The sequence below is a fragment of the Psittacula echo genome, assembly GCF_963264785.1.
Source record: "Psittacula echo genome assembly, chromosome: 1".
Classification (NCBI taxonomy): Eukaryota; Metazoa; Chordata; class Aves; order Psittaciformes; family Psittacidae; genus Psittacula; species Psittacula echo.
The window spans coordinates 9553348-9841705 of NC_137735.1; the positions used below are offsets into that span (position 1 = coordinate 9553348).

At 40.9% G+C, this 288358-nt stretch overlaps 5 protein-coding genes and 1 long non-coding RNA gene across 21 annotated transcripts in view; 4 read left to right on the forward strand and 2 right to left on the reverse strand.

Moving 5' to 3' along the window:
• The window catches only part of ZFYVE28 (zinc finger FYVE-type containing 28), a 147462-nt gene extending 145472 nt beyond the window's left edge, over nt 1–1990 (reverse strand). For all 4 annotated transcript variants that reach the window (XM_080624071.1, XM_080624070.1, XM_080624069.1 and 1 more), the window contains exon 1: nt 1818–1990. In XM_080624071.1, the coding sequence (XP_080480197.1) occupies nt 1818–1856 (39 nt within the window). In that variant the 5' untranslated portion in view covers nt 1857–1990. The remainder of the gene's footprint in view (nt 1–1817) is intronic.
• Nucleotides 1991–5608: 3618 nt separating this feature from the next.
• On the forward strand, nt 5609–54853 carry CFAP99 (cilia and flagella associated protein 99; the record flags this gene model as incomplete). Its single annotated transcript, XM_080638386.1, has 15 exons — nt 5609–5728; nt 14269–14413; nt 17290–17384; nt 22368–22480; nt 24638–24812; nt 28710–28790; nt 30886–30951; nt 31937–31996; nt 35979–36067; nt 38300–38504; nt 39536–39677; nt 40807–40958; nt 44458–44663; nt 52200–52362; nt 54686–54853. The coding sequence occupies 15 exons, from the start codon at nt 5609–5611 to the stop codon at nt 54851–54853; spliced, it is 1980 nt and encodes a 659-aa protein (XP_080494512.1).
• Nucleotides 54854–58681: 3828 nt separating this feature from the next.
• Nucleotides 58682–74178, forward strand: RNF4 (ring finger protein 4). Of its 3 annotated transcripts, XM_080617649.1 has the most exons (7): nt 58682–58776; nt 64860–65025; nt 65508–65628; nt 66736–66822; nt 69365–69530; nt 71176–71224; nt 71563–74178. In XM_080617649.1, exons 2-7 carry the CDS (start codon nt 65017–65019, stop codon nt 71710–71712), a joined length of 582 nt encoding a protein of 193 aa, XP_080473775.1. In that variant the 5' UTR covers nt 58682–58776; nt 64860–65016; the 3' UTR covers nt 71713–74178. The 3 variants fall into 3 exon arrangements, with proteins under 3 accessions (XP_080473775.1, XP_080473773.1, XP_080473774.1); XM_080617647.1 differs by lacking the exon at nt 66736–66822; XM_080617648.1 differs by lacking the exons at nt 58682–58776; nt 66736–66822 and adding an exon at nt 63394–63472.
• Nucleotides 74179–79924: 5746 nt separating this feature from the next.
• LOC308232892 lies at nt 79925–81239 on the forward strand. Its single transcript, XR_013958895.1, has 3 exons — nt 79925–80028; nt 80718–80766; nt 81107–81239. It is a non-coding gene; the product is annotated as an uncharacterized lncRNA (long non-coding RNA).
• A 22121-nt stretch (nt 81240–103360) lies between these two features.
• FAM193A (family with sequence similarity 193 member A) lies at nt 103361–231334 on the forward strand. Of its 11 annotated transcripts, XR_013957123.1 has the most exons (32): nt 103361–103858; nt 134886–134951; nt 137689–137934; nt 140272–140438; nt 140711–140878; nt 143676–143910; nt 146676–146800; nt 151157–151301; nt 155941–156018; nt 157718–157830; nt 157985–158227; nt 160122–160275; nt 160377–160556; nt 162904–163155; nt 165553–165751; nt 167078–167350; nt 167672–167954; nt 169088–169274; nt 171080–171310; nt 173762–173936; nt 181575–181638; nt 184717–184848; nt 185353–185544; nt 189048–189544; nt 214074–214167; nt 221527–221656; nt 228209–228307; nt 228921–228990; nt 229134–229190; nt 229884–230067; nt 230759–230828; nt 230969–231334. XR_013957123.1 is itself a non-coding variant. In XM_080620439.1 (23 exons), the coding sequence occupies exons 1-23, from the start codon at nt 103592–103594 to the stop codon at nt 180548–180550; spliced, it is 4035 nt and encodes a 1344-aa protein (XP_080476565.1). In that variant the 5' UTR covers nt 103361–103591; the 3' UTR covers nt 180551–181542. The 11 variants fall into 11 exon arrangements, 5 of the variants coding, with proteins under 5 accessions (XP_080476565.1, XP_080476562.1, XP_080476564.1 ...); XR_013957124.1 differs by lacking the exon at nt 214074–214167; XR_013957125.1 differs by lacking the exons at nt 214074–214167; nt 229134–229190.
• TNIP2 (TNFAIP3 interacting protein 2) lies at nt 224280–232099 on the reverse strand. Its single transcript, XM_080620508.1, has 6 exons — nt 231544–232099; nt 228852–229157; nt 226900–226983; nt 225572–225853; nt 225077–225196; nt 224280–224606 (listed from the first exon to the last, which is right to left on the reverse strand). The coding sequence occupies exons 1-6, from the start codon at nt 232021–232023 to the stop codon at nt 224325–224327; spliced, it is 1554 nt and encodes a 517-aa protein (XP_080476634.1). The 5' UTR covers nt 232024–232099; the 3' UTR covers nt 224280–224324.
• Nucleotides 232100–288358: the final 56259 nt, after the last annotated feature.

Genomic DNA, 288358 nt, shown 5'->3' on the forward strand with positions numbered 1-288358 from the left:
TCCCTGACAACCAGTAAAGGTACAGTCTGTAAATGTGAGCTCCTCCATCTGACTTTCTTCCAAAAAAGTGCTAATCAAACTTCTATGTATTTAATTATATTATCCATACCGATCCTATAGGCACATCAGGAAAAATACTTGCTTCTGAAGGAACACACACTATTACAGTTCACCAGTATTCATTTTGAATACAAGCACAAAAATGATACAGTAAGCTACTGAAACTAACAAAAAACTATTTGCAAAGTACAAATATACAATAAGAAGGACACAGTGCTGACTTTAAACTAACTGCATTAGATGCTACTGATTTGCGAGGCCCATTGCCATGCAACAGGCTTAGAAAGTTCCTTTATCACAGAAAAGTCCCAGAGAAATAGATGCATGCACTGTTTGATTCAGAGCCTGGATGCTGAACAGGCATCAGAGAAAAAGGAACAGTATATCAATAACTGAAATCTACCATAAAAAGATTAATTTTCCATTAGAAAATACATCAACATGAAATCTATTCAATTTTGATAAAAATAGTGACAAAGCTGTATTGGCAATTATTTCTTCCGTGTTTAAGATTGCCAGTATTTCTTTTTGTTTATTAACAGTTTCTTAGTTGTTCCTTGGCATAGAACACAAACAAGTAGCAAAGTTCACAGAAAACTACCTGTAATTTGTTACTGTATTTTCAGTTTCTTAATATCTACATTATTTTCCTATCAGTTAACTAGCAACAGTATCAGACAAGTGTGCGTTCTCCAACAGCACTCACCAAGGTTATGGCTACAGGCAAAACCCATAAAGCCAGCATAATCTGAACTTTTATTTTGCAGTATCACCGCACCTCTTCAAAGAAAACACACCAAAAAACCCCACAAAACATCAGCAATACTGGCTGTGATCCGGGAGAATGCACTCTGCAGGAGAGGCTTACAAAAGTAAGACTTAACACTATTACTTAAAACACAAGGAGAAATGGGGATTAGTAACAGACAGGGACAAAAATGAAATCAAATACTTCATAAAGTGAATAACTGGCTGCTGTAATGCCTGGGCAAAAAAAAGGGATGCTGTAGATGCTTAAAACGAGTGATGCCCTTGATATACGAGCCGAACGCCACATGTGAGACAAGATCACTCTCCAGACAGTTGTTATTTAACTCGTGCCACAGAACGATAATTTCATTACAAAGCAAGCTATGATTCCTGGATTCCTTCCAAGAATCTCAAAGCCAGAAGAAAAGGGCAGAAAAGACGCACCCACCGAGCACCATTCAACTACGTATTTAAGTTACGAAGTTCTCAGGTACAGGCGGGCAGCATTAACAGCAGACCGGGGACACCCGCACCGCCTGTCTCCGGAAGCAGACCGCCGGGACAGCCGCCCGCAGTACGGCTGCCGAGACCCGGGCGAGGAAGAAGCTGCCCCGGTGCCGCCGGAGGCTGCCGGGTGCCGCCGTGCCCCCCGGGCCGTGCTCTCGCCAGGTCCAGCCCGCACCACGGCACACGCTCTGCTTTGTCATCTCTCCCGCCGCAGCGGGCGAGCGCTTCGCGCACACCGGTACGAGCTGCGCGCCCGCCCCGCTGCCTCGCACACCCCCGCGGAGCCGCCACCGGCCGCGGTCAGCACGACCCGGCCAAGGCAACCGCACCGAGCCCCGCTCCGCGGCTCCCGGCTGAGCAAGGCACCGGTGCCAAACGACCCACGGCTGTGCGCCGGGTCCGCGCTTCGACATCCCGACCAAACGGGGCGAGGGTGATCCCGGGTGAGGCGGCTGAGGTAGCGCCGGGCAGCCACCACCTGGCGACTCCTCACAACTTACCTTGGGTTTGTAGAGCCACTTTCGGAACCTGTTCATCATCCCCGCGGCCACTGCCACCCCGCCGCCGCCTGCCGCTGCCACGGGGGCTACCGGCTCCCCGCCCGCGCCGCTCGGGGGACCGGAGCTAAGCCCTGCCCGTCTGCCGGGAGGGAGAGCTCGGACGGGTCGCAGCAGCAGCCACCGCCGCTGCCGCTCCAGCCGGTACGGGGCGCGCGCTCCCTCAGCGCAGACAGCGGCCGCCGGCACCGCGCGCTGCGCGCCCCGCTGACAGCCCCCAAAACATTGCGCGGCCGGCAGCGGCGCTACCCCTACCCCTCCCACTCCCACTCCACGCATGCGTGGCGCCAGACCCACGCTCAGCCTCCCCGCATCCTCTCGCGCCCGCCACCAATCGGACGGCGGCCAGGGGGAGGACCCCAGGTGGACTCGCCCCGCCCACTCGCGGTTCATTTGCGTAACAGGGGCAAGTTGGTGAGGAGACTACGTGTCCCAACATGCCTCGCTGCGCAGCCGGAGGCACCGTGCAGCGCGCCTTGGCGCGAGGCATGCCGGGATTTGTAGTCTTCTTCCCCCGCCCGCGCTGAGCGAGGTCGCTTCGGGACAAGAAGCCTCTGCTGGTGACAGCCAGCCCACCCGAGCCCGTGACCACAGGCTGAGGCATTCACAGCTGCTCTTGAGTGCAAAACCCGAGGCGGGGCGTAACGAATTGCCTGGCAACGGCGGCAAACAATCGCCACCATCTTTCTTCCCTCCCGGGTAGTTCTTTGCCCCCGATCGTGCCATCCAGGAACCCTGAGGCGGGCACGCGGTAAAACTACAGCTCCCAGAAGCCCGCGCGCCCCTTCGCAACAGCGGCGAGTCGGTCTGCGCCACGCCGCCCGCGGCCGCAGCGGGGTCTCTGCGGCTGGACGGTCCGCGCCGCCGCTGAGAAAGGGGTGCCGGGGCCCAGTGGGGCTGGCGGGGGCAGCCAGGTACGGAGTCGGGAGTGCAGGGCTGAGGGGCCGCTGCGCGCTCGAGGTTTACCTCAGGCCGCGGCGGCCGCCCTGCGCCCGTGGGATTGCACCGCTGCGGCCTCAGGGGCGCCGGTCCGTAGCAGGAGCGGCTGTAGCCGGCTGTGAGACCTCGAAACAAGGATGGGTGAAATGGGTGATGTGTGAAAGTGTCAGAAGCCCCGGGCAGGCTCTTCACTTGTTTATTGTGTGTTTATAAATACGACAGAAAAGGTCAACGGGGCCTGTGTCGGTCTTTGCTCCCAGAGCTCTCATTAGCTGTTGTGATTTCGGGCAGGCAGCCAGCCTTGGTGTCCTTTGGCTTACCGATCTCATAAATATAATACACTTTATTTGCAGAGGGTTTTGCACAATTAATATTTAATAGTAAAGTTCCACGAGATACCACATAAATACTGTGTCGAGTAAAATATTTGCAGTAGGTATGCAAAACCTACTTTGACATGCATGCAAATTAAAAATAAACTTAAGATCCAGGCCATAGCTCCTCAGGGTGAATGTTTTCCATCTGATGTTTTGCTGCCCTATGGGAGGAATCTGCTGAAAAGAGGACCTGTGCTCAGAACTGCTCCTTGCTACGCTCAGGTAGCAGTCAGCGATGCAGCAGAGTAAACCAGAATGGCAGCAGCCAGCCACTGGGACAGTTGTATCCTGTGCTCAGTGGTCCTTTTTCTAGCACACAGCTGGGTGAAATCCCTGTTCCATTTTGAGCAGTAGCGACTTGATCTGACTGAATTTGCAGGGAGGCTTAGTTCTTGTTAAGGACAGCTTTCATCAGAGGAAAGGCAATCAGAGTGTTTGTAGGCTAGGAGCACAGGAGCCAGTGTAAAACCTGAAAGCACCAGGTCATTGAAACCAATCCTTGCAATTATGGGCAAGCTCATCCTACGCAATTGCTTGCAAAATATCTCCAAGCTCCATTGTAGGATAAGCCTAAGTCAATGTCTTACCTCCTGTCAGTGAAATCCTACAGCTGATAATAGAAGAAATTTCTACCTTTTTATATAGTATAAATGATAATGTATAGTATAAATGATAGTATTAATATCATTTGTATACATAGGAATTAGAATATTCCCCTAAATGTCTGTGTGGAAATAAGGGTGCCTGTCGTAACATAAAGCATTTTATTCCTAATACGTATGTTTTAAAACACTGATTATAATAATAGCAGTTTGTTTAAATACAATCACAAGTGAGGTTCTTTTTATTGAGAACCCCATATGTCCAGAGTTCTCAAAGCATTAACATATGACTTAGTTTTCATATTCCAGTTTTATGGATGGGTTTAATGATTAATGAGGGGAGGGGTGAATATCAGCATTTATGGAGCATGAGAGCTCAAACTTATTTCTACTATGCCTTAAGAAGAAATGTTTGTCAGTGGTAGAGCTGCTGGAGCTTGAATTATGATTCAGCCTGAATGAGTACAGAGGTATTTCTCTCTCCCTTATCCAAAATCCCTTGTGTGTGTAAGAATTTTGACAGGTACAGAGAAACAGATCACGATTCTCAGAGGAGTGGAAAGATGGTGATTCCCTCTGTGACAGAGATGTGGTAGCACTTCTGGTTTTTATCTCCATCCCTTGGCATGATCCAGCCCTGTTTTGCTGGACTTTTTATTTTAATTAGACATTTTGTCTTGATCATACCAGGTAACTAAATGTCTGTATCAAACATAATCAGACAAACTCTTTTTTTCAGTGCTTTGAGGTTAATAACTAAAAGTGCTGTTAAGACAGTTATTATTGAGTATGATAGTGCTGAAAGGCAGAGTACAAAAACACTGTATCTGAAAATGTTATGATATCCTTTTAAAACAGGAAATGGATTCTCTTTACCACAGTGAGAATGAATCATCTTGATCAAGCATTCTTTTCTAACATCAAAATATGATGATATCTAAAATGTGAGAATGATTTTCAAAAATATATTTTTATTTTCACTATGGAAAATTACTTCTGTGCTTATTTTTTCCCATTGCTAAACCAGATTAATGAGTTTCAGCCCTGATTGTTACTATCATTGGTCTTTCATACACAACAACATGTACATGTATATGAACAAATGCATTGTAGTTCTTGTCGTAGGAACATTAAAATCAAGGTAGCCAGTTCTGCAAACTCTCATGCATACAAGTAAGACATCATTTAATATAGATGTAATCCAGTCATTTCACAAACAAAGCACCAAGCAGGAAAGGTACCCAACTGCTGGGCCTTCAACAACCTTGACAGTGACCTAGACTACTGATGTGTTGTGATTGCTGCCCAGCTGGCTGACCAACACTGATTGCTTCCTTATAATCCCTCTCTATTCCTATTCCTTTGTTGTTTTGGAAAATCAGGCTGCTAATAACAACATGTGATAAGATGTAAGACTAAACTTTTGCTTTCAGTTGCATCTCATTTGGAAGAGCAAGGTATTGAATAAGACCTTTATAGTACACATGAGAAAAATCATGCTTCTCTTATTAACTTTAATTATATTTCATCAAATAACCTTATTCAGAAACCATTTTAGGTACCATCCTAAAGATCATTTTGAGACACTTGCAGAATAAGAAATACGTAATTATGTCTACTATTTTATTGATGTTTGCACTGTATTCTCATTTCTCCAGTTAGCTGTTCCACATCACTGTGATTTTGAAAGCTTGACCTAAATGTTCTCTTCTACATTACTGCAGTATATCTTCTCTATGAGCCTATCAACATACATTATGCTACAACTGAAGGAAGCATGAAAAATTAATGATTTACTATATTTATAGGATTCTCCATGGTGAAGATGGTCAGCCATGGAAAACATATTGCAATAATAATCCAACAACTTGACCAATTTAACCCTGAAATTCAGAGCGTGGAGGATTTCTTGAATGAATCAGCTAAAATGTTGAAGGTATATTAAGTTTCACTTCATCTTACATAGCATACTTTAGTTTACTATGTGATTTTAAATATAAAGGTATCTGTTTCCTAACATGTTGTGGTAACTTCCATTGATTTCTCTTACAAGTTTTTTATGGTTATCACCAGAAAACAAGGAAGTAAAGATCAAAGGGGTTGAAAAACTGCTTGGGTAGCAATAAAAAGAAGGGAAAGCAACAACAGTCTAAAATGGATCTGACAGTGATGGGGAAAGTTTCTCGTCCACTTTGGACTAAGGACTAAGCTGTTTTATAGTTTCTTATCTCAGGTTTCTGTCAGCACCACCCATTTTTATGTATGAATGCGATCTAGAAGCTGGCTCAACAGATCAGATATTCTTGCTTTGAGGACATGAGTGACCATCAGAAGAGTGGGATAGAACACAAGTGACAGTAAATCAACTACCTGATTTTGATCTAATACTGCAAGTAACCAGACTAAGATTTGCCAATATGCAGCTATACTGGCTGAAGCAGTTCCCCTCTTTTCCTAACAGTAGCCTCTTCCTGTCTCTGTGTCTTCAGTGCCACCCTGACTTGGGCTGATACAGCTACTACATTGAATATGCTTTAGAAAATCATTAAGGGAACACAGTAGTATTACTTAGATTGCCTGTGCATGCCATGTATTATCAAACTACGTTGATGGAACTGTGATTCTACACTGCCATGTAGCTCTAGTGCTCACTTCCACTTCTGGCAATAAGGTCTAAAATTCTGCTGTTCCAGTTAGATAGTCTTTTACATTGATTTTGTGTATATATAAATGACTACAAGAATACAAAACTATGGAGGTGTGATATGAAAATCAGAGGCTGAGCCACATTTCTTGGGTCCTTACTTTCTTAAACAGTTTCCACTCAGGCCCCTAGTTTCTGCAACTGCCCTCCTGTCTTGTAGTACTGCATAACTCTGTGCATTCATATGCTGAATTACATCAAGGAACTGATCCAGGTTCAATGTAGTATTTTTTCACTAGGCAGAGAGCAGGTAAATTCAGCTACTTCTGCTGCCAAAATAAATATTTATAAAAAATTAGTATTCATAACATTGTTCTTCTCAGCCCAGGAAAGGTGATACAAAGACAAAAGAAGCAGTAACTCCATTAGAGAAACATGAATGTTAAGTTTCATAATAAACCCTTTCAAAACGGGGAGGGCAGGAAGGATAGCTGATGCCAAAGGTAATGCAGAAATCTTTCTCTGGGATACCTTCAGCTCACTTAGTACATAATATTTTTGCTGTGGATTTATCCAAGAAAGTAAAAAATAAGTTCTGTGGTTATCTAAAATTCAGCTTTGTTTCAGTACCAAATGGGTGGTTATAATTCATCACGGAAAATTCACTTTATTTCTTTCTTTTCTGTTTCATAATAGGCATATGATCCTAGAAATATTGTAGCACAATTTCCAGGTTTGGCCACTGACCAACCTGCCATTATTAACAGATCCATGCAAAAGCTTTCTCCAGTTTGCATCCTGATTAATGCTATCACTTTCAATCACAGACAAGATTCAAGCCTGTGTGTCTCATGCTAGCAGCATGACAAATAACAAACCTGGTGGTGTGTGCTACCGACCGGACAAAAATCAGGAGGATGAGATTCCAGGAGCATAAATCTAAATAACTGCAAGACACGTCTCTCTTGCTATCTATTTACTTACTCAGATATTCAGTATATCAGACTTGTCTTTTCTACAAGTTACCATCCTGTCTTCTATGAGACTTTTCTAATTAATTAGTTAATTAGTTTTACATCCCCCAAAAGTATAATCAGATCCCAATCGTTATCAACGCTGTACGTTTCATTCATATTATATATCTTCATTTTATTTGGACGTTTTAAAGTCTTTATAACCTTCTAATACGATATTTTACTTCACTAGGGACTGTAGTGATAGGACAACGGGTAATGGGTTAAAACTTAAACAGAAGTTTAGATTGGATATAAGGAGGAAGTTCTTTACTGTAAGGGTGGTGAGGCACTGGAATGGGTTGCCGAGGGAGGTTGTGAATGCTCTATCCTTGGCGGTGTTCAAGGCCAGGTTGGACAGAGCCTTGGGTGACATGGTCTAGTGTGAGGTGTCCCTGCCCATGGCAGGGGATTGGAACTAGATGATCTTAAGGTCCTTTCCAACCCCAACTATTCTATGATTCTATGGTTCTATGAAATGAATAAAGAATTTCTGTTTGTTGTTCTCAGTGAATGATCAGACTTGTTCTTCTTCCAGGAAGAAAATACACTTTGACTTGTAATTCAGTTATTTACAATCTTCATGTTTATTGTATTGTAAGTTATTATGTTTCTAACATAATATTGGACTTGGTTTTCAGTGCAAATATTTTCAATAAGAACATAGGTTCATTAGTAATATGATACGTTACTCCCACTTGCAACAAACCTTCACCTTAAATCATGGAGAATCATCTTATGTTCTTGAAGCCTCCTAAAAACAAATAATAAGTGCAAATAAATGCTTTTGCTTCCATGTTGTGGCTTTGTTGCTATTAAAACAGAACTCAGTGTGAATTATCCTGAACAACACATTAACTTAAAATAATTATTTTAGTCTCTCAGTTCTTTAAATTATTAGTATTCCCATTCAAATTTACATCTCTATTTCTGTTCTTCATTTAAATATCCAGACTACTTCTCCTTGTTTATCTTCGTAAATGTTTTTTCAGACTCCTTTCATCAGACTGATGCCCTCCAGATAATATCCTCATTCTTGTGTACTAAATGTCCTTCTTTTTATTAAGTATTCTTCAATTAAATGAATCAAAAATTATTCATATCCAGAGTGATCCTCCATCCACCATATACTGTACATCAGGATACGTTTCATCTGACCATTTATAGAAAGGCACTGCGTCCATTCTACCTAACTGAGGCATCCCAGGCATTTTTTCTTCCTTGTGACTGTTAGAGCCAAGCTTTTGCTTGGTTCTTTTTTAACACCGAATTTACCAGCAATGTTTGTGCCTTTCTCTATGCAAATAACTCTCTTTATTTTCAGTGGAATCATTTGTTTCAGTTAGAGTTGCAGGATCAGACCCATCACATTGACCTTTGTACATCCCATCTACTGAAAAGCTTACTTCCATAAAATCAGAACTGCCACCCCAAATTCACTGCTTTCCTCCATTATCACTGTCATGTTGATAGCAAGATGAACCTATTTATGAGTTTTCCGTTTTGCAAGAACATGGTGTAATTTGGCATAGTTCTCCCTAGCTCTCATTTGTGTTGGTTCAGCTGTGTGCCTCACACATGCCCACTCAACTGTGAATAAAATCCCCAAATGTCGAAAGTCAGAGATTTAGTTTTAAATCTGAAAATACTCCAATGCAAGATTATTTTGATACATGTGTTGAAAAAAATCTTATGAAATTATACAAGTCTAATTTGTATTATTAGTTACTGACATAAATGCAGATCAGAATCTTTCTAAGGAAAAGATGGAATCTGATTTTTCTGCAGTGTCCCACTCGTGATTTCATAGTAAGTACAAGGGAAAATAACGTTAACTGTACCTCCTCAAGATGGTCCGCATTATCACATGGAGATGAAAATACTAGTTTGCGACTGCAACATGGACTGTGAATAGCAGAGGCAGGACATTTTCCTACACATACCATAAGATCCCAGGGTTTTTTCATCTATGGATGAATTTTTCATCTATGGAAATTACTGGAAACATTTTCACTGACTTCAGAGGGAAGGAGGACACGGTTCTGGCAACTGATTCAGAAGTCAGTGAAGTCAATAGCAATATTTTCTTTCATTTCCACAGCATTTTGATTAGGCCCTTGGAGAGGACTAGCGATGATATCTGAATTCTTATAAATTAATCAGACTGCATCTGCAAATGCGCACATTCTGCCCAGTAGTAGACAAGCTAAGTACATACTATTACTCAGTTCTCTTGGGAAGTGGAAGCTATTTTATCTTTTCATTAATATTATCTTCTTTCTAAAATGTTTGTTTCACTTTAAACTGCATCCTGATCCTGAGAAGTCTTAAACAAGGCATGGCTGGTGTTCCTTTCCTTCTCTCTAGACACAAGAGCTTTTCCTTCTCTCCTTACCCATCCTTTTCTGATCTCTGACCCTTAAATAGGTCCTGTTGTAACGAGTCTTATTACCACACACCCATGGTGGCAAAGCCTGCTTTTTGCAGATACTTCTCCATTTAATTCATGCTACACATTGAAAATTGTTTGTGTACAATGGCCTATGCTTAAGCCTTCTTACACAGTCTTTTCTCTCCTTAAGAAATCTGACTGGTTCCCAGTTACAGCTGTGTTGGGGAGCAAGGAAAATATGTCCATGGAAGCGGGCTAAGGGCATTAGGGATTTCAAAAAGGGGGAGATAATGCCAATCAGCACATATTCAGGCAAGAGTCACTTTTTTAAATTTTTTTTTACAGGATCTTTAAGGATAATTTCAGGCAAGATCATTCTTTTACAACTTGGAAATCAGAAAAAGCTGAAATTTAATGCTATAGAGAGAATACTTTCAGATATTTGTATGGGAATGTCATTGTGACCACATATAAGTAATTATATCCAGTGCAGTCATTGGTCAATGGAATAATATATAGGCTTCTAAGCACTAAAAATGTAGGACCATCCAGTATTCATGCACCATAAACTTACTATGCTTTACACAAAAACACAGTAAGCTGTAACATTAGAGACAGAAAAGTTGTTTCCTGAGCACAGCATAGGCATATTGTTCAAGATCTATTTTGTCTTCTGATAAATTTCAGTATTTGATGCAACAGGAGGTGACATTTGCTGCACGTGTTACTTTCACCTCTGAATTGTCTGGCCTTCCCCATGCAGAAGGACTCACACAGCATACTTGCAAACATAGCTAACTGCTAGTTGTTTCACAGAAATACATGAGGTAAAGTATACTTGAAAAGGTAAGAAGATGGTCTGACCAGCAGAACAAAGGTTCACAAATTAGCATTTATTAATTGTTGTTGACACTAATGATTTGGTGTGTCACCTGGGGCAAATCTCTTATTGCCCTATACCATAGTTCCTGCATTTACAAAATAATATTAGCCAAGGGGAATCTCATTAAACACAATCCTAGTAAAGTGTTTTGACAGCCTCATACGGAAGGTGCTATAAATCTGTCGTCATACTGTACTGTTTCAGGATCATTTGGCCCACTGACATAAAACGCAACATAAGGCCACACAGAAAGAATGCGCTTAGGAATTGGTGCTAGAAATTATACCTAGTCAGTGTATTACTTTCCCATAGCAATATGATTTCAGATACACAGATAAACTGTAAATACCCTTGAGGAAATTTGTTCAGGACATACGCACTTCCCATGCAGAAAGTATCGTAAATGTTTTAAAGCACTGTTTATTGATTCACTAGATTATCAAAAGGTCTTAACCAACAACTGGTTCACCTTCGAAATTTCTTATCCAAGTTTCACCCTGCCCAGTCTTGTTTAGTTTATGATGGGTTCTGATGAGATCAGTTCCTTAAATGACACAGCAGCAGGCTGCTTAACTAGTCTCAATTTCTATATGTAGCAACGGAACACTTAGTACCATTTGTAGTTGAAAGCAGACCCTAATTGATAATATTTAATGACTAGACTTTTTGGCTTGAGGTCCACAGAATTATCAATAAGTACTGATGCTCTGGGGCACAGTTGTGCCCAGGCTGCACCTCCTGTCACCTTGTTGCTTAGCTTGCGGCCATGTAGTGGGTATGTACTTTCTTACTTGAGGAGCAGGCAAGAGTAAGCACTTATTTCTGTGTTTGTCCTAACAACTAACTTCTGACTTGCTAACTCAGAATGCTAAAAGTACTCTACTAGAGTAGAGTAAATGAAAATATGCAATTGAATTTTTATAACGTAGTCTCTACTGTGTAGGAGATATGATTTGGGCACTTGTGTCATCTTGTTACCTGTTCATCTATTTCCGATCATCTCTCCAAAGTACATTTGAAAAGCACTCATTTGTTGTCACACTTTCTACATGTACAGTATATCAAAGTACTCAGAAGGTGAATTCAAAGATTATAATCAAATAAAGAAAACAATTTATATTCTAGCTTTCTAGTGGAGACAGTTGTGAGAGTTTTTGTTGGGCTTGTTTCCAGCTGTCTTGTCCAGTTTTACTATGGGCCTTCTGTTTATTATCAGAGCTACTGTTGTCTGCAGATTGATCTATTCATGAACAATGGCATTTGTTCAAGTGGACTCATTGTTTTAGACTCAGAATGTCACAATCTTACTTCTACTGGAACCACTTCATCCTCTCTCACTTTGCTGCTTTTTTTAGGTTTGCTTTTGCCTTTTGTGGTGAATTTTTAGATATCTCAGATATCAAATACAGGATATATATTTGAACATTTAGTGGGGGGTTAGATTTCTGGATTTTCTCTGCTAATTTTATGGAAGAACTTTCATGAATCTTCATCCAGTAAAGATATATCTGGAATGGACTGTGTGCCTCACAAGAATCCTCAGTGCTTAGCAAGATGCTTCCCATCAAATTCATTTTCTTGTGTATTTTCAGATATGTTCAGTCTCTTTCCTCTGCCCTTCCATTTGTGTCCATCCTACATCTAAGCCCTTCTGTATCTCCTCTTTCCCCCTACTTTCCTTTTCACTCTTTTCTCTGTGCTCCTTCTTTGCCACCTCACTAAAGCTGGCTATATTTCCCAAATGTATTACTGTTTATCATGTCAACCACAACGTGTTGGTTCTCTCTTGAGTCCTGATTAAGAATGTAGATGATTCTCAGCATAAGAGACTGAATGCTTATTCACACTCAGTCTTTAATGCTGCTCAGCAGACTTTGTGAAGCTTCCGTGTCTCCATGTAATGATTAGTTTGGTTACACGCTTGTTTCTTCTTACCCAACATAGCCGGGCTACAGAATATATTGAAAGTCATACCTAATTACTTCAGTTACAGAAATAGAACTTTTCTATCATTTTAACTATCATGAGCCACAAACTGAGCTTGATTCTGTATGTGTATCATTAGTAATATTGTCTATTACGGTTCTGCTAGAGAGAAAGTCAGATGTATTAGTGTAACCCCAATGGCAACAAAGGAATTATAAGGATATATGTAGGTCTAATTTTACCTGCCTACATGTGTGTGTGCATATATAAATATATTTGGATATGGTGACAATTATATGAAGACACTTTTTTTTCTAGTGATGATGCACAAATTGGGAGGAATGAAGCCTGGCTTTTGAGCAGGACTAGTGAAAAAGAATTATGCTTGCTCTGAATGACAACCCACAAAAATACACTTGAAATGCTTCTGCATCATTTTTTACATTTGAAAATTAGAACTGTCATTTTAAAGTATTGCCTTGTTTTGTCTGAGTCTCAAAGCCCTTTGTAGTGTCACATACCAAAAAGCTCATATAGTTCCTTCCAGCAGCCTCTAATACTACCTTTAAACTAGAAATGAATCACATTAGCAAAATAAAGCAATCAAGATGCTAGCATATAGCCCACTAGGCAAGGAGAACCTCTCGTCTGGTATATTATGGCAGTTCAGTTGTTCCCACATCTCAGAGCTGTGGGAGGGATCATGCATCAAATGTGCACTACATGTTTTTCTTGTTGGCTTCTTGACTAATGTCCTTATGTCAAAGATTCATTATGGTTTGTCATTTTGTCCTAGTGTGGCTGCCCTTTTCAATTCATGTAATAACAAACTGTTCTGAGCCTCAGATTTTATTGCAGTCTTTAAAGATGGTTCATACTAGAAGTTTATCTCATGTAGTAACAGATATTCCATAGATTATTTATAATGATTGAAACTCTCTGTAAAGTTCAGAGCATTCCAGCTTTTTAAAGGAGTTATGAGGTAGGTTCCGATAGTGTACCATGAGCATCTGACCCTCCATTTTTCTGTTCTCTTGTGGTATTGCATGATCATGAGTGATGGATCAGAAACAGCCTGCATTAACAAGAATCCTGGCACTCACAGGTTTAGTTTATATCAGTTGTGTTCTTCAATATTAGGTTACAGTAGCAGTTAAGAGTCTTTTCCATAATTCCTGTCCAGCTTCTCCCTTCAGTTTAATCTCCCCAAGGACCACAGATTTTACCGACAAAGAACAGGTTTCCCACTGGGAAAGCAAACTCTTAAGTGAACCTTCTCATACTGTTGACTAAGTTAATAATTTCTCATAGCTCAGAGACTTCAGATTTTCTTTGCATTAACTGTTGACATTTACACATCAAGACCTTTTAACTAAATGCATGTGTCAGCAGAGAAACTGAAAGTTTAACATTGGAGAAGGTTACATTTTACTTGACAAGGGCCATTAATTTCTTAGGACTGCCCATATTTGATAGTATTCAAAGTACATCAGCCCTACCAAAGGCACTGCTCTTCATTATTCAGGTTTTCTAATTACTTCAAAATGGTTGTACTTCTTTTTGGACACAATTTTCTTTCCAGAATACATTAATCATTATTAATTTTGTATCTCTATAGACTCTTAACATGACAGAACAAGAATTTGTGTTGGATACACTAGCTGGATGCATAAAATATAAATCCTTATTGGAAGTAGTAGTCAATGCCTTTTTTGTTCGGGATGGGAGATACTGCCTGATTGCTGAGCGTAACCTCTACATAGGTAAGGGGTTTTTTACAATACCAAATGTGTTTACCACAAACCTTTTTCGAGTTTCATTATTTTACTAGTGTATTTCTTAATATTATATTACATTGGAAGCACTGTCATTGTGCCCTGGGCAGTATGCAGTACAGGGCCTTTTCCAGTGGTCTTATGATGTAAAGCCTAAATCCTTAAATTGTTATATAGTCTGGAGTCTCACAGATCCTAAGTGGAATTTTACCTACAAAAATTCTGCAGAATATGCCCGCAGATCAGGTAACATGCAAATGGAAAATAACATCAAAGGCTGCAAGAAGCATCTTGGAAGCTTAACCATCACTTTAAAAAATGTTCTTTAGTGATTTCCCTTTATTCTCTTCTATGCAACCTGCTACCTCTGCCATTCAGATACGAAGCTGTATAGTAAAGCTCTGACTGCTGAGGAACACAGCATGTCTCACAATATGAAGATTCAACTATCCCCATCCATACATGGGTTTCTTCGTTACTCACCATCACAATGACTTAAGTAGCCTTCTGTCTGTCTCAATGAGTGAGATCAATTATTTTCCTTTTATTAGTTACTTGGTTAGAATCAGTTACAATACAACTATATCTGATAGTGTGAGCTAGTTAATCGAAGTGGTTACTACTCCCAAAGTTATTTCAAGCATTGAGAAGTACATTAAAAAGTCATTTAAGAAATATTTTTGTGCTATGCATTTAGTACGGATATAATGAAGTCGATTTATTAAGTCCCTAAGTAAGTTGGAATCACAAATTGCACTAGGTTCTGTAAGTCAGAAATGTTCTGAAGCTTTGTGGGTACTTCAAAAAATCCAGTCAATTTAATACAAAGTAGTTGAAAAATACAGAAAAAAACACCCATATCTAATACATCAACTTCTTTATCTTTTAAAAGCTACTAACTTTTTATGCCAATTCTGGTTGCTTCTGTCACAATCTGGAAAGTTATAGAAATCTAAATCAAATAACAAATGAAAGGAAACATAAACTGTCAAGGATTAAATTAATAGTATATTGAGTTTATTCTAAATGGTAATGTTTCATTGTCTCCATTTCTCCTGAGCCATGTTTTTCAGTGTCTGGGGCACATAAATTATACCTTTAAGCTGAGTGTTGCTATAATTGGATTGTCAGGACTGGTCCACTCAAAAGCCTCCATTAATCATAGGCAGAGGGTAGGCCCCTGGAAAATTTTCCTTTATCAACAAGTTGAGAGTCTAAGGTCATTGGCTTACATTTTTTAAGCTGCTTGTGATTCCCTTTGCCAAGCTGCATTGACACTTAACTGATCAAAGCTGCTTATAAAGGCTGTTGCTATGTGTTAGCAGATTTGGATTTAATAAAGCTTGTAGTAGATAAATGTATATTCTGCTAAGACTGCTTAAATACGTTGCTATGCTGAAGGACAAGATTGAAACCTAATGATACACAGAGCTGGCTGCAGCACATTGGTCAGAATTTACTGCTTTTATCATTACTGGTTAGTGAGAGCTAAAACGCTGCAGTACAATTGAAGCCTCATTGATCAAAGTGAATATGGTCAAATGAAAGCTGATAGAGGAGCTCATGAACTTTACAGGTATGCAAAAATCCCCCAGCACTGACTGTACTTCTTCCTTTCTTCCCCTCTGCATACTTGCCAGTGGGGTTGCAAGAATCAGGTTTGGATATCTCAGTTTAAAACTTGGGTTTGTTCTAATTCAGAATGAAAACAAAGATTACAACACTTTCTGCAAAATGGTCACTTGCAAAATAAATACTAGGACATTTTATGTTTAACATTTTTGATACGTATAATATCGGTATGTATAATAAAGTATGATTTTGGAACAGAAGAATAAGAGCTATCCTCTCTGAAAGCATTAAAAACACAGTATGCTGAAAAATTCACTATCAAAAACTTCTTTCATGTGTCTTGTTCACATTAAATTTTCTAAGAATAAGCTTGCTTGCACCACAAGTTTTGGTTACAGTAAGAGAGAGCTGTTTCCAACAACATAATACTGTCAGAAACTTTTCAGTCACATGTTTTAGGAGCCATTTGACTCCTATTCGCCTTGCCTTGTTGCCTGAGTAATTCAGAACTTCCTATAAGGAATATACAGATATGTGCAAGCTAGTACTACTACCCAAAGAAACAAGCTGCCCTTATTCTAGTCCCTATGTCCTATCTTCTCTTGAGTTAGAACTTGTGTTTAGCAGCCATCCAGTGAACTGATCAAGGAAGTGCTTCAGGTTAAATTCACAATCTAACTTGGCTGTGTGGGTGACTGTACTTGCCCAAGAGAAGAAACACCAGGATGTAAAAGGAGGGAATGGGAACAAGCAATTAGGACTTGACAAAGCTGCTTGATTTAGGTGAGATGTTGGCATAATAAATGACTGTGAAATCATGACAAGATCTTACCTCCAGCCTAACAGGATTCCAAACACTGCTATGGTAGATCTCACAGTTTTGCAAACAGGCCTTTTCAGGCATCAAAATCTATGAATGACTTCAGATAACTACTTTAAATGTAAAGTTGCTTTACATTTTTTGTGTAAGTGGATAGATCCTCAGCTGATAGAATTCCATAGAATTATGTAGCTTTGCACTGGCTTGGATCTAAATCACAAAAGAGATAATTGATTTATTTTTATATATATATATGTATATATTTATATATGCTAATAATGAGCATAGGGTTAACATTATAACTTCATATTACAATTTCTCATTGACAAGCATTATATTGCCCAGTTAGAGAAACAATATTGAAGATTATTTAAAATTAAGGCAACAGCCTAAATCCGAGAGTATGCTGAGGACAGGATACAGGTTTATTAGAATTTCCTGCTGCATTTTAAATGTCTGTATCTTTTGATAGTTATTTGTTACCTGGCTACTTTTCAACTAGAAGAGCTTGGTCTCCAGCACTTCAGCAGAATTGTGAAATCTCTGGACACTGCAAAAATGCAAAAGGTAATGAAAGTACAAAACATTTTTTAAACATGGATGAATGATTTCTTCATTAACTTTGATTAATCAGATCACTTTTGTCAAGTTTCAGAATAATTAAAATTGAGAAATGAGTTATTTTCTGTTTAAATTTGGAAATTAAATTACTATTTTATCACAGAAACCTTCAGTTTCTATACTCATGCAGGAACTATCTCATATTCCATCAGGGATCAATTTAAAATGGATTTTATACAATTTGAGAAGGTAGAATAATTTACAGTTCATGTGATTTACAGCTGTCCCTCTCATATATATACTTGCTCTTGGCTCTGCTCACATTCTTTCTTTCACTTTAGGCAGGAGAAGGTTTTTCCATATGCAGTGAATCACAGTTCCTGCTGATTAGTGTTCTTTTTCCCTGAACAACCCACTACCACTTCCATTATCAAGTGTATTGTCCTTCCACCACTTTTTCTCCTTCCCAAAAACACAAGTGCTCATTTGGAGCACCCCCCTTACAACAAATGTGCAATTGACCAAACCATTGCTGCCAAACAGAAAGCACGGCAACAAACGTCTGCCTGCCTTTCCCTCTCTGCAGTCACAAATTTGGGCTTTGTTCCATGACTTTTTTGCTAATTTTCATGAAATTTGTAGAAATATAAATATCTCGAGCTTCTCTTTCTCTTTCCTATCTCAAAAGCTATGTTGTAAAAAGAGGCAGAGGGATAAACTGAGCAGCAATGCTTTCTTATAAGACCTGTTTTCTTAGAAAAATGGGCTAAAAATTAAATTACTGGTGTCACAGCATATGTAAACTTTGATCATCCAGATGTTTCAAAGAATAGTCAAAACATGGCATTTGAATGACTCATATGGAATTCAAGAGATAGGCAAATTTCAGTAATTAATACTGAAAAGGCTGAGGTTTATCCTTACACTGATTACTCTGAATGTTCATGTGGATGCCAGTGTCTGTTTGATGAGTACGCTTTCTTTGTAATATGTGGGGATAGAGTAGGTTAGGTTGTCTGCATAACATGTTTAGAAACACTCTATTCACTTTGTTTTGATGGGTTTACTATGGAATGGTTTTTATTAATTCCATTCAGAGACAAAAATGATACATTTTATTAACTGTTAGAAGGAACAGAGAGGTGGCTGGAAGAATTATCATAATCTGGTAGACAGACAAATCACTCTGTCTGAAATGCTGTCCCAGACCCTTCTTTGGTAAACATCTTAGATACAAGCCACCTGATTGGATGCATCTTGAGCTCATTCAGCTAGCAACATAATTTTCCCAGTTCATGTCAGTTATCTCTTGCTGATGCTGTTCACCTAGTTTTACATGGCTTAAGTGTCAGTGCCCTGATGTTCTGGTTTAGATCATTTCTCCTTCCTTGTCTGGAATAACTCTTCTGATAGGGAAGTGCTGCATTGTGCAAGGGTCTGCACCTGCTACCTTTTTTCCTGTAGATGTAACTTTGTTTGCTTAAGTATCTTATCAGATCCTTATCACCATGGTACCTAGCTCTTCTCTTGCATTAGAAGAGGTTCTTTGTCTCCAAAGTGATGCTAGATTATATTAATGCACCTGCAGCAGAAGATTTAGAAGCAACATTTGGTTCCCCCCCAGCAACAGAGACAAAAACAGCAGAAGGCAGATCTGCAGCCTTAGCAACAGAAGTTATCAGAAATTTGGGATTCTCCTTCAGGATGCTGACCTGTAGATTTTGCCAGGTGACTATTGTGTCCCAGTTCAGTTGAGATGCAGAAAAATTATTCACATATATTTACTCAGAATAGATTTACTTTAGTTAAAAAATATTTTTTTCTGCACATCACAGGCTGAATGGAATTTTCTTACTCATGCAGATATATCTTACTCAAGTGAGTAGCCTTTAGTTAAATTAAATTGACTTATGTGAGTAGATCTTTTGAAGGCATGTGTGATGGAATCCATTCAAATCAAAGTCACAGTGTTTCCCTGTGACTGATGCATACATTTTCATTTAGGCAGAATACCCAGGCAGAATAATAATGCTACCTCATTCACACATGTTCATGTGCTTGAACAGAAAATCATAAGCTCTGATTCTGCAATATTAAGAATACATACAAAAATCTTTATGGTTGTATAATTACAGAACCATAAGATAAAACCCAATTTTGTAACTTTAGTGTGATTGTTCTTCTAAGAACTTAGCTATGTATTGCTAGCTGAAGCCTATCTTTCTGTTCTAGTATTCATACATGTTAGTCTTTTATCTTTGTTGTAAAACTTAAGGGTTTGTTAGAGAAAATGCACTGTTGAAAAATGTTGAAGTGAACATCTTTATGATTTCATAATTGCCTTGTAAAAAATGCAAAATAACCAGTGTTTTCTTTCTAGCATTCAAGAACCTGTTTTGTTCCATTCCATGTTCTGATTGTTTCTAACAGCAGTAAAGTCCTTTCTAAAAAACTTCTGAGACCTGCTAAGGAAAACCACTACATAAGATCTGGGTATTGTAATTGCTATTATGATGAGGTAGGAATAGCAGGACAAGATTAGTAAGAAGTAGGACAAGATCAGCCTCATGGTGGACATGGGGTAAAAAAAGTCCCAGGTTGGGTCATACAGTAGCAGAAGGACCTGAGACTACGCTAGGACACTTTTCTCTACACCTTTACCTCAGGATCCTCAAAATAGTGTTGCCTGTTACAATTTCTTCACAGAAAAGCCTTCTTAAGAGCTTCTTGCCTTCCTCTGCATTTCTCTGTTGCAGTTGAAAGGTACAATCTCACAGGTGGTTGAGCTGGCATAGCTGAAGTTCTAAAGGACAATAAGAGGGAAAGAATCAGGAGGTGAAGAGAGGAGTGGACAGAAGCCTCCTTGATTGCATTTGCTACTACAGCAAATGGCTGTGGGTGTATTCTCAAGTGGCTGACCTGTATGGAGAAACAGAACCAGCTGTTTCTTGCAGTTACTTCCTTAACTCCAGAGTCAAAAACTTATGTTGTGAATATAAGGATTTCAGCTCTGCAAATTACTGCAGGGATGTAAAGACAGTACTAGATTAGGAAACTTCCCATTTTCTGTGTTTATTTGGAAATCTGTACAATCCTACTGTGTGAAAATACATTAAAAATCAGCAAGGCATGCTCAAATTCTTAAAAGCAAGGTATTCATTCAGCCCACCTGTAAAAATGCTTTACAAAGCAGTCTTTAGTTATACACACTTGTCTTACCACAGCCAGAGTACATTAAAATAGTAAGAATGGGTACAGTTAATTTCTGATGTAATTCCACCCCTTCTAGAAGAGAAATTAATCTTAGTTACTATGCTCTGTGAGTTGTGAAACTCTTGAAACATTCAGGACAGAGGAGTAAGCAGAATAAAGCTGTTACCAAAATGACTGTCCAGTGCCCTCTCCAAGGAGGCAGAGGCTGGTAACATCCAAACAGAAATCTGTGAGTACTTCAAGTTTCATTTTGCTCCTCTAAATAAAGCACTGGCTGCTGATGTTGGGGTTGTCACCTGTGTCACATGTGGCAGAAGACAAACCAGAAATACAAGAGACTTTTCCTAGCAACTAGGTTCCCAAAACACAGAAGTTTCTATTGTTAAGCAATGAGATGTGCTGTGGCTTCATGGATCTTATTCTACCGACATTTGCCATCCGTGATACACATTATCAAAACCAAGATTGTGGACTTTGGCTCAGGCAGACTCTGGTCAGAAGCACAATAGATGAAAATAAGACTAAATTTAAAGATTAATTCCTTAGAAATGGTCACATCAGGACTATAGGTTTGAAGTAGGAGGCTTCTTACACCTGTTGAACATCTGCATCAAACACCTTGGGTCAAATCTGAATTGTTTATAGGTGAATTATTCACAAAGCTCTGAGCCACCTTGGGCCTAGCACCGCCTGTGATGTAAGAAGCAACATGGTGGTACTCCAGAACTAAAAATTCAATACAACGACCTATATGATATATGGTTTCTGTGGAAACCAACCCAAGGCAGAGCTGAACTAACAAGCTCTGCAGTCTCCATTTGTAGCTTCTTAAGTGACTGCACACTGCTTTCCAGCATCTCTCATCATGTCAATATTATTTAGTGTGCTTTTTTTTCTATTACTGGAGTTCTTTCAGCATGATCCTTGCTTGTACTTTCATTTCCAAGAATTTTAATGAAAAATTTCAAGTTTGGAATTTATATTGTTGCAAATGACACACACTGAATCTGAGCGCCATTTTCTAAGGGTTTGTTTCAAAAGGCCATTTGAACTGTCCAAGTTTTAAAGCAAGGCTCTTGACCTTCTGGTGAACTCCAGTGGGAATTGAAAGTTCAAATGTTAGTTGCTATTTTTCCAGCATGTAGAGCCCTACAATATGTAAGTTTGCCAAATTTTAGTCTTCTAGTTTAATGGGAATATGCCAGTAAATTATATTTCAATAAAAGAAGAAACCATATCGTACAGCAGCAGTTACAGTGTTCTCAGCAGTTCTCCTTGCTCAGTTCTCAGGGAGCTGAAAGGAATTTAAGTAATTCAGGTGCAGTGCCAGGCCTGACATGTTTTTGGGCACCAGGGATCATCTAGCTGTAGATAATCAGGAGTTGATTGTAGGTGTAGTAGACTCTGGAACTCTATTGTATAATTATACTAAAATCAGTGTATTTCAGTAGAAATTAATTTTGAATAAAACCTTTTGGATTACAATGTTTGAAGCAAATGAAAGGCATCAACACAACCCCATGTTTTGGCCCCTAGATTTTTTTTAGGCCACTAATAATAGTATCTATTTGTGTTTGACAAAACAGGGCTGAAAGACATGGGGCTGTCCTAACAGAACTAAAGAGAACCTACAAATGCTGTGCACCTGTGATTATAATTACAGGGTAAAAGACAGGCAAGCTTTTCAGCAGTGTTTGTAGTAAAAGCAACTATCTTTTTGTAGTCTTACATACACCATACCTTCAGCATCCATGTTTAAAAGAAACCACTTCTTAGTTTCTTAGATTCTTCTTCAATCCCTTGTATCTGAACACATGGATAAAAGATGAATGGAGTCGGTTCTACAGTTCACTGTATGTAAAGGAGAACTGGATTGATCCACTGCTGAGGTAAGCAGCACTTAAGTAGTCTGTGGCCACCTCAGAGTTTAAAAGCTGGGAAAGCTGCCTTTGAAAGCTCAATTTGCTGTTAGTTTCTCCTATTGAAGTCACTCAGAACCCTCCTTGTCTTCCACAGACTATACTAATCCTTTTTACTTACCTAGAGGCAAGGTTCTGCTACAGAAAAGTCCTTTCAGAGCTGTTACGCATTTGCTCCTCAGTGCCCCTGGACAGATCAAACATCATATTCTGATTAAAAAAATAAAATAGAAGCATCAGATTATCATAGAGTTGGACTCATGCCTCATAAATCACTTCAACATCTGTATGACATTAAGCATTTAAAAAATGATGTTTGACTTCCCTGAGTTTGGCTTTGTGCACAGACTTGTTTATGGCAATGGTCATGTAATCCCTTCTGAAAAAATCAGATAAGCAAGTAAATAAATATTTTAAAATTATTACTTATTTACACAATTGCAGCATCATTTAACAGGTAAATGCTATGAGGTGCCAGGTGTGTCCCCACATTGGTTAGGTGGTGAGACAGGAGCTGAAATACCTTTGCCAAACTGGGACACTTTCATGTAGAGAAAGTAGCTCTGCAGTAGCTGCAGTAGCTCTGCAGCCTATTGGGTCACTTTTTCACTCTCATTTTTACCCAGGACAAATGAATTAGGGCTGGCATTGGTACACCAATGTGGCTGCAGTCACTCATCCTCCTCACTGCAGTGTAGATTAACCCAGATGATGACAAACTCTGTTAGTCAAAAATACACGACAAACAATGTCAGCTGAAAAAGAGTTTGCATCTAGTTCTGTCATATTCAAGTCAGTAGAAAGAATCCTTTCATCCTATGTAGAATATGCCAGATTAGCAAATGTATAGTATGAAATTGGCTTGTGATACTTCAAATTCCACTGAATTCCGCAGGCACTGCAAGCATAAATCTGAAGTCAGAATATTACTCAGTATATTCCATCATAGTGATCTAATTATAATCTATGCTTACAGTAGTATACAGATACAGACAGAGATATGTAGGTAGACATATACCCACATATCCACACAGGTTTTATATCTGCATATGCATGCAGGCAGGGGCTTAATCTATTGCTTGTTTCATCAACACCAAGCTTTCTGGAGCTGTCCTTCACTGTCAACTGCATTCAATATAATGAACACATGTTTTGCCTAAACTAGTAAATGTAAGTTACACAAGAATGTTAAAGGCCGTATTTGGTTACTGGATTTGAAACTTCCTTCAGGGGTTGAGGATGCATTGATCAGTTTAATCAGTTTGGTAGCTTAAATTCTTTTAAGTATGTCTTTGTATTCCTCTTTTGAATGTCAATGAGGTTAATATAATTATTTTAGTGGGCTGCATTATTTGCAGAAGTTACTTGCAAGCCTCATCCCATAATGACAGTACGATCGCAGGTAACAGCCACATAATTGAGTTACTGTAGATTTGCATTGTCAGCTGCTCTGTTTCTGGGAAAGCTCTGTTGCATATCTAGTACTTAAGGACAGAACATATATAGGGGAGGAAAAACTGCCATGAAGCTGTCACCATAAGTAGCCCTCTGATAACTTGTTTGTGTCTTACTTTGAATTCTGCCCCTTCCTGCCATTCATTGGAAGAAGTCTGAACCTTCATACAAGCCAAAATCCAAACACAGAGAAATCAAAATCATCTTGACTGTCCCACAGGGTTCACTGAGAGTTCATTTGCTAATTCACCAAACTCCTTACATCTTTCTATCTTTTTTGTCAGAACTGCCTGTGTTTTGAGATTGATTTATGTGTGCTCTGTCAGTTGGTAGAAGTGGCAATACTCAGACCACTGTTCATATTCTCTTCTAAGTATGTTAAGTGTGTACTTGGCTTATGGCAGCTGCTTTTCAGATTCAGTCTGGTCCTGCTGCAAAACAGGAGGCTAGTTGCTTATTGAGTAGAAACTGGCTATTTCACATTAGTCCTCTATCGAGAGATAAGGTAACACAGTCCAACTAAATAATGAGTACACATTCGTAGGTCAATTCTATTTAAATTCAGTGTCTGAAAGCATTACAGGATTTGCAGCAATGCCAACCTCATCTACTGCATGTAAGTTTTTATGAAAGAAAAAATGAAATAAAATTGAAAAATGTTTTTATTTGAAGATGGCAGCCAAAAGTACAGCAACTGATTGAGCAGCTCACAGATAAGTTAAGTAACCGCACCACCACTGTCAAGACTTCAACGGTCACTCAGCCAAAGGAATTTAATTTGACGGTACCCAAACCACGTGCCATTCCCATACCTCTGCCGATACCAGTACTGGAAAAAGGGCTGCCTGTGAGTTTTTTATGTATTAAGAGATACTAATTTTTATGTATGCTTGCACACAAATGATGTTAGGGGCGTCAGTAGTCTCTTTTAAAGTAATTATACAAAATCTACAATCTTTGACAGATCAATAAGGATTTTTGTAATGTTCTGTGTTATTGAAGGTGAGGTTTTTAAAACCAACCAAACTAATCCTTTTTATTTCAGTGAATGTTTTGTAAGAAAGGAAAGGGAAAAGGTTGGTTCCCATAGTTGTTTTGTGACTTTTGGAGGTAGAACTATACAATGGGTACAAAGTGAAGACAGCATTGATACAAGTGCTTCTGGTAGTCCTTGGGTTTGCAAGATGTTTGCTTTGAATAATGAACTGAAGCAAGTGATACTTTTTTATAAACTTGTATGCTTTGTAGATGAACTCTCCTTAAAATAACGGCAAAGCAATTTCACTGGAGGTGGGATGGACTTGAGGTTTGCAGCTCCTCCTTGAGGGTGGAATTTTATTCCTATTTGTATTAATGATGAATCCCTAAAATTAAAGTTTTCCAGTTTAAATGTATTGCTCACATATAAATGAGACTAGATTTATCTTTGAAATGCTAAGCTTTTATTTTACTCATTGTCTAAGGCTGCGATTCAGTTACAGTGATACAGATCAGAGACACACAATTGGCTTTAAGTTAGCTCACTGCGATAAGGCAAACAGGAGTTGGGATCAAGCTGCTATGACTAACTTAATAAAGACTCCAAAATCATCTATATTTAAATGCAGTGGGAAGTGAGTTTGGAAGTCATACTTTTGGACATTATCTGCCACCTTGTATTAGCACTTCAGGTTTTAAATAATACATGTGTTGAATGCTCTCAGAAACCATTTACATCCTAGGATGGCAGAGCAATTTAACGATACTGTGTTATACAGTTAATGGGATTTTATACTGAAACAGCTTAATACCAGGCTCTGAAAAACTGCATTTAATAACTACTTAATCAGTATAGGAATGAGTCACATTGCTGTCATTTTAGTACCTTTATGCTGTGCAGCCCCTCTAAAAATAAATTTGCTTTAATGCAGATGCATTTACAGAAGTTCATTTGTGTTGTTAGGATTATGCTAAATTTGGTTTACATTCTGACCAAGCCTGCAAATTTAAAAGCTTGAGTGAATCTAAAACCATTAGTGCAGTAGTGACATATGTTGTGCTCATCTCTGTACCCATCTCAGCAAATTAAGCTTCACTTTAATTTGCCATACTGTTGCTAGTATCACCATTTTAGATGCTGAAATGAATGGAGACCGAAAAAAGAGCCCAGATAGTAAGAAAGAGTTAGTAAAGTGAGAGCAGGCCATAGTTTTGGCTAATGTATGGTGGAGAGTTGTATGTAAATGAAAGGAACACACAGAAATAAACCTTCTTCAGGCTACATCCCATAATCTGCTGCAGAAATGTTCTCAACCATTTTCTGACAAAGTTGTTTGTTTTATGAGATATCCTTTTTTTCTCACAGTTCTCATGCATCTGTCAAAGAACTTGTCATGTGGTATATTAGCAGGGACTATTGTAGTCACAATAACTACAGGCGTAGTTACTGCTCAACTTTGAAAGAGCTGTATGAATTCCTGCGGAGGCGTCTGGATTTTGAGCAATGCCTACTGATAAGTTATTGCATCCCTATGGTGAAATGAGTTCATTCCGATTAACAGGATTATTATTTTAGGTATTTCTTTCTGCTAGGTTGCATTATATTTTCTAGTAGAGACAAAATGAGATGCAAGATGAGATGTACAACATACTTGGAGTTCAGGAGCTGGGGTAATACTTCTGCCCTGTTCCTCTGGTGAAGGAACACAGGTTCCTTCACCAGAGAGGATGACAGATGTGAGATACTGCAGAAGTCAGGGTCTTAGTGATCTGTATTGAGATTGGACTCTCTGCTGACTTTGGGAAGTTTCCTTGGAGTAACATAGACCTAGAAGGATGATCATTCATCATCATAAATGTTCCTTAGCAATGGGGGACACTAAGCAATACGGAAATACACTTTAATTTTTTAATTTAATAATGAAACATTTCACTCCAAATATTTGGTCTAAAGATTATAAATCCTTCTCTCCACTGTCCTTTGCACACAAGGACATGGATACACACACAAGCATGCACATATATATACACACCTTCATAAATACACTTCTACAAATTAACGTAAGTGCTTCAGCTTGAAGTTTGCAAAGGAAACAAATGGAGACAGATACTCAAACCTGATAACATGCAAAATGATTTGAACACATTTAACTTTCTTGGATCTTGGCCTTGGGTTACAAAGAGAATCCATTCTTCTCTAATATCACCACTGTATTAGAATAATAAGATTCTGCAATTCTTTTATTTTTAGATTTTCTGTAAACCAATAATCTAGTTTAAAAAAAAAAAAAAAAAAGGGCTGCACTGAGATGTTATTGCAACACCCTTCAGCCAAATTTAGCATATTTTTTTGATATATCCCTTATTATTTCAGCTGTGCTTCATAAGGGGTGTTGCTGGTTGTCCAAAGTAATTAAATGGGTGAATTCATTTGGACAATACAGAAGATTTTGTTTGCAGATACACAGACCCAACAATATATGATCTTGTTATGGATAAAAATAAAAGCTCTTAATACAATAGCATTGCATTAGTTTGCTCCTGTTTATCTTATGATAGCAACTTTAAACAAAATAAAAGAGCAAAGACTACCAAAGTTCAGAGTGATTATTCATTTAGGTCTTCCTTAAACTTCTTGTGGTACCTACTCTCTAAATAAACCTCTAGTAAAGGACATCCGAAAAGGAAAGGGGAGCCTGACCACTGGCTGGAGAAGAAAAGCAAGGTTGGTGCCTCTTACTCCCAGCCCCCGTTTTTTCACATTAGGATGAAATAGGAACAGTTTGGGCTTTTTCATATCTCTATTGCTGGCATTTTCAATTTACTTAAAGTGACTGATCCTCTTCCAGCAAGTGGGTAATTGCTGTATTGTCTATCTGCCTGCCTGATTGGTACTCATCACTGTGGTACCTGAGGGGTAAACTACACGGCTAAGATCATTTTTGAAACAGAGATGATTGGAAAGTCTCCTCCTTAAATTACTTGGAATAAGCAGAGCAGTTTCTGAGGAGAGATCTTCAGTTTACACTGGCAGATGAGCACAGTTTTGCAGGTAAAGCATATGACTAGGAAGAAGAGTGAAATAAACCGATACTCACTGCCTGTGCAACCCTTTTCAAATCCTCTGGGCTTTAATTTCTCCATCCATAAAAGCATAATAAAAATTCTTAGATACTGCTGGGAAATGCTTTCAGTTCTGCCTCACTTAAAAAGCTCACAAAAATACTTGAGCAGTCTTACCAGTGCATTTAATTGCTAGCTTCTTCTGTTTGCACATTTATTTTGTCTCTAGATAATGATGTCAAATAGCAAAGGCAATGGAAAGTACATCACATTCATGCGAATTTTAAAGCATAGTTCTTTATATAGTCCAATAAATCTAGATGGAATCCCCATGTTCCTCCAGTACAGTACAGATTATAGATTTTTCCCATTAATTCTTGAATTAATTCTGTAATTTCTAATTGAGATATGACATTTTTAGCAAGATAAATATTTAAGCAGATGTCCAGTAAAGTGGCAGACTATCCCATCCACATGAGTGGGTCAGGTATCACATTAGACAGAACTGAAAAGCCTGGGTAGTCCCAGCTAATTGGAATCTGTCCATGTCTTCTACACTGGCACTGACAGAAAAAAAAAACAATAATTAAAAAATAACTGCAGCCCTTCTACAGTAAAAGTGAATGTGTTTTTTTCCTGTAAGAATGTGTCCCTTGGAATATTTTATACCCCATATTGTAGAGATTATTGGCTTTCAATATAGGTTCCCCCAAGCACCTACAGACCTCCAAAGGAAAAGAAGCAACTAGAGCAAATCAGAACCCAAAATCGCCAAAAAGCAGAAGTAAGTGTATTATGTTCTTGTTCTGGTCTTTTCTTTCTTCTAAACTGTTTCTTCTGCAATTTTCCATCTTCACAAGTCTTAGAACTTTAACTGAAATGTATTTGCTTTTGTACCTAATAGCTCCTGGCTCTTTCTCTAGAAACGTGAAGTTTGTATCCTGTATTCTGTTCTATCACCCCTTTTCCATCTTCTTTATTAATAATTGTTCTTTTGTTCACAAGTACTATTTGAGAAATTATGCAAGTAGCCATGTCAGGTACCAGAAACACGATTACTCTTTTCTCTTCACAAACTTGAAATAGTTTAATGGCTCTTTTACTCCCAAAGGATGTGGATATTTAAGGCATTCACTTAATAATTAAGGCTTCAAATACAAACGATGTTCAATATTTTTGTTTGTTTTCTATAGTAACTGATAAATGCCCACGTCATCACCTACTGCTTTAAAATACCAGCAGATTCTAACTTCTTTTTCGTGCAGACTCCATACTCTTTCTATCAGCAGGCTGAGTGAGTGGGAAGTGTGCACAATTTGTAAAGAAGCAGAATACATGGTCTGTGTGTTAAGAGGGCAGGAGAAGGGAGGGCCTAGAAAAACAAAGAAACAGATCTAGTTATTTGATCCAAACTTTGATATGAATCCTGTCCAATGAGTTAGCTCCTACCATAGTTAAAGCAGATTGTTGTCATCTTCTCCTTGGAAGGGAATTACTTAAATGCCAATTTCCACTTTCTTTCCTCCTTCCCACACTGCGGTCACCATATCCAATCAAAGAGCAGTATAAGCTTGATAAAGGCATGCTACTTGACTCCTTTTCATCTGCACTTGCCCACCCCCATTCTGAAAATGCCTTACTCGAGCTTCACTAGCCAGTACAAGTTCATTTATCACTGTTCTGGGCTCTCCTCATGTCCTTGTGAAAGGAGCATTGGATTCTGCTGTTAAACTATAGTAAATGCTTTGATATGTGATAGTCCTAGGAGATACACTTTGCATTCCTTTTGCTGGCCCATCACAATACTTATGCTTGTTATTTTGTTATAAAATAATACAACTATATTTTTTACCCTTTTATTATTTCCATATTATGGATAAAGCACACACCTTTTTGCCTACTTATTTGTATATACAAACTTCCTAGAAAAACTGGGGAGGAAAAGCAAGATATCACAGTGCCTATATTGTCAAAAATCTTTGACAACTATAAAATCACTTAAACCACCAGCCACATTCTTCAGTAGAGAAAGTGCATGAATACGAGGAACAAAGGAAAACCACCACAGAAATTATAGCTGCAATAATAGCAGTTTTTGTTGCCTCTGGAATGCTACAAAAGGCATCCAAAGCATTCACAAGGTCAGTTCCCTAGACTGTTTGCTAAACAAGCTGAAATGTTGGGTCCTAAAAGAAATATGCATTAAAAAATGCCCTTTGTTTCACAGCATTTTTGCAGAAGCTATAGCTGTCACTGTGTCATCTCTGAGCATCTGTAAGGAGAGAGAACGCTGGAAACTGTACTCCAGACACTTATAGAAGCACTGATGTTATGGGCAGCTCCTGTCCAGAAAGCCATTAGAAAATCTATGTGGTTCATAGCTATGATTAGAGATTTGGTTTACAACCAAAAGAAATATCCCAAAACTAGAAATGTTACTGCCCATACTCCCCACTTTAAACTGACCGGTAGGATTACTGCTAGGGGTATGCTTACTGGAGCAGCCCTCAGCATTCAGATCCCCCAGTCATGATCTTCATTGTTTGTTAGCTATGTGGAAATAATTACTACCTATGGTACTAATGTGCCACAGATAATTATGAGGCTTTTAAGTTGAATTCTGGATGAGCAACATGTTTCATATATGCAGACCTGTCAAAGGCGTGATGTCCTATGCAAAGATACAACCAGGCAGAACTATGTAGAAAATCAAGACTTGCCCACTTCCAAGTCTTTAATCAGGAATGAAAATACTAGGTCAAGCTTTCCTTCCTTGCAAACAAGTTAATATACTGAGCTGCAAGGCTTTTTGAGACAGAAAATTCTTACTACAGAATTTACATATACCACACTCTTTAAGCTAATTGCTTTCATTTTAGGATCTGCTCCTGAAAGCAAATGCTGACCAGTTCAAGTGTGCAGTCATGAAGTCTGAAAAGGCAAAGGTATGTTACGAAATAATTTATTGCCTAAAATTTCCCAGCATGAAGATGAAAAATGACTGGAGTATTTAAAGATATCTCAAAGTATTCAAAAATTTTTGTTTACTTGGGGTTAGGAATTATGTGCTTATCATTTATAGTTGTACTGTCATTTCACATCCACATACTAACATTTGCCTCTTTGAGTGCATAATGTACAACCCCTTTTCTTATACTTCTTGTGCTGCTTTATTAGTCTCCTAATTTGAGAAAGCAGCCTTCTTGTGATACCACTCCCCACAAGTCCCCAAACTGGCCATTTTTCTCTAAACCCACATATTATTTTTCCATTAACTTTTATGCCACAAAGCAGACAAGCTGTGGGAATAACAGTCCCATTCATACAGAATTCTTGCTTTGGTTGATTCCTAGTTCACAAGTATGTCACCAAACTGTGTGTGTAATATATTCATGTATATTCATTTCAGCATCACATCTGCATATTCTATTCACTGTGTTCATCCCCATGGGACACTTCCACATCAGTACCTATAGCCAACACCATAAAATTAAATTAATAACCATCAGTAGAATTCTACCACTATTTAATACTTTCACAAAAGTGTGCTTTGACTCTCTAGTTTGTCTTCCCAATACCTATTTCAGTTGAGCTGAATATTTTAATATAGATAGGTAATATTTTGTAGTCAAATAAAGCATTGCTGTTACTTTTTTAGCATTATTTTAGACAATAAATTTTAGTCAACTTTTGGATTTACCATTGTACGGTCATTTGGTACAAAATATTCCCTCTAAGTTGGAAATACATAGTAAGTTTTTGTGGATATAGCAATTCCAAAATAAGTCCCTTATGATCATATTTGTTACTCCAGATTAATATTCTAGGTGAATATTCAATAATGATTTTTGGTAAATATCTAATATTTTTGCTGTGTACTTGAAAATCTGTCTCTGAAATGAATTAATGTATTTTTGGTTTGAACTGCAGAACACGCAGTATGAAGACAGTACGAAGAGTAAATTTCAGGCTCGAAAGGTCCAAAGGAAGGTGAGTAACCTCTAAGGTACTGTTGTCAGATGTACTTGAAAACTTCTGAGTGAAAAACATGCAAATTCTGTGGTGCTGCAAACACTACTGGAATCCATGTTTTTACACTGTAGCCAGGACCATGGGAATCATGGAGTCTGTGGCTCAAAAAGTTTGGCCTATGCACTATCAACAATCCAAAAGATATGGTCAGGGAGCAACAAGCGTGTGGCAACTCCAGGAGGGAAGAGAAACAAGGAGCAAAGGTGATGAAAGCACAGGCAGTATCCTCACCAACCAGGCCGCAGCATCTGAACATGACAAGGTTGGTGGTAAAGTCAGGTTCTGCTGAGAGCAAGTCATCATTAGACAAGCACATTAAAAAGTCAGGTCTGGGGCCACCCGGGAAGTCCAGTCAGGAGGCAAGGCTTCAACAGCAACCCAAGTCCATGACAGCAGAAGACAGAGCTGGAGACAACCAGGAGCAGAATTACTTCCAGCATAAGGGAGAAGACCGAAGCCCATAACTAAGCTTAAGTGGGTGTCCCAGACAAGTGAGCAGAAGGTGTGAAGGGAGGTTCTAAGTGAGGCTGGTCAGGGTAGCTAAGACATATTGGTTCCCTGAGGGGCCTGACAGGTAAGTCATGCGCAGTTGCACATGACCCCATATGTAACTGTATTGCCTTAACAGTGTTCTCAATTGCAAAGGGAGAAGATTTAATGTAAAATGGTAAGGACTGAGAATAGTCCACAGAAAAAAACAAAGCAAAGCAAAACAAAAAAACAACCCCCAAAAAAACCACCAGAATTGTAAACCCCTGGTTTAAGAGCTCAGCATAGGAACAGAAGAATATTGTGTCCATAAATCACTGTTTCAGAATGATATCCTAGAGGATGCTGAGTAGACATTCCAGGTAATGACTGCCTGATACACAATATACAATCAGTCTGGATGTTTGTCTTGTTTCCTTTAGACACACACTGAGGTCATAAAATCTACTATACTGATTGCTGCTTTGCTAGAGTTTCTAAGAGTCAGAGAATTGTAAGCATGGAAAATGGGCTGCTCAGCCTTACTGCTACAACACATGAAAAGTGAAGTTGGTATTTCTGCAATAACTACTACAATCTTAAGTCTTACATCACTCACCTTTCATTTTTTCGTATGTAGAATAATTTAATGTGGAAGCTGCCCTTATATTGTGACCTCAAATATCTTCTGAGCATGTCTACCTACTCTTTAGAACTATGTATTTAGGTACAGCTCACACACACTTTGGGAAGACTGATTCCCTGTTTGGGGAATTGGACATCTGTTTCTAAAGCATATCTGGCATTAATCATATACTGAAGTTATCTTTAATAACAGTATCACTGACTCAGTCTCCCTGCCTAGAATCCAGCAGCACTAAAATTATAGGAAAGCAGTAAGATCCCAGTGCCTTCTGCACTTGGAAGAAGGGGGGGGAAGGGGGAGGAACAAACCAGGAAACACATAGTTAACCCAAATACACGTGACCTATAGTTATGTGGGCTTAGTTCAAGACTATGTATATCCCACTTCCTTTTCTGATAATGTAAAGTACTGAAACCTTAGTGGGGGCTACTGAGCATCAAGCCACTTCCTAAATTGCATAAAGAAAAGCATGGGTCTGGCATCTTATGGCATTGATCCGGGCCAGTTCTAACAGCTGCTAGTATCTCCTTTAGGAGCATAGTCAGTTTTATCTCATCTGAACACTTGCCTTAAAGGTTGGTTAGGTGATATCCAAGACTTCCAAGCTGAGACAAGCATATTGTTACTGACTTTTAAAATACTTCTTATTCCTGTTACCTTCCTGCCTATGCAACTCTGTGAGTAGACAAATCCTAAGAGGAAGGTTTGTCCAAGATGTATAAACAGTATTATAATGCGTCCTCAAATTAATGGAATTATATAATATTTTCATCAACTAGTATTTTCCATTCCTCTTTTGAGAACATCCACAGTGTATTAAATACATTTTTTCATTTCAGACACATCTATTATGTGCAGCAGCAATTAGTTCTCATTGCTGTTACAAAACATCTATTCATCCTTTTCACTGGAAGAATGAAACAGTACAAATGCATCATCACTGTCTCAATCTGCCTTTTGCTCACATCAGATCTTGCTCTTTACATATTTATTAATATCGGTGAGCTATTATGTGTTCATTATGTGGCAATAGTGAATACAATTTTTTTTCCACAAGAATTCCAGAGTTCTGCCATTTTCCTAATTATTTCCATATGCTCATTTTGAAAAAAAAAAAAAAAGGAAGATATCTCACTACAGGAAAAGATGGAGTAAAATGCAAAACTTCTTTGATACAACATGACATAATAGAATCTATTCAGTTATTTTACTTATACCTGTCTTCATATATCTTGGGAGTCCGAGTTATTTTGACCATCGGGGCTGTCATATTTCATTCATTGCCATACAGTCATATTTCTGTTTAACAAACTGGGAAACTGAAGTTAAAGGTATTTCCATAATCATTGTTTGTTCCATTCTCTATCCAAATTATGGTTAGTAAATAAACAACATGAAAACTGTTTACACAGGTAATTGCCAAAAATATAAACATTTCTATGTGTGCCAGAGAAAACGTCTACTTTAAGTAGGTATTTTATACACAGGATGGTGGATAGAATACAGGCTGGGAAGAGATTATTTATGTAATTCAGGAGGCTTTGAGAAGAATTGAATAGACCAAAAGGAAGAACATCATTAGGCATTAAGAAGAGTAAGTATACTGAGTCAAACACAAAAATTAAAATACACTTGTTTGGGTTCTTTTCCTAAATTCTTCCAGTTATCATATTTTGTTCAAAACAGACAGGTGATTAATTCTTGTCCATTAAAATGTGCCATCTCTCTGGAAAACACAGTAATTCTACTTAGTGAATTTCTAGGTGATAGCATATGCTTGTTATCTTCAACCTACCTAAGTAATATCAATTATAAAACATCCTTTTTCCAGTTAGCTTGTGTATTTCAGGTGAGTGTAGTACCTATTTGTGCATACAATATTTGCAGTATATAGCTTGAGTGATTCTGTGCTCTGTTTCTCAACCACTCATTAAGCTGTTAATTTGGGATTTAAATACATGTTTGGATTCTGAACACATAACTTGTCTGGATTTAGGTCAAATGTGTCATGACTGAGCTTTGTTCTCTGCATAAATTATCCCAGTTCTTATCCCACCAGCACTGCTTTGCCTCCATTCAAATCAGGTCTCTTACAAAGTCCACCTGCAAAGGTGATGTATTTTTTCTGAACAGCCGACTTGTACAGGGAACATTTTTAACCGTTAGAGCGGTTGTTCCCTTCCTCCCTCAGTATTTAAAGGTTGTCTGGGAGTTAGTCCTAAGGCAACTTTGAGGAACTGAAACGCAGCCACAGGATGTAGTCCAACTTACACCATGAAGCCTGAAAGTCACTGAGAAGAATACTTCACCTCTACTAGCTAGAAAATGGATATAGCAATTGGTGATGCCAGTTGTCTTAGAAACAGTATTTTGAAGTTCTAATAGTGATTATTTGTAAAACACTTCTGAGATCGTGCTATGAAAAGTACTGCTTGTGTTTGACTTTAATGGTTTTGGCTAACCTACTGTCTTTCAAAGAAGCAGTTTATTTTCTTTGTCCAAGAGCAGATGGAATCCCTGCGCACTATGTATGTGAGCACTGAAAGAACTGAAAGGAAGTGAACACATTCTATGGGATTTGACATGGTCCAAGAGTGATTACAAATTTATAATCCACTTGGGGGACTTTGCTGATTTCTTAAGCAGCTTGAGTGGTTTATGAACAGCATGCAATTTCATTGTGAATGTCAGACTGATGCTAGATGAATGCTTTAAGCAAAATTTATGCTATCTTAGGTCAATTTATTTAACCCATTGAAATGTTTTTATACTCTGTTTCACGGTTTACATTACTAACTATAGTATATACATTCCCTTTCTTGACAGATTGACAATATACCTATTAAGTTAAATGCTGCAGCTATTTTAAGAGAGGGTGCCCTCTATCAGCGGAAAATGGAACAGGAGCTCAAGAGGTATAATCACACTTTTCTCAGATTACTTTTCACATCCCTGGATAGAAAATAATTAACCACATTAAAAATAATCTGGTAAATTCCAGGTAAACTAAAATAATGGATCTGTTGTTAGGCATTAGGAAGCTGTTCTAGAACACAGTTGAAATATAAAGAAACAAGTGGGCTGAAATGAAAGTCTACATTAAAGTCACTGTTCTACTGTAGATGCTGTGCAGTGGGGCTGTGTTCTCATTTAGCACTCTGGCTAGTGTCCATCTGCAAATTCTAATAAGCATCACTTCTTGTATTTATTCCCATTCTCCAGAATAAATCATGACCAAAATACGCATCTATTACTCTGTCCATTATAAGATGTATATATATTAAGCCAAACCATTTAATATAGCTCAATTTTCTTCAATGGTTTCAGATCAACTACATAACAAATTTGATACTTGAATTTGTTTATATGTGTATAAAAATATCTGTCAAATTGTGTCACAGTAAGATTGGAGGATTAAGAGTGTGGTGCTGCACAAGATAAGCTACGTGTTGAGTGTGGCAGCAAAGCTGGTAGGGACAATGTCCACAGCAGCTCAGTTCCATAATTCCCTGGCAAGGCAGCACAGCAGACTCAGTGACAGAGAGAAGTAAATCAGCCAATGATCCAGTGATTGCTGGATGAGTCCATAGGGATGATTGAGGGCTGAGGTCAAGCCAGGAAGCCAAGTCAACAAGGCAGGGTCAGCATGGTGCTAGGCTGGGTGCAGGCATACCTACAGTGTAGCTTAGGCAAGAACAAAGGCTATTAACAGTTTAAATGAGGCTCCCAAGGAAATACTCTGTGAGCTTACTTACACACACTCTACCTAAACTAGCAGGACTTTTCATAGCTCTTCCTCACACAGTCATTTCCACTCCAGCCTGATCCAATGTTATATGGTTGTATTGCACCAGAACTGTCTTAAAACACAAGCAACTAAATCCTACGCAAGGGTGGGGAATGACAGGTTGCAGGTCCTTTTGGTGCACTTAGGGCTCTAAGGAATGCTGATATAAGGATTTCTCTGACATAATGAATCCTTATTCAGTAGCTCAGGTTTTCAGCAGATATTAACTAGGGAGAGGACAACTCCTGAATGGCTACTGTATTCCGTAACTTGAGTTACAGAACATTTTCACTAATAATTTTAACAAAGATAAAACCTGTATTGTGTCGTGATTTAGTATTATTTCTAATCCACCTGATTTAGCAGGCTAAGCACTAAATATCATTAAAATTTCAAGTCCCAGAATGACTGCCTAAGGCTGTATTTGGTCTTTGGACATGGAAAATTTTGGTATATAGATCAGGATTTTAGCAGTAAGATATTACGCATTGCTCAGGTTCTGTATCAGCTGTATATGTATATTGAGGTTCTTTTGTAGTATATGATACTGTTCACTCTATCTGGCAGAATTTTATTCCACTCAGCAAAGGAAAAGATTTTCCCTGTAACTAAACACTATTTTATATTAATGAGTTTTAATCTTCTGCTGCATTTAACATACAATAGATACATATATATACGCATTGGGGAGCAGCCATAAGAAGCAGTTCACTGCTTTTTTGTGTCTCTGCCCTAGTTCTTGGCTCATTCAGTCCTGTGCTGCAGGACTTTGATGGGCCAGCCCCAGGGCTTTGCTATGCTCTTCTCTCTCAGCTGAGCACAGAAAAAAAAGAATATGGCTTTGCTTAATAGCTGAATACTTCTTTGCCTCATTACAGCAATATTATTTAATTGACAAAATACAAAACAGAAATAGAACTAAGTAGAAAAGTTTTTAGTTCTCTGTGTTAAAGTGGCCAAGAAGATTGTCAAAGGGAAAAGTTATTTGTTCTCTCTACCTCTAAGCAAAGTAATCCCTTGAGAAAATGTACATACCTGCAGCCTGTTTCTTTCTGCTCCTTATGTGAATCCATATGTAGCTAAAGTTTGCCCTCTCTTGGGGCTTTGTTTTACTAAAAACTCAGATCCATGCCCTCGTGCACTTTCTTTCAGTCTGGCTTTCCCAGTCTTTCCACACAGTGGGAACACCTCTTAGAGTGGAATTAAAATCTATCTGTGAAATGACTTTGCAATGATTGCCTTTTTTCTCTCAGAGATCAAACACCTTGTATCACAGCAAACTGCTAGAAATGTTTTATGAGCCAAGGTAAGGCTGCAGAGCCAGATCCCTAAACAGGATTTGTCTTCTTCTCTCTTGCAGAATTGAAAATTTGCTGCAAGGGGCTGGAGACCCATCTGCATTCTTGGAATGGCAAAAACAGATGCGTGACAAAGATCTGGAAGAACAGCTGGCTGAAATAGAGTATAGGAGGCTTCAAGGAAAACTGAGTTATGAAGAGGCAGTTCTAGCCCATCAGAATGTAATTCAAGAAAATAAGAAGAAAGCTGATCTAATGAGAGAAGAGGTAATAGATGCAGTGGTACTCAAATTTCCCTTACATTCAATCAGTGCACAATAAACCACAGATGATACCTAATACAAGAAGGTGTAAAAGTTCTATACAGTGTCTGTATATAATATATATATATAATAATAATATATAATGTCTGCAAAAAGGAAACTTGCTTAATGAGTTCATTTTATACTCTATAAAATCTTTCAATCTTTTTTGGCATTGAGTCTTCATGTTTGTTTAGACAGGCTGTAACAAGAACTTAAAATGAACCCTACTATGTACAATCTGACATAGCATGATTGCTGACACTTGCTCCAAAATTATTGTAATTATTATATTTACCTCAATTTCAGAACATATGTGTTTTATTTGTTAACAGAAATGCCCCATATGTATAGATTCAGGAATGTGCAAATCAGACTTGCTCTAACCTGATCAATTCCAGGCAGTTCCCTTCACTTGCCAACAGATACCAGCAGAGCACTTCATCCATGAAGATCTCCAGAAGTACTGAGCACCAATTCCCCATTTATTAACAGTTGTCATGCTGACCCTCCTCCTTCTTTCAAAACTCTCGTCTTCCATCTAAAACAGAAAAGACAATAAGAAATCTAGTTTTCTATTTCCTGTTCATTTCCTGTGACAAAGGAAGGAACATGATAGCCAAAAGTGGACTTATGTATGTTACAGAGATATGACTTAAGCACAAGACTATCCTGCAGGCAAACAATCTGCTGTGTATTAGATTAGCACTCTTCCTGTTATCTCACAACCAGATCCAGAGACGGGGTTTTTTTTGTCTGTTTTTAGAAACACGGGAGGGAATCCTGGAAAATAGCAGTGCAAATGTTATTGGTAAATAAAACATAGGGAGAGGAGCTTAAAGCTGGATCTCTATGTTGTCCCCAGCCAATGTCCTTGCTACTTTTGTGAATGATGTAGTACTTCAAATCCAATTTTCCTTACCCTGTTTCAGTGATTTGAAGCACTCAGATCACCAGTTATCAAGAGTTTTATTCACCTGTTTGTTTGGGATTTAGAAAGCAGATCTGATGCACCAGTATGAAGAGAAACGTCTGCAGGAACAGCAAGAAGTGAGAGATCTGGTGGAGCAGGTCATAGAAGGACACAAGAATGCAAAGGATGCAAAAATAAAGCTGCAGAAGTACAAACAGGAGATAGGTACTTGTATATTGCCAGAAAAATGAGAGATGATGACAAATGTCCCCAAATTACTTCATCTTTCTTTTAGTGGACCTTTTCTTTTTGAGGGAAAGATGCAGGATATACATTCCCATGAATGCATGATTATGAATTCCAGGAATAAGTTGGTAATGGGTAGATCAGAAATTCTAAGCTACTGTTTTTTTAAAAGGACTAATGTTCTGCAATTATTTTTCCTTCCATCTGAAAATAGCGTATGTGAATGACTACTTTTTGTCAAATCAACTTACGAGGCTCAGATTCTTGTGATTCATATCAGTAAGAGAGGATTTGCCTAGCAAATGTGAAAGAATCGTGGCTCAAAGTTATCATCTTCACCAGACAATACAGACCAGAGAGGAAGACTGTAGCTAAGGAAAAAAACATCTCCCAGAAAAATAGTATCATAAGGGAGAAGGATGTAGCACCTCCAAGACAGACCAGTCATTAAGATGAAGGGAAATGTTACTCTTCCTCCATTATTCTGACAGAAAAGTCTTCAGTTAATACATTAGCTCATGAAGTGCAGGGAGAAAACTGTTCTGACTGGCATGGCTGTACATATTCCAGTGCAATGCCATGTTAATATATACTGCATGAACAGGCTGCCTCTAGTTGTGCGTATTTTGGTGAACAGACGTTTCTCTGCTTGTGTATCTCCATACCTACATCAGTAAAGGGTTGAGGTGGGGAGAGGGTATTAGCCACTCTGAAATGGGCTAGCAAAGCCTACCAGCCCTTGCAAGTCAGTGAGTTCTAGGATATATATATAGAGCTTGGAAAAAATATTAATATTTGCTATGTTTAATATCCTTTTATTAAATAATGAAACTATGCACAAATTAGAACAGATATTACAAAGCAGTAATTCAAAGTGTCTACGTATGTATACAGTATGTTTATGTGCTGAATAGACAGATAGATAGTGTAGGTGTGAAGTACTCATTTGTTTCTCTAATCATTCCTCCCACCAATGCCAGACTGTTCCCTCTAGTACGTTTAGATGAGTATTATTATCATTATTCACAAATGCATATGAATTTTCCTCCAGATGGATTTCTTGTTAAAATATGCAACCAGCTAACAGAGATTAGTTCTTATCTTCCAGTTCAGAAAGTTTGTGAAGAAAAGGAACAACTTCGTCAGCAAGCCTTAGAAGAAGATGAGGAGAAGCTCAAGAAAAGATCTGAACTAATTCAACAAATACGACTTATTGGGTCCTTACCAAGCATCAGACACAAGTTTGTTGATTTAACAGAGGTAAGCTCAAAGCCTACTGGTTTTACATAAATGTATACTTTATGTGTTTCACACATTCAGAGGAATTGTGTACTGCATGCAGGTACATGGCAGTCTAGATGCACAGCATTAAGTACAAAGTGACCCCATGACATAAAGGTTAAATCTGAACTGGAACTTCAGAGTGTATAAAATGAAAAGTTTCCCAGACAGAATATTCTGGTGGTAAGTGAAATCTTGGTCCCCTTGAACTTTCTTTGAATTTCACCAATAGGCTCTGTGTTTCCTGTTATCTTTCAAAAAGAGACTGGCAAGTTACTACAAAATGTGATATCCACCTTTACACATTTGCAGATTTGTCAGTCCTGGATAGGGACTGAATGAACACAAAGGTTGGACTGATGTACAGTTGTTCATGTTGCAGTGGTGACTGCCATGGTAATTAGCAAAATAAATTTCCTTTGCTTTCAAAATTGTCGACATTCAGATACATGAAAGAGACTGTCAAGAGAACCCAAAACCTGCTGAGCTGTTACAAATGTGTTTTGCATATGACTTGTGTGTGTGCGTGGTTAAGTCTACAGTAAATGTATCCCAGACTTCTTGGACTTACTGATGATGCACAACAACTGATATGGCTGAGACTGGGCTTTGCAATACCCACTTTTGCAGAATTTCCAGCACCCAGAAATCTGTTACTTTACCAGTAAATTGGAAGTAGATAAGCTGAAAATACTCTTCCATTTTTCTTATCCACACTGAAAGAAGAAGGACAGGGAATAATATGAAATGACAGAATAACAATTTTAATAGAATCCTTCTGTTGGAGTTGTTGTTTTGTTTTTTTTTTCCCTTTCTTTCTCAAGTATTCAGATGTTGATCACAAATTAAAAACCATCCATGGTTTATCTGTGAAAACCATAAAGAAGGAACAGGTCTTTTCCTCTGTGGGGCTGTTGGAACAGTCAGTACGATGCTTTGGTTTTACGCCTGGTTCCATTGAATAGAACTGAGCCATTCATTGGTTCCAACACTACATACTAGCTTTACAGCCACCAGTTAAATCCCCCATGTCATTTATCAGATTCTAGAATACATTTAATGTTTAAGTATGAAGTAAGTGAACAAGAATAAATCAGCTCAAGTGAAATCGTGTGTCCATAAAATTCTCATTCTCATAATTTTAAAGTACCAGTTCTTACCTTGATGGCACTGAAGTTGCTTGAACACCAGTATTATCTATTGCATGAATATAGGACATTTCAGATTTTAGGAACCACTTCACTGTCTTCACTAAGTATTTCTGAAATGCTTCTAGCAAAACCTCTTTCCTAGACCTTTTTGGCGTCTGCTTGCCATGCTCAAACACCACTGTTAGTATATATGCCCCACTGCAAAACATTTTCCTGTCACTTCCTGTGAATATAACTTGATGGCCATTGGCCAGTTTAAATTAGAGGCAAGGTATTACAGCACTTTCTATTTGTAAATTCACTCTAAAATGAAATCTGAGAAGGAGATAAATGCTCATTTACTGTTTCAGTAATCTATGGTAGCATGTATTTTTCAAAGACATGCAAAAATAAAGACTGATTAATCTTGAACTCTTTTATCAGTCTTCTACTGATGCTCCTGGTAACCACTGTTTAGGTCATGTACACATGAGGAGCATGGAAGCAGCCAAAATGGAAGAATCAGAGCTTAGATGAAAAAACAGTGATGATCTCTTCTTACTGACTCAGTTTTGGAGCTTTAGAAAGGGAAGCTATGGGGCCCAAAACTTCAGGAGAGACTCTTGCAAATCTTGGAGGAATCTCCAGGGATGGCCACCCAAGACACATTCCTCTTCACTGACAAGTTTGTATCCTTAGATTCCACAGACTAATTCAGTAATAATCCCTCATAAGCACCAGTGTTGTAACAGCTGAGCCTGGTTGGTTGTATTCTGTTTTGTGGGTTTATTGCCGCTGTCCCCCTGCATTACTGTGTTCTTCATCTCTCTTGGTTTTGCCTCTGTTTCACGGACCCACTGCTCTGAACAGACAGAGAATGATCACTGGAGGATGAGTACCTGACTACACTGCTTAGATGACATCCCAGGCCAGAGAAGAGGGATTGGACCCAGGTCAATTCTTGCAGCCAATCTGAGCATCTATGACACAGCATCTTTCTCTTTTCCTGGATTTTTATTCCTACCCCTTCATGTTTTGTTTTGTGATGACCTCAAAAGCAGAAAAGCGACTACTATTCTGTCAATAACCCACTCAGTGTTCAATACAAGGGCTTTTTTTTTCCCTGTTAAAAAGGGTTTCTTGAAAAAATGAAGGCTCTCTAACTGAATAATTTCTCTCCATTAAAAGGGCTGTAATGAGTTTTACATACATGTGTTTATCATTAGCACTTAATTTCAGTCTGAGAAATACATTTTGGAGGAGTGGTTGTTCTTTTGTTCCCCCCCCCTTTTCTTTCATCCTTTCTAAACATTGTCATTAATTTTCTGTAACTAGTTCTATGGGACAAAGTAGAGCAAAACATAACCAGTGTTCCACTCTTAATGTTATACAACTGTATAGCAAGTCACGTTAGCATCTTGACTTCCTGCACCCATATATTCCATTATAACATGACACGGTACAAGAGGTGCACCGCATATGTGTACCAAGACTATGCTAAGATAGAGAAAAATTATATTAGTTGGGGTGAAAACAATTAAATTTTATAAAGAAAGCTACAAAGAATCTCAACATTTGTGTGGGTTTATGCAAGTTTTCCATCTATGCAAATGTATATGTGTGTAAACAAAAGAAAGGGAGAGTGTATATAACAAAAAGGGCCAAAAATTCAACTGATCACAAATTTGTTTAGAATTTATATGTCTTCATGTGCAAATGAAGGTGCAGAAGTGTCTCATTACGTCTCAGAATCAGGCTTATTATCACTGTCATTGTGAAGTGGATATTAAAAAGCCTTCCTTAAACCTTTCAGGTCTGGATATTTTAACTTTGCGCATTAAAATCTGAATTTCTTGGGTACAAAGCATTGGTTAGTGCTAGTCTTTTCAGATAAAAAAATAGATGCCATCATAGATCAGATCCATACTTTTGAAATATATAAATACAAAAATTGCATAGTTTTCAGTGTAAAGTCTGTTCCGATTTTACTAAGTAAAAAAACCAAACACGGTTTTACACATTTTAAAACTTCAAAGGTCTAATCAAAATATAAGCCAGCTAGAATTTTTTTTGATAGCAAATATGTTGCATTTATGATTAAGCTACTGTATATTTCAATGCTTTTTTTATGAAATGTTTTAGTAACTTTGTGTTTTTACACATAACCAAAGAGATGCTCTGCAAATTAAAACCAGCTTGTAAGTAACAGGTTAGGGCCATTCCCATATTTCATGAAGTCAAATATATTCAGCATGATTTGGAACACACTCAAAATATTCTGATTTTACACATTTACTCTCCCCTTGGTATTTGCAGTGTTATTCAAACCTATACTTCTTGTTCTCCAGACTGGTGGCCATGGTTTAACTTGTGAAATGTCAATAGTGGAACTACGTGAACGCCTCGCTCTGCTCAGAGAAGAACAGAAGGCAGCAGAGGAAGAGAAGAGAGACCAGATAATTCTTGAAAAACAAGCTAAGGAACAACTTCTTCTAGACAAACTGGACCAGATTTTGGTATTCAGAGCAGAACTCAGCCGAGCAGCTGCTCTAAAGTCAGTATAAAACAGCATGTGACATTTAAGACATTGCAACTTTGTTAATATTTTGCTACCCCCTCGAGGAGAAAAACAAGCAGAGAGCAAAATACTGCCTTTCTAGAAATCACTGTGACTTTTGTCAAGGATTACACTTGGGCCAGCATTCCCTTTTTAGTCTGGAAAATAATTTGCATTAGATTTAAGAAAGCTTTTTCATTATTTATGGTTGAAGAGGCTCTGTATGTTAGTGTTGACAATATTGCCCCAGGATTCAGAACCAGTATTACACACTGAGAAAGAATTTCTGCCGTTCTTCTGTTCCTTTTCAACTAATCAGAACTAATTTGATGTTATTAGAATCGTTTTAGCTTGCCACTTACAGTGCTTTCTCATGCTTATCTAAATCAATACATTAGAACTATAGTTTTCTTCCTTCAATTTCATTTGTTAAGTGAAAAGGTAGGCTTTATTCTAGATGTTAAAGATATTTTAGGAAGGAGATTTTCTGATTACAATAATAAGTTATAAATTAAATATATTATAGCAGTAGATCAAAGAGAAAATTCTTTGCTAACAGGCTTTCTGATAAAATTCTGTATTCATTATTCATATTTATAATTCATTCATATTTATTATTCATTGTCATAAAGGATCCATAACCATCATAGATGCTTCACATATGCAGAAGACAGATCCCTTCCACAAGAGTTTTAAATCTAAGTTAAAGCTATCTACAAATAAAGCTGAGCAGGAAGAAAGCCTGTGTAAAAGTGTAAAATACAGCACACCTCTTGATCTTCTGCCATTTTTACTGTATCTTAACTATTTGCCATTGTTTTCTTGCACATTGCCTTTCACCTTTTCCCTTTTGTGGGTTTGAGAGATTAGTCTTTCCATATTTATTTTACAAACAGCTGTTCAGATACTCTGAAGACATGCTGTCAGGCTAAAAACACTCATCTTTTGACGTGTCTCAGATTCACGTTCATAGCTGAGATACAGAAGGTGGCTTCTCAGAGTTCAGTTCATGTTGTTGACATCATCCAGAGGGCAGTATAGTTTTCACTAGTCCCAACTCTAATTTAGTTTGTTGCTGATAGTTAATCTCCAAAGACTAGCCTTACTGTGTTAGTACTTAAGAAGATAGTTTAATGAATTTAATGAATTGATCACTGCAGCTGCAGTGGATTGACTGCATCGATCACTGACCCTCTCTTCTGTAGCATGTATTGAGAAAAGATTTTAAGACTAAAGAACCTGCAATGAGGTTGGGGCTGGAAATACACCCTTATCACTAAACATTCAGTGTTGTGAAATCCTGTGGGAGCAGCTCAAGCCACCGCTTTCCACAAGAGATGCAAACTAGCCATTAAGAACTTGTATTCTACATAAAACCTGTGTCACTAGTGGCCATTTAAAGAATCATTTGTTATGCCAGATGTGCCATCTGTGAGTTTTGTATAGTACTGGGTTCCTTTAAAATAGATTCTTTGGCTTAATTCAGATCTAAAACTGTTCTGATCCTGAAATAAGCTATGCTTGAATAAGAAGCTAATTTTGATTCACTTTTTGGTCCTGGCACTTGAAATGTTTATTTAGGTCAGACCACCATGTCAAAGATGGTAGAATCCAAATTCAATTAAACACTTAATTTGCAAGCTTCTACTCAGACTCATAATAAGTAATACGGTAATTTTAATGGAGCACTGTTTGCTCTTCAAATAAAGGAAATATAAATTTTCATTATAGATGTTGTAAGACATTTCCTTCCATGGCACCCAGGCAATCTATGTATATAACTCAGAAGCATCTACTACAAAGAGGCATCAGCAAAATATAACTGAATTGTTGTTCTTTGGGAGTGTATTTCATGCATTTTCACCTAGAGTCCAAATCTATAGTGTTATTTCTGTTACTACAGGAATATGGCAGTTTTGGCCTGTTTACAAATGCTAGATACTTTTTTGCAGATTTTATTTCTCTCTAAACAAACTATAGGCTTTGTGTGTTAAACCTGATTGACAGATCTTGAATCCTGAAATACCTATCAAACCAGTGTGAGTGATCAATTGCTTGGGTTGTATTACTGACACATTGCACAAGAGATGTAAAAAGCAAATCTTTATGTTTACAGAATCAATTCATAATTATAAGAATAGAAAAGCAAATCTTACCAGTGGTCTTCCTGATAGCCTTATGCATCAATATAAAATTACATGTTATTTCTTAAAATGTGTTATGTTGAAGGCTACTACTAATCAGCTAAAGTACAGTGGCAAAGCTTTGCTGAACAAATGTGCTTTCACAGTGTCAGCTGGAGTTTAATTGGGTCCCTACCAAGCAGGTTCCTTTCAATATAATTTACGAACTGACACACACCAACACAAAAGCAGCACATTGAGCAAACATATAATGAGCTGTATTAAACAAAATAGGAAATGGAACATGAAAAATGACAGAGACATCAGCCTTTAATAGACTTCAAGCCATGACATCCATCACAGCAGCGGCTTTGTGAGTGCTTGCAGAACACTCAAGAATCAATTCAGTATGTATGCAGGATGTCCCATTAATTGCTAGAATTTCACAGTTTGAAAATCAGCATTGGCGTATGAAGTGGACAAACATTTGAGTTCTCAGCTTTCTCACATAAGCACCAAAAGATTTATGTGTTTGAATACATGCTAATGTACTAAAGTTATGTGCCTGTATACTTCAGGTGCAATTCGCTTTCATTCCAGTGAGGCTACAGCTATTACTGCAAGTAATTTAATGCACTAAGAACTGAGCAACAGATCAAACTATTTGGTGCTGAGGCTCCCTCCGTCCATATTATCTGTGGTTTAGGGGTTTTATTTTGATTTCGGTTTAGTATGGTGTTAGGACTGCATGCTCTCACCATTCATGTGGTTTAAAGTTGTGTCAAGAGGAAAGTAATCTCAAAAAACTTCACATACTTAACTCCTGGTTCCTCTGCAAGCCCGTCTAGTGAACACTACACTATCCTTTTTCTTGTCTCATATAGATGACAGAAGCACATCCATGCCCCTACTTATGTAAGGCACATGGAAGCCAGCCTTGTTTCTGTTCTTGCTCATGTTCCTGCCTTGTTTAGCTGCTCATTTTCAAGTGACATGACAGCACCTGCTGCCTGAGCCTGATCCCCTCTCCAAGTCATGCCAACATCCAGATGAAGGCAGCAGCTGTAGTTCCTGACTGCAGGATGACAGTCTGAACTGACACTAATACTCCTTGACTTGCTTGTGTATGAGGAAGATATACAGACTCCCACCAACACAGATGTTTACCATATTCCCATCTCATGCTGTGATAATGGTGTAGAATGCTGGGGTCTCAGCAATGGCTTACAAACGATGGTGTGTTTGCCAAGGTGGCAAAGCATTAGCTTCTCTCCCTGCCACTGCCAGTGCTCAAAGCCCTCCTGACAAGGGACACTGACCATACACCTTGCACTTGGCCTGAACTGGGGAGGGGTGGAAATAGTGTGAGGGAAGCCATGCCAGGAGGACAAGGCAGAAGGCTGGCTATGAAAAGGAGAACAAGCAGAAGGGAGGGTTATGGATGAATGGTTGTGATGGTCCTTTCCAAGTAGAACAAGCTCCCTAAAGCAGGTGTTCCCTGGAGTATCCAGATCTGACTTAGGGGGTCAGAGGCCTTCTAGGTGAGGAGGGGAGAATGGAGGCACAACCTCCAAAACCCGTAAGACACCAGGGCAGCACAGCCCTGTGATGCAGCACGCAACTGAGGGAAGGAGGGGGCAGACAGCACATGGAGGTGGGAAGATATAACAGGGGGAACATGTGCCATGCTATCCCTATGTGTGGCTGTTGCTTCAGATATTGAAAAACATTTGTTACTGTGAGGGTAACCAAGCACCGGCACAGGCTGCCCAGAAAGGCTGTGGAGTCTCCACCCCTGGAGATATTCAAAGGCCACCTGGACATGGTCATGGGCAACCAGCTCTAGGTGGCCCCGCTTGAGCAGGGGGGAGTAAACAAGATGAGCTCCAGAAGTCTGTTTCAGCCTCAACCATCCTGTGATTCTGTGAATGAACTCTGATTATACAGCTTCATAATCTTTATTTCAAATGAGGAAAACACTATTATGAATAACAATCACTTTGTCACCTAAAATTAAAGGCTTAATAACTTAATTGTTTTGGAAGGGAGTCAGATTTTGGGTGGTTAAAACCCTCATATTAGTACAAAACAGTAATCAGTCTAATAGTGTAGTGTGTTTAAATGTCAAAATAATGACTCCCTTAACAGTGAACTGTTAACAGTTAGATACATTAATTTTCCTCACTGCAATACCTAAGAATTAAACAGTGCAGGACAGGAAAAAGGCAAAGTACTGTGAAGTACAAACAGCCTCAATCACTGGGACACAGCCTCAATCACTGGGACTGAGCATATGAGGAAATTAAAAACTCCAAGGTTTATTGCATTATAAGGCAATCTTACTTCTGCTTTTAAAAATATATTTGTATTTATTGCACAAGACTCCATTTTATAAGGTGATCTTATAAATACAGTCCTAGCTGCTTAAGTTGATACTGTGGTGCCTAGAATGATCAAGTAGCCATTTTCACTCCATCTCCTATGAGTACTGAGTCAGTTAAGAGCTGTCTCCTTACACTTCTGATGTACAGATGGAGTTTGAAAATATAAATGAAGGGCAAAATGTAGTCTTCAGGAGGAATCCTCTGTGCAAATCTTCGTATTCTGCATTTTGTAAACACAGCTGAGAAGACCTAATCCAAGTGTTCCAAGTGTTTTCACTTGGAAAGGAAAACCTTTCATGCTGAATTGCTGCTGCTGCTTCAGTTATAAGTCAGATGGCCTACTGGACCTACAGTCCATTTGGCCACATGCTAAAAGGCAGATAGTTAAATAATTACAAGGGATATGTAGGTAAAAAGATGCTGGACTGTCCAAAACTTATTTATTTTTAAAGTTCATTATATTTACTAAGGAAATTGTTGAGACAACAAATACGGGATGTGACTTGCAGTTTATGATGCCTGGAATATTATTTTAAACAGGAAGGCACTTCCATTTTACCCATCACTGATGGAATTATTCTGTACTTCATCTCAGTAAGCCCAAATCTTTCTTCCATTGACTGTATGCACAGAAAGTGAATAGAGAATGAAAAACAGATAGTAGATAAATCTTCATTGTTTGCTTTCATGTCCATATTCTGTTAAATCTTTCATTAACCCCGTACTTTTCATCCTCTAAGTAGTTTATACATACACCCCACACTACTACAAACTTCCATAAGCACATTCAAGAATCTCATCTAATTCCTTAACACTAAAAAGTAGTTTCTGACAAGGGCACTAAGAAAAAACTAGAGTTTGCTAAGCCATTTCAAATACATACGGACTTCAAAACTATTACCTGTTTTTTAGTGTCTTTGGTAGGGAAATATTTTTTAATTATGGCAAACTTGCAAAGGGACAGACAACTCCTACCTGAGACCAAAATAAAAGGAAATTAACAAAGTCTCTTTTGGACCAAAGATGCAACATTACATCTTAGGAACGAGGAACTAGTACGATTCTTAAAGACTACTGGTTTTCATTCAAAGTACTCATTCAATACTAGTAGCTGGTAAATGAACTTAAAAGTAAAATTAAAATGGTTTCTGCATATTTTTTTTATAAATTATCACATAATTTTCTATTGAATCTGGAGAAGGTTTTTCTAACCCCATTCTGACTGGCTGTTACCTGACTTCCTTAGCCAATACATGATGTGGGGTGACAGAGCTGCTTCTATCCTGAGTCCTTAAAATTCTCAGCTGACCATCACAGAAAAAAAGAATTTTGACGTTTCTTTTTTCATTCCTTCCTCTCTTTGGTTTCTGTTATGATGTGGCAGCTGCAAATCTATGGGATTGGCAGCTTTGGGGAATAGTGTAGATGACTGGCACATGACTTCATGTAGAAGAGGACTGAATATTACTCTGAGGATAAGTGACTATTTATCATGTTAATTCAGAAGCAGCTGTTGCTGCTTTATGATGTTAAACCTCTTGCTCTATTTCCTGTAATTGTATTTACAAGAATCTGGATTTGCATGTAAGGAAAGGTTTTATTGCTTATTCCCACTGAAAATATCTAATCATCATTTATTTACATAAAACCTGATTGTTACATTCTCCTATATCCCTTGGAATACAATGCCTTGTTACAATGCAAACAGAAATAAACCATGTTCTCAATTAGGTTAAGTGATAGTGCATAATTTTTACGTTTACAGAATAGTGTTAAAAATTGAGCTCAGTGTAGCAGAATATATCAGAGTATTAAGGAAGATAAGGAAGTGTTATGCTAACCAGACAGCATGACACAAGCAGCAGAAAGGTTCATAAAATGTCTCAGGAAAGAAATTGGAAATGACAAGCTGAGCTAAACTATGCCCTTACTTAGATTTCACAGTCACATCACGTTTCAGAATGTAACTAACATGGAACAAATCCATCCAGTTCCTGATCTCCCAAGATGAATGAAGTGTTTGGATCCCTGGAATCTAGATACAGTAACTTTTTAAGGCAAACTGGTGGGTTTAGCACCAGAAGGAACTTTCTTCTTCCCCTTCCTCCAGCTCCTTGAGAAAAATGTGCCTTTTACTGAAAACAGTGCGATGTAAGACCCAAGAGATAAGGGAAGAGATTCTGTTACTAACTATTAAGGTGTTACTACTTTCTTTGGTAGATCTAACACTTCCTTTAGCTCTGAATTTGGCCAAAGAATCACATCTGCTCATGACATAATATTAATACTATAGGTTGATCATACTAAGCCAAATTCAAGGGCAGTGTTGAATAAAAGAGGAAGTCAGACGTTAAGTGAATCACTATGTAATGTGGTGTAACCTGTATGAAGAAACTGTGAGTAAATGGTGCCACTTGAGTGAAAGTAATCAAGAACAGATAAAATGTAAACTCAAGGACAGGAAAGTAGCTACAATAAAAGGAAAAAGGAAGACTATCCAATAACCTCTCTCTTATGCCTTAATTTTATGCTGCACATGGTGCTATCAATTTATGATGACCTAGACCAACTAATCTGAATGAATACATCACTATCCCATTGATTCTGAATCTGGGCATTCAGATTACACAGGAGAGAATATCTTTCATTTGCCAAGTAATATAGTATTTGAGATTAATATTAATGATCATATAAGGAAAACTTCGTAGCTCTCACAAGCAAAAAGCTGAAGTATTATCACAAGTTTTGCACATGTTTTTTGTAAAGAATGTCATGTCAGGCTTGAAATACTTGAGATATTGTCATCATGGCATCCCGTGGGAAGAAATTACTCTATACTGTTTAGTAATGCTGTTCTGTAAACAAGAAGCAAGTTGTGAATATCACATTCAAGTTACATGATTTAAACCTGTTTTGAGTCCCAGAAGCAAGAGCAAATATATTATTATCAGGGTATATGCTCAGATGATTTTATTTTGTAGTTTGATACTACTTTTCCCTCTCACTGCTTCTTTTTGTTTTTGCAGGAAAGACGAAGAGAAAAGAAAGCCCCATTCTGGTGAAAGGCCTGTGAAAGATGAGCGCATTTTAAACCTGCAGAAGAGGATTGTAGAAAAAAAACTGGAGCGTAAAAAGCAAGAAGGACTCTCAATGATTACCCCCCAGAAAAGCAGCATCGCATCAAGGAAGGTCTGGAGTTACATAAGGAGAAAAGCTCTGCAATAGACCTGCTGTTCACAGACCTTTGTTCACCTGCCAGCACTGGCAAGGGGGGCAGAGGCAGATGGTGCCATAGATGACTGGCAACAGCAACACCCTGTGTCCTGCATAGGCACCATTTCTCCAAACCATGGCCTTGACCTCCCCTTCTTGTCACACAATCTGCTACCACAGTGCTCATCTGTGCGACACCTAGCTTCCCACTCTTATTTCCATACACTCTCATTCCATCAAAACAGCATCTTACCTCCCATTTTAACTCCTGTCTTTCTCAGCTTCCTATCACACACATCCCATTACACCAAACTGGGATGCTCTCCCCCTGTCTCGCCCAAGGCATATTAAGAGTTGGTCATTCCCATGTGTTTCACCTCAGTGTGGTCCCATGTTGTCATATGGAAGCACTAATAGGCCTGTAGGCTTTATGCTGGTTCACAGTGGTTGAGTTTCCTTGGCAAGTGTCTAAAGTGGTGAGGAACTAGTGCTTCTGCTGCCATCTCAGCCACCACCTCAGGCATGCCTAACATTGAGAAGTGGTTCATATACAAGTAGTGTAACACAGCATGTGGAATGCTGCAGGGAACTAGATGATCTTAAGGTCCTTTCCAACCCTAACTATTTTATGATTCTATGATGGGATCACTTTTTAAAAGCTGTAATAGCTCAATCTAAAAATAGAACTAAATCTCCCAATCTGCTAAGAATAGATCTCTACCTATTTTGTGAGAAATTTACATGAAGCTGAATTCAATGAAGAGAAAAACTGTGTTTTTCAAGTGTATATAGTTTTAAAAAACAAAATAGAGCAATCTTTCAGAGTATCAATGTTTGCTGCCTTCAGAATGCCCATTTCAGGCAAGTAAAACATGTAGGTGCTTCTACAGACAACTAGGTCTATTCCTTTTAGCAAAGCAATGACCTACCTGAAGAAGGCATTTCCTAAATTGGGATCGTTTTCTGAACTGAGGTTTTGAACACATGCTTAAACAGTTTGCTGAATGGAGTCCACAGTAAAGTAGAAGCAAAAATGCAGAGTTCAAAGGAAAGCAGCCATATAATTACAATTGTGAGACATTTTTTCTTAATAAACAAAGAGAAATCATAAGTTCACAACTAGAACTTTTAACTACCTGATGTGGGTCTGTATGTGTACTGTGGTGTCATATGATTGAGCAAAAAAGCCAGGGTTTGAAAGTTGTTTCTTGAGCTAAATTTACACAGTAAGTCTCTTAAGCTGTCACAGTGGTTTTGTTTATGTTCTGCTCAAATGTTAAGACATCTGGAAAAGAAGAAAAGAAAAAAATTCAGGGTTACCATGAATTATTTAACTGTTTTGGTGTATATTAGATCACTGCTGTTCCACTCTGCATGACCCTATCCAAATGTTACTACAGGAAAGTAGCTCAATTCTGGTCAGATATGTTACTACATAAAAGTAGTATCGAATATTACTACAGGAAAGTAGCTCAATTCTGATCAAATATGTTCAGCTGCATCTTTATTGTGCTTGAACTGCATTTTGCTGAAAAAGGTGTTAGTGTGACTATAGGACAAAATTCCTCCCTTAGTTATAATGCAGTAGTTATCTGGCATTCAGTTTGTACTGCTGCTGTGTAGGTTCCTCAGTTAGTTGAGAAAAAAGAAGTTACACTAACCGCTTGTAATAATGTTCCAGATTGTGGCTTTTGTAACATTTGTGGGGGCCCTTTGGGTCCAATTAGTTTGTGCTGATGTAAGTCAAGGCAAAGTTTATTTACAAATCACTATTCTATTCTTAATAAAACAGAATTTCTATCGCAATTTGGAAAACTAAACATAAGAAAAACTACCATTAATGGAAAAAAAAAAATTCTACCATTTTAAATAGAGAATCAGATTAAAAAAGCAGCAGTTTTCTGTTTGTTCTGAGCTTTTGCAGGAATGCTCCCTTGTGAACCCAGGTTTTGGATCAGCAAACCACTAGAATTTGATAGGATTTGTGCAACTGTTCATTTATGGCTTCAAGAATAAACTGCTGGCAAACAAAGAATGTAAGGTAGCAGCACTGAAGCAAACCATCCAGATGTAGTTTTATCTTAACATTTTGTGGGGAGTTGCAGCTGTGTTTAATTCATCTTGATCTGGCAACCCACCTGAGTTACCTTTCTGTTCATCATGCACAGTTTGATGTTGACAAGTCTCCCAATCAGGTTAGCAAATAAACTCTGAAGAGTTTATTTAGTCTAGTACGGTATCGTCCACAAAGAACTACTGTATTATCTGCAGTCTGATAATCTGTGTCTCTCCTCTGCAGGATACTTTCCAATGGAACCATTGGAATGAACTGGAAGACAGTCGGGAAAGACAGTTCAAGATCTTTCAGCATGGCTTCATGGCCAGAGAAACAGCTCAGAAAATGTCTGCCTATGAGGAAGCAAGAAGTAGAGCCAAAGTCTGTATATTGCACTCTGACGTAAAATAAAATACAAATTCAGGCCTGCCGGAAATCTACCTGTGTGCCTGTTTACTACAAGGTTGAATTTTACTCTTTATTTCACTTTTTTAGTGTGGTAAAAAATTTGGGTCATACAGGCACAATAGAATAAAAATGCATTCTTTTTTTGTAATAGAATTTTATTTTTATGCTATAATGATACCCTTTTTTATTGTTAGAATCAAAAGCTTTAAGAAACCAAAACCTTACCATTACGGCTTGTACAGCAGAATGGCAAATACCTGGGTAAGAATGCTGAGATCTGTATTTCTGTTATCATCGTATTCTGTGCCATGGAGTTTGCTATGCTCATGTTTTGAAAGAATAAAAATGAGGGCAAAACCCAAGCAACATTTGCTTACATATGCTTCCTTCAGAAGGTATGGTCAGCTGAAGTTCCTCACAAGTCTTCTAACAGGACAGTAACTGCAGTTCTGGTGTCCTCAACATAAAAAGGACATGAAACTGTTGGAACAAGTCCAGAGGAGGGCCACAAGGATGATCAGGGGACTGAAGCACCTCCCGTACGAAGACAGGCTGAGAAAGTTGGGGCTGTTCAGCCTGGAGAAGAGAAGGCTGCGTGGAGACCTCATAGCAGCCTTCCAGTATCTGAAGGGGGCCTACAAGGATGCTAGGGATGGACTCTTCATTAGGGACTGTAGTGACAGGACAAGGGGTAACGGGTTCAAACTTAAACAGGGGAAGTTTAGATTGGATATAAGGAAGAAATTCTTTACTGAGAGGGTGGTGAGGCACTGGAATGGGTTGCCCAGGGAGGTTGTGAATGCTCCATCCTTGGCGGTGTTCAAGGCCAGGTTGGATGAGGCCTTGGGTGACATGGTTTAGTGTGGGGTGTCCCTGCCCATGGCAGGGGGGTTGGAACTAGATGATCTTAAGGTCCTTTCCGACCCAAACTATTCTATGATTCTAAGAGGATCACCAGTTTCAACACTGATTTTAGAGGATGAGAAAAGAACTGTTTAGAAGGTTTAGATGATGTAATAGCCTCCAGGAGCCAGAGTCTAGGTTCAGTCACCCAGAAAGAGCACCATCGCGGATGTGAATCACTGCAGACTTTAAAAGTGGAAAGAGAACATTGTTTGATCTCTTTAGGGAGCTGCTTCCAGAAAAAGTCAAAATTCTGTTACTCACCTAAAAGATAATTTGCCCTCTACACAATTTCTAAATTGTGTAAAACAGCCTTTAAATCACAAAACTTCCTCTAGGCACCAAGCCAAGAAGGATATAAATCCAAATTAATATCTGCACAGCAGTATGACTATATGATATATTTCTGTTTTATCTCAATGCCAGTTACTAGGTGTTTAACTATGGCTATTGCAAATATTTAAATTGAAGGAAAGTGTCACTGACATTAGTTGGGCAGCTGCTTTTAATGCTCTTACAATAGTGAGAAATGTAATTCTCACTTTTTACTAAAGGAAGTCTAATGGAATTCTTTTGTTGCCATCTAGCTGTGAAGATTACTTCCACAATCTGCAAGCTGATAACGTGCTGTATATTTTAATCAAAGTAAATGCAACGTAGGGCTTATGTTTCATAGGAGGAGTTAAAGAACACAGGAGAGAGAAAAGAAAGAAGCACAGCAAGAGAACTACAGAGAAGAGGGAACTACAACCCAGCATCTAGTAGGGGATTGTAATAGCTTAAATCAATAAACTCTTGGTGGCAGGGAGTTTATCTTCCTTTGTGGTTGTTCAGCATACTGCTGCATTGTATTCCAGAACAACAAAGCCAAGTGGTGGTTGTAACACCTGTTTTCTAGAAGCTAGCAATTAACAGGGATGACAGTCATGACCTGGGATGCTGCATCGCCAAATAGTTCCTCTTAAACTTTATTGTGTGCCTGGCATTTAGAGATTTTAGAAAAACCCCAATCATTAAGAAAATAGATAGGCAGGTGTATTTAGGTAGGTAACATGGAAATGTCGCAACCCCATCATACTGCATGCCTCTTCCCCTCTGATGATGGAACCAGTTTTCAAAATTCTTACTGAACTGCAATCAAGCTGATTCACAACGATTTCCTTCTCCGTATTTTCCCTGCTCTCAAAAGAAAGGACTGAGGAATAAAGGAATCTCAATAATCCAGCCGTAGCCTATTGCTACTTTAGGATCTAATGCATAAAGTCATCTTCAGAATCAGTGTTCTGAGGAACGTAAAAGAATGTGAGTCTTTTAGGAAAAAAACAATATATCCCTATATTGATATTTCTATGTCAATACAGCCTATTGATTTTTCAGTGATGGCAGGTCTTGCAACAGAATACACACCATAACATTAAAAAGACCACATTCCTCCTGACAAATGTGGATAACATGATGTTGGAGGCAGCAGATCCTACCCACAACCACTCCACCCCTGGCCACTAGAGCATCTTCTCTAGTATTTCTGTTCCAGCAATGTGTTATACAGAAACCTGAGGTGATCCAATGCAGAGTTGGCAAAGGTCTGGTAGGACTTGTTAGCATAATATTACAAAAGCAGTTGTAATGCTATTGGAGCCAAGAGAACTGCATTCACACTGCTGCCTCAGCTGGTGTCTGTGGTTATTGCATGATAATTGAGTCAGCAATGCCTTTACACTCATCACGCTTTGCAGAAGCACAGGTAAATAACACATGATTCATTCATTTACACATTTGTCAACACTATTCGCAGCCAAGAAGATGAGCAGAAGTGAACAAGGCTGACTCTTAAATCACCTAACAAAACAGACTTACAAAATCAGAGGGTTTAACCTGTCTGATCTTAGTAACTCATTAGAAAACCCTTCTAGTGCAAAAACCTGCACATTCCAGAGGTCTCCTATTTCAGTGTAAATGGCCAGACAGCAAAAGCTTTCACATGTAACTACGATGTAAGGAGATATAAGGAGATGTGAGGAGGCCCAGATTACCTGAGGAAGATAAGGGGTTTCAGCCCTGTGATGAGCACCAGACACAGGGTGCTCACCCCTCGTGTAACACAGTCACTGCTGGGTAGCACTTGGCTCCTTCTTTCAAATCAGCCCTTGTTCTGGGGCAAAGCCCATGTTCAGTGACTTCCTGATGATCCGATCTGCCCTAGACAGCACAGGTATTTTGTTACATACATGAATACAAAGACGCAGAGATGGTTATGTTGGAATGGCGAGCAAAAAAACCCCAACAAACCTACTACAAATCTTGAGTGCTGTTCATCCATAAGAGAAGGCAAGAAAAAATCCCCAGGAAAAGCTATGAGTTTATCTACAGTCAAGCACTTGGGCACAGGGCAGGAACATCCAGAAAGGCCAAGATGATTCTTGCACTAAGGCAGCTGGGAAAAAAAGCCCTTCTCGATGGTGAGGTGAAGGTGTCAAATCACCTCTTAAGTGTTTATAACGAGTTGCATGGAGGAGCTGGACTAATTATAACACAGGCAACAGGTCACGATCTTCCAAGCCGAAGATTCTGATGAATTTTGCTCAGTGCTTTGGAAACAATTCCAGCAGATGGACCGAAGCTCGCTATCTCACACCCCACCCTCCGAACAACAGCATTGTAGAACACAGCAAAAGTCCTGTCCTGCCTCAGCCGCCCCTTGCAGGGTCCGTCAGGGCCAAACTAACCCCGGAGCCCTGAAGCACCTTCCAATGACGTCCAGCCCACCTCAGGCCAGGCGCCCCTCCCTGAGGGGATTGCCACCCAGCCACATAGGCCGCGCGCCCGCTCCGCCCCCACCCACCCGCGAAACTACAACTCCCAGCAAGCTCAGGGGCCGGATAAGAGGGGGGGCCGCGCTCCTCTCCCCTTCCTAATTGACGTGCTTGGGAGCCACTCAACGAGCCGCGGCATCCAGCTCCTCCCAATGGCCGGGGAGCGGGGGCGGGTGTTGCCCTACACCACTGCCGGCCCGGGCGCTGAGGGTGAGTGCTGCAGGCCGAGGGGTTCTGTGCTGAGGGTGGGACTGGGGCCCTGCAGCGGCACCGGTGCCCCCGGGACCGCCTTGTCCTTCTGGGGTACCCGGGGCGGCAGGTGAGGGGGGGAGCGGAGGAAGGGAGCCGCGCCCGGCCGCCATGGGGGAGGGGCTGGCCGGCGCTGAGGGGAGCTAGGGGCGAGATCGAGCTTCTTCCGCCAGTGCGTGGAGCTGGGCCCTGAGCGGTGGGGCCGGGATGGCGCTGCCCCCTTCTCCGGGGCGGGGACGGTGAACTGAGCCTCTTTCCCTGGGCGCGGCCGTGCCCACGGCGGTGGCGGCCATGAGGGGTTCCCCCAACGCTGCTCCCGGCCTGCCCTCGCTCCGTCTCGGGCGCCGCAGCCCGGGGTCAGGTTCCTCCCCCCCCGCCCCGCAACCCCCGGCAGTGTATTACTTGTATTTTTCCGTTTCCGTCGTTCCGGGAGGCTTCGAGGCCTGCGAATGTCGCTGCCCAGCCCTGAGCAGCTCTGAGGTCGAGGGACAGCGGGGCCGGCGGCCTCTTCCTTCTCCGCGTTCCGTTGCAGACTGGCCGGTCCCTGTGGACAGGGACAGGCTGCTCCAGCCTCTTGTGCTCGCTGGGTCGTAAACTGCATTTACTGCGAGGGCAGTTCACAGAGTGTTCGTTCTGCAGTGGCTGAAAGAGGCAAGTGCCTCTGGCGTCCCTCTGGAGGAACAGGAGTGACTCAGTGGGTGCAGCTGCGGGGGTTTAGTCTGTCCTTCTATTCTGTGTGACAGCAGGAGTGGAGGAAATGCTGCTCTCCTACTTCAGCGTCCCTCTATACTTCCATTACAGGATGTTTAAACATTCAACTTATTTTTCCTTTCTTCTGATTTTGGGACTATTGCAAATAAGTTGTAGGATCTCTCGGAGAAACTAATGCACATGAAGCAGCAAGGAGCCTTTCTTCTGGCCAGTCTCCACCTGGTATTGTTGTTTCTGAAATAGGACGTAGCCCAACAAAAGTTTTGGTGTGTTTCATTCTGTGGGTGTTTTGTTAGCTTCTTTGTTTAAACTTGGGCTTCTTGTCTGTAGATGTAGCTGACTGCTTAGAGCAGGCAGGGTGGTATATCTTTATCTTGATATCTTTCCTCTTTTTATCGTGCTTCTCATCAAGTTTTTGTAGTATGGGACTGCTTGACCTAATTTGGATAAAATGTAATAGACTCAGGTTCTGTTTTCAGTAAAGTTACTGTAGTGCACCTGGAAAAAAGGAGAATGCCTTTAAAGGTACTGGAAATACACATGATAGGAAAGTTTTGGAAGAGTAAAATGGGAGATTATTGCTCCCTGTGATGATAAAAAATTTGAGACTAGCACTTTGATTGGTACATGTGTGTTCTGACCACAGAATTTTTTTTTATACCTGCTGCATCTTTAATACTGTGTTTCCTGTTTTTAAGAGTGCAGAGAGAGGCCTAAAAAAATAGTAGAAATGAGAAGCAAAGTCTTAAAGCCATAGCATATCATACTTTGACAAATACAGTTTATATATACTGTTCTTTGTCACCTGTGCCTTGCACACACCAGACATTTAGGCTGATTGCTTTCTTCAAGTAGTTACTTTAGCGTATTTGTAACGTTTAGGGTGAATATGGAGTAAAGTCTCATTTGTGTTAGTGAGACATGAGCAGCCTGGAGGAGAGACATGGAGGTGTTGGTTGATCACAAGGTCAACATGACCCAGCAATATGCACCTGTATCCTGGAGATGAGAAGGCTCTGAAAAGACCTTGAAGCAGCTTCCGGTGCTTAAAGGGTCCTACAGGAAAGCCAGAGAGGGACTTTTGACAAGGACATGAGTGGTAAGACAAGGGGGAATGGCTTTAAACTGACAGAGGTATATTTAGATTAAGTATTAGGAAGAAATTCTTCACTCTGAGAATGCTGAGGCACTGGCACAGGTTGCCCAGAGAAGCTGTGGCTGCCCCATCCCTAGCAGTGTTCAAGGCCAAGTTGGATGGGACCTAGAACAACCTGGTCTAGTGGAAGATGTCCCTGCCCATGGCAGGGAGTTGGAACTGGGTGATACTTTGAGTTCCTTTCCAATCCAAATCATTCTATGGTAAAAATGGCTACTTCTTGCTTAAGCTAGTTTTTCTTAATTCATGCTGAGCATGTGGGAGACCAAGACTTTGTTTTCAGAGTGGTGTAAGGGAAGTTCTCAGGTAATGTTTTCTAGTGAATCCATTATTTTGTATTATAATTCAAACGTGTTAAATTAGGTCAACCTAAACTCAAGTGAAATATAGAGGAAAAAAATAGCAGGAGACTTAAACTGGTAAATATGGACATCAATATTCTTTTACTCCTAGCGTAAACATTCTTAGTTTAAATGACTTTATTTTTCGCAAATATCTACCTATACAGAGGAAGATTGGTGAATGCAGTCTTTAAAATGCTTGTGAGTTAGCTAGTATAAATCTTGGAATGTTGTTGTGAAGACTACACTACTTAAGCCCTTGGGAGAGCTAAATGTCAGGGACAGTAACTGCCTGTGCAGAGCTTGGCATATGAAAGGAAGGAGGAAGTGTTTTCCCTGGTACTCTATCATCCTGCAGTGATGCAACAGAAGGTCCATAAAAGTTCAGAGTATTTATTGGCTTGCTGACTTGATCTGCTAAGTTTTCACATTAAAAAGAAAGTCTTTTAAAACTTTTAATTCTAGAATTTTGAATTGATGTCTGAGTGCATCTTGCTACAGTGGAATAGATAAACTTGTAGCTTCAGCTGGAGTTGATGCTTATGGATTGAGGAGGGGGAGATTGATGCAGTAAATCTATATACATTGCCCAGTCTTCAGAGTCTTGTGACTGCTGGAGGAGAAGCATATACACCTTATTTGATCTGGGCTATCCAGTCCTGTATAGCAAATCCTATTATTAAAGTGGTCCTGAGATTTTGAAAATCTTGAAGGAATTCTTCTTGATGAGTATGTTTCTAAATGTGCAAAACTCTGAACTTGTCTGTTTAGCTTCATTCTTAACACTACTAACTTGATCTGTGTTGTGCTCAAGAAATTCAGCTTTGCTTTATTATTACTGTCTGTTCTAACGCTTTGGGTCATTAACTTCTAGTTAAGCCAGTAGCATGTGGAAATCTATAGCCCCACAGGAAAGTTTTGTTCTTACAAGATAGAAATGTTGGTGGTTCATGAGACTCTTAACAAATTCCAGCAGTCCGATTTTCTCTGTAAACGTGACTCTCCTGAGTTATGTTGATACTAATGAACCTGCCTATGATTTATTTTAAGGTGGTTTTACAGTGGTGAGCTTCCCTATGATTATCCATTCTCAACTTTCTTCTTCTTCAGAAGCTTCTGAAGAGGATAAGATTTGAGCCATTAGCAGTTAAAATATTTATATCTTGCATATAATCTCAGTGTTGAGTATAAAGAATGCTTACTGCCAGTGTTGTAAGATTCTGAAAATTAAGCCATCTAAATAGCAGTAGTGCTTCTATCACTTAGTTCAAGAAATGTCTCTGTTCTGTGTTGCCTTTGAGGTCTGATAATAGATCCTCTGTGACGTATCATAAGTAAATAATCTGTTAGGTTTTTTCTTCTGTGATGGCTCTTCTTTGGCACTTAAGCAACTTGTGGACAAAGAGAAGCTGTGCAACATTTAATGTTTGGAGTCATCCCAAGTGTTTTCTCCCCCCATATTTTTAACCCTTTCTAAAGACATTTTGTTAGCATATCATTGCAGTGGGTTGCATGCAGTGTGAAATCCGAAAAGCACCAGGTCTCATGAAACCTGGGTGCTTTGCATCCAAACCTGTGATATCTGTGAATGCGTCAGACGTGGGTATTCAGCAGTGCAGATACATCAGTGTTTCAGATTGCTCTTAAAGATTCTATTTAATAACATGTATATCAACTGATATAAAGTTTATTTCTTTATCCTCCTCAGATGTGTGTACCAACCAACATTTCCCAGCTTTTTAGTGTCCAAGTATATTTTTTTCCCCAAATCCATATTTGAGGAGAATCAAGGAAAATGTCTCCTGGCTTTCTTGTTGAAATACACATAGAAAGACTCTAATGGCACAACTTCCTGATATACCTCAGATGTTTCTCAGTCTTGTTCATTCTCCTTCTGTATATAAAACTGTTTTGCAGAACTTGGTTTCGATTTCAGTTTTGTAGCTGTTAGAAGAAGATGTTAGCTTGGTTTTGAACAACTAGTTTGAAAGAGCCAATGTTCTAGATTTAGGGGAGATTCTCTCCCTTGCTGTGTGTCCTCCTTGCTTCATCTTCTTTGCCTTGTTTCCAAAATGTTCCAAACGTATGAATAACAATTGTATGGAGTGAGGAGCTTCTAGAGCACCTAGAAAGTGTGCTTGCAGAATAGTGCCTCTGGTTGGATTTGTATGAGTAGAAAATTAGGTATGGTCTTGGCTTAAGAGTTCTTGTTCCCTATTCCAAAAATTCAGTGAAGTGAGTAAAATAGGATCTTCCCAAGAATGGCGAAATGAAATCTAGACCTTAAGAACAGTGGGGTGAAGTGTGCAAGAGAACTTGCGTTACCTGGACACAGAATATTAAGAAAATGGTTGTGTAGGTGAGTCCTGAATTGAGGAACCAGAGTCTGAAAGTCATTTCACGGCTTTCTCTGATAGCAAATTCAGAGCCTTAGTCTTCAGCATACCAGGTGAGAATATAAGGTAGTTACTTACATCTGCAAGAAAAACTGTAGAAAAGCTATACATAGAAGTTTAGATTTAAAAAAAAAAAAAATCTTAAAAATATCAAAACCAATTAGGCTCATATTGGGAGAGACATTTAAGTTTAACAGGTCTCAAAATTTCATGCACTGTGACCAGAATCTGGTGGTGGGATCACTGGGTATTACATCTAGTGTATAGCAAATGGTCCAAGTCAAAAAAGCAGGCTCATGCTTACAGCTTTTGCAATCCAGTGATAGTTTTGAAATGAAAAAATGGGAGGAAAAAGAACTCAAGTGGCATATTGTATTGCTTAACACTGTGCGTAAGTGTATCTTTGATCTTAGTAAAAGTACCAAATTTAGCATAAGGATTTTTCTTAGGCATGTTTTGTTTTAATAATGTCACAGTTCAGTGCTAATGGGTCTTTTAAGTAAGTGATTTAAGAAGTACGGAGAGAAAGTTGGGGGGGGGGGGGTGGGCAGAGTCAGTCAGGCTTCCTTTAACTCAAGGTAATGACTGAGTACCAGTTCCATTTTATCCCACTGTATGGTCTCAGTGTTTCTTAATCTAAGAATAGTTTAATAGTATATGTGCTGGTCTTTTCAGTGTAGATGATGGTCAGTATTGTGAAGACAGTTCTGCAGTGCTTGTTTAACATAATTGGGTTTTTTACCTGATCCCTCCACTGTGTCTGCTCTGAACCTCCTCATTGTGTGTTGTTCACATAAGAATTGTACCATGAGCAAAGATGTGAATTTTGGTACCACATCAGCTGCTCTTAACTGCTTTTATACTCTTCATGTCTTCCTGCCTAACAGTTCACTTGTGTGGTGAGGTGGGGCACACACACCTACAGTTAACCACAGTGTAGCTGTGTAGTGTAATCTTGTGTTCTCTTGCAGATCAGTGAGTATTTCTAAACTGAAATGTCTTTGCTCTACTTGCTTTCCACACCTCTCGAAGTGTTCAGCTGTCACCTATAGGAATATGACCATGGGTGATAGAACAGAACTGCTTATCTGAAATTTTTTGTTTTCTGAAGATGAATACTTACGATGCAATTCCCAGTGATTCCTGCCGACACACAAAAATTGCCTCAATTGGTTGCTTTCAAAGTGAATTGAGATTCCTCAGTATTTTTCTAGTTTGCTAATAAACTAGCTCATTCTACTGTTTAGTTTAAGAAATTGGTAAAAATGCCAGAGAATTCAGGCCCAGCTGCAGGTGTCTGAGGCTCAATTACCAAATCTAAGGCATTCCCTCTAGCTTTGGACTGATAGTGGTGAGTCAGGAATGGGAACCTTGGAGAGAGGCTGTATTGATGAGGACAAGCATTACAGATAGGTAATCTTCTCTCTTCTTTTCTTATAGGTTTGGAAGAACATTGTTCTCGGGCAGTGAACGCTCTGCACTTTTGAACAGAGTGCTACTTGAAGGAGTAAAAGAAATTGATAGTTGTTGCTTCCTTCCAATTCTTGTTTTGTACTTGAACTTCTTCCTTTCTTTGGATTTTCAATTGAGAAAGGCCATGAGCTCAGTAAGTATTTTAGTACTCTGTGCAAACCTGGTTCTTGAAATGAGTTGTTTCTAGTAACCTCCAGAAATGCTTTGAAAGAGTTTGTAGTAAAAGCACAGGAATACAAGCCTATGAAAACCTAATGTAACTGAAATTTCTGTGATACTTCAGTGTTTAAATCTCTCTAGAAGCTAGCAGTAGGTCAGAAATGCTTAGAGTGTGAGCAGAAACCCAGCACAACTGTGAACTAGTCTTTCTCTTTTACTACAAAGCCTCATGAGATGTTTTGTCTTTGTGACCTAAGTGGTAAGAGGTCTGGGGTGATGTCTTTTCCTTGCTGCAGTGTGTTCAGGTAGGAATGACCCATCCTGGCAGTTGATGCATATGACAGCCTTTCTAGGGAGGGTTTTGTGTATCCTTCTGCACTTTCATTGGTGCTGCAGAGATGAGTGTCACATGGAAATGACTCCTAAAGAAAATGCTCTGGCTTTGTTCTCTCTTAGGGTCAGCGCAAGCGCCGTGGAGGAGCAGTTAATTCCAGGCAAGCTCGGAAGCGAAACAGGCTAATGGCTTCTACAGCAGAAATGGCTTCAGAAGCAGAGCCAATAGAGCTTGAAGAAAGTGGTAAGCTTTCTTTTGCACTTGGTCAGATGCTAAACAGCTTCTGGAGGCTTGGAGTCTCACTTAACCTGGTTTTTTGCCCGTTACTAGGCCCCTTCTTGGAGGCGAAGGGAAACCTTGGATTCTACCAAGTGTCTAGTGCCCATGGCAGGGGGGTGGAACTAGATGATCTTAAGGTCCTTTCAGCCCTAACTATTTTGTGATTCTATGGAATCTACAAACAGCAAGTGTACTGACAACTGACTGAGTTTGATACTGAGATGCAGTACGTTCTCCACTCTTGATAGATGAGTTATGTAAGAAATGTGCTCAAGTGCTGCTCAAACTCAGTTGGGGAACTCCCAGCTTTTAGAGAGGTAATCAAGTCTTTGTCATCAGCGGTGCCCCTTCCCTCAAGCGAAGATTTGTGGCATGATACTGTAAAATGATTAGATTTTATGGAATTCCTAGTTTATTCTGTGTGATTCACATTGTCCTACATTAGATGGATAATCTGTTGCTGCATACCTGTCAATATCTGTTGTCATTAGTTGCACCTTGTCCCTCAAGGGAGAAGCAGCTTCTGGTCAAAAAGCCTAGAAAAAGTATCAGAAACTAAAAAGTCTCGTTGACTTCTTAAATGGAATTTTACATTGTGTTCTGAAATCCTTGGAAAGATTAAAATTAACTATTATTCTGCTGGTTATTACATGGAGCTTTGCTGTGCATTTGACTGTGAAAGTTTGGAAGAGACATGAGAGAGGAACTTGTACAGCGTGGTACTGTAGTTATTATATCCTATATGAGAATCTTTTCTACTGTGTGATAAACATTCTCCTGTGTGAGATGTTAGATAATCTGCCTCCTGCAAGCTGTTACCACACAATAGAATTGTATGAGTTGTTCAGCTACTGTTCCTCAGCTACTGTTCCTCTTGCACTGCAACTTGCAGAAGACTGGTGGTAACACTCTGAGGGCTCATGAGGGCAAAGCTTGACTGAAATCTTGGTCACATTTAGGAAGAAAAGAGGAATAGGGCAAGGTTGAATCATACCTCAGACTGTTATGAAGCAGCAGACGATCTTATTCCTCTGTGATCTCTGATCTTGCTTCTAACGTTCTGTTTTTAAGCTGGTGAAGAAGTAGTAGACCTCACATGTGAGTCTTCTGATCCTGTAGTCGTTGATCTCACTCACAATGATTCTGTTGTGGTAAGTAGTGGATGATGCTTATCTAAGTCTTGTAGGCAGACTGGGTTTATATTGTACTTCCTGGCAGAATCGGAATTTAAGGACAAATTTTAGGGTCGAAGTTGACTTGTCAGTGCATGAGAGCCATGTATGATAGGTTAACACAGAAGCTGCTCTGGAGGCGCACTTGCAAATACTAAGAGGGTAATCAAAAACAGCTTTTTGCTTCAGAACCTAGGCAGAACACACGGTGATGGGTAATATAAGGAAATGCAATTTAAAGTTGAAGCTCTGATAGATAATCAAAGATATGGGCCAATGATTTACATAAAAAGTGAAGGAGGTAAGTCTGTGACTTTACAAATATGAAGTGTTTAGCTGCAGCGTTAGTTTAAGTTTCTCTCATCACACATATGCCAGCTGCAACTGTAGGTTATTGTGCTACAAACCAGTTTATTACTCCAAGAAGCCTTAAAGAAAATCCACATCCTTTTCTTATTTCTGTGTTTAAAGCTAGAATACATTTGATCCAGTCCACAGTGCAGTTTATAACTTCAGTTTTGGGATGCCACTACTGCTTTGCAAACCAGAAGCAAGCAGCAGGAATCACATGGAGGGGTATCTGCTGCTGGAATTGTTCCTGAGCCTTTGCAAGGGAAAAGCCTCACACTTTACAATATAATCCTCATCAAAATGAACAATGGGTTTGGGTTTTTTAGTTCAGCAGCTGTTAATCTAATGTCAAGTATTTGTGGATAGCATGCTTCAATTGGCCTGTTGGGGGTGGGGGGGCGGAAGATGGAAAGAGTCTTCTCCGGTCTAAATCCAATTAGGGGATACTGAAACTGGGGAGCAGGGAGGAGGGTTCTGGTGCTTCATAAAGTGCAGTGTGTGCAGAAGCACCCTCATGTTTTCAGAGCAGCAGCTAATCTACTACTACCATTAATATTCTTCAGCAAAATTAGGGAGTGATATCCTACCATTCTTAGCTTTTGTTGGCATTGCTTAGCTTAGCTGGTGTTTGTATGTAGTAGTAGGAGTGTACACCAAAATCTAATTGTGTTCTTTTCTATTCCTTCCCATATCTATTGATGCAAGATTGTTGAAGGTGAGTTGACATTTTACAGTTGATAATGGCATTGTTCTAAAGTTAACTTTTGTGTGTGTGTGTTTTCCAATGAACTTGAGCAGCATGGATTGAAACTGCCTTTTCCAAAAGGCGAAAGACAGTGCTAAAGCATCATGTGAATAGATCCAGTCTGTGCTTAATAGTCACTGACAGAGCTTGTAGAGAGGATCTGAAAGAAAATCCATCAAGGCTGCTGAAAATATGTTTTGTTGTTTTCCAAGTACAGAAGTTCTTAAAGGCCAGGGCGGATAATAATCTGAATCATCATTGGCATATCTGCTTTGAATAAGAAAGTGTTGAAAGTTTTTCTTAGCTTTTATTGTGAAGAAGTAAGTTAAAAAGGAAGTTACTGATGGTCATAATACTTAATTTCGTTATCTGGTGTAGCATGCCTCAAATTTGATAATAAGTATTAAGAAGTGTAGTTTTTTAGGGTTTTTTGGTTTGTTGGTTTGGTTTTTTTTTTCATAATTTAGGTGTTACAATAGTTACAGGTGTAAAGAAGTATCCTTTACACCTGAATACTTGTGCAGGAAGGAACTTTAATTTTATGGCAATATATGTAATTTTGATTGATTAGTTAGTGCTTATTTATTTTTACATGTAAGTGGAGTCGCAGAGATAATTATTACATGTGGTTTCTGATTGTTAAAAAGTAAACAGCAGTTCTTTAACCTTCGCATGTTCCAGACCAGGGAATAAAAAAAACCACCTTATCTCCTTTTATCTTGGGCAGTATAATTCCATTATCAAGTTTTCTTGACACAGGAGGAAGATGATGAAAAGACACTGCTTAATACATTATTCTAATTTCCAAGTACTGATCTAAAAAAGATTAATTTTATAGAAACTGATTTTATGTATATAGCTTTGACAAAGAGAGGAACAGTTTAGAATCATACCTGGATAGAGCAGTGAGGAACCACGGCAGCTCTATAACTTAAATATTTAGATGCAGGCATCTCTTCCATAACTTCTGAAGCTTTCTGAACCAGACACGGTTGTGTTTCACCAGGCCTTTTTGTTGTGTATGTGCTCCTGTGCCATGCAACTTGGAAACTTTAGTCCTCTCCGAATTTCTCAAGATAGTATACTAGCGTTCTCTGTTAGTAAGAATGAAGAGAGGATGCTTCTCTTTATGGGGGAGATCACTTCACAGGTAGTGTAACTGTATGAAACTTATGACACCAAGAATCACTATGGTCATGATTCAGCAGTTTGTGAATAGAGCAAATTTTTTATGTTGATATGCAGCAGAATATTTACAGTGTTTGGAGGTGTTCCACCATAATATTTAGGAAACTAGTTTGTTTTTAAGCCAGCTGAATATGGTCCATTTAAAACGTGAACCGTTACAGACTGGTTTTAATCATGCACTTCATGTATAGCTCCAAGGCTATATATTTTATGCTGTGTCTAACTTAATAAAATTAAATTACAGAGAATCAAGGACAAAGGAGAAATCTGAGACTCAGAAGCCAGCGACAGTCAGACAGCTGTGTATTAAGTAGCGATGATGAAGATGAAACAAGAGACAATGATGTGTATGTGACACATAAACTGTCTCGAGAAATGGGACCACTGGAAGATGAAACTGCAAGTTCAAAGTATGTATGCTTTATGACCTACCCAAACACGGAATTTTGCTTTTCTTATGCATACAGGACTAAGTTACATTACTATTGCCTGGCTTATCTGGGAAGTCTTGCCTTATTCCAGTTAATTCCTTCTGTCAGTGAGGGAACTTTTCTTTCTCATCACATATTGCATAGTGACCAAATGATGGCAACTTTGCATACAACCTTAAAGATGAGTGTGGGGATATAGCAGGGAAGGGGGATTGGTCATAACCCATGGCTCATAATGTATTGCATTTACTTTTCATGCAGAGCCCTAGTAGTGATGTTAGATATAGAAATATTTTTATTGGTGTTGATGAGGCTTGTTATCATGAGACCATTAGGCAGCAGAATGGCAAATTTCAGTAAAAACTATTATTCACCATTTTTTTACACACTCTGCCAATTAACTGCCTTTTTCTCTCAGGGCAGTAGCCATTCTTCCCAAGGTATAATTGCAAGGCAGTTGTGGACATAATACTGTTATAGGCACGTTTTGTTCTGTCTCATATATGTCATGATGGTCTGATACGTTTGCATGTAAGGTGGAGATCTCACTGTTCAGGATAGCAGCCATGACAAGAAAGACACTATTCAACAGTAAACTGCTATAGGAGCACTGCATTATATTGAGAAGGATGCATATATTGGGCTAATTACATGAGATCAGGTGACCATTTGACTAGGGAATATGAAGAACATTAAAATTGTGGTACAGACATTGCGTTTATTTTATTTTTTCAACTGTTAGGGGAGGGAATAAAGATTTTTAATAAACTCATGTCCTTTGAGCTTTTACTAACAGGCAATGAAGGAGAGAAATTGGGTATGAAAATTTTTTATGTCAGGCCTTAGATATGCCATGTCAAGGGCTTGTACTGTCATAAAACATAGTGCATTGTACCAGTGCATTTATAAATTTTTAAGTCGTAGATTATTAAATTAATGATGTGTATGTGAACGGTACCTTAGTTTTCTAAAGCATAAATAGGGATGTACCGTAGAAACAGGTATTTTTCCAAGCTTTTGGGTTCTGCTTTATTAATATGTGAAAAATTCAAACCTAAAATGTAATTACATGACTTACAATAGAATAAAAACCAAAACCCAACACAAGGTTTTGTTCTGTTGTTCGTTAATTCATGTAACCTTACGTACATGAAATGATTTTAATACCTGAAAGACACATACAAAATATCTGAAAATATGCTTCCTATCATGACAGATTTGATTAGGAAGCAGGTTTTGGAATGAATGGTTTCCCAAGGACAGCTAGATGCTTTTGTCAGAAAACTCTTCTTTCTGACCCATTGAAGATCAGTGCTGCCATCTGTGTGCTGCACTGTACTACAGACTGCTGTTACTTGTAAGAGGAGAGCAGGGGGACTGACTGCGTCATCCTCCTCATGAGAAGCAAGACCCAGTTTCCTTTAGAGAGGGGGCACCTTAACTGCTTATTCCATGCAACAAATGGAGAGAGTGAAAGACACACAGGGACCTTCAGATGAAATGCACCATGGTTGGTCTGTGCAGTCTGGTGATGACAAGGCATTTTAGGTAGCAGTGACCCTCAATGCATGGTAACATTAATGGATGCGTGTGTTCTTTCTGCTTTTGTTCTCTCTACCACAAGGCCATCTGGTACCGTTAGCTGTCCAATTTGCATGGATTTCTACTCGGAGGTAAGGATCTGCATCTTGTCAAGGCTGCTTTTTTGTCGGAGGGAGACCAGGGTGCCTGGTGAGCTGAGCATCTGTGCTGGGTGCTGTGGGATGCTGCAGACAGCTGGCTTGAGGTACAGTCCTCGCTGGGAAAGTCAAAGTGGCTTGGAAGTCAAAGTCATTTCTTGATGGTGCACGTAGTGCCAGAAACACTTCCCAAGGTGGCACTGAAAGACCTTTGGGTTCCTTTAATCAGCCATGTACTGATTCCAGGCACCCAAATCCTCTGTCTGGTACCAATAGAGCAGCAAAGCAGAATTCTTCACTCCAGGTTCCTCTTGTGGTTTCTTTTCTTACAGATTGTGCAAAGCGGACGACTGATTGTGTCAACTAAATGTGGCCATGTCTTCTGCAGTCAATGTCTCCGTGATTCCCTAAGGAATGCCAACTCTTGCCCAACTTGCAGGAAGAAACTCACTCACAGACAATATCATCCCATTTATATATGAGTACTTCTTTTTCTCAGGACAGACTCCACTGGGATGTTGAGAAATATGTCATGGGTTCAGAGTTCTGTAGAATTAAAGAGCGGCAGGTTCTGCAAATCCAAACTGTTTTTCTTTGAGAATAACTTGTACTTGTATAGACAGGTTTTTTATTGTCCAGGCTACATCTTGTAATGTCCCTGGTTATAATGTTAAATTTAGGACTGGCTCTAAGTTACACCAGCGGCCTATATCAGAAAGGAAGCAAATGCATTTTCTTCCAATTTTTGCGCAAGTAAGAGAGGTCTGAATATTTTATTTCTTCCTCTTAAAATTATTCCTGCCCTCGCATACAGCCATGGAAGAGTTACTGTTCAAAACAGACAAGCAATTTGCCAATTCCTTGCGCTATTGCTTTTATTCTGCCAGAAGCTTGTCACTATATTGCTTTCTGCTGTTCCATCTTTGCCCGAATAGAGGTCTCTGTTAAACAGACAACAAGGGTAATGCAATCAAATCACCCCTCTTAACCAGCAGTCAGGTGTTTTAAGCAGAAGGCTTGAACACGTGGATTCCCTTACAAACTCCATGAGATCTAACGTACGTAGAAAAATTGCAGCATGGGCAATTTGAAAATATACTTGGAATGTTTTAAATTGAAACAGTTCCCATAGTGGAATCACAATGCTGAATTTCTCTACTAACATGATGAGGTGGTCCCTTAGGTTTATTGCTGTTCTACAGCACTCTATCTGGTAACTGAGGAGAACGTAGACGTCTCTTAGCTTCCTAGTGATGAGTAAGAAGCAAATGTATGTTTGCTGCCCTCTTGTCAGCTAAATCTCAAAGTACCCACATATCTTGTACCATATGAAGTGTCCCCAGCACAATGCTTCAAGTTCAGTGCGATTGCTTGGCTGTTCTCTTTAGTTGCTACAGTGACATCCGATGGTTTTAGCCTTTAGAAAAGGACTCAAGGACATGTTCCTGGAGAGAGCATTCTTCTCTTGACGAAAGGCAGGAACACACAGGTTTCTGCATTGTTATCCAGACAGCCAGTTTGGCTTTCTTCCCCGCAGGCCTGAGTTAGAAATGTCTTCTTCAAACCTGTTCTACGTAAAAGCTACAAGCTGGGATGTGAAATCCCCAAAGGGCTGATATAAACAGGAGCTGATAAAAACAAATCATTCGATGTAGGGGAGATGACTAAAATCAGTATTCTGTGATCCACACGTGCATCCATGAGAGGCTCCAAAATTAAGCTCAGGCACGTTTTGGCAGCTGGTTGTGCCAGACAACCAGGATTAACACCATTCTGTGCTCCAGGCAGCACAGCTGTAGGATGTGTTTTGGTAATGCTGGTATCTGAAGTGTCTTAGCTCGCCTGTCTGAGGGATCTGTGGGAAGCCTTCAATGAAAGCAGCTCTTCTAATGAGCTGTCTCCAGTTGTGTTTTAAGACTGCAACTCACAAGTAGAGTGTTTTGGTTTTTTCTGAGGACGTTTAGAGAAGTTTCTGGATGTAGTCATGCAGACAGAGTTTGTTCCATGACGGCTGGCTTAAGAACTGCAATAGCTTCCCCACCCTGGTTTGGAATCTCTTTGGCTCAACGTCGTTATCTGGAATACATGGTTTCTGCATTGTGGCAGTCTGGGAATTGCTGAAGTTACACACATTTAGTTACTGTGTGCTCCCCAGGCAAGGCCTGCCAGAGTCCTACGAGAGCGTGATGACTCCAAGGTGCTGGTGCTTGAGTCCCCAAAAGCAGAGAATCGGTGGAGCAACTCTAGAGATTGCAGCTATCACTGTAAGCAGGAAGAGATGCAGCCCAGCGTTACAGCTGTCAAGGTGCTTTAGGGGCCACAGCAACCGCTTGCTGCTGGCAGCTTACAGAGAAAAGAGGAAGAAAAGACCAGCTTTCCTTGGGTGCTCCTGCACGAGAGGGACGAGAAGCAGAGGATTTAGTGGGTTAGCTCTGGGGATGAAGGGTGGTCATGTCCCTGTGCTTCTTTCAAAGTGCACTAGCTGTAGCCTAAAATGACTTTGCACAACTCCCTCCATGTAAATACCACTTTGTAGGTAGTGTGGCCATAAATGGATCTGACACTACAAACTAGAGACTGTTTCACAGAAAAGGTTTTAGCTTTTGTGTAGCCTGTGAAGTGCCACAGATTTTGTGCCACGCAAACCGGAATTTTAAGTCTCAGCCATGGAAAAAGACCAAATTGCAATACAGGCTTTCTTTCGGAGGGGGTGGGAAGGGCGAGAAGAATCCTCACGCTATTGGAGTTCCAGTGAAGATTCACACTGTCAAGAAATTACAGGGAATATAAAGATTTTTTTTCGTTATGTAAATGTATCTCTTCTTGTTGTATATAGTTTGTTTTTCCTGTATTTAATGGTATTCATGTCTGTCTGTCCCATGTCCACTGGACTACTGGCAGGCAAACAGTTCTTTCACCAGGTGGAAATAAAAGTATTGATTTGATGAGCTGGAAGTTTTGGTTCTTTGAATCCCAATGTGTTATTGATTAAGGGCGGGGGGAAATCCTACTTTCCCCAACTTTGGGTTACTGTTTCTGGCGTATCTGGCATGGGGAAGGGGAGGGAGGTGCTGCCCGGAGCATGTGCGTGGTCGTTTCCACGTGAAATCCTGGAGGAGCTCTGCTGGAAATCTGTCTTCTGTAAGTGGTCCTAGAAAGAGAGGTTTGTGGTGGCCCTGAGCAGCTGCTGTGTGAGTAACTGTACTCTTCTGACTGAGGGCAGTGCTGATGGAGCTCCTTGAGTGTCTATGTTTTCTAGTGATCCCTGGTCAGAGCAGCCTGAAACCTTTCTGCAGCTTCTGGTTACACTGTTGTTGTTCCCTGTCCTTGTGGCCTCGTTGGGGCTCTTCTGGGAAGAAGCTTTACTTTGTAAAGGCGAGAGGCCACCTTTTCTGCAGTTTTTCAACAGGCGCGTGCAGAGAGGACTCAAGAGAACTGGCGCCGTTGGACACGGAATGTTATGGAATGCTACGGTTGCCAGGGCCCAGAGTCCTGTGATGCTGCGCATGCAGGAGGCTGAGTGTCAGTTCCCGGCTTTCTCTGCTAGGGAGCAGACTCTGAGCCTTGGCGCTGTACGTGCCAGGTGAGAACGTGAAGCAATTGGCTCAAGTTGGCCAGAAAGACTCTGGAGTAATGGGGGATGGCAGTATAGATGATTTGCTTCCACCGTTCCCAGTCACGGGGAGCAGGAATCTGAAAACTATGAGAAACTAATAGGAGGGGAAGGGTAGTAGGTGTTGGGTCTGGCTCATGCTTCCCAAGCTGTAGGGCCCAGAGCTCAAGGGGAGGCTTCGCCAGCACTGAAGGCAGTGGGATAATCCCCTCTCTTGAGCGGCTGGTCATGCTGTGCTGGATGCAGCCCAGGGCGTGGGTTGCTCCCTTGCCTGCCAGGGCAAGCTGCTGACTCCTGTTGAGCTGCTGTCAACCAGCACCCCCAGATCCGTTCCTGCAAGGCTCCTCTCCAGCCGCTCCTCTCCCCGTTTATGCTTCTAGATGATGTGTTTCTGTGTCCGTTGGTGTCCTTGCCAGGTCTTGCCTGAAGCGCCTGCAACTCTTCCTTGGTGAAGAATTAGAGGCAGGTGCCAACTCCAGAAATCTGGCATTTAACCTGGGACATCCCCTCTAGCTTTGGACAGAAAGTGGCGGGTCAGGAATGGGAACCTTGGAGAGGGGCTCTTTTGAAAAGGACGAGCATTACAGAGAGGTAATGTTCTCCCTTCTCTTCTTGTAGGCTTGGAAGAAGATTGGGATTCTTTTTTTGGGCTTGAACCTCTTCTTTCTCTCGGTTTTTGACCGAGAAAGACCATGAGCTCTGTAAGTATTTTAGTGCTCAATGCAATCCCAGTTCTTAAAATGAGTTGGCTTCTGGTAACCTCCAGAAATGCTTTGAGAGAGTTTGTAGGACAGGCACAGGAATATTCTGTTTTGAAGCTCTTGAAGAAGCATTAGATCTTCCAGGCCCATCTGCAAATCTGCAGTCATCCATATCACCCTGGATGATTCTGATGAGGTAAGTAGTGAATAGCACACTTCCCTAAACCTTGTAGTCAAATAGGTTTTCTCTCTTGCTGCCCAACAGAATGCATTCTTAAGGAAAGATTGGAAATTCAAAGTTGTGTTGTCAGTGCTTCTGTTTCCCCACTCTAGAAGTGATCAGATGCCTTTCTGTAGAGTAGACATGATGAGAAATGCATTTGGTGTACGACATTCTGTCAGGAGTAGACCCCTGGTTCCCTGCGTGTTAGCCCAAGGCTCAGAGAAAGTCGTGGTACCGTCACGAATGACCTCTGCTGATAAGTACTCAGCTTGAGGGATCTGGAAGCCTGAATGCTGGGGCATTGAAGAATTCTATGTAATATATATATATAGGACCTGTCTTTGAAGATCCGTACGATAAAAGTCAATGGAGGTCATGAATGCAGAGTTGAAACGTAGGGTTGATTCTGAATCAAAACAGGGAGTACTGAAAATGAGGAGGAGAGAAGAGCGTGTTCTGGTGGTTCATAAGCTGCCTCCATTTCTCTCTCTTTGCAGCATCATGACCAAAATCAGAAGCAATCGCTTGTTTACAGAGCAGCAGCTGATTTCCTATTACTTCTAGCAGTATTCAGGAAAATGAGAGAGGGATATCCTGCCGTGTTTAACCTTTCTGGTTGACGTTGCTTAGCTGACATGTTCTTTGTATGCAACACGGGTGTGCACACCAAAGTCTAATTGTATTTTCTTTTCTCTCCCTTCCCCTATGTTTTGATGCAAGACGGATGAAGAAGAAGGTGAGTTGACATTTTACAGTTGATAATGAGATTGTCCTAAACTTCATCTTTTGGGCGCATGTTTTCCGATGAACTTGAGCAGCGTGGATTAAAACTGCCTTTTCCAAAAGGCAAAGGGCAGTGCTTAGGGATCTGGCGACTGGATCCAGTCTGTGCTTGATGGTCACTCTCAGAGCTTGTAGAGACTATCCGAAAGCAAAGCTTCACAAAGTCTATTTTCATTTTCCTCATACACAAGTTCTGCAAACATAAAGTTGATATTAATTTAATCATCATCTTTACCACTGGAATATCTGAATATGAAATATTCCAGAAGATTACTTTTAGCATGCATTGCAGTGAGGAAAACAAAGGAGTTACAAACTTTATAGAATCCTGCATTTTAAGGAATGTTTCAGAGCTGTATATTTTATTACTCTTTCTAACTGAGGAAAATTCTGTCCCTCCGACATTTCAACTTGCAGAAGTGGCAGGAAATTGTATTCGCCTGCAGTTTCTGATCTTGATTCACACATTCTGTTTTTAAGCTCCTGCAGAAGTAAGAGATCTCACAGGTGAATCTTCTGAACCTGAAGTCATTGATCTCACTCAGGATGACTCTGATGAGGTAAGGAGCAAATGGCACACTTACCTAAACCTTGTGGTCCAATTAGTTTTCTGTTGTGCTTCCTGAGGGAATGCGTTGTTAAGGACAGATTTTACATTCAAAGTTGAGTTGTCAGTGCACCACTTTAAGCAGTCCAGAGGTGATCATTTGCCTTTACCCAGAGTAGAAATGATGATGAATACATTTCAATTACAACATTCCTAAGGATGTAGACCCCCTTTTTCGTTACGTGGTACATATAGGGTCAGATGCTACTCCTAGAAGCCCTTAAAGCATCCAAATTTTGTTTTTTCATGCTCTTTTTGAAGCTAGAGTAGTATTTGATCCATTCAATACTGCAGTTTATCACATCACCTTTATAATGCCACTGCTAGCTTGCACAGCAGAAGCGAGCAGCAGAAATTGCATGTGGAGGTACCAACTCCAGGGCATCTTTCTGAGCCTATGCAAAGGAAGGGTCTCAAGCTTGACACAAGAATCTGCATTTTATATTCAAGTTTTCAGATTAGTAGACAGCTAATCTACTGCTACTTTTCATGTTCTTCTGCAAAATGAGAGGGTGATCTCCTACCATTCTTAAGCTTTTTTTTTTGACATTGCTTAGCTGATGTTGTTTGTACGTGACACCATGGTTATACACCAAAGTCTAATTGTATTTTCTTTTCTCTCCCTTCCCATGTGTATCGATACAAGTCGGATGCTGAAGGTGAGTTGATGTTTTACAATTGATAAAGGGATTGTCCTGAAACTTAATGTTTTGGGGGTATTTTTTCTAATGAACTTGAGCAGCAGCATGAATTGGCACTGCCTTTTCCAAAAGGCAAGGGACAGTGTTTATTGATGTGGTGACTGGATCCAGTCTGTCCTTGATGGTCACTCTCGGAGCTTGTGGAGAATATCTGAAATCAAAGCTGCTCAAGATTTGTTTCTCTCTATTTGCAAATACAGAAGTTCTGTGACACTGAAGTTGTTGATAATTCGATCATCACTTTTACCACGGGAATATCTGCTCTGAGTATGAAATACTCCTCAAGGTTATTTTTTTTTTTCTCATGTGAGAGAAATAAATACAGAATCACAGACTCTGAATAATCCCATGTTCCAAGGATAGTTCCAGGGCTGTATTTTTTATACAATGTCTAACCTACAGAAACTCTGTCTTTCTGGCACTGCAACGTGCAGAAGACGATTATCTATTGGTAGGATGTTTTATTCCTCTGTAATCTCTGATTTTGATCCTCGCATTCTGTTTTCAAGCTCCTGCAGAAGTAAGAGGTCTGTTAAACGAACCCTCCATTCCTCAAGTCATTGATCTCACTCAGGATGACTCTGATGAGGTAAGGAGCAAATGGCACACTTACCTAACCTTGTGGTCCAATTAGTTTTCTGTTGTGCTTCCTGAGGGAATGCGTTGTTAAGGACAGATTTTACATTCAAAGTTGAGTTGTCAGTGCACCACTTTAAGCAGTCCAGAGGTGATCATTTGCCTTTACCCAGAGTAGAAATGATGATGAATACATTTCAATTACAACATTCCTTTTTAGATAGTCCTTTTTAGAACCCCTTTTTCATTATGTGGTACATATGGGGTCAGATGCTACTCCTAGAAGCCCTTAAAACATCCAGGTTTTGTTTTTTCATGCTCTTTTTGAAGCTAGAATAGTATTTGATCTATTCAATGCTGTAGTTTTTAACATCAGCTTTGTGATGCCACTGCTAGTTTGTAAAGCAGAAGCAAGCAGCAGAAATCACATGGGGAGGTACCACTTCCAGGGCTTCTTCTTGAGCCTTTGAAAAGGAAAAGCCTCACACTTGACACAAGAATCTGCTCTTTGTGTGGTTTAGTACCACCAGGTGCTAGAGAGGGCTTGGGGTTGTATTTTCTTCTTTAGCAGCTGTGAGTCTGATAGGGAGTGTTTCTGGATATCACACCTGAATCGGCCTGTTTGAGGGAGAGATGGGGAAAGAATCTCTTCCAGCCTAAATCCAATTAGTTGGTACTGAGGCTGGGGAGGCAGGAGGATGCTGTTCTTGTAGGTCAAAAGCTGCCTGCATTTCGATCCCTCTGCAGCAGCGTGAGCAAAAGCAGAAGCAACCAGATGTTTCCAGAGCAGCAGCTAATCTACTACCACTTTTCATGTTCTTCTGCAAAATGGGAGAGGGGTCTCCTACCATTCTTAGCTGTTTTGTTGGCATTGCTTAGCTGATGTGCTGTTTTTATGAGACACCCCGAGTGCAGACCGAAGTCTAATTGTATTTTCTTTTCTCTCCCTCCACATGTGTTTTGATGCAAGACTGATGAAGATGGTGAGTTGATGTTTTACAACTGATATTGGGGTTGTCCCAATTATTTTTCCTAAACTTCATTTTTTTTGTTTTGGTTTTATGATTTTTTTCCAATGAGCATGAGCAGCACTGATTGAAACTGCTTTTTCAAAAGGCATAGGACAGTGGTAAAACATCTGAACAGTTTCTTAGAAAATGGCTCTCTTCTGTACTTTACAGTCACTAGGAGAGCTTGCAGAAAGTATCTGAAATAGAATCCCTGAAATCTGCTCAAAATATGTTTTCTTGTTTTCCAAATGCAGAAAGTCTGTAAGGCCAAAGTTGCTCGTACTTGTAATCATGCCTTTTAGCACGGGAATTCACCTACTTTGACTGAGAGAATGTTTTCTGAAAGGGGGTTTTAGCCCATATTGCAGCAGTGTTCCTGCAGCGTAGTAAGCGTTAAAGACTATTCGTAATCATGCATTTCAGGATAGTTGCAGGGCTATAGATTTTATACTGCATCTGACTTGCTGTCATCAAATTACAGGCAACCAACGAGAAAGGGGAAATTCCGAACCAAGAGGCCAGCAAAATTCGGATATTGTTCGTCGAAGTAGAGATGATCCAGATGAGCCGAGATCTGATGATGTGTATGTAGCAGCTAAAGTGTCTTTCTAAATTCCGATTTGTTCCCAGCTTTTGGGTTATGTTTGGTTACCGTGTGAATTTCACTCCTAAAATCGGTTTGCATTGCTTGAATAGAACTTCTTTTATAAAAAGAAATAGCCAAAGCCCAGCACAAACTTTTCTCCTGTTGTTCTTGAACTCACGATCTAATATGTTTTACAGTATGGCCTGATGTAAGTTGAAATGCTTGTAAAACCTGCAAGACAGCCCCAGAATATCTGACAACATGCTTCCTATCATGACAGATTTGATAAGGAAGCAGTTTTTTGGAATGAATGGTTTCCCAAGGACAGCTAGATGCTTTTGTCAGAAAACTCTTCTTTCTGACCCGTTGAAGATCAGTGCTGCCATCCGTGTGCTGCACTGTACTCCAGACTGCTGTTACTTGTAAGAGGAGAGCAGGGGGACTGACTGCATCGTCCCCCTCATGAGAAGCAAGACCCAGTTTCCTTTAGGGAGGGGGCACCCTAACTGCTTATTCCATGCAGCAAATGGAGAGAGTGAAAGACACACAGGGACCTTCAGATGAAATGCACCATGGTTGGTCTGTGCAGTCTGGTGATGACAAGGCATTTTAGGTAGCCGTAACCCTCAATACATGGTGACATTAATGGGCGCGTGTTCTTTCTGCTTTTGTTCTCTCTACCTCAAGGCCGCCTGGTACCGTTAGCTGTGTGATTTGCATGGATTCCTACTCGGAGGTAAGGATCTGCATCTTGCCACGGCTTCTTTTTTGTCGGAGGGAGACCAGGGTGCCTGGTGAGCTGAGCATCTGTGCTGGGTGCTGTGGGATGCTGCAGACAGCTGGCTTGAGGTACAGTCCTCACTGGGAAGGTCAATGTGTCTTGGAAGTCAAAGTCATTTCTTGATGGTGCACGTAGTGCCAGAAACACTTCCCAAGGTGGCACTGAAAGACCTTTGGGTTCCTTTAATCAGCCATGTACTGATTCCAGGCACCCAAGTCCTCTCTGCCTGGTACCAATAGAGCAGCAAAGCAGAATTCTTCACCCCAAATTCCTCTGGTGCTTTCTTTTCCTCCAGATCATGCAAAGCGGGCGACAGATTGTCTCAACTCCCTGCGGCCACGTTTTCTGCAGCTGGTGTCTCTATTATTGCCTGATGAATTCCAGCCTTTGCCCAACCTGCAGGACGGACACTGATGGACAATATCATCCTCTGTATATATGAGCACTCCTAATGCTTAGGACAAGCTCCACTGAAATTTGGAGGAACAAGTCATGCTTTTTCAGTGCTCGGAAGATTTCAAGAGCAGCAGCTTGTTCAGTTTTTATTTGTTTCTGGTTATTTATTTTGGTTTTATTGTTCCAAATAAAAATGGTTGTTTTTTGCAAATCAGTGGGATGTGTCTGGAGAGTTTTTCTTATGGTCCAGGTGGTTTCTGATAGCGTCCCTGGTTAGAATGTTAAAGTTAGGACCGTCTACAAATTAGACCTGCAGCCTATATCAGAAAAGGAAGAGCTAATGCATTTCCTTCCACTTTTTTTATGCTTAAATAAGAAGGTTCTGAATTTTTTCTTATTTCTTACTCTTAGTATTGTTTCCACCCCCACTTACAGCTATGGAAGAGTTTCCATTCAAAATACAGACAAGCAATTTGCAAATTCCTTACGCTTTTGCTTTATCCTACCAGAAGCTCCTGACTGTATTTCTTACTGCTATTACATCTTTTCCCGAGTACAGATATGTTCTGTAGTGTTGGATCATAGTTTATATATATAAAAAGAAATATTAAATTGACAACTAGGACAATTCAATCAAATGACCTGCTGTGAAGGTGCAGTCAGGCGTTTCAATCAGAGGACTGTGCAGACACTTAGGCTGTTATGATGGGTGAGTCCTGCTTCTTCCCACTAGTGCCTATACTACTCACACATTGTAGATTTAGAGTTGGTTTATTTCCATTTTCCATATTTGATGTTACCTTAAGGTTATAGGCACGGCAGTTAGCAGCAGATATTAATGAAATTGTGGATGGGGAGCTGCTGATTTCTAGATCTTTTTCCTTTCTTATATTGCATGAAGAAAACATTAACATTAAAATCCTTACTCAGAAAAGTCACGGGTTATTATATTGATGTAATATAGAGACAACAGAGGTAGAGGGATTAATGGTCTTGGAGGACTGTCTATGCAAACAATTGCAGACATCAATTTTAAACACATTTCAATTATTTATATGGAAACTTGTTTCCCAGGGAGTGCATAAAATGCACTCACATCTAGTGAGGGATTCTTTTGCTATCCTGGTGAAGATGAGGGATCTCGGCTTCATCCAGCAGTAGTTTATCCCTTGTTTCCTTTAGCAATCATTCATCCCTTCAATATCTGCTCTGATACCCTCTGCCTTTCCCAATCACTGGTGGCACATGTGATGGCACCAACCCCTGGTTCAGCGCCCTGCACTCCTGCAGAGCATCTGAAGGTGCCAGGTTAAATTTTCTCCCTACCACAAAGTCCTCAACTCAGGCAAGGCCTTGCTGTGCTCCCTGAGATCACGCTACTCCTGATGACAGAGACATATAGCATAGGTGCCTTGTGGTTCTGTGGGATGGGGTAGATTTAGCAGCATTCTTTTCTCATGCAAACCTCTGTGTAGCTCTTTTTGCATACCTTGATTTGCAGCATTGTTACAAGTGGGCACTTTATAATGAACATGATTAAAAGTGCACACATTGCAGGGGAAGGGAGCTTGTAAATTAGGCATTAAAACTCTGCTACAAGGAGGTGGTGTGCTACCTTCCTTTCTTTTGCCATAAATTCCTCCATAAATCGCACTCCAGTTCTGCTCCATGGAGGGAAAGGTATGAAGCTGAGGCTATTTCAGTGACCAATGTTCCAACACCATTTCCCCAAATCATTTATTATTAGCCACAAAGGTCGTAGCTTATTTCTAACTAATTCAGCCACCAAAATTTTGTACATTGATTGTGCATATATTTGTGCCTTCCTCCTCACTGGAGTGCAGACAAGTGAATTTTAAAAATAGCCTCAGGTGAAGGTTTAAGCCATTCATTTTACAAGGCTCTTTAAAAGCTTCTTTTCTAACCTGCCAGATTATAGAATGGTTATAATTTGTTTAAGTCTTTCAACATTTAAGAAAATGCCTGACATACGTTGAAGCATTTAGTACCCCATAGCTGAGCAAATTGAGCGTGGGGCTGTGGGAGCAACCAGGGGTCCACTGGGAAGAGAGCTGATTGCTCAACAGGAGGCTCCATGAATTGCAACGAGCTAATTAGAAGAAATGCTTGCAAAAGACTGATTTTCTGGCTAGAACATATTTGAAGTGCTTTGGTCTCTGTCAGTAGAGACAGCATATTACGTTTGCCATCCAGTGTTCCTTTTGCTTTCACCTTCTCCAACCTCTTGTATTTAAAGGCAAAGAGCACTGCAGGGATAGCAGTTCTGCTCAGCCATGTGACTTTCACCATCACTCAGAAAGAAAGCGGATTTCCAGCTGGAGGTGCTTGGATCCTAAACCCAGTTCTTACTGTTATTTTTATTTGACCAGCAAAAATCAGCCAGTTCCATAAACTTCTACAGCCATCAGCAGGAGCTGCAAATTATCCCCCAGGGTTCCAAGGGGAGCAGTAAGGAGAAATTTGAGCAGCGCTGCAGGTTTGGTGACTTGAGAAATGCCTCCTGGCTCCTAGGCGTGAAGTCAGGCAGAGCCTCCGTTTCAGAGCCTCTTTCCTTGTGAAAGCAGGGCTGTTGTTTGTCATGTGCATGGGGATGCCGAGGGAAAAGGCTGGCACTCTGTTTGTGGATCTGCTGTAAGCCCACCGCTCACTCTGGCAGCTATGGGGTTTCACAGTGCCAGAGCTGGACAATACCTTAGCATCTGAAGAGATGAATGAAATCATTGTGTCGGGTGTGCAGCAGCTCCTTGGAAATGAAAAGCAAAGAGGATGGGTTTGATATTTAAGAAATGGAAAGTAAAGTTCTTGTTATACCTCAGCATTGCTACCTAGATACTGTGTAGGATTTTAGTGGTTTTATTATTGTTTCATATATGTTAGGATGTCTAGAAAAAGCTTTTTTTTGAAATTCTTTTGAAAACAAATGTTTATACATTTATATATCTGTACTATCACATACTGATTTTACAGTTGAACTTGCAAGGGTTGGATAGTGCGGACAGGAGTGAGACTATCAACCCTAAGGATGCCTATAAGGATGCTGGGGAGGGACTCTTCATTAGAAACTGTAGTGATAGGACAAGGAGTAATGGGTTAAAACTCAAACAGGGGAAGTTTAGATTGGATCTAAGGAAGAAATTCTTTATGGTAAGGGTGGTGAGGGACTGGAATGGGTTGCCCAGGGAGGTTTTGAGTGCTCCATCCCTGGCGATGTTCAAGTCCAGGCTGGACAGAGCCTTGGGTGACATGGTTTAGTGTGAGGTGTCCCTGCCCATGGCAGGGGGAGTGGAACTGGATGACCTTAAGGTCCTTTCCAACCCTGACTATTCTATGATTCTAACCCTCCTGGGCTTCCACATCTGAATTAGCAAATATGCACCCGTAATATCTGAGAGATCCTGGATAAGCTATTGTGTTTATAGGCTGAAAAATACCTGTGGTCCTGGGTACGTGTCCCACATCCCCCATTCAATGCCATACTGATGCCCAGTGCTGTGTTTAGCCAGACCAGGATGCAGTGCAGTTCACTGGGATAGAAAACTCTCTCTTGTAGCTTAAATCCAACACTTAGGAATTTGGGCCTGTTGCTAGGGTAAGCCTGGGGTTTGATAGAGCAGCTTTGGCAGGGTACCCAGGGCTGGAGCTCACCTCCCTAAACTGAGTTACGTTGCTCCTATCCCATGTGCCTCATCCTGTACCTCGCAGGTGGGACCATCCAGAGCTGAGCTGCCCAGCGTGGCTTGGGGAGCTGTGCCCTGCTGCCAGATTTCTTCTGGAAAAGGGTCTTGTCCCAGTTGGGAACACCTGGAAAACATCCCCTCAGAGGCACTGACCTCATGGACTGGAGGAGGTGACAGCATGAGGGGACCTTGGTTTTGTGCTAATCCTTTGTGCCCTGTTTCCATGTTTTCTGGTGGTGGGAATTACCAAAACATACGAACAGGAGAAAACCAAGTTGGAGGAATACACTGTTGGCTGTTGCCAGGGTGTTTTGGAGTGGACACACGCCCTGACAGAGGTCTGGGGTTAGTGTTTCTTAGCAAAATCCAAAGCGTACGTGCATGTAAGCCACCGTTAGCTTTACTTTTCTTATCACAGAGTCATAGAATCCCAAGTTGGAAGCGACCTCAAGTATCATCTGGTCCAACCTTTCCAGGCAAAGCATGACCTCGACTAGATGTCCCAGCACCCTGACCCTCCGAATCTTGAAAGTGCCCAACATGGGAGAATCCACCACAAGTCTATAATATTCCAGTGACTATATATGCAAAACACTGCTGAACTGATGCTTGTACCCCAATTAAGATGCCTATTGTGCCCTCTGGATGTACCACAGTGCTGCCTGGAATTCAGCACAGCAAGTAAGTACTCATGGTCTTATGCAGGCAGCAGAGCTGCTGTAAGCCTAGGATTTGCACAGCGGATGGCCTGTGTGGTTTTGATTTTGCACATTTCCATTGTTTTCCATAGAAAACACACTTCCACTCTTTCCCTACCACATGCCACCTGAGTTTCTCTGGGTGCAAATAACAAATACGTGACCTAATGCAGAGCTGTGCCACTGGACGTGGAGGCAGAGGTTTCACAGTACCTCATGCTGATGCTCAAGCACTGCACTGCAGCTACCAGCAGCTCTTGTGTGGTTGCCATCCTGCTGTGGGGAGAGCGAGGATGGGGCCAGCCCTGACCTGGAGTGAGGCAGCCAAACCCTGTCACACCATCTCTGCCCTGTGCCAGGCTAAGCAGTGCTAAGAGAGGTAATCGTGAGCTGCTAAATCTGCCTCGGGGTCTCTCCCTTGCAATATAGGTCATGCTCTGCATCTTGCCTGCAAAGCAGGACAGTCACGCTGGTCTCCTCTCTGCAAAGCAAATCCTGCCTTGGGAACGGCAGTGCTTCTGTGCCTGAGAAGGAATAAACCACCCAGCTTACAGACACATACATTTGTTGTCTAGCACGTTTTAACATCGAAACAAAATCGAAACAAAGTGGATGGCTTACTCTTTCTTTTTGCTGCCCAAACAACCACAGACACCAGTCCAGACTGAAAGTCTCCACTGCATCAGAGGCCATGGTGGAGAAGACCTCCAGCTCAATGAGTGCTCAGTTGCATGACCACAACTGTGTTACACTCCTGGTGAGGACTGGAGGAGGATGGGAGATGACCAGAGCTCTCTTCATCTCCATTCATCCTTCTCCTTCCAAGTTTTCTGTACTTCAAGAGTCGACAGCGATTCAAACATCCATGCTCTATTGCTGGTTACCATCTCCCAGCCTTTAGTTTCATCTTGAACTCCACAGAACTGGGCAAAACTGCCCTGAGAAAAGCTGTCCTACAAACAACCGTGTTCAAAGCCCAGGGCTGATCTTGTCAATTTTCCTTTAACACATCCGGCATTGATTGCTCAGAGGCAGATGGCAGCCCAGATGAGGTGATGGTCTAACCTAGCTGGGTATCACAGTATCACAGTATCACAGTATGTTCGAGATTGGAAGGGACCTCAAAAGATCATCTAGTCCAATCCCCCTGCCAGAGCAGGAACACCTAGATAAGGTTACACAGGAATGTGTCCAGGCGGGTTTTGAATGTCTCCAGAGAAGGAGACTCCACAACCCCCCTGGGCAGCCTGTTCCAGTGTTCCGTCACCCTCACTGAGAAGAAGTTTCTTTTCAAGTTTAAGTGGAACCTCTTGTGTTCCAGTTTGTACCCATTACCCCTTGTCCTATCATTGTTTGCCACTGAGAAGAGCCTGGCTCCATCCTCGTGACACTCCCCCTTTATATATTTATATACACTAATAAGGTCCCCCCGCAGTCTCCTCCAAACTATAGAGACCCAGCTCCCTCAGCCTTTCCTCATAAGGGAGATGCTCCACTCCCTTAATCATCTTAGTTGCCCTGCGCTGGACTCTCTCCAGCAGGTCCCTGTCCTTCTTGAACTGAGGGGCCCAGAACTGGACACAATATTCCAGATGCGGTCTCACCAGGGCAGAGCAGAGGGGAAGGAGGACCTCTCTCGACCTACTGACCACCCCCCTTCTAATACACCCCAGGATGCCATTGGCCTTCTTGGCCACAAGGGCACAGTGTTGGCTCATGGTCATCCTGCCGTCCACTAGGACCCCCAGGTCCCTCTCCCCTACTCTGCAAGAATAGATTTTTATGTTTTAGAGAAATGCCCGTTACATCCATGAGTGCACAGTATATGCTTACAGTTCCACCATGGAATTACCAGAAGGAAAACCAAACAGGAGATGAGCATCTTCTGGGGTCAGCTTCTGTTTTTTTTCTTAGGACACTGACTGAAACGTGGCTATTAAACCAAACCTACGTTGCTTGCAAAAACAAAGGGTGCTATGAAATTTTGAGCTGAAGGAGGTCAGCAAAAGACTGCAGTGAGGGTAAACCAAGCCTAAAGTGTGGCAAAACTCTGGAGAAGAAATTCCAGAATGATATTTTAAAGTTTAGAAAAGGTTCCACAAGATTTCAGGAAGTCCCAAAGGCAGCAAAGGCCCAAGTGCTGCGTCCACAGCAAGTCCCTCTTTTAAGGAGCCCACGGAAAGGGACATACACTTTTTGAATTATGAAGCTGGAAACCTTAAAACCAGAGTCTTCCTCAGGTAACTCAAGACAATATTAGGCACAAACAACAAATGTAACTGTCACCTTAGAAGACAGACATAAAAAAGGATCAAATGCTTTTGTTGTTTACAATGTAGGTACAATGCTCATTCCAGGTGCAAGGACTTGAACTGCATTAGAAAACACCACCTCGTACAAGAAATGCCCTAATTTATATTTTTCTTATCGATATTTAAAAAATTATTACAAATAGATCTTTGTTTTTCAGTCTTTTTCCTACCTCCATTCAAACCCTGGCCCGTCCAAGGTCATCTCTTGGCTACAGCTGCTGCTACCTGCAAGAAAATACATAGCAGGCTTCACCTCTAGGCATCACCTTGGAAACAGCAGAGCGGCTTTATGCAGTGTCCAGAGGAGAGCAGGATGCTTTTCAGGGAATGAAAAAGGCATTGCCCTGCTCCAAAGTGCTCTCAATCTATTGTCTGTTACCAGTAACAGTACCCAGGTGGACGCATATTGACATGAACTGATGCCTGTGACTGTCAGCATTGACTCCACAGCCCTGAGCGTGGTGGGGTCAGCGGAGTGAGCGCGGTTGGATGAGCACAGCTCTCTGTTCCCAGTCCTGGAACGCTGTTTCCACAGCTTGTGTTAATGTAGGCAATGGAGGTCTGTCGAGCACATCTCCCAGCGTCTCCTTTGTTATCGCAAGGAGGAGTCTTTGCACTGCGTCAGAACGCTCTGCACACTGGAGGGAGCCTGTGGCTGTTGCAGCAGCGTAACTCCAATTACAAGGAGTTGCATCGTGCTAAATCAGATCACATCCTCCACTGGCTGATGTCACTGTGGAAAGGAATGGCCTCATAGCCTGCAAATCTAAGGCTGTTCATGGACAAAATAATAAAACGTGCATGCAGCTTCTCACAGAAAGGATTTATTCATTAAAGACAGAGCAGAAAAGCAGTAGCAATCCCCATAGGGAAAAAAAAGAGGTGAGTGAAACAGACACTTACAAATCTGTAGAATGAAATCAGGCTGTTGTTTCTATCTTCCTTTAATCACACCTTATCCAAACAGCCTGGTATTGTCATCCACCCTCACTCTGTGCACATGAAATAGCTCTGCTGACTGCCACAGGGTGGGCTGCAATGGCTCCATGATGTTTTGGTCACCCCAGAGATTCCTTGCAACACACTGTCATAAATAGGGCAAAGTGAAGGCCTGGGAAGGCACCTGTGGTGTAGGTCAGTCTCGCAGCATTTGTCCTGCTGCAAACCAAAGGGATCCTGCTTATTTTATCTAATTACTGGGTAATTTTGCAAGAGCCATCCTGTGCAAAATTGCTGGGGAAGATGCCACCGTGCTGGGGGACTGTTGCAGGCTACAGTGCTGTGACAGCTCATGTGCCCCTGGCTGCGCTGTGTTTCTCATCAGCTGAGCTGTAGTTTGTGTCGTTTTCACAGCAAAGCGCAGTATTGGGGATGCTGGTGAGAGGAAAGCCAGAAAAACTGCAGAAGGTCAGCACAGATTGTGTGGCTGTGGATCAGACACAGCAAGCACTATTTTTCTTCAGCTTGTCAGCTGTCTGCAATGTTTGTATGTACCTTTATTTCTAGAGGTGACACGGGAATGCTGTAAGAATCAGGACCACTCCAGCCTGCAGGCAAAAGGATGCTTTTGTTAAAGGTGAATTGTATTGAGAACAGTCCTGGCACTGAAAAGATATTTTCCTCCATGCTCAGTCTTGATGAGACAGAAAAGCTGCCCATGTCAAAGGTGGAGATGCTGCATCTGGAGTGGAAATCAAGCTTGTCCCTACTTACTGCTTCCACTGGAGATGAATGACTCACTGCCCTCTCCAGGAGCTCTCACACGCAGCCTTCAGCGCTCAGTGCTGCGGGAAATGCCTCCTGGTGCCAGCAGCCACATGTGGCATCAGCAAGGACAGCAAAACCTGATGGCAAACAGGACTTCAGGACTTAAAATCTCATGTAGATAAAGACAGGAGAAGCTGTCACCAGCTGATGTACCAGGGCTGTGTGCATGTTGGTGATCCCTCCATATCCCTGTGGGCCTCAGAGGAAAGATGTGGCACACAGAGCAGCTCAGCCGCCATGCAGGATGGCTACAAACCATAAGGCAGGCAGGTTCATTTACTAGCTTGACTCTTGCAGTACTACCTGCTCCCTGGTGCTGCGGCAAAGCCAGGACTAACTTCCCTGACAGTGGCTACAACTGGGGGAAAAAACCACAAAACGGGTGCTTGGTGTTGCCATGGTTACTCTGAGGCTGGACTTGCTGAGAAAGAACAGGAGGTTACAATAATTTTGATGCACCCTAAGCATTAATTTTTAAGAAAATGCTTCTCCTTTTTTATTATTATCATTAAGAGAAAGGTTTCCTCCTTCGTGTGCAGAGGGGACATGAATGAGCTCACATCTCGCAGTGGGGCACTTTGAGATTACCGCTACACTTAACTGTAGCGCACAGACCCACAAAGGTGCTCTGCCATGGGCTGATTGTTCACGTGGGCCTAATAAAGTGAAAGAAGAGGTGGCTCAAAACCTCAACGTTTTTCCTTGTCCCCTTTGTTCTTCTGCTTTCCCTGAGCTGCCTTTTCTGTGCTCTCCTCCCGGTTTCTGCTTCCCCACCCTCAGCCCTTCCCCTCTTGCCTGCTGAAGAAGCTTGCTGGCTTCTCTTCAGGAGACCCTCACTGCAACTGAACTCCCAGAAACATGTCCAACAATCCACATCTTCCTTGCTTCCTTCCGGCCGTGACACCCACTCACGGCACACAGACTCGCTCTCCCATGGCTTTTCTGGGCCTCGTGGCTTTTCTGGGACTTGCAGCCCTGTGAGGTCACCGGTTTCCCAGCCGTTTTTCGGGCTATGTCTTCCACAGCCACGGCATTTCCTTCATTTGCCCCTCACCACGTGTAAGCCCTCTTCACATTCCTGGCCCGATGACTGCTGCGGACCCAGCAGCTCTTTGCTCTGACGGTTGCTTCACTTCTCTGCTTGGCCAGGCAGAAACGACACAAGGATATGGCAGCTTTGATATCACCACCTTCTCCCTCTCCTTCTTCTCTCAGATTAGGCTTTCTCATATGAGGCAGCAAGCAAACCCAAACCCAATCCTGCCTTGGCCCACAGCTGAACCCAAATATGTTCAGGTTTCCCTACCAAAGCACAAAAGCCCTTCTGGTCTCCATGACAGGCAGTTATTTGACACTGCATCCTAAATGTCACAGGCAGACTGCAACGTGCCCTAAGGGATGCCCTTCTCATCTCTCCTCCGCTTTTCCTCTTCTTTCTGTTCTTACCAATAATTATAGCTGGGGTGAGACAAGGGCTGCATTGTACCAGGCCTCCAAGGATAACAGGAGGAAAATGCTGCAGAAACTTACCCAAGTTAACTAGGCAAAACAGATGAGACTTTTTGTTGCAGCTAAACAGCAACAGCAGGAGCTTTTGGCAGCTTTATGCAGAACTTAATAAAACGGTCAGTCAAATTCTCTGGAAAATAGGGTCACATTTTAAAACCTAGGAGGGGAAAAAGATTTCACTTCAACAGGTAAGAACATGCTCAGCATGAACTCAGACAGATCTACATCCCTGAGTTACAGGCAGGCCAGTGTGTTACAGAGTGGACAATGCTGCAGCTCCTTTGGCTTCACATGACAGCGATCAGACTCCGGCATCTCACCATGGGTAGGAAACTGGGACCGTGGTCTTTTTGTAATCTTTTAACAGTGACAGCACTAAGGAAATACTGTACGTGACTGCTGGAACTAGAAGAGTTACTAAATTGCTGTGAGACAGTGATTTAGTACTTTATTGCCTTTTTTTTTTTTTTTTTAAGAAGTTTTTAAGCTGCTTTAACAAATTCTTTTATAAATGAGGGATACTGCTTTAACCAACTGTTCCACATACTGTGACCAGGCAGTGTTTGTACTTGTATCTTACCATTCTGGGAATTATAAGGTACCGTGCTGGAGAGGCTCAGAAGGAAGTTTTCCACAGTGGGTTTTATTTCCATTTTATACAAGGGAAACTCAGCCCAAGGACATTAAATAAATGATCAGAATCACACAGGGCATTGGGCGGAAAAAGAAACTCAACCCAGACCCTCCACATCTGAGACTGGAGCACAAGCAGCAAGTAACATCCAAGGGGTAACCTAGGTTAGATCAGATACTAAAGGGTATTCTCAGTAGACAGTATTTTTCCAAGAAACACATTTCTGGCAGCCCTTCCCCTTCCAGCTTTCAAGCTTTCAAGCTGTCAGAAATGAATTGCTCTTTTTGACAAAGCTTTTGAATTCACTCAGACTGAATCTGCTGCCCCTTCTGGATTCGAGTTATTAACCATTATTTTTATCTATGATGCATCTGGCTACCAGACACTCTCAAATAAAGACATTTTCCACTTTTTTCCTTTTGCACTTTGAAGACAATAAAATTGCTTGAGATGTAGAGAAGTGACCCTTCCTTGAGAACTGCAGGACTTTCAAGTCCATCTTTAGCACAGAGTACTTCTCACATCAGCAAGTTATTTTACTGAAGCTCATGATGTAGTGGTTTTATATACCATTTGTTTGCAGTCATGTAATGAAATACCTCTTCTTTGTTCCAGCCCATTTCTAATTGAGTCACCAAGAAATAAAAGACTTTGGAGAACACACCCATCTTTTATCTGACACAACAGCAATGTCATATTTTTCATGTTGAGTGAGAGAACTACAAGTGCTTCATTAGCCAAAGAAAGGGAACCCATATATGGCTGTGGAAGTTGAAATGTGATAGAAATAAGTATAAATAAAGTTATGGTAACCATGCCCAACTATAGCCTGTTTCCCTTGACTTCAGTTGGTGTGAATTGCCTTCAATAATGTAGACATTTTTAAAGTGGGAAGAGAAAATTTACTCAGGTACCAATTAGGCAGGATTCGGAAAATCTACCCTTGAAAAATCAAATGTCTGACTATTTAAAGCTGCAGCCTTCCCTTGCTGTTATTCCAAATCATTTGGGTGCCATCCTGGAGGGAACTGGAAGAAGCAGGAGGAAAACTTGCACAGAAGAAGAAAGAAAGATGTAGCTTTTGTGTCCAAGCTTGCCAGTATATGCTGGGGCGGACAAACAGGCAGAAATCAATGGAGTGATCCACAGCGCCTTTGAAGCTGCGTTTACATGCTCTGTCTTCACATTCTCTGTAACTGGTAGGATTGCATGTGGTAAAATGTTTGTGATGTCCAGTCTTTTCTTGTTCCACCCTTTTCCCCAAAAAAAGATGGCTTGTGGTTGATGGCATGATGCACTCTCTGAAGGTGGGTGTTTTCAAAACAAATTGCAGCATACAGCTGTGCCCTGATTTCTCTCTGGAATTAAAGATAAAGGTATGCTTAAATGTGTATTGCAAATGTGACCATAGGGGTTAAGTTCCTTTCTACTTGTATACTTGAACAAGTCCATGCGCATATCATTTTTACTACTGCAAAATAAATAGGTAGATGGATAGATAGGTAGACAGATAGATGGATAGATGGATAGATAGATAGATAGATAGATAGATAATGGATAAACTAGATTGGCAAAAGCCTTGAAACCCAGCAACCGTAGCCCAGAAACAGTGGTTTGGGCCCAGAAACTGTTTACATTAACAAGCCCATCTCTGCTGAAGCTTTTGATGTTGTTGTTGCACTTGACAACCCTGATACTGAAGTGGCTCAGAAACTGTCTCTGCTGGCCTTACGAATGCACAAAATGCCTCCTTGCACTTAGAGAAATTCCTCTTGCAAGCACATACTGTGCAAACATGTCAGTGTTTATTAAATCTGGGGATGAGACGTGGAGCGGCCTCAGTCTCCTCTGACACCCAGGCAGACAATGTTCCATTCCCTGCAGGATCAGCTCTTAGCTGGTAAATAATGCTATTTTCTCATTCTTAGTCAAATAAATTCCCTTTCTCTGGCAATCACAGAATAGGATCACACACTCCTGGACCAATGCCAGCCTTATCCAGATGTGACTGGCTTTTTGGGGACCTTCCTTGAATATTTTAAGAGGGATGAGAGAAACTCAGAATTATGACACCCTGTATTCATATAAATGCCACGGAATGGTTGTTTACAGTGAACTGCCCATTAATCCAGCAAAAAGCCCCACTGTGCAAATGATGTGAATTGGTTAGAATAACAGGTAGCTCTAAAAGGACCTTCGGCTAAAACCCAAACATATTAATACTTCCTGCTGTGAGGTGTCTGGTGCCCAGCATCTTCTTGGATTAAATCATGATATTAACTACTCAAGTTTCCTAAGGATTGAAACACCTGGTTTGGACTTTAGAAGACAACATGGGAATGATTCGACAACCCAGGGGAAGCCCAGTCAGTTCCAATAATCTCTTCAAGCAAGCTAAATATATAAGTTGGAAGTACAGACGTTACTGTGGTAAGGAATTTGGTCTGGACTGGGATTTCACAGCTGGTTTTGGTCTCTTTGATCTTGGACCAAATGCTACCCCCAGCGCCCCAGGCTTGAAGGCAACTCGGCAAGGCCACCTCTGAATCTTAGTCTTCACTGAAATATGCTGCTCTCTGAGGAGTGGAAATGAAGCTTCCCGTGGGGCTGGACTCTGCATACCCACATTCCTCCCTTTCCTCTCCCAGCTTTCTCATTTCCTCCCTGCATGGCCAGGCAAGGAGCAGCATCTTTTACGCTGTGCCTGAAGTTACTCCTGAGCTGACTGGCCAGTGGGTTCTTGCCTCTCATTACAGATAAGAGACTGAAAGTGTTTTCCCTTTGTGGGGTTATTCTGGGGATGTGAAAGTCAATGTCCACCTAAACCTGCCATATCTGGGGACCTCTGCCTCAAGCAAACAGGACTAAAAGTGATCAGTGTATTAAAAAAAAGAGTTCTTAAGCAGGTCACTGAGACAAGGTTGTAGCATTGGGTTTGGTTTCCTCTGCATACTACTGCTAGAACCAGCTTCTAGAAATCAGCTTTTCTACCTTACTGGCATACTTCTTTTCTAGTGCTTAAATTGATACATTTTTCTGCAGCCAAAAACCTCACATGTGACGTCCAAACATGGGATGTGTCTACTGCATGGCGTCAGGTGATTCAGAGTAACCTTGTGTCAGAAGCAAAAGCAGAAAAACGTCGATTTGGTGGCTTGTCCTCTACTGTGTACTGTAGCTAATGCATCATGGTTTGGTGGTAGGTGACTGCACCACAGCCTAGGATGCAAAGATGACAGGCTCATGGAGGTTTGAATCCATTCCTGTAAAGGAGCTAGAGGCTTTCGAGGGGCCTCTTCTCTCTCAGATTCCACTCAGGATGGCAACAGAAACAGGGACTGGCTCACTGCAGAAGACCTGGGGAAGCAATGCAGAGATCAAGAACCTGAAACACAGGATTATTGGTTTCATCAGTGTTCCTGCTAGTCTGTTGGAGCGAGGCACCATAAAAACCAGTGCCATACAACACAATGCTCTGCCGTGGTTTCAGAACTCCCTCAAAGTAAGTGCCTTGTGTTTGCTCCTCTCAGCCTGCCTACATGCAGAACATGACTCCCACCCCTTCTGTCCCACAGTGAGACCTAGCGAGACCTAGAGGTTCTGCTCCTTGCCAAGGTGAACTTCAGTTATTGCAAGCCCTGACTCTTTATTGCTTGGATTTGATCCATGTGTTGCTTTTCCAGGTCACTCTCCACACACCCCATAAAAAAGCATGGGCAGTGCCCTCACTTTGCTGTTATCCCTTCCCTTCTCCAGGGCAGTCATTCCCAAGGAAGCACCCACATGCTTCTCATTCAATAAGCAGGGAAGCTGTCAAAATGTGCAATGAGGAAGGAACATGTTCCAGATGCATGAAATGACACTGGGCTTCCTGAAGACAGCAGTGGACAACGTTCCAGCCCACCTGGCCTTTGCAGCACTAACACTGCCATTTTGCTCTGCCAGGCAAGGCTCTATCCAGCAAAGTCTGGGACACAGAAGAGGTACTGACGTTTTAAAAAGGAAGGCAGTTTGCTTCCGCAGCTGAACTTTTTCTGTGACCACGTGTTCTCTGTTACTCACTATTTTTAAGGTTAGGACCAGAGATCTTCAGGAAAACAATGCCACCCAGCCCAGCTGATTTGGGGGCAACCCAATAATAAGTGAAATGTTAAGAATGATGTTGAAGGTGTTAAGGTAAATTGGGCTTTTCTAGGCTTAAAGGCCATGCCTGTAGCATACTAAGGCCCCAGTTCTTCCTGTTCAGACAGGACAGACAAAAGATGCTGTCTGTAACTGTTGCTAAGTCCCCAGTATCATGCTGGTGAGGAGATTTTCACATCCAGAGCTCCCTCTCTTCTGTCACTAGAGAAAGGTGGCACGAGCCCGTAAAACTCCTCACTGTTACTCTGGATTCCATTGCTCTATAAGTGCCAATTAAAATTCATGAACTTGACTGGTCGGAGACAAGGAGAACAAAAACTGATGATTTCTACCCCTGGGTTTCTCAGACATAGGGTAGAAACCTGGGTGATCCGTGAGCTCTGTTGACCATCCCCGTGTTAGGACGAGATCTACTACAACCACAACTCAGTGACAGTAAAAAATAAATTAGTTTGGATATCTTGAGGAAATAGCAGACAGACAAGTGATGAGATACTCTTTTTTCTCCTGTGGTAATAAATTTATGAGCCAAAGAAGCGGAGAGATAAACAGTAAGAAAGATTCACAAGCTGCATTGTTCACCTTGATAATGTTAAAAACCTCCAAATCAGTAAGCGCAAAAGCAGAGCGTGCGTCTATTGGCACAACTTGCAAGGAAATCAGATGTGTGCTTGTAGATGCTAATGGCTGCCAGGAGGTTCAGATCTTTCAGCTGTCATACTCTGGATTAAAACTGATGGATAGATCTAGCATCTGTTAGAAGGTGAAATGAATGGGTAAAAAGAAGTCCAAGCTTTGTTATACAGAGATAGCTGGAAACAGGAGAAATGCTACTAGAATAAATCTGACGCTGCTGGCAGAACCAACTCACTTGGAGTATTGTGTGCAGTTCTGGTGTCCTCAACATCAAAAGGACATGGAACTGTTGGAACAAGTCCAGAGGAGGGCCACGAGGATGATCAGGGGACTGGAGCACCTCCCGTATGGAGACAGGCTGAGAAAGTTGGGGCTATTCAGCCTGGAGAAGAGAAGGCTGTGTGGAGACCTCATAGCAGCCTTCCAGTATCTGAGGGGGGCCTACAAGGATGCTGGGGAGGGACTCTTCATTAGGGACTGTAGTGACAGGACAAGGGGTAACGGGTTCAAACTTAACCAGGGGAAGTTTAGATTGGATATAAGGAAGAAATTCTTTACTGAGAGGGCGGTGAGGCACTGGAATGGGTTGCCCAGGGAGGTTTTGAGTGCTCCATCCCTGGCGATGTTCAAGTCCAGGCTGGACAGAGCCTTGGGTGGCATGGTTTAATGTGAGGTGTCCCTGCCCATGGCAGGGGGGTTGGAACTGGATGATCTTAAGGTCCTTTCCAACCCTAACTATTCTGTGATTCTATGATTCTAAAATGCTGGGAGACCTCTCAGCAAACGGCTGACAGTGCTTAATTTTAAGGGTTATTTGCAATAATGACAGAACGAAAAGGCAGGGAAGGTGAAAATCCACAGTGATCACGGCCTTCAGAGGGAGCAGAGAGAATGGGCTCCTTGAGGCACTGGGCTGGCTGGGCAGGCAGGACTGGAAACTGAGCCAGGAAACTGCTGCTGTATTTTCCTGCTGTGCAGGGACTCTGTGAATAGAGAAGATCACACTGTGGAAATATCCTCTTCACTCCCCCAGCACACCAGCAAAGCTCGGAATGTGTAGGTTAACACCTATGCTGAAAGGTGGAAATTGGATTTTCTTCCAAAACTGTAGCTGAGAGACGAAACTTCAATCCTCATACACTTTATTTTGAAGGTTTGAAAGCATCTAAGGGCAGACATCTCCAAGCTGCTCTGCTTCATTCTCAACTGCTGCTGGTACTGCTGGTAGGACATCCTCCAGCTGTGTGCCAGCAACCTGCAGCTATACCATATATATACCAGTATATCTCATGCTCTTGTTAGGAAAAATGGGAACCAATACAGAGTCTTATCTGTGGTCTTAGTGTTGATGTGCAAAGAGTTTCTTTGTACCTGTTTCAATAGGCAACAATAGGACAGCAATATGGCTTTTCAATGCAAAAAGGCATCATATTTCATTATGTAAAATGTCAGCTTGCAGAGAGCAACAATACATGACATGACCATGTTTCAGTGTTCAGAATTAAGCAATGGTTTATAAAATGCAGGTTATGTTTCAAAAGACATCCTTCAGAATCGGCTGAAAAAGTTTACCCTGAAGGGGCAAATGTCGAGAATCAAAAGAATATCGGGGAAAATAGTTGCTGAATCAAGATCAGTTCAGCAGGCATACAAGTTCTAGCATTCCCATTGTAAGAAACGGACCTTTGTTCAGTTTACTGAGGTATTTGGGGGGAAATAAAAAATTTTCTTGCTTCTCTGCCTCTGCACTTATTAAGTTCAGCACAACACAGGAGTCTTTCAGCACTGGCACTGAGAACAAGAACCCAGGACTCCCACATCTCAGCTACAGCAAGTACCAAGTCAAGGTTTCCCTGGGATATTGTTCTCCATGATAGGTACTCTGGAGCAAGTCCGACTTCCTGCAAGACCTCTGAGCTGTGAAACAAATTCCAGAAGTGATGAGGTGAAAGTGAATTTGGCCTTCTAAAGGAAAACCTGCAGTCCTTTACTTTACAGAAATCCCTGCTAGAAGAACGATCTCGCTTGCATCATCCTTCAGTTCAGTTTCACCAAGCGCTAAAAAACTCACTTGACCTTATCCTGAGAACATTTTCTTTGCTTGAGTAGGATGCTGTAACTAGGACTCCATGAAGGCCATCCAGGAACCTGTTGCCAATATCCATTGTATGTAGAAGGAGCTCAGATATTCTGGAATTGGGTATGAGAACTGAAGGCAAGCTGATTAAAAGGTGCACTGTGTAGATATTCACTGTGATGCTGCTTTAGTGATCTGTGTGCCGGTTTTAATCATGATACTATTGCTGTGTAACCACGGAGCTCTTCTGTGAGATCTTGGTCAACTCCAAGTGCTCTCCCAAAGTGTGGTGGGATGTGATTTTGGTCCCTGGATCATGCAGGGTGTCCCTTACCATTATGATGACCTTCAATCAAAGTGATAGAAATGCAAGGCTAGAAGATCCTCCTTTAGTCCTCATGCTGTGCTATGGCAAGGTCCAGTACAGTAGGACCTTGTACAGCCACAGGAACTACTGTACTGGACCCTGCCACAGCATGGCAGGAGGACCAAATAGGGATCTTCTAGCCTTGCATTTAACCCAACCTGAGGAAAAGACGGAACAGCCTCTAAAGGTGAACAACAGGGACCTCCAATGACACAGCCCCTGCTGCACTCACTTGAGAGGAAGCCTCTGGGCTCAGTGTTTCCTAAGTGTAACTTAATGTGTACACACAAGTGTTACTTCAGCGTAAACACACCCCTCTCTCTGCCCACACCCCTGCATGCTCACTCGCTTGTAGAGAAGCCTTTTAGAAAAATGAGCATGCTAACAAAATGCCAGCTTGTTGGACAGCAAAGACAAATTGATGCTGGTTGCAGAATAATTACCTTGGCAAATTGCTTGAGTTGTTTAATGTCAGCATCAGTAAAACTGCAGCAATACAGGAAAAAAAGAAAAAAACAGAAAAAAAAGGGAGAGAAAACCAGGACCTCAAAATAAGTTTTGGAAATGTAAATACAGCAATAGTTCTGTGAATTGTGGTAATTACAGAATGGTGGGGAGCAGAAGGACAGCTTTAAACTCTTCCTGGGGCTCTCTTGCATGCGAGTTCCTCTTTGACTTCAGTCTATTACTAAAGTCACCAAGTAGCACTTGCAGAATTGGGAACTAAATGCATAATTACAAACCCCAGGAAGCAAAAGAAACCATCAATTTTAACCTCCCTGGCACAGAGACTATTATTTCAAGAACAGTAACAATTAGCACATCTCTTATTTTTTAATTGAAGTTACAATAACAGTTCAGTGCACAGATTCGTTACATCACTGTGTGTGCAACGGGAGACCAGCACAAATACTCCAGTGAGGTGGTAAAACCATACTGAGTTTTCCCAGCCACCTCTGTATCTTGAAAGCACAACTCAAAGGTAACTGTGACCTGCCCAACTGTCCATACACCCTTTTATTGACTTTATGGCTCACAGAGAAAATGGCAATGCTGCTGGAGCTGGGCTGGTTCAAAGGAAGGGCATGGTAAAGCACTGTGCTGGAAATGCAGGCAGGTTTTATATATGTCATTCCTAGAAAATCTGTAAATTTTCAGGGTATAAACCATTTTTCCCTCCAAAGGGTTTTGAAGTGCAATGCCACGCTTTAACAATGAGAGAAATTCAAGTGAGCTTGTTCAAATGACCGAGTTTATTTTCTTGGGGATGAGGTGGAACATTTTCAGTAATTTGATTCAAGTAAGGGCAAGAAACTTAGTTGTAGGTCTTCACAGCAGTCAAATTATCTTCCTCTCCCTTTTGCCCTGGTTCATACAAGCGTTCAACTCCACCACCAAAGTGGCAAGTTCATTTCTAAAACAACCCACTGGCTCAGCAGCTAATTGTAAGTTAAAAACAAGGTGTGGCAGCTGAGTTCAGTTCAAAACCATGAAGGTACTTGATTTCCCTGAGCACTAGTATTTACTTGCAGGTCCCACACTGTGAATTTCCTTTAATATTGAAAAAATCATCTGCATGGCCCTTATTTTCTGAAGTGTAAAAGGAAAACATTTATGTTTCTATAATGAGAGTATGGGAATTTAATGCTGTGATGTCAGGCTAAGTAGCATTACTTTAGCTCCTGTACAGTTGAGTGATTTTACTATAATAGTTTCCCATAATAATGTTTTTATCTGTAATACATAGGGGATAGAGAGACTGACAGAGCTGTAATCTTTCATTCAGAAGCATGTTGTTAAATGAACAGGGGCCAAGTGAAAATATAATTCCAAAAGGAAGATAAAGACGGCCCAATATAAGGCTGAAATAAGACATGTCACCATTTCTAGCGAAAGATGTTAGCTCTGGAAACGATGCCACATATTAAGAAGAGATGTCACAAGAAGTCGACTTCAGATTTATACTACAAGGCCTAGAATTTATTTGTTTGTGGCAAAAGGCATCATACAATGCAAGAGTTTTGCATAGCCCCTACTCTTGTCGCTGTCATTTGCTGTTTATGCAGCACTGTGCGTGCTGAGCATTGGGAACATTTATGAAGACTAAAGCCCTGCCCCAAAACCCTCACCATTGACTAGACCACAGAATAAACAAACATGTTCTCCTGGTTTCACAGCTGCCTGCATGTACATGCAAAGCTTCTCCATGCGTATTGAGGCAAACAAAGCCTGGAACAGCTTCAGCATGGATGGTAGCTTCTAGTGGAGCTGCTGACCACTCATCAGACATGCTGAAATTAGTGCCTTCTTCCTGTTCTCTCCCAAAACTTCTGAGCTGTCTTTTCCATGACCTTTTAAGCCTGTATGATCATCAGTGAATGAAAGGCAAATATGCTGGTGCTCCTGAACTGTACCCTAACCCATCACTGCTACCATGCAATGCCATGACAATTTTAACTCTGCACTAAGATTTTAGATTGCTATAAGTTATCACTGGGTTTAATGTGCTCATAGCTATTACTTTACATCACGCCACCCAGTCACATCGAATCATAGAATCATCATAGAATCACAGAATGGTTTGGGTTGAAGGGACCTCAGAGCTCATCCAGTTCCACCCCTCTGCCATGGGCAGGGACACCTTCCACTAAATGAGATTGATCCAAGCCCCGTCCAACCTGGCCTTGAACACTGCCAGGGATGGGGCAGCCACAGCTTCTCTGGGCAACTTGATCCACTGCCTCAGCACCCTCACAGTGAAAACCTTCTCCCTAATACCTAATCTAAATCTCTCCTCTTTCAGTTTAAAGCTATTAATTCCATTTTTTCTGGGCCCACATGTGTGACTGTACATTGTGGACAACAACCTGGGGAAACTATGGCAGAGAAGAGATTCAGAGCAGCCCTGCAGAGAAGGACTTGGGGGTGTTGGTTGATGAGAAAATGAACATGAGCCGGCTTCAGTGTGCGCTCGCAGCCCAAAAAGCCAACTGTATCCTGGGCTGCATCAAGAGGAGCGTGACCAGCAGGTCGAAGGAGGTGATCCTGCCTCTCTACTCTGCTCTCCGGAGACCTCACTTGCAGTATTGTGTGCAGTTCTGGTGTCCTCAACATAAAAAGGACATGGAACTGTTGGAACAAGTCCAGAGGAGGGCCACGAGGATGATCAGGGGACTGGAGCACCTCCCGTATGGAGACAGGCTGAGAAAGTTGGGGCTGTTCAGCCTGGAGAAGAGAAGGCTGCGTGGAGACCTCAGAGCAGCCTTCCAGTATCTGAAGGGGACCTACAAGGATGCTGGGGAGGAACTCTTCATCAGGGACTGTAGTGACAGGACAAGGGGTAACGGGTTCAAACTTAAACAGGGGAAGTTCAGATTGGATCTAAGGAAGAAATTCTTTACTGAGAGGGTGGTGAGGCACTGGAATGGGTTGCCCAAGGAAGTTGTGAATGCTCCATCCTTGGCGGTGTTCAAGGCCAGGTTGGATGAGGCCTTGGGTGACATGGTTTAGTGTGGGGTGTCCCTACCCATGGCAGGGGGGTTGGAACTGGATGATCTTAAGGTCCTTTCCAACCCAAACCATTCTATGACTTGATGATTGCAAAAGCGGTTTATAACCCACTAGCAGGCAATGGTGGGGGGAGTAGCAGCCCGGCTGCTGTGTTTTATGGCAGTTCACCTACAAGAGATCCTCTTTTGGGAAGAGCTCATTCCTCCGGGCAGAAGGAGCATCCAATGGCCTCAGGGCACTTCAGTGCCCTCAGCCACCAGCCTGAAGGGTGTCACCCCCCATTTTGAGCCTGCCTTGCCCAGCTGGTGGCGTGCTGAAGGCTTTGGTGCGGGGCAAAGCCAGTCACAGGGAGCAACAGCCAAGCAGCCCCACATCGAAGGGCTGTGTCCTGTCAGAGCGGCTTGTCTCCGCGGAAGGGGCCGCAGCCCAGCCACTGATCTGACGAAAGGGACTCCCGCTGCCTCACCCCTCTACGGCAGCTGCGGCCCCTTTAACGTGCGACGACGGGCGTCACGTGGTGTTCGCCGGCTCCCGGGCGGCGGTGTAGTCCCTTGACCGGGGTGGAACGCCGGCCGGCGAGGGTAACGGCGCCAAAGAGGACTACAATTCCCAGCTTGCGGCGCGGGGACGGATGAGCTCACCGGCCGCGCCTGAGCAGGCCTCGCAGTGAACGACAGGAGTTGTAGTTCCTTCTGCCGTAGGAGCGAAGGGTTGTGTGGCGTGCGAGAACTGCCCATCCCAGCATGCTCCGCGGCGCGGGTTCCCGTCAGCGCAAGGGGGAGCCCCCCGACGTAAAGGGGGATCACTTTCCCCTTGTGTCCGCCATATTGGACGGTAACTCTGGTCAGCGGCGCTGGGGCCGAAGGAGTCCCCGTTGCAGTGACAGTCGGTGCGCTCCGCTCCGAGACGTCCGGGGTGGACCGTGCCCCGGCCCTGCCCGTCCCCTCCGCTCCCGGGCGCTCTCGGCGGCCCCGCGCTCCTTCCCCTCCTTCCCCTCCCCGCTCCCTCCTCCCTTGCCCGAGTGTCAGGCACGATGAGTCCGGCCGACGCCAAACGCGGAGCCAAGCGCCGGAAGAACAAGCGAGGCGGCGGCCTCAGCAGCACCGGCGGGCAGGGCCCCAGCGGCGGCGGAGGTGCCGGCGGCCTGAGCAAGGCCGGGGCGTCGGCGGGAGCGGCCCCTCTGAGGGCTGCGACCCAGGCGGCCGCCGCCTCGCCGAGCGCGGTGGGCGGCCTGCTGACAGCGCCGGCCGCCGGCAACGGAGCCCTGGGCGGCGCTGGGGCCGCGGCGGGACACAGTGAGGTGAGGGGGGGGAACGGGGCCGGGGCGGGCGGCGGTGACATCCCGCTGCGGCGGGCCCGGCACACACCCACGCGGGCGGCGGAGGTAGCCGGGAGGGGGGTGGGGGGCTGCCGCCACACCATTCGCTCCCTCCCACAGCCCTTATCGGTGGGTGCGGGCCCCGGGGCCTCGGCGGGCGGGGGAGGCGAGTGCTGGGCCCCTGGCAGTGGCGGGGGACCGCGGTGTGGCGGGGCGGTGGGGCTGGGCAGTGTCCGCCGCTTCCCACCCTTTGTGGGGGAAGGGCAGCGCCGGCTGCTCGGGGCCGTGTCGTCCTGGGGCTTCTCCTGAAATCCCGGCAGGAGCCAGCTCCAGGGTCCCCATCCCCGGGGGTCTTAGGACTCGGGCCCCACCTTGCTGAGAGAGGTGTAACAAATAGGTGGGCAGGCCTTGAAAAGGCAGAAATACAGCTTTGTGTATCTTTTTTTTCCCCCTATTTCCATTAATATTGAACCCTTTTTGCACTAGACAAGTTCATTAAACATAAGAGGTTCATTATAGCTCAGGCTGTGGTTTGCACTCTGGTGCCTCAGAATAATTTAGATCTGTTACGTTCTTTCATAATATGGTGAAATTTATTGGGAGCAGATTGTGTGGTTTAATTAGTCTTTTTTTTAATGAAAAATTGCTTAGGGATTAGGCCTTTAGACAGGTATCCTGCTGGCTCCAGGGACAGAAGAGTAAATGAGTTTATGTTCCTTTCTCTCACAAAGGTTACCTCAGTTTTTTTGTTATCTGTGCAAAGCTTGCATTTAGGCATCATATTTACAAAAGCGTTTCCTGCTGACAGCATCTTCAGACTTCCACGTGTATGTCATACAGCCTGCTCTGTTTCCTCTCACGCTCTCGGAAACTTGTGCACGTGAGAGGGAAATAGAAGAAATGGCTTCTGTGTTTTAAAGCGTCTGAAATACGATGTAAAAAATGGCTGGGCTTTTTTTTGTTTTGTTCTCCATGTAATTTTGTGCCTATTTTGATAGGTCAACAAGCAATTTGATAATTGTAGGTTTTTTTTTTTTTTTGTTTCGCCTGGTCTTTACAACTTGTCTTTCTACTGTCTCATACTTGGTTACCCGAAATCTGCAGTGCCGTAGATTAACCATTTCTGTGTATGTCTTCTAATCTGACACTTACTTCAGGCATAATTTCCTTCTGGGACAGTAGTCCTTACGTGATCCAAGTATCCAGAAGAACAATGTGCATAATGGTGAAGAGGTGTGCCAGTTTTTATTTTTGTAACTTTTTAAGTCATCACTAAACTGTCTCCTGGTTAAACCTTTTGCAGGAAGATGGATCTTGTTTTACATCTTAGGCTTTTAGAGGTCCAGGTTCCTCGGGATAAACATGATAATGCCAAGGGAAGTAAGACAAGCAGTGGAGTGATATGCAGAATGGGACATTGATATGATTGATATAGTGAAGTCTCCACTATTTTTATATTTTGATGTTTGTATCTTATGGTTAGGTGTAGCCTGGGAGTTTAGTTCTAACCTGATCACACTCTATCAGAAATTCATCTTTGAAGGGCACCATCACTGCTTGTCTCCTTATTTCCTGTTTCTTCTTTCTTTCACACTAGGTAGCACCTAATAAAATTTCTCAGTCTTCCTGAGTCTGCACTTAGAAAGCATAAGTCATGTCTCCAAAATTAAATACAGTATTACAGTATCAAATTTCTGGGAAATTACATGTACTGGTATATTATTCATACTCTCATAAGCATGCACAATATGTTATTTTGAATACATTTTTAACTTTGTCTTAATTGATCTTTTTTGCTTGTGCTCTTAATGTGTTTGGGATTTGTTAAATGTTTCCATTTCACTTGAGTGTGGTACAGGTGATTCTGAAGACTGATGGATAGATGGAGAATTAAGAAGTTAGTTAAGATGGAATAAACCTCCAACTTACTTAATCAAATGATAAACATGATAGAATTAGATTTTGAGGATAGATAAATCCCTGTGCTCAGTTTCTGCAAGGTAAATGCTTACACTCTGTAATAGTCCTTTAAAGTTGGTGTTACTTTCTCCATACTGGTTTCAGTGACCTTTTTCTTGACATTTTCAATACCTTTCCAGCAGTGGTGACATATGAAAGTTGCCAGTGCTTAAAAGTTAACTGATAATCTTGTTTGAAAGATGAAAGCAAAGATGAAATCTTAAAGCATCATTACATGACTGTTACTTACATGAAAATGGGATCTCCTTAATGGTTAATAATTTGCTAGTTAAGGGTATGTGGTCAAAACAAGACTTGGTTCTTTGAGTGAAAGACTCAAAGAGTTGTTTCTGGATGAAGTTGAGAAAGAAAACTGTGTATTTTACATGGCTGATCACTTCTAAATTAGGTGCATTATTTATTTTGGCTGGATGGAGAGTAAGCAACGCATTAATAGCTGTAAAGTAGTAACCAGAGTTGCTTTACTTTAATCTTACACAGAATATTGTAAAGTTCCTGTTAGTGGGTGGGAGACCTCATCAGCCAATTCTCTGCTGGACAAATCTGTATTTTTAATCTCTGAAAATACAAAATATAAAACCCCCATGAATTTAATATTTGCGGCACAGCACCATGTTCTCTAATTGTTACCATGCTCTCTGTTTCCAGCTTTTGTCGCTTCCCTGGTTTTAGGGCATCCAGTCTGGATGTAGTGGTCACATCCTTCTTCTACTAATGTTCTATTAGATGCTTTTCCAAAACTTGTCTAAAAGAGAATGAAAGAAGATGTTTAAGGAATAATACTGTTTGCACTTTGCATTCTTGTGTGTTGATAATTGCCCAGCATCAGGTATACTTTCAACATGCTTTAAACAACAGGTTGAACAGAGTTTTAAGATGGCTGTATTTATGGTTGAAACTAAAAGCACACGTGCCAGTATTGAAGTTCTAGCTAAGCCTCTTAGAGCTAACAAATATACTTTGAGGATTTTACATATCTTATCTGAAGTTTTTTTAAGACTTTAGGCTAAGTTGTGCATCAGAGTGCATGTTGAGTCTTGTTCTGGGATGCAAGTGGGCAACTCCTAATGGAAATCTTCCTGGAAGCTATATTGCCCCATGCAGATGCTTTATAGCATCCAGATTCATCCTCTCTAGCACTGTCAGATGTTTTAGAATGATAGTGAAATTAAGGATGCTTTGGCAGTGTTTCAGTGCAAGGGAATATCTTGGTTTTGGAAACCTGTAACTGCTTCAACTTTAACTGGAATTGGAAACTAATTAATTTAGTTGTGTGGTGTTACTGCAGGACTTGCCTAGTTTTATTTTTGTCCTTACAGAACTGTTCACAGCAATGTTATGAAGAGTCAAGTATCCTTTAAATAAGTCATTTGTAACAATAAAATAAATATTTTGAAGTTTAATGTATATATTTAAACAAACAGGTCTTGCTTTCTGTTGTGGTGTTTTGGGGTTTTTGTGGGGGGGGTTTGTTTGGGGTATTTTGTGTTGTGTGGTTTTTGGTTTTTTTTGTTATTTTGGGGTTTTTTTAGTCAGTGATGCATTGCATCAGGTCTTCATAACTTGATCCCATCACTTTTTGACTGATGGTTGGCTTATTGATGCAGTGAGATGCATTTGATTATCAATCACTGCATAACTCATATACTGTAGTAAAATTGGCTGTTGCTTAACATGTTTAGGTGCTTTGGAGTGAAGAGTTGTGTGTCAGTGGCTGATCAGCTACAGTAGTAGTTTTTGTTACAGGCCTGACTGGTGTTGTGTTATTAAGGGGAATAATTTAGTAGCCATTTTACAATTCTCTCACTTGTTTTTTTTTTTTTTTTCAAAGTATTGTCTGTCAAGTGTACTAATGTATTAGCTCTCCTTACAGTTGAGAACTGTATGTTTCAGAATTGTCCTAAAATATTTCACTGGATTATTTATTATGAGATACTCCTTTCTAAACAGAGATTCTATACATAGCAGACCATACATTGCTACCTTTTAGACCAATTTTTTTCAGCAGCTTTGTAGTTCATTACATTTTAGTGATATCTGTGCTTGATTTGTTGTTTAAGTTTTTTCCTTTCTTCTCTTCCCCCTCCATGATTCAAATATCCAAAAGAAAGAGTGTTCAAAAGCAGAGCTTTGTCAGGAACTCAGAATTTCAGCAAACAGCTAGCTTTTGTACTTCCGTAGTACTTTTATAGGGCCTCCTCCTCTCCAAAAGCAACCTTTAGCCAATTTTTGTTAAGGCTCAGGTAAATTAGATAAATTCCAATACTTAAAATACTTTTCTAACTTCTACTGTCGAGGCTGAGGAAGCAGGTATGTCTAAACACTTGGTGAAAAATAAGTCTTTTTGACAGTCCAGTAACACATTTATTCCTCTTACTAAATGCAATTCAGTCTTTCTTGTTTTTAAACAGACATGCAGTCCCTTCCCTGAAGAACTTATGCTCTGCTTGGCTTTTTAATAAAAGGAGATGTAACAGAATGGGCTGAAGCTGTTAGGACTGGGTTTAGGTGGTATGGTTGAGTTAACTCACTAATTTAGGAAGAGAATCTATTGTGATTTAAATGAATGTACCCAGAACATTTCAAACTTTAAACCAAGCTTAATAATTGCATAACATTCACATTAATAGCTCTTTCTTACTTCTTCCCATGATCAGTTAAAGTATTTTTCAGCTAATAGAGTTGAGACCACAGGCACTGTGTTAGTGGTGCCTTCAGATCTTGTAATACTGCTCCTGGGAAGTGTGTGCCTGTGTCATGACCTTGATGTATATCCAATCCTTGAGTGCTCCATTTCTCCCTGCCTCCTGCACCTGCTATACCATGGTCAATTGATAATGAGAATAATCGTTTATGAATTGTTAAATAAAACATGTGAAAAGTGCATTCAAAAAAATGGCGTTTGGTTCAGCGGTGTCTGATCTGCATTAGCAAAATATCCTCTTATGGCTTTGCTATGAAATACTTGATTTGGTGTGAAGGCAAAGAATTTGTTTTGTTTTGTTTTTTTTTTTTTTTTTTTTTCCCCTTGCTGCATTGGTTGCAAAATGGTTGAGAGAGAATGGGAGAGAGATAAATATTTTGCTCTAAAAATCACAGTGACTCCCTTCCCCTCAACACTTCTGTTTCCTGACTGAGAAGACGAAACCCTGTTGATTGGAACTAGATTAATATGTAAAGAGAGTTCTGAAACATGTGAAATGTGTGAAAATTCTCACATTGATGAGAATGTTCAGGCTTCTTGTATAGTTCTTATCCTGCTTCTTTTTGATGGCAAAGGAATACCTGAAGCTTCATCTGGTATTTAATTTAATATCACTGTATTTTGGTTATGGCATTTATCCTTTCTAGTCATATCCCACCTTGAGGGGAGCCCTCAGATCCTTTCTTACACAGCCTGTGTCAGGAAGGAATCCAGGCTTATTCTCTTCCCCTTGTCTGGCAAGGAATGCTGAGTGGATGTGCTGGTGTTTGATGCTTACAAGACTAATGTTTAGTCCCTTACGTATGTGTAGTGAGTGTGCTCCTTAACAAATACAGGTCTGCTGAAGATGTGTTGTGGAGAAGTTACTAGGAGAGGTAACTGGGAACTGAACTTGCTTTGCTTAGGATGTGAAAGGCTTCATGGATGTGCTAGGCAGTGTTTCAGGTTTGTATGGATCTGGGTAATTGAGGAAGATTTAATATTTGTTTGTGCTCCTTCCCTGGTGGGAAAGGAGGTCATGTATCCCATTTTATTAAGGTAATGAAAACAGTTCCTACATTTTCCTGTCTTGTCATAACTTCTATTTTAATAGCGACTGAGATAGCTTTGGACTGCTTTGTTTTGAAAAAGAGTATTCAATATGTGAAATTTTCCTAGGATAATTAAACAGAAGGAACAAATTAAGTTGAATGGATAGAAGAATGCTGCAGTTGAGGATATGAGCAGAGAAAGAGAACTTATCTACAAGTTCAGAATTTCTTGTGTTGCAAATGAGTTCAGCTGGGACATGACATTTATGATGCTGCTCTTAATGTTATTATGGGAACTGTCCAAATTGAGACTTGTCTGAGAATGCAGTAGAATAAATATGGCATTATTTTTTTGACATGAGTTACTTAATTTTATATTGTAAAAATTCAAGGCAGCCTATGACATTATTGACCTTTACCTCCTACCCATGTGAGGAAACACACCAGGAACGTTCTTAAAAATAGGTCTGAGCAACATGGTAATTTTCTTGAAGTATATATTTTCTTTCTATTTTTTTTTTTTTTTTATCACAGAGCGTACAGCTGTAGCGGTGCAGAAGTTAGTCTGAACACTGGTTTATGAAGTGGATTTTAGGGAAAAAATCAGTGGGGCTGCTTGTGAGCTTGTTTGAGGCTGTTGAACTGAAGTTGTTCGAGTTGGACCAGTGATAGTGCTGGAGAGAAACTTTTTTGAGTGTGAACTTTAACCATGTTCTTAAATAATCAACTTACCATGTGTTGCACAAGAGGCAGATGTAGTTCTCTCCATCTCAAAATTCTTAGTGATGATAGAAGACACTCAGACATCTGAGAGGGAGGCACTCCTGTTCTACCGCTCTGTAGAGTGGTCATATCTCTCCACTCTTCCTAAAATGAAGTTCTAAAGGTCTTTTGTACAAGCTGAATGCCCGGAGTTGGATAGTACTAAAAATTTCTGTATGAGGCCGTGCTTAGCTTCTACTTGCCTATTCAGTTGTGGCTTCTTCCTTTTAATCATAAAGAAACCAGCTGAAAGCTGAAGCTCAGAAGAGTTGAGAGGAGTGGCCCCCTGTGTCATTTCTTAAAACTCAAGGAGTAACTTTGCTCATTTATAGGGAGGAAATGAAAGATTGACTCCATTGTGCATTTCTCAGAAGAAAAGCTCTGGGTATTTCTGTAAGATACTGTGAGGTAGCGTCTCTTCTCAGGCCTAGAGAAATTGAACAGAATACTCTACAAATGCCTGTGTAGTGTTACTTAGGTAAAATGTCACGAAGGTAAGGTCTCATGTGCAGTAGCTCTTCACAGAAGTCATCCTTTAACACACTGATCTATTGAACTGGTTTGAAGTAGCTTTGTCAAGTGTTTACTTCTGAAGGCAACTTCAAAAACATGAGACCACAATCATCCAGATAAATAATTAAGTTTTTACAGGGTTGCGGAAGTCAGTGTTTTGAAGTCCCAGAGTTTTGGAGCGCCTTGATCTAGAGCAGACTTGTCTGCCGCAGCGTCAGCGTTTTAGGGATTCTCTTATGGTCTCATCTTCTACTTGTTTTAGAAGGTGGCTGTGGAAGTGGATTGCTGGTGGTGTGGCGAGGCAGAGGCAGGAGCCCTGTGCTGCGATAGTCAGCAAGGACTAATGTCAGGGAGTGCCCATGGCTGGCAATTGCTCTTAGGAAAAGCTGGGGATTTAATTTTATTTTTTTAACTGCTTTGGCAGCAGTTCAGCGATCTGTGTTGAGCTGTGAACATATGGAGGATGTGATCAGCTGGTGGGGCAGTGTTTGCTGCTCTAAATAGCTGTTCCTTGTCTTCTGCAGGAAAAGTTAGCAGGCAGGATACAAGTGTCCAGCTGGCAGCCTAGGGGACTTCGCTGTACTGGATCTAAATTTTCACATGTCCATCTTTATTCTTCTAGCTCCTAATTATGCCTAGGTGTCAGAAGTGTTAGTTTAGTCATAGTTTGCATTGCAGTGTCAGCTTTGCTCACTTTGATCTGTAAGTCAGTTGTTGCTCTTTTTGGAAGTAACAGCTGCTCTGCTTAAAACCAGCCAGTGTAGAGAACTGGGCAGTGGTTGATTTATGTCCCAAATCTGTGAATATGCTGAAGAGGTAAGCTTTCTAAAGATTGTGCAAAAATATACGTACCACTATCATATAGAGCTGTAGTGACTGATATTAAATATTATACGGTTAGTATGTTCGCTATAGTGAGTAAAACCAATACTTGACCTGTAAAAATCTAAAGGGCTCCATGGGCCCATAACTGTCTGTAGTTTTCTGAGTTAGGAAGGTGAACACTGGCAAGTGAATTCTATGCTAAGGCTTCTAAGTATTTAGACTTCTGTGGACAGCAGTGAAATAATTAAGAGGAGTTTTTGTGCAGTTATCCTTTTACCTCCCCCTTAAGGTCTTGTTTAGGAAATCTGCAAGCATAGCAGCGTTAACTGCTGAACTTATTCCCAAAAGAGGGTGTTGTACAGTAAAGGGTAGAGGTAGGCGTGTTCCTGTACAGCATCAGAAGCTAAAGGAGGTTTACAGTAATGGGAAACTCATTTAGTTATAGCACTCAGAAAACTGTTGGGAAGAGGGACAAATGCATGTGGCATGTTGTGTTAGGACCATCCATCTTCTGAGCCAGCTTTCATCTAAAATTGGTCATTTAAGCTAATATATGATCTGGATTCATGGTGGACTTAACACGGGTGTGTGCTGGCATGGCTGTCTTGCTTCAGCTAGAGCTGGTGCATAATAACTCGGAATTAGTGTTCAGCCATGTCCATCAAATGTTCTTCCTGTACCACCACCAACTACTTAGGAGTTATAAACCTGGGTATTTACTAACTGGACCAACATGTGAGCAAGACCCTGAAACAGCACCTGGGTGTACTTTGTATGTAGCCAAGTACTGCTTTCTCATGGACTGCTTGTCTTTGGTCTACTTTTATTCTCTCCATCTGTTAGAAGAAACAGGGCACAGTTACTGATCTGGTAAGTTAAGACAAGCCTGTGGTCAGCAAATAAGGATGAGGTCTTCAGAGGAATAGAATAAGACTGAAATGCTTTTTTCTTGGAGGATATAGGAGATGAGTTAATGTGGATAAGGGGAGAAAAAGCTGTAAAAGACCAAGCATTATTGGTGTTAAGGAAATATGCTTAGCCTTTTGAAATGGGAAAGTAAGTTAATGAAAGACAGGCACTTTGACAAACAAACTGAGCATAGAATCATAGAATAGTTAGGGTTGGAAAGGACCTTAAGATCATCCAGTTCCAACCCCCCTTCCATGGGCATGACATTATGTAACCCTTTTTTTTTTTTTTTTTAACTTGACTAATAAGTTTTGGTCATGTCCTTCATAAGTTTTCAGTGTCTGTCATTAGTGGCATCTAAAACAAACAGTTCCATCGGCATTGTAAGGTGAGGGAAAGAAAAGAAGGCTGTCATTTGAATCTTACATCTATTGATGTCTATTAATGCAAGCCATGACACTTTAAAATCTATGTATTTCTTTATTAGGGCCTATCCCATTGTGGGTAGTGCTGAAATCTGTTGGAAACTATTAAATGTGATGTACACATAATGTTCTTGAAAGTGCTGTAAGGATCTACCTCGACTCCTGTTCTGCTCTAAGCTTTCTGTTGTCAGACTGCATCAATGACAGTTCATTACAAAGGAACGAAGTGGCTTTAGGCAGGGGTGCCTGACTTGAATGCTCTCTGCTACCCACTTCTCTTAGAGGTTTTCTCACAGAGAGAGAACTAGTGCAAACAGCTGTATGTCGATGTGATTGGAGCCAGTACACTAATTGTGGGCACTGCAAACTTTTGGATTGGTTTTGAGACTAAAGTAATTTTGCTTTTAAAATAAAATGGTCCTCTGTGTGTGTTTGTGAGGGTTTTTTGTTTGTCTGGTTGGTTTGTTTTGTTTTTTGGGGGCGATAGTGATGGGTTTTCTGTATACAGAAATAGGGGCTGTAGCTTGCGGAGCAGAACTCATCCACAGCTGAGAAGCAAGTGCTACCACTGAACTGTTCACAAGGGTAGTTCAGCTGTTTTCTAATATTAAGTGGGTTTTTTTCCATTGATTTACATGCAACAAACCCAAGTGTGATTTAACAGTAGCTTGAGTTAACGTGTTTTCATAGACAGACTTTGGTTAGCTTGTGAATATTGCAAGAGGTTACCGAACCTCTTTCAAGCTCTATAACCATATAAAGCCCAATAGTTGGCTGTTTCAAACTTGTTGTAGGGAGTGTTTCTCAGAGATGGATGCGAGGCTCTGAATTTGGATAACCCTGATGTTGACTGGCACAAGCCCAGAGGCACTGTCATGCGTGACTGAGAATATGCGTGTGCATGCTCATACGTGTGTGTGCGTGTATCCAAGCTTTTGAAAACATGGCATTTTTGAATATGGATTAATGAGGTTGTTATATAAGTGTAGGCATGAAGTGAATACCTTGTATGCGTGGATGTACATTTTGTTTGGATTAGGAGAACAGGTACATATGTGTTGAGGCTCTTGGACAAAAGTACCTGAGTAAGTGTTTCAAGGTTCTTCACCACGCTGGGTCTTGTAGTGAACCTAGTCATAGGGAACAGAAGAGTTTGTTTTGAAAGGCAATCCTGAGGCACAGGACAGTTCTGTCAGCCTTTAGTGTTTAATTGGTGCTGGAATTAATGACCAAAAGATTTCTTAATTGCCATAATGCTTCCAGGCTGCTTATCTTCAATAAGGTGCTGCCGCAACAGATGACAAGTTAGTGGTTTAGCTGGGGTTCACTGGGAGTTTTTCACCACTTTATGTTAATGGCCATAAGTTATCTATGTGGCCATAGATAATGTGTAGTTGAAACCAGATCTTCACTGGAATAGGCTTCAGATGAATTAAGGTTTTACTTTGTCACTCAGCAAAAGGTATAACACTCCTTTACTGTCAGAAGCAACTTTGCAGTTTAGCTGTGTGATCATCTTTATTTTATCTTGACTGCTTTCTCGTGGTTACTCCCAAGATTCATCACTACTATACTACCATTCTCTGCTTCTTTTCAGGGAGTCTGGAGGGAATTCTAGTGGTGTCTGCTGTGATTTGAGGCAGTAGCAGACTAAAGCTGAGTGGTTTGGAAGGGTTTATTTGGGGTATTTTTATTTTGGGTTTTTTTTTTTTGTTAGTGTCTTAACTGGCTAAAAGTCTGAACTGTGTGATTAAACGTGGACAAAATTAAACTTCCATGATTTTCAGGTATATATTGCTTAAATAAAAGATTCTTATTCATTCAGTGGAAAGAAAATAATGATTTTTTTCTCTCTCCTGAAAACAGGCTCCCGTACTTGTACAGTATCCTCCACTTAGCTATAGATTTGAAACTTTATGTAGGAGGAGGAGGAACTTTGTACTGAGGAGCATTGCATAGTACCTAAGTTAAATATTAATTATTATTTAATGTTTTCAGAAGTGCTGTCATTGGCAACCCAGCTTTCTGCTTTTTAGAACCATGGGGAAATCATGACACTTAATCACACATACTTTGAATATTATTTAGACTGCTTGTTGCATGTTTTTTTTTGTTAAGCTTCATGGCTGTATCTGATGTCTTCATAAGAAGAATCAAGAGAAATATGTTTTGTCAATATTGAAAGTAATTTTGAGCTTATACTTTCATTTTTAATCAGGTGAAAAATCTAGTGGAAGTGTAAGGTATAGGGGTTGTTCTGATCCCCAGGACTGTGTTAAAACATGACTAGTAATGGCCTGTGGGAATTTCTTCCTTAAGTGCAAGAACAGCTTTCAGTAGGAGCCGGAATGAGTGCTTGGCTTGTGACTAAGGATGCAGAAGTGTAAGTTTGAAGGCAGTTTTGAAACAAACCGGAGTCATCAGGTTGCACCTAAGGATGTTACCTGTTAGTGAGGTTGTCTCAGCCTCACAATCAATAAGTATTTCTGGCGATTTGACAACTCAGCAGTGAAATCCTGTAGTGGTCCGTATCTATTTTCTCTTAAAGCCTAAGGGATCCTAAGCAGTGCTAGACCTGCCTTATACTGAAGACACTAAAAATATCTTTTAAAGTTATTCCCACTTCTGTTAATATTTGTGATTATCTTGAAAGCCAACATCTGCTTTTTCCATGAAGTCTTGGCTTGGTGAAATGGCTGATACATAGTATGCAGTGTTACATAATATGAGGATACTTGATCTGATTGCCCTAATATTAAAAAATCATTCCCAAATAATTGTATTTTTGTATTTTAATTGTTTTCCCACATTAGGGATGAATTCTTCTGAAGAGAAATGATTTTCTATGGTTTGACTCATGTACTTCCTTCTTGTAGCAGGAAGTCAGTCTTCACTGTTTTATTTTACTTCCATTGTCCTAAATGTGACACTTCTGCTGCAAATACATTCTTTTGTATAGTTTGCTTGAATAATTTAACTTTCTGAAGCTACATGCAAAGGGGATTTTTAGTGTTTGTATTAACTCATGATTGGCTAAAGAAGTTGTTGCAGTGGACTCTGCCTTTATCAATGCTTTCAGGGCTTTGTAGTTATGACTAGTAAATTTTTAGTGTCCTTGTCTTCATCTTTTTCACCAAACCGGATATTTTGTAAGGGGCCTGTCTATGACATGAGAGAGTTTGGATAAATAAAGGAATAATCTATTAATAAGTGTTAGTACAGGAAGCAGTTACATCTGGTGATTATTTCTTTTGTAGGTGTCTCTGCTTCGTGGGGTTTACGGGGATTTAGTGGAACACGAATCCCTTTCGTAAACCATGGGAGGATCACTGGAAGAAGATGTCTTCTGGCACCTGTTGTGTCTGACCCTCCAATACATGGCAATCCTTTCTTTCCTCTGAAGCAAAATTTGCTTGACATCAGTGAACAGGGAGGATGGTGGTAGCTCCTCATTGTGGCAAGCCAGACATCCTGATCTAGTTGGCCTACTTGTAAGCCTATCCAATGTAATTTTGTTTCAACTTCACTGTGACACTGGTGGCAAAGGCATAAAGAATGGCTGTTGTGTCCTGCTGCTGCTGGGTGGATTTCTCCTTCTCATTGGGCTTTTTTTCCCACCTTCCTAATCACACTTGTACATTCATGAGGGAGAGCATGCACTTGGGTAACTGGTGAGGAGGCACTGTGAGCAGGCAGGCGATCTGAGCACAGAGGTGTATTGGAGCCAGGGAAGTTTTGCGTTGTGGCCCTTTCTTATTCCCTTTTTTGAAATGCCTTGGGAAGACTCCACTGATTATGGAGCTTTTTATCTTCATTTAAAATAGTAATGGACAACAGTATTGGTCAGTATCTACCTTGATGCGAGGCCCCAGCACAGGTTGCCCAAAGAAGTAGTAAGTGCTCCATCCCTGGCACTGTTCAAGGCCAGGGTGGAGGAGATCCTTGGGTGACGTGGTCTAGTGTGAGGCATCCCTACCCATGGCAGGGGGTTGGAACTTGACTATCTTAAGGACCTTTCCAACGCAAACCATTCTATGATCCTATGATTTGCCTGAAAACTACAATTAATTTTCTTTAATGGTGTTTTGGGTTTTTTTTTTCCTAATTTTATCTTTTTTTTTTTAATTTTGTAATTGCACTCAAGGAAGCAGAGACAAATCCATCTTTCAGAGCATTGCTCATAACCATGCTAATTTAACTGTGCTTGCTTTACCTCACTTAAACCTCATGCTAGCCAAGTAGCCAGGCTTGCTGCTCATCTACAGTAGCTGCTTACTCTTTGCAAAAATGCTCTGCTACAGTCTTGCTGAAACACCTGTCTTTAATTTCATGTTCCAAAGGTATCCTTGCTGAATAAGTCATGGTTCTTGGAGATCTTTCTTGTTAAAGAGCCTATTAGAACCTGATGTTTTATTCTTGTGAAGGTACTTGTTTACTGCAACAACTGCTTTTTTAATAATCAAAACTCATTAGACTCTCAATTATTCATAGCACGTGTGCTGGGTCTCTGGTAGTTCTTTGTTTCTTTCTGCACTTTTTAGACTCTTTTAAGTTACATTCAGCTCTTGTATTGAATATTCCAGAGTCTCTTATCAGCGCTATAAAATCTTGACTTAAAGTTTCATTCAATCTTTTTTTTTTTATCCCATTCATTTGCCTGTCTTCTGGCCAGTGGAAACAGTGCTGATGATACTTTTGTCACTTGTTTGTCTGACCTGCTCTTAAAATGACCTTGTTGATGGAGACTTCACAACCTCACCAAGCAGTCTATCTTTGTCCTTAAAACTTCACTGTTAGTTTTCTATTGCACAGAGAAACCTCTCTTGCTGCACTTTTTTGCTAGTTATGTTTGCTGGGAATACAGGATTGGCTGCCTCTCTTTGGTGTATCTGTAAGCTTGGTGTCCTCAGGTCTTCCAGCCTTTCCTGGCAGGTAATATTGGCTACATCTGGTAGTTGTTCTCTTGTGGCTTTTCTCCAGGTGTTCCTGTCTGTTTTGAAGACCTGTGTTCAGAATGATTTGCAGTTGTTCCTCTGAGACTTACTGGAGCAGTATTAGGTGGAAGGATTATGTCATGTGTCACATAAGCTATACATCCCAAGGTAGCATTAGCTTTTTTTTTCAGCTGTCTGACCTTGTTGACTCCTCTTTTGCATACAGTCACCTATGTCTCTTTGGAAATACTTGGTAGTTGTAGTAAAATCTTGCTTTTTAGTTTGGCTGTGAGAAAATCTCAGTAATTAAGACTGTCACAAATGTTAATCAAATAAATCATGTCATTTATTCTTTCTGCCCTGTTTAACTGTCATGGAAGGAAGTTGTAGTGGTTTGACATGGCTCATTCTGACAAATCTAAGGTGGCTGTTCCTCATCTCCATATCATCTAAGTGCTTAAAAATACTTGTTTGAATATATTTGATTAACTTCTCTGGGAACTGAAGACAAGACAGTATTATTCCTCAGATGTTTCTTCTTCCCTTCGTTGTCCCTTTTCTCTCCCTCAGTTTTGGGGGTTTCTCATTTTGTTTTGCGGGATATTATTTATTTGCTTTAAGAAAGCTTATGTGGTTTGTCTTTTTCTAAGCTTCTGACCTCAGGTATGCTCCATGAGTTTCAGAGATAGGATTATTGGTTTTGAGGCAGCTCAGAGGATTTCCTGAGCAATATGGCAGAATGTTATCAGATCCAGCCAACTTGGAAAAAAATGTAATTATGGCTATTTACAAAAATAGGCTGAGCCTGGGTTGGTGTTTTTACCCATTTATTTGTGCTGATTTTGCTAGTCACCTGCTTGCAGTTGCTCTCTTTAGTGAGGACTTGTTCTTTGTTAGGGCAAATTAATGAAGGACAAGAAATGAACTTGCTCTTTAATCTGTTTGCCCTCTTCATTCAATAATGAACAAATTCTCTCTGTAGTAGTAGTGTACTGATGGGATGATTAGGATGATTTCTTAGCTGTCTCAAGCTGTTTTGTGAGAATTACTTCATTTTTTCCCTGTAGCCTTTTCCGTTGGTTCTCTTGCCATTGTTATACTTGTTAATCCCTTTCGGTGTGCGTTTTCTGAGTCGTTCTCTTGCTATGTTTTTGAGTCTCTTGCTGTGCTTGGTTTTCTTGAATTTGTTTCTTTTGTGTCATTTGAGAATTAGCTTTTCCTTGCCTTCGTCTTGCCTTCTGTGAGCTGTTATTTAATGATGTTAAATCTGTCTCTTGCTGTTCTTCCTTCCTTTCCGTCTTCAGTAACCATTGACTTGATGGTTCACTTCCAGTGAAACTGTGTCTCATTGTTTACTGTCAAACCCTTCTTTCTTGCTGGCTGCAGCTAAAGGAAGAGTCTGTCGTTGCTTTCTATGTTTTAAAACAGTAGTTTCCTTGAACTCTTGCTGGAGTTCTGCTACGTTCAGTTCTCAGGAGGTGCCTAGGTTCTTAGTGTCTCCATGTAACAAAAAGTCCTGTGCTTTTCTTCACTCTTCTGCCTGCTCAGAAAAGTCATCATCTGTCTGTCCACAATTTTTGATGATTTGCAGTAAGCTTGCAGCTAGATAGCACTTACGTGCTTTACCTCCTTAATGTTATTTGCAGACTTCCAAGATACTTCTCTCTGTATTTGTGATGTGTATGCCCTTTAGATTAAGGGCATGATACTGATGGGCACTTGAATTTGTTTTGCCTTGGTGGTTTGGTTTTGTGTTGTTTAGTTTTGTTTTGGGTTTTTATGCACTGGCTGTATGCTCTTTCTTTTAGTATTCCAGCTGGGGATGGATTTTTACAGAGAAGATCATAGTCTTGATCACATTCAGAGAATTCAAGCTCGTTTCCTTATGCTTCATGCATTAGTATGCATGCCTCTAAGACCAAGGAATTAGTTGCTTGTTTCTTACGAACTTTGTGTGAATAATTACATGTTCTTACTTTTAGGCTCTTGTTCAGGTTGCCTTGGTATATCATCTTTGGACTCTTGATATTTTGCTTGTGATCCAGTTAGAAAATATTCTTCATTCAAGTTAACAAGCAGAAAGAGCTTCTTATGTGTGTTAATCCTTTGAAATCTTCCATTCTCACCTGCCAGAAAGTGGAACCTCATTACGTGATCAGGGAAGCCAAAGTTATCCTCTGATCACATTTTCAAACAAAGAGGGCTATCTGCAGAATGAGTTTGTTCCTGACAATGTTAGGATATGGACGGCTGACTGGGAGCTGCTTAGTCATTCTTGATGGGTACTCGAAGTGTAACCAGTACACATGTGGACAGTGATGAATGAACATCAAACAGCTTCCTGTGACACCTAAAACGTGGTGCTCATCTTCCTGTTGGTTAGACCTGATAATATGTGATTTCTGCTTCTCTAACAAGTTGCTTCAGGCAAGCACTTTTGTTTTCTGGGGTCTGAATGACTGGAGCAGTATCCCTAGGTAGGGCCATCAGACAGCTTATTCTCCATGGCTCTTTCTGCGATACACCTGTTTAGCTTTGTCTTTGACAGTCTCTTCATAGATGACCCTAAAGACCTCACGGTCACAGGTGTCTCAGCTCAGCTGCCTCCTGCTTCTGCTTAGTACCCCAAACCCCCAAAACCACTTTCGAAGATGATCTGTAGTGAAGAATTTACTGCCCTGGGTGTTTTCCTTGTCATCCTCTTCAGTATAGGAAATATAAACAACTGTTCCTACAAATCCAGCCTAGGACTTAGGTTTGGCTCACTATCTGGATATAGCCTTTGTATCTTTGGGTCAGGGAAAATTTGAGATGGGAGTTTTGAAGATGACACTTTTTTTTATTCTGGTTATGAATGTAGGGATCATGGTTGGCTTTCTGCTGCGACCACCCCTGCCTTTTGGTGAGGAGATTCCCCTGAATTCTCTCATCTCTGCTTCTTAAATTGCAGCAGTAAATCAGATGCTTGGGTCAGAGGACTTCAAGATATACATCTCTATTCAGTTAATTCAGTAAGTTTCTGGTCTCTGCCGTAGTGGGAATTGAAGCACACCCTGTGTTATGTTTAAACAGTATATTTCATGTGGACATAAGAAATTTAATACCTGATGTGATGTATATGTGTCCTGTGGACATGTAAAGCTGGGATAATGAAGCGCAAAGACTGAGGTAATCTGCTGTGGCTATTAGTTTAACTTGTGGTTTTATTAAGTTTGTAGTGAACTGTTAGTAACATAACCTTTGAGTGCAGCAAGTAAGCTTTAACATCAGACCTGTGTCTTCCCCCATAGTTTTACTGATTGTTCTTAAGTCTAGCTGTTAAACTAGGACTTTGCTTCATATTGATGCTGGTTTTTTTCAGAATTGAAAGGGCTTAGAACTGGAGAATTATTTCTGTGCCACGTATTGTCTGTGTCTTGTGAGTATAAGGTATGCAATTTGCCTGACATTTCTGTTTCTCTGTTACGGGAAAAAACCTAACTAGCTTTAGAAATTGTATGTGGTGGATCCTTCTGAAAATGTATGCTCCCATTCATGGCTTTACTTAATATTTTAGGAGATTTTGCTGTCATGAGAGAGTATGTTTAACCCTGTACCAGATACCAGGAGAAGTAATTTTCTTGTAACATCATTTCTGGACTAGAGCATCTGCAGTTGTGCCATTGAAGCTACATAGTCAAGTAAGTAATCCCTAAATGTTAAGAATTAATTCATCCAAAGGTATCTTAAACTTGCCTTTGGATGAATGCTCCTTACTGTTTATAGGGAAGGTGCTGGCACATTTTAGGCTTTTCTGTTTTGCGTATTCTTATTAATTTTACATATTTCTGTTCAGGATTAAAGTATAAACAACAGATTAAATCTCTAACAACTGTCGACTAGGAAAAAAGTGTATATGTGTACCTGTTAGGGCTAGTTGAGAGAATTTTAGGGGCATTCTAACTACCTGCTCAGAATACTTTTGGCCATTGTACTAGGGAAAAGAAATGCTTGAATCATCTTCATTATTATCTTTTGGTATTCTTCTTTTTTTTTTTTTTTAAGCACGTGTGGCTGCATAATTGCTGGAAAAATGTTGAATTTTGTTTTTTTTAGTACAGGAAAGGAAGAATCCTGGTTAGGAGGTGGATTGGTTCAGTTCTGCTGTGTCATATTTAGCTACAAAGAAGAGAAGTATTGCATTTGAGATACGTGCTCCTAAAGAATTTGTGATGTGTGTAATTAAAACAAAACCTCCTTCCCTCCCTTTTCCTCTGGAGAGCCTGGGTTCTTGGTGGCTGCACCTCTGGGTATTGCAGACCTAAGTCTTTTTTTTTTTTTTTTTTTTTTTTTTTTTTTTTTTTTTTTTTTTTTTCACTCAAGTCTAAGCTTGTCCACGCGTAAATTAGTTCTGTTATTTTGCATTCTGTCTGCCATTTCACTTGTCAACTAGGGAATAGCATTTAATGCCATGCAGAAAACTCTTTAAATACAATTAATTACTATAATTCAGCCAGTAAAAGACATGATTTCCTCCTCCTCCTCCCCTTATGGCTTAATATTAAATTTCATTTTAATTGGGTTTCAGGTGTTCAAGTTTGCTTTATGTTGCAAATTGTCCATACCTTTCCACAAAACTTAAAACACTATTATTTTCCCTGCTGCTTCTTAAATGCAGTGTTAAAAGATATATAAGAACCTTATCAAAACTACGGTAGGCAAATTTCATTTCATCTCCCCTGCTGTGAAGAAAAACACCCAGAAGACAAAGACAGTTCATATGTTACAACTGGGTTGCTAATGTGTTTGGGCAAATGCAAAGCTTTTCATGTGAATGGTGATAAAAATGTGAAGGAATCTGGGCAGGTTTTTTGGTACTGCCTATCTGTAGAAATACTGTAAAATGTCTTTCATTAGCTGATTCAACTTCACTTGAAATACATCTTCACTATCCCTATCTTCAGTTCTGCTTCACATCTTTTGTGCTGTGACTTACAGTCTTTTACTTCAGTTTGCATGAATCCCAGGACATCTTACTTTGCTTTCGCGGTTCTCAGTTTTAATTGTTGTCTTCCACCCATGCCCAGTGCATTCAGGAGGCAACTTCATTGCTTCACTAAACTAAACGAACCTCTTACTGACAACCCTATTTGGCTGTCACCATGTCTATTCCAGGTAGTTGTTTCTTGAAGGTCCTTGACCAAATGAGGTTTCCTCCAGAGGGCTGTGAGGCAGCACTAACACTTTCCAGTGTCTCTTGAAAACAGTGGTAGGCATCTTGGAGGCATGTTTCCTTTTCACAGTCTTAGGGATGAGAATAAGCTGTTGGTATAACCAAATCCTTCCTCTCCATTTGCTTCCGAATCTTCATAGAGAATTAATCTCAGAAAGGCAAATACAGCAGGAGACACTTGTCAGTAGCTCTGGTTATTATTATTTTTTTTAAAATGTTCCCTTAAGATATGAAATTGCTGGATTTGGAGCTAGGAATTCAAAAATTCCGGCAGTTGGAAATGTAAAGTATGAATAATTATTTGAATAAGATGAAAGGGAAGAAGTTACAGAATTATCAGTACAAATCATTAAATATGCATGTGAACAGTGGTACTTTTAAAAAATACCTGATTTATAATGATGTTTTTCAGTTTACATGCAGTACCTCAGATGAGTGCAATGCCAGTATAGAAATGACGATAAGGATATTAATCAATGCTGGCTTTAATCTGAATAACTGGTTTTATTTAGCCAAGTAGTTTGGTTGCACAGGAATAGGCATGCTGTAGTTTCTTGGTTGCACACAGTTTCAGAGCTGAGAGCTTCGTACTTAGTGTAGTTTGGGGTTTGTTCTGTTTAAAACCAGATTTCTTTGAGAATAATGAAGGTATAAATACAAAAAAAAAGAAAAAAAAAGATGAGCACAAGCTTGTGTCATGGTTTGCAGCTTTCTGGTTTGTATTTCATTTTTACTTCAAAACGTAGGGCTTTGATTCTTCCCGCCTTCACCGTTTCTTTGCTGAAGTGTCATTGTTTCAGTACACTATCAAAGCTGTAATATTTCTATGCTAAATCCCGTTCTAACTTACTCCTTCCATTAAGCTTCAATATAGATGTATTTTTAATTATGATTTTTAATGCAAAAATTAAAAGTTTTATTTTGGAAGTTTTTTTTTTTTTGTCTATTTATGATGCTGTGAGGCAATGGCTCACTAGCTGAGGCTACCCCCACGTACTAATAGTGATGCTGTAGTTAAGAAACCAAAGTTCGACAGTTGGATGCAAGTACAGATTTATGTTTCTATTCCCTGCCACCCAAGGGCAGTCTCTTTCATTTACCGCATATAGCGTGAATTTTAGTGTGATAGATGATACATATTTTTCTACTATGTGTTTATGGATTTAAGTATGGTGTAAATTGTGATTCAGATACTTCCAAGTTTTTTTGTAAGATGAGACAGATGGATTTAGGTTTAAAGGAAGTTCAGATGACAAGATGGGACTTGCAAGCATAGACACTTTGCATGGCATCAGGAATCTGTTGCTTTCTCCTGTAGCTTTCTGTCTCTGCTGGAAGGCAATTAACCATTAACCACCAGAGACTTCAGTCTGTGCAAGTTCGCTATGGCGTTAATAACCGTTGCTTGGAAGCATGTGTCTTCCTTGAGAATGAACGTGCAGGGCCACAGGGATGGCTGGGGGGTTTATCTTCAAGCTTGGGGTAGCTTGGAGAGCTTTTAGTTCCTAATTGTAAGTGGCTGTATTGCTAGTGGGTTACAGGGAATTGTGGCAATGCTGTTAACCTTGTTGTGCTGGCTTGGAAGAATATGTGAAATTTAATTGATAAAGCTTCCAGAGGATATAATAACTTCTTCAAGGATAATAAGAGTTCTCAGCTGACTGAGGAAAATCAGTATTTGTTCATGTGCCACAAACAAACAGTATTGATGCCAGTGTTGCCAAATTTCATGTGACTTACCTAGATAGGTTGACCTTTGGGGTGGCTGTGCTGATGGCCTGTACCTAGCTGTGATATTCTGTTGATGTTCTATGGTATTCTGTGTATTAAAAAAAGACTAGCCTGGTCCTTGAATCTTCACAGTGGTATTAAATGGAGGAGTTAGGGAGGTTATTTGGCATCCAGCAGGGATTTCTTCCTGGATACCCGTTCTTGTGGCTTCCTAGTAGGAAGGGTCATGATAATTGTGTTGTGACTTCCAAGGGCTGTTTTCTAACTCCAGTTTCTCAGAAGGTAGAGAATAAATGGCTCATCAGGTCAAAGCATCTGAATACAGAATGGAAGAAAAGTGATGATGGAGAGTAAACAAAAATAGTGAAATTTTCTAATCGATTCTGATCCCAGATTAATTCTGGTTTAGATGATTTGCTACTTGCAATTTTTAAATGGGGATTACACTAGATTATCATCTGGAAAAAGCACCCAAACAGGAATTAATTCAGGAAGGTCTTTTGCCTTTGTTAACACAAATTTTGTGAGATCATGTGCCAGGCAGTGCTGAGATATTTTTCTTAAGTACAGCGTATGTAGGTTTGGTTTTAATTGTGGAATTCAACTTGGAGTGTCTGCAGAGCACAGCAGGACTTCTGGTAGGGTCTGGACACTTCATTCTGCAATGTAACTGTGTATTTTTTATTTTTTTTTTTCTTGGGGTATTATTTGATAGTGATTACTTGTCACCTCAGACTTAAAGAGAAGGGAGAGTATTGCAGTAATTGAGGTAGAAATGAATATAGCTATCTGTAAGTTTAATGGAATGAATAGTTTTAAGTCTGCTTCATTCAAACATCCACGGGAGTAATTTGCCCTTGTTTAATAAAATAAAATAGATGAGAACCTCTTGAGTATAACTTTAACTTCCAGTTAAAGTTAAGCGTTTGTAGATCATTGTCTTATAATGGGATACAGATTGGAGTTTCACATTTTTAATTTTGTCTAATGAATGCTTCCTAGTTCCTGTAGAGATCAGAGCTTTTTGCATGTGCTGACAGTTTCATATTGTGCCACTATAACCTGTGACCTCCTTATTTCCTAGCAGGTGCTCATTTCCTGAAGGATGTGTTTTAGATTGATTCAGCTAAAAGAAAAACTGAGTGTGCTATTGAAGAATGTGTGGGAGGAAGAGCGCAGAATATGGATGGTGCTCCCTTAAAACTCATTGCAGAATAAGATCTGCGTTCTTTTAAAAGTACCACTTCAAAGTTGTCTTTGAGGTACTACTGAAAAAAACTTTCCCGGGATAGTTTCAGGCATGAGTTTTCAGTTTATGTCATTTAATCTGACTGTGTTTCTGACTATAGGCTTTTGCCAGTCAGGGTTTGATGGGTTTGTGAATTTAAGTAGGTCTTCAGACTTTAGTCTGTTCTGATTACTGTGCTGCAGCAGAGTTGTTGTATCTTGGCTCTGAGCACCCGAAGGAGAAAAGATTCAGCAGGTAAATAATCAGTTCTGTCGAAACCCACCCAGAAGCATTGCTTTTACCTATTTTCAGAGGACCTGAGCCCTTAAAGAACTCGAAGTAGAAATAAGACCGTTTTTCTTCCTATTCTGCATTTTTCAGAGCTGTCTGATTTCCTTCCTCCCTGCTCTATTTTTGAGGCTTTTGTGTGTGTGTGCGTGTCTGGTCATACTGAAAGCAAAACCTTGATTACATTGAATTTTTGCACGGATTTTTTTTTTTTTTTTTTTTTTTTGGTTATCTATTTATTTGACCCAGCAGATGCTAAATGCATGACCAGCACTTTTACAAAGTGGGGAGGGGGGGAAGAGATGGAGTTGGGAATGCCTTTAACTTTCTGCAGCTACTGATCTTAAGCTTTATGCTGAAAACCAGGGCTGTGTCCAGTGACTTACCCCACTTATCCCCCAACCTTATGATAAGCCTGTAAATAGTTATATCTTATTAAAAGTTTTTTGGCACAAGGCACTAAGTAACTTGTTGGCCAGGTTACTTAGTCTTGACTTTTTAGCAGGAGGTAGTTGGGACTTGTCATCTTGGGTCTGGTTTAGGGTCTCTCTCAAAATGGGTGAGATGGAGACAGCCTCCTCACCCATTCCCAACTTCACTCATAACTTTTGCTATAAGCCTAAAAATATTGGTCATTTTGAACAAGTCCAGTGTATGCCTCCTGCTTGTACTTATTATAATTCCTCTCCCCGTGTTGAAGATCTATAATAAGAAAGGCTTCAGCTGGGACAAGTATTTCCTTTGAAATAATTTTTGTTTCTGTTGGAAATTCCTTTGACATTTTGACTTCGTATCAAAGGTCCTAAGGGATTTTACTGCTGGAAAAGAAGCAAATCAGGTTTGGGATCTTGGGGGTGTGGCAGAGGAATAATTTTGTTGGGGTTTTGAGTCATTCATAGTAAACTTGCTTTATTATACACACAATGTAGATTAAGCTTTCTAGATGAAGCCTCCCCACCCTCAGCTTGTCAGCTTGTTTGACATCAGCAGTTTGTTTTAGGACTAGCTTTTTCTAAGCTATGGAAATACAGTGTTGTGTTTACTTAAATCCAAGTGATAAGTTTTAATAATGTTACTTGCTGGATAAGGGAAGCCTACAGAGGACCTGTCTTGCAGGTTAGTCAAATCCTGTAATGGTGTGATTTTACTTAATAAAGAAAAGGCGGGAAGTCAGTGTTGCTACCTTAAAAAGATAGCAATAGAAGTGTCACTGAAATTATTAAAGTCTCATGCTGTTGATTTTATATGAATAATGAGGAAAATTGAAAACAGGAAAACTACTTGTTATATTGTCTAAAGAGTGATACTTATCTGGGATCTCACAAACTGTATTTTAGCAGTAGCACAAGTCAGAAGGGATAGAAACCATTTTGCTCATAAGAATTTTCTGTGGGGATGCTTGCATAGCAAGGACCTAATATTGTATTAATATAATAATTATCTATTGCAAAATATATCTTAACTTTTAATAGATTTATCTTAATGTGTTGTTCCTAATATGAAGTAGTATCATACCTCACCTTTTGGAGGGCTAAATGAGTGACCTACTTGACAGCAGCCTTGTTAGCTCCTTGAACAAGTATTTGGGTTTGTAATTCAGTGTAACATTGGTACTATCTGCTTGGCATTCTCTTACCTTTTGCTTGTCTTTATGAACAAAACGTACGTGAATTCTCAAGGTAGATGAATGATATTTTCCTAGTGCCAGCATTGTTTCTATTCCTTCTTCCCCCTTCATAGGCTATGTGCTGTGATTAGCCCTTGAGTACGTAATTCCCTCTGGCTAAGTATGACACAATGGGCTCTTGTGCCTTACAGTCACAAGATTTCTAACCTGCTGTATCCAAATGTACACATAGACAAGATCATACATAAATCAGTTTTAGTAACACGGTGTTGGTTATCCTAGCTAGTTGATATATCTCGCAGCTAACTTGGTGTTCTGCAGCAAGCCTGCTTCCACAAACATCCTCTGTGACCAGGAGTGGGATGTGCAGCCACGGTGTGCTTCTTAGCTCCTTGACTGTTGAGTGGAGTTTTGGCTTATTTCTATTTCAGAACAGTATGATATGGTTATATATTTGGCTGAGCTCTCTGGTATGATGTCTGTTGAAGTGTAATAGCTGCTGAACATAAATGTGCTGTGTATTAGACGCTAGTGTAGGTAAGAGTTGAATCAACACGTTAGCTGTACTGATGTGCAGTGGTTTCTGCCATCTGGAGCTTCTGCCAGGTTTCGCACCACCACTTTACTCTCAGCTGTTGTTCAACTTCTGGCAACTTCTCTTACTCCTGCTACTTAATTATTTCGGAACTCAATGGTAGCTTAGCTATATTTGAGAGTAATATTCAGATTTTGTATTTCAAATTTTGGGTATCAAGAGAGTCACAAATGCCTTGTGATACTCCTTGGAATGCTTGTTCTTCTGCAGCCTTCGCTTTTCTGTATCCCTGGTAACTGACATCAAAATTTAAAGATTCTCTGAAATTGTACGTAGTACAGAAGCTTTTTGTAGGAGTACCAAGGGACTGACTTGTTGCATCACTAACTTGTTTATGGATATGATTTTCTTCACTGAAAAGTTTTCTAATCTCAAAGAGTGCGAACTACAGCAGAATAATGGAAGATGGGGTGGAAAAAGATAACTTGTGTGTGAATATTAATGCTCAGAATAGCATGATTGATAAAATGGAGTAATAGTTTGCAAAATAAGTCAATTGGCAAGATCAAGTATTGGCTCCCTTAATATAGATATTGGAATTTTAATTATTATCACCTTGTCTTTATGTTCTTCAGTTTCTGTTTGGTACTTCAGCATCCTTAGTAAGAACAAGGATCTTCTTGCGTAGGAAACCTTCACAACTTTCCCTTTTGGTGTCATTTACAGCTCATCAATAATCACTTTTTCTGTCAGTGTTTCTCCTATATATAATACTGAGACTCCCTGGCAGGCAAGCGTGTGTTAGTAAGTAAAACTGCATTCTGTTTAGTCTCACTAGAGATGTGTGATTATCACATGAAAAATTTAGATGTTTATAATGTTGATTTCTTAAGCAAAACACTCCTGCTTCTAAATCAAGGAGGGGTACTACAGTGGTTTGTTCATCTTTTCTTGTTACAGATAACAAAACTATTTATTAGTCTTTATTCATCTACACACTGTGTCCCCGTCGCACCCCAAAGGCATATTTGGAAGTAGGAATCTCCACAGTTTCCACTGTTGCAAATCAACCATTTACTCATTCGCAAGTTACTGCTCAAAAGCTCTTTGAGATTCAATTTTGTATAACTTATGTCAAAAGGGTATTCTTTTTTTTTTTTTTTTTTTTGTCTAAAGCAACAGTAACAAACTCCAACAGCTGCTTCAGTTTGGGTGTTGCTGTGCCAGTGAACCTGGAAATGTGTTGTGAGTGAGGATACTGCCAAGTAGATCCGCTTCAGTTTGCTCTTCCTGTGAAAAACTGGGCTATACCAGCTGTTAACAGGGTATAATATAGACTTTAAAAAAGGCCTAAGGAAGGAGTAAGGGGTGATAGTTTACTGCTGGTTTTTACCTTGTAATATCCCTTTGGTGCTGTAATATACCTTCTGCAGAGGCGGTTGCCACTGCAGAGTCTACAGGCACTACTGACAATGTTCAGGAGTGATGTTTAAAGCAAGCAAACCTCCAGACCTTGTCATGCTATCGATCTGGCCAGCGTGCTGTCCTGTCTGACAGTGCTTGGTACTAGATGAACTATGGAGAACTGCTAATGGAGAGCTACATTGCATGTGTAGAATAACCCTCCTCCCATGTACTTTTCCAGGTCTTTCCAATCCAGTGAAGTCCTGCGTCAGATTCTGTTTGTGACATACTGCAGAACTCCTCTCTTGCGCATTTATCATCATTCTTTCCCCTCGTCTATGCATTTGACTTCCACAATAGCTTATCCTTAAATCAGTTGGAGTTAGGGAAGAAGGATCCTTAATTTTCAGTTACCGAAATCAGATAGTTTCTTATCCTTTGAACTGAAGGGATAAAGAAATATTTCTTCATGTCTGAAAATCACTTAGGATTTTGTAAGCATCACTCATCTGCCAGAAGCGGTTCTGTAACCAATTTAGCTGTGCCTGGGAGAGAAGAGGAGCAGCTCAGCCTGTGACTGGAGAGCACCCAAGTCAGAGCTTCGCTCAGGCTGTGGGGAGGGAGGTCTTCACCACTGAGTGTGACTTGAGACTGCTGCCACCCAAATGGTGTTGAGTGGCAGCATGGAAAGCGAGGCAGAGCTTCTGTGTGAAGCTGTAGAGCAGTGCTGTAGTGTGCTCACTGGCTGGAAGAGCCTGGGAGAAGGCCGAGCTCTGAACAGCTGTGGCAAATGGGTTTTGGCTTAAAAAGTATAAGCAGGCGAGCATACGTAAGATATCTTGATGGGTTTTTTGGGGGTAGCCAGGGTCAAGTGCGGTAACTGTTTTTTAGTGTTACTCAGACACAGAAAATACATAGGCTCAGATGTTTCAACAGACTTAATTTTTCATCTCTCTGTATAAAAATAAGGGAATTAATTCAAGTGGTATGGAATACCTTTGTGTTATTAGGACCTTCTAGAATAAAGTGTAACTTTAATTGTGTTTTGGTAACAGTGGGTTTTGTTTGGTTGGTTGTTTTTTTTTTGTCTTGTCTGTGCCTTTCCTAAAGTGCCTGAGAAAATCAGTGCAATATTTTCTACTTGTTTTCCCGCAGGAGAAATTTGCTTAAGTCCTGCATTTATTTTTTTGAGCATCACGTACCTGTAGAACTGTTTAGAGTTCAGTCAAGTCTAAATTATCTTCCTGGGCTTTTCTTTTCCTGAGCTCTCCGAGACATTGCATCACTCTCCCTTTCATGATGTTTGTGTGACTTCACCAGACTTGAGCTGCGAGAAAGATGGGAGTGTGTTGTCTAGTAATATGTCGCTCAACCCACTGAAGGGCTGATTTTGGTAGTGACAGGCTATTAGAGCAAATTATGGCAGTCGTTGAGTGCTTTTGTTTTAATTGTTCAACTGGTTCTTCAAGGTCATTCAGATGAAATGGAGGAGTGGTTTTGAAGCTGTGCTTCTTACTGTCTTCATACTTTCTGGTATGAATTATACTGTGCCAAGATGGTGTATGCCTTATTCTCCAGAAAAGTGACATTTTAGAGAGGGTGAGTTAGTGTGACAGCAGCTTGCAAGAAAATATTTCCATGTATCTTTTCCTTTGTAAATAACATTCATAGAAAGGCCAGAAAGATTCCCCTCTTCACATTGCCATTATGTGTGTAAGAGTGCAAGCAGAGATTCCCGTGTTCCTGATCCATGTCAGCCTTTCTTCTGGCACTTATCTTCATTAAATAGGTTTTTAAAACATAAAACTTTAAAATCATTAAAAAGGAGGCTGTAAAGGACTGCGTAGAAACTGTAAAAATAAGTTTTCTCTAAATAAAAGGAAGTTAGTGCTGTCCAGAAGTGACAACTGTCTAGCTTGTCACTTCTACTTGAAGTCTCTGCACACAGAATTCTAGCTGTTAACATATGGCCCGATAATTAGATCTTGTGAGGTCCTTCTGCCATTCTCCAGCCTCTTCAGTAGCATGAAGAATTTAGTGCTATTAGTTAACTTTGTCATCTCGAGCACTTTCTTGTTGCAGACTCTGGATAACTGCAGTTTCCTGGATCTACTTTGAAAGCTTAATTAATAAATACTTTAAAAAATGATCTTTTGCACTTCTAGTACTGCTGAATTATAAAGCAAGCATTAACATACTGAAATTATTAGTGCAACTGTAACATCCTTGAGCTTCCTTAAGACTCTTGGCTGAATGTTATCCACTCGTGGTGGTTTGATAATTGTTTTAGTTCAGTTTGCTCCATACTTCTCTCCTAGCAGTGCTGTGCTTCGAAACAGATCTTCTAATGCATCTTACGTAAGAAAGCCTTTGACTGGGAGAATATCTTTAAACTCCTCCATAGTGAACATGTAGATGAGAAAAATCTGGTGTTTCTGCCATGACCATGTAGCTTGTTCAAAAGTTTTTGTAATACATCTATTTGTGTACTTATTTCAGCCATACGATCCTGTCAGGCTACCTACTGCTCCTTGCTCCTCAAGTGCCTTGAAAAAAGATTTGCTTGTAGTTTATATAGGGTTTTTCTTCCCCTCTCACTTCCTTAAATTATTTGTGCCACTGTCTCATTGTATTTTTTTTCCTGTCTGTTTTTAGCTTGCTATTGTTTGGGCCCCATTTGAACAACTTCTACTAGATTCTTCTAATGTTTTCTCTAATATGCTATTTAGCCATCTTGGTCCCTTGCCTGTCATGTCATTATTCACCCCCACTTAAGTCCTTTTTGTGCCTTTCGTCTTTTTTCCTAAATTTGCTCTAAGCCTCGCATACAATGTCTTGAATGTCATTGCCTACAGACGGTTAATTTTTGATGATTCTTTTGAAGTTCCTCCCTATCTGTCTAATTCCTTGGTGTTTGTTGCTTATACAGATACTTAGGTCACTACTAAACCCTGGGGGTATTACACTAATATTTTGAAGCAAAATCTGTGCAGTGCTTAGGATCAAGAGATGCCTTTTCTTTTGTCAGTAGCAGGAGAACTTGTTCCATGAAGCAGTCCCTGATGCTCAGTGTTTTGTCTTGGCATCCTGTGACATTTAGCGGATAACAGAAACCTTCTCCTGTTTGTCTTTGCTTTTGTTTCTGAGCGCCTTCAGCTTGGTCACTCAAGGTCTGCATGTATGAATGTGATGACTCATGCATTTCTCTTTATCACTGTCTTGAATATAAAGAAGGTTAATGTACTCCCTTAATGAATAGGTAATGAATAAACTTGTCTTTTTTTGACATTTCTCACCCAAAAACTATATTTTTTTTGGTGGGCGTCAGATAACAATTTCATTATAAACTTCCTTATGGGTTTCTTTGTTCTTAAATGTATGTGCGTGCCAATAACCAGTGGAACTCCGGTACTGGAGGATTTCTTTCCTTGGTGAAGACAACTTTCTTTAATTCCAAAGGTTTTTTTTAATTTTTTTTCCATTTTTTGGGAATAGGCTGAGTTAAAATATGGAACTTGCTCCACAGCAGCGTTCTTGCTCCCATGAGTTCAGATCTGAGATGCTTGACTTGCATATAAGGTTTTTCTCTCAAATGCCTGCTCTTCAGAGTTAGTATAGGGTGTGTAAGTGGAGTTGTGTGGTTTCTTATTTGTACCTTCTCAAGCAATGACTTGAAGATTGTTTTATTTTCTGCTCAGCCTTTGAAAAAAAGCCCATCTGAAGACAAGGGCTCTGTGATAATCTGACTGGTTCTATAAACTGAGCAGTCAGTAATCCTGGGGATGTGTGAAACTGAAGGATGCTCCTTTGTACTGGAGGAGGCTCCAGTTTGAGTTTCTAGTTTGGCAGCAGAGTAAAAATATTTTCTGAGCTCTGTAAATCCAACATACAAGATGTGGGGGTTCCTATGTTAAATAGGCTGGGTTTTATTGTGGTCTGTAGATTAGTCTTAGAAATATGTCGGGCAACAGTAGGTGGTAAACTGGAGAGTGAAAATGGTCATCAAAACCGCGTGAAAGGTGGAACAGAGACATGAGGTAAATTATAGCTGAAATTCAGGAGATAAACCAGTGCTCAAGAAGAGGGAAAATAAATAAAAAAAAAAAAAAAAGGTGATTTTATTTCCCATTATTATTTCATCTCCCATTATTATTTTTTTTCTTGTTAAATTAAATGCATTTTCTTCAAGTCAGTGTAATTGAGGGCTGGCTCTTCATTGTAACTGACTTGAATTTGTACGCTCTTTTGACTTTACTCTTGTTTTATTGTCCTCAAATAATGCTGTATGAAAACACCTGAGGCTCTTGAAAGGCGCCTCATGATATCTGGTGTAGTCTCTGTAACACTTGTGGAGAAACAAGGCATAGAAGAGATGTCTGGGAGGTTTCTGTATGGATTATAACCTGGGGCAGGTGGACGGCTGCTGCAGTGGAATAGCTGAATGACATTTGGAGGCTTGCTGTGGAAGAGTCTTCCTGGTTAACACTGCATATTTTTCTAAACAGTATTGTATTCAGCTTTCAAGAGGCAAGAATCTTTGGTAATTGTCTCTATTGACAATAGAAGTGTAAAAGCTAAACACAATCAAATACAGAAGGAAAAATGGCATTTTGCTTACGACTCTTCTTTTTTCCTGTATCAGTTATTTCATCTCAGAGTTGTAATAAAAAACTATAGTGCAAAAGTTTAAAATGCTTAAGTTGCCAACTTTCGCATCTGCAGAACACTTAGTACAAAAGAAAAAGGGCTTTCCATCTCTGCAGTCAAACGATCATTCAGATTTCAAAAGCTGTTTTATCAACCCTCAGATGCAGGGAAAGGTTTTGTTGTTTGATGTTTTTAATGCTCTTTCAGCGTTTAAACTGAACTTCTGTAACCAATGGACTATCAATTTTTTCCAGGTCTCGTTAAATGGTACACAGTTTACAGACAGTTCAGTTGGATCAGAGTTCACAGGTGTTTCTCAGGTATGTGGAGCCACAGTTTGGGGGTGTTATATGATAGAAAAGTTATTTACTAATGGTAGAAATTATTAAATGTACTGGAGAACTCTCCAGAGAGATACAAATTTGAGACTGGGACTTTGCTAGCTGAAGTCAGTTTCTGATTACTTTGCTATTCAAGCTTTAAAAAGCTGTGAAAGCTACTGTTTCTAAGGTAAAATTTTATTGTTATAATAAGCTTGAAACTGGACAGAGATGTAAAAATAAAGCTATGCAATTTTATGGTAATAAAGTTATTCTTGGAAATAAATCTAAATACGTAGTAGATATATGCAGTTATTTCTGTTCTGGCTTGTCCTACTTCCAGCTTTCATTTATGAATGTTATATCTGAACATGTTTCAGAGAGAAAGTGAGACTGGGTGCTTTCTTGCAGAAATGCATCACATATTTTTTTGAAGCTTGACTAGTGGAAAAATATCTTGCTTTTCTCAAAACATGTACTTTACTCTGATTACAGTGAAGGCACATACAAATGTGTGTGTGAGCTAATTCCAAACTCTTGTCTAATTCAGGAAGAGTTTACTGCTGCTGTTGAAATGGTCACATGAACAGTTACTGTATCTGTTATCTTTTAAAGAAATAAGAAACTGCAGTTCATAGCCTCATTTTAGTGTAACAGAGCCATAATGGGAATGCTTATGGTCTAGATTTTTGTCAAGGTTCTAACTGTCTGTTTTCTTGGAAATAAACTGCTTAGAAATTTTTGTGCATAGCAGTTGATTTATTATATTATGTTCTAGGAACCAGGTGCTTTCATTTTGACGTCAAATCTGTTGTAAATACAGGCCCAGTTAGATTGTCAGGTTTTCCTGAACCTTGAGTTGGCTAGAATTAAGCTTGTTGTTCCTGCTGTATGTTCAATGGCTTTTTTAGTGCAACTTTACACATATAAGTCGTAATTCTAGAAGTCCTTGCAGCATGGCTGGATATGTTTGCTGTGATCCCTTACCTTTTCGAAAGAGTAACTGTCAGATTGTCTTAACTCCTGAACTTTTACATTTTTGTCCTCTCCCTTTCCTATGTGTTGGAAGATGTCATTAGGAACAGATGATGTTCATAAGGAGCTGTCTGCAATAGCTATTAAGGTGTCATTGTTATTCCAATGAAGGCATAATCTGGCTTCAGAAAAATTCATTTTCCCAAGGAAACTTTCAGGGCTAAGTGGATAAGCAGCCATGCCCTCCTGCATGCAGGGTTTTTAGGCATTAAGATCTGCAGCTGAGCACAGGTCAGCCAAGAAGAATGTCTAATGTGAGAGATGTGTTTGTGCTTGTAGAGCAGGTGAGGGGTGGCTGGTCACAGCCTTTTGGAAGGCAGGGCAAGGCTTCCCTTAACAGAGTGTTTTTTGAAAACCTGCAGTAGAGGCCTGGAGAAATTGTGTTCTTTTTCTTGCCTTTATTCTTAGCTGTGAATTCTTCAAGAGTCATCAGTGAGTAAAGAGATTAGCTGTTCTTACTTAGTCTATTAACTTACATTTCTCATGAACTCCTGGAAGATAAGAAGATACTTGTGGAGATGAATTCAGTCTGTCTTTTTATTTTCGATGTCTAGAATTCTCAGTTTTTCCTTTCCATCTTGCTGAGTCTGTCAGTTTTATGAATGCAAAGAACACAAAACCCAGACTTCAAAATGCTGGTTTTCTTTAGATGTCAGCAATGGGGAATTGATTTGTTGTTACTGGGAAGACTAGAAGAGAGTTAATGAACCTTTATAGCTTGAACTAGTCTTTGCCCTAAAGAACTTTTCACCTGTGCTTGTGCAGTTCAGCCCTGCAAGATCTGTAAAGCAGTATTTTTGTTAGTATTGAGGTCAGAGCAGTATCTAGAAGGATGTTTGAATGATACATTTCAATTTTGCCTTTGAGAAAGAATTGAGCTGTTTTGAGGCTTACATATAAGATTTTGCTAGTTAAGGCAGAGTTAGTAGCTGTAATGTAATCAAACAGAGCTATGATTCTGCCGTGACAAGATGGTTTTGTTCCATTCGTTACAACTTTGCCTGTGTCTTACAAAGCTGGGTCTCTTTGGCTTGTGCTGCCTGCCATGTTTTTGAGTATGAGTCCTGGTGCATAATCAGCATTTCATGGCTGAACCGTAATTTCCTGCACAGTGCCATCTTGGAAGAGAAATCAGGTTTTGAACTGCTTCTGCCCTCATGAGTTACCCAGTTTAGTTTATTCAATAGGTGGTAGTGGATTTTAAGACCCTGCTGATTGGTTTTGTTAAAACTGAGTTAAGCTTTTATTTTGTAACAAGCTTAGCTGAAAGTGTCATTATTTCTGTTAATATTAAAAAAGGTGACAAAACTTCAAAGAGCGGTTATTTTCCTTTTTATCTGTTAAAAATAACACTAAAAGGAGTTGTACTATCGCTTTTTAATTTTACTTACTAAATTTTTGCATCAAGGCTAAATTGTTTTAGAGGGAAAGGCTGTAGTCCATGCTCCCTGAAAACATTACTTTTTAAATGGGAATGTATTCATAATCAGAATAATTGTTTGCCACATAGATATTAAACCCTGATGTTTGATCTTGGGATACTCCAAATATCCATCATTTAAGGATGACTGTTAAAATATTGGGGGGGAGTAGGATATGTTGTTTCGGTTTTGTTTTTAATCTCAGAATAGGTTTTTCCAGTGAATATTTAGGTGAATATTCCAGTGAATAACCAGTTATCTATCTAAAAAATTTTTTGTAGACACCCTTTACCTTTGGCTTGGGCCAAAGGGCACCGTATACAACTGGCGAGCATTGTCTTCTTTGTAGAAGTGAACGAAAAGATACCTCGCTTTCAGAGAGCGGAATGAAAAACTCTAGCAAAACAGCACTTTCCACATCTCCAAAAGCAAACAATATGCTGCATCTTCCACTGTGGGTGTGTCCAGACTGTCGAAGAACAGTTGAAAAGGAAGAGAGGCATGCTACAATCGAGCAATCTCTTGTGGTAAGTTTAAGGACTTCAGTAGACTAAGAAGATACATTGTTATGGGCTGAATGCTACTTTGTGCTTTGGAACCGCTTAAACTGTAAGTGCATAGAAAGTGTTTGAGGAGATTTGGAGTTGGTTTTCCTGTGAGCTAAACTGAACAGGCAAGTTGTTCCAAAAATTATGAGTTCTGATTCAGTTTTGGATTTTTGAGTAGAACAAGCGTTGGATGTTTCTAGTTGGGTTTGGGGTTTTTTTCCCTTTATTGGATCTTACGCTTTGTCCTTTCCTCCCTTACTTAAATTCTGTTTTTTCTACTCCTACCAATGCAACTTTAATCTTTACCGTTTTTTCTATGTCTGCTCGTGTGTTTTGCCCCTTTTGTGATGTGAAGTTCCTTGTCCTTTCAGCAGTGTTCTTGAGTCACTGCACCTGCACTGCCACCTTCCTGCATATCTCTGAGTTTTGTCATCTTTTCTTTCCTGTACTTTTTTGATAAAGAAACACAACCCATTGTATGCATATAACAATTTCTTATTCTTTGTTGTATCATTGCAAACACTCATGTAATAGATGTTGCTAATACTTCAAGTTGTGATTACTTTCTAAATTAAGTGTTAAAATATATTCTCAAATGAAAATTCAACTTCACATAAGAGCTGTGGTCAGTGTAGCAAAAGAATACAAGAAGTTCACTGACAGGTCTAGGGAAACCCGATTAGAAGTAAAGTATGCTTTACTGAAGAACCAAATCTTCACAACTGATCTGGGAAGCCACGCACTTTGATAACTGGAAGTATTAGAGATTCTAGCTGATGTCTCGCTGTAGACAGCTAACAGACTGTGCCACACACCCATACGCACATACAGGTTTTTTTTATTCCAGTAAAGAAATCAGTGTGAGGCAAGATTGTCTTTGTATAGCACAGGTTGTTAAACTTTTGTTAAAAGCACAGTTAACATAGTTCTCTTGTAAGGAAAATTTAGGGTATATCACTTGTATACAGCTCGTGTTTATTGATATTCTTGCAATTAACAAGGGTTAGTAAAATTAATCAAAAGACATTACGTCAACACTACATCTAAGGGAATTACATGTGTAGTCTGATGGTAAACACATCCTAGAGAGTTCAAAGCACAGCAAGAGAGAAGCACATTATTGTTGAGCTGAGTCAAACTTTTTGACATATTTAAGCTGTGTTTAATGAATTAGTAAAGAAGTGTTCTACAAGTATAAGGAAGGCAGCTTCCTAAATGGGTGAAGTTACACATACTCCAGATAAAATGAAGATTTACAGTATTTTTTTTAATTTGGCAACTGTTTTCTTATTTAAAGAGCAATTTTTAGAAGCAAACAGAAGGATTTTTCGAGTTAGGAAGCTTGATTTAAAGCAGGTAATGATTAGGTGGCTAGTCAAATTAGAGAAGCTGGTTGGAGGAAGGGAAGAGCGCTAAAACCCCCTCTTATTATTGGTGATTACAAAACAGAGTACAAGTGGTGTGCTATAGATGCTCCTGTGTTCAGGTTGTTGGTGCTCTCATTACCTACCTTGGTTTGCCTCAGCACCTTCCCCAGTAGCTGATCTTGCTGTTGGCAGCAAATGTATACAGCTTTGTTTTGACCTGTGTCTTCATCCTGCTCCAGGATCTGGGGTGAAGCATAGAAACCCTTTTCAGTCATTCTCGAATGTGGGAGAGGTCTCTGCCTGGTGCCACAGAAAGCTGGTGTCGACCTGGGGAAGTTGCAGGAGGAAAGCGTGTTTGTACTGTGGCTGCAAGCACAGAGGAGGGAGAGAAACTGGAGACCAGAATACCAGGAGCCTTGGGACAGAGGTTAACATTATCTGCTAGTAATGAGCAGCACTGTACCCAGGAGATAGCATCCATTCCCAATGACAGCAGCTTTCTAGCATCCATGACTGTGAAGTAGTATATCTGGCTGTTGTAAACAAGAATTTCATGCTTTTTGCTAGAAGGGGTTGTAAAGCTACAAAAGTCAAACATGCTGTCAGATAGAGACTGAAGAAATATTACTAGTTTATGGTTAATGATGGATGATGCAAGCCTTCCTTTAGCCTAGTTCATTGTTTATACTGGAGTACTTAAAGGTAATAATTATAACCAACGTACCTTGGTTATTAGAAATGGAACTATATTTATATCATTGGTTTTCTCAGTTCACCTCTTGCATTTATTAAGCTGTTTGAAGGTGAATTCTTTGTGCCTGGTTTAGTGTCCTTCCAAAATATAGTCACCACTAAGAACTGCCACATGAATATTTGCCTACCAATTAACATTTCAGGCTTCTACCTTACAAACTGAAGGCTACCTGGGTTTTTTTTTTTCCCCTTTCAGAGCCAAGATTTCCTTTTGCACATGCCTCTTGGAAACAGTGGATCACAGCAGGAGTCTGTAGGAGGGGGAAGAATAACCGTTGGTGCACAGACAGTGCCTGCTGCAGATCTGAACAATTCCTCTCCTTCAGACATAGCATGCAACTGTGAGGCCTGTAATGAGCGCAGGTAAGGGCTGATGGAACTCAGCAGCATGCTGCCTGTAGTCAGACTGTTGGCAGTGCTGTAGCTTATTTGTTGGTGTGTGCTTAAACTCTTTAAACAGGCTGTCTGACAATAACAGTAACTTAGAGATGGCAGCTTTTAGCCAGTTTTGTACTTTATTTTAGGCATTTTTAGATGTACGTTGTTTTTTCTGAAGAGCATCCTCAAAACAGCAGGAATCAGTAAACCTATGCAATGTACAGATACTAAGTAATTACTTGTGTCATTATTTGCAGAGAAAATTCAGCAGAGCCTGAACGTGAACCTCAGCAGCTCCAAAATTACTGGTCAGAAGTAAGATACATGGTTCGATGTATATATCGCCAAGCTGGGACCCCTTTGGCAGATGACCAAGACCAGTCTTTGGTACCAGATAAAGACGGAATGAAAGATCTGGTGGATAGGTATAGCACTTTGAAAAATACCTAGTAATTGCCTAGAGCATTTTTAAAGTTAGCATTTAAGTAGTTTGGAATATTGCTTTTTAATACAATGTTATTTGCCATCTATAAGTCTGGTTACTTGGAATGGTTGCCTCACCATTAGAACAGTCAGTTCTGTATCATGCAGGATTTTTAAATGCTGGATTGAATTCATGTAGCTATTAAATTCCTATGCTGTTTGCAGTAGGAATATCAGTATATTATTATGAAAGGGTCCCAAAATCTTATTCTTCAAAAGACCTTGATATGATTCTTATTATAGTAAGATACGGTTTAGTTTGGATTGCCCTACATGAAAAATCTTACCTTGTCGAACTAACCTGAGTTAAAATAGTGTTTGCATCCGTGTGTAATTGTAACAGCTAGAAGAGGCTTTGATGACTAGATGAGGAAGATACTGTGCTGTTCCCTCTCATTTCAGAAGCTGAAATTGTAGCTTTTCTAGGTGTGAAGTTGAAGATGTGCTTAATGAGATCTGCAGTTGTGTTTTTTTTCTTTTGAGAATAGTGTGGCTGTCCTTAAAGTGTTCTGGAAGGTTACTCAGTTTCTGTCTAAGTGAATGTGTGGTCAAGGAATAGCTGCTCTCCTTGGTTCTGTTCGTATGTACCACACTGAGGTCTGACAAACTGTAGTTGTCGTGTGGAGTTTCTAGTTGAAGTTAAATTATGGCAACTTAAAACTTCTGACAGATTATAGTCATCTACCATTGCTCTTTGCATGACTATACTCCTGAATCAGCCTTAATAGATAATTAAATGATCTTACTGCACTTCTGTTACATAAAAACTGTTTGGTTTTGAGCATGAGTTGTGTAAAAGTAGAGTAATATATTATGCCTCCCTATTAGTCATGCTTTATTTATTTAAGTGATCAAAATGTGCAACATAGGTTTTGAAATCCAAGATGCTTAGTGTGTAGGTACTTAAAACTGAATCACAGCTAAAATGATTGCTGATTTTTATGCAGCTTCTCTTTAATGGAAAAATTTTGGAAGTTGGAACACATACTGTCTACCTTTCTTATGTACTTGGGAGCTTTGATTTCTCTAGAACAGTTTTTCACCCTTGAAAGAGATCATTGAAAACAAAGGCAGAAGCAGGCTTTCAGAGAGGGAAACCTTAAATGTCAATGTGATTATTTTTCACTCGAGTTCTTTATGGTCTGCAGAGTAGGAAATAAAATGAGGATTCTGTGTTTGAGCAGACACCAGTGTCCAGTCCGTGGTGCTAATGTCATAAAATTAAAGCTAGTCCATGTAGGTATTCAAAGTGTAAGAATAACGCAACTAAACAAAAAGCCCCAAATGAACCACGTAGGTTTCATGCCAAGATCATGCTGTGGCCAAGTAAATGTTTAAAAGGCAGAAATTCCTGATTCCATGCTTAGCTCTGTTGGACACAGCTGGCAAGAAATGGACTGTCTGGTCATCTGATTTGAAAATAATTAGTGGTGCCAAGTATTGTCCCTATTGGATCTTGGAGCACTTTATGGCAATGTGATAGCATTCTATTTTGTGAGTGACAAGGGGAGAGCAAGGACTAGATAGCAGCAGGCTTTTATTCATGTAATTCTTAAGTACTCATCTAATCCTGTTCTTCCTCACCTCCCTGCACTATAAAAACCAGGAGGTAAGTGCTTAAAGTCATGTGCAGGACTTCAAATAGTACAGTTTTACTCTGAAGTACTCAAAAGTGGCCATTGTGTTCAGTTTTCTTCTGTGTTCCGTGGTTCAAAACCTTGTCTCACTTCCAGGAGAGTATCAGACCTAGCCAGCTGTATGCTGTCCTTAGCAGGAAGCCCTGACCCCCTTTGAAGCTGTGTCTTACAGTCTTTGAAGGTATCGAGTGGTGGAATAGAGTGCCTGGAGGGCAATATGGTTCTGAAGCTTCAGTATTAGTGTGCTTCCCTGAGATGAATGAGTCCCAAATTCTGGTCCTTATCCTGGATTTTAAAAAAAGAAATAAATAAAAAATACACCAGTCATTTGTAATGACTGCAGGTAGGCACGGGAGAGTGCCCTAAGTCATGTTCCTTTGAAGATGTTCTTTGTGGCCCTGTGAATCCCACACCTTATTAAAGCAGCAGTTTTAACAAAGGTGAAGAAATGTCCTTGTACAGAAAGGAGAAGAAACTCAAGGTGAGAAGGAGTTTTATGAGTGTCTTATGAGCCTGGTAATTACACAAAATGTCTTTCAGTGCAGCTGAGCAACAGGAGGGTCCCCCAGAGCAGTCAGCAAGTACAGTTTGGCTAGTATGTATTCAGGCACGTTCTGGCTGCCTGTCAGATCAAGCTCCCTCAATGGCTTGAAGTGAATGCTTGTCCTTCTACAGGATCTTAATCAGGCCTGGATCTGGCTGCTCCAGCTGGAACATTTAGTAGGCATGTTATGCAAGAACACAGAGAAGTTCCAAAGAAGCTTGTCTGAAGAGTCTAGGTGTCTGTAGGGTTGTATGCAAATTGAGTAAAGGGCTTTTTTTTAGCTCACAAGTTGAAGTGAAATACTCAGGTCCTAAATGAATTTGTTCCTCAGGTGTGCAAGCCTCCTAGTCCTAAAGGTACACGAGAGCTCAGTTCCGCAGTGTGAAAATAGGGAACTGGACTGTGTTCTCCCAGATTTCAGGTAGTTATGTAAACCTTAGCCATTGTTTCATTTTGATGACTGTCATGGTAACTGGTAAATATTTTTCGGAAAGTGAAAACTGTTAATAACATGCTTTTTTTTTTTTTTTTTTGGTCACGAATATTCTGAAAATACAGGCTTTGTGAAAGAGATCCGTATCAGCTTTACCAACGGTTGGAACAGCAAGCTAGAGAATATGTGCTTGAAATGAAGGTTCGTCTGCTCAGACACTTGTCACTGGGATCTAAAGTTGCATCAACATTAGCAATACAAGGGCCACCCCAGGCACATCAGTTCATCTCACTCCTACTTGAAGAATACAGTGCACTCTGTCAGGCAGCATGTACAATCAGCGCCTTCCTAGTTACTCTGGTAAGACTGAAAAAATAACCTGTATGCTTCTACTTACTGGAGGTAATGCTAGCAGAGCTGTTCTAAGCTCTCTCAGATGTCTTCTGTGGTTTGTAAAGTATAAGGGGTTTTGTGTGTGCATGCTTGGAGATAGGGAGGGTCAGAAAATGCAAATTTAATTCTTCAGAAATGTAGATCAGGCATCTCTTACAGTGAACTGATGAAATCCTCTCTCTTCTTCCTAAAGAAAAAGGTGGGAGAATGCTGTTTGTGGCTTTTATTCTGAAATTAACCTTTAAACAGGTCTACAATTTTTAGATAATGCCTTAGAGAAGTGTTTCCCACATTTTCAGTTAATCTTTAATGGTCTCTTGACAGCCACATTTAAAAGACACAATTTTTTATGTGCAGCACTAACTTAGCTTGCTTCAATGTTCAATTTTATTTTTCACTTACAAGCAAGAATGGCTAATTGAAAAGATGATCTCTTGCCTTGGAATTAATCTGCCATGATACTTATTTCTCAAGTTCTTGGGTTTTCTTAAATGCTTGTTGGTTTGGGTTTTTTTTTTTGTCAACTCGTTGTGATATTAGACTTGGGATTATATTGTCAGGTAGAAAATAAGCAATCTTTTCCTGACTAACTGTCCATCATGAGTGAGTAATAGAGTAAACAAATTCTGTAATTCTATTTGTTTAAGGGCTGACAAGGTTATTAATCCTGTCCTGTTAATAATCCTTTCCTGTGCATCCTTTGTTAATGTCCTTATCATGTACATTCCTTTTCTTGTGTAAAGTTTACGCAAGCAGAAAGAAAACTTAAAGGTGGATAAACTGGTAAATTTGGGGTTTATTGCCAATTAGCTGAAAGTGACTGTCTAGGTATATAAAGAGGCAAAGAACAGGCGTATTTTTCCCCTGCTTATTATTATGAATTTAGCAGGCATGAGAGGTTGAGATAATGGCCATGCAGAGACAGAAGGTGCTTGAACTCCCCGATCTACCCTTTTATGATAGCATTCAAAGTAAAATAAAATTCCTATTCTTTAAAAAAACAAAGCGTAAGAGAACACAAAATACCCCAGACTTTTCTTGTCCTTTTGCTTCTGCATCCCAGTAAGTACTGAAAACCTCTTCCTATTAAGCTGTGACATTCAGAAACCAAAATGTGAGAATGTAGGCTACTGTATCTTATCATACATTTCTAAAGTTTATTAAATAACTGTTTTTATTAAATAGAGCAGTATGTCACAGCTTTCAGTACAGGTAGTACAGTTACTAGCCCTTCCTATGTGTGTGGTGGTACTCTCTCAAGGTTCGGGTGTGCTATGGAAAAAGCAATCTTTTCAGTTGAAACATGTAAGAGGCAGTCAAGATCTTTAAACTCAGTGCAGCCCTCCTGTGAAGGTAAAGCCTTTGCATGTAGCATGCTCTACAAAGGCATATAATACCTTGAGGAGAAACTTATTTCTCAGTGAAATCATGAACAGTTCTTCCTTTCAAAGGCATCCAGCTAACTAGTAAAGTTCAAGAGCAGGAACTGAAGCCTTGTGCCCACCAGGGAATAACAGATCATACTGAGAGCAAGCTGAACGACTATGGTCAGTAGAGAAGAGCCCTCAAGTACACAGTACAGCAGACTAGAAGGGAGAATTTACCTGGTATTTCTTTGTGAGAAATACCATAATCTGCGCAATCTGACATACAAGATTTTGTATGCAAGGGTTGACTGGTTTGTTCACAGCATAGTATGAAAATTGCCTGGGAAATCTACCTCAGTGTTAACCCTTGAGAACTTATTGGCAATTTATAGAAATTTTAAATATTTTGAAGACAGCATTCAAAGTGAAAGTGTACGTGTGTTTTGTGAAATTTGGGGGGGGAACACCCACCCTTCTTAAATAATAATGAATCTCCAGTCTGGTTTTTTAATACTGAGAGTCTCATGTTTAGGTCTGATATAAATATGTACTTAGTTTTTAACCCACTATGCTTAACAACACTTCAAAGTTCCAGAGTATTCTGATATTTCTGGCTATTCAAGGTTATGGTGCATGGGGCTGTCTTGCTGATCTGATAGTCAGAATGCTTGCACTTAATTTTGCTTGGGAGAATAAGGGTCTTGTATAATTAACCTGCCTGCTGCAAGCTATATGTGGGAAACCTGACTAACTGGAAAATATATCATACCTGTCTTTGATTTGTATGTTTTGATAATAATGGATTTAAGCTTAGGCCTTGAAATTGAATTCAGTTATGTATTAAATAACCTCAAATAGAAAAACATTTTGCTTGCTAGGCAAGTAAGCTGTTGGTCTCTTCTCTAGTTAGCAAACTTTGGATTTAAGCTGTATTCGGAGTGAACCATTTACTTGACTTATGTCAGTTTTGAAGTTACAGTTTGCCATTATATATGTCTGTTCCTCGGTAAGTTCAAAGAACTGAAAGATAATCAGACAATTTTTTGACAAGCAAACCTGAGGATAACTGGTTCAGATTGTAAAATCCATCTTTCAGTGCAGAAGTGAATGGCAGCTTTCAACTACAGTGTGGTTCTTCATTTTTTTCTAATCCGTGACAATTTAGAAAAACAGTGAATGAAGCTATGGTTATACACGTTATTAAAGAATTACTTAAATTCTGAGTTTCTGGGTATTAAACCTGCATAAGATCTGAGTGAGCTGATACAGGCTGTAGGTTGGAAATTAGATTGTCTGAGGCAAGATTTTTTTGTTTTAAAAGATTTTTTTTTTCCCTGTGTGTTTTTTTGTTTTTTATTTTAATAGGAAAATGAACATTTGAAGAAATTTCAGGTGACATGGGAATTGCACAATAAGCATCTGTTTGAAAACCTGGTATTTTCTGAGCCACTCTTACAGAATAGCTTACCGACGTTGGTGTCACAGCTAAGGTAGAGTTTAACTTTTCTTTTGTAATCTGAAGGAGAAGTGATAACCTCTATTTGCAACATAGTGTTAAAAAAAATAATAATCTCTGCTGCTTCTACAGTTTAATAGGTAAAAATCCTTGTTGATCTGTCTTGAAAACAGTATTGTTGATTGAGCAGGCTGCTGTCATAACTTGCTTGTCAGAAGAATTACAACCCTAATCTACTTACTTGTCAGTTACCTAGTAAAATGACAGCATCCAATGAAAATGCTGGTGGTATGACTGAATAGTACTATTTTTCACTTGTCATCAGGCATTACTGCTGTCTCTGTAGCTCTACAAGCAAATTAAAGCCTCAATGCTTTCATGCTTCCCACAGTGCACAAGTAACTTAATTTGGAGTTTTAACCAATCTTTTCATTGGAGAAAGCAAAAGAAACAACGTCCCTTGCAATATGCTTGTAGGCCTGGTGGCTTATGATGTTTCCTGGGGGTTTAGAATGTGTATTTTATTGGCAAGGTTGCTTTGCTTGTAATTTGTGTGCCTGTAAAGTGTTTGGGTTCTCCAGGAAGACGTATTAATTTTTATAAATGTTTCCTTTGTCTTAAGTCTGCACATTTTTAAAGTGCAGTCATGGATAGGTTTGTGTTGACTTCTTGATCTAGTTCCTGATGAAGACATTCATGCTCTGTGTACATGTGTTTTAAAGGTATTGTCTCAGGTATTTTTCCATGGTACAAGAGCAGTTTGATTAAGGCTGTCACAAGAGATGTTCACAGTGTATAAAAAAATGTCTGAGTTTTCCTTTTGCTCTAGTATCTGATAGATACTAGAAAGGAAAGCAAGAAAAGGCAAGATAGCTAAATTGTTGCTGTGCTCAGCAAGATGTCTGAAGGTCCTTTGGAATATCTTGTCTAATTGGTTTACGTGACACTGGGTTTGTACTGAAAGCCCTTTCTCCTTGGGTTTTTATGTTTTGTTTTGTTTCTCTTTATCTCCGGACAGATAATTCTGTTTCTGTGTTCAGTAGCATGTTGTTCAATTGCATATTTTCCTGGTGATTCCCAGTACCACTGTCCCTGACACTGTATTCCCCAGTCATCTCCATGCTTTCTGACAAGGCCTTTCTGCATCTCTTACTCCAGCAGTCCTGGCTGTATCAGGACTGTATGTTCATCTGCTCTGCAGACGAAGGCCTCTTGGTGAAGCTTACAGTCATTTCTTAACAGAAGTTTTGGACTGTTTTCATTTACCTGTTGTTCTCAAGTGCTACTGCAATGAAAGTCGGAGCAACAGAAGGTGTTTCCCTGCAGAACATCACTGTGGTGACAGCTACCTGCAAGGTTTAAATATGATGAAGTCAGAATCTTCTTGCAGAAATTTCTTTTCCGATACACCTCTGTCCCCTAGATGGTTTTAAGGGTATTTTGTATAAACTGTGGTTTTGCCCAGATAAATTCACTTGAGTGTTTTGAAAAGGAGAGGTTCAGCACAAGCTCCCTGTTCTGTGGTTTCCAGTTCATATAGTATATGTCTTGTTTTACTGCTGAGTTCTGTGGGTCTTGAAGTAAGAGAATTAGGTAGCTTTTCCTGAGAGTATTTTTTTCCTGGAGTATAATCTGCCTTCCATTGCGAATGGTGAAGGAAGATTCCATCAGAGATGCCTCACATGAGCCTAGTTCCTTGAACAGTAGAGAAGGTGTTGCCGGAGTTCCTCCTCAAAAGAGCATTGGCCTCGTTTTCTCTTCCTGAAGAAGAAATGTGAAATGGCATTTTGGCATCTCAGCTTCACTTAGATTTTTTTTGTGTTCACCTTTTCTCTCATCCCTTATTTAAATCACTGAATCTTTTGTGTATATTTGGCTTTTTCAGAATATGTAGTTGGTGTGCTGTGATTAGTCCCAGGGATGCTTATCAGGTGTCAGGCTAGAAAAGATGTTCTTTTAGGGAGATTTAAACATAGCAGTCTTGGGGGAATGGAGGTTACTAGCTGATATGTGATAGGTGTGTCAGTATTTTACAGGAATGGTCATCTACTCAGGGTGAACTGCCAGAGTCTTAATGTCTTATATCTTGTTCTGCTACCTAGTCAACACGTCTGATTTGTTTAGGAGGCATACTCAGTTGTGCAGTCTGCAGACCAGCTGTAAGAGTGTCCATATACTTATCAAGATTTAATTAATCAGCAGAGCTTCTGGATCAGACACAGCATTTCGTAAGGCTGTGGTTTTGTAATCAAATCATAGTATTTAAGGAAGTCCAGTCCTTTCATAGCTGAATGACTGGTACTTCCTGATGAAGTTGGCTGTATGAAAGATTTTTTAGATGTTAAATATCTTCCTTAGGTTAAGATGGTTTTGATTATGTGCAACCACTGATACACCTCCTGCATTCAATGGACTGCTTTACTGGGATTTGGTAATGACCTGACTGATACCTGGGGCTTTTCTGGCCCCTTTGCTTTCCTTGTATGGTGTGGGACAGTGTTCAGGGTAAATGCAAAGGTTTAGTTAAATGCTGTTGGCCAAAAAATTCTAGGTTCCTGATCAAGATATGCAGGCATACAGTAGGATCTATGTCAACGGTTATGCCTTCAAAGATTCAGTTAATGTAAAGTAAGCAATTCTTACTAAGTTTAATGTATGTGTGATGCTTTTTATTACCGATTTTTTTATGGCAGCCCAGGAATATGTTCCACCTCTGTTTACAGGACTGAAATATTACCTAGATGGTTGCTTTATTCTTGCGTTGAGGGGTGAAAGTGTATTGACTGGTAGCATGTTAACCTTTACACAAGAGTTACAATAAAAATTGAAAATGTAAATGCTGTTGCATTGCTAATGTAATTTTTTTAAAAATGAAGGTTTTCTTCTAACTTTTAAAAAGATATTGTGCACAACATGTGTTTGAAAGAGTAGTACTGCTCAGCAACAGTTATGAGAACAAATTCTTAACTTCTATACAGTAGGGACCACAATTTCTCATAATTGCATAATACCAGAAACGCAGGCATTAAGGAAAGCAGTGAATTGTGGTCTAGTAACAGGAATTGACAATGCTTGTACTGATTGTGAGGAAGAGGTGTACCCTAAATCACCGTATCCCTTTAAACTGCTTTTTGTACTCTAGCAAGCATAGACTTCCCAAGTTTTAAATGTGCAAAATTGCTTCTGCACCCTTTTAAAGTGGTTGTGTTGCAGATTCTGGGCAAAACCAACAAAATAAAACTGGAATTCATTGATGAAGTCATGCTAACAGCTGTAATTTAATGCTTACTGAGCTGTCTTGTTTGCTCAGCTCTTCATTAGACTTAATTACCATATTAAAATTAAGGGCTTAGTTCTTTGCCAGCTGATAGGCAGGACTGTGTAGTTCTTAGATTGAATTAATATCCTGTTGCAATGGAAATCTGTAACAAACCTCCCTGAAATGCTGGAATTGGGCTTAAATATTAAATGTTCAGATGCTTGTATTTATTTTTTTGGGGACTGGCTTTGACTCACCACACAGCCTCTGTGCCTCATTAACTGCCTACTAGTTTCTTCTTCATTACTGAAGAGAAGAAGTGTTGCAAAGTTTCAGTTTGTGTTAATTTACAGGTCATTACAATTCAGTGTGCTTTAAGCACACATTATCAAATAGAATTTTGTCTGTTTCTGAAGTCAAGATCTCAGAAGTTTGCTTATTTACTTGATTGTTGTGGTGATGCATTCTAATGGCTATTTCTTTAAAGGAATTCGATGTACAACAATGTAGTAGTAGAAAGGAGGTAAACCTGTCTCCAGTTTCTGTGGCTCTTTACAGAGACAGTCATCAGTGAAAGGCATCACCACGTTTTCGCATGTGATGCTGCTCAAGTGATAGTAGGTAACTGCATGCAGCCAAATTATCTCAGTTTCCTCATTCTACAGCACTTTTCCCAGCTGGAACTCCAACTTGTCTAGTAGTCTTTTTAACATTGATCATGTGAGTTCTGATTAACAAGCTTCTGGCTTTATTTTAGTACATAGCTCTTCAGTAAATAGTCAACGTGTGTATTTAGCTCATAGAATTTGGAAAGATAAATATATCAAGCTACAAAATTGGAATAAATACGGCTCAGTAGGTTTGACATCTGGTTACGTGTGGGAAAGAGGCTCTGGAAATGTTGCACTTCCCACATTCTTGTTATTGTTGGTTACAGAACATTGGAACAAGCAGTTGTTGGGTATTTTATGAAGAATGTCTAAAAATACTCCCTTTTGGGACACAAGCAGCTCTGGGCCTAGGTGTAACGATAATTGCACTCTAACAACGCTTTTTTGGCTGGCAAAACATTAAAAGCGTAATTTTCCAGTGAAATGTGTCTTCTCTAACAAGTGCTATTTGAACCTTCAGGCTTGGAACAACACATGATTCCTGTAGTGAAGATATGTATAGTACCTTGCTACAAAGGTATCATCAGCTGGAACAGGAAATGGGTCAAGTTGCTGAAGCATGGCTTGAATGCCAGAAAAGAATAGATGATTATGTTGATGAACAGGTAAGCATCATGTAAACAGTCTCAAGATGATTATGCAGGGCGCAGCCTGTGCCTGCAGTGAGGTATTTTTATCCAGAGCTTTGAAGCAACAATATGTAACCTTTCTCATTGATGTCAGTCTTTCAGAATAGAAAAGAACACTAATATAGCGGTGGCGATTATACAGAAATTAAAGTTTGTTGTTGATTAAAGTTTAAGTTGTTGGAGACTGTTGTTGTGCCATTGTTTAGAGATGGTCTTTGAATGTCTTTTAATTACTTTAGCCTGTAATATCTGTAGTGCAGTAATCCGGAACTCTTTTGTAGATGTCATTAGGAAAAGGAAAAGAAACAAAACCACCGCACCCACAAAACCTTCTAAATTTCCAAAATAATAATTGCATTAAATGAAATTGAGAGGAAGAGGTTGCTTTTAAAAACTGTTGAGTGTTGTGTAGTGTGATGGCAATGTTTTGTACAGGTGTCAAAATCAGAACTCCAGTCTCACTACATGAATATTTGAGCCCTCTGAAGTTATCCTTTTTTAATTAAGTATATGTTCTGATAGCTGATTCTTCTGAGTTTGTGCTAAGTCTTAGAAAATAATCACATTGTGCCAACTCCTACATTGTCAAGAGCTTAATATTTTGAAAAATAGGTGTTTATTTTGCAAGTGGTTGTTTATACTCTTCCAAAATTGCTCATATTCAGAGAACTTGAATTTATTTTCATTTAAACACATCAAGATAAGTTTTTGAATGCTGTTTAGTTTGCTAGAAGAAAGAATATGTCTTGAAGTGAGTGAAAATACAGAATTTTATAGCGCTTTTCTTGTATTTTTAAGTTTTGTTGGCATTAAGAATACGGAAATCCAATTTGAGTTTTAGTGATGCTATTTTACTCCTATAGATAACAAACACATTTTAAAGTCTTATAGTACATTGTACATGTCCTTCAGAAACTATTCCTGTGATGAAGATTTAAGTGAGCTTCTGCCATTAATTCCAGTACCTTCAAGGTAGAGACAGGGCATAACTAATTTTACTTTTAAAGATTGTTCTATATTTGGGGTCTGCATCTGTGAGGTATCAAAGTTTTCTCTTAGTCTGTCTGCTTTTGTGGATCTGAGTATTTGATTGCAGCTCTGTAAAATTTCATCATCTCACAATTTGTGGTACTAGAAGTCATTTTCCTCATGGTGTCAGGGTATTGTGTCTGTCTGATACTGCCTCTCCAGGAACAAAGGGAGCCCAGTTCACTTCTCATCATAAACACTTATTTTTCAAAAGATAGAACTTGTGTAGTCACATTGAGATCAGGCTTCTGACTGATTGATCTGCAAAATCAGCTCTTCCCTGGTGATTTTTTTTAATGACCAAAAAAAACCCCTGTGAGGGGGTTTGTAGGGGAAACAATTTTAAAACTTCAAGCATCAAATTTTAAAGGAGATATTGGTATTTTATTGGTATTTATACATGGAAAAAATATTTTCACAGTTTTGCCTTAAATCCTGTGTTGGTGATAACTTGTGGTTGTATTCCATTGATCAAAAATACATCACTCAGTATGACCATCTTATGCAAATTTGCAGTGGTTTTTCTTGTCAATGAGGTAGAAATCAGAAAGCCTGGCTACTGTGGATCTTAATGGTGAATGTATGTTCAGTATTTGCTGCCTCTTGGCTTAAGAAAATTATGAGGTTTTATTGCTAGTTTATCTAAGGTTAGAACACAGACCATCACAGAGGAAAAGTTAAAAATGGTCCTCATATATCTACTGTAGAACTATACCCCAAATTTCAGATAGGGCATCAGCAGAGACAGTTAATAGACTCTCACTGCAATCATGTAACATGCCATGTTACTTGTTCTTGAGGGGGGAAAAAAGTGAGTATCTTTTACAAGCTATGCAAATAGTACTTTTTTTTTTTTTTAACACTGTGTAAAACATGTCTGTGCATGTCACAGCTGTAACTTAATACACTGCTGCATCAAGTGTGCATGCTGTGATAAAATGTAGAATAAGGATTCCTTCTTGTCAGCACCTGTATTCATCACAGTAAAATCTGAAGAAAATGATTAGGGTGTCTGGAATATAGGAGAATTTAGATGTGTGCAGCGTGTACCTCCAAATCATTACCAAATTTCAACTCTATTTAACTCAGAAGATACTAAATATACTTCGATCATTCTGAAAAGTAATGCCTGAAGCATGTAAGGCAGTCGTATGTACTTGGTGTGATAGTGTTTCCTTTTCGTTTTTACGATAGCTCCCACTGAAGAAAGGCATACAGGAATGTCTGCCCAGCTCCACAAGAGCCAAGGGAGAGCTTTGTGCTTTCCTCTCCATGTGTGATTTTCTTTTTACAATCCTGGTCGGGTTAGTAGGAAAAAATTGTACAGGCACAATTGGTTTCAGTTTGGTTTTGTTTTTTTTTCTCTTCATGGTGGCTGTATAAATAATTGAAACACTTTTTCAGTGCTGAGAGTTTGTGACAAGAGGAATTATTATTTCTGGTGAAACAGACTAGGAAAATGGATCGAATTCACAAGTGGAATTTTCAGATGCTCAAATGTGCTGTTCACATTTGATACAGACTTCAAAGTGTGGGAACGCCAAGCATCCTGTGATGTCTGTATGCCCATCAGAGTTCTCACAGGTGATCTAGTGGTACATCAGTTCTGACCAAACTGCTGGCTTTGTTTAATGGTTGAATCAATTTCAGAATGGAAAAAATTCTTGTTCACCTGCCTGTCTCAATTTACCGTGTCCTGTCTGATGGATCTCAAATACTTGCTAGCCTCAAATAGACAGGGAGGAAGAAAGAAAGTGGTAATGGACTTGTTTCCTCTTTTGGGCAGCAGTGGTAGCATATTCAGTGCAGATGTACAAGACTGAAATGTAAATTTTTCGTTTTGATGGCATTTGAATTTTTCTCCTACTCCCTAGCAGAATTCTTGGGCACAAATCATTTGGTTTGTATTGCAGCTGCTTTGCCCTGCTGAAATAGTCATTGAGGAACAGAAAGAGGGGACAGTGATTTTCAATTATTTATGGAATTTATAACTTAAGATACTTGCAGACATGGGGTATTGGAAAGGATGTGAAGTTGAAAGTAGGAAAAGTTCAGCTTCAGCCCCTGTGCCCATTAATACTCAGGAGTACCAAGACTTAAACCATGCTGTTCAATTTGACAGTTTGTTGGCAGGCTTGAGTGGGCAGCTCCCAGTTAATGCACTGGCTGTTTTAAGCGTCGTTCTTTGGCATTAAAGTCTTCTCTTATAATGCATAGCAAATGTAGGTGCCTGTCGTTGATGGTGAGGATTCAGCTAGGTGCCAGGGCACCTAAACCAGTGTTGCTGTGTGTAAGTGTAGCTCAGAAGCTGGTAGTACAGCCAGGATGAAATTCCTGATGCTTTTGGCTACAGGCTCTGCAGTACTTTTTAGTGTGTCTAAGAAATTGTACCAGTGGTTCAAGAATATTTCAAGCACGCTGTGTTTTAAAAAACACACACGTGCGCATGATAAACTCTTTTTTCTTCTGTGTTAATGTGACCTCACTGGAACAAGGGAGATGAAAATCCACGATATTAATTAGAATTACATGCTGCTGATTGTTTCAGAAATTCATTAAGCAAAATTTTACCACTTAATACTGTTTCAAATCCTCACCTTTGAATTTCATTTTCTCAAGTTAAATAATGATAATAGCAAAATACACTTAGGTTAAAAGTAAAACTTTAAACTTCTGATCAAGTGTGAATTTTGGGAGGCATGCTTTTGAAGGAGGGGGAAAAATTAAGATTGCTAGTAGTATAACCTCTGGGAGTTTGGCTCACTAACACGTTTATGAAGCAGTTTGTTAAGGAGGTAGATCTCTTTATTAATAAAGTAAAAGAAAAAAAGAACTGTAAAAGATAACAGAGATAGTTGGGTTTCCTCACTGATGAAGTAGTGCTCTTAAAATGTTGTTGAAAGGTACAACAGAAGAAGCTTTGTTCTTGCTTTTTGCTGTGTTAAAATTCATGGAGGCTTTTGTGTTCTGTTAGAGTCAATTTATTTACTAAATCAGAAAAGTAGAATTTGTGTACAAAAAGTTATAGGCTGTGTATGCATTTATGGGGATGTGATTCAGGGATGAGTAATTATAAAGTATTTCTCCGTTCTTAGGTAAATTATGAGCATGAAATACATTGAGGGAGAAAAGTGGTATAAATAGTGTTAGTCTAGGTCACTACTTCTAATTTGTTTGACTCTTGGATTGGGTGGTTAGTTCCACACATGGCACATCAGAATTTGCACTTGAGTCTGCATTGAAGCCTTGCTAAAAGTCTTGTAGGTTTAGATATTAATGGATGTTAGTGGGTCTGAGATGTTGAGCATCTGAAGCCAATTGCATTTTACTGAAAATGCTATGAAAATATTTCATGAAAACAAATGTGAACATAAGGAATAACTTGAGAAAATCTGACTGAAAAATCATGTAAACAGATAAAATTTTAGGTGACTCAAATGATTAGCAAATAAAATACATTTCGTATTGACTGAATATGTAACTACTTTTAAAATAATACAGGCAAGCCGAGTTTAATGGAGCTGATAGACAACAGTGTAGGTTTTCTGTCATCAAATCAATGAGTTTTCCTTAAATTCTGTTTTAGATGGCAATGAAAACAAAACAACGCATGCTAAAGGAAGACTGGGAATTTTTTAAACAGAGGCGTTTTATTGAAGAGCAGGTAGGATTTTTCTTTATACCATATTAAGTTACACTAAATGCTTCATGTGTATTTGTGAGATGCAAACATGTGAGTGTAGTATATTGTGCTAGTTCTGTGTAATCTTATTCTGCAGCTATGCCAGGCATGAAATTCAGTCAGTTATAATACAGAAAAGCAAGATCCAAGAAGAGTACGTAATCATGTATAATCTCAATTGCTAGTGATATAACCTACTGGACTTTGGCTAATTAACATAGCTTTGTGAAGCAGTTTGTTTTATTCTGTAAGGAGGTAGATCTCATTATTAATTAGGTAAATGGAAAAACGGAAGCACCATAGTCTTAGGATGGAATACCAGGTATTAAAATTCTTTATACAATAAGAGGGGAATTTTTGATGCCTTAGAGTGCGATCCAAAACAGCCAATACATAGAGCGTGGAGCTGCCTTGATGTACGTGATAGAGAATATTGTGTTCAAGAGTCTGACAAATTTCCTTATGTGTATGGAGCTGGGGAGTGTGAGTTGCAGTAGCAGGGCAGGTGATTATATCTGTTACTGCTGAGGATGTTATCTGTAGGATGGCTCCTACATCCTTTTTTGTGGGGAAAAGGCTGAGCAGAGCTATCTGCCTTTTTTAAGCTGTAGCCAAAGAGGGACTGATGGGAGTTCCTACCTTATTATAAAATTATATCTGCTGTTTAAGACTCAGAACCCTCTTCTGTAGGCTAGGAGTGCTCAAGTATGTCTCAGGCTTTCTGTAAGAGTACAGTGTGACTCTGCTAGAGTCAAGTCAGAATGGGGAATCTCTCCATGTCTGTACCACTGCAGAGAAAGAAATGCTAGTTGTGAGCCAGGGAAAGAGAAAGTAAATTTTAATAAACTTAAGCTTAAGCTTAAATAGGCAATGCCTCAAAGCAGTCATCAGTACTTTTTCAAATAAGGAACATAAGCCTGTGTTAACCATGTCTTTAGAATATCTGGTATACAGGGCTCCTCAGAGGACTTGAAGAAGAATCCTCTTTTTCCTTGATCCTAATTGGCCTTAAGTGAACTGTAAGCCCATTGCTTCTTAGGTAAGGATCAGGTCTGTGCATCTATGGAAGTGGAAGCTTAGGCACATCCTTGTTTAACCTAAGGTTTGTAGGTATCTAATGAAATTAGGTGCTTTTAGGATTAGGCCTCTGCCAGGTGGACATTGTTTGGATTGTATTTTTTCACTAACACAGTCAAGTACTGTTCTGGCCAGCTACTTTGTTCTTTGCATCTCTCCATTGTGTCTACAGAATAAGTCCTAATTCGTTTTTGCAAGCTAAGGGTGCATTTGCATTCTCCATTTGTCAGCAGTGTCCTTTTGTCCTTACCATGAAACAAGACAAGAACTGTTCAGGAGTGCATCAGTGGAAGTACCGTGTGATATGCAGATACAAATTAGTCAAGGAGAGGGACTTAGCCACTTCACTAGTTCATGGTAGAAACATACTTTTTTTGAAGAGTTTCAGTGCCATATGTTTGTTGTTTCTAGCTGTGAACTTCTTCCTTTTTTCACTCGGGATCAAAACACCACCTTCATGAAATTATTCTGAATTATTCTGCCTTTAAAATATTTTGCCCAAAGAACCCTTTTTGATTATGTAATGTGTTAATCATGATGTGCCATGGAATTGTTAATGGAGAGTCTTGCCCTACTAAAACACTGCCTTTATAATTTACTTCAGCTTAATAACAAGAAAGCACTAGCTGGAGAGAACAACTTCACAGACACAATGAGACACATGCTGTCATCACGTTTGAGCATGCCTGACTGTCCGAACTGTAATTATAGAAGAAGGTGAGCTGATGTTTTTAATATGAAATCATAATAAATCATTAATTTCTTGTTCAGGGAAAAAGGAAATACATTATTGGAACAAAGAGTGTGATTGTTTGAAATGAATGGTACTTAAACAAGGTCATAAAAATCTGTAATCTTAATTCTTGAACAGATGTACTTGTGATGACTGCAGTCTTTCACACATTTTAACGTGTGGCATCATGGATTCTCCTATAACGGATGATATCCACATTAACCAGTTACCACTACAAATTGATTCTGCTCCGGACTATCTCTCTGAGATCCGCCCACCCAGTATGTCTTCAGCAAGTTCAGGATCAGGTTCCAGCTCACCTATTACAATTCAGCAGCATCCCAGACTGATCCTTGCAGATAACGGTTCTGCACCAACTTTGTAAGTGTTTTTTTCTGTTTTAAGTCTTGGTGGTGAAATGAACTTAAGCAGACAAGTTGCATTGGCTGACTGAGCATTATGCAATGCTAGTTTTGCCTCAAAATCGTGTAATGATGGTCCTATATTCAGCAGAACCCAACTCCAGTGCTATATGTTGTGCAAACATAAAGTAAAAACAAAAATCCTGTAGACTTCTTAAAAGTTTCTGAAGACATTGACTTCACCGTATTGCTTGGAGTGTGCATCTTATGTACTTTCCTGCTTTGCAGTTGCAAGGATGTCAGATATTGATCTACTTCAGAGCATCGTTTTAAAATGCCTCATTTTGTTAGACAGTGAAGGGAACTGGTGATGTTTCTTTGAGGGATGGTAATTTAATATGAATAATTTTATTTCCAAAATAGCTTTTATTAGGATTACTGAAGCTGTGCTAACTCAATACTTGCATCAAAAATTATTGTCCCTATCAGAAGTTTTTGTCTCCCTCTTTCTTCTGTTTGTATCACAATGACCATCAGATTTGAGGCATTAGTCTAAGGGTAGACTTCTGCCCTTTTCATAATTCTGATGGGTTAAAAGTGCTTGGTAGGCTCGCTTCTGTACATGGTTAGGGTGCAGCTAACCAGCAGTCTCCTCTGTTGTGATATTCTGAAGGAGCTGTTGTCACTACAGTTAAAGAAGTTGGCATTAGCATTCTGTGTTAATATGATGTGATGAACAATGACAGTACAGATGTGGTATGTTTCTGATGAGTATCACTTCACTGAGTTCCATTTCTTTTAAACATTTACCATTGCATCTGCCATCAATGGTTTAATCTTCCATAACAGGGCCTTAGTTTCTGAATCAATTTGGGGACCACTTGAAAACAGATTACATGGTGGTATGTTTAGCTACATATTCTTAAATGTATAGTTTGCAGTTTCTGTAAACTGTTGTTAGTTTTGGTGCTGGGCTGTCCAAAATAGTTCAGTTTGTCTCTTCAGATGCTAGTTCAGTTGAATCCAAGTATTATTTATTGTAAGAAGCCTATTTGTAGGGAAATACCACTGCTCCTTGGGGAAGGGCCATTTTATGTCTCATAATATCTACTGTGTTTTATTTCCTCATTGCACATTTGAAATATGCCTGTTAGTGCCATCATGTAATTAAATTTTGACGCTGTATCTCATGGAATGCAAAAAGATAAAGTGCACAGTTTAAGAGCTTTTCTAAGAGCTCTGGATTGCTGTAGAAACATGAGGTAACCAATCTTAGCAACACCTCCCTGGAGCGGGTAATTAAACATGCATGTTCTTTTACTAGCTATCTGTATGGAAAAAATTTCCATTAGGCATTCGAGAGCAGATTCTGAAAACCATGTAGTTTTGGGGTCATCTAGGAGCTAATTGCTATTGAGAAATTTGTTACTGTGATGTGTTCAGTGTTCCCTGCTTAATGATATTGGTTTGACATTTGATGTATGGAAAAACTTTATTTTAATATTTTTTTTCCACTTGCCACTTTCTTAGAAGAAGACTTTGGCATAAGGCTTTGGGTTTGGTTTTGGTTTTTTTAGTCAAATTAAAGATCATACATAACCTGTCTTTATTAGTTACATGGATTCTTGGTTAGAAAACAGTGTTGGAAAAACATTTTTCATAGAAATAGCAGAGAAGCTTATTTTCAGTCCAGGTTCAGGCATGCAACTGTTATATTCAGTTGGATGGTATGGCAGGTTTCTTTATCTTCTTGCTTGAAAGAGTAAGTTCAGTGAAACAAGTTGGGGAAGACAATCCTTTGATTCCTAATGGAAACATTCCTACAACTTTATTTCGTTTTGGTGTTCTACTTGCTTTTGTAATAACTGAGGTCACTGTGCACTGTGATTTATTTAAGCCTCTTTTCCCCTCAGTGGTAGCGATGATGAAGATGTTGCACCATTATCAGCAAAATTTGCTGATATCTACCCACTGAATAATTACGATGATGCAGAGGTTGTAGCCAACATGAACGGAATCCACAGTGAGCTAAATGGCGGAGGTGAAAACATGGCACTGAAAGATGAGGTACAGTATTTACAATGTTGTATCTTCTTCTAGCAGTTGGATATGCTCGATGGAGAAAGGCCAGGCCTCCACCTGTGTGTTAATGAGTTAATGTTCTCCAGTCTCCGCAGGTGAGCAGTACTAGCAGCAGCTCCTCAGAAGCAGATGATGAAGAAGCAGATGGGGAGAGCAGTGGTGAACCGCCAGGGACTCAAAAGGAGGAAATATCTCTAGGAAAAAGGACTCTAAGGAAAGATGAAGCAAAAATGGATAGTCCACCACCTTCTTATCCCAGTCAGCAGGTATAGTAACCTAAAAGCAACCCTTCTAGTAAATTATTTTTTTAAATGTGGGTGCTTGAATGATAGTACATTTTAATCTGAGTTACCCGGCAGCTACAACACAGGCTTGCTGCTTTGAGAAAGAACGTGCCAGTCACTTTTATTGCTTCCTGTACAAGAGAATCCACATCAGAGGAGGTACCTTTGAGAGCTTAGGCAACAGTCAGGTGGAAGCTCCCATTACATGTTCCCATGTGATTCGAATGTTTGTAAGGCCTTCCACTAGAAGCATTTTCTCATTTGTTAAGCGTATTAAGCTACTTTCAGTGAGTGGGTTGAGATCTTTTTCTGTGGATGGCTGACCAATGGCATAATACTTACATGGGCTGAGACCTCTGTCAAACTAGTTTGAAACTGGTAAATAGATTCAGCATTTGTTGTGGAAAATCATATGAGGATTATGTAAGTCTACTTACCTTAGGGAAGCAAACTAAGATGCAAGATAGAAAGGCAGATTTGACCTTCCTCTGTTTTCTTTGAAAAAAAGAATTTTCTTATAATTATTCTGAGGAAGTCTTAATGACATTCTTTTTTTAGTCTGATTTTCTAATCAGAGCTGAATATCCTGTAATGCTGCATTCAAGTGATTTCACTCGTACACATCTTTGCATTTGAAATTTTTTGGTGTTATCTCTTGACGTTGCTCATTTAGTCCATATTTTTTTTTCTCTTCAAATTCCTTTTCATGGTCAGTACCCAAAGATTTGTCAGAATTGGTTTTGAATCTCACTATACTGTTTGACATCTCTTTTCTGATTTAATTTTCTAGAAGACTATTACTGGTTTTGTGATAATACAGTTTTTTATGAGCAAGTTATTTTTTCTTCTATGTACAACTGATTAATTTCATCATTGTTATTTGGTTTATGAAATATTTGGATGTTCAGTTATACCTTTTTTCAAAGGCTGGAATGCTTTTAAGTGATAATGAAGAGTTAGTTGTTTCTGAGAGGAAGGCATATTTAAGAAGAACACCACCTTTTCTAGAAAGCTAAGTTAGCTAATGTTGCTTTTTGGAAAAATACACTAGGAAAAGTAGCAATTGGAAGTGTTCCTGGTATTGCTTCTGGTAAAGTTACTTCCCACTGAAATATCAGATGACAGCAGCAGGAAAAAGTACTGAGCTGAGAGAAGGAAATGGAGCTCCTCCTTCCTGGGCTCCTTTTGTTCAAAAGCTTGAAGTCTTTTGAGATAACAGAAGTTAATGATACTTTGAGATCAGCAAAAGGTTCTAATAGAAAAAGGATTTCTCACGGTTGATGCTATTATGAAATTTTTCATTAGAAATGTCTGCTTCACACAATCACAGAAGGGTTAAGTTTGGAAGGGACATCTGCAGATGGTCTGTTTCAGCCCACCTGCTCAAAGCAAGGTCATCTAGAGAAGGTTGGTCAGCAGTTTTGAGTTGGGCTTTCAGTATCACCAAGGATGGAGGCTCCAGAACTGCTGCAGGTAACGCATTCAAATGTTCAACCACTTTCATAAATATACACTTTAAGCTGAAGTGGAATTTCCTGTATTTCAGCCTGTACTCATTTCCTCTAGTCCTTTCATGGGATACCACTGAGAGGAGCCTGGCTCTGTCCTCTTTCCTCTCCTTTTACCTGATGCATGCTGGTAAGATCCCCCTGAATCTTCTGACTTGAGGCTTAACAGTCCTAGCTCTCTCAGCCTTTCCTTGTATGATAGATGCTCCAAAGCCTAAATCATCTTTGTGGTCCCTCACTGGACTTACTGCAATATGTCCATGTCTCTCTCGGACTGGGAAGCCTAGAACTGGAGCCAGCACTCCAGAAGTGTCTCACTAGTGCTGAACGGAGTGGAAAGATTACTTCCCTTGACATGCTGGCAGTGCTGTGCCTAAGGCAGCTTAGGACTATTTCCAGCTTTATCAGCTAATTAACCTTTGTTACTAGTTTCTACACATACTGTTTTTCCGTTTGCTTAGAAAATTGTGGAAAATAATTGTCTGGTTATTGTTGTTACAGTGGGGTAATTGATTACACAATAATGATCAAATGCTGTCAAGGTTCCTGTTCTTGTCTGTTCTGGATTATTTGTAACAGTATCTTGCTTGTTCTCACTGATAGTGGATATTTAATGGCTATAGAGTATGAAATGTCAATTTGTAGGACATTCTTTGCTTAACTAAGATAAAGATCCTCCACCAGTGCTTTTACAAGGTTCTTCCATTGGTATGAGATGAAAGGATTCTGTGGATGCTCTGAAAATATTAATTGATGGGACAAATCACTGATTTTACTGTCTCTTGAGTAGATTGAAAAAAATACTCTCTTTTTTCTTACAGGCTGACCAAGGTCCAAATGCTTGTGAATGTCACGTTTGCAAACAAGAAGCCTCAGGTCTAACAGCCTCTGCACTTGCAACTGGACGCTTGCCTGCTGGCCACCAGTTTATGAATCCTGAAAAACCTGCACATCCTGCACTTCATCTTTATCCTCACATCCATGGACATATACCATTGCATACAATTCCTCATCTGCCTCGTCCACTTATCCATCCCACCTTGTATACAGCTTCTCCCTTTACACACAATAAGGTAAGCCTGATGAAGGAGATGGGGTGCATCCTCATTCCAGGAAAAATGCTGTACACCTTATAAACCAGCATGACTGTGTGTCAGTGAAACCATGAAAGTTGCTTTAAATTGTGGTCTGTATATAGTAGCCCTTTTGAAGGGAATAGTGAGGGGTGGGGAGTAGAACGCATTCAGAACTGGTGGGAGGTTCGTACAGCAGGGCAAAGGGTATCAGTAGCAGACTGGTAATTTCCTTACTGTGATTAGAAAGCATGTGGAGTCAAAAGAGTCTTGAATGATGGTGGAAACAGTGATGAGACTTCACTGTGCAATACAACTAATTAAATCTTCATTTCATATATATCGAAGGTCAAAATTTAATATTCCATTTTGACAGTAATATCCTGAGGTTTCTAGTGCAAAATGTGATTTCTTTTTTAAATTGAAGCACAGAATTCTATTTCTAAGGGGGTTTTGTGCTTCGAGAGTATTTGCCTTTTTTGCAGGTTCTGCAAAGTTCCTTTCGCCCCAAACTTGTAAGTAATAAGACAGATGTGGGGACCAGGTGACAGCTTTTCAGAAGTATCAGTCAAAAGCAGGAATTACTGTTGTTCCACATATTGTTTAAATCGGTTGAACTGTGGATGCTGCTGACAGGGGCAAAGCCTTTGTCATTAGGTACATATTCCTGTCGTCTCCTTCTCGTTCGGTCCAGTGATGCTGTGGTTGTAAGGAGAGTAGATAAGTTCAGTAAGATGACTGTTGCATAACTCTTACAGTCCTTCTTGAACATCCACTTTGGTTTTTTTTTCATTTTGTCTTACCAGTGTCTCTTCCTTATCTCTGTTGCAGTGCACCAGTTCTGTACTGCAGTGTACCAACCTGCCATTTCTCAACAGCCCACTGCCATTCTGCTGAAACCCCTAATTGTTGTACCCCACGTTCTGCCATCCTTCCAGACCTCTTTTTACATCCATTAAGCAGTCTGTTCAAGCTTTGATCCATCTACTCAAGCTCCTACCCCTGACCTCGGCTGTCTTTCCTTCCAGGAGACCTTTGTGTAGCGGAACACCTGCAGCGCACTGTCACGGCTGCACCAGAAGCCCCATGCAGAGTAGCAGGCTGCTAGCACTGAGTGGTGTTGTAATGCAGGCCATGTCTATTAGCTCTGGCACAGCACCTAAACCAGCTGGGCTCCATGTATTTATGTTGTGCTGGAGCTGGAAAGACATATGTGGATGCTGGAGCTTTAGGGAGGTTTTGCCTTTGAAGAGCCAGCTGAATTCAGCAGAGATGGTAGTGAGTGAGCTAATTAGCCCTGTTGGATCAGGCTTGGTTTGTCATGGATAGGCTGTTCTGCCCTGTGAAGTGTTCCGTTGTAGCCAAGTGTACCCATTTGCTTTAATGCAGGGTATTCCAGCCCTTCCTATCTTCACCCTTAGATGATGAAAATCTTTCTGTGTAGGGAAAGGAGACTGAGTATATAAGAAGTTTGCTTGGCCGTGAATGTTTTGACTTTCATGTCTGAAATGTCATTGACTCAGCTGATAATTTTGATATCTATATCTACTGCTGTATATTTTTTTCATTAAATCAAATATAATGAAAAAATAAAGCAAACTTGCTTTTCCTTGGCTTCTTTTAAAGTTGACGGTAATTGAACATCATGCTTGCATTGCACAAGGTCTTTGGGAGGAAGTTACATTTTAGAATATGAATAAACAGTTTCAGCCAGAAGAAGTGGGATAAACCAGAACAACTTGCCCCTGTAAATCAAGAGTGTTCCCTTGTTTTCCTCAATTACTTCTTAAAATAAAAAGGTGTATTCCTTGGCTGTTAAGTTTTAAGTCGGGAACCTGTTAATACCTGGAGATGAAAAAATAAAAAAAAAGAAGAATATAATCAACCTTAAAATTATGTTTTCGAATAATAAGTGTTTTATTTCTTTTTCTGCTGCCCTTGTTTTCAATCCTGACGTGTCTGTAATCCCTTTATCACAATTGTCTTACATGGTAATGATTATCATGTCACAGAGGATTGGTTTTGGCAGCTTGGGCTTTGAAAAGTAGTTATACCTAACAAGTTCTATGTTCGTACAGATACTGGTTTTAATTAAAAATGAGGGCCTACCAATACATATTAACCCAAGTATTTTTGAAGATCACTTTTTTGTATTCATCACTTAACTGAATCAAAAAGCAGAGTTTGTGACTATCAAATATATATATGTACATACATTGTGTGTGATGTATTATCTGCATTAAAAAGCAACAAACCAGTATTTTATCATTCTGGGAAATATTCATTACACCTTTTATAGTGGCCCTCACAATTTAAACACTGATCTGAATATTGCTGTTGGGGTGACTGTGTAAGCAAACAGAATATTAATGAGGAAAATACTCTTTATTTTTGTAGGCATTACCGCCAGCTCCAGTTCAGAATCATACAAACAAGCATCAAGTATTCAACGCATCTCTCCAAGATCATATTTATCCAAGCTGTTTTGGGAGCACTCCAGATTGGAATAGCTCTAAATTTATAAGTCTTTGGGGATCAGAGATGATGAATGACAAGAACTGGAATCCTGCTACATTTTTGCCTGATACAATTCCTGGTGAGGTTTTGTTGCTACTTTGCACTGACTAGTTAAAAGCCTTATGCTTTGAAATGGAATGAGGCACTTTTTTCCAGGAATGGTAGGTTTCATCATCATGGGTTTGTAAGACAGGATTCTGGCAGAGATGTACTGTAATTTCTCTTCCAATGGGAAGAGAAAATTGAAAAATCAATTCTTACATAGAGGATGCTAAAAGCAAAAGAATAGCATGTTCTCTTTCACCTACGGTCATTGTAGAGGTATTTTTGTTTTCAGAATTTAGGATTGCAGAGAAATGGGAATTAAGGGGAAACTTAGATAACTTGGTCTTCTGCCACAAAGACCTGCTGTTTCTCTACAGGATCGCAAGAGCACTGATAACACAGTACTACATCTTCCTACTCATCATAGCAGGGACAACTGCATTGTCATTCAAAAAGACAGAGGCATAAATCAAGCAAAAGATTAACTTAAACCAGGAAGCTATTGGAAATACTAATTGTTAGAGTGAAAGAGAATAAAGGAAAAATAACATATATATATATACACACACCTATACGTATATATATTATATATATATATACACAACCTTATACATATATATTTTTACATTCCCATCATATGAAATACTAAAATGCCTTTTTTATTTTATTTGACTTGTATGAAAAAAGGAAGTTTGGGTTTGTGTGTTGGCTTTTCTGAGACTGATCTGCTGCTAACTTGTGTCAAGCGACCACAGTGATACTTTAAAATGAATGTCATTAAAAACATCCAGAAAACTTACCCAGTAGGATAGATCATCCATTTACAAATGTGTGGTTATGGGGAGCTGTTCCAGCAGATGGTTAGTGGCAAGCTTGTGTGGAAGGTCTGTCACAAAGATGTTACTGTAGTTAGCTGGAATTTCAAATAAGGGAGGATAAGATTTATGTCATTACGTTTGGTAGAAGGATATGTCATTCCTGCTTGTAATAGTAATTGCTAACTTGGACTTCAGATATTGAAGTTTATATACTTACATATAAAATGGTGTCCAATTTTAAAATTATAAATGCATAAAGGTACTTGTAGCATCTTTGTTATTTGCTAACCCACATTTAGTAGTGGTGTTACAATTTTAACTTTAAGGTTAAGACTTCTGCTCTGAGGCTTCATAGCACTTTTTGTTACAGCTGTCTTACTTGAGGGTAGGGAGGGGGAAAGGGTTATCACTTTACTAATCTTGCCAGGTCAACATTAACAACAGATCCTTTCTGGTCTGCATCTAAATTATTGAATGTTTAATTCTAAATGCCAGTTCTATAATTCTGTGATTCCTAATTACTACATGTGTTTCAATTGAAGGGAGTGATATTTTAGCACCAGCACTCTCAGAAATAAGACCCGAAGCACTTCCTACTACATCTAGCAATGAAGCTACAGCAGTTACTGACAGCAAAGAGAAAAAAAATGCTGCAAAGAAGAAATGTCTGTACAATTTCCAGGATGCCTTTATGGAAGCTAATAAAGTTGTCATGGCAACCTCTTCTGCCACTTCTTCTGTCTCCTGCACAGCAACTACAGTGCAGTCAAGCAGCAACCAGTTCAAAGTATCATCCAAGAGACCTTCATCCATAGGTAAGGGTTTCATGCACAACTTAGTAACTGACTCAAGTACATTTAGGTAACTGTAAAGATTTATATGTGTTTAGTAATATCATGTATCTTGATGATTTTTGTTAATTGCTGTTCTCACTCTTGAGTTAGTCTCTGTACTCCTGGATCAAAGAACTTTGCAAAAGACCTTGATGTCAGCATATGTAACTGGCAATAGAAAGGTGTTGAAATACTGCTGATTTTTAGAGTAGCTGAGAACATCCAGCAGTCTGCATGATTGTTTGGATAGTTAATGGAGACTTTTAATTATTTTTAATTGTAAGCATTTTTTTCCCAATTTAGGTGAAGTGTTTCACAATATTAATAAAGAGGACCATAGACATTCTGCACCAGTTGCACCCCGAAATAGTCCTACCAGTTTAGCATCCCTTCCTTCCCTGTCTCCTGCTGCACTGTCTCCAGCCTCTACACCACATCTTCCAAATCTTGCTGCTCCTTCTTTCCCCAAAACTGCTGCAACAGCCCCTGGATTTGTGGATCCTCATTCAGGTCTTTGTCCTACTACAGTTGCACCTCCTACTTCAACCACAGACAGCTCTGTAAGTGCCCCACCAAGTGTCTGCAGGTAAGTTTCTTGTTCTTTTTTTATGATAGAAGGGGAATTTAAGTGCAGGTACCTCTTCTCCTTTGCCGCTGGTTGTAGTGTAAAAGAAGAGCTGTCTGTGTGCTCAGCAAATGAAACCAAGTTTAGATGCTTTGTGTGTTACTTGGTGTGAGACTTTACAAATATGGTTTCCATTGCAGAATCTATTTACCCAGTTCAGAGGCTTAAAAACAAATGTTTGCTCGCTTTCAGAAATGTGACATGGGATAATGAAGTCAAGCTCTACTCTTTCTTACAGTCATGGCCAGTAGTGGTTGCTGCTGCTGAGACACAAACCTGTTGTATAATGTATCTGTTTTCTGTCATTTTGGTATTATATGGCAAGCTGGAATAAAAAGCTATAAAAATTGGAGAAGTCTATGTAGAGAAATCTAGGTCAGACTATGAAAAGGTCATACATGGTCTTGAAACCTGCAACACACTTTCCTAACTACGCTTAAGACTTCTTAGCTATCAGACCCACCATTTACACGCTGGTTGTAGTCTGGAAGGATGTTCTACGTACTTGCTTATTGATGAGATATGTTAGCATTTCCCTTTGAAAATAAAGGTGCAAGCAGGGTAATGGGAACATTTTTGGTTTAGCTGACCTTCCACTTTTTATTTAAGAGCTTGAAAATCTACGTAAACCCAGAGGATTTCAGAAATGAGTTGAGTGCTTTGTAACTGCACAGCTCTCTTCAGTCCACAAGGGATGAGATAGGCAGCAGTTTCAAAACCATTCCATTTAAAAAAGCTAGAATCACTACTTCTGAAACTATTTTACCTTTTTAAAGGCAGGAAGAACAGTTCCAAAACTCATTCTCAAGGCTGCTCATTCAGTGAGTCACTAAATGGGTTATTATAGATCACTTCGCTATGTATCATCTTGCTGCTTTGTTTTTAGAATCTCCATTTGCAATCTGCTGGATGAAGGTTTTAGGATTTGATGCACTACAGGTGGCAGGATAGTCCAGTTTGAGACTCATTGTTCCTGGTAGATGTACATACAACTTTGTATAGGCTGTTTGTGGGTTTTTTTGGTTGTTTGTTTTTCAGATACCTTATTTATTGTAGTCTAGAGTTTTTATAATCTTTTTCTTAACTTAACGTAGTGATCCTGATTGTGAGGGCCATCGCTGTGAGAACAGTAACACCTATGATCATCAACAGTATGATGGAGAGGAGAGCCAAGATGAAGACAGCTGTTCAGAGCATAGCTCCAGTACCTCAACATCCACAAATCAGAAGGAAGGAAAATACTGTGACTGCTGTTACTGTGAGTTCTTCGGCCATGGAGGAGTAAGTTGCTGGATTTTAATTTATTTGGGTTTGTCACTAACTTTTCACTGAATGTGTGTGATTTCTCAGACTGCAACTAAGGAGGTGGCATTGGAACTGACTCAAGAGAAGTTGTAAAAGAAGCATGGTTAGAATGTAATTTTCCTCTTTGACATGAAGAATTGAAGCAATTTTTCCAGTTGAAATCAATTCAAGAGCAATAAAAATGAGAAATATTTAGGAAGCAACTGACTTCAATAATAGATACCATGTTTGACTGAAACTGCAAACAGGAGCATTGAACCATTCATGCACTCATATGTAGTAGTGTAATTATAAATAATAAAATGAGTTTGGGTAAAAGTACACTTAATATAGGATACTTTTTTTTAGTGTTTGTGCAATATATGAGTCGTTCTCCCATCCCTAAAAATAGCAATTCTCAAAGTATTCACTAATTCACTAACTTGATTTAGAAAAAAGAAAAGAAAAACGAAAGGGAAAAAGAAAGTCCTCTTGCCTAGACCTTAGGCAATGTAAATTTAAATTATACTTTTATCAAAGTTAAACCCAAACTGCATTTTTCCCTGTTTTCAGTATTACAAAAAATTTTCTTTAGTGGTGCATTTTGATAGGTGCTGACTTGTATTTAAAGAGTGTTTTTAAAAAATCACAATGTTCTAAAGCATTCAGGTTATGTAAAATATTTTCTGTTATGTTCTGTGTTTTAATACTTAACACTTCATTTGCAACATCCTTAAGTTTAGATTCATACCAGTAGTATGTCTAGTGAATTCTTGTAATCATATATTTTCATTTGCACAAATGAAATGCTAAAATTAAGTTGCCACGTGAAATTTTTTCTTAACTTAAAATTTCATTTTCCTGATGGCTTCATTTGTAAATCTACATACAGTCTGTTTTAATAATGAGTTAACTAGTAGAATTTGAGTCTCTGGCACTTTTTTCCTATTTGAAATAAAAGCTCAGTTTATTTGCCATGTATTTGATCAGATACAGTTTAAGCTTAGGGCTTGAAGTGAATCCAGAGTCTTTGTCCTGTGGCTGAAAGCGTCAAGGAGAGCATCCTGTTTCTTATTGTATGTTCCCATCATGTCCATTATTGATCTGTCTTTGATAGTCCTCTGATTGCATGTTGTTACTCATTCTGCTGAAGTGGTAGAATGCTACAGGATTTTTAAGTTAATAGGCTTTGTTGTGCTGGTTTAATGAGTTGTAATGGTGTAGCTCCAAACAGATGGGCACCAGATGTGGTGCAGGAGGCAAGGAGGAATGAGGAGTTAAGAGGCAGGAGCAGTGGACAGGAAAACAGATACAAAACATGATGCAAGGATTCAACTTGCAGCAGTGTTAACAAGTTATTGATGTGTGACTGCTGGAGGGTATGCTGGCACGTTTCAGTGTAGGGTAGTCAAGCCTACACAGTTACAGCTCAGAGGGCCATGTAGCCCAAACTCTGAAACAGACTTCATAGAAAATGGGAACAGCAGCACCTGTCTACTCCTTTCAGATTTTTAATGTGGTATACTCATCACCTTTTAAAGTTACATTTTTGTCTTTCTATTTGTGCATTTGTCTGCAGGATCAGTTCTTTCAGTTAGGAAATACAGTTCACAAGCTAGCACCAAATCTGACAGGTCTGTTGACTGCTAAATGCACTTCTAGGTACACAAGCAAACAATAAGGAGTTTGATATTGAGGTTTGGAGCTTCCAAGCTATTTAAAGGTCTATAAAAAAATCTAAAAATTATTAGATCAGTGAAATTTTACATTTAGTCACTAAATTTTTGTCTCATGTCCTTCAGCCTCCAGCTGCACCAACCAGTAGAAATTACGCAGAGATGCGAGAAAAGCTTCGATTACGTCTAACGAAGAGGAAAGAGGAACAGCCGAAGAAACCAGATCAGATCTCTGAAAGGGAAAGTGTTGTTGACCATCGAAAGGTGGAAGACTTGCTACAGTTTATAAACAGCTCTGAAACCAAACCAGTAAGCAGTTCTCGGGCAGCCAAGCGAGCCAGACATAAGCAAAGAAAGGTAAGACCTGAAAGTATGTTCATCCTAGACCTCATGTTTTTGAAACTGTGCCCTCTGTAAGTATACCAGTGTACACTGACTTCATATTAGTGGTATGTTTGTTTTCTGTGTGGTTTTGGTACACTGCTTGTTTCTATCTACACAGCTAGCTTTGCTGTTCTGATGCTACCCTGAGAAGTTTTGTAGTAGACTGGGAGGATTCCTCACAGTGCCATTGTCATGTATTTTGTTGCAAGTCAGCTTTATGTTGGAATTTTGTGCATCCAACATGAGTGCAGTTTAGAAAGCTATTATAAGTGTTAGAAATGTTAAGAATTTGTTTTGTAGAATTAACATTTAAAAGTGGGGGGAGTTAAAAAACTAGTTTAGCACAGACCCACCTCTGTCCAGTTGGGTCCCTCTGGATGGCATCCCTTTCTTCCAGTATATCAACCAAACCACACAGCTTGGTGTCATCAACTTGCTGAGGGCACACTCAATCCTACTGTCCATGTTGCCGACCGAGGTGGCCCCTAAGGGACACCACTCGTTACCTGTCTCCAATTGGACATTGAGCCATTGACCGCAACTCTCTGCGTGCAGTTATCCAGCCAATTCTTTATTCACCGGGTGGCCCATCCATCAAATTTATGTCTCTCCTGTTTAGAGACAAGGATGTTGTGCTGGACAGAGTTGAACACTTTACAGAAGTCCAGGTAGACTACATTACCTGCTTTGCCCCTATCCATCACTTCTGTGGCCCCATAATAGAAGGGCACCAAATTGTTTAGGCATGATTTGCCCTTAGTGAAGCCGTGTTGGCTGTCACGAACCATATAGTTGTTTTTCATGTGTCTAGCATGGTTTCCAGTAGAATCTGCTCCATGATCCTGCCAGGCACAGAAATGAGACTGACTGATCTGTAGTTTCCCAGGTCTTCCGTTTTCCCCTTCTTGAAAATGGGGGTTATATTTCCCTTTTTCCGTCTTTGGGAACTTCACCTGACTGATAAAGTATCCCTGTAGGAAGCAGGCAACATAAGATCAGTGCTTATATGAGAGAAGAAAAGTCAAGATTTGTTGGGTTTTGAGTGATTGCATTGGGCACCTTGCTGTCCTGATTGAAAGAAGTTGATTGCTGTGCCACATGTTGACATGAATGGCTATACCAAGCCTGAATGAAGTGGCAAGCTGCAGAGAGTGAGCAGGGAAGAAAAAAGTACAAGTTGCTTTCAAATGGAAATGGGCAAACAGATTTTAAAAAAAATCCTCCCATGTGTAATAGTGAAATTATTTTTTGAAAACAGTTATTTGCTGAGTTAATAGAGGGAATATTTACTGATTTAAGTTGAACAAGCAGGAAATCAGCTTTTCTTACTGCAGTTCAAGTATCAGCCTTTGGTATAAAGTTCAAGGTGCAGTGAGATTGGTTGCTGAATGTTTTTGAATTCTGGTACACACTTTGTGTTACTGCACCGTTAATGCTTCTTGTTTGTGCATGTCCTTCCTGGCCCTAATTCCGTATTTAAATGCTTCCATGGCTTTGGAACTTCCGATGTTCACAAGTTATATTCCTTATGTTCATATTGTAGCACTGTTCAGCACTGAGGGCCTTAGTGAATTATTTATAAATAAAATTCACTTTGCTCTTGCAATGCAGTATGGGCATAAGAAGTGGAAGATTCTCATCGGTTTTTTTGCCGACTTCTGTAACTGTCAAAAAGTAATCCCATACAGGCACTTCTGAATGTGGAAGAAAATAAATGGACATGATCATTCTCAGTGCATGACTTTGTTTCATTTTGCTCATGATACAGATTGAGTGCTGCACAGCAAAGTTTCAGGCATTCACAGTAATGGTTGGAAAAAAATCTCGTGTCTGTTTCATGTGGCTAATGAACAACAGGGCTAACAACAGAAAACTTAACTATCCCTGTTACTTTTTACAACTTTTAATGTAACTTTAATGTGTTTAGTATTTTACTGTAAAATGTTTTTAATGATTGCTTTTCATAATGGTCATGAACGCTGAAACAGAGCAACTCTGATACCGTACCAAGAGAACAGGTAATCCATGCAACATGATGCAATGTTGAGTTCCTTTAGTAATACACAGAGTTGTTGAGAATGAAGTTGAGTGATTAGTTTTCAGCAGGTTTTTGAGGTTGTAGACAACTTCGATATGAAGTTAGACTTAGCTGTAGCAATGAGAAGATCAACATCTGGGATTAAGAACAGAAACATAGACCATATTATAATATATTACAGAAACATAGAAAATACAGAAAGGATTTTAATGTACTTTAAAGGGCAGCTTTTGTATAAATAGTTACTTGCTTGCTGTACAGACTTGTGGATTAAGTATGTTCATATGTTAACATCCTAACATTCATCAAGAAAAGTCGTAATAGTCCCTCAAATTCTAATTTCCAAAATATTTGTCACTTCCAATAAACCTATTGTGATTTTGTAGCTTGAAGAAAAAGCTCGACTTGAAGCTGAAGCCAGGGAGAGGGAGCACCACCAGTTGCTTGAAGAACAGAGGCGGCGCGAGGAAGAGGAAGAAGAGAGGCTGAAACAAGAATTACAACGGCTTCAAGAACTTCAGCAGTTGCGGGCTGTAAAGAAAAAGAAGAAGGAACGAACAGGTAAAGACTGTCAGAAGGTGGACATGCTTACTCGAAACTGCCAGGCAGTGAAGGAATCTGTCCCAAACACACCTGAAGACATTCAGAATGGTACACTTGAGCAATCAGAAAAGATAGAAAACTCCTCCAGTTCACTGTCAAGACACATGAATCATACAGAACAGAGACCGGTTTCAGAGACAGGCTGTGAATTATCCAGTCCTGTAAACACTAGAGACTCAAAGCTGCTTTATCAGAAAGAAGGGAACGTAAAGCAGCATGAGCCCCTCTCTTTTCTGCTTGATATTATGCATCAACATAAAGAAGGAAACAGCAAACAGAAACTAAAGCAGATAAACAAGCCGTGTACTGAACAAGTGAAAAAGCCTGCTGAATCCCCCAAAGCAGCTGAGATCCAGACTAAAACCAGAAACCAAATAGAATCCAAAGCAAAAACAGCAGAGCTCCCAACACTTGCAGAACCTAAAAAAGAGGAGAAGAAATTAAACAATAACAACAAAAAACAGTTGAACCATGTAAAGGAAGAGAAAGCAACTGTAACAAGTGAATCCCCTTCACCAAGTGAGCAGCAGCAAAATAATAAGTTAATACTTGCAGATTCTCCTCAACCAAAAGGCAAGAACAAGAAAAGCAAGAAGAAAAAAGGGGACAAAGTCAACAATTCAATTGGTAAGTGTATAAGAAAGTTAAAGAACTTGGATTGTTTTTTGTTGTTACCATTTAAGTCCAGAAGCTTGAAATCTTTATCTTCAGTCATCCCTGCCAATGTAAATTAGAGAAACAGAAAAACTGGTATCGGGAAAATTCAAGTCATTGTAATTATAGCAATTAGGAGATGCATATAGTTTTATTAAAGAGGTGTAGGATGCTTTAAAGAATGAACAAACTAGCATATACTGCTGGGTTTGTATGGTGGTTTTGGTAGTGAAGAAAGTCTGTTCTGTAAAGCCTATCTTGCTTAAAATAAGTACTTAAAATAATGCAATATTATGCTGAAATCCATTTTCAACTTCTTCAAAAGCAAGGTTGTTTCTCATGCAGCAGTAAGAGTGTAGTCTAAAGTTGACCTTACTCTTTGAGCAGGGAAAATAAGGGGATCCTGCAGCCAAAGAATAGTCATTCATGTATAAATAGGTATTCTTTCAGTTAAAATAATTCTTTTCTTATATTAGTTGTATTAACAGGTGAGTAAGTACAAAAACTAATTTTTGCCAGAGTGAAATCTTACAGTGGGATGCCAATTAGTTAATAATATTGAGTGTGTTCTCCACATGAATATTAGTTTTTGCTAATAAACAGATTTTTTTATTTATCTGACAGAAAAAATAAACCATGGAAGACTGACTTGACTCAGACAAGTTGCACTTGCATCATTTTCTTCCCAATGGATTTTTTTGTTTTCCTGAAAACATCTAAGAGCTGAATACCAGAACTGAGAAACACCTGCAAGTGCTGGCTGGTTGGCTTTGTCAGCATGATAATTAAGCTGCCATTATTGGGCACCAGTTTATTCCTGCACATGCTTGGTCCCTACTGGTACTGCCAGTTGGGATGGCAGTTTTGCAGTATGGACATCTCTGTGCTCAGAGCACCTGGTCATTCCTCTGGGAACACTTGGCAGCTGAATGATAGTGGTGGATAAATTAAATGTCCATTCACCAGAAGGACTTAATAATATTGCAGTTCTCACATTAAGATGCAAGACCTTAATCCTTTGGCAGTCTCTGCCAGTGTTTCAGATTAGTTGCCTTTATGAAGCTTTGTTACAAAAATGTATACCCAGTTCCTGGTTGTTGCAAGTGCTAGGTGTGGAGCCTAACTTTGTGGTTTCATGGTTGAGTTGAGTCAGCCCTCCAGTCTTTATGTTTTAACTCTTCTGATGTTCAGTGTTTCCATTCCACGTCAATCAGTGATAAAGCACTGAACCATTTTCTGTGATATCTTATTCTTGTGCATACTATGCTGTGGTGGTGTTTGGGTTTTGTTTCATTAATTTACTGAGAAGAATGTACGCCAGTCATTGGAGCAAGAGAAAACTAGAATTACATGCAGAAAAGAAAGATTGGAGACATTTGAAGGAGAAAGTATTGAAGGGGAGGGGTTGGGATAGTAGATTATGTTTACTGTAGGAAAATGCAGCTAGCTCCCTGCATCTTTTCCTCCTCTCTGCCCCTCACCATTGTTTTCTGGTGCTTAAATCAAGTATAGTTGCAGTTTCTGAAAACTAATATTTAAATGTGAAAAATACATAGGGACATGTTTCTGAATTTATGAAGAGGTAACTGTGTTGCTCTTTGAAGAATCGGGACTGAATCACACTGTGGGTAGGTCTGACTTACAAGATAGATACTGAGATATACAATTATAATTTAGTTGAAATTTCTTAAAGACACAGCGTCCATGTACCAAGTTAGCGAAGACACAGAAAATGAACTAAGAAAAAAAGTTATAATTAGAAGTAGGGTAATCGAAAAAAAACCCTTATGGCAAGAGGGTAATGGGGAGGGGGTAAACTGAGTTTTAAAATGAAGTGTTAAGGCAGTGAGCATTTTGGTGTGATCTGTTTCCTAAAGAAATATATTCTGGTGGATTATTTCAACTGCTTATTATGAAGAGGCTGAAGAAAACTATACAGGGAAGCCCTGTATTTATAAGACTTTCTGCTTCTTCAGAAGTAAGTTGCATAACGAAGATGTGCAACTTTTAAACTACCAGGAATGCCTTTAGAAACAAGTTGTTTGTTCTCATTATCTCGAGGGTTCTAGAGAGTCCTGATGTGTACGAGGTGTTTTCAGTTAGTCTCACCTTTTTTAGAATAGGTTGTGAAGCTGCTTCAGAAATTAAATTGGAGTATATATGTAATAAGAGGTACTGGAAGAAGAAAATGTTCAAATTGGTTTCTACAAAAATTTATGCTTTCTGAAGCTTTTTTAGTACAAAAGAGAACCATACACTGATGCTGTACAGTATATCAACAGATTTTTAAGAGACTTTGTTTCTGTAGCTGAGGCCTAAATTCAGGCCATATTAAAACATGTTAAAAAATGCTTAGCAAAATTCCTAGTTGTAGGTAGCCTGACCTAGGTGCTTGCAGACACAGCCTGATGATCATGTCCCAGAGGGAGTACAGCAGCAGCTCTACAATCCCCAAATTCTTGGAACTGTTTTTGTTATATAAATACCATTTTAAAAACATTTCTAAAACTGCCTTTTAGTAGTAAGGCCAACAAATTTCAGGCAGTTGAACACTATTCATTATCTATCTGATTCTTCGAGCCCTTTGTTTAATTTGACCATTCTCATGTGTATTCCAGGTTTATAGCATCTTTTGCAACCCATGCACTTGGTGAATTTACTGTTGATTCATCTCTTACTTTTTCTCAGTGTAACTCCTTAAAGGCTGAGCCAGGGGTATTAGTATATGTTAAGAAGTGTCTTTTTAATTATAAGCTTGTATTAATTCAGACTAAACATGAATAATTAATAGTTTACAAAGTTGAGACAGTTCTCCAGGAATATCTTTAGTGCAGCTTCTTCAAGCTCCTTCCTCTCTTCTTTCCCCCTCCCCATGGAACCTAACATAGTGTCATCCTTTTTCCTTTGTAGATGATGTGTTTTTACCCAAAGACATTGATCTAGACAGTGTGGAAATGGATGAAACAGAGCGAGAAGTGGAGTATTTTAAAAGGTAAAGTGCTGTAATCCCTATACATAAAGCTGTTGTGCTTCTTCCCATGCTGTGACTTTAAAACAAACCAACAACAGAAAACCAATCCATAACTAAGTTACTAACTCCTAGCAGAAAAGCCTGTGTTGTAACACAAGTCCTCTTACAGCTGACATTCTGAATACTGAATTCAACAGTCACTGAAGCTGTAGATCTCCAGATTGTAGCTGAGTAGCACAAACACAGGAATGAGTGCCAGAATTATCCATGTGTCTGTCCCCCAGGTTCTCATCAAGGCTCTCAGAATATTCTCAGTTACCATTATTTTCAATAAAGCAAAGTTTGCATGAATATTTCTTTTATTATTCATACAAACCATGTACTGACTAGTTTTAAAAAGACAAAAAGGGAAAAGACAAAGTGTTGAACAAGTAAGACGTTGTTTTACATTTCAGAGCAGCTATTTCAAAAAGGTTTGTTCGTGATATTCTCTTCCTTGTTTATAGGAACTATTAGTTTGGAATTTTATACTGCATATGAAATAGAGGTGGTACAACTTAGATATTAGCTTATGCAAATCATAAAGAAGGAATGCTTATGCTACTGCAGTGAAGGATATGGTAAAGGTAGTGTAGAAGGATAATATGAACCTGTGCTTGTGAAACTTTTTGCTTCTGTGTGTTTTGGTTGCTTTGGGGATTTACACATCATGTTACCTTTAAATTCCTCAAATATGAGCAGGCAGCCCATGTTTAAATAATATAGTGCTTATGGTTTAGTTTTAGGTAGCCCTGCAAGGTGCAGGGAGTTGGACTCTGTCATTATGGATCCCTCCCAACTTAACACATTCTGTGATTCTGTGTTCTTCCAGAATACTGAAATCTACTCAAATTTGTGGTGTTTAATGGTGGCTGGGTGTGCTAGTTTCCCATTAATCTAATCTAATAAGACTTTTGTCATGAGAGTCAAATCTGAAATGTTACAAATAAATCAGTTTCTGCAATGTAACCATTTAGGAATCAACACAGCATTTCACAAAATGACTAAAGCCATTTGTTGAAAGGATGGAATTTTTTTTAAGAGAGGGCTTTCAATACAGATTTCAAGTTCTTCTCTGAATTCATAGAGTTTTCATTGTCTCTGTGTCTGGGATGTAATCTATGAGTTTTGCAAAGGACAAAATAACTGCTTGTCTGTGCTGCTTGTTATTACTATACAAAATGCATTTGTCTGATTATTTATGGAGTTACAGTGTACTACCTGATGAAATTTTCATAAGTACACATTCTCTATTCTTAGTTTTTTTTTCCTGAGTGGTGCCAATTAAAGGATTTTTAGGGTTTTTTTAAACAGAAATGTAGGTTTTATAAGTGAAACGTGGCATATATTAGGCTGCTAGTGCTGGTGCTAGCTCTTCATGAGTTTCATAGTCATAGAATCAGGTAGGTTGGAAGAGAACCATTACCCCAGGACTTCATGGAATATTTTTGGCTTCATTCAAGTTTGCTGTATCTGTAACAAGAAAATACAAAAAAATCTTTTCATCAGTTAAGTTCTTTTCATCAGTTCTCTGTTTTCAATAAGATGAATGAAGCAGTGTCTTATATTTGTAGAACCGCACCTGAAGTTTGGAGATAAACTTGTCAAATGGGTTTCCTAATGGAAGATTTAACACTTCTAAATGTACTGATTTGTAATCAGTAATTGGTGTAATCTACTCTTCACTGTCATCTGTTAGGAAGTGTGTGTAACTGTCCAACCTTTTTGTGTGTACCTGTTCAGAAGAGGTGTTTGAAAAGCCCTCATAAGTACTGTTCTAGGAGAGAAAAGCAGCTGCTCAATGCTGTAAAAGCACCGTTAAAGGTTATGTTTTCTGTCACTTGATAATTTCCAACATAATAATAGCAGGCTGACAACAGTGCTTGATTTAGTAACTCTCCATGCAGATGAGCTGCACAGGGCTACTGTATTCAGACTTTTTGCTGATAGTTTGTTAATTTATCATCTTTTCTTGCTTCCTGGTGATGTAATAGATGGATAACTTTACACACGGACTTCAGAATTAGTCTTGCAAGCTGCTTCTAAACTTAGTATAGAAAGAACAGAATAAGTCTAGTTCTTCTAATCTCCCACTGTACCTTTGCTATTTCACTCCTTCTGTTTTGCTCCCCTCTTTTTAGCTTTCAGTTGCTACAGAAGCTGTATAGCCTTCCAGAGAGGCATATGCGCTACCTTGATGCTGTCATGCAGCCTTTAGCCTAAACAAGCTCTACCTTGCTTTGATAAAGTTCTTCAGCATTAATTGTTACCGAAATGCCTGCACATGACAACTTCTTACCTAAGTTCTTGCATAAATTGGAATTCAGTGAAAGCAAATAAGGGTATTTGTGTTCTAAAGGTGCTTTTTCCCAGGCATGTGAGCTACTTACCTGCTGTATCATAAACAAACCTCCTTAGGTCTTTGCCTCATACATAACTTCACTATATTCAGAAAAGAAGAAGCAGTGTCCCATGCCATTGGTACTTCTGCTTAACGTATTACCATGCACTCTCACCATTAGAAGGTTTAAGTAAATACATCTCTGTTTCTAGTTAACAGCTAGCTTCTCTGCTGCTACATATGCAGTGTTCTTTGCTTCTTCATTCACTTTTGCTAATGCAGCTGTATTTAAAGGAACTGGTTTATGATGCATTTTCAGAGATGGACAAGTGATATTTTTTCTTTTTTTTAGGTATAATTTTTTTAAAAGAGATTTTGTCATTCTGAGTGAGAGCTGCCCTTCAAAAGAGGGATAACACTTGTGGTTTGATTTTAAGTATATTGATTTCACTTTATCACTTTTATCTTTTCAGATTCTGCTTGGATTCTGCCAGACAGACAAGGCAGAGACTTTCCATCAACTGGTCCAATTTTAGCTTGAAAAAAACCACCTTTGCTGCACATTGAAATGACACAATATGGGGAGGGAACCCTGCAGGAATCAATGAACGACAACTCCACTTATCTGTCCTGCTGTGCTGAGAGCTTATCTGGTCTTGAGCCAGTGCTGCCTTGCCTTGTCCCCAGTGCTGTGTGGATCTGCACTGAACCCTTTGGCCTGATAATTCTTGCGGACTGAAAAATTGCCACTTTCTACCTGAATTTGTTAGCTTGTGTGCTTGTAGTCTGTGAGTGAGACTTACTTGATTGTAGCTGTATGCCGTTGGAGTTGGAACAATAGCTCTTTTCCATCTCCTTCTGAATGCCTTGGCCTCAGAGACTTTAAATTGCTTAGGCTTGGGTGGAGGCCAAAATACTAGTTTGCATCATCTGCAGTGGCTCCTGTCACTTCTGCATCTAGCTATGTTTTGTCATTCTGACTCCTGACAAAGGAATGGACCTAGTCAGTTGTGCTTTCATCTGCTCCAGAATTCTCCTGACATGACTTCATGAAAAAAGAGGCTCTTATGGGACAAGTATTTCCTCAGTTCTTTCACAATCTACTGTTTAAGAGTGTACAAGTTACGCTATTTGTGTTTTGATTTTTTTCCTGACTTGTAGCCAGCTTGTGTAAGAATACTTGCAGAATGAGAAAATTTAAAAAAGAACAGTACTCACACTATCAAATCTGTTATAGAGTGTATAATTGTATTAACACTGAAGCCTAACTGGCTACTTTTTTAACATATTGTTAAGTAATATTAAAATCATGTCTTTCTTTTTGAAAGATGGAATACATTAGTATGGCAGAAGACTTGTGTCTTGCTTTTTTCTGCTCGGGTGGGGAAAGGGAAGAAAAAAGTGGTATTCTGAGCTAAGTTTCATCTTGTGTCAAAGTCAGTCAGTGAATGCTACTTAACGTAAGCATTTTCCTTGTTTGACAGCTCACCTGATGGGAAAAACTGCTATCTGCTAGAGCCAGAAAAACTCCTGCTGAATGCTGGAATTAAGTTTGTGAATTCTGTGAATTAATGTGATACTTCTGTTTCAGGAGATAATTTGTGAGAAACGCGGTAATGCAAAAATTTCCGATTTGACGTCAGTACAGAAGTGAAGTAGGTAGGCTCAATGCTACTATAATATAAATAGCTAACAATATAGTAATGTTTTACAGGTTCCATAGTATTACCCAGTGTGAAAGAAAACTGGTAATACAGGATTTTGATTTGTGTAAAGATACAGCACTTGTAGAAGTTTTTCTGATACTACACTGTTTATTCAGAAGAGGCAAGAGAAGCTTTCTTCTTACTGCCAGATGACTGTGCTTACCCAAATTAAAAGGAAGTCTTCCGTGCTTCATTCTTTCTTAAAGAAAATAGTACTTCCACTCAGCACATACTCAAAAGGACAGTACAGCTTCAAAGTCCACTAATGTCCTTTCCCAGAACCATTCCACATTTTTCTTTCTTCTTGCTAACACACATTTTTCTGTGATACACCCACTGAGCTTGGGACTGGTTTGCAAGACACAGTGTAATTACACTCAGGTTTGGATTTGGGAAGGTTTGCTTCCATGTTCCCCATGAGGCCCAGATAGCTGCTTACAGACCTCTGAGATATCTACAACTTCACATCCCTCTTATTGGTCCTGGAGCTCCTATCCCAGTGTGTGCTGCTGGTACAGAATATAGTTGCTCATCTTATACACAGCCATTGCAGGTAAATGAGCCCTCAGCCTCCTCTTGCAGAGGAGGGAATGACAATATCTCTTCTCAAAATACAGTTCAAGGATGTAAAGGGATCAACTTCTATTAATTGTCTTCAGACTGAGGTTGAGGAAGGAATAATAGCTTAGCCTCGCTTTCTTTGTCAGTGCAGTATTGTAGCCTGTGTATTTATTTGCTTGTGCTGGAGGAATAGCATTTCAAAGGTAATACCTATGCCACTTAGTGCCAACTGTCTGCAAAACTATGTACTGTTGAAAGTATCTCCATCACTTAGTGAAGAAGATTGAACTTTGGGATCGTGGAGGCTTGCATCTTTTGCAGCCTGAGTTATATTCTAGTTACATAAAAGTAGTGAGGCTTCTCATGTGGGAGAGTGGCTCTGGGGGGAAAAATGTTACAATAGCTGAAGGTGGATGTTTGTGTGAAATGCAACCTCTCAGACTTCAGTTCTAAACTGTAACACAAGGTGGCAGTGGATGTCATCACTACATTGGTAATTTCTGCATCGATGATCTCAACAAATTGAGGCATGGGGTGGAAAAACTAGTTGATGTCACGTGGGCAAATATTGGTGCAGCTTTTCTAGAGTAGGAAAGCTTTGAAAGTACCGAGATATATAATGGTGCTAGAAAACTCATGTCATAGTATTTATTTTCACTCGTAAATGGAGAAGAAAGTTATTTTATTCTTTACTAGCAAAGCTATTCAAAGAGTGATACATGAATATGACTGCTTCTTTTTATCCTGGGTTAAGACAACAGAAGCCCTTTTGAGGAATATATGTATATGTATGTTTAATATCCTTCAAAGATACTTGCCTTGTGCTTCACCATGGTCTATTAGTACAACTGACATGATTCCATGTACTACTCAGAAAACATGAAGAATGAGTCTCCATGGATCTGTAGTTGTTGCACTCTGATGAGAAATTACAGGCAAATTGTGTTTTTCTAAATTCATAACGAAGTGAAGATAAGCATGGACTAGTCTGGGAGCCAGGAGATTTGAAAGTACTGGTTTCAGTTCTACCACTTTTGTGGCCCTGGACAAACAAGTTAGTTACTGTTACTACATTCATGAAATGGTTTTATTAAGGATTTGCTGAATTATGAGCATGTTTCTTAATGCCTAAATAAGTCAATGTGAAGTCTGTTTAGGTATGGCATTATAACCTCCTGTTGGAAGGACAGATGTTCTAGACTGGTATTTGTCATTCAAATGTGTTCAATGCAAGAAATGTACATTCAAAGGTAACTTTGAGGAGAGGAGACTTCTAGAAATAATACATCATGACTGAGTAAATTTGAGTTCTTCATGAGAGTTGGAAGGGGGGGAAATGATAGCTCTCTGAGTGGGCTACCTTGTTAACTAGTGTAACTTGTCCTCCTTACTCATCCTAACCTGTATGAAAGATGAATATCTAAGCTCTGCAGGTGACTGGTGGCATATCTGCCTGTCGGTATCAGTGCAGCTGAATCTGAGGGTGTGGTACTTCTTCACGCATTTCCTTAATGGAAGAGGGCATAATTGCACAAAGTGTTTGTATCTTGAACAGTGTTGATATTGGGTGCTCTAAGGCAGGCCTTACGCAGAGAAGTCTCATCTCTGCTTGGCATTCACTACTGCTGCTTACTGAGGGAATGTAAGTGAGAGTTAAAAGTCTTCAGCACACTTTTTGTGGTGTGGCATTATTGGCACTTAAAACTGTGTAGCTGAGGTTCAGCATGCCGGTAACACAAATCTCGCCACAGCCTGAGAAGATGATATGTTAAAAATTAATTCATACAGTGACTGTTGAGTGCTTAGGTGTTTGGTGTGCTCGCTGCTCAAAAAGGCTGTGCAAAGTTTCTTTCTGTTTCAGGGAAAGGTTAGTTCGCCGTTAGTGTGGAACCTGTTGTATCACGATGGAGAAATTAATGGTTACTAGAGTAAATATTTACACTAATACAGTTTCACATGTCTCACAGTACAAATGAAGGTGTGTGACTTGTAATTGTAGAAGCTATTCTAAAAACAAACAAGTCTGCTATGTTGTAACATCCATCTGAACAAGATCAGGTGTGTAGTGTCCTTGTCTTTGGCTCTTTCTCTGTATTTAAACCTTTGGGAAGTCTGAAGACTGAAACCTTTGATAGGGGAGTTCTCTGAAGTGAAGTCACAGAAGCTTTGATTCCGGATGTCTCCCTTCCTGCTCCTTTCCGTCAGAAAGAACTTTCAAAAAAATTTCCAGTTTTCCAAATTTTAAATGGCTTTTTAATTGCCAACAATTTGTGTGTCTTGTGTTATCCCATTCGTCATTAACTGAAGATGTTACACAAACATTAAAATGTTGTATTTTGTACTGCTACTACAGGCAGCTGATATAAGTGTTTGAAAGGAGGATGTCTTTCTCTGCTCTTCTGTTTTCCCCACTGCACAAAAAAATAACAATACCAAACCTTTGGGCCTCATTTCTGTTCTTCACAGGTCTGTGTGTTTACTTTGCTGATGCTTTTAGCTGTATAGTTGGGCCTCTCCCAGCTCAGTACTTAGAGACATGGAAGAAACTACCTTTTGGTGCACTCTGAATCTACATAAAACTGTTGAAAGACATATCAGGTAAACCTGTGTTTTCCTGTAACTACTTCTGGGTTTTACTGGTTTGCTTATAAAGATGATAGGTAAAAATGGGATTGTAAAGTGGGTGGTGTCCAATTTGTATCTCTGTAGAAGACTTAAAAGGGGAGAAGGTGTATATTGATTGTGTCTTCTCTGATAGGTTTTTCTCAGTGTGTGTTTGGTTGGGTTTTTTTTAAACCTACTAGTTTGAATGTCTTGTTTTAAGATGGCTTGACGCATGTTTTCACACTTCAGTCACAAGTCCGTAGCCTTTGACATTGCTGTTTCAGCAGGTATTGTTAATCAGAAGTACGTGGGTTTACTGTGTCAGCAGCAGCTCTTCAGGCAAAGTTACCAGAAGAGCAGACTGTGCATAGTTTGGATGTTTGCTTAACCTAAATTTTCCTTCCAGAATGTCTGTGTTGCAGAAATACAGCAATGCAAAGATCTGCATGGATGCAATTTGTCAAGAGGGATCTTCTGGATGGTTTTTTTCTTTTCTAGATACCACCCAAAAGACAACCAACCTTCAGTGATACACATTGGGAATCTCATATCAACTCTTAACCTCCATTTTCTTCACCAGTTTTTCTGGAAGCTGAACAGAAAAGTAAAACCAGCATCTCTTTGACAATACTGTAATACCCATCACCTGACAATTTCAGATTTGTTAACTGACAAGGAACATCTGAGAAGGTAATTTTTTTTGTGCTACAAATAATACTTCAGCCCAGCTTGCCATTTATGAAGAGAGAAGGCAGTGGGCAGATGTCATATCTGTAAAGAAGAAGCAGCACCTAGTATTATGTGGAAGAATATATAAAAATCTATACTGATGTACTCACAAATTATGTCACTTATATTGCATAAAGTAGCGTGTGTTCCATATGAAGTGTGTCACTTGATCAGCTGACGCAAGTCTGACTTTTCTGAGGGAAAGATGTCTAGACTTGTTTTCCCATTCTGGTTTCTTTGAAACAGGCTGTTAAATCAAGTTAGTACAATAGTTTGTGCTGGTTGGGGGAGGTTGCACGCAAGCAGCAAGCTGTTGTCTAAGATTGCTTTGCTTGTGGCTGAGATACAAGATTTGAATCCAGGGTGCTGGAGTAGAAAAGCTGGAATGCTGAACTCATCAGACCAGATGACTAGTGCTGCCTGCTGTTGCTTCAACAGACTTCATGCTGCAAGCTATTTACCCACATCAGCTCATGGGAAGGTGGTTCCATATTTACTGGAAATATATAATCAACGAAGTCTTCTTCTTCCAAAAGGGAGCAAAAGCAAGAATTGAGTCACTTGAAGTCAGATACTTGAATGTGTATACCTTGTCTCATGTACTGTGTCTTCAAGACCTTGTACAAGTTTTTGTCCATCTGTTGTTTGACCATTAAATGGAGTCTCCAGTATTGCTAAGGGCAGTTAAGTTGAGGTTTCCAGGTGATTGTGGTGTAACCCTGGCTGGCAACAGTACCACTCGCTCACTCCCCCAGCAGTGGGACGGGGAGTTTAATAACTAAGGTAAAATAATAATAATAAAAAGGAAAATAACAAAAATATATTAAAAATAATAAATAGCAATGACAACCAGCAGCAGTGATACACAATACAATTGCTCACCACCTGCTGACCGATACCCAGCCCTGCCTGAGCAGTGATCGGTCCCTTCTTTGTGACTCCCCCCAGTTTATATATTTGGGTATGATGTGCTGTGATATGGAATACCCCTTTGGCTAGTTTGGGTCAGGTGTCCTGTCTGCTTCCTTCCAGCTTGTGCCCCTCCTCACTGGCAGAGCATGGGAGACTGTAAAGTCCTTCATTGGGGTAGGTGCTACTCAGCAACAACTAAAACATCGGTGTGTTATCAGCACTGTTCTCAGACTAAAGCCAATACACAGCACTGCACCAGCTGCTAGGAAGAAAATCTATCCCAGCTGAAACCAGGACATGGGGGTTTTTTTGGTTAATTTGTTTTCTATTAAGTTGAGGGCAAATTAGAACTAGCCAGTTCTTAAGAGAGGGCCTCTTGGGAACAATCTTAACAGGGAAAGGCAAGTTCTAAACAATACTACGTCATTATCTTCACTTACATATGCTGTATTTACGGTATGAGCAGTTTGCTGTAGTGAGTGAATTCTCACGCCTGGAAGCAGAACCACAGCCGTGCACTCTTGCTGGCTGTGAAAGATGTGATTGGTTTCCTTGAGAGTGGGAGGGGAAGAGAGAGTGCCCTATTACACTAGTCTCTAACATAGCAACAATACTGTTGCCTTTATCCTTTCTTGCAAGGTCACCTCTTAGATTTCTTAATTGAGTGTACTCTTACTTTCTATAACAATCTGCTGATAAAGTCTATGTCTTCTAGTTAACAAATAAACTTTTCTATTTGAAAAGAATGAAAATGCTGTTTGCTACCATTTATCTTATAAGGGTCTTCTACTTACGCCTTTCTGTGCCATCAATCTACCTTACAAGCTTTAAAAGATAATGTCTCTTTCATTCCTAGACTAAGACTGCATGTCTGAATAGTCAATTTAAAGAATTCATGAACCTTTTCAGTAATATAACTTGTGGTGCGTATCACTTGCCTAAGCTGTTTTGTGGTTTATGGTGAAATTTTGTCGTTCATTCTCTCCAGCTGCCTCTGAGCCTTTGTGTCATTTACATTGGTCATACTTCATGTATTTCACCAGGTGGAGAAACTTTCTGAAGGCTGTCTGGCAGAAAATCCCATTCTTTCTGTATCTTGAGTCAAGAGGCATGAAATTGTGTATTGACTGTTCTTTTTTATTAAAGAAAAAAATAACAGTAATAATAGTTGGGACTGCCTGTGGTCTTCAAGTGTGATTTTAGGAGGAGCTGGCATAATGTCAGTGAGGATAAACTGAGTGAGTAAGAACAGAGTTGTAAGGCAAAAGCCTGATTACTTTTCTCTTTATGCAGATGCCTGTTTTGGATGCTAATCTACATTTGTGCAATAGGAGCGTCATCTCTACATGCCTTGGACATACTAGGCGTAGGGGTCAGGGACTTGAATGAATTAGGCACTGGCGGAGACATAGATTTTGGCAATGCCTTGAACTCGGACATGATAATCTGTGATGCATGCAAGTAGACTAAACATGGAAGAGAAGTCTTAAAATGTTGAAGTCATTACCCATACAAAGGTGTCTGTCCTGGGGTTGGAATCCTTTAAATGGTGTGGTGTAGGGACAGATAAGCTCTGGCGTGACCCGCTGCCAGTTCCCTTCTTTCATACCAGCAGTATATCAGTGTGACATAGTATGATGTTGTGGGAGGAGCATGTATTAAAAACCCAAATACAGTTGTAGATCAGAGTCTTCAGGCTGGCTGGCTAATTTTGCTCATTGCCCAGTTTCTTTGTAAAACAAAACCAAACCAAAAGAAACAACAACTAAAAATACAAAATAAAAACCCCAACCAAAACTGCTTATGTACTGAAACTGGGGGACTATAATTTATACTCTTGATTGGGCTTTGAAATCAATTGACACTATGTAGTCTTTAGCTGTTGGCAACTTAAGCAATCTTGAGTGTTGCTGTAATACAAAATCACCCAAACAAAAGTTAGCTCAGTGAAGAAACTGCGCAGCTGGTTGAGAAATTGTGGAAGTGATAGAGTTTTGAAATGACTGGGAGAAATAAAAAACAGCAAAGCCAAATTGAGGGGGTACAGCATGGAATGCATTATGTGTGTTATTTTGCAGGAGATAATGCAGCATAAATATGAAAAACATGTTAATTGCTTCAGTTATGTGTATAAATAAGGATGCTCTGTTTTAACATGTAATGGTTTAATATGGTATTGGTCTTAAAGGTAATGTTATTTTAGATGTGTAAGGATTAAACTTTGCACAGAGGCTACTTCTGAAAATCCTACTTCCTTTTTACTATTTTTTTCTGGTTGTGATTTCATGGCTGTGCTGAGCAAGTGCTGTGCTCTACCGAACTTCACTCATTGTATCTTGCATGATAACAAAATTAGGTACCTGTGGGTAAATGAAGAGAAAAATAAGGTGCTTAGCAATTCTTTTTTGCATTTTAACTTGATTTGTAAAGCATGTAAAAAGATTGTTGTAAATCTTTAATGCAAGTTTTTCTGTCCTACAATTCTTTAGAAATGTGTTACTTTTGTTTTGGTTCTGATTTTTCTGATTTAATTCATTTACTTTCTTAAATAGCTTTTGCCCTGTGCACTGGGAATTGGCCTTTCCTTAGGAGGATTATTCATGAATGTGTGAACTGTGGTAAAGATGCCTTCAAGCAGACACTGGTTTCCCACGCTGGTGTACAACTGGAATAAATGAGGCTGAGGCAACTATGACTTCACCTTACAGAGAAGCATCAGCACAGAGATGAAGCAGTTTTGCCCCAGCTACAGTGCAAATCTGAAATGGAGTTGGAAACTGAACCCAGTTATTCAGAGGCCCAAGTGTGTGGCTAAATTTCAAGTCTGTCTTGTGTCATGAGGATTTATGAAAGAACTGTTCCTGGATAAAGAAAGAGGAGCAGCACTGTGAAGCATTTGCTCTTTGCTTCATGATAATTTTTGCACTGAATGTTCTCTTGCTCATCTGTTTACTCCCACCACCTCCCAGACCATCTCATCGATCCTTCTTGCTCCTACAGGCCTTGTGGCTGAGTTCCCCTGGAAATACCTGTGGAGCGATTGGGTTGGGTAAGTGCTAATGTGCTTATGAGGGTTTTGGACAGCAAAACTTAGGAATTAATACTATGGATTTTAGTTTGTTCAGTTAAACTGTTACCTCATGAAGGCCTGAAATGCCGCCACCACACTGTAGTGGTTCTTACCCTGCATGGCCAAAAACAGACGGAGTGCCCTGTCCTGTAGTCAGACTGTTCTGCAACAAGTTTGGTGGGGGTCAGAATGAAGTAAAACTCCTAGCTGTTCTCTGAACAGCATTGGATGAGAGAAAGAGGGAGGGGTCTGGTGTTTCTTTGTTAGCTCATTCATTCCTGGCGCAGTAACAGCATGTCCTGTGGAGCAGGCTGTTGCTGGGATGGATAGGAGCTGTGGATTTCCTAGTCTGTTGTAATCTGTTTTGGTAACTTCTCATAAATCAGGAAGTGCACCCCACAGCTGTGGCCAGATTGCAATCCAGACTAAATGCTCAGTTTTCTATGGGTCAGTTTCACCTCTTGCTCCTGGCTTTAGTACCTTTGTCTTTTGTTTTACCGTATCAGTCAGGGAATCAGGTTAATCTGGTTGCTGTTTTCCATCACTTGTCACCATATTTCCCTGTGGGAATAGGAGCTGTGAAGTGACCTTAAAAACCAAGTATCACTTTTGTACTTCTGAAAGATAACGTCGTTGTTATTAAATACTTCTTTCATACCCATGAAGAGATCTTGGTCTTCAGAACATGGAACAGGCATAAGGAGTTAATTTTCATCTGAAAGGTGTCATACAAAAGTTTAGCAGCAACAATTAGGTGATGGGAATATTAAATACTAATTAATGGTGTAGTTTACATGATGAGATCAGTATTGCCTGGACTGGCTACCTAGCGCAGTATCACCATCCTATCTATGAGGAAGTAAATCAGCTGGCTTACATGTTTAATGCTTAAGAAACTGTAAAGATACAGGACCTCATGTAGTTCAGCTATGGTATAGATGTGATCTCCATCAGTGATTGTCTACTGTGGCAGTGGTTTCTACCAACTCAAAAGAATTTCCAGGAAAGCACATGACTTTTGTTCACCTTACTTGTACTAACAGAAAGGAACTGAGAGCTTTCATGAGCAGCAGCAAGTTTTGCATTGAGTGAGGATCCTTGTCTCACAGCATATGTACTCATTTGCATGGGAGTTAGCTAATTTCCAGTGATCAGCTCAGAATGGGTTCATCTATTTCAGATACTAAATCTGCTGTTTCCTGCCAAGAAGCATAGAGGGAGTTGAAAGCATCTGCTGCTGTGCAAAAGCAAGGGAAGAAGACCAAGCAAAAGAGCTTGGCCAAGTGTGTTTGAGCATGGTGGTCTGATGGGCTAGGTTTATTCCAGTGGAATGAAAAGTTGCCTTTTAAAGGTTTTTATTAAGAATTCACAATGAAATTTGACACGATTTAAAAAGAAAATGTTTTCCAATGTCTTGGTCTTAAAGTGAGAAGATAATCTTCCCTTTAACCAGCGAGACAGGATACTGGATGCTGGATTTCTGTAAGGAGTCTGCGATGCTTGTAGATCACTTAAGAGCTTCCATAATCTGTGCAGAAGATTAAAATGTGTATCGGTTGCTGTGTTTTGTCCAAAGTGGGTTTGCCAGGATTGCCAAAGCTGTAACTTTTTAAGCAGTGATGAGACCTAAATGTTAACCTGAAAGGTTAAAAGTGCCTTCACAATGTTCACAGAATCCCTAGTGTTGGACGGGACCTTTGAAGATCATCTAGTCCAATCCCAAATTCACTTAGGTACAATTTGATTTGCCTTTTGTCTGCATAACCAAGGCAGAAGCTTGGTTACATCAGAAACTTGGGTTTCAAAACAGTCTATCTGAATTTCACTGTTCAGAAACACCAGAATAGTTTGTGTGGATCCTATCCTTTGGGATTGTGGAGGTTATGTCCTGCCTCTTCTCTAGGATGAGTTGCTGAAATACTTCTCCCTTTTAAAGTGCTGTTTTGGCAGCCCCTTGTTGAAGTTTCCCAGGAGAGGAAGTACTTTGGCCATAGTGAGAGTGGTGTGGCCAGTCCAGAAGTTCTTGTGCTTCATGGCCAAGCGAGCTTCCTTTTCATGTTGACTGTCATCTTCCCCTGCTGTTTTCCACTGCCAACACTAGATGCTTTTTCATGCTTAGAGATCAGCATCAGGAATGTCTTAAATTTTATCTAAATTCGTAATAATTTCCAGTTATTTGTCCTTGTTACCCCATGTGTGCGCAGCTTAAGGCTATGGCATAGCTTAAAAGACAGGTGAGTTCTTTGAGAACTTAGCAGCTGTACTCTCCAGGAGGAAAGACAGTGATGAATTTTCAGGTAACCATAAAGCTGCAAATGCAGTCTGATGCTGTTCCTTCCAAAATAAATGGGACAACCAACACGGCATCAAATAAAGTGCTAGAAATCGTATCTGATTCCTTAAGGCAGTTGGCCCGGGGTGTTGCTAGCCAGGAAAAGATGAGAGAAACAGATGAGAGATTCATTTTATGAGTTTGGCTGGAATCTTCACTGCAGTTCTCCCTATGTTGATTAAGAAATTGAATGTTTAGCACAGACACAGAAAGCTGGTGGTGTGCGCTAGAGAGGATTCCTGCAGGTGCAGCATCCTGCCCCTGCTGACAGTGCTTTTGGGAGACACGAGGTGGCACTAGGGCAAAGTCTGCACCCAGTGGAGGGCTGGCCACAGATAATCAGGAAATGGGCATTTTGCAGGTGTTTTGGCTTCTCTTTCAAACTTTGAACTTGACTCAATTCTGTATGCCTCAATCTGGTTCGACACTTCAGGGAGACGGATTCGGATCATGCCTGTTGCAAGATGCCATCTCCCTGCTACCCTGCCTCATACACCTGCCCAGTTGCAGACAAAGTGTGGGCTCTTATTTTTCACCCTGATTGTGGTTTCTAGTGATCACCAAAATCTGGCAGGGTAGTGAACATACACATTGCAGCCTGGGCATCCTTTTGGATGCTCGCTAGCACCCTCCCTGTGCTGCACCCTGCTCTTTGGTGTGCTGTCAAAGCGGCTGCACTACCTGGTAATAGGTGATCATGGAGTTGATGGCTCCTTTTTGTTGGGTGAGAGGGATACTGACTTCCTTACTTTAATATTGTAAGGCTGGAAAGCCTCCAAAGGGAATTTCAGTTCTGAAGTTTTCCAATGAACATGCCTGTATTGCCAAGATTGAAGAGCTTGAGAGCCTCTTTAGACAGAGGTTGAACTCAGGAAGACTGCGGAACGGGAATGCAGGGTAGGATAATCCAGGTCAGAAGGGGCTTGTGAAAGTCTCCAGTCCAATCTCCTGCCTTAAGCAGAGTCAGCTTTGAGATCAGATTGGGTTACTTGGGTCTTTATACAGTTTGGCCTTGAAAACCTTTTTAGGATAGAAAGTGCAACCTGTGGGCAATCTGTCCATTGATTTATTGGTTGTAATAAATCAGCATTTTATTTATTGTTCGTTTACTTTCTAGCCTTTAGGCTCATCTTTCATGTCTCTCAGCTTTCTGTCTGTATTGGTAAAAGCAATCTCATGGCTTCTAAGCAAGTTCTGGGGAAAGAATGGGGATTAACCCATGCATATCAAGAATTTGAAGCAGCATTGCCATTCCAAATTTCCCGTTTTCTTTAAGCATGTTCCCTCCCTTTGTTTGAAACCCCCCATCTTTTCCCGCTTCTTTCTCCTTACATGGTTCCCACCCACACCTATGATAATGGTAGAGGAGGAAGGACTATTTTCCATGTATCTTGGGCTGCTGCTAGGACCTTTGTAGTACCTTCACTGTTTCAAACCATTTGATGCTTCGTCTAGTAAGCTCTGTATTACCTCAGTTCCTGAGGAACTGAAGGATAGAGGCAGTGAGATGAGTAAAGGATCCACATCTCCCGTTTCTAGGTACTGCAGTAAGAAGCTCTTCATAACAATTTGCATTCATGTAATGTATTTGAAATGTTGAATGTTAAACCATGAAATGCGAAGCATCTGGTTTACATCAGCCTTTAGAGGTAAGAGATCATATTCTTGCAGCAGGTTCTTCCAGTATGTGACATTAATGGTGTAAGAATTGCAGTGAAGGTGTTTGTTAGTGGTGAATAGCATATTAAACCTAGCATGTGGTGTGATATGTTTGTTAATACTGTCTCAGGCTGGTTTTGTTGATGAGGAGTCTTGTTTCGTTTGGCTGTATCACAGTTGTCTCAGGCCTTTCCCTTTTTAACTCACTCTGTTTAAGTTACATTAAGGAAATTATAAATAAATGGCAATGGGCTTTCCCTGGCTGAAATTAGCTGTTGACCTTAGACTACCATAAGCTACATATTCAAAAAGCCCCTGCTGATTTTCCTGGTGGGCTTGAGGAAGCCTCTGGGTGACTTTTTTGTGAGTTAATGTTTGGAGGAGGAGTGGTGGGGATGGTGTGAATGTTATGTGTTTTGCTACACGAGCTGATGATTGCTTGAATGAGTGGACTTCCTGATTCAGAGGTAAAGAATGAATGGCTTCTCCTCATAGTTTCAATCTTGTTATAAAAGCTACTTTAGCAGCTCAGAGGTGTCTGCAGCCCCACGCAAGTGCTGCCTAGACAACTGTTTCCACTGCTTGAGAAAAAGTCCATCTGACACATCAGTGGGAAGCTGACACTTTCAGTTCATTAAAGAGAGCGTCCACAAGTGTATATACTCAGCTGAGAAGGTTTCAGCCTCTAAGAAGGGTCTGAAAAAGGCTTGAAATTAAAAGCTTACAGTGTCTGAAGGTACGAGCTGTTATAGCTCAGCTCCCTCCTGCTGTAGCACCAGGACTACTCATTTTCCTAATATTTGTCTGTCTTTTTCTCTTCACAGGGCTAATATACCTGTCTGTATTTCTAGCCTAGCTCCTTCAAATTGGTTATGACTGTGATCCAAATAGTTCTGGACAGTGGCTCTGTAGGGACTTTTTTCCCTATTTTGTTCTAATGGTTGCTTTGCCATTACATCAAGATAATGCCACTTGACAATGCAGTAGGATACTGATGAGCTCTGGGAAAAGTTTCTTAATACATCAGCAATTGCATCCTACAGACCGGACTTAAAAGGAGCTCGGGTACACTTGGAGAAGTTGGCAAACAGAAACAGTAGGATGGAGTGTCTTCCACATGAAGTTACTGCCTTCTCCACCCTAATTGAGTTTACTGCTGAAGCAATAGATGTGCTTGCTCTAAGGACTTTGGAGGCTTTTTAGTATTAGAGTATTATAGGATTAAATATCCAGCCACCAAATTGATAATATCAGTCCCTTGGTAACAGGGGGAAGTGATGATGTTAACAGCTTTTCTGATATGGCTTAGAGGGCAGCACTGTGTTTGGCCTCATCTTGTTCTCACCTGAGGAACTGGTGTCTGAAAGCATAACTCTAGTGGTGTCAGTATCTGATGGTGTCATGTATACAGGTAAGAACTGTTAGTGAACTTTACGTGGCCATTTCTTATATGCATTGTTATGTCTTCTAGCTGTCTAGCTTTGGCACAGCTGTGGTTACGATGACAGACTGACACTTCTACCTTGATTTTTCTTTATATAGCAAAAGAATTTATAGTGATCCCTGGGAATCTATAGTCATGACTAAGGTTAATAGGAACATTTGTAGGTCGTCTAGTCCAGCCATCTTCTGCCTTTCGTGATATCTAATTTGCCAAATTGGCCACTAATCCACTCTTTCTCTACTCTGGGTCATGCTTCACTTGCAGACTCTACCAATACCTTCAGGGAGGTCTGACAGCAAACCTTCCCAGCCAAGTAGTTGTTTTATACCATGGCCTTTTATTGTGCCTTTTGTCCATGGACCAACATTTTCCGTGCTACTGAAATATTCCTTCTTGCCTTCTGCTCCCCTTCCATGTTCTCACTCCAGCCAAGCTTTTACTTTCCTGTCCTTCCATGTGCTCAGGCATTGTCTCCATATTCCTTCTAAGTAGCCTGTCCCCACTTCCACCTCCTGTGTGCTTCCTTTTAGTGTTTGAGCACAGTCTGGAGTTCCCCCTTGGGCAGAGCTGGCCTCCTGCCGTGCTTGCTTGACTTCCTGCACATTAGAACAGGCTGTTCTACTTTGAGTGGTTGTTCTTGGGAGTCAGCTGGCCTTCCTACACTCCTTTGCCTCAGCCTCCAGTGACGTCCTGCCTACCAGTTCCCTGAACAAGGCAAGATCTACTCTTCCAAAGTTCAAGATCTCTATTGTGCTACCTGCTTACCTCACTTCTTCCAGGAACCTTATATCACCATCCTACAATGGCTGCTGCCAAGGTAGTGATGAGCATTTAACCGCTTTAACTAGTTGATTAACAAGTGGCAGATTGAGCAGTGCCTCTCCTAATTGACTTGTCACCTTTTTCAACAGTTGTGGTCCATGATTGTTCTTCTGATTTGCTTGCCCCCTTGCTTGTTGCACTCCCAGCAGATGCTGGGGTGGTGAAAACCCCCAGGGAGACACAGGGCCTGCTATCAAAAGGCTTCTCCCAGGTGATATGGCTGATTTCATCCACTTTTTCTTGGGTTTGGTGGCCTGTAGCAGATACCAACCACACAATTACGCTCATTGGCCTCCTCTCTCATCCTGACCCTTAAGCTTTTGACCAGTCTGTCACCTATTGCTTTGCAGAGCTCTGCAGACTCAGATCATTTCTTTGCATGAAGCACAACTCCAAATTCTCTGTTTTCTCTTACTTTTTTAATTCCTGAAGAGCCATCATCCATCCCTCAGAGCACCACAATTATGTAAACTGTCCCACCACATCTCTGCTCCTAGAGACATCATAGGCTTGCATCTACACATGGACTTCCAATTTCTTGGTTAGCAGCAACTGGTTGTGTGCAGGCCCTTCAGAGATGCCCTGCGTGATACACGCTGAGAAGGGAAAGGGGAGAGTCTTGTGAAAAGATTAGGGACGCTGGCTACTATTTGTTCCTTAATTGTCCTTTTTCATGCAACTGGTTCTGGTGTCACAGTGTTTAATCTTTTTGTGAAGCAAAGGCCCTGCTCCAGCTGTACATGAGATATCAGGGCTGCTGTTCAGAGTACAGCTATATCCTGGGAAAAGACCTTTCATAACCCCTGTCTAAGGCAGAGGGAGTGAGCACACACATACAGGCATTTCTAATCTGGCTCTTTCTATAGGCAACTTCTATGACACAGGGTGGGTTTGTGTACATGTAGAAAGATACTTGTCTGCCTCTTAGGGATTGTTCACTCTTTAAGACAGTTTGCAAATACGCTAGATCCCAGATGATTTACTTTAATGCATTCTATCACCTATTTAATGCACTTGTACAAACACATAGGTATTCTGTCTCTGTGATAACTTCTGTTCACCTTTCTTCAAGCAGATTTTGCTTTTCTTCAGTGTTTTCCATGTGGTGGACTTCGGCCATCCAACAGTGGATTTGAGAATGAGTCCTCAATAAGGAAGATGGAGAAAACCTTTTTCTTCCTCTCTCCAGTGTAAGGGAGCAGAATCAGCTGCTGTTGGTCCTGTACTTCCTCTTTTTAGAAGCTGGAAGACTGCAGTTCCTTCCTCCCACATCCTCATCTCTACTCAGATGTGTGCAGCTATTGATGATTAGAAGTCATTTTTTTTCACGTCCAGGGTTCTTCAGGTGAATTCCACCCAGGCTGTGGTAGCTCCTAAACTGTGCCCTGACTATCTGAAGAGGAACTGCCCTACAACAATTGCTGGGAGCTCAGTGCACGCTTCCCCTCAGCACTTCTCCATAGCTGTGGAAATTACGATGTGCTCAATGGCTGTAGTATCTTAGTAACTTCTCTTTCGCCTTTCCCTTTGAGGAGGTTCTGCTGTACATAGTTTGAGAGATTCCTTCAAAAGAGAAATTAGCCAGTCATTGAGGAGTTTGTCCATCCGTCCCCCCCAAAAAAAGTTTCATCCACTGTCAGATAGATTTCTCTTAGGCTGATCAAAAATCAAGAGATGTCTCCATGTTCCATAGCATATTTTGAACTCTGTGCTTCTATAGCACAGTGTCTACTTTGTCACACCTCTAGCTGTGCTTTGTTCCCTGCACTATACAGCTGCTGTGACCAGGTTGCTCAGTTTTAAGCTATCCTTTACCTGTCTGTCGCCAGGAAAGTGTCTTGCAGGGCTTGTTTGTGGTGAAAACATTGCAATAAAGTAGACCAGAGACTGATGGCAGCTGTAAAACCTTGGGATGGAGTGCCATTTCCTTGCATGCAGCCTGTCACTGGGCAGATGTGAAGATGGAAACAGCCTGTTATTAGCAGAATCCTTTTCAAGGAGAAGTACATGCTTTGACAGTACAAGTATATCTTACTGTAACTTCCTTAGCTTATCACTTATCTGAGGGCATGCATGTTTTCATAAAAGCATGCTAATGAGTTTCTCTTGTTTCTGTTGTTAAAGATTACCAGAGTAGTGTTTGGGTAACTTCATTTTCTGATCTGTTGTATAATGACTGCTCTGCCCCTGTCTGCTTGTCTCATGTTCAGTATGGGCACTGAGATTTTATGTGCAAACAATTGTTTCCTTTTCTTTGATGAATGCTTTTCCATCTGTTTTATCCATCTTCTGGCTTCTTCCCACTTGTAGGCTCCTTAAAACATAATCTGACAAGTCATTATCTATGTTAATGGTGACCATATTTCAGTAACAGAATACTTGGTCAAAAGTAACTTTAAATGCCAAGGTCTGACAAAGTAAGCTCTGGCTGTGTCCAGTTTCATGTGCACACATACCCTTCTACACTCGCTGTTAAGCTTCATCCCTCTTCACTGTCAAGCCAGCTTCACCCTCCCAGCTACCCTGTGCTCTCTGAGTCCCAGTGCATCAGATGCATGTCTCCACTCCTGGCACATCGTCTCTGCAGAGACCACACAAAGGAAGGGCCTTACATCTCTGGGACTTCTACATTGTCCTGTCTTATGACCCCACTTTGGGGGAAGGAAACACAGCTGCCAGAGGGCATTATCTGTGCCATGGAAAGTAGACCTGAGCCACAGTGGGAGGCTGGAGGAATAAAGAGGCAGCCCAAATCCAGACGGCCTCTCTGCTGCAGGCACAATATACGCAAGCTTCAGCCTTGATTCGGCTCAGCAGAAGCAGATACAGAGCTCCTCTTCTTGAGAATAAAAGGAAGGTGTACCAGCAAAGGAAGAAGGATTTTTCTTAAGGTTTCTTATTTCTTTGCAGCATGCCTCCATATAAAGAATGCTGGTGTACTCGTGTCTCCAGCTAGGTCCAGTGAAGCAAGAGTCTCCTGGTGATCATACAGTTACACATATATAACCATAGCATGTATGCAAAGGAGCTGAACTGATGTTTTGCTGGAGAGAGCCGTTTCTTAACTTCAAGTGTGCATTTACTTGCAGTCCTAATAACTTTTCACTGTAGTTCATGATAGTAAACAAGTACCTGAAAACAAAAAGGCACTCTGATAAGATTATTTTGCACTTTTCATATACACATTCATGCTGAGGGCATGCATGACATCTGTAAGGTCAACAGGAGGGTAAACTGCCAAGTTAAATGACTCACTGAAAGCAATACAGTACATCACTGTTAGAACATGGAGCATCCCATTCTCATCCATGGGATCCTTTTTGTACTCAAACCAAAGACCCATTAAATATGGACTAAACTTTGTAACAGTAGTGAAGCACAGAAGTTGCTCATGCATCAAGCTAATGGCGTCTATGTGTGTTAGTCTGGGCTAATTGTTCTTCCTAAGAAAGGGTTTCCTGTCATGAAAGGGCACTTTTCCTCCTTTTCCCCCTTAGTTTTATTTCACTTGGAGCAAAAGATTTTTTTTTTAAAGCAAACTTTACCTTGCTACCTTTATAGTATGGAGTCTGATAGTATGGAGAAAAGCTTTCTCATGATTTCCTGCAAAGTACTGTTCTGCCTTGATCAGGTGAAGGTCTTTCTTTTGTGTTTGATTCTGCTGCCCTGGTTCTTAGAGCAAGCATAATTTGAAGCTTGTTAGGTGTCTGTGTTTGCCAGCAGTGCAAGTGTAATGTAAAGCTGGAATTCAGCCTAATGAATACAGCATTCTGTGTTTTTCAGTGCTAGAAAATGAATATGAGGCATGGTGGAGGGGAAGATCAGTTCATTGTCATTTAAAAATCATTAATCTGATAAAAATGCTTCCCTTCTTCTAGCTGATGTCTTTTTGAAATGTTGCTGGGTTTTAAGTGTCAAAACCAAATGATGCAGGTGAACCATACTCTTGCGGCATTTCTGCAAGCCATGTGTTTCTCAATTACAGCTTTTGAACCAAAACACAGAGCACCTCTGGGACAGGCAGCCTTGAGGCTAACCTCTGCTCTTGACCATGAGGTTTCCAGACCTTTGTGGTGAAGGCTAGTACAGCTAATGATGCACAAATGGTATCCCACTAACAATTTCCACACCTCATTTGTCTTCCCTGCTATGCAGAAGACGTGCTTAAAATACCAGCATCCCTCAACCACAGTCTGGTTGTGGTGAGTTAACCTTGCAATAGCTCTAGCCAGCTTGGTAATTCCAGCGCACCATTCATGTGTAGCTTGCTCATCTCAACAGGGGCATTCCCGTGTATGGCTCCATGCTGACAGTGGGTGTCTGTCCTTGTTCCTGTCTAGAAGGATTTTCATTTGTGTGTGCAGCCCCAGCTCCATGAAGCTGCTGATGAAATTCCTGTTGACTTTAGTAGAGTTTGGCATTCCCCAGTAGTTCTTCCTTCATGCCTACATTGAGCATGTGTTCAGCTCTGGTTTCACGCTCAGCTTTCTTCTCTAGCCCTTCCACCTCCATTCTCATCTCCTTAAAAGATGATAGAAGCACAGAAATTGCACTTTCTGCAGCCTTCAGAGGGGTTATTTTGTGGTTTCCTGGAGAGTCTAAGCTTGCGTCTGTCTTGCTTGTCAGTCCTTTTTTCCTGTGAGGCCCAGCCTCACAGGAAACTATCTTTAAGCAAACCACAGCAACAGAATTAGCATATATACCCCCTCCCCAAAACTGTCTGAAAGATCACAGAGGTAGCAATTTCACAGCCCTAAGCATTTCACTGCTTTGCAATAGGAATGCACACACTGGGTAGGAAATCCCAAGATGTTCCACTGTCTCTGCCTCAAAAGGGCCAGCTCTCATTAGGTGCATACCAATTCCTCTCGGGGTTTTGGAGTGGGGTTTTTTGCTGGAGCAAGGAGGAGGAACACCACTTATGCCCTCATCAGAGTGAATTTCAGAACAGCGGGAGTTTTATCAGGTTGGTGTGTCTGCTGGACAGGTCACACATCGAGGTCATGCTGGATTTTTAATAGAGTGGATGAAAATTCAGGCCTGTCTGGAACTGTTTTGAAATTGCCATTTGTTGCCTACCATCATGATCCTTTCCTGTGCCTGATGGCTCTTCTTTTTAACAAAGTTATAAGCTCACTTAGCATTAGTACAGAATCAGGGACTCCTTCACTTACACTAGTGATGTCCTATTTTTGCAGTGTTGTGTTCTCTGTTCATCTTTGTCCTCCACAAGCCTTTATTTTTGGGTGGCTTTTTCCTGCTAAAAGGTAATGCTACTTTCAGGCGTTCTTTTAAGATGCTGTGTCTCATTTTAGGTAATGTTGTTATATTGGCTTGCTGTTGTATTGGCTAGTAATGTACTAAGCACAAACAAAAGATCACTGAAAATCTCCTTCTCAATAATGGTGAGTTCCATATTTGATTGAACTCTTTAGGTTTAAATCCTACTTTTTGAGATGTGTATCACTGCTGTTAAATGATGACTCTCCGTGAGATCTGGAGAAACAAAATCCTGTATTTTCCCTGAGCCTTAGCAATCACTTTTCCAAGCTGTTAAAGGATAGTAGTCACTTATTAGCTCCATTTCATGGTGCAAGGAATCATTTGAACAAAACCCCAAAGAGGTAACTTAGGAAGTTAGCACCAAGTCAGAATTGGAACTTGGAGTTTATGTTGAAAATCTTGACCCTGATTTGTCCAGGAGTTAATGAACACCTGAAGGTGTTCCTGTTTCTCTCTCACATCCAGGAATATTCACACAGAACTTACGACATCCTCACAGAACAATAGCGTAACTTTTTCTGATAAACAGTAAGGCATTTTAGATAAAATAAGTGTGGGTTTGCATGACTCTCCAGCTCATCCATTGGAAGCTCTCTTCCTGTGCTGTTACTTTTGTTTAATTTGGGCTTCTCAGAATTCTCAAGTTGATCTTAATTTTCCGACTTTCCTCCCATTTATCCAACTTTCACAGCTCATTGTCTGGACTAATTCACCTCTCCTTTATTCTCAAGTTTTGTAACAAGTTAGTGAAAGGCCAAATTCTGCTTCTGTTGTTGGCTGACCACATAAGAACTACTTTTTTTACCTTTCACCTTTTTTTTTACCTTTTAAAATTAGTATTTATTTCCTGTAATAAATAATACCTTTCTTATCTCTATACTGCACTTGTAGCATGCTGAGTAAATCATATTTGCAATAAGGGCTTGGGTTTTTTCCTCTTCTCCAGTATCTTCTCTAGTACCTTCTCTGTGTTTGTCCAGACCTTCCTTGAAGCACATCTTTTTAACTCTTGTTCCAGGAGATGGGAAAGAAGATGCATGGTTATGGCACAGCTGCCTTTCCTACCCATGCCCTTCTGGTGCTTGTCGCAGGCAGAATCCCAGATGAAGTGGTTATTTACTTTGCCTTCACAGGGCAGTACAGAGCAGTAATAAGTGGTGAGCCCATGAGTAGACCTTGCTGACTTGGAGAACCCTTCCCAGCCCTCACATCTTGAGGGCTGGGGCAGGTTTGGAGATGGACCTTTTCTACACACAGTGACTGCTGCCTCCCCTCTTCCTTGTTTCACAGTCGCTGCAGGTCATGCATGTGTCACACTTGCTCTGTGGTCTCCACCACAGTTGTCAGTCAGCATCTTCCAAAAGCTCCAAAGTCATGTCCTCTCTTCTGTTTGCAAGGAAAAAGACCAAAACCAGTTGGATTTAACACTTAGGGGGTAAAGAAGCATAAGTGCTATGATGCATTTAAGAAGAGATAACACATTACCTTTCCTATTTTTATCTCCCGCATCCATCCCCTTGAATTTTTGCAGGGTTGATGGTTGTTACCATGTCCCTCTGTCTTGGACTAGCAGCTCATAACAGCAAAAAGGAAACAATTTAAAAGTATAAAGAGCATCCTGAGGCAGGAGATGGAAGAGACTCGTGTGGGGCAAGGGTTATTTGATGTACTGAACGTAACAACTGTGCTCTGTCTTTTCTCCATGCAAAACTTCAGCACTGAAGCCTTCACACTTCTGTTGCTGGGGCTCAGAAATCAATCTGAAGATGATCTCGGAAAGATGATCTGAAGCTTTTTCTTGGTTTGTGGCTCATACCATGAAGCTGTTCATGGTAACACCTGAAGCCCATTCAACAATTCATACCTCTGCTGTGTGTAGTCCTGCATTTTTGGACAAGCAGTCTCCTGGTCACAGAACGGGGATAAGCAGCACCAGAAACCTGTTCAGGAGGGGTGACACGACCCATGTGGCCATGTGATATGGCAGACTGGCTGCGTGACTGAGAGATAACGTATGGCACACGGCAGCTCTGACCACAGGTACATAATTCAGTCACTGGATGGGGAGACAGGGGGAAAACCCAGAAGAATTTTAAAACCTGTTTGAAAAAAGAAGAAAGCCCTTGGCTCTCTGGCTGCACATTGAACCAGAAAAAACCTGCACACGTAACACTGCAAGTACCAGCTATAAAAGACGCCACACTATGAGATGAAAGATTTCTTTAACTTCTTTTGACATGAAATGCCAGTGATGAAAACTGCCAGAGGATGTCGCAGTTGATGACTTAAGGATGGAATTTCCACATTGCTTCTGGGTCCTCTTAGTTATGCAGAGTGACGCCAGCCCTTTGGGGTTAGTTGGATGCTGATGGTTTTGTAACAGCCTGTAATGCGCAGGGATTTTATTTTGGACATCAGCACTCCTATCTCAGGAGTGGATTTGAGTGATGTTTCTATGTTCCTATCCAGGAAAAGTGAGCAATGCTCTCCTGTTCCTGTATGGTCAGAGGAGGCTGGGAGAGGAAAGGGTTTAGTTAGCTCTCTGAATGAAAATGAATGAATGATGTTGGGCCTGCAACATCACATTGCCTGATGTGTTTAGAGATGCTCTCTGGAGCACTTCTAGAGATGGACTTTATATTCCAGGAGCAAAGAATCATAGAATCATAGAATAGTTAGAGTTGGAAAGAGCTGTGTATGACTCTGTTTGCTGCTCCCAGTAGTGCTGCTGTCATTTTGCTCCTGATTGCTCTGAGCAGACATGAGCAGAGCTGCCCAGTAGTAGGTAGCAGGGTGGTAACACAAGCAGGTGACGTTTCTGCATGAGGTTCATGTGGCTGATAGGTTGCTTTAAGGCGGACACCTCAAGACTCACTCCTGCTCTTCTGATGCACTACGCAGATATGTATAAAGTTGGTTAAATGAGGGGGAAGGGGAAAAAAGTAGTTTTCCTCAGCCCTAATTTTAGGATTTCAGTTCCTGATGTTAGTAGTAGTTTCACAGTTTCACCAGGTCAATACTGAGATAGGTCACCAAATTTTAAATTACTTTAAGTCCTCCACTTCTAGGAGGACTTTTAACCTATTTATCACAAGTATAAAATATGTCCCTCTTTAACATAAAGGCATTATGATATTGCAGTGACTAATGGGACTAATGCAGCCTTGGCTGCAGTGACCATGAGATGGTGGAGTTTAGGATCCTGTGTGGGAGGAATCCTGTGTGGCCTTGTACCTAGCAAGGCCGCAATTCTGGATATCCGAAGGGCCAACTTTGGCCTCTTCAATCAATTGCTAAGGGAGGTCTCATGGGAAGGGGTACTAGGTGATAAAGGGGCTCAAGATAGTTGGTCAGCATTCAAGGACCACTTCTTCCAAGCTCAGGATCAGAGCGTCCCAATGGGTAGGAAATCAAGTAAGGGAGCCAGGAGACCAGCATGGTTAAACAAGGAACTGCTGGGCAAACTCATGTGGAAAAAGAGAATCTATGGATTATGGAAGAAGGGGCTGGCCACTTGGGAGGAATATAGGACAGTTGTTAGAGGATGTAGGGAGGCAATTAGGACAGCTAAGGCCTCCTTGGAACTTAATCTTGCAAGTCAGGTTAAGGACAATAGAAAGGGCTTCTTCAAATACATAGCAGATAAAACTAACACAAGAGGCAATATAGGCCCACTGCTGAACGAGGAGGGTGCCCTGGAAACCGAGGATATAAAGAAGGCAGAGGTGCTGAATGCCTTCTTTGCCTCTGTCTTTACTCCTGCAGACTCTCCCCGGAGGCCCCAGATTCCTATAGCCCCAGAAGGAGTCAGGATAAAGGAGGAGTTTGCTTTGGTAGGTGAGGATTGGGTTAGGGATCAGTTAAGCAATCTGGGCATCTATAAATCGATGCATCTGGATGGAATACACCTGCAGGTGCTGAGGGAGCTGGCGGAGGTCATTGCTAGGCCACTCTCCATCATCTTTGGTAAGTCGTGGGAAACAGGAGAGGTGCCTGAGGATTGGAGGATGGCAAATGTCATGCCAGTCTATAAGAAGGGCAAGAAGGATGACCCGGGTAATTATAGACCGGTCAGCCTTACCTCCATCCCTGGAAAGGTGGTGGAACAACTTATTCTTGACACCATCTCTAGACATATCAAGGATGAGGGGGTCATTAAGAGTAGCCAACATGGTTTTACCAAGGGGAAGTCATGTTTGACCAACCTTATAGCCTTCTATGAGGAAGTAACTAGGTGGATGGATGATGGTAGAGCGGTAGATGTAGTTTTTCTTGATTTCAGTAAGGCATTTGATATTGTCTCACACCATCCTCATAGATAAGCTAAGGAAGTGTGAGCTTGATGATCAGGTAGTGAGGTGGATCAAGAACTGGTTGAAAGGAAGAAGGCAGAGGGTTGTGGTCAATGGGGCAGAATCTAGCTGGAGGTCTGTGACTAGTGGAGTCCCTCAGGGGTCGGTGCTGGAACCAGTGCTGTTTAATATTTTCATCAACGACCTGGATGAGGGAACTGAGTGTACCCTCAGCAAGTTCACTGATGACACTAAACTGGGAGGAGTGGCTGACACACCAGAAGGCTGTATTGCCATTCAGCAAGACCTGGACAGGCTGGAGAGTTGGGTGGGGAGAAACTTGATGAAATTCAACAAGGGCAAGTGTAGAGTCTTGCATCTGGGGAGGAACAACCCCATGTACCAGTACAGGTTGGGGGTTGACCTGCTGGAAAGTAGTGAAGGGGAAAGGGACCTGGGAGTCCTGGTGGATAGGAGGATGACCATGAGCCAGCACTGTGCCCTTGTGGCCAAGAAGGCCAATGGCATCCTGGGGTGCATTAGAAAGGGTGTGGTCAGTAGGTCAAGAGAGGTTCTCCTCCCCCTCTACTCTGCCCTGGTGAGACCGCATCTGGAATATTGTGTCCAGTTCTGGGCCCCTCAGCTCAAGAAGGACAGGGACCTGCTGGAGAGAGTCCAGCGCAGAGCCACAAAGATGATTAAGGGAGTGGAGCATCTCCCTTATGAGGAAAGGCTGAGGGAGCTGGGTCTCTTTAGCTTGGAGAAGAGGAGACTGAGGGGTGACCTCATCAATGTTTACAAATATGTAAAGGATGAGTGTCAGGACGATGGAGCTAGGCTTTTTTCAATGATGTCCAGTGATAGGACAAGGGGCAATGGGTGTAAACTGGAGCGTAAGAGGTTCCATGTGAACATCAGGAAAAACTTCTTCACTGTGAGAGTGCCAGAGCACTGGAACAGGCTGCCCAGGGGGATTGTGGAGTCTCCTATGTTGGAGATATTCAAGGCCTGGCTGGACAAGTTCCTGTGTGATGTACTCTAGGTTACCCTGCTCTTGCAGGGGGGTTGGACTAGATGATCTTTTGAGGTCCCTTCCAACCCTTGGGATTATGTGATTCTGTGTAATGCTGCTGTTTCATTCCCATCATGGTTTTAAAACCCCATGTCAAATAAAAGTTTAGCTAGACATGGTGAGTGTTTCCTATTGCAGCATGTTTTTGTGGCATGGGAAGTTTGAAAGCACAGTGGACTAGCAACAGTTTGTAGCTGTGGCAGTAAATGCTTTTCTAGCTGTCACCCCAGGTTTCATGGTAGATCTGTGCATTGCTGTGTGTATGCACTTGCCCCGGTCGTGGCTGCTTGCAAAACTTGGTTGGATAAATTAAAGTGAAGTGTCTGTTATGCTTTCCCAGGCAGCTGTGTTGTCCTGGCTTTAAGAAGCGAGCTTCTCTCCTTCCTGTGCCGTGTCCTGGGGGGCTGCAGCAAGTGCTGTGAGTGGTGAAATCAGGGAATTTCAGTGAGCCGGAGAAGGAAGTGAACATTCTGTCCTCCTATGTGGTCACGATCAAAAGTACCCGGGTAAAACTGGGGGGAGGGGGGGTGAGAGGGAGCATGTTCAAAGAACTGCGGGAAGTGACACCTTTTGTCAAGCAAATAGATGCAAAATCCCTGGATTTTCAAAAGTAAAAAGCTCCAGCGGTGGAGTTTTGTCAACCTAACACAGCCATGGTGTCTGTGTGCCTTCTGGTTAAAGGTAACTGTGAAGCAAATGCCGTATTACACAGCTAGCAGGTGGTTAACCAAAGGGAATTTCACTTTGCTGCGGAGATGGGAAACCACAATACGTGTGCCTTCCTCCAGGTTATTCAGTGGGCATTCAAAGAAAAAATCCTGGGGGTGGAGGATGTGGGGGAAGAGAGTAAAGATTTCAAGTTTAGGTTCCTCTAGTCCATTCAGAGACAGATCTGTTGAGTGGGTGAAGAGGGATATGTCATGCCACAGATACCTTTAAGAGCTCTCCTGTCTTTTGTTAATGGTATCAAGATGTGTATTTCCAAGTGCCTTCATCAAATGATGCATTTATAGTAAGGCCATTAAAATGGATTCCTCAGAAAGGTCCCTTTTAAAAGCAGCAATAGGAAATGAGAGGTTTTTGATTCCTTGCTTTGTGCTGATATTACCAGAAAACACTTACTGAGTGTTCCTACTGGGTGGCAAACACTAAGCAAAATGTTGTTTGTTCTGCTGAACAGACTAGCTGAAGGTGGCCTGCAAATAAAGAAAATCTAACTGGTGATGGTTTAGATTTTGGTTGGCTTTTTGGTTTGGTTTGGTTTTTGCTTTTGATAAATAATAGAATTCTTGGAGGGATTTTAAGGGAAAGAGGCAAGATAGATAAATGGTTAGACACTATGTCTGCTTGCTTTATACCATAGGGATGTCTGTCCTTTCAGTTGGATTTCTCCCTGGACTTGCCCTTTTTGGTATGTTTTAAGGAAATAAGTTGGGTAAAGAGGTATCTGGATCCTGAAGAGCATTACACAATACCTGACGCCTAGTAATTTCAGTATGTCCTTCAAGTAGTTCTGCTGTACTGGTGTTACATGTGTACCAGCAGGTAATTTACAGTCACTAAAATGAATTGCATCGTCTACTCATCTGATTTGTTATCTATCATATGTCAGTTTTCCAGATATTCAGAGACAGCTAGATGAACAGGACTAAAATCTATTATACAAACCCTCTGACCAAGATGGACTTTCTGTAGGAATCTCCCAGAAACAAGAAGAGTTACAGAGCTTTGCTCCTTTTCTCTACATGTTAGTACAAGAATATGAAAACTGCAGTCCTTGATAGCCTAGGATCAGCCTCTGACAGAGGCCAGTAATGTAGTGATGACTGGGTATTTGCTCTTTTTCTAATCTTAACTTCCCTGAGGTTTCCCTGCTGGCTTTCATCTCAGCTAGTGATTTAGGGACTTCCTGAGCCAGATGCCGCATCCACGCTTGCTTAAAAGCTGAGAGACCTTTCTTCCTTTAGTTCATCTGATCATCTTTGAAACCATTTATCCTTTTGCCATCCAAAACATCTCATGACAGCAAGTTCCTGAATCTGATACTTTTTTTTTTTAAAGCAATAACTTTTTGGTTTGGGGTTTGGTTTTTTTTCCACTTGATACTGAATACTTGCATTATGAAAACCAGCAAGTACTATGCTCCATTCACCACATTATTTATTCATGATTTTATAAGCCTCAGACATAAGTCATCTCTCTTCCTACTTCAGAAGTTTGAGCTTATATTATTTCATTATGAGAAGCCTTTCTGTATCTATCTGGTTCACTTTCTGTATATTTTGTATGTTTTCTGCATCTCATATTTATTAGAAGATGACCCAAGCTGTACAGGGGTGATGAGAAATAGATTTATAAGTTACCACAGTGCCTTTGGTTTCTCTTTCTAATTCACAGCTCTTTTTTTGACTTTGTCCTGGCACCTGATCCCTGCCCTGCCATGTTCAGGGAACTTAAAACTGACCTTGAAATGGCAAAGGACGTAATGTTTCCATGTTTCCTGAATGACTCTCAAAAGATGCTGCCTATAAGCACTCGCTCAGTCTTTCTGTGGAAGGACGTGCCAATACACATCAGTTAAAACATGTATTTGTGATTTTTACAAAAGCTGACCTGCTAGAGGAGAGGAGGTGGCTTTATCTTGTTATAAGTTATAGTCATTGGTCCTCTCCAAGTTCCATACTTGTTTTCCTCCATTCCTCTCTTCCCCTCCCAAATGACACAGCTCTCAGAAATGGAAAGGAAAATCTTTCCTAAAACTGTTTTGGTTCCTTTTCTGATTCTGAAGGAAAACACCTAAACCATGCTTCAGAATACCAATAATTCCCAGGATTACAAAAGCAAATCCAATCACTTTCTTGTTTTGATTATAAGAACAGGAGCTCAGAAGAAAATAGGAAGCTGATCCCAGCAGCTTGACCTGTACTGCATGTGAGGAATTGGATTTCAAAAGTCTTCCCAAACTCAAGACTTAAGGAATGGAAAGTGCAGTGGTTTTGCAGAAACTGAGGAATTTTGTCATTGGTTTTCATGGTTTGAAGTAGTTTTGGTTTTGTGGGGAAAGTAGAAGCATGAAGACACTTTAAATGTCAATGATATGTGCAGATACATCGTTGATCGTACAAAAGCTTTAAGCATCAAGTCTTGTCTGTATAATCAAGTGTACTGGAAAGGTCCAAACATATCTTAAGAAACGTAGGTGTTCAGGAAAGCCCTGAGAGGTAATATGAGAAAATTACTGCAGTACTATTGTTGAAGCTTTTAATGAGCTTTTTAAAGACTATTAATGAGTCCTGCGAGACAGTTACTCTACAATTGTTGATAGTTTTGGAAAAACTGGAGGAAAAATTTAACTAATTTTTCAGCTTTACAAGTAAGTCCAATCCTGGGGTCCTGCTGCCCCAGGGAGATAGGACAAGCTGCATTTATTATGTAGAAAAGGATAAAATGCTATTTCATACCAAGCTGGGGTAGAGGGTTAGCTGCTTTATCCAAGGTACTAGTTGGTCTAGTGAAGGATACCATCTTTCTACAAACCTTTATCCTGAAACTACAAGCACATCAAAGATGACACCAGACCTTTGTCTAGTGTTTAACTTCCATTTTTCCAGGATTGTTACCTTCCAGCCCTTCTGCTGTGTGTTTGTGTGGAGTTGTATTTGGACTGCAATGCAAAGCCAGGATTAAATATGCATCGTGTTTTCTTCTGATCCACTTGATTTTTATACTTTTCCTGGATGATTTTGCCTGGCATTTCTCTTCTCATTATCAGACAAAATCCCCCTTTTTTTTTTTACCTCTGCCTTTTATTTTGATCCCCAGGCTCTTTTATTTACTTTTCTAAGCCCTAGGAAGTGTTCTTTATAGCAGAAGAGACAGCCCTGCAGCAGATGTCTCTTGGCCCTAGGTACATGGTACCTCTGCTTAAAAAGGTCTTGCAAGGTCCTACACCTGGGTTGCAGCAATCTCAGGCACAGCTACAGATTGGGCAGAGAAGAGATTCAGAGCAGCCCTGCAGAGAAGGACTTGGGGGTGTTGGTGAATCAGAAACTTAACATGAGCCGGCTTCAGTGTGTGCTCGCAGCCCAGAAAGCCAACCGTATCCTGGGCTGCATCAAGAGGAGCGTGACCAGCAGGTCAAAGGAGGTGATCCTGCCCCTCTACTCTGCTCTCGTGAGACCTCACTTGGAGTATTGTGTGCAGTTCTGGTGTCCTCAACATAAAAAGGACATGGAACTGTTGGAACAAGTCCAGAGGAGGCCACGAGGATGATCAGGGGAGTGGAGCACCTCCTGTATGGAGACAGGCTGAGAAAGTTGGGGCTGTTCAGCCTGGAGAAGAGAAGGCTGCGTGGAGACCTCAGAGCAGCCTTCCAGTATCTGAAGGGGGCCTACAAGGATGCTGGGGAGGAACTCTTCATTAGGGACTGTAGTGACAGGACAAGGGGTAATGGGTTAAAACTTAAACAGGGGAAGTTTAGATTGGATATAAGGAGGAAGTTCTTTACTGTGAGGGTGGTGAGGCACTGGAATGGGTTGCCCAAGGAAGTTGTGAATGCTCCATTCCTGGCAGTGCTCTAGGCCAGGTTGGACAGAGCCTTGGGTGACATGGTTTAGTGTGAGGTGTCCCTGCCCATGGCAGGGGGGTTGGAACTAGATGATCTTAAGGTCCTTTCCAACCCAAACTATTCTGTGACTCTATGAAAAAGAGCACTCAGCTGCAGCCAGAGAGACCTCCCCTTAGCTGGGAAGTAGCTATAACAGTATTGTATGCAGCCCCCTGTCTCTGCCCTGCTCCAACAGCCACCCTCCATCTGTGCAGGGAACAGGAGGTGCAGCCAGACCTGCAGTTCTCACCAGCAGTGCAGAAGACAGGATTGCTTTCGCAGCATTTCTAACACATCAGTGCTTCCATTCATCATCATCTGGTCCATAAATTCACTGCTTTTTTATGCTGTCCTTTTCTGCAGCAATGCTGGACACTCCTTTAGCAACACCAAACTGGTGGACAAGTCAAGGTTAGTGGGAAGCTCTGTAGCCAGCATGCACTCTTGTTCTGCTGTTGTAGACCTGCCTGCATCCCACTGCGTGCTGCCCCGCTTCACCCACACCATGGGTGGTGAAACCCTATCACTGCTCTGTGCCCTTCCCACCCATTGCAGGCACTGAGCAGTGGAGGCTTCTTGGGGTCACACTTGGGTGTTAAGTCACTCTAGTCTCAGCAGTGTTTTAAGGCAACTGTAGGAGCTTTAATCACTACAAGTCTCTGTTACTAAGAGCAGGACTGTCCTGCTGCTGTGAGGCTGAGATTTAGGAAGAGGAGCCTGAGAAACTGGATCCAGGCACTTAAAAATCCAGGAGCTCTGTTCACTGGGATTGGGGATTTTTTGTGTTACAGAAGGGGGTAATACAGGGAGTGTACTCTTCTGGGTTTGTTTTGGTTTGTTTTTCCCCCTCCTAGTCTCCAATTGTTTTGCATTAGTCACTGGTGCTGATTAAAGCCCAGCCCAGATGAAATCTATTAAGGTGACTCCATTACCACTGTGTCAAGGAACAGGAAGGTATAAGCTGATAGACGGATGCAATTGCTGAGTCTGACCCTACCTACACAATAGTGTCTGTATGTCAGTTAACCCTAAGGAGGTGGTGGTTAGTGGAAAGGTTTGTGCAGGAGCCAAGAAAAATGTACGAAAGGTTAAGCTTGGAAGGGTGGAGAAGGGAAGAGGTGGGTGCAAAGAGGAACTGAAGAGCTGGCAAAGGGGATTCAGCTTCTTGTAAACATACAGCTTCACGAAAACACGACTTGGATCTGTGTAGCTGAAGGTTTTTAGAGGCTGGAAGAGCAAAATCTCTTTTATAATTTCTGTAGTCCTGATTAATGACATGGGGATGCAGAATTTTTGTCTGTATTTGATCTCCTTGGATTCCTTGGAAGAAGTGTGCAAATACTGCAGCTCCCAGACATACACTTTGCAGAACATGGAACCATTTCCAAATCGCTGTGTTGGAAGAATCAGAAAAAACAGGATGAAGTGAGAGAATTGAAAACAGCAGGCCTTAAAGATACTTGGGAGGTTTTGAAAAGCTGGTTTTGGTGTTGGAGAAAGCTAATTTGACAGAACCAAAACTTCTATTGCAAGTTAACCACAGCTTAACTGTTGACTCTTCCAGGGGAGATGCAGAAAAAAAGAGCCCCTGTGAACCAGAAAGCTGAGGTGAAGAGTGGCTGATTTGCAGGTCAGAAGAGTCATGATCAGGTCTCCATCAGGGCAGTCTGAGCCCCTGTGAGCATCTGCATGTCGAAAAACTTCATCAGGACAGAATGTAAGAGGCATCCCTGAATAGCCTGTCACTTAGAGCATTACCCTGCAACAGGAAAGGTTCCTGCTCTACCACAGGTGCAGATGGACATATGAGCATGATTTAATCAAATATACACTCTTCTGCTATATGCATACATGGATTTTGGAGATTCTTTGTAGGCAGTGTAGTGAGCAGCCATGGGAGGAGGTGCACAGCATCATTTCTCTGCAGTTTGTTGCACAAGTACTGCATGATGCACGTCATGTATGATAAGGGCAGGATGGCAGGAGCTGGCTGCTAGTGCACGTGGTCCTCAGGGTCAAGTTAAGTGCTGCTGAGGGAGGGAGGGAGAATTGCTCCATCCCTAGGAATGCCTCTGCTGGGCCTGGAGATGCTCCCACAGAGCAGGTTAGTGCTGCCAACTGGCAGAGAGGCTGCAGCAGGCTCCGCAGGCTGCAAAGACTCCTTGTAGGAGGGGAATACAGAGCACTGTGGCAGAAAAAGCGGGTAAACTTTTTGTAGAGACCAAGCAGATACTGCATGGAGTTTTCCGATCAGGGAAACTGAAATTTGTTGGACTGAAAGACTTGAAGGCAAGCTACGTGGTTTCCTTGCCTTGTGCAAAGATGTAGCCTAACTCCCCTCAATCTTCTGCTCTGTAGTCATATTTTATAATCTTTTGTTAAAGTCCTGTGTTATTTTGCCTGATTTCTTTTTCTTCTGTTTCTCTTGATGTACAGTTTCAAAGCAAGGTGCAGTTCTTCAGCTGCACTTTATTGATGCCACATGGAGCAGAGGGATTTCTTCACATCCAGCTGACAGCTCTCTCCTGTTTATCCTCTGCACTTTGGGTCTGGCTTATTTGCAGCCGCCTGTGACTCAATGCAGCCGCTGAACCTTTTTGAGGAATTGTTCTGTTAGTGATTCCTCATCATGTATTTGTGCAATTCATTGTCCTTGAACTGTGTAACTTTGTATTTGTCCTTGCTGAATTGCCAGTGTTTTCCAAACTAACACTCCGGTTTGCCAGAGCCATTCTGAATCCTTTCACCAATGTGCTGGCACCTTCTTTTCATTTGGGGATATGCATGTGTGTTTAATACATGTTCACTGTCCTATCCCCCAAGTAGTAATGAAAATATCTGCTTGTTAGGTCCAAGACTAATCTTTTTGCTGATACATTCTCCCAGACTGATTTTTGTACCCTTTGAGATGATGTTTTCATAGGTTGCTTATTGAAATGTCATGTGAAAATGGCATTGGAACTCTCACAGTATCTACTGTTTTTCTTCTGTTATCAAGAGCTGTTATCCTGAAAAAGGAGGAAACAATCAGTATGACCATGAGTAGCAGCCAACATGGGTTTGACTAGAATAAATCACCTCCTTACTGTCAGGTAGGCACTTATAAATCATCTGCTTCTTCCTTCAAGGGGGGATTGAATTTGGTTTTATTTTAAAGATGTTTGTCCTTTCTGGGCTTCTGGAGTTTCATCCAGAAGAGGTTGAGGGTCTGGGAATTCAAAAAATTCAACTGATTTTTTTTTATTATAAGCTTCGTGATGATCAGCATCAGCACAGTCACTTTGAAAAAATTTATCCCAAGAAATCCCACGTTTACGTTCATGCTCCTTTGTTATGACTTGTGTTGGATTAACTGCTGTGTTACAGCTGGCTTGTGTAATGACAGTGGGAATTGGCGTATCTTGCGTCAGATTTCAGGCCTTTTTTCTCAGTTAGAGTCCAACCCCTTCCTTTGTCTTCCTCTTTCAGTTTAATACCAGAGTCCTAAACGTGATGTGCACACAGGTGAGATTCAGAAGGACATGCTGAAGTTTGGTATAATTGTGTGTAGATTCACTAAGATCAGAAATTCAATAACATCAGTAGTGAGTAATGCCTTTTTCTCACTGTAGTACCAGCAATTCAGATCCTGACTTAGAAAGCAACCAGAGTGGTATTTGCTTGGTTTTGCACTAGTTCTTCGGTAGACGTAAGTCAACATCTCAGGCCACTTTCACACAGCCTAGGAAAGTGCAGAGGCTGCAGGTCACGTTCATAATGCACTCACAAAGTCATGGGAGAGTTTCCAGAACAACTGCTTAGTTTAGTCAACCCCACTGTTTCCTCACCTTTATGAGCAATGGAGCCACATCAGCATTGTAATACAGAGGAGGGAATACCACAGGTACTGACAATAAGTATGAGGGACTTTTATGTTATTGCCCACTGTTTTGCACATGGTTTGGTATGATTCATCATATTCCCAAAATGGGAGCGCTGTTACAAAGAGAGCAATTTGGAAATCTCATCTAATTGAGCCATGAAGAAATCAGACATAACAAAAGAATGGAAACAGCTGATGTACCCCAGGCTGACCGTAAAACTAGATACAAAACAATTCACGTCATGGGCTGTGAAGACAGGAAAGAAGGGATAACTCTGATCAGTATCCAGCCAGGAGAGGGTCTAATGTATGCATAGTGATACCACGCCATCAGGATTTTAACTTGCTGTGATTTAGTGGGCGTATTTATAAAATAGGTACCTGCACTAGTCCTTCCAGGTTTTCAAGGCACTCTCGCATTCTACCAGTCTGTTAGCTGAGTTTTGAAAACAAGCCTGTGCATTTGAATTGAGGATTTCTAGTCTGCCAAAAATGTGGAAGATCTCTTTCCTTTCTCTTCACCTTTCAACCCTGCCAGCAATGGACTGTGTTATCTTTCTTATAAACACTTCAAGAAGTGTTTGTTTTGGAAGCTGTGCCAATATGCTGTTTTTCTGAATATTCAGCACTGGTTCCTGTCTAGTGCTTTAGCTGAGGTTTTAGGTGTCTCCTCCATAGGCAGAGCATTTGCGAGTAGGTTGAGGGAGGTGAGCGTTCCCCTTTCCTCAGCACTGATGGGACACATCTGGAATAGCAAGTCTGGTTCTCTCCAGTACAAGAGGCATGGACATAAAGGAGAGAGTCCAGCAAAGGGCCACAAGGATGATTCAGGCCTTGGAGCATCTGTCAAACAAGGAGAGGTGACAGCTGGGGCTGGAGAAGAGAAGGCTCGTGGGGACCTTCCCAATGTGTATAAATACTTGATGTGGGGCAGTACAGAAGATGGATCCAGACTTTTCTCAGTGATGTCCAGTGACAGGATAAGAGGCAATGGGCACAAGCCGAAATGCATGAAATTCCATTTAAACATAAGCAAAAACTTTTCTACTGTGAGGTTGCTGAACCCAGGAGGAAGTTGCATAGAGAGGTTGTGGACTCTTCATCCTTGGAGATGGTCAAAGCCTGACTGGTCACAGCCCCAGGCAGCCTGCTGTAGCTGACCCTGCTTTGAGGAGGGGCAGGTTGGACTAGATGACCTTCAGACCTTCCTCTCCCCAAGCTGAACTATTCAGTTGTTTTCATAAAGTTGCCATTGATTATGAGAGTCATAAATTTGACTTAGTTAAATAATTCATGCCTAGACCTGCTGTCTTCATTCACAAGTTCCAGTAAGTTTCTTCTTGTGTTTCCTTTAGGCTCCATGCCCATGTCCCTTTCTGTGACATTTAATTCCTGTCTTGCACACATACAGAAATTTCCAGTATTGATTTAATGGATGCCTAAATGCTATTCCACTGTTTATTTCCTTAAAATCCCTTCCTTCATGGTCAGTCTTGGCTTCCAAATCAGTAACCTTTTATAGCCTTTTGATGTGTTTATATTATCCGCTTTCATATTTGACCTCTCACTTGCAAAGAGCTGGAGTGGAAATTCCAAATGCCAGACACACAAACACAAGTTGACATTTTCTGAACCTGTAGTCTACAGCTCTTGCTTCAAAGAGATTCTGGCCTTCCAAATGTGAAGGATCCTGCAGTGCTTACACTGGGGTTCATTAGGTTCACAGGTTCATTACCTGCCTCAGCTGTCAGCCTCTTGTGTTAGATCAGACTCACCTTGACTCATGAGCAATTGCATCAGTAGTTGGAGTAATTGCACCAGTATAAACAACTCTGTAGCTACAGGTTGTACTGGTCTGGTGCACTGAAGAGCTGAAGGACTGTTTCAGGTTGTGTTGCTACTACAAGTGGGGCTGGGGATGCTGGAGGCTTGCTCAGTGTTCTATAGCTGGGATTTTTAGTTAATATACCTTTAAAAGGTTTGGTGCATTGTTTGCTTTTTTAATGCACTTAAAAAGTGCATGATTGTTTGTAATCATTTAAGTACATAACCCCCAAACATGGGCACAGCCTTAAACTACAGCAGTGCATCAGGTCTCAGAGTTAGCCTCTTTGGCCCGGGCATGTCGAATTGGTGACTACCTACAGGTGCGGGTTAATGCAACTTGCCAGCCCTTGCATAAAACAGCTGAGACAACTCAGGCAGAGGCAGTCACAGGTTGGTCCCATTGAAATGATGTCAGCAGCTGCACTGTTCACACAAAGCTCTTTGTGTTAGTATCATCTCTAGAAGAACTGCAGGGATCCCCCTGTATTGTGCAGGGTGTCACAAAGCTTAAGTGAGTCACAGCAGTCTGTCTTCCTCAAGCTGAAAGCTGCTTGGGGGAGACTGGAGCCTGACTTTTGAAGTCCACTCAAACATCAGCCACTTTAAGCCTTATAACAGTATTAACACCAGCATGTAGACAAACTGCTCAAAGGTTCAGAAGAATCACTTAAGAAGTACACAAGCTTCTTACAGATATTGGGGTCCTTTTCTGTAGATGTTGGGGACATTATGTGGCCCTCTGGTTAAGGAAGCAACTTAGTTTAATCTTATGAAAATCTCTTACAAGTTATTATTTGTTCTATTTGGTTTTGCACTATTGCAGCAAAACAGAAATACTTGCAAGTATTTCTCTTTTATATATGTAGCACTGGCATCTCTCATATATATATAGTGCAGGCATCCTTTTGGGGCTTGACTCAAAATCATTCAGTTGCTCAGAGTCTAAAAGAGGTCCAGCTATATATTTTGGTGACTGCAGGTGGTTTACAGCTGCTAGGAACACAAAGGCACAACCTGACTCCAGAGGAGAGTAGAAGGTGGCACTCTCTTGCCTTTCCAGGCTGCAAGAGTGGCTTTTACTGCTCAAGTATTTCCCAACCTGATAGTAAAGCATGCAAGAGAGTACAGCAGAGGGAAGAGTGTCCTCATGCTGTTTTACAACACTGCACATTTGAAGTTCCTCAGCTGTGCTAAGAGGAAGTTGTTATTCAGTTTTGCTGCCATTTAAGGAAGGGTAAAGCTGCAGTAAACTTTCTCTGAGGCGTCACCTGGAAACCACAGACGGACAAATTCGTATTTGCCCACTGCCTGTTGAAGATGCCACCAGGATGAAGGTTAGGACAAGGTGAGCACAAGCCCTGATTTGAGGAGCAAGGCAAGAACAGTGCAGTCCACACTGCACAGGAGCTACACTTCTTAGCACACACTATTCTAACCCCCCAGGGGTTACTGTCAGGCGTTGAAGACTTTGATATTTCGTAGGAGGGGGCGCAGTGCCGTGTGACCGGTGTGTGTAGGTGCAACAAAACCAAGCCTCAGAACAGTTCACAGAGTAAGTTGTTGCCCATTCTTTGGGTGATGGTGATGAGGTGGTGCTGATAGGGATCAACCACTAGTTTAGTGCTCAAATGAGGACCGGTTTTGATGGAGGGCAGAGAAGCCCCTTATCACAGCAGCCAAGATCAAAGGAAGATCCCTTTTCCTCTGGAGTTGTCTGGTTCCCATCTGCCAGCTATTGCTGGGGTTGGCACAAGAGAAAGATCCATCCTTCGTCCTTGGGAAGATGAGAATAGAACTTGCAGAAGGTGCAGTAGGTGCTTAATGCTGAGGTCAGAAGAGGAGCTGAGAACCACTAGATTAGATCTGCATCACTGAGGGCAAGTTCAGATGGTGGGAAAGAATAGGATGCCCTTTTAGACTGTGCTTAGCTGTGGTGTGCATGAGTCACTTCACATCCCACCAGTCCCCCTTTCTCTTGATAATGTTGTTCCTCAGGTGTCTGTGGACCTTTGCATGCCTCCCTGGATGTTCGAGCTTCTCTGAGATGTGGTGGTCATGGCCAGCACGAGGGCTGAATCCTGTGTGGGTATCTGAGCTCTTTTCTTGACTCTTTTCCCCCTCGCATGAGCTGGTATGGGGCCCAGATGGTGGGTGCAGGTGGCTGGTTCACACACACTACAGCTGGCCAGGCCCAGTGAGACTTGCAGGGGCACAGCTGGAGGGGACCACAGCTTGGCACCTTGTTCTCTGCACCAGCAAGGCATTGTTCCCTTGGTGCAGGCGCCTGCCTTAGCAGAGAAGGTCCAGAGAAGCCCAGACTGCAGTAGAGCAGGACATGAAGCTGTGAAACCCTCTGTCCATTTTGGCCATGCCACTTGGAGCTGTGCAGGGGAGGTTTGGGATGTGGCTGGAGGAAGTCTGGCTGCAGCAAGAGCCAAGCAGCTCAGCAAGGCATGGGAGTGTGCTAGTGCTGATCAAAGAATTGACAGGGCAGACAACAGGCCTGCCTGGTAACGTGTGGGTCCCTCCTGTAAAAACTGCCTGTGATATTTGTGTGTAACCAAGAAGGTGCCTATTGGCAGTTAAAAAACCCAACAAACCAGCACAAATGCTTTTTGTATGAAGCAGATTTGACAAAGAGATTGGGTGAGTGCTAATATTCTCCTTGAGAAATTAGAGTGTGTGAAAGCCTTGGGCAAGGTGAGTCTGTGTGACATCAAGGAGATGGAAGTCAGCACCAGCAGCCAGAGGTGCCCTGCTCATGCATGCTCAGCCCATCCATCAAACAGCTCTGCAGAAGGCTGTAGTGCTGGAGGGATGGCCCAGGGAAGGATGGTGAGGAACCAAGTGTAGTTAAGCCAAGTACACACTTCAAATGGGGCTTTTTTGTGCCTTCTAGAAATAAGCAGTCTCGTAACCCACCATCTGGTTCAGTGTTATCCACAGCAGAGCCCCATGGGCTATGAAAGGGAGGCTGTCAGCCATTAGCAACACCACACACTCAGTACAGGCTGTGAAGAGTTCCTGCACCAACAGCTTCTTACCAGTAAATGTAAAAAGAGGAGGAAAAAGTGGATGTACTAAAGAGAAAGGGGAAGGATGCACAGAGCAGCAGTGGGAATGGAGACACACAAGTGCTGTGCCACTTGGGGTGGTTAGTACTTTTCAGCTACCCCTGTGTAAGCAGTTACTGCAGCACCTTGTACATCCCCACCAGACCTTGCAAGAGCTCTGTTCCCCAGCTGGGACAGCCTGCAGCAGTGGACACTTCAGGGAGGCTGCTGGGCTGGTGCTCAGCACTTAGCAAGTGAATCGAGGAATCAGTTGAGCAGGCAGGGGTGCTTAACCTGACACCCGGACCCTCTGCTGAGGTCCTGCTGGGTTGACTGAGTGCCTTGTAAGTGCTTCTTATGCTTTAGGGTTTTAGCTGACGCTCCCCTCCTCCCAGCTACTGGAGCATGGTACTAGGAAATATTAGTACAGCATACTTTGAATTCACATAGATTTTGTAGAAAAAGAGTTTGAGACTTCCCTTTTTTAGAATGAGAACACTGTCATTGTGAGTACAACTGTGTGGCATCTTGTTTGGAATTTCCCTTGCTTTCTATATATACACATGCAGCAAAGCCACAGGAAATGGAAGTTTTAAAAAAATACTGTAGAGCATAGGTATCTGCTCCTTGAACAAGTTTTATTCTTGTAGTCAGTTTTATTATTTTTATATATAATTAATAATAATATATATTATAAATATATATTATAAATATATATATATATTATAAATAATAATATAATAATAATAAAATAATTTTATTATTAGTGAGCAGTTAACCTCGAGGTGTCATTTAAGGCTTCTTCTTGAAAGATGTGATGTCCTATATCACCGGAGGAAGAAGCAGGCATGGCCTGAAAAGTTGCAGAAGACCTGAGAAGCCTTTTTTGGCTGTACATGCTACAGAAGACAGCATTATTGTTGATCTTCTCTCTCTTGGGGTTTTTTGGGGTAGGGACCAACTTCTGAGGCTTCTCCCAGTTGTATTTTCTGAGATGCAATGAGTCAGCCTTGCCTACAGCTGCTGCTGTGATCATGCGCTAAGGGCCTACATTCTAATTAAGTCCAGGAGTAATGAGAACCAGCAGTTAGAGGATAGATGGTCTGAACACGTCATTGTTGGTGAGACAGCTGCTTAGGAGCTCTGAGCTTGTCCAGGGTCTGAACTCAGGCTTGTTTGGAGAGCAAACCTGAGGGAAGCTCACTTAGTGAGGGAGGTATTTCCGAAGGGATGGACTAATCATGAAGGTAACTGGAAAAATACATCTTGGCAGCTCTCAGTATGCAAAGACACATTCCTGCAAGACCCAGAAGAGAAAGTTACCTTGCTTATACCTCCCAGCCTCCTTGGACCTACAGTGGTACCTCTGTCTGTCTTCTAGTATTGGCATGCCTCTCCAGAACATCAGCAACTAGAGATTTACTGAAGCACAAGCAGGGGTTTACTTTGCCTGATACTGAGGCATCTTCATGCCTTTTGTCACCAGTACAGCAAATAAGGAACTGAGTGCCATACAGTCACATCGTTTTTCTGTACAGTTTCAGGAGTCTCTTTGTGTGAGGCCTTATTGCTGCAGTTCTGCAGATGATGTGTGTTTCAGTGAACTAGTGGTGTACAAATGGATAATGAAAGTTCATAAAGTTTATGCCATTGAAGTTCACTTTATGCAGTTACTTTCTCATTTGCATGTTTTTATTGCTTTCTTTTAGGAAAGAAGATGGGTTGCTGTTTCCATTTAACCAAACAACACATGCACTACTTGGATGGCCATTCAAGTGGCAAAGAAGACCAGTGGGAGGCCAGAAGGAGCTTTCCTTAATCTAAAGGGTTCAAAAAATGGTGGGAACTTGTGGCTGCTTTCACTTCAGTAATGGGGCAGTGGAGCTGACAGGTTTTATGCATTCTGCTCTGCAAGCTGTGGATTGTGAATGTAGGTGGTTATGCTTGCTTGGGGGATGCCTTGATGTGTGTGCTTTGCCTGGTGAGGAGAGGGCAAGTAAAGGTTTTCTAGTGTTTACCCAAGAGGTCTACCAGCAACTTCAGTGTAAAAGTCAAAGCACTGGGTAATAGACAAGTTTTCTTAGGAGGATAGGTTATGCCCTATAATCTTAAACAAAAGTTTGTATATAAGACACCCATAGTTCTTCACAGTGTGTGCAACTGGGTTCTTGGTTAAGCCAAAACAAGAAAAAAATAGGTAAGGCTTTTTACCAGCCTTCAAAACACTCACTAGGAAATGGTAAAGTAAAATAGCTCTGAAGCAAGATATTTTTATACTGAAAACAAGCAGGTCCGTCCTAGATTTTTGCCACAGGCATCCAAATTTCAGTCATCACTTACTGCACAGCTTTAGGTGGTAGCTGGAATCTGTGCTTGATCTAGAACTTCATGTGTTATTGTCTGTTGGTCCAGTGTGGTCCACATTGCAGGTACATCTTGCTTCCCAGCAATGGAGTGCCCTCCTTTCTCATTATTGATACCAGTCTCTCTCTGCCTTCACTTGGGACTAATTCATGGGTCTTAAATCTATAAGGACAGGTAAAATTTATTTGTGTACTGCAGATTCTCACATCTATTTCTAATAGTTGTAGGTCAGTCTGTCCAACTATAACCCACGGAGGCTAACATAAGTAGAAACCAATAGCAGACTTGAGCTTCTGACATACATTAAAGTAGTGATCATCTTAATGCAATAAAAAAAAGGCACTGCCAAGATCTAACTTACTGTATTACTGTGTTTGTCTTGTAATGTCAATTACTGGGAAAAAAAGTCCATATGCTGCTGTATCTGTCATTGTCAGTATAGTATTGATGTACACTGAAGCTGTAAACAAGGCTTGTCTAATGAGAACAGTCAGGAAAAGTAAGATTAGTTTATGCCACAGGAAGTTTAATCATCTGTTTCTCAGCCTGAATTCTGTGGGCTGCATCTGATCTCTGAGGCCTTAAAAGGCAATGTCTAAAATGGTCACTAAAAAAAAGGAAAACATCTCTGTTTGTGCATGTTGTGTTGAGAAAACCAAGCTAGTAATCAATCACAGGCTTGCAATCAGTTCAAGATTAGATTGGTAAGAACTATTGCACCTGCACACAATGGCCTGGGCATCTTTTTTGGTGGTATCCCAGCTAAGGTAACATTGGCATCAACCATTATCTTTCTTTAGGGCTGTAACAGCATCCTGAAAAGGAAGTATCAAGGAAAACAGCCACAATCCTCCTAAAGTGTAGTACTTGGAAGGAAGCAAGGCAGGAGTGTCATTATACAAAGCAGTTTTCTTTAATTATGAAAGGTTATGGTCACACTCAGCCTCTACTTTCTTTACTCTGTATCCCATCTTTAACTCTAGATCTGACACAGTGAGAAATATCTGAAGCCAAGGCTGAAAAACTCCGTGACCCTGTTATATCTGTACACTTTAGCTTCTGATACTTCTCAAAACAGGCCCCTGCTACTTGTTGAAGTTATCTCCATTGCAGAGAGGACAAGAAGTTTCTTCTTCTAAGCTAGCACTGGCACAGTCACAGATGTGTGGCAGGGTAGGGCGTTAAACAAGTTCTTGTGCATCTTAAAGGTCATTCTTCCTCGCATAAATGAGGAGTGGTTTGTCAACATATTTGAAAATAGTCTGACACTGAGGTAATGAAATAACTCTTATCTGAAACCATGACATTTAGTTAGCCCTTAGTGCAGTTCCAGGGACTGTTTCACCTTTACTTACACTGAAAGAGATTCTTGACCACTTTACTAATGTAGTAAAGCAACTGCACAATCACTTTTATTATAAAAATAATCCTTGGGTAAAATAGGAATACAGTCAATAGTTACACAAATATACATTTACAAATGTGTAAACCAGGTAGATAAGGCACAGAAAAAATAAATATCCCTCTACACTCTTTCTGTGCAAAAAGACAGACTGGTCTTAGGCAATAACCAGCCCTTTTATGGTTTCTTCACTTCTCCTGATTTCAGTTGAACACAAGGATTTTCCGATGTGATGTCTGAAAGTTCAGCCTCAACAGACAAGAAAATACTTTCACTTTTAATCCACATACAGCACAACAAGGTTTTTACTGTCTTCTGCCAAAGAACTCCTCCCCTGTTCTTCAGCTTACATTTTTGGAAGACGAGGAAAATCTCCAGTTCAGTCATTTGTTTTTCCCAAGCCTTCAAACTGCTGTAAAGAGTTAGACTCAAACACAACTCAAGCTCCGCTCTGAAGCTAACTACCACTGTATGTTTCAGTTTAGTCTGTAGCAGGATTCGCGTTAAGCTTGCATTCCTTGTAGTTGTCAAAAATGATTCCTCATAAAAACACTTTGCTTTATCTTGAAGCCTTTCACACAGTCCAAGAGAAGGTGAAATCAAATCAGAGGTAGATACTGCTCATCCTCCTGATTCCTAAGAGCTGAATCACTCTGGCTTAGGAGTGAAGGAGATACGTCCAGAGCAAGGTTTTGCTGTCTATAGAGTAGTGATCGACTTAACACGCCTCACACCGCGTGGTCACTGGCAACATTCAGCAACATGCTTCAGGAATTCATCACTGAGTTCATCACTGAAAAACCTCATACAATGAGGGCATCTAAGTTCACCCTGTGCCCTGCCCTCGAGTTCCAAGTCTCCACTGTCCACAGGAGGAGAAGCTTGTTCAGACTGTGAAGATGTCCTTCTTGTGCCTGTTTGGCCTGGGCTATTGCCTTGTAGATGTTCAGCATTTGTCTGCACGTACATATGATTTTGGTTACCTATGTGAACTCTGAAACGACTGTTTGTGTCTCTTGAGTCCTAGAAAGAGAAAACAAGAGCTCTTGAAAAAGATGCAGTAAAAAGATATTCTTCAACAGATTATTTTATCACTTTTATCTGAAACACTGCTCATGGTGTGATCAGAAGATTTGTAATTAAAATACGCATCAGTTTTTGTAATTTTTATTAATAAAGTTGTAAAGACAACTTGTAGGAAACACAGAATAGAGCCACTATGCCACTGTTATAGCCATCCTTCTCTTTCTTCCAAGAAATCACCCTTGCTATGTTGATCCAAAATAGAAGGAAAATGGACTGGGAAAAGGAGTATTATGTGTGTATTGGGAAGCATCTCCACTAAAACTGACTGATATAAGTTTTTGACAGCTGCACTGAGATGAAATGGTTTTAGAAGTACGGAATTATTTTTAAATATACTTAAAAGTAAATTTTAGTCCTGAATCCTGTTGATGTGCTTTAATTGAAAAAGTAGCATGTTGCTTCCTTACCTGTCTTCTTGCTAGCTGGTGTTGCAGGCATGCAATTTCTGCCTGAAGCTCTTGTATTTTGGTCTGTGCTCGTTCTCTGTCTGATCTCTCAGATGTGAAATCATCTTTATAAACTAGGACCTGGAAAACAGAATTCTTATGTTAATATTTTAGGAATTGGAACGCTGGCAGGTTAGATCAAAAAGCTGAGGTTGCGATTCCATTGTTTGTAAACACTTTTTCCCATAATCTCAATATCTTCTCTATCATATCTGTACTTCAAAAGTATTTATATTTCTTCTTTAGATCTTCCATATTTTGTATTAAAGCCAGCAGAATTGCATGCAGATCTGTAAGTAGTGGGTTTTCTTTAAATCTGTTAACTGTCTCTATAGCCAAATGTGGCAAGCCAAGCAGCAAACATCAAAGGAAATCATTTCATTTTCCCCCCTTAGACTTCAGTGGTCTGGAGAGAAACTAAGAATTCCTGCCTCTAGGAAAAAGAAACTTAATGACCTGTTGCTCCAGCATTTGTATGCGCTCATTGTCTCCTTCACTAGCCTTCTTCACATCTTCTAATTCTCTCTTTGTTTTTATGCATTCATTCATTTTTTCTTCCAGTAGCTTGTTTAACCGGAATATCTCCTTGCGCATCAGGTCAGAATTTGTTGGTGCTGAAGCTATGCCGTGCTGCTGCTGCAGTTGTGCCTTCATCTCTTTTAGCTCCAAGTGGAGTCGCTTCACATACTCATCCCTACTCGCATCGTATTTCTGCCATTTGGCATTTAAGTCTTCCACCTGAAAGATTACCCAAGACAGTCATGAAGAACATGAAGACACAAACATGAAGACATAAACTTCCACACTTTCATAGAATGCTTATGTGTGTAGGACCAAAATTCTTTAGAATCATAGAATCATAGAATAGTTAGGGTTGGAAAGGACCTTAAGATCATCCAGTTCCAACCCCCCTGCCATGGGCAGGGACACCTCACACTAAACCATGCCACCCAAGGCCTCATCCAACCTGGCCTTGAACACCACCAAGGACGGAGCATTCACAACCTCCCTGGGCAACCCATTCCAGTGCCTCACCACCCTCTCAGTAAAGAATTTCTTCCTTAGATCCAATCTAAACTTCCCCTGTTTAAGTTTGAACCCGTTACCCCTTGTCTTGTCACTACAGTCCCTGATGAAGAGTCCCTCCCCAGCATCCTTGTAGGCCCCCTTCAGATACTGGAAGGCTGCTCTGAGGTCTCCACGCAGCCTTCTCTTCTCCAGGCTGAACAGCCCCCACTTTCTCAGCCTTTTTTTCATACAAGAGGTGCTCCAGTCCCCTGATCATCCTCGTGGCCCTCCTCTGGACTTGTTCCAACACTTCCATGTCCTTTTTATGTTGAGGACACCAGAACTGCACACAATACTCCAAGGGAGGTCTCACGAGAGCAGAGTAGAGGGGCAGGATCACCTCCTTTGACCTGCTGGTCACGCTCCTTTTGATGCAGCCCAGGATACAGTTGGCTTACTGGCTGCGAGCGCACACTGCTGGCTCACCCTGGCCTAGTGCTGTTCTCCTGGGGTGGAATGCTGATGCACGGAAGGAACATGAAAGTTTTCTTCTGCAGTGTATTTTTAACAACAAAAACCCCAGTATCTTAAACAATAATGTAATTAGTTGTTCCTAGCTAAGGAACAAAGACTGTTTGCTGTGTTGAAAAGATAAGAAGTTTGGCCTTGCATTAAACTGCCATTTAATTAGATTACCAGGCCTTACCTATTCCAAATGTACTGTAATTCAAAATACTTTATAAAATCTTAATCTTGTACAAAATGAAAGTACTCACATGAGCTACTTTTTGTTTTAACATCCTGTTTTCATCTTGTAGGCTGCAGATAAGAGCTTGAAGTGAAGTTTCATTGTCTAAAAGCTGTAATTTTCAGAAAAAGGAAGTGTTAACTTTAACATAAAAATCTCAAATGCTACTTAGCTATGCAGTTAATCTTTTCTAAGTTCCTCTAAAAGTGTTTGTTATCAGTGAAACAAACACATCTAGGTCTATCTCTTTATAGTATATTTCTACATACTAATAGTATAGCCTACATCTTTTATTATTAATAAAGCACAAAGGTATTCAGATTTTTGCCACCTTGGTATTGCTTTTTAAGCAGATCTCTGCGATGTCATAAAAACATATCGGCCTTACCAAATTCTGAGCCTACTGAAGGTAACAAGAAAAATACCCTACATTTTACATGCATGAGGGTCTACCTCATGACAGCATTTTACACGAACTCCATGGAAACTACTTGTTTGGAGTGGAGGAATGCATGACAAAGACACAGATGTGCCTTCATCTTGCTTTGTTGTTACTGTCAATTTTGGCCACTACTAGGACGAAATTACTGAGAGGAAAAAAAGAAACAACCCTGCTTGCTAAATAATTGACTAAAATGATACCTTTTTTTTTACAGTTGTGACATCTGCTTAAAAAAACCCCAGTGTACATGAGTAATATAGAACACTTTTGTACAAAATTCCCTAGAATCAGCTAGTAATTGCATCTGAAATTTCTCTTCTTCAACAGGGAAGTCCCCACTGTATAAGGTTAGCTACTTATTACACGTATCAAAATCAATCAAGTTTCCTGTCTATCAATTACACATAAAATATGATAATACTAAATGCTCCAAGTCTCTTAAAAAGTCTTTTTTTCTTAGATCTAGTCAACCTCTAACTATTTCTTACAGGTAAGTGATGTGAGTAAGTTTTCTGTGGAAATGCTCCTGGGTTATTTCATGATGCATAAGTGCACGCATATGGAGTTTATCATAAAAGCATAGATGAGTGGTCATGTGAAACATAGCATTACTGCTACAAAGCAGTAAGAACATGAAACAATTACTCTTTCTTGTGAGAACTAGCTGTAGCATCCTACTCAATACTCCAGTCTGTTACTGGAGGCAGCACCTCTAATGTTATTTCCTTATGGTATTATGAATTACCTAATGACTCTGAACCATCATGTCTTCTGGAACAACAGACCAGGATCTACCTCTACCCTACACTGGAAAGCTTCAGCTGAGGTGAAGATGCAGCAAAAACACACAGCCATTAAGTACACTGAAATCCAGGTGTTTCTTTGTGCCCCTCAGTAGCATTTCTGCCACCTTCCTACCTAAACCTCCCTGCTGGAGAGAAACATTGCCCTGCACTGGGAAGCTGGGGGGAAACCCCAGAGCAAAGAAACAAAGGTAAGACACCTTGACTTCTTCCCTAACCAGCTTTCTGTAGGTCTGTACTATGTGTACAAAGCCAAATCCTGACCTGAGCACGTGCTAGAGAGTTCTTAATATCAATGCTACTTTAAAATATCTTTGGTTTGTGGTGATTTAGATGCTAAAACAAAAATGAGGAGATACCACCTTCTTAAGCGCAGCACCATCTAGTGATGCACAGAAGCATGCTGTGGTATAAAGAAGATCCCGTCTCCTGTTTATACAGGGAAGAATTGTAATCATGGAACTGCTGAGGTTGGAAGGGACCTCTCAGGATTCTCTTCTCTCAAAATAAAGCCTCTGATGGTGAGACGGCCAAAACGCAAGGCACTGACAAGTGCTTCCATCCTAAATTGTTGGTACTCAGAATTATTTAGAGCTTGCAATGATTGCCTTTTCATCCTACATGAAATTATATAAGGGGATGTTTTTCACCATTCCCCAATTTCAACTATCACATTGTAATTAACACCTTGGAAGGCAGTAAGACTTTAAAGAAATATAGTAGCAGTAAAAATACCTGATTAGGTCTTTCAGCGGGCATTTGGTCATCTGAACTCCCCTTCTCTTTTCTTTGCTTCTCTTCTAGACATTTTGCCAGATGTTGACACATTTCTGCTGTGGAAGCTAATTTACGTTGAAGTTGGTGCATTTCATCAGTGAGTGAACGGCACAAAACATCACTGGTGGCCTGAGCCTTCTCTCTCTCTGCCAAGCTCTTCTGAAGTCGCAAGATTTCTCTCTCCTTTTCATATGGAGGCTGGTTTATCATCTGCTGTATCTCTCCATTTTTCTCCTCTAGCTGCTGGTTCAACTTCTGTACTTCCTAAACATAAAGGGGAGGGGAAGTGAGTGAAAAGTAAGGTGAACTCAAAAGCCAAAATACGTCTTAGACTGAATTCCATATTGCCATAACTCCATATCACTCACTGCAAAGTACTTAAAAAGTAAAGTCCAACTCATTTATAGATAATCACTTGACCTTGGAACTGACAGGTCAATCAAAATCAGGAACTGCTCAGACAGCTATACAAGCAGTTCCTAGTCAGTAGAATGAAGGAAAAAAAACCCAGCAAAAATTCAGGATGATTTTATGATAAGATAAGCAGCAGCAACAACAAAGTAACAACAGAACTTACAAGAAACAAAGTAGTTTAAAACAAATAACTATGGAGCCTGAGAAATGCTCACTGGTCCTGCTTTCTAAATTACCAGATAGTAGAGACTTGCTTTAGAAAAAAGGGGAACTGGAAAGTCATCTTATCAAAACCAGCAAGGTGTATTCATTGCCTGGAACTGTCAGAAGACAAAGCAGAGTGAGCATACACAGCAAGTTTCCCATCTGGGAAAGGATGAGTGCTAAGGACAAGCAACAGTAAATGAAATCCCTGTGCGAGCAGTGACTCTTTTGGCCATAGCTGACTGTCCAAGGCACATGTCCAAGGGGCTTCGACATGCTCTTAGGGAACAACTGTGTATCTTGTTGCTGCATGTTCTTACTGATTTGGATGCTTTGTGGGATCATCCACACTGCATTGTTATATATCCGCAGGTGTTTCGAGAAGGAAGAGGTTTGCTTGCCAACTGGGTTAACCCAGGTGATTCCATGCATCCAAAGTACACCAGTCCCAAGTTTGATATCCTCAAAAGCAGCAGGTACTGGTAACAGAAACCTCTGCAGCACTGCTCCTCCAGAATCAACGATGCCCTGGATGCCATCATAGACCATGAGACAGGTACAAACTTGATTCTACCCTTCCAGTTCTTCAGGAGTGCTAATGGAGCTGTAAGCAACCAGGAGCACTCTTCTTTCCCAGCATGCAGGCCTCTGACTTCACAAAATATCTGCTGTTGTTATTTTTAGTGACAGTGATTTCAGTGTTTCTAATTGGGCATAAAATATTTTTTCTGAAAAAGAATAAAATTAATATCTAACTTAAAGAAATAGCACTTGCTCTTATTGCTGATGTGTAAGTTCTTTAGCATCATGCTAAATGCTAAATTTTCCCTTTGCTATAAAGACATTCAGACTTCAAAATATATCCAGATCCCACAGGTCTGTCATCTGTCTGCAAAGTGTCAGTAAGACCATCTCTTACTACAAATTTCCATATATGAACTTATTTAAATGTATTTTAGGTGAGTGTCATATATGGAAAATGTTTTGCATAAGCATTAGGTCAGGAGATCTCTTACGACAAAAATACGTGTTTCAATTTTAAGCACTGCTTGTCAGTTTGGAAATTATGCAGCTTCATATAGAAAGAGATGCTTTAAAATTCCTTAAGCATTTCAGGTTGAACATGGGAAGGTCTCAATGACAGTAACAAAACCAGCACTTGTGGCAGATGGAAGGGAACACGATTTTGAGACTTTATCTTGTCATAAAAGATACCAATTTCCCTCATTTATCTCCTCACAATCCAGACTTGCCAAGTACTTCTCCAAGTTGAAAAGTGAACAAAACTGTTGCATCTGATAAAGAGGAAGATCTTCAGTAAGTAATATGTAACTTTGAAATTAGGGGGTTTTACTATATTTCCATCTCCTTGTGAGAATAACTGCATGGAGATGTATAATACCACGCTAAGTTTTTGGGTTCGGATGTTATAGTTTATCTTCTTGAATTTAATGCAGTGGACACTACTGTTAGATACAGATGGCTGAGCTGCTTTTGAGTCTGACTCTGGGCACACAGCAAGAAGAACTTGTCAGACCAAGGTCTGTCAAACTGCATTGCAGTGGGCATAACACTGACTCTCCTGTCCTGGCTCACTCAAACCAAGTGGGGAAATTCTGACTGGACACAACAGGAAAATTCTCACAATGAGAACAATCAGCCATTGGAATAATCTCCCCAGGGAAGTGGTGGATTCCTCAACGTTGGACACTTTCCAGATTCGGCTGGTCAGGGTGCTGGGACATCTAGTCTAGCCTGGAAAAGTTGGACCAGATGACCCTTGAGTTCCCTTCCGGCTGGTATTACATGATTCTATGATTGATTCTAAGTTGTCAGCACCCTGGTCTGTTTCCATAAACGGGAGTCTGCATGCAAAAGGCCCACATCCTCCGTTCAAGACAACCACTGCAGGGCACACTAAGCCTAAATTACTCATTTTTGTGTAGAGAGGAGCGCTCAAACGCATCTCCACCGTGACCGCCGCCACCTTTCGCCCAGGCACTAGCTAGCTGTGGGACACTCGCGGTTTTACCTGGCTCAAGGCTTCCACTCTCTGCGCCGAGAGCCGCTCGCTGTCCCGGAGCTGCTCCCGGGCCTGGCCCAGCTGCTCCAGCAGGCTCTCCACCAGCGACAGCGCCGGCTCCGCGCCCGCAGGCCCCGCCTCGCCGCCCGCCGCCGGCTGCGGCTGCTGCGGCCGCCGGGCCAGGCTGCTCCGCAGGTCCCGGATGGTGGCCTCCTTGGCAGCCAGCTGCAGCTGGAGGTGCTTCAGCTGCTGAGCGGACTCGTGGTACAAGGCGCAGAGCGCGTTGTACCGAGGCACTTTATTCTTCAAGCTCTTGTTCTCCCGGTGCAGCTTCTCCAGCGTCTCCTCCACCTGCTTGAAGCGGGCCGCCAAGGGGTCCGTGCTGCTGCCCTCGCTTACCGAGCACATGGCCGGGGAGAGTGAGCTGCGATCCCGCTGCTGCCCCTTCTCTCCCTTCTCCAAGGCGAGCAGTAATCCGGCCAGGTGCATATAAACCCGGAGAGGAGCCAGGCAGGGCTGCGGAGGCTGCTGCTGCTGCTGTTGTTGTCGCTGCTGCTTCGCTCTTCCGCCTTCCCGCCGGGGGAGGAGGATGGCCGCCCTCCTTTAAGGGCTCGCAGGACCCGCCTGCTGCCCTTCCCCACTGCTTTCCTACGGCGCGGGCCGGGCCGTGCTTCGCCCCTGCGGAGGGGGAACCCCGCGGCGGGGGAGCAGCCCCAGGGGCAAGGCCGGCCGGGGAACCCCAGAGAGGGGAAAGAGGAGAGGAGAGCGAGGGGGCCTGAGCCAGGAGAGGGCCGAAAGCTGGGGCGAGCGGCTGAAGGGACGGGAAGTGCGGGCGGGACGAGGGGAAGGCGGCTGAGGGGAATAAGGGGGGGGACGCTGAGGAGGGGCCGCTGAGGGGGCTCAGGGAGAGCAGCAGGCGCTCGGGGAGGAGGGGGCTGTGGCGAACGCAGGAGGCCGCTGAGGGGGAGAAGGGGGCCCGGTGCAGCGGGCAGCGGGGGTCCCTCCAGCGGCTGCAGGACGCGGTCCCCCCTCGTTGCGAAAGCCCCTCGCGTAGCGCCGCGTCCCGGCAGGAGCCGCTGCCGGAACTTCCCGGCCCGGAGCGGGACTTTCCCCGCCGGCGGCGACCCCCGAGACCGAGCCACCCGCCGCGGGCCGCCTCCCCCCGGGTGGCTCGGGCCTGTGTGTGAGCGTCCTGCCCGCCGCCGTGACACCGACCCTAACCCTGAGCGGCACCCCGCGGGGCAGGCGGCGGCAGCTGGGGCCGGCTCTGGCTCTGCCAACAGTGAGGAAGCGTCCAGGACGTGTGGTGTGTTGGATCTGCATCAGTGCAACGGCAAGGCTTTGAACCCAGGCAGAGCAGCACATCTCTCAAAGTCTGCTTGTCTCTGCAAGTGTTTGAGGAGAAGGTTGACTACGAAAGACCTTGAAAAGTCCAAGATCTGCCAGTCATCGGGATTCATGTCAGCCAGTGTTATAAACTAGGATTGTGCATAGATATGAGTTGGTAAGAGTAAACTCAGCTGCAATAAACGGTACCTGTTGGCCATTTCTCTTCTAGATAATTTTGTTATTAGCAGCATAAAGATAGAACTTGTTAACCAAGGATACAGCTATTGGAGAGCTCATGCTGGTGTGCTGTTTCTTATAGGAGGGAAGTATGGTGAGCTGGACTGATGTTGAAGTATTTTTTAGACTGGTTTAGTAATGTCAAAGTTATCATAGTGGTAGAACCATTTAGAAGGAAAACACCTTAAACCAGTACAAAAATAAAGCCTAGGTTACATTTGATTATTATTTATAATTATCATGTGTCTATGTATGCATGTATATAATAATGTATACAACACAGAGATCTATACGTACACGCAACCTAATTGCACTAGGTTCAGCACAATCATACATGTTTCTAGACCAAAAAGCACATCTGTCCAAGTACAGTGTGAGTGAAAATTGCTGCATGCAAGTGGTAGAGGGGCAAAAAGAGAAGACTTCAGTCAGTGTGATAGAGAGCAGCCTCCTGTGTTAGCACCTGAGCCACTTGTAGGTGTCAGAGTGAAAAGGCACAACAGTGAACAATCTGCATGGAAGAATGTGCAGGACTTGGAACATGATGGTGTCCCTGCCAGGGGCAGAGGGCTTGGAACTAGATGATCTTTAAGGTTTCTTCCAACCTAGATCAGTCTATGATTCTATGGTATGATGAGAGAAGATACTGAACTTCAAAGTTGAGATGCTCAGTTCCACTGGTGATGGATTGTAAGCCTCACTCACAATACCAGTGAGTGTGAAATGCAGTACACGATATTTCATGAAGACAATGGATGTAAGTTCAGACAAGAGAGGATGCAATCGAATATAACAAAAAACCATTTCCCTACAAGGGTAATCAAACATTGGAAGCGCTTTGAGCAGGAGTTTGGGCCACAGACCTCCTGAGGTCCCTACCAACATGAGTTATTCTGAGATTAAATTCAGCTTTTTCAAGGTGCAGTGTCATTATTTTGTCACCTTAATTATGCTAAAAAGGGTTATCCAAAAGATTCGGAGTAATACATCCAAAATAGTCCATTAGCTCAGCTAAAAATGTAGCTGAATTTTATGTGCGTAGAAGATCCTGTGCGACAAAAAATGGTAAAGCATTTGCCGAAGGTAACATCTAAAGTACACATCTATGGTGTATTTGCTATTTCATCCTATAAATAATGTAAATACCTCATGAATAAGGACAGTGAAAAATCTGTGTGGAAGTTGAAGGAATACAATTTTTGGCTTTTTATCTGTACAGAGTAACATCCTTTAACTTCAAGGCACTGGTTTTGCTGTGAAGAAAGTAAAGTTCCTGCTTTGAAATACCTGCACTTTATAGTTTTCATATACATTAGTAGGAAAAGTGAAAAAAACACATAGACTTCATTTTATATTTTCAGCATCATTGTTGTACAGGCAGAGCTCAGTGAAAAAAATCTGGAGCAAGACTGCTTTTGCTGGCTGTCAGAATACTTTGTAGAAACATATGATGAAGCCCTAGTAATGGAGAAATCTGGTTTCCTGCCAGTTCAAATAGCAAACTGTAAAGAAACTCAGAAATCTTGTGTCTGCAGGTGTGGCAGTGATGGCCTTGGACCAAACATTGGGGAATTGGGTTAGCTATCAAACAGAATACTTTGTTTGATATTTGTAGTATTTGCTGTATTTGTAGTAGTATATCAGTATAGTAAAACCAAGCATTGCATCTGATTACTGAAAGTTTGCTATTAAGAGCCCTTTGGATAAAGCCAGCACTCCCCTGAGGAAAACACCACTGAGTTAAGGGAAATTTGTCCTGCGTAAGTCTTGAGTAAGAAATTGATCCCGTATGTTCTTGGGAATGCCCTTAGATGACTGTTTCCTTTTGTAATTTCTGCAACACAAAGGAATTCCTGGGAATTCAGTAAAAGAAGCTGGTGCCAAAGAATGAATCACATCTGACAGTGTGTTTCTTAGTGTACCTGGCTTTTACTGGATTGCGTCTCGTGCGTTGTTCATCAGATTTGCTGATAAAGCAGCTAGTCTGTGGAGTGGCGTGCTTGTCCTTTTGGGGGGTTATACAATCAAATTAAGGCTTATTAAATACAGTAATTCTGGTCAGGAAATGTATGAATAACAGCTATGCTTTGCGCTACTTTATATAAGGAAAAAACTTTATCTTCCGTGCATTACTGGTCTCAACTTGAAATACAAGGTGAATTTCACTTTAACTCTTTCTCGGTGTAGGATGTTAACAGGATATTAAAGCCATGTGATAAAAATTTAATCTTGAATTAGATTTTGTTAAAGAAATCTTAACAAAGTTATTTTGAATAAGTAATTCTATGCACATCACAACCATCTGTTATAATACGTGAGAAGTGTCATACAGTGTATGAACAAAAGTGATTAGATAGTACCTAGAAATAAAAAGGAGATGAAGCAGATCTTAGGAAACCAGGAAGAAAGGTGAACAGTATAGTTAGGTTAGATTAAGTGTGCATAGACATACATATATTTAAAAATTCATTTTAAAACATGAATTATTTACAGAGGTGGTAAGAATATCTCCTCTGCACACAGTAGTTACAACTCTGTAACATTAGTGCAAATCACATGAGTCTCTATATTTAAAAGTGTAATTCTGTGTGGACAAGGTTATAAAACATATTTTGGGGGGAGGTGTCTGTCATTTTCCAAGTAATGATATATGCTCAGTTTGCAAAAAACTCTATTTTTTAACTTGTGATCTCCAGACCTTGTTCAGCCGCTCAAGCTGTGTTTTTCCCGTTGTCTGAAGTCACCACTAATTGTCCTGGAGAGTAGGTCATGACCTAATCACACTTATGAAATGTCCTGTTGCCTTGAGCTGATTTACCTAAGCAGAGCTGTAGGAAGTGTTCCTCTTGCTGCTGTAGGCTGAAAAATCAATAGCAGTTACATTTCCTCTGCTGTTGATTGTGCAGTACGGAAGGGAATGAGAGTGCGTAACAGTTTATTTTCCCCAGTGAAATCATCTGATGAACTCACTGCTACAAACGTTGCCTGCCTTTGAGCTCTACGTGCCCAAGAATCCAATTTTCATGCTGCGCAAATAGAATGTTGATGCTTCTCTGACTCATGGATTAACAGTAATTATAAGCTGCAATCACGTTTACACTTCTTACATGAGATGAGGTAAACATAGAATCATACAACAGTTTTGGCTGGAAAGGGCCTTAAGATTATCCAGTTCCAACCCCCTGCCATGGTCAGGGACACGTCACCCAAGGCTCTGTCCAGCCTGGCCTTGAACGCTGCCAGGGATGGAGCATTCACAAGTTCTCTGGGCACCCTGTGCCAGTGCCTCAACACCCTCACAGGGAAGAACTTCTGCCTTAGATCTAACCTGAACTTTCTCTGTTTCAGTTTGAACCCATCACCCCTTGTCCTATCGCTGCAGTCGCTCTCCAGCATCCTTGTAGCCCCCTTCAGACACTGGAAGCTTCTCCTTTATATACATTACTATACTGGATGTTCTGTTAATTTCATGTTCTATGTATTTTACAGTTGAAATGGCAATCTTGAGAGGTTAGCTCTAGGGCATTTGGGATTCCTGAAACTGGTGAGCTCACTGCTATGACACACATATATAGCCTGCATCAAGGTTCTGATGTGGATCACAGTGTTCCGTTTTCAGACTAGTTTTCCGTTTATACAAATAAAAATATTTAGTGTTGTTAGGAGAAAAAGAATGGTGCTTATTTATTTCTAATGTAAGCTTTTCCCCACATGTTTTTTTATTGCATGGTTTGAACTTTGGAGGTTGCCAAAACAAAAAGTGTTTTGATGCTTAGGGCAGAGTCTCAGAACTTGTGTTCTAAATCTCAGCAAGTCTGAAATAACCTGAATGGAGAGCCATGACATTGGTCAGATCCAAAGCAGTCCTCTTGCTTCTCTCTAAGAAGTGTCTCTTTTACATTTGTTTTACATTTGTTTGACTAAGATGAGTCAGTCTCATGTTTATAGGGGTTGGTAGATACAGGATGTACACTTACATGTGTCTCTCACAGGTGTCGTGATCAGTTCAGGTCTGTGTCCAGGCAACAGGCTTCTATTATGCCTTGTTACTCTTTAATGCTTTAGATCTTTCCTGCAATTCACCTTCCTGTCCAGCTTACCGGTTCTGTATTGGGTATTTCCCCCCAACTGTTCAGCTGTTTCATGCCCTGATTTAGTTACTTCTGGATATTTTGCTCTTTGCAGTTTCTGTTTATCCATGACACAATAATACCAGTTCACAGGGTCTGTCCTGGCAAACTGGATTTCTTTCTGTTGCTGATGCTGTCTCTCAATCTGAGAAGTTTAAGCAGTGTGCTTGGTCCTTCAGAAAACTCCATCAGAATGTGACTGATACTGAGCTGTAATTTTATTTATGGGAATGTGAAAAGCTCTCTGTTGAACACAAGTTACCAGCAACTGGGGACAGTTTTCATACTGGCTTGAACTACTACAGCTACCACGCCTACTGGGAAGCAAATCACTTCTTTGAGCTTGTACTTTAAAAAACTTTGGGGTTTGCCCATGTCTGTTTATTCCTGGTGAGGAACGCAGGGAGCACTGGCTTGTATTTGTCATAGGACATGTTTTCCTAGAAAAAATGATGCTTTGAAACACTCCAAACAAACCTTTTTTGGGGTTGAAGGAAACACTCCCCAACTTTGACATTCTTAACATACAATTCCATGTTACAGATTCTTTAGGGAATATTCTATATATACTGATTGAATTTTCTGCTGTGATTAATACAGAGCGCTGTGAGTTTTCTGGTTTGTGTTATTCACCTTTCCTCAAAGGCCAGGCAGTTTTAAAGCTAAGTTGGAGGGGAGGGGAGAGGGGGAGTTATGAAGTATGACTCAATGCCAGGCATTCAGTTGCAAGACTGGAAACAAAAGGTTGCAGGTGAAAATCTAATTGTTTGTGGATTTGTTTTATACGTTAATGTTGTGTAATGAAGCTTCCTAATGCAGGTTCCATGGTATCTCTAATCCAGACCACCCAATCTAACTAGAGCAAAGTGAATTTACACATTTCTGATCCTTAGCTTTTCTGACCTAGAGGCAAACAGACCTTTAGAGTTTGATCAGAGAAATGTCTGATTTAAATGGTTTACTTTAAATATTTGTTTTAAAGGGATGGTTGGGAGAGGTGATTTCCTAAGACTATCAGTAACTTCAGAAGAGGTCACAGCTGAATAGAAATTCCATACATATAACAGGAAAAAAGAAATACTGGAGGCTTCTTAGCATGACCTTGGTAGTAGATGGTGAAATATTTTTCAGAACTAGAATGTTGAAGAAGGGTTGGGAGGAATTAAGTAAATAGAACAAGAAAGTGGAAGTGTCCGTGCCACACCATTCACTCCCCTCCCACACACCATGCATTTTCCACATAGAATCATAGAATAGTTAGGGTTGGAAAGGACCTTAAGATCATCCAGTTCCAACCACCTGCCATGGGCAGGGACATCTCACACTAAATAGCAACATTTCCCAAAATTCTGATTATTGTCCAGTTGAGATGCAAGGAAAGCAATGGTAATGTTCCTCTGGAGCTCCATCTTCAGTGCAGAAAATCCATCTATCATTCCGGCAGGACAGGAAAAAGCAGTTTTCAGCAGTTTTAAATTCAAGTCATTAGTATAGTCTATTGTAGAGTGAGGCAAATAAATAATCCTGTATAGATACATGCACAGTGGGATTGAGTGCGCCCTCAGCAAGTTTGCCAATGACACCAAGCTGTGTGGTTCAGTTGATAGGATGGAGGGAAGGGGTGCCATGAGGAGGGACCTCAACACGCTTGTGAGGTGGGCTGATGCCAACCTGATGGAATTTAACCATGTCAAGTGCAAGGTCCTACACCTGGGTCGGAGCAATCCCAGGCACAGCTACAGGTTGGGCAGAGAAGAGATTCAGAGCAGCCCTGCAGAGAAGGACTTGGGGGTGTTGGTCGATGAGAAAATGAACATGAGCCGGCTTCAGTGTGCACTCGCAGCCCAGAAAGCCAACTGTATCCTGGACTGCATCAAAAGGAGCGTGACCAGCAGGTCGAAGGAGGTGATGCTGCCCCTCTACTCTGCTCTCGTGAGACCTCACTTGGAGTATTGTGTGCAGTTCTGGTGTCCTCAACATAAAAAGGACATGGAACTGTTGGAACAAGTCCAGAGGAGGGCCATGAGGATGATCAGGGGACTGGAGCACCTCCTGTATGGAGACAGGCTGAGAAAGTTGGGGCTGTTCAGCCTGGAGAAGAGAAGGCTGCGTGGAGACCTCATAGCAGCCTTCCAGTATCTGAAGGGGGCCTACAAGGATGCTGGGGAGGGACTCTTCATCAGGGACTGTAGTGACAAGACAAGGGGTAATGGGTTCAAACTTAAACAGGGGAAGTTTAGATTGGATATAAGGAAGAAATTCTTTACTGAGAGGGTGGTGAGGCACTGGAATGGGTTGCCCAGGGAGGTTGTGAATGCTCCATCCTTGGCAGTGTTCAAGGCCAGGTTGGATGAGGCCTTAGGTGACATGGTTTAGTGTGGGGTGTCCCTACCCATGGCAGGGGGGTTGGAACTGGATGATCTTAAGGTCCTTTCCGACCCTAACTATTCTGTGATTCTATGATAGATACTAACTGCTGAAAACTTCAGCTCTTGTTTGATTATATTTTTGTTATAAGCAAGGGTAAGTACATTCTTAATTGTAGAAGAGTTGTTCATCAGTTGAAGTAGACGAGCATTTGGACACTGCTCTCAAACAGAATTCATGGAACGTGAAAAAGTAGCATTTCCAAGGAGTCTGCATAGAGTATCCATTCATCCTTAGCACAATAAATGAGTCCAGTGTGGACGTGCAGATATGTGTGGATTATAGAAAATTAAATCAGGAAACCTGAGGAAAAAATAACATATTTCTTGGAAGTGGTAACTCCTGATAAAGGCACTGCAGCGATTTGTTGCAGCAAGCATTGTAACATCTTCATTTGCTTTGCTGTTTGAACCTTGCAGTAATGATAATAGTGGCTTATTGTTGCAGATGGTTTAAAGGCAAAAAGGGTGAAGAATATTAAATATTTGATCCATGAAAGGAAGCTCATACTCAGTTTTCACTTAATTTTTAGACAAAATCTCAAAGTTTTGGCTTAAAATTGGTTAACTGAATGACATCAGTAACTGACCCATTATGATTATTTTATCTCTACACTTGCCTGCTTATGACTGAAGTGCTTAGAAGACAGCTTTAAGAAAGTTGTGTTAGGCCTTGCATAAACAAAATACTAAATGATCTTGACACTGGAACACTATGTACTGGCTTCTTTGGGAGCTAGTCTTCATAAGTCATACTTCGTACAGTTGTGACATTCCAGTTCAAGTGTGTGCAGGTACATGAACACTTTTAAAAGGACTAGTTTCAAAAATACTGGCTTTTTGAATACAGGACTTTGGTGGAAATTTAAGGATTTCCACCAAAGTCATGGTTTTTATGTAACCGACTTGAGAAATAATTCCTGTTTCTCTGAGAGCTGATTGAATTATTGTCATAAGCTTATATTTACTGGAATTACACCTTTTTAACAAGCTTAAAGATGGTGTTACAAGAGAGGTATGGCTTGGAGGGAGGAAGAGTGGGGGTTTTAGATCCTCTCATATAGCTAGAAAACGACAAAAACCTTTTGAGACCATCTGCTTCCTCAGATTACTTGGTCTGTCTCTCCACACAGACACTGTTCCTGTTATATCTGTAGACCATCACGTTTGCACCATCAGTACTATGACTTCTTGATAAAACAACAACTTGTAGTAGAGGGGGTTTTTAATCTGATTTCTGAAATGATGGTGATGGCCATTAACTGACCGAGGATCTTTGAAAGCTCAAACATAATCTCCTCATCTCTTATTTCCTGTGAGCTATCCAGGAAGTGTCTCAGAATGAAAGAAAAGCTATGAATTTGCCAGATAGTGAATCCAACTCTTGGTTCATGGTTCTTTCCTGCGGGAAAAATTGTAGGTTTCTTGTAAACTTAAAGGAAGTGAAGTTCTTCACTTGCATGATAATGAGAGTAGCCAAGTGATTGATTGTCAGCTGAGGAGAAGACTGTGCTTTGGCATTACTGGTTTTCAGAGGTACAAGAAGAGTGTGGTGAGTTGACCCTGACTGGAACAGTTTAATAAGGGAAAAGTAAAAAAGGCACATAAACCAAACAAGTGATGCAAAGACAATCCCTCACCACGAGCAGACCAATGACCTGCCAGCCACTGAGCAATAGCTAATTTTGACACACCACCCACCCACAGTTGTATTGCTGGGCATGATCTTCTGTAGCATAGAATATCTCTTTGGGTCAGCTGTCCTGGCTGTGTCCCCTCCCAGCCTCCTGCGCACCCCAGCCTCTCCTTGGGGGTAGAATTAGAAGCAGAGAAGACCTTGGCACGGTGCAAGCACTGGTTTAGCAACAGCTAGAACACTTGTCTGTTATCAGCACTGTGCGGTCACAGATTTAAAATCACAGAATCAACTAGGTTGGAAAAAACCTTTAAGATCATCAAGTCCAACCATTACCCAAGACCGCCGAGACCACCACTAAAACCCGTATGGGCTGCTGTGAAGAAACTCCATCCCAGCCAGACCCAGTACAAGAAATAGGTGGCACAGTTACTCCAAAAAAGAGGTTAGGGAGGACACCAACATTGTGTAGCATTTGCATGGCTCTTGCAATTTTCATTTATTAGAAGCAGGCAGGGATTTTTTTCTCAATTTTGGAATGAGGAAACCTGAAGCAGATATCAAGAGATTTGTTCAAAGTTGCATGTAACAGCAAGACTATGAGAAGAAGAAGCATAAAATGCTTAAGGTACAAAACACTGAAAAGACTTTGGAAAAGAGTACAAATAAACAGGCAATTTTATAGATGTAATGTCTGTTAATAATAGACTTCAGCTGTTACTACTGTTGATAGTAAAAATGGTGTTTAGAATAGTCAGAAAACAAAATTTGTTTCCTTCACAGGTTTACTCATGGATTAATGTTAATCTATACTAGAAGTTTACACTTGAAAGACATTTCCCAGCCTCCCTTTTCCCATCTTCATTAACAGTGTCTCTAACTACATAAATTCTCTGAAGTACATTTCCTGCAGAGCACTATAAGCCAAATAGAACTGGTCTCTGTCAGAGCATCACCTTCAAAATTTACCAGCGTATCTCCATAACAGATTCAGGATGGTTTTGTCCCAAGAGAACCATGGTACCTGTCACATCAATGGCTGTTTCTGTGGGCTCTTCTGACAGAGCACATAGCGTTCAAAGTGCTGTTGTCCCCAGGGTTATCCCTATATATTTATTCCTGCATCACCCTACAGGTGGAATTGCGGAAGAGGGATCTAATAAGCTTGAACAGAGGCAAATGGAATTGAGAAAATGGCCTTCATGTGCAATGAGTGAGAACCACTATGATGAAACGGCTTTCCTGGCTGCTCTGTGTGGGAGCAGTTTGAGAGTCTTCTGCTCCTTCAGGTTCTCCATTAGAAAGGAGATGCTTTCACACAGAGCAGTGAAGTGCCTGCTTGTCCAGCTTGTGAACCCCATGCTGCTGTTTCAGAATGGAGCTGGTCTGTCCTGGGGTGCTGCCGGGACTGCCTGGAATTTTGTGAGCTGTTCCTCACTAGTGCACAAATGCTGTGACCATTTCCAGAGAAGTCAGCTTGATGCTTATTTAGTCCATATCTCTCTTGCTATGGCCTTAGTCTTACAAGGAAACGTGGAGTCTTCAGGATTCATGAGGGCAGGTAGTGAAAAAGGGCTCTGCCAGCCTATCCAAATCACTCCACGCCTATTCTTTCATACCAAAGCTTCCCCATGTGTGCAAATGGATAAAGTCCACAATTCTTCCCAGCCCTCTAAGTGTCAGACTATGCCCCATTTGGCTTCTTCATAGACTGGATAGGTTTAGCTTAATACATCGTGAGATGTAGTGGATCAAAGTGGTAGAATGGGGAAGTGATGCCTTTCTCAAAGTGTAGCATGCTGAATGTGATGGGGAGTAGCAAAAGTGTATTATTACTGTTACTTCAGAAGGGTGATGATGAGTAATTTGAATAAATGTCTGCCATTTATGGTTCTTGATTTCAAACTTGTGTGAGACATGTACTTCATTTTCCCGGCATGTGCATCACTGTTTTGAAAGTAATACGATGTTATTTGATACTTTAGAAGATAAGATGGGAAGACATGCATGTAGCAACTGGTATGGAAGCAAATGGAAATAACAGCACCACTTGTGTTTGACACAAGTTGTGCCAGGAAAGGTTTAGATTGGATATTAGGAAAAATTACTTTACCGAAAGGGTTGTCAAGCACTTGGAACAGGCTGCCCAGGGAAGTGGTGGAGTCACCATCCCTGGAGATATTTAAAAGACATGCGGATATGACTCTTGAGGACATGCTTTAGTGGTGGACTTGGCAGTGCTGGGTGAACAGTTCGACTCAAATGTCTTAAAATTCTTCTCCAACCTAAATGATTCTGTGATTCTATGAAATACGTACTCTTGGCTGATGGTTATCCAAAATGTGATGTAATTGGTTGATATGTAGAAACCAGCCTGCCACTTACATGGAGCAAACCATTCAAAAAGGTTGTTTTTCCATACTTTTCCTCCTTCACTGAAGCAGAGAAAACCACCCAGCAACACTGTGGAGGCTTGTAGTGTTGGAGGTCAAAACAAAAGGTTGTGAATAGGCCCCCCTCACACATTGCTTATCTGTGAAGTCAGTCTGGCAGATTGCCCTGCTTCCCAGCATCCAGGTGTTGGATGGATCATGCAAATCTAGCATAGCTTAAAAACTGTACGTGTACAGAGCCAAACTTTGGTTCACGTGCCTAGTTTTTTGCAAGGAGCTTTTAACACCCTGACACCCACAGCACTGAGTTAGCAGGCCAGCTCCTGTTAATGGACTGGCACGAATGAGCCACAGATCTTTAAATCTCCCTGATTATGGAACATCTTTGCACAGATTAAGAACAGGACCACATTAAATCCCTGGATTCAGAGCTTGTCCTACAGCCCTGAGGTGTTCAGAGTGGGGTTTGTTTTGTTAAGGCATCCACAACAATGGAGTATTTGTATGGCTTTGTATCCTACAGATTTCAGTGTTAATACCCTGAGGCACGTAGCACATGTCCCGGCACATGGTTTTGGGAATGTAACTGCTCCTTTCAGCACACTTCTCCTTCATAGGAGGCTAGCAAGGCTACTGAAAGAGGAAAACCATTACCAGAGTCCTGTGCATATTGTCTGACCATTGAGCAAAGAGTGTCCTGAACTATGCTGTTAAAAGATGTAGTCGTAATACCCCCAAAAGACTCCCCAGAGCATGCTAACACAGAAGTAGACTGGATAGTAGATCAGGGTGCAGGAGCAAAACAACTTCATGATGGAATAAATCCACAGGTCTTTATGAGGAACTTGCTTATCTGAGCTGCTGCAAGTAGCACATAGTAACAGAAATGATCATATTTTTTTTTATTTGCTCTGTTTTACTTTCCCCAAGAAAAGCTTGAATTGTTTTGCCACATGTCTGTTGCTTGTTGTTTAAAATCTGTGTGTTGCATTGTATTTGGGAGAAATGAAAGTTGAAAATTTGCCATATGCTTGCAATGATCAGCCTTTATATACTGGGAGGATCAGCAACATTTATCACTGTCACTCGTATAGAATCGTAGAATAGTTAGGGTTGGAAAGGACCTTAAGATCATCCAGTTCCAACCCCCTTGCTATGGGCAGGGATGCTGTTTCCATTTAAAACTCAAAAAGCTGATGTCAAACATCAATAAACTTATGCCGGGAGGTCAGAATATATAGTGGCATCCTGCTGTCTGCATATCCTTCTGTAAGTGATGCCAGGCTCTCTTAGCACGCTGCTGTAAAGAGCATCTCTACTTGGATGCGCACAGCTTTCATATTAAACTGTAAGTCGTGTTAATGTTTAGTTGAGTATCATTCCTTGTACCATGTTGATTTACATACAACAGTCAGGCATTCCATGTCTATTTAATGAATGAGGTACATAGCTTCCTACACATTTAATGGAAAAATGAGGTACAATATAACTGGAGAATGTGGCATATGACTTCTTTCAGTTTGCATCACTCTGAACTTTGTTTTCAGTTGTATTTGTGTAACAGCACAGCGAGTATTTATGTCTATGTGCCTATCAAGTTAAAACAGAAGCTGTAACAAGGCAGTTTGAGCTATCATGGTTCAGTGCTCAAGCCTGTCACGTTTCTTGTTCTGGAGGTCCCCAGCTCAGTCTGTATATGTCATCCAGGAAAGTGGCTGTCACAGTTGTACTCATGACTTTCTGAATTTTCCCCACCACCAGAAGAAAGCAGCCTGAACCTGGACTTAACCACGCTAGGGCAGCTATAGGAAAATGTCAGCGTTTTGGCGTGGGTAAGGACAGAATCTGAAACTGAGACGTAGTCACCGACTCTCGAAAATTGGTAGGATGCTGGGTTATGCCTTTCCCGTTTGTATGACGCTGCAAACGAGGATAAGTGATTCCCTGTGCTGTGCATGACTCTGCAGTTCTGTGACTGCTTTACCGCAGGAGATGGCTGGTGATTTAAAAATAGCTCTGCTTACTCAGATGCAGCTGATGAGTGCAGAAAAACACCGCTCAGTGGTAAGGCTGGAACACCTAGTGCTTCTTTCCCATAACCAATAGCAAATAGAAAGCAAGGTGGGAAAAAAAAGGGGAGACAGCTTTCAATTCTTTTTCAGCATTTGGTTTCTTCTTATTCCTTTCTGTGAGATCAGTTATTTCTTAGGGGATGGAGGTCCAGACATTTCTTATTCCTGTGCCATTTGCCAGAGTGATACCAGCCCTGTGTTTCTGTAACTTGAGGTCTTTGTAACAGGTTGTTAGTTTGTATTCCCTTTGATCTGTCCATCTTGGATGTCTTCCATAGGAGCTAACATGTCCACTGCAATTGTTGCAAGGTACATAAGATCCCATTGCCTCGGTGTGTTGTTTCCGTGTAAATACAGATTTTCACTGCAAGTTAATTACAAGGCTTTTAAGAGAAAAAAACAATTTCATATAAACATTCCAGAGCAAAAGCTTTGTTTGCATGGTATTACAAAATGTTGTATAGAAATAGAAACTCTATTACAGTCATAGGAGCTGGTTGCATATTGTTAGTTGACACTTGTGTGCGTGAGTAGACACACATACAGAGTGCATGCTGTACAGTTTTCACAAATGCAGTACAAAACTGATGCAAGATACTGGAAAGATAGAAATGAAAAAGTGCATTTATCTGTATGTTCAGTTGAGTTATTGATCTTGGGCTGTCAGGTTTGTTTCATGGGTAACAACTCAACCTAAAGCAATACATTTCAATCTGCCAATAGCTATTTGTGTTATTGGAAACGGTTCTCGCACCAAAAGATCACGGATTGCACCCATGTACTTCAGAAATCCTGTGCGTCACTGCAGTGCAGAGAAACTGAAACTGAAATCACACAACTTATATATTCTTATCAATTTTTACTCCAGTAGTACCCAGATAGTTCACCAGAAGGTCAAGGCTCCAGAGGCTCTTTGCATGGTAATCAGGCACCATAGATCAAGATTCTAACTCCACGTGGCTGGAAGCCAAGACAAAAGGATCACATTATGATCAGTTCCAAGATCGCTTTCTGGTTACGATTCTCCACTTCAAAACGTAGAAGTGCAAACCAAACCAACAGAAAACCCACCCAAGAATAACCCAAACCAAGAAGGATGGGAAGGTTACTGTGGGGGTTAGCAGGAAAATGACCAGTGAAAAATCTTTGAAGCAGAAGAAATCAGTCACAAGAAAGCCAGCCTGTGACACTTATTCACTTTCAGTCAGCAGGATTTCATTATTTACAGGAGCATTTCTGTAGTGGTTCTTAGTGGAGAAAAGTTGTCGGTGAAACCAGCAAATTCTGGTAATCTATAGATTTTTATTGATCTGTCATCCTTCTCAAAACATGTTATTTCCGTGTTTATTACATCTTAATACAGCTGGATGAAAGCTGTAATATAAAGAGGTCCAAATCATATTTTACAGTAAGATTTGCAAACATTTCCCCGTTACCAGTTGTTCCTTTTCTCTGTCTCACTTTTGTACTTTTTCTGATCTAAATAGGGGACTGTAACATGTTTGGTTTTCAGTAAAGCAAAAGGAAGTGCTCACAGTGAGTTTACCAGATTTGTCAGCTGGGGCTAATAAATTGACTTGCCTCGTCTTTGTGGAAGCCGCACTCTCGCAAGAGTTTTCTAATTCAGTATAAAAAAGAAGAAAACTCCCAATCACCTGATTAATAAATGTGTTCAGTCGAGCCCTTCATAAAATACTGAATAAAGCGAAACATCCATCATGACCAGTCCAACTACCAGGACACTGCTGCAGATTTCATTTAACATTTCTTAAACATTGATATTTGCTCAAATTACTGATTTACATGTAATAAAAACCCCAGAATGTTTATCTGGCCCAGTAGAAATACGCTGCAAATTGCTATTACTTAGCAGTAATAACGTTATCTGGCACTCTTCTGTTTGAGCAGTTTACAAATACAAGTATTCTTATTCCACTTTTAGTGATAAGAAGTCTTGGGTAAAGAGGAATTTAGGGACAATTTAAAAAATATAAGCAGAGAAAAACAGAGGAAATAAAACATAAAAGGATCCAAAGGATCCCAAATAGAGAAATATAACCTGGATATAAACTGGAGGGGGGGGGGAGAGAGGGGTGTCAGAAAGATCATAATGAGACCAAATGAAACATGTTCTAATACCTGTTCATTGAAAAGACACACAGCTCTGATTCATAAACAAGTTCTGACATCGTCACTCGTTTTTCCGTACTATTTCAGCATGTTTTTCTCCAGAAAGAAGGTAAAGGTGAATCAAAAACACAAAGGCAATAAACACTTTCATATCAATAGAATGTGCTCTTTCACAAGTTACATCTGTGTCATCATTTTCCCATAATGTATGTTACATTTTACACACTGCCTCTCAGTTTCCTTCTTTACTACCAGTAAAAGCTACCTGGTTTTAGTAGTACTATTTACTGTAGCCAATGTAGAAAAAAACTCCAGCTTTTGTTCTAGAGAAGCAGGCAAATTCTATACCAGAGATACAGTTCTTCCTCTTGTATATTTCTTCTCATGTCATTTCAAATAAGCCTAACCTCTGCTTCAGAACCAGCTAACTTGAACGTACCATGAGAAGGTCATTGAAACTAAATTTATCATTCATCCGAGGTTATGCTCAGCCTGAATCTGATGTCCTTCCCACAATTGCTCAGGTTTCTGATTTTGCCCTGAGCTCTTTCATTTTTATCTCTCAGCCACTTCCCTTCTATTATTATGATAGTACTCTGCTGCTGTTCATCAGTGTCAGTAAAATGCTGAGCGGTGTTCAGTTGAGTGGTACGTTAACATTGGCAGCTGATGGCCATCTGCATTCCTAAATGGATTCTGTGAGATTTTTAACATAATGTCCTTTGCAATAATAGCTTGACACTGAAGAGGTAAATCAGATCTTTTTCATATTGTTATCAGTATTCTTGCTTCCCTTGTTTGGTGTCATGGAAGTGGGCAGCAGAGGGAAATGGTGGAAATTGTGACTGTTCTCCTCCTTCCCCAGCATTTTTCTGCTCTTCAGTGTTGGAAACCTGGATACATTATTTCACACATTTCTTTCCCGATCTGTACAGAAGTTCTGGTCTTTGTCCAGGTTGTCAGATCTGGAGGTTCAGTAGGCTCAGTTTTCTGGCTCTTGATTTTGGTGAGAACAGCATCCCGAACAACAGCATGGCTATTTTGTATCTCCTGCCCAGAAGTAGTTTTGATCTCATCATTTTTGCATGTAGAATAGCTCCTCCATGGCTCAAGGTGATTCTGTGCCACATCCTCATGTACAAATACCACCTCGTTGAGTAGCTCACTAAGCGAACAACAGAAATTGCTTTAAAAATAAACTGATGAAATGTTAAGTAGAGAGTAAAAGCATAAAATACTGAGCAGATCAGTCCTCCCTTTGCTTGTTAGTTGCTGAATGCTGTGCACAGGCTGATTAGGTTTTCCTTGTGTTAAACTCTCAACAATTTAATCCTGCCAGGAGAATCACATCACCTAACCAGCGCTCTCCTTCAGCTGGTGTTGGTGATCCAGCAATCATACAGTCAAGAGCTATGAAGTGCTGCATTTGGCTCTGTTGAAGGATTTGTGGATCCATCACCCCTGACAGTAGTCAAACCTGGATGCTGCTGCTTCTCCCCGTACAGCTGGGAGCATTAGTGGTTCCTGTTGGCACCTTTGCGGCTAACCTGCCATGCTCGGTTGTGCCTTACTGCACAGGGCAACCTCCTAGGGGCTCCTACATATATCCCAGGTGGTGACACTGCTAACTGTGATCACTGAGCTATAACAGTATAGCTATAACCATATAGTGGTCATAGCTCATGCCTGCATAGTGGGCACATGTGTACGGACATGCATGTTTGTATTTTGAATTTTGCTTTATTTGCTTTTCCCATACATTCATCAGAACTGTAATAATAAAGACAGTATCATTTTTCTCAGCTTACAGTTCATTATCTTCATCATCATCCATGTTTTGTGTGTACTGCAGTGTGGTTTTCTGGGGCCTGCCTTGGACACTCAGCATAGGGCATTGATCCTCACAAGAATTCCTGCTCAATTACTGGAGTCACTCAACTGCAGCACCCACACACTGAAGTTTTCATCTGATTCAAATGCACATGTTTGCATCCAAATCTACTGTGTGCCCAAGGTTTCATCTCCATTGAACCATAGCTGTAAGAATACACTCTCTAAAATTGGTAACTTTGCCTGACTATAGAAGGCAGTGGTGGGTTCAGACAGGATTTAAGTTTGGCTTTTTTCATGGTCAGAATACTTGGTTTATTAATCATTACAATATTTTGTGAGGTCCAGCTCTGCACTGGGACATCTCATCGTCTTTCTGTCTTCAGGTGGGTGCTTCCTCTTATGCTGGGTTGTTCTAGGAAGGACGTGGGAAGTGTGGGGGCAGTTTCATGTGCACACATCATGTTACATGCACTGTGGGTCTATATGTGTAATTTCTAGTTGCGATTGCAATGACTTGGAACTGCTTGTAAAAGTACTGTATGACTGGGGTGAATGTGTGTGGTGTCACTATCGATACAATTTTCTCTGGTGTCATTAGTTGTGAGCTTCTAGTTCACACAGTCACTCTGTGCTTATTTCCTCAAGAGCTTTGCAATTGGCAAGGCTGATTTGGTTGTCAGAATTGGGCAGTTGGAGAGCAAGAATTTGGATTAAAATTGCTTTGCATCATGGTGAAATTCGATTAGATTTATTTTATTTTTAATTGATTTTAAAATAAAGCTTTTTAATTAAAAGCAAAAAAAAAAAAAGTTGATGTAAAATTAATAGCTAAGTTTGAAGTGTTCACAGAAATTTCAGTGCAGGTTCACAAGCCCACTTCAAAAATGCCACCTTTCATGACTTGGGAATATTTTATGGTCCCTCAGGTTACTATAAGCCCTGTGCTTTGAGTCATGTGCTCTAGGTTTTCATCTATTCTAGGTTTTTAACATATTTGCCTCTCATGTCTTTATTCTTAGGCTAGATAGTTGAACTCTGAAGTTCCCTGATTTGACATCAAATTTGTCCTCTGGCTATCACCCTGTCCCATTCCTTCAATTTTTCACTATTTTATCTGTTTTATCAACTGAATCTTACCTTGTACATCTCGCGGCACAATTGAAATCAGATCTGTGACTCCTCTTCAAGCTCTTCCATACTATAAAACAACATAAAACTCAAAAATATTAATGAATTGAAAGATCTGATTTAAGAACTATCTTTGCTGGGAAAAGAAAAAATGTTTCTCTTGTCCAGCCATTTTTCTCTGGGATTTTTGTCCACTGGGGATTTTGCCTGTGAACAAACCTGCAGAACATGACCCATGAAATTACAGACAGGCTTCAATTTGTTCATTATTGGCCCATTTGAAATCAGTTTCCGCTACTGACAAGTACAAAATTAATGTTTTCTGTAAGCGAAGTTTTTTGCAAGATTCGAAGGCCTCGGTATTTTTGCTGATATTGTTTAGACAGATGAAATTATGTTTCAGTTAACCCTGAATAAAGAAAAGGGCAAATAAAAGCATAGGAGGATTTTAAATTAGAAGCGGCTAAACCATTGCTGTTCAGCATGAAATGTACTTTTACAGACAAATGTTTTCCACGTTTTCTTTTCTACTTAAACTGCCCATATCTTAAATCAGGTATCTTAATTCTAGAGCAGAGTGCTCTAGAATGACCATATTTTGGGTAACAAGTTCTCCATTCTTTTCCCACACTTGTGCAGAATCACAGAGTCACAGAATAGTTAGGGTTGGAAAGGACCTTAAGATCATCCAGTTCTACTGGGGAAAACTGCCAAGTTTGTGAACTAGAAGTCACCATGTTAACATACACCTAATCATATATGTGTAAATATACACAGATACACACACACAACACAGTAGTGGTATGAACACATTCTTTTCCCACTCTTACATTCCAGTATGGTACTTTGGGGAAAGTCATCAATATGGTATTTGGAAAAATAGAAAGTATCAGAAATAGATAGAAAGCAAAATAGAAAGTAAAACTCAACACAAGAAAAATGACAGGTCCAGTATTTCCTATGCTTCTAATCTAATCTGTTCAGGCTGTTATCAAAAGCCTTCCCTTATAAATAAGTAATCATCTTTTCTCTCCTGCTCTTCCAGAGTCCCACACTCTCCTGGGAGTTGACACAGTAATAACATACTAATAAACAAATAGCACTTTATTTGTCTTGGAAAGTGCACTGGACAGCTCTGGCTTCAGCCCAGCTGTGGCTGGAGGGGAAGGGAGGTCACAGCGCAGGGCCAGCGCTGGCAGTCTGGGAGCGCCAGCACGCTCCATCAAACCTCACGTTTGTTATGAACTTGTCCTTCATTCTGTGAGGGTGGTGACACACCGGCACCAGGGAGGCTGCGGCTGCCCCAACCCTGGCAGTGTTCAAGGCCAGGTTGGATGGGGCTTGGAGCAACCTGCTCTAGTGTGAGGTGTCCCTGCCCGTGGCAGGGGGTTAGAACTGGATGAGCTTTAAGGTCCCTTCCAACCCAAACCATTCTGTGACTCTATGTTTCTGTGAACTTGCATAAACCCATAACTGACCTTTCAGTCTTCTGGCTTGCAATCTTTGCTGGGAGTTGTTATCTCTAGAATTTTGCTGTTTCTTAAGGGTTTTTCGCACTGACAAAATGCAAGGGTGAGACCCACAGACTGACCTGTCCTGGAGGCACCTTGTGGGGAAGGAATGAAGGAAGAAAGGAAGGAATGAAGGAAGAAAGGAAGGAAAGCAGACCATTGGAGATATCCCCCCAGCACAGCATGGCTGGGCAAGAGGAAGGGAAGCAAGAGATGCACCTGCAGCCTTCTGTTTCGGGTGCTATGGTTTGAGACACAGCGCTGGGCTCCACCTGAGGTGCATGCAGCTGACAGAGTGTTTTGATCCAGGATGCCCCCCTGCCCCTCCATCACTCAACCATGCCTTCTCAGTGAGTCAGAAGTTAGCAGCTGTGTTGTCTGTGCACCGCGGTTGTAAAGAAAGCGAACTCTGATTCATGCCATTTGCCTCGATCTTAGAAAGCACAACTGCTGTATCACATCCAAGTGGCAAAGGCTTTACCAGTGAGTGGGCTATTGCCTGCCTCTTCCTTTCCAACAGAATGTAGCTGTGTCCCAATAGCATGTGCACATTCCCAATAGTATATTCACATATAGCATTACAAGAGATGCTGGGGAGGGCAAGGAACATGCATCTGAGGGCTATAAAACAAACTGAACAGGGTTTGGTTATTTTATATACACAAAGAGTGTAGCTAGAGGAGGGGATAGCTGTGATCCCATGGCCTCCTGCTGCTGCCTGGGGATTCTGTTTCCCCATAGTATCTCCTTCAGCCCATTTCTCAGTGTAAGGATTTAAAGGTGATGCCCACATTTGTGTGACCGTCGTGGCTGACCCATAGTAAATTAGCTAAAAAGGAGGTCTCGGGAAAGAAAGGTTTTGCTGTGACCTTCTGCCTTGCTGCTTGAAGCCTTCATTGCCCTCTAGTGCCAGGCCAGGAGCAGGCCGCAGGGTGCTTGCTTCTTCGTGTCATTAATGTAGTAGCTGTTTAGAGCAGTATCTTTTTTAGCTTGGATGATGGCTGCACTGTGGTGTGTAAATACTTACAGTATTCCTGCTGAAATAATAACTGAAAACCCACTAATGGCTTCAATGTTAAGAATGAGTTCCTTTGGCTGATACAGGGGAGATAGCTCTGTTTGAAATCTCCATTATCCTCTTGCCTCCATTAGAAATGCTTTGCAAATACAGCTTTACCAGCACACTGGTAACAGTCCAGGTGGGAGCAATTGATGGTCATAAAAGGAGGCAAAAATGCTTTTGCTGTTTCAATGTTATTTGAATTTCTGAAATCAATTTTAGCACCTTTGCCACTGCTTTAGGTGGCACTTTTATACCACTGTACCTACACCAGCTCTGGGGCTTATTTCTGTGTCAGTAGGAATTGCAGGCCCTAATTCGGCCAAGTTTAAATCGTTGCTCTGTTTGTACTGCACTGACTACCACAGAAGAATTTATATCAATATACCACATATCATATATATACCATATATCTCTCCTCTGGGACTGCAGCTCTGCAGTGTGGCTATACATGCATGCAGTCACTCAGGATGGAGGCTTCAGCTCCCACCATTTGTGCAGCAAATGCCCATGCTTCAGCCTGCCTTGTACCATGAATATGAGATGGGAGCTCTCTCCAGCCACGGACATCTCAGTAATCTCTGCAGTGAGATTATTACAGCTCTTTTATTGTTCTATTGCACAGTCACAGGTTTAAATTTGTATGATACAGGAATAGTCTAATTTTTACCTAATTTTACCTAATTTTTACTAATTCTAGTAACAACAAAAAACAACAAAAAAACACACACACACAAAAAAAAAAACAAAAAAAAAAAAACAAAAAAAAAAAGAGGAAAAGGACAATTAAAAGCAAGGGGCTTCCTCCTAAAGCTGTTGTCCCCACCCAGAACCACTTTGCTGTCCTGCAGGGGGCTAAGAAGGAAGGGCACTTGCACTAGAAACAACCGGCTGGTGCACCAGTAAAGAAGATCACTACTGGTGCTGCCAGGAAAAAGAGACGGGTCATAGTGGTGGGGGACTCTACTTTGAAAGGGACAGAAGCACTCATCTGTCGGCCTGACCAGGTCTCGAGGGAGGTGTGTTGCCTACCTGGGGCACGGATCAGGGATGTTGCAGAGAGGCTGCCTGCTCTAGTGAGACCCACGGACTATTACCCACTTCTGGTGATCCATGTGGGTGCTAGTGATGTTGATAGCAGTAGCCTGGAGAACATAAAGAAGGACTACAGAGCCCTGGGAGAGGTGGTTAGGGGCTCTGGAGCTCAGATTGTCTTTTTGTCAATTCTCCAGGGTACAGGGGGGGACCTTAAAAAAGCTAGGAGGATTGGCCAGGTTAATAAATGGTTAAAAGGATGGTGCCATAGTCAGGGGTTTGGGTGTCTTGAACAGGGGACCCAAGTTAGTAGGCCAGGTCTACTGTGGGCTGATGGAGCTGATCTGACAAAGAAGAGGAAGAGTGGTTTTGGTAGGAGGCTTCCCAGGCTGGTCAAGGTCTCTTTAAACTAGATGTGTTGGGAGATGGGGGCATTGTTTCATCCCAACACACCCAGTCAGTTGCCAGCACCTATAATAAATGCTCAGAACGATGCAGAGATATTCCAGTCGCTCCAGCCAATGAGCCGGCTTCATTTGGAGCTCGGCTCAGACGCCTCTATACAAATGCCCGTAGCACGGGAAACAAACAAGAGGAATTAGAGATGTGTGCACGACTGTGGGAGTATGATATAGTAGGCATCACAGAAACATGGTGGGATGGCTCCTACGACTGGAGTGCTGGAATGGAAGGTTACAGGCTCTTCAGAAAAGACAGGCCTGGCAGGAGGGGAGGGGGAGTTGCTGTTTATGTTAGGGATAGGCTGGAAAGTATGGAACTGTGTCTGGGGACGGGTGAGCAGTCAACAGAGAGTTTGTGGGTCAAGGTTAAAGGAAGAGCAGCAATGGGGGACATTACTGTGGGGATCTGTTACAGACCGCCTGATCAAGAGCAATCTGTGGATGAAGTGCTCTATAGGCAGGTAGGAACAGCCTCACGCTCACAGGCCCTTGTTCTCATGGGGAACTTTAACCACCCTGACATCTGTTGGAGTGAAGGTACAGCCCGGCACAAGCAATCCAGGAGGTTCCTCGATTGTGTGGAAGACAACTTCCTTCTGCAAGTAATAGAGGAGCCGACAAGGAGAGGTGCCGTGCTTGACCTTGTGCTCAGGAACAGGGAAGGGCTGGTTGGAAATGTGAGGCTCCAGGGCAGCCTTGGATGCAGTGACCACGAGATGGTCGAATTCGAGATCCTCGGGACAGTGAGAAGAGCGTGCAGCAAGCTCACTGCCCTGGACTTCAAGAGAGCAGACTTTGGCCTCTTCAGGAACCTGCTTAGTAAGGTTTCATGGGATACAGCCCTAGAGGGCAGGGGGGGCCCAAGACTGTTGGTTGTTATTCAAGGATCACCTGCTCCAAGCTCAGGAGTGTTGCATCCCAACTAGAAGGAAGTGCAGCAAGAGGGCCAGGGGACCTCCTTGGATGGATAAGGAGCTGCTCAGGAAAATTCAAAGATAAAAAGAGGCTTATAGAAGATGGAAGCAGGGACAGGGGGCCTGGGAAGAACACATGGATGTTGTCCGGGAAGTTAAGGCCCAGGTGAGGAAGGCTAAGGCCCAGTTAGAATTGAACTTGGCTAGGGATGTTAAGGATAGCAGGAAGGGATTCTATAGGTACGTAGCAGGTAAAAGACAGACTAGGGACAACGTAGGCCCCCTTCGGAAGATATCTGGAGAACTGGCTACCCAGGATTTGGAGAAGGCTGAGGTTCTTAATGACTTCTTTGCCTCGGTCTTCACTGGCAAAGTCTCTGACTGCACCAGCCAAGTCTTGGAAGGCGGACGCAGGGACTGTAAGAATGAAGACCCTAGGCCCACTGTAGGAGAGGATCTGGTTTGAGACCATCCTAAAAATCTGAACGTACACAAGTCCATGGGACCTGACGAAATCCATCCGCGGGTCCTGAAGGAGCTGGTGAATGAAGTTGCTAAGCCACTGTCCATCATATTTGAAAAATCATGGCAGTCAGGTGAAGTTCCCGATGATGGGAAGAAGGGAAATATAACCCCCATTTTCAAGAAGGGAAAAATGGATGACCCGGGGAATTACAGACCAGTCAATCTCACCTCTGTGCCTGGCAAACTCTTGGAGCAGATTCTCCTGGAAGGCATGCTAAGGCACATGAAAAACAAGGAGGTGGTTGGTGACAGCCAGCATGGCTTCACTAAGGGGAAATCCTGCCTGACCAATTTGGTGGCCTTCTATGATGGGGCTACGGAACTGATGGACAGGGGCAGAGCAGTTGACGTCATCTACCTAGACTTGTGCAAAGCGTTCGACACTGTCCCACACGACATCCTTGTCTCTAAATTGGAGAGACATCAATTTGATGGGTGGACCACTCAGTGGATAAAGAACTGGCTGGATGGCCGCACGCAAAGAGTTGTGGTCAATGGCTCAATGTCCGGCTGGAGACCGGTAACGAGTGGTGTCCCTCAGGGATCAGTGTAGCAACCGGTCTTGTTCAACATCCTTGTCGGTGACATGGACAGCGGGATTGAGTGCGCCCTCAGCAAGTTTGCTGATGACACCAAGCTGTGTGGTTCAGTTGATACACCGGAGGGAAGGGATGCCATCCAGAGGGACCTCGACACGCTTGTGAGGTGGGCTGATGCCAACCTGATGAAGTTTAACCATGCCAAGTGCAAGGTTCTACACCTGGGTCGGAGCAATCCCAGGCACAGCTCCAGGTTGGGCAGAGAAGAGATTCAGAGCAGCCCTGCAGAGAAGGACTTGGGGGTGTTGGTCAATGAGAAAATGAACATGAGCCGGCTTCAGTGTGCGCTCGCAGCCCAGAAATTCAACTGTATCCTGGACTGCATCAAAAGGAGCGTGACCAGCAGGTCGAAGGAGGTGATCCTGCCCCTCTACTCTGCTCTCGTGAGACCTCCCTTGGAGCATTGTGTGCAGTTCTGGTGTCCTCAACATAAAAAGGACATGGAACTGTTGGAACAAGTCCAGAGGAGGCCACGTGGATGATCAGGGGATTGGAGCACCTCCCCTATGAAGAGAGGCTGAGAAAGTTGGGGCTGTTCAGCCTGGAGAAGAGAAGGCTGCGTGGAGACCTCATAGCAGCCTTCCAGTATCTGAAGGGGGCCTACAAGGATACTGGGGAGGGACTCTTCATCAGGGACTGTAGTGACAGGACAAGGGGTAACGGGTTCAAACTTAGAGGAAGTTTAGATTGGATCTAAGGAAGAAATTCTTTACTGAGAGGGTGGTGAGGCACTGGAATGGGTTGCCCAGGGAGGTTGTGAGTGCTCCATCCTTGGTGGTGTTCAAGGCCAGGTTGGATGAGGCCTTGGGTGACATGGTTTAGTGTGAGGTGTCCCTGCCCATGGCAGGGGGGTTGGAACTGGATGATCTTAAGGTCCTTTCCAACCCAAACTATTCTATGATTCTATGATTACCAGGTTTTCCTGTGGTGCTCCTTCACTTCTGACTTCAGATCACCTGTAGCCATGGACAGACAGGCTCCCCAAGTAGACAGATGCTTGTGCCACGTGTTCTGTCTGAGAGAGGAGCTCAGGCCCTGCTCCTGCATGGACAGAGATCATGCTTCTCCACAGTGGAGCCCTGAGGACAAGATACTCAATTACTCGTAACTCTGCAGTTGCTGAGGAATGATGACCTGCTATGATACTTTACTGATGAATGATGCTGATGACCTGCTAAATGAGGCAGGACCAAATTTTTGGCAATGGTAGGGTGTGCAACACCAGGAGTTTCTGTCCCACCAGTGTGTGTGTCACCAAAAGCTGCTCATGTCTTTTATCCTGGGGCAGGGGGAAATGCAACTGCATTTAGAGGACCTTTTGATAGGAAATCTCCATCTGCTCACAAGTGTTGGAAGGCTCTTGGTTCTTGCATTTTCATTGCAGATTACCCACAGGGCAGAAAACCTGGCTAAAAGGTGTTTCATGGTTTACTCTGCTAAGAATTCCTTATCTGCAGAGTTTTGAATCCCTCCTTGACATGCTGATCACAGTCAAAGACCCACACCTGAGATCAGAAACCTTTTTGTTGCCCCTCTCAGCCTTCAGAATATTTACTTTTACATTACCATTAAGCCAACTCACAGCAAAAATTTTTCAGTTCCTCATGAGTCATAATCATCAGTACAGAGCTTCCCACCCTGGCTGTCTATGGACATAAGAGTCATCACCGCAAGCCTTGCAGTTATGGTGTTTCCTTCTTAGGACACAGTGGCTTTTTACCCTTGTCTTGGTGATTGACTGATGAGAAATGAGCACCCCAAGTGTGTAGTTCTATGCCATTCTGTGTGTCTTTGACTGTGGATATACTGAAATGGCATACTGCCCTTGTTCAGAAGTTCAGAAGCGCACATGAGCCCAATGTTAGCCAGTGCTCACTGCTACAAGAATCATTTGCTAATGCTGTAAAATCCTGAGACTCATCTCAGCATCTGCTAATGTGACTCTGCATGTCAGATTTGCAAAACAAACACATGCTGTGCTTATCTCAGTCACGTCATAGCAAGTTTTGCCTTGCCTCTGGTGATGCACACCTCTTCCTAGGTCTGCCTGAAGGATGGTTTTTCTTTCACAGATCCTACCCAGGCTGACAGTAATGTAAGTTCACGGAGCCTGGAGTTTCTGTAGATAGTATCAAGTCACAGGATACACAAACATGCTGGAGCAATATAGATATAGCTTATAGATAGATATAGCTTATATATAGATATACCTTATAGATAGATATAGCTTATATATAGATATAGCTTATATCCTTATATAGATATAAGGAAGAAATTCTTTACTGTGAGGGTGGTGAAGCACTGGAACAGGTTCCAAAGAAGTGGTAAAGAAGTGGTAGCTCTAGACTATGAGAAGTATGGGCTGTACATTTTTCACTGCATCAAAAGATAACATGTACAGATGCCGATAGACTGTTTCAGCCTACATATGGTAGATCAGAAAAAGGCTAGTACAGAACTTCCGTCTGTCTATCAAGAAGCTGTTGATCTTTGGATCATGCTTTCAGAGTTATAACCATCTGACAGCAATTTGTCTCACAGCTGTCCTTAATATGCTGGCTCAAAATTAATTTTGTTCTTCTAATAAAGATGAGAAAATAAATTACCTAAAGGTAGATCTGTGTCATGGTCTTACAGAAGACAGTAATATTTTAGAGCAGTCCATATATTCTGTACTTTCTATAGAATAATGGAGAACAGAAGTTCCACATTATTGCGTGATCAGAGGTGTAACTGAGTTTAGAGCAGCATGAATCTTTCCCACTGCATGTATTAACCAAAACACCTGCTGCTCATAGAACGGAATGTTCACTGATATTGCTTCAAATCCCGTAGTGCAATAGGTGTAGGGAGTAGGATGTGCTTTATTTCCAGGCAAAGTCAGAAATACATCTCCCACATTTACCATATCTTGGTACAGTGAGAAACTCTGTAAAGTCCCTTGCTCATTTCCTTCTGCTTTGTCACTCCTAAGTAAACTTCCCAATTCTTGACATTCATACTTCCGTATGAACATGAAAGTATATATAACGGCAATGATATTTGCTGTTAAGTATTTTTCATCATAGGAACTCGGAAAGCTTCCTAGTCATCAGCAGATTAAAGGCTGCACTCTCAAATGTGAAGCAGGTGTGGCTTGATTTACATATGTCTTTTGCATTTTGTTAAACACACACCACTGACGGAACCAGACGGAAAATTCAGGAGTCAAGGCTCATTTTAAACTTTATTCTAAAATAATCTAATTTAAATACTATATAAACATGAAGTAATTCAGCAGCTTGACCCTGAGAGTAGGAGCTCTGATCTCTTAATTATAACATGGAGTGTTTTGCATATGTCAGTTAAAGTTTCCATATCTCATTTTCCTGGTTTGTCAAGTAGAGAAAATAGTAATTACTTTCCTCTTAGGGTTGTTAATCCTTTTTAAGGAGTTTTAAGCACTATAAAAAGAAAAATACCCTGTAATAGCATTCCTAGTAACTATGCAGCTTGGCTGTCTGCAGCCCGGAGAGCATGACTGGTGGCCAGGGGCCGTAATGACAAGGGTTTCAGACGCATCTTGATGAGATGTTATTACTTGGGTCACGTCTCTAGCCTGTTGTTGTGTTATGAGAACTGCTGCCTTCACCACTGACAGTTGCACAACAACTTCCTTCTGGCTTCTAAAGCTGTTATTTCTCAGGAATTCCTTTCTTCTGATAACTGGAAATGATTTCTCAGGCAACAGGTCTGGATGCTGGTGACTGCTTTATCTCCTTTTTAATTTTAATGTTAATGACATGATAGAAGCAGTCAGACCACATCTTCCTTTTTCCTACTAGAGCTTTTTATATATAAGACCTTCTTTGAATCTAACAGTGTGGATTTGACAGCAACTGGAAACCAAGGAGAGTCATTCATTGCTCAGTTCTTCTCAAAGGAAAGAAGGAAGAAACATCCATGGGCTAGAGGAAGACGGGAGCTAAGGCCAGACTCGTTCTGGCCAGGACAAGAGCATATGGGACAACAACGGGGGCATATAGGGAAAATGTCACATCAATTTGCTAACAGCTTTATTCCCTACATCAAAAAAGTCAAAGATTTTTTTCCTTAAAAAAGGAGAAAAACATCACTCGGACTCACTTGTTCCCCACAGCTCATCCCCCTCAGATACTCATACACGAGGTATACTGACCCCAGTAAAGCTTGTGATAGACACCTTTTCAAATAGAAGGAAATACTGGCACTCAAAAGCAGTGATAGTAAAGAAAAACTGTAGGCAGAGATGGCTTAGGAATATGGGAACCATCTCTTCTAGGCTCCAGAAGAAGAAAATTGATTTTGCATGTCGTACACAAAAAGGCTTTGTCCTGAATGTGGGCATACCCAGCTGATGGGTGTTTTATCTAACTTAATCTATTTATCAGTCACTCACCTACAGCTGTTAATCAATCATCAGCTTGCTATTTAGTGGTTCAGCAAGCAATATTCCTTTTTTATTCAGCTAACTGATAAATGTGGGTTTCTGTCAGTGAGATGCTCTTACGTTGTGGGACCTTGAGAAGTACCCTACAAAGTGCAAGAAGGTACAAGGTGAAGTAGTGTGCTCTTACGCTGTGGTCCCCCAGCTGCAGCTGCCTGGTGAGATGCTGCAGAATGCAATTGAGAAGGAAATGGGATGCAACTGAGTGAAAAGAGCACAAGGATGAGGAAGTATTATGCAGGAAGGCATGGGGGGGGGGGGGGGATATGATGTCTGTTATGGCTAACATGGAGATAGAAGGATTTCTAAGATAGACCAGGAGGGAATGAATAGCCCTAACCGCTGTTTCCCGCACTGCCCAGCTGCTCCGTTCCTGCTGCGCTGTTACTCCGAGCACAGTCTGCAGGTGGTGCAATTGCCTCGAGAAACGCCTTTCAGGTCGGTTGGGCCGTTTCTCAGTGTGGTTCATCGCAGTCGCGGAAACTTTCATCGATAACTGCTGTTTTGATGGCAGAACAGATAAGAGGGCTACCCCAGTCTTTGTTTTATTCTAAGTGCTTCCTAACGTCTTGATAAGAGTGGTAAATCCCCAGTTCACAGCACTGAGAGCTAAGCCATCCTTCCTGGAGAGAGTGATGCAATTGCTTTCCTTTATCTCATCTATGTTTTAAATAATGATTTCAGGCCCTGCAGCTAGGCTGAATAACCAGTACAGACATCTCATCTTGTAGATAATGAGTAAGTCAATTCAGCCACAGGGATGCAAGTAAAATCTGCACAAAGATTCATGCAATATGTTACACAAGCAGCAGAAACAGGCAAAAATAGCTAAAGGGGGAAAAATATATTACGCAGCGTACTTTCCAAACCTTCCAATCCCCTTTGTTTTAATGTACTACGATATGAAATAAAGTCAACAGATGCATTTATTTCATTGCTTTGGCGTTTTATAGCTCCTTCTATGGAATACCAGGAACTTTTGGATCTTCTATTATGTTCCATTGCATATAGCTCCATGGCCAAGTTTTCAACAGCTATAGACTTGCAGTAAAATTAGATTCAAGCAGTCTAATGACTACAGCAGAATTGTCTTTGAGCAACTGAGCTGTTGTTTGGATATCTCATTTAGGCATTGCTAAACATCTTAGAGTAAAGGCTTCCTCGTTGCCACTTTGAAGTCCATGGGACTTTTGATGTTGATTTCATTAATGGTAGGATGAAGCCTTAATGTTGCCTATGTATGGTATGAGACTGGCCTGTCACTGAATCACAGTGGCTATGAGTGAGTCAATCAGATACGTGGATGCATCATCTCCTGTCTCTATAAGGCAATTCAAGTAAATGTCATCCCAGGTGCAAGCCAAGGAAATTCCTGCAATAGAAGAGCAAAAAGCTCACAGAGAGCAGTTAACTATCTTTTTCATTCTTCATGCCTTTTTGTACCAATCTTTTCCTATAAGCAGTGCTTGTTGTGAAGATGCATTCCCCAGTGCTTGTAAAAAGATCAGAATCTGTAACACTAAGGAAGTGCAAGTATTTATTGAAATGAAAAATGCGTGGTTTACAGATCTTGTGAAATATGGTAGCAAAATACCATGTGGAGTTCAGCAAAGTGGAACAGTTCTTCCAATCCCAAGAGTTGCCTGCTCTTGTAATGCACTTGTGGCACTGAGCCACATTCCAGGGGACCCGTGGAGTAACAGTTCTCTCTGCATATAATGAGATCTCCAATGTGAGGGGAGATGCTCGGCTGGTATCATCCATTCAGTTATTTGGGATGGTAGGTCGTTACTGAGCTGGAGGTCTCAGTGATGGGCTGGTGGCTTCATCACCCCCTCATGTAGACATGGCAGCAGAGATACATTTAAAGTCTGAGGATTTATCAGTTCATGGACAGATTATAGGACACTCAGTTGTTGGACTTTGTAAGCTGCTTTCACAGCAGAAGAGATGGTGGAATTGTTCTGAGTCATAGTCATTAATAAAACAGACCTATAATTTAGCTTTGATTGCTTTGGTAATGTAAATTTGCATGATTAGTCCATTAATACTTATATGGGAAACATAGCTAATGTGCAGCAATCTTCTCCAGCATTTAGTTTAAAAGCTGGATAGAGAAATAACATAGAAAAGAGTTTCTTTCATGTGCACATGGCACCAACTCCCTATGATAGAACAGTCTGTGCAGCCCAAATCTTATCTACATTAATCTCCTGATGTGACTGGAGAAAACTGCAGTTCTATTCTTCTCTGATTCCATAGGAAATAATATGGTTTACTTTATGGGCTAAACAGATTCAAAATCTCAGATATATCTAGAAAGTTTACTACATGTGATCTTTGGATTCACTTTAGTTTGTCCCTAACATTCTAGCTGGCATTGGCCTTATTTGTCTCTATATCTATATATCTAGTATAGTCTTACCATATGAATTACTTTTTCCAGTGTAACTGTTTAGAAGTGTATTACCAGCCTTTTGCAGTCACTGGTTAATATATATTTATAATCATTCACTTTTTGGTAGCCTTCCATCCATCACTTCATACATGCATACATGTAACTAGCATAGTGAAACAGTCAGCTCAGGTAAACATTTGTGTTTCCTTTTTAAGGATATGGATAATGAAGTATTATATAGGCCAAAAATACCAGAAGTGGCTTGAGGTTTTTGGGTGAACAGCTCAGTTTGTTGGTGTCCAGCATAAGCCACCTGAAGAGACCTGTTTTTCCAAAACAGATGAGATAAATGCTTTCTGAAAGTCAGGTGCTTCTTAAAGGTCTCTAACTAGACATCTGAAAACTAAGTCACTGAAGCTACTTCTGAAATCCTGACCAGCATCCTGTCTGAAGTCACATAACAAGTTGAAGGCAGGGAAAAATGAGTAACTGGCTCTTGCTTTCAGCTGACCTGTGATGCCTCCTTTGCCTACTCATTAGATTTCTCAGTGGCTTTTGTCTAGTCTACCCGTTTTGCATCTTGTAATTCCTTAGGCAGATACATCATCAACTTCCTGCTGGTCTGTCATTATCATTCCTTTCCTGTGCCATCTTCCACCAGAAGCAGGCAAGTCAATATGCTGGCATGAGAACACTGTTGCACCAATTACCTATTTTCTTGTATTTCCACTCTTTATCCTTCTGCTGTGTTCCATGTTACACTTGCACATGAAACTGTTTAACACAGGAACCATTGTTTCAGATTGTACAGCATCTAGAATAATCACAGAATCATAGAATCAGGTCTAAGTTTATAAATTAGACACTTAGGGGTTCACTGCACTAATACTGTTGCTACTATGAAAGAATTACAGGATTTGCTTGTCATCTATGTGATTTTCAATCTGAAGTCAACTCAGTGCATTGTGAAAGAGTTTAAGAACTTTATGCTTTATGCTAGAACATATTAGGGTGGGACTGCTGCTGAAAGTTATTTCCAGTTTTCTGAGTCAGAGCTATCAAATCTGTGTTAGGTAGGACTAAAGCAACTCTACTTACACCAGAGGGCGAAATTTAACCAATTTTCCCAATGCAAAGTTTCTATGTTTTCTTGGCTGAGAATGCTCTCACATGTCAGAATTGCAAGAGCATTTTGTGTGTGAGGCTACGGAGCGACCTCTGTGAGATTTATAGTAGACTGGAAGGATGATAAAGCTGTCTATGTCTAGGATGTATTTCGTCACAGTAACTAAACATATAAAATTGCTCACTGATACATTTAATATTCATGGAATTACCAGTTTCTTTTGCTTTTTAATAAACAGAAAATAAAAATTCCTAATACACTCCCAACTCCCCCAGTTCTTGTCCCAGCTGGAAAGCCATCCCTCCCTGTAGGGGAGGGATGTAGTTTTTCATAACTACTGTCCATGCTCAATGCTGTGCTTTGCAGACCCTGTACTTCCTTAAAGCCTGGTTTAATATCCAACACATACTGTAGCTTTGTTATTTTATAATGAAAGTCCTGAGTGAGCAAATCATACTCCTAAACCCCTCAAGAATGCAGTTTTATTACACAGTTTTCTCAGGTTTAGCAGAATTCTATAGTACACATTAATTAGTCCTTACAACAACCACTTTCAAGAGCAGGGACGATGAATATATTATTGTCCTCACAATGAAGTGGAGAAGTTCAATCTTATTTAAACCAGACATAGTAGCTTCTGGTGTTGTTCTCATAGATATTCCTGATGAAGCTTGTTGCTGTGACTGACTGAAGTGCCTGTTTGATCTTTTTGCAAAGAGAATGACTTAGGAAAGGATTGTGAGCAAGAGTGCTCGTGATTTCCTGGGTGTTTATTGGCCTGGACCAGTGGGTTAAGTGAGGCACACCAAGCTACAAGTGCTGGGCACTGAAGCGTCTCATCTGCGTATGTGCTGATGTCATTACAGTGTAAAAATGTGCAATAGCTTCTGTTATTTCCATTGAGTCCTCATTCAGGTCCAAATTCAGCACAGAAAAATGAGCCTGGAGTATTTTAAGCATGCAGATAGTCTCAACGCTTTATTTTTACCTTTGATTTTTTTGTCTGGTTGAACTTGTCTGCCTGGTTGCTAACTTTGACATCCAGATTTTTATGTTCTTTACACGTTTCCTGGAACAGCTTTATGTCTTCTATTTCTTTTTTAAACATCAGAATACCTGCACCAAAGCATGTAGGTGGGTGTCGTGGTTTAAGCCCAGGCCGTAAATTAGAACCAGTTTTAATTCTTATGTGCTATTTTTCCCTGTTAGATGAGAGTGTGTACTTTGTCAATATTTCTTCCAATATTCCTATTGCAAACACTTTTTTAATATATCCAGATCAGTACTGATGTGTGTCTTTGCAAGAAATCTTGTTCTTCTGTCTTCACATCTGAATTAATCTGGATTTGCCAATTAAAATGAGTTATCTTTATAACACTCTTGTGAATGCAGGTGGTGTTGTTATCTTTGATCTGCAGCAAGGCTTTCTAACCTGGAGACATTAAGTGTCAGATGACCTTCATTTTGGTTTAATGATTTAGAACATTCGAACATATATTTTTAGCGTAAGTGAATACGGTGTTTTGCATGTTCAAATTCTCCCTCTTCTTTAATCAGGACATTTTTATTTCTCCTTTCTGGAATAATTTTCCTATTCATTAGATGTTTTACAATTTTTTCAGCATCTCAGGTAGGAGCCCTACTAATTATACCATCATTAACTACTCAGCCCTGGTACTTGTCTTCTTATACAGAAGAGGAATATTCACACAATGCATTCAGTAACACAAGCAAAACCACTGTGTTGTCATACAATTAAAGGCTGAATTTTAATGCACTTGCATACACACACTTAATAAATTTAATTAATTAGGTTTCATTTATGCTTCCCAGCTTTTGAGGCCTGGACTACACGTCACCTTTGTATTTTTATATGTAATTTTTAAAATAATACTGTTGTTATTAAAAACCCCAAAAGTATTCAGTTACTTAGATTTTATTCCTAGGTTGTCTCACTGTGAAGTTTATTTATATAGGCGTGTATACCAAATACCACAGAAGAAGCCTTTAATGTTTGTGGCCAGAAACACAGACTCCTGGCTTCTGGGCTTGTTGCCTGATTTTGGAAGAGGAGATACTCTAGAGGTTGTAGACACCTCAGCCTGTTGGAATATGATAACCTTTTCCAGCCCCAAATCTGAAATCTGTGATGTGGCCCATGTTGACGCCAGTCAGATTTCTGCTGGAGACAGCCATAAACTGAACTCCTTGGTCTTTGCTGCCGTAAGTTTAGCAAGGGCTACTTCTCAGTCCAGTACTGATCTTTCCCCATCAGCCCCTGCTGGCCTAAACTTTTTCCCAACAAAAATCTTAGAATTAATCTGAACATCCAAACTTCTGCAAGATGAAGACCTGCCGTTAGATAGGGATGTCATATTGGCACAAGCCCCAACATTACCTTAGTAAAGTCTTCCACAATTCACTCTTAACCCTACATCGTAGCCCGTGTCAACCTGAACCTTAAACCCTTGTCTTATCCTACCTGTGACTCTTGCCAACCCAACTCTTGATTATGTGTTATGTGGCTGAACTCATGGTGTTAAGCTAAGAAGCATTCATTATACAGGGAGAGCACAATTATCACAGATTTTATATGCTCACATGGAGCAGTTACATTCAGTAATAGTGCTTCAAGGCCCAGCTAGATACGTTAATGTTTTATATTGGTATATTGTTTCCCTGAGGAGCTGAGCTCTCACTTGAATGCTGGTGGACATGAGGACATGCAGCTAGCAAGTCTGGGGAGAAGTAACTGTACCAAGTTTAGCGATTACCCAGAATACAGATAGCAGGAGGTTCCCATTATGGCCTATGTGTAATGACAGGAGCTGGAAGCTGGTGAAACTCCAGCTGAGAGAAACCTCATATACCTGAAAAGAACAGCTTTATACCTGAAAAGAACAGCTTTAGAAACAGAGTGGGTCCTATTAGTAAAGTTGCATCATTTTTCTCAAGAGTGAAACATGTCAGTTTTATTCCTTCTGGTAATCCATATCCTTTGTTAACAAGAGTCATGGGTAAAGATTTTAAACAGGTATTAGAAAACCAGTTCTCATTCTTCCTAATGGAAGTGACAGTCACATGAAGTCACATTTCTCATAGTCCGAAGAATGACATGTGGGATGTTAGAGAAAACAGGAACAGGTTTAAAAGAAAATGCAAACTCTTTGTCCTCCAACAAAATGAAAAACTGTGACAAGGACTGATTTTATTTTTTTAAGAAACTTGACTGAAGGGGAAAAAATACTCTCAGTATGATAGTGAAATGTTGCATTCCTGCAAGGAACCAGTCCTTGTTATCTTGCTGTGAGCTTCCCCTGAATTGTATTTCACATACAACCAAAGATAGTGGCACAATACTACAGCTTTTTTTCTACTACCAGTGAGTGGTCAGCCTAGAAGCAATGAGCTGTTTCTGAAGTATCTCCTTACCTGATCTCTGGTGGATCAGGAGAGATATCCTGAGATTCTCCTTTCATAGGTGCTTAGCTAACACCTCTTGCCAGTAGGAGATACTTCCTCTGTGTATACAAGACACAGCAGAATGCCCTTAAATTTCAGGTGTGCTGGGAGATCATAAAGGAGAGTAGGAAAAGGAATAATTTAAACTATTCATTTATCCTATTAGTTCTTACAGTCACTGTTATCATTAATTAACTCCAGATGTAACCCTAGGTTGACTATGGAAAATGTTATCCAAGTGTGGAGCACCAGCCAGGAAAATTACCTAAATCCTTGGATGCATAAAAACCTGCAAAATACAGTGCCATAGTCAAGGGAATGGCTTCAACTGGCATGTTTTTTGTAGTTTTGCTCATTTCTAAAGATTTTGAGTTATAAAGCTGGCAGTGGAAATGATCAGTCATGGGGATGGGTGTATGGGCATATAGTGCAGAGCAGGTGATGTACCAAATTATCACAATGATGTGTTCATGCGCTCGTATCTGCCTCAAGACTTCACTAACATCAATAGTGCAGAAGAGGCCAGTGCCCAGAATTCAATGCTGAAAAAAAATGCCGTGATATTAGATAGGACAGGGGTTTTTTTCAGGGATATACAAATACTTCAGGGTGTGAAAGAAGTATCTAGCAGTGGAAATCTCACAAGGAAGTTATTTTTTAACTTTCCATCTGATAGTTTGTTGTGCCTTTCTCTGAAGTATTTAATGCTGAGTGCTGCTGCAGAACTTGGTGGAAAATTCATATGATCTAGTCAGGACGTTCCCATATAGCTATATGTATAGCTCCTGTCATTGAGATACTATTACTGAAATGAATAAACTGTTCACTTGCATACCTATTTCCAGGACAGGATCTAACTGCTGTGAAGTACCGACCTGTTATTTGCAGTGTGAAACAAGTATCAGCTAACATGCTTGACTGAATTTCCTCATCTTAACACTACTAACCAAGAGCTGGACTTCTGCTTTATATGTCTCACAAATCTTCACACAAGATTGTCTTGGAGGATGAGAGGTGTGGGTGGCATGAGCAATACAAGGAAGGGACGTAGACGGTTTTGTGTACAAAACACTCCCCCTACGCAAACGGTGCTCTGGGGGTGGCTGCTATTTTTAGTGTCAAACTTAAAAGCCACAGTCCAAAAATAAGAAAGTGTCACTACAAATAATAGAAGTGAAGCCAAGAGGTCAAATCTGGGCTCTTGCTTATTTCTTCTTTTATTTTTGAAGGGTGGATGTGTGGGGGCTGTGAAGATGGTTTGAACGAGTCACTTTTGAGAATGAAGACCGATGTGGGAATCAACTGAAGAGTGATTGAGGTGTTGATCATTTCCTTTTTCATAACAACAATTGAATGGAACTTATTAGTAAAGCTCATATACTGTACACCTACATTTCATATTTTTAGACAGCTTAACCCAAGATGCCATAGGAGAATCTAGTGCTTCTTTTGACTTAATCACTTGTTTAAAAAATCTGGTTTAGCATGGCATAATTATTGTGCAGCAAGGAGGACTGTTTATGCCCAAAAAATTAATACACAGTAAATTAAGGAGTGAAATTAAAATCTTCTTTTTACCCTGTGTTCATTCCCCATGAGAAATTCTACCCCTACATGGAGTGAAGTAGCCAGTCTTCTCTAAACTCATCCTTGCTGACTCCACTATTATTTCCATGCGTTTAAGTCTCTCCAAAAGTACTGGATATATCACTTGTATGTGAAGATGTGAGAAGAGTCTGTTTGGCCTCATGCTGTGTAACCCTGGGGGCTTAGGCTACAATTGATTCAGGCACTCAGGCACCTTTAAGGCTATTGAGGCTTCAGAGGGAAATTTCACTAAGCAGAACCGTGATATTAACAGTGAACTGAACCAAACCCAACCCTGACCTGCAAAGCAGCTTCAATGACTTCTTCTTAATCCTCTATTTGACAGTGAGCCATTAACTTCATGTTTCTTTCGATTCCGATCAGGAAATGAAAGACTTCTCAGGGCAACAGCTCAGCCTGCAGTGCCCCTCAGCCTTGATTTCCCATGATCAGTCCCATTGCGTATGCCTGTGTATGGCTGTGGGATTATGTTTGTGCGGTTTTCCACCTACATCTCTGTGTGTGCTTTATATTGCCGTATTGTTGGCATGCAGACACCCATCTTTGTGAATGGAAATGGCAGAGAACCACAGCTGCTCTCCAGCTTCAAGGAGAAGGTGGAGAGAAGTGGGAACACTGTACTAAAGTAATCACAGATTGGTTTGGGTTGGAAGTGACCTCTAAAGATCATCTAGCCCAACCCAAATGCCTGGTGTCTGAACTGAAGATAGGCTACAGGGACATCACAGGACCTCTCATTTGAAAATCTTACGTGTTTTTTTCCGGGAAGCAGTTCAAGGCCACCCAAATAATTATGGACTGTTAGTGGCCTCAGCTGGAACTGAAACAGAAGTTAAAGACTAAAAGGTGCTGATCTGAGTCTCTGGTTATAAACATTCTTGTCTAGAGAAAAATAAGTCAGGAGGAAAGAGGGTTAAAACAAACTTGAATTAATAAGGGAAGAATGTAATTTATATTCTGCTGACTCTCAAGAACTGTTCTGATGTTTGTTTTGTTTGGCCTTTCTATCTACATCAGGATACGAAACCCTACAGCTTGAGTTTCAGTGATTTCCCTTTGAAACAAGATAGTATTTCAACTCTCCAAAGACTGAACTACCACAGCTGTGATGGTGGAAATGCGGAATAACTCCACTGATCTCAGTCCCAGCTGCTCTAATCAATTTTATGAGGTATGTCTTCAGCTAAGCTCTCCTGTCACTCCTGTATATGAGGCAGTTTATGTGGGTTTGTTGGGTTTTTTCCCTTTTGCAAATCTTTTCTAATGATAGCAGTGCCTTCTGAAAAGCATTGGATTGACACTCTGAACATCAAAGCCTCTGCCAACAGAGTGCATACAGAAACAATGCCCAGCCTCTGTTCTTGAAGCATAAACTGAAGGGAGAGATGTTGAGAGATGAGGATAATTCAGCCTCTAAAGCCACTCAAGCCCTGGCCCTAAGTAGCGAGAACAAAGATCAGTTTGTCTCCACACTCCTTCACCTTTTTTTTTTTGCCAACTCTGTTGAAAGCATTTTCCAATGTCTCAGTCTTTTAGATAGTTTGACAATAGACTGAGTAAATTTCCCCTATCTCATGGTCATAATTCTGGTCATTTCGGGAAGAGCTGCTGTTCATTCAGTCTGGTTCCTTTGGACACCTATCCCATGTAGTCAGTATGTGGCTCTTACATCCTGTAAATGATGTGACATTTCATACCTGGTCACCAGCTGGGTTAGTCATGCCTGGTCACCAACATTTATTTCTGAATTGTTCTCTCCCACCACTTTTTCTCATACTTCTACTCACATTCTCTGTCTTTTGGTTTCCAAGTGGTCTTGCTTGGTGAGTTACAGCTCCTACAGGCTTTGAGCTGGCTGTGTCAGCTCAAAGGTCTGAAGGTGGTCTCAGCATGCTGCTGGTGTCACTAGATAACACACATGGGTCGGGGCAGCAGCTCTATGCTATAGGATCTCATTTCACTGACAGCTGCAATGGATGTGAATGGTAGTAGTGATAGAAATATTTCTTGGTTTCCGTCAAGGCAGATGCTTCCATGCAAGGGACACACACTTTTATTGGTATAGCAGCTATGTTATCTCCAGTCTTATTAGAATACACAGATTTACAACTGCTTATCTCAGATGTGAAGGAATGTCCTGGCCTCAAAGCATCTTATTTTGTGTCATTTTCAACAGACAGAAAGCTTTCAGAAGCCCCAAGGGCTCAACCATTGCTTCTTGATAAAAATAGCTCATTGTGCTTTCCCTGTGATGTTATCTTCTGGGTGAAATCTGAGATCCCTGCATGCAGAGGATTCTTGCAGCATCCCTATAGGACAGACTTTGGGGGTTGGTTTCCTCCAAACATTATTGTTGCAGAGCAGCAGATTATCATTTTTTTTTGTTTCTGTTAGAATCATAGAATAGTTAGGGTTGGAAAGGACCTTAAGATCATCTAGTTCCAACCCCCCTGCCATTGACAGGGACACCTCCCACTAAACCATGCCACCCAAGGCTCTGTCCAACCTGGTCTTGAACACCACCAGGGATGGAGCATGTTTATAAAACAAATGTTTGAAACTAAAGCTTTCAATGATAGCTTGTAAGTCTGGTGTCAGTAAAAAAGCCAGTAATTAACATGTACTTTAATTCCATTTATGTATTTGTATAATTTCTTAATACATGTATTTCTTAATACATATGTATAAAATCTGACTTTTGATGGATGAAGCTGATTCATAAACCTTAGGCAAGTATAGGTACAGAATTACCTATGGAAGTAGTGGTGCACAGTGCCGGGCAAGGGATAAGAGTGGGAAGTCTTTAATAATTCTGTTGAAAGAGGTGGGTTTAGCTCCACTCCCCTCCCTGTATATCCTGCCACCAGATGGGGAAACCTGACTTCACACTGTCATGACTGCTGGCAGGAGACAGCACCTTTCTGCCAAAGTTGTGCTTGCACCTCCATGGCAATGCTACTGACGGCCATGGAGAAGGCTTGTCAAAATACCTTTCTAAATGGATTAAAAGTGAGTAAGTTTTGCAGAGATAAATTGCATGCATTAAAGAGTCTGTGCAAGAGACCAGTTGTAACAGATACCATTCTTTGTGGTTCTCTCTGAGGAATGTACCCTTCAACATGAAATGTAAAGCATAGCAGAGTTCCTAACCATGGGGGTCAAGGAATCTGCACAAAGAATTGAGTGGGTACAGAAAGTTATTTTTATCATGGATTAAGCATATTTTTTTCTGTTTCTTCACAAATATTTTATAACTTCTTTTTATTTTGTCATGTGGCTTGAATGTTGTAACTATATATTTTTACTTCCCATTTATTTATGTCTCTCTGGAGACAAGGGTGGTTTCAAAGTAGCTGCCTAATCTTAATTTTAATTTGAAAGATGTAGAGATCCTTAACACTGGAACACCCCAAGCAAGTTGTTAGCTTCTCTTATGCTGGTCTGAAATACCCAGAGGGTAAGAGAAGTGCACAGGCCGGTTTGAAATGATAGGATGATACAAACCTCTATTGTATTGATGCTCATGAGAGGAGATGCTGGGAACTGGAACTGGACAGTTGGACTGCAGTTTCTGCCCATGAGATTCTCCATGCAGTTCATCATATGCCACTGCATGTGAAATATATTATCCTCCTGCAGCAGGAACCCAAGCCTCCATGCTGTATTTCCTCAAGTAAAAGGGTTTATCTTTATAGTCACTCTATACCTTATAGAGACTTGATGTGCAGCAGTATATGTAGGCCTTTGTGGTGCAACAGATTTGCAAGCAGTGCTATCAGAGCTCATTCTCAGACAGCAAGCTGAGTAACAAAGCCATATGAAGAGCTGTAAAGCTCTGTGCTAGCTGATTTAGCCTGTATATGAGCTGGACTAATTAGTCCAGATGGAAAGCAAGACTAATGCAGTCACTCTGCTTCTGCTTTCTGAGCCAGTTTGTTCAGAGTCAGCTCTGATATTTCTACACAGCAGTGCATTGTCTGTGTAAATATACTCTCTGTGCCACAAATCAAATCACTTCGTAGCACCCTTACTGCTTGCATGTGTCATTCCTAATTCATACCTCTATACATCCTGGGCATCCCTTGTATAGGATCTACAAGTGAAAAAGCCACAATTTTCCCCATGTTATTTACTGGTAGATTTTGTATTTCCTACCCTAGATGATCTAGCTTACATGTATTTTTCAATGACTTTTAATATGAAAATTCCTTGATGCTGCTGTGAGATGGCTTCTATTTTGCAATACCAGCACAAAAGAGTATTTCATGCATTATTTCTAATGTAGCTGTCAGTGTTGGCAAACATATTCCAGTGAAAAGATTAAACAGTCAATACAGCAGCAGCATACAAAGCAGACTAAAAAGTAGGCTCAGAGAAAGACAGTTCTAAGTGGGTTATCTTCACATGGATATAAAACATACAGGGAAGAAAATGAAATACTGTTCATCAAAGCTATGATCAATTATGTAAGGACTGAACAAGGGCTACTTATGAATAATTCTCCTTTGAATTCTAAGTGTCTTTTAAAAACATAAAATACAATTTAGAAACAGATTATGGAGCACTGGAGTGTAAATGTGTAGGAAGGTCTGGGGAAAAAAATCAAGTATACTCAGTTGTGGTGAGATATATATGAAAAACCACAATGAATGTTGGGTGAATGTGGAGTGTAAAGGAGCAGAGGTGGAGAAAATGAATCTGTACCACAGTGCTCAAAGAAGCAGCACCAAATGTCCTTATGCCATCTGGGTGAAAGCATGCCTTTGCAGGAAATAGGGGATGTGTCCTTTTGGCTTATTTACCAACGGTGCAGTCCCCTCACCAGAATTCAGGATGCCGTATGACTGAGCTGACGAGCAGACTGCCCACCAGATGGAAGCATCGGAGTCAGGCACGATGGTGAAAAAGACATGCTGGTGCCAAAGCCTTGTTTCCATGACACCAGATCCGGTTTAGAGAAATCTGTAAGAATTTGCAGCAAATTGCCTAAGAGTTGATAGCAAATTTGGATTTAGACAAGGAAATTCTTAGGGAAATGTCTCAAGGCCTCAGGTGCCGCACAAAGCGTAACAAGTATTGGACAGCGGATAAGAAAACGTGTTCTAGGGAAGTTGCTGAGTTTTTAATCAATCATAGCTGCAATTCTGTGCAGATGTTGGTGTAAATGTCAGCACTCAGAAAGTTGAGTGAGCAATAACTTGTATTTGTTTAAATTATCTTTAGTACTAATGAAAATTGGAATTTCACTCTAGCTGCATTTAATATTGTTAATGCCAAAATAGAGCAAGAAATATCAGTAGGCCATAGTCTGCTTTTTCACAATTCCTGGGTGCAAACAATGCAGGCTGGATGATGTACCAGCATTTATCCCAGGAGCTGCATTTTACCATCATCTGACTTGACCGCAGTTCATCATTTTCATGTGATGTGGGTACATCATATTCCTTCCTCCAAATATGAACTAAACCCCTAAGTACTTCTGCATTTTCTGAATCATTATCGACAGTTTTATAATTTCCTTTGACTGATTGGCCTTCTACAGTAGCTGGGTTTATTTTCTTCCTAATGCATGTATAAAACTTCTTCTTGCTATATTAGCTTCACTCCCAACTTCTTCATAACTTTAGTCTCTTTTAACAGTTTTCTGCCATACCCTAGCAGTCGCCCACCCCCATGGCAACCTGTTGTGAAAACCTGTCTCTGGTTATAGGCTATAAAACAATTCTTATAAATGTGCTTCCTAGAGAAAAGACCGCTGACACATAGCAGGATCTGAGTCACCTACATCTCAGAAGACACGAGGGCTCGGTAAGTGTTTGATGAGACCATCCATACCTCTATGCAGGGTTTTAGCTGCAGGGAAAAAAACATTTCTTTGATAAGCAGTGATAAGCAGTGCCCTTTTGAGTTCAAGGAATTTAATATGTATTTACATGACTGAGCTGTCTCTGGGTGCTGCTTGGTTACCGACTCATGGCATGACAAGCTGAAGATGTCTTCAGTGAGGAGGTAGCCAGAAAGCCTTGAGGTCAGGGTGTGGTTTTGCATGAACATGCCAGACCCTGAGAACATGAACTTCCCCTTAGTTTCTCTGAACACCGTGGCAGTGAAGGATGCAGTGGAGGGGTCATTTGCTCAGACCACAGAGGGGGAGGAAATGTCTAACACATCATACCTTCAGATATGAGCATAAATTCAGATATTAGTAAGCAAATCTTCCCTGGGAGGGTGCTGAGGCGCTGGCACAGGTTGTCCAGAGAAGTTGTGTCTGCCCCATCGCTGGCAGTGTTCAAGGCCAGATTGGATGGGGCTTGGAGGAATTTCATCTAATGGAAGGTGTTCCTGCCCATGGCAGGGGGTTGGAACTGGATGGACTTAAAAGGTCCCTTCCATCCCAAACCATTCTAGGATTCTATGATTCTGCGCAGTAGCAGAACCTTGGCTTGATGTGGTTCTCATAAATCAACTACACTGATTGTTCAAGGGGAGAGAGCACACAGATATATGGAGATGCTAAACATGAGCACCAAGTGCCATTTGAGGTTCCCTGAGCTGTGGGGCCATGTGGGCAGGTGCAGCTCCAAGCACATGAATCCCTCATAGCTCCTATGTCATACCTGGCAGCTCCGTATGAAAGTTCAGGATACCTTAATGCATCTCAAATGGAAAAAATTGCAAATGTTTAGGCATATGAATTAAGCCCATTGAGTGGGAGTCAGATTAATACACTATAATTGAGGTAGTGAAGTAGAGGTATTTGCAAATAAAGCTTCCTTCTTAACCCGTAGAAATCTAGTGAAGGCACCCTAGTAATTTGATAGAAGAATAAGCGGATGCATCTGGACAAGCTGAGTTGCTCTTTCTAAATACTGATCAGAGATAAGACGCTCTTGCCTCAATAGAGGCACAGCAAAACTAATCAGATGCTTGGGTATCTCACCTGGCCCCTGGCTGCTGCTCCTGGGTGCAGGTCCTGTATTGTAGCTACCCTCCCCATGCAGATATCATGGATACTTTAGGGCATCTTAAATAACATTGGCCACTTACGTGTGAGCAACAGGAAAGCTATAATCAAGCTCTAGAACTCTACTGGCTGCATAGGAACATTACCCAGCCAGCTCACATATCGACATTTACACTTCTGTATCTTAATCTGGAGCTGAATCTCACCTGCTGTTTTTGATATAGGACACACATAGTTTAAAATAATTGTTATTTCTAAGGCTAATGTTATGCTTAGTCTGTCTCAAAAGATAACATTTCTAGATTGCATGTCAAAATGTAGCTGCTGCAGGGAATACTTTGGTTTATTTTTAACTGATGCAGGATGTGTCATAGCCTCAGATACTCCATTTGTAGAAGAAGAATTTACCAGCAGTTTTCTGTCCTTTGCACCACTGAGATCTGCAGTCTCTTCGAGTGATTGACACACATCAGTGAGGACAGGGAGGGGAGTGTTAGCATACCTAGCAATGTACATGTATGGCTTAAAGTGAGGGAGGCATATTAATGTAATGTGAGCAAGGAGATGCAATGCTGTGTGATTGGCCCTTATAATATAAATAACAGCTTCTGTGACCTTGGTTTTGCTATCGTTTATTCCTAATGTAAAGTGATGTTTTGCAATAAAAGAGGATATTGCAAAGACTGTCTCAGGAATCAGTCTGGTCACGTCAGAGACAGAGAGTCTTTCTACTTCTGCAGACACTTCAATTCCGATCAAGGCGAAATTTTCTCCACTTCCCTGGAGGAAAAAAAAAAACCTCTGGAAACATTTTGTGGCATCAGCTTTGTATGAGGAGAAACAGAAGAGAAATACCCCTTTTTCTCAGTGGTTCAATATATCACCAGGTAACTGTGCCCTGATGCACTGGAGAAGAACATTTAGCTTGAATGAGGATGGCAGAAGTTAGTGAATAATTACTTGAATATATGATATCTTTCATGAGAAGATTTCGAAGTGCTTTTCAGACAGTAAGAACATAAGCTTTGTACCACTTGGTGATGTAAAGCAAGGTGGAGGAAAAATCATGTCATACTGAAAATATGTGGTTGGCTCCATTTCAAAAAATATAGGGCTTGGAAAAATAAGCAAGTTCCCTTATCATTGTACCAAGAACAGAAATAACAAAAATAATAGTTACAAAACTTATGGAGAAACAAAATGAGCACTGATGTTTACAAATTAGTTTGAAATGGGGACAGCTCAAACCCTTCAGATTTTGACAAGAGGAATGGATCCTTGCACGCAAGGATGGTTTTATTCTGTGCTGAAACTTCAATTATCTTGTTTCACCAGGGGCTTGGTAGCCTACATGTTTCCTGAAAGTTTTCCTAAAGACTTTCAGTTGTTCAAGTAACTGTATGCTTTGTGACTAGCATTTTTTTCTTACCATTATTGTTACCTGTTCTTGATATACAGACAAATATTAACATAGAGATGACTGATAGGCTTCAAAGATCAGACTGGTGTAATTCCTCCTATATCCTTACATCCTATTGTGATGTTTCACAACCCATGGTTCTAGCATCAGCTCTGTTCTATAACTCCACAGCATCTCTTGTGCTTGCTTATAGTGATCCATCCTATATTGTATCTATTTCTGCCTCAAGACTATGCAGGGCATGCATGTAACTTATTGCTTGGATAACTTTGTGTCTTGTAACACATTAAGTTCATTTATGGATATTAAAATTGTCTTCAAGTGATGAGTCATAGAAAATGCCAACCCATGTCTCTCTTGTTCCCTTGTTCCTGGCTCACATAATTTCATTTGAGCTGTTAAAGTTTGGTGTGTAAACTTGCCTTGAAAACACTGCATTTCAAATACATTCTTCAATCTAAAGGGGGTGTTAGGGTTTATAGTCATGTGTACCATGTCTTTCACAGAGTATGTGCTCTTCAGAGCTCGACTGCACGGTACCAGACAGCTTCCCCAAGGAGACAGCACTCCTTTGTTCATTTCTTGCTTATTAGTTGAATTCTTGGCACAGTTGTTGGACAGATGTCCACAGTGGTTACAATCACAAGACTGTTTTGAGTCTTCTGGTTGTTAGGTTTGGTTTCTAAGGAGCTTTCAGCTCCCTTTTCATTGTCTGTGCCCTTTTGAGACATAGCTGTCCTCTCCACCACCTTTCTGAAGAGCAAAATAATTTTCTCCATGATTCTGAGTGTAGAACTTTCTTATATGATAGCACTGCTATTTCTCAATAATTCAGTTATCATACCCAGTCCACAGGTATTTCAAATCTAAGAATTGGTTCTGTATATTAAAAGGAAAAAAATTCAGAGGTGCTACCTCTGCAGAGCTTTTACCATTTGTATTACCTTCACCTGGATGTTACAGAAAGTCCCAGCAAAATTCATGCTGAATGTAGCAAGAATGGATTGAGCTGGATGAAATATAACATGATGGCTCCAGGGTTATGAACTCATCTGCTGGTGCAGTTTATCTGGTGGCTACAGAGATATCAGCTGATGGACTCTCACAGTGAGAAGGGAGCAATTTAGTTAATATATTTTGAGAGCAGTGATGATAATGTAAGAATGTTTTTACTGGTCATATGAAAGGTCCATCTAACCCAGGATTTATTTCTCCTATACTTATGGGTGAACTTTCTCCAACACCTGGAAAGGGGTGGTATATTTTTTTTAACTGATAATGGGGTTTGCTGCTTTAGGTTTTCCCAGGCTTACTTGAAACTTGTCTGAACTAGCATCTACAGCATCCTGAGGCAAGAATTACAGCCTAATCACACAATTGCCACCTTCTGCAGTATTTGTCTTATTTCCTTTTTGCAATAGGGGAACTAGCACTGTGCACTAGCACTGTGAGGCTTGATTTGATGAACAAATTTCAGATTTGTTCTGGGTTCTCCTGCTAATGATTGCTAATGTTCTGTTTGCAGTTTTACTCTTGCTAAACACTGAATCACCAGCTTTTTGGAACTATTACAGCCCAAGTGCTCATTCCTCAGTGGTAATAACCAGCTCAGGGCCCATCATTTCATATGCTAAGTTAGGAAGATTTTTGCAATTATTTGCACTGCATTTCTGCTTGCTCAGTTTCTCAGTATTATTAAGTCCTTCCTCACACTCAGCACTTATCTTTACTATCCCAAATAACTTGATATCAGCACATTTTATCACTTCCCTTCTCACAGTAAGTTTTGCATTACAGTACTTATATCACGTATGACTATGTTGAATATCTTTATTTCCATGCTAGTTCCCAAGGAAGGAAAATGCTGTTCCTCACTGTGAAAACTCTCTGTTTAACTCCTGCCTTCTTTTCCCCAACTTTTAGCCCTTTTTTTTTTTTTGCCATAGGTGCTCAGCTTCTTGAAAAGACTTTCATGAGTAACCGCACTGAGGTTTAGAAATGTGAATAGGCTCTCTCAGCCAGATTTCCCTTTTCACATGACTCATGACTCCTTTAGGGAACTCCCACAAATTTACTTGTGAGGCATAACTCCTCTTTCTAAGAGCTATGCTGACTCCTTCTTAACACATTATCTTTATTGCCTATCCTAACTATTTTATGACACTCTAGTAATTCACCCTGGTCCAGATGCATGTCTGAAGATCTCTGACTCTCTTGGAACCACTGAAAAAAAATCACAATCACATTTATTACCTTTCTCTTCTCAGATGAAATGCTGCTTTTAAGCAAGGGGTTATACATCATAGTGTGAGTTATATTCACTTAGAACATGTGTGAGAATACAGCCTTGTTCTTGTGACTATCTGTCTTGTTCATTTAAGAAATCATTGCTCATACTGATCCTCCCATTTGTCACAGATTCTCTAATAATTCCCCCCAAAAGAAAGGGTTTTGCATGGAAACTTCCCTAACTCTTTTAGAAAAGACATTTATCCAGCTTTTCTGTAATGCTGTGCTATGATCTTCTCTGAGGGTACCTTGGAACTTTAATCACATATTGACAATACTGAGTCTCTGGTATGCTTCCTGCTCTTGATGCATTTGGCAAGGATTTACTGTTAGTTTTCAGACTTTTTGCAAGTTGCTCTTAAGCAACACTTCTGGCCTATTTTACTGTCCTTTTAAGCTTTCTTATTTATTATTTTCTTCATTTGGATATCCCTCAGTTTTTAAAGGACACTGTAAGAGATTCTGCATCCTCGCAGGATGAACAAGCAATAAAATATCTGCCACAGTTTTTCTCACTTCAGAATGATGATTGCAGTGAGGATTTCTGCCAGAAAGAAAAGCGATAGTTAAGAGAGTTAAATAGTCTTCATGCTGTCTCACAATGTTCTAAAGGTAACTATGGGAGAAACACTGCAAACACAGCCCACATATGAAGAAAGATTTGAGAAAGCATATAAGGATGTCAGCACATCAAAGGTCAAAGGGCAGGATAGGGGCAACTCAGTGTCCTGTTGTTAGGGAGCAAAGCTGGAAAAAGCCCTGGTTTCCTTAGCAATACTTGCCACCCACACCAGCAACTTCAGCTCTCTCCATGAGACAAGCGTAGGCATGTGCTCCACGCTTCCTCACACTGAACAGTTTTAGTGATGCTGCTGCCTTCAACCCTGAGCTGCTCCCTCCTTTTGTTATACTTAAAATCAGCCCTGTTACTGAGAGATGCCCACTTTCCTATTCTTCTAATGATGATTTCATGCCTAAATTGTCCTACACGATACTGAAACCCTTAGCCATAATGTTTTCTGGTGTTCATGCTTTCATAAACACTTCTGGAGCTGAACAGCTCTGAAAGGTATTCCTGTGCTGAGTTTTATGTCTTGCCCTTCATTCTTCTTGGTGTGAGCCATCATAAAAAGGCATTAGTTATGTGACTTGTAATTTCCTGCTGGAAACTTCACAACCATTAAGCTTTATCACTTTGACAAGATGAAAATAATCTTACTCACTAGCATCAGACTGGAATTGTTCTGATGATTTCCGTTACCATGCAGTTTGCTGTAAGACATTGGAAAGAGTAGGAGGAGATCACAGCGTGGTGCACTCAAATCATGAATCATAGCAGCATGTTATTTGGGATCCTCTGCCCCTGCACCTATGGCTAGATTTTGTTTACTCAGTTTGAGAAGTGAAACAAAAGAGGACTTTATCTGGAGATAAGTTTAACTGTTGGTATAAATTTGGTGTTTACTGTCATTCTTATTTATGTGCTCAGTGTGAAACCGGTTACTGCATTTTGGACTGCAAAGAAATATGCCTTTGGAAATATGATAGAAGCTAATGCTTCTCCTCTGTCTTATCAGAACACATGTTAGCAGATGAGGCCATGTGGGAAAAGTTCGTATTTTCTGCCCATATGAGCTGGAGAATTAAGGAAAATGTATTCTTTTAGTCTCAGTAATGGCCTTCACTTTATAAGTATAATCATGCAGGCTGAAAATCCAGAGTGTGGTTATTTCCTCTGAAGACCAGGTAGGTCACAGACTACTTTCTTGGAATTTTTATGAATCCCTGTTTTTTAAGTACTTTTCATGTTCTTTCTAGATGTTTCATACAACTGCAAAACATGTTAGTCAAATGGACATCCTTGCATCTCCTGTGACAGAAATCAGTAATGTAGACGCCAAACAAATTATAGCTTTTTCAACACAGAGACACTAAAAACCAGACAGAAGATATTGTTGTTTTCTGTAGAGAGGAATGATACTATTTGATTGCAAATGCAGTGCAGCAAAACAGAAAGGGAATGATCTGTGTTGCCAGCAGCAGTAATGACTGTAGACAGATCACTTTCCTCTCATCCTGCGCATCAGCAAGCCTGTAATACTGAAGACAAGGAGGGATGTACTAGCTGTCAGCCAATGTTGGAGAAGTATTAGTGAGTGTATTTCCTTAAAGCTTCAGCTCGAAAGCATGACAGGAATAGGCAAAATGCCTTTGTGAAGCCTTGCTTTTTCTGGCACACTTCCTCCATCCATAATGAATTGTTTTGTCCCTGCAGGGATACAGTTGAACCCTGGAATAGGTTATATAACAAATTAATTTCAGTATTTGTCAGCATTAAGAAACAACAACCAAAAAAGCCAAAAGAAAGGGTTTATTTTTACCAAAAGCTTGGTAAGAGTCCTAAAAACACAACAGAGAATGTCACTAATGAAAATGTTTGCTCTTTTTTGGATTTCTTTATCTTTTAAAATATTTTTTCATGTTTCTCTGGCACTTGTAACTAACAAAGAGAAGTATCCTCTATGCACCTAAGTATATTGTCATTTTAATACGTGCCTTTTGGGAGAACAATTGGAATTCTTGTAACTCTTGGAGCTAATGTTATTATTTATAAGTACTGCGCTGTTACTGCCAGGCATCCACTAGGGCCCCTTGTGATAGCGTCTCTGGAGCCGGACTCATGTTTTCAGTCTGCATTCCCAAGTTGGGATAACAACTGAAAGAAACAGCAGCAAGCAAAATCAATACTGGCATGATTGTGCGGTAGAACAATAGACTGGGAAATACCTGAACATATTTAAAGCATTAGGTGTGTTGCTTATTTGAATAAGTAACCCAGTCCTGAATCTCATAGTCGGAAATCTTGCAAGTATAGAATCAAAGAATGGTTGGGGCTGGAAAGGACCTGAAGTGTCCCAGTACCAGCTTTTAATTTGGCACTTCTATATTTCTGTAGTTATACAGTTCTCTGATGCTTTTCAAGTGGTATGCAAGTACCTGAAATTTGACACAAATGCTTCTGTCCTTTGGGATTGAACATGTTTTACCACATATTTTAAAGGGTAATTGATAGAATTACAAATAAACTAAACAAAAACCCAAGCAACCTTCCCACCTCGCTCTTACCCCCACTCCAGGTTTGCATTTTGGACGATGCTCAATTTGGTGCAGGCAGCTTACACTGGGCTCTTTACAACTTCTGTGCCACATGACTGCATTAAAAGCAAGGAACGAAACTTTTGCAGAGCAGCTGGAGCTCAGAGTGTGTAGCAAGCCACCACAAATGGGAAATCAGGTATAACCAGAAATTCTGCAAGAAACATAGAGACTGATCAGCAAAGGTAAACCATGTCTCCAGGACAGGAAATGAGACTTGCTGAAAGTCAAGCAAAGTCAGATGTGTGAAGATAATTATAACAAATAGACCAAGGGTTTGCAGGCACTTAAAAGGAGAAAGATAACAAGAAAAGAAGAAGTAGGGCCACAGTGCAGCAAGGGCCAGTGTCTTTCTCAGAATTCAGGGTGAGCTGGCTAATGAAATCACAGATATATATTTTCATACCTCTGTTAGGTGGGAATCTAGTCCAGCTAAAAATCACATACTGTTTTTTATAATGAGGTTTATGCCAATTCTGTATTTAAGAAGAATGGAGGTGAAAGCAGCATCACAGCTATAGTCCCTTCAATCTGATGTTATATGCAAATTTGAAGACAAAATAATTAAGGATGTAGAGGTAAATGGCATAAAATGGAGGGTTTTTTTCCCAAAGTAGACCATGCCAGACTAGTCTGACCATTCTCTTTGATAAGAGCATGGATTTTTTACGTGGGGGTATTGTTGTATTTACTGATAAAATGAAGTTGGGATGTTTCCTCGCTACAGAAGATGATTGCAATTCGGAATAACTGCATGGTCTCAATAACTACAATAATACAAGTTCCATAGTATATAACACAGTTGTGAGGTCGAAAAAGCTTTAGGTACAAGTAACAAGTTCATCAGTCTGAGACAACAGCAAAAGAGCAAGCTCATAAATAACTATGATTTCCTGACATTACACAAGTGTGATCCTAAAAGGCAGTGGGCACAGCTGGAACACTGTGCGCAATTTAGGTCACACAGAAAGCTTAGCTCATACAACAAAGGCAAACAAAGCTGGTGAAGGGTCTGGAGAATAAATCTGATGAGGAACAGGTGAGGGAACTGGGGTTGTTTAGTCTGGAGAAGAGAAGGTTCGGAGGGACCTTATCGCTCTCTACAACTACCTGAAAGGAGGTTGTAATGAGGTTGAGTCTGTCTCTTCTCCCAAGTAACAAGCGACAGGACAAGAAGAAATGGCCTCAAGCTGTGCCAGGGGAGGTTTAGGCTGGATATTAGGAAAAATGCTTTCACATGTCTTTTCCATGAAAAGGAAAACTTAGCTCAGGAGAGTATGGAGAATGGCCTGTTACCCTGTGACATGTTTTTTATACAGGCTTGACAGTTTAGCCTTCAGTCTGGGTGTGGGGAACATTTTCCTTCCTAAGGACCATGTATGCCTTTCCAACACGCTGGGCAGACCACACGCTATGCTCTGCTATCCAGTAATAACACACATGCTCATTTTAATCATAGGCTATACCCTGTAAAATGAAGTCACAGGGCATATTCAGCCAACAAAATGAAGGTTCCCCCACCTGCTTTAGCTTTGCGCTGTCAATGCACTAATCTGTCTTCTCTGGAGACTGAAAATTCTGGGTTTAGTCAGGCAGGAAAATAAATACTGTAATTTCCAGCAGCAAAGTCAGGATGTTCTGACACAGAACTCACACTGAAGTCAGTGGAAGCGCTACATAGAAACAGCTTTCCTGCCTGCAGTCTTCATATGAGACTTACATGTGCTACACTGCCTGCTCTGGCAGTTTTTGGGCAACAGAAAGCTAAGGCCAGGGCAAAGGCTGCTGCTGGCTGCAACTCAGAGACATGCCGTGGGAAAGTTTAAGAAACTTCATTTTCCTTAGGCTCTGCCAGCAAAATTATTCCCTTGTATTCAGAAATGATCTTTTTCTTTACCTAAAGTCTCCTCCAAATCCAATAGTAGGAATTAACAGCACTTTATTTATGTTGTAAATTAATCCAAGATCACTAAATCCCATTTCCAAACTAGCTTTTGCTAGTCTATTGTACTTAAAACACAGGGCTTCATTTCACAGACCAGCCACTCTCTCCACTGTATTTAGAAAAGGGATTGTCTTTACTATTTCATACCATGAGTTTCTGTGCATGACAAAGAAAAATACTCATAAATGACACTCAAAGGAAATACCACACCACCTTGTTTTCTGACCACAGAAACTACTCTGATACCATTGTAAAGGTTAAAGGCTTTAAAACTAAAATTTTTTTCAAGTAAATCTACAGAATTCGGCAAAGATCAATGATTTGGGAATATTGCTTTATTAAGTGGTCTGTTTTTCAGTTACATTTTTGCTTCAAAGGTAAATGGAGTTAAAACTGACCACTTTGTATCTCTCATAGCAGTGCTCTCACAGGAGTAATACCACTTTGTGTATCATTTTTACAAGACAAAAAAATGCATTCTGAGTTGCTGAGAATTTTTAAATGACTTTTGGATTGATTTTCTTTCATATTTTGCTTCTGAATATTTTTAAATTTAATTTCAATTTCTAAATTTTCTGTTCATCTTATTAAAAAAAAAAACAAACACAAACTTTTTTACTTAGAAAAATGTAGCAATAAGCAGCCAATGGAGAAACAAACAAATGTGAGAATGAAGAGAACTTCATATTATAAAATTAAAAGTCACCTTTGACAGCACTTTAAAATACCTTTCCGACCACATAACATCTCTTGGTGGTACAGGTAAGCTTCAGAGTAATGGGTCTAACTACCATGGATACGGGGAAAAACCTGGTTAAAATGAGAGGTTAGTGTAGAGACAACCCAGTGTCTCTGGTGTAGCCAGCCTGGCTGGTGGGGCCCTGGCTAACTCTGCAGTGGTAACAGCAGCAGGGTGTTGATTGAGGCACCCTGGCTACTTCATGGAGAGCCAGCCTGCGTCCACATGAGGTGGCTGTAACTTACTGCTGTGTCTGCCCCACAGCATTGCCACACAGTCCAGCCAGACTTTTAGCAGTGCCTGCACCTACTTCCAGTGGACATAGGACACTCACAAATGATCTTCACCATTTGTAGATATCATAGAATACCAGGTTGGAAGGGACTTCAAGGATCATCCGGTCTAACCTTTCTTGGCAAAGCATGACCTAGACTAGATGTCCCAGCACCCTGTCCCTGCCCTGGTGTCTTCCAGGCAAGGACCTGTGACAGACAGATAACACCTGAACCTACCAAGTCATGGGGGAGATTCAGGCTGGATGTCAGGAAAAAATTCTTTACACTGAGAGTGGTAAAACACTGGCACAGGTTGCCCAGAGAGGTGGTGGATGCCCCAATCCTGGAGACATTCTAGGCCAGGCTGGATGTGGCTCTGCGCAACCTGATCTAGTTGAAGATATCCCTGCTCACTGCAGAGGGTTTGGACTAAATGACCTTTAAAGGTTCCTTCCAACCCAAACTATTCTACGATTCTGTGTCCTCCAGGGCTGCAACTTTCACCCCTTCATAGACAGACCAGAGACAGCAGCTGCCTCCAGCAGGGCTCAAAAGGACTCGGGGATGCTGACTGATGGAGATGAACATGAGCAGCTTGCGCCCAGGTAGCCAAGAAGGCCAACAGCATCCTGGCCTGTACCAGCAATAATGTGGCCAGCAGGGCAGGGCAGTGATCATTCCCCTGTATTGGGCACTGGTGAGGCTGCACCTACAACACTGTGTTCAGTTCTGAGCCCCTCACTACAAGAGAGACATTTTGGTGCTGGAGCTGGGCCAGAGAAGGGCAATGGAGCTGGTGCAGGGCCTGTAGCACAAGTGTGATGAGGAACGGCTGTGGGACCTGGGCAGGTTTAGTTTGGAGAAGAGAAGGCTCAAAGGGGACCTTATCTCTCTCTACAACTGCCTGACAGGAGGTTGTAGTGAGGTGAGGTTGGTCTATTCTCCCAAGTAATAAGTGACAGGACAAGAAGTAACAGTCTCAAGCTGTGCCAGGAGAGGTTTAGATTGGATATTAGGAAAAATGTCTTCACTGAGAGGCTGCTCAGGCATTGGAACAGGCTGCCCAGGGCAGTGGTGGAATCTCTGTCCCTGCAAGTGTTCACAAACCGTGTAGATGAGGCCCTCAGTGACATGGGTTAGTTGGGCTTGATGATCTGAAAGTATTTTCCAACCTGGTTGAGTCTATGATTCATGGGCCTGCCCAGAGTTTCTGCACAGGCAGCGCTGTGCCGAGCGGTGGTACAGCTTCCAAACCTGACCTGGCCGGGCCCGGCAGTCCTTTGGGCTCCAGCAGCCGCTGCTCCGGCACGGCCTCGTATGGCCCAGCCCACTCCGCTCTCCCCGGCGGCCTCCGCCCCATGGCACCCCGAGCGGAGCAGCGCTGCCTCGACAGCCTCCAGTTCCCACTGCCGGCGGCACGCAGGGCGGGTGAGGGAGGAGGGCCAGACCGTCCCGGCAGGTGAAGGAAGGGGCGGGCACTGGGCGCGGTGACCCCAGGGGGGCAGGGCTGAGGAGCGGGGATGAGTGGCCGGCGTGGTGGCTGCTGCCTGCGGAGCTG

Excerpts from the sequence above, each read along its gene's own strand:
- FAM193A (XM_080620436.1), top strand. The coding sequence starts at position 103,592 with ATGAGTCCGGCCGACGCCAAACGCGGAGCCAAGCGCCGGAAGAACAAG. Across the intron at positions 134,952-137,688 it reads AGTTCACAGGTGTTTCTCAG|ACACCCTTTACCTTTGGCTT; the intron begins GTATGTGGAGCC and ends AATTTTTTGTAG. Across the intron at positions 160,276-160,376 it reads ACATGGCACTGAAAGATGAG|TCTCCGCAGGTGAGCAGTAC; the intron begins GTACAGTATTTA and ends AATGTTCTCCAG.
- RNF4 (XM_080617649.1), top strand. Across the intron at positions 65,629-66,735 it reads AATAGAGCTTGAAGAAAGTG|CTGGTGAAGAAGTAGTAGAC; the intron begins GTAAGCTTTCTT and ends TCTGTTTTTAAG. Across the intron at positions 71,225-71,562 it reads GCATGGATTTCTACTCGGAG|ATTGTGCAAAGCGGACGACT; the intron begins GTAAGGATCTGC and ends CTTTTCTTACAG.
- TNIP2 (XM_080620508.1), bottom strand. The coding sequence starts at position 232,023 with ATGCACCTGGCCGGATTACTGCTCGCCTTGGAGAAGGGAGAGAAGGGG. Across the intron at positions 229,158-231,543 it reads GAGTGGAAGCCTTGAGCCAG|GAAGTACAGAAGTTGAACCA; the intron begins GTAAAACCGCGA and ends CTTTATGTTTAG. Across the intron at positions 225,854-226,899 it reads TAAAACAAAAAGTAGCTCAT|GTGGAAGACTTAAATGCCAA; the intron begins GTGAGTACTTTC and ends GTAATCTTTCAG.